The 286,550-nt window shown below is 42.0% G+C and overlaps 5 protein-coding genes and 2 long non-coding RNA genes across 28 annotated transcripts; 3 read left to right on the top strand and 4 right to left on the bottom strand.

The window, feature by feature from the left end:
- Nucleotides 1-9,994: 9,994 nt before the first annotated feature.
- SQLE (squalene epoxidase) lies at nt 9,995-26,888 on the bottom strand. The gene is made up of 11 exons (XM_051778532.1): nt 26,050-26,888; nt 23,655-23,907; nt 23,191-23,371; nt 20,424-20,520; nt 17,244-17,357; nt 15,478-15,649; nt 15,102-15,197; nt 14,473-14,615; nt 13,297-13,393; nt 12,691-12,778; nt 9,995-11,918 (listed from the first exon to the last, which is right to left on the bottom strand). The coding sequence occupies exons 1-11, from the start codon at nt 26,332-26,334 to the stop codon at nt 11,726-11,728; spliced, it is 1,719 nt and encodes a 572-aa protein (XP_051634492.1). The 5' UTR covers nt 26,335-26,888; the 3' UTR covers nt 9,995-11,725.
- Nucleotides 26,889-66,293: 39,405 nt separating this feature from the next.
- LOC127467061 (uncharacterized) lies at nt 66,294-88,758 on the top strand. 3 transcript variants are annotated; one of them, XR_007902951.1, is made up of 6 exons: nt 66,294-66,413; nt 67,388-67,496; nt 71,802-71,915; nt 73,819-74,117; nt 80,555-80,797; nt 88,204-88,758. It is a non-coding gene; the product is annotated as an uncharacterized LOC127467061 (long non-coding RNA). The 3 variants fall into 3 exon arrangements; XR_007902950.1 differs by having other exon boundaries at nt 66,351-66,864; XR_007902952.1 differs by lacking the exon at nt 71,802-71,915 and adding an exon at nt 67,612-67,668 and having other exon boundaries at nt 66,351-66,864.
- Nucleotides 88,759-101,729: 12,971 nt separating this feature from the next.
- MTSS1 (MTSS I-BAR domain containing 1) lies at nt 101,730-227,098 on the top strand. Of its 17 annotated transcripts, none has more exons than XM_051778592.1 (17): nt 101,731-102,176; nt 102,308-102,444; nt 118,687-118,748; nt 121,442-121,515; nt 192,170-192,254; nt 193,652-193,743; nt 195,457-195,531; nt 201,304-201,315; nt 206,556-206,713; nt 207,959-208,066; nt 208,953-209,050; nt 211,046-211,256; nt 218,861-218,980; nt 219,968-220,162; nt 222,257-222,421; nt 222,760-222,922; nt 224,146-227,098. In XM_051778592.1, the coding sequence occupies exons 2-17, from the start codon at nt 102,373-102,375 to the stop codon at nt 224,835-224,837; spliced, it is 2,382 nt and encodes a 793-aa protein (XP_051634552.1). In that variant the 5' UTR covers nt 101,731-102,176; nt 102,308-102,372; the 3' UTR covers nt 224,838-227,098. The 17 variants fall into 17 exon arrangements, with proteins under 17 accessions (XP_051634562.1, XP_051634552.1, XP_051634553.1 ...); XM_051778593.1 differs by having other exon boundaries at nt 102,276-102,444; XM_051778594.1 differs by having other exon boundaries at nt 101,731-102,444; nt 211,049-211,256.
- A 1,917-nt stretch (nt 227,099-229,015) lies between these two features.
- NDUFB9 (NADH:ubiquinone oxidoreductase subunit B9) lies at nt 229,016-232,685 on the bottom strand. Its single transcript, XM_051778590.1, has 4 exons — nt 232,537-232,685; nt 232,208-232,400; nt 230,259-230,372; nt 229,016-229,248 (listed from the first exon to the last, which is right to left on the bottom strand). The coding sequence occupies exons 1-4, from the start codon at nt 232,620-232,622 to the stop codon at nt 229,117-229,119; spliced, it is 525 nt and encodes a 174-aa protein (XP_051634550.1). The 5' UTR covers nt 232,623-232,685; the 3' UTR covers nt 229,016-229,116.
- Nucleotides 232,665-248,362, top strand: TATDN1 (TatD DNase domain containing 1). Of its 4 annotated transcripts, XM_051778585.1 has the most exons (12): nt 232,665-232,740; nt 233,984-234,049; nt 234,660-234,709; nt 237,020-237,083; nt 238,294-238,437; nt 238,535-238,577; nt 242,002-242,087; nt 242,192-242,232; nt 243,625-243,701; nt 244,381-244,451; nt 245,352-245,478; nt 248,104-248,362. In XM_051778585.1, the coding sequence occupies exons 1-12, from the start codon at nt 232,719-232,721 to the stop codon at nt 248,204-248,206; spliced, it is 894 nt and encodes a 297-aa protein (XP_051634545.1). In that variant the 5' UTR covers nt 232,665-232,718; the 3' UTR covers nt 248,207-248,362. The 4 variants fall into 4 exon arrangements, with proteins under 4 accessions (XP_051634545.1, XP_051634547.1, XP_051634548.1 ...); XM_051778587.1 differs by lacking the exons at nt 232,665-232,740; nt 233,984-234,049 and adding an exon at nt 234,072-234,204; XM_051778588.1 differs by lacking the exons at nt 232,665-232,740; nt 233,984-234,049; nt 234,660-234,709; nt 237,020-237,083; nt 238,535-238,577 and having other exon boundaries at nt 238,304-238,437.
- A 530-nt stretch (nt 248,363-248,892) lies between these two features.
- RNF139 (ring finger protein 139) lies at nt 248,893-256,121 on the bottom strand. Its single transcript, XM_051778584.1, has 2 exons — nt 255,712-256,121; nt 248,893-250,947 (listed from the first exon to the last, which is right to left on the bottom strand). Exons 1-2 carry the CDS (start codon nt 255,890-255,892, stop codon nt 249,137-249,139), a joined length of 1,992 nt encoding a protein of 663 aa, XP_051634544.1. The 5' UTR covers nt 255,893-256,121; the 3' UTR covers nt 248,893-249,136.
- Nucleotides 256,122-257,831: 1,710 nt separating this feature from the next.
- Nucleotides 257,832-269,489, bottom strand: LOC127467080 (uncharacterized). The gene is made up of 2 exons (XR_007902968.1): nt 269,131-269,489; nt 257,832-262,349 (listed from the first exon to the last, which is right to left on the bottom strand). It is a non-coding gene; the product is annotated as an uncharacterized LOC127467080 (long non-coding RNA).
- Nucleotides 269,490-286,550: the final 17,061 nt, after the last annotated feature.

Genomic DNA, 286,550 nt, shown 5'->3' with positions numbered 1-286,550 from the left:
TCAGTCACACTATCCATACAGTAACACCACCCAAGCCCATTGTGCTTCCCTAAAGGGAGCCATGCTACAGATCTCCCATTGATCACAGAATCACAGGATCAATTAGGCTGGAAAACCTCTGAGAACAATCAAGTCCAACCTTCAACCAAATACCACCATATCAGCTAGACCATGGCTCTAAGTGCCACATCCAATCTTAAACACTTCCAGGGACAGTGACTCTACCACCTCCCTGGGTGGTCCATTCCAATGTTTAATCATCCTTTCTGTGAAGAAATTTCTCCTAATATCCAACCTGAATCTCCCCTGGAGCATCTTGAGACTTGGTGCAGCTTGAGCAGGGACACCCCTCAAGCTTACTCCTTGAGATGAGACCCCTTACCTGGCATCAGGTATCTAACAGCAAGGCAAGCGACATCTCACCTCAGGCCCAAAGTTATACTGTAGGGTAGCAACATTATCTAGCCATTGTTAGAAGTGTAGTAAGTAACAGGGTTCTATCCCTGTTTATTTGCCATGTGAATTATCATCTAAACCATCATCAAACCAAAAATTCAGTTATTGCCCTGTGGTGGGTTGACCTTGGCTGGGTGCCGGGTGCCCATCAAGCTGCTCTATCACTCCACTCCTCAGCTGGACAAGGGAGAGAAAATAACATAGAGAATGACTTGTTGATGGGGATAAGGCAGGTTACCGAAGCAAAGGCAAAAGTTTGTGTGAACATGAGCAAAGAGAAAAAACAAAATTATTTTTACTTCCCATCAGCAAGCAACATCTGGTTGGGAAGCAGGGCCTCAGCCCGTGCCAGTGTTCCCAGCAGTAGCCAAAACGCTGGTGTGTTATCAAGACCTTTCTAGCTACCGATGCAAAGCACAGCACTGTGAGGGATGAGACAGGGAAAATGAACTCTATCTCAGCCAGACCCAATACATGCCCATTTGGTTTCCAAACAAAATTCACCATTTGTTTATTGTTTCATCATTAAGCCTTTTAGTTAATCCCATAATGATGATTCCTCTTAATGATTCGCTTGTGAAACCAGATAAGCAAATGGAGCTGTACAGCAGGAGAAAGAAAACATCATGATAAGACTGCAGGGGGGAAAAAAAGAGAAGAGAGAGAGTGAAGTGAGTGAGATGGGGAGTCAGTATCACCCAGCTTTAATAACCTGATGTCTTACATGTTTAACCCACGCAAGCAACATGTACTTTAACAGGTAGGAAAGAGAAGGGCAGCAGTGGACGAACACAAACTGGTGTCACACTATTTTTTCTCTATTCCAATTTCATTTTTCTTTCCCTTTAGAAAGCTCCAAACTTTCCTAAAAGAAATGCAACTGTCCTGTCCCCCCCCCCCCGCAGCAGTACAGTTTCCTAAAATTGGTTAAGTTAAAACACACAGAAAACTCTTAAAGCATGAGGACTTTTGTTAATAATGCAATTATTTATGATGAAGCTTCGAATTTTAAGTCCTGTTTAAGAGTTATGCTGGGCCCTTACAATGGGCATTCACTGGCAGTGTATATTTATTACTACTGGGGCTCAGCAAGCAGAAAAATCAATAACGATATTATTAAGGAAAACAAGGGTTCACAGGCAGACCAGAAAAAACTCTGGAAAAATAATTCCAATTAGTTTCTGCAACTGAAGTAGGCTGTAAACATCAGCAGGGATCTTTCCTGTGCTCTAGATTATCACAGTATTCCTCTTAAAAAAATAGTCTTATAATGATTTATGAAGATCTGGCAAAATTAATCTGCTTTGAGATGTATACACAATGCCGGAGTTAACTGGCTTTTCTCCCTGGAAATTATCATATCTCTTGCTTTATCCAGGTAAAAACCATCAGTGCAGGGAATTCCTTTTGCTCCAAGTAGGCACAAAGCAACCAGTATGTAGAGTGCCACAGAAGTCAAAATGGAATTTATGCCATTTTTAATTACAGTGCTTAATTGTAACTCTTGTGGCTTTCAGACAAAACCATAAAAAATAATATTTAGAATAAGGATAGAGCTGTGATTCTAGCAGAAATCAGTTGGTTATACCCATGATAAATGTCTCAAGCCTAACTGGTTAACCAGGCCCAGGAAGGCTCTTAGCTGGCTTGAGGTAAGTTTGACAGGCTCATACCCAGATCTGCCCAGGGGATGCCTGCTTTTATTTAGCCTGCACGTTAACTGGGAATTTGAAAGGCCACCCTTGGGGGAGGAAGAATCTTCGGAAAACTTGCATCTCCACTGTGCTGGCTTTGGCTCAGGCAGAGTTAATTTTAATGCAAAAATCTCCATCAACACTCTTCCAGATATAAAAATCAACATGCCCCAAAGGTCCTCAGTGCTGCAATGTCTGCACAGGATTAGAGATTGTGATGCCTCAAGCGTCTCACTGTCTGAATCACACAGGGCTTTGAAAGCTGATGTTACACACTAGACTAATGCAGATGCAATATAATTTATGCATGCTCATGCCTTTTAAACCTTAGAATGCTGTGTCCTTTTCTCTATTTTTCCTTTAGCAAATAAGCACCTTGATTTACTTGACCAAATATCAAGATAATAAATAACCAAGATAGTCCTTTCTACAGGTATGTCGGTCCTTAAAAGCAGATTATAAGGATATTTTTAAACTGTGCAGCTCCCCAGAGTAGTGTTCCAGGGCATTGAAAGAGTCTTCTTAGCAGCATTGGGCAGTGATGCAGAAGTTTGAGAGAAGAAATGCCTCCCCGTTACAGGCTTTAATTTATCTGATTATAAAGATTGTACATGACAAATACAGTAGCTGACAGGTACTGAGTAGGAACTATCTGGAGTAGAATGATGCTGGGTGATGCTGATGTGATCAGACACATGAAAACAAGAGAGCTCTGATTTAACGGCCCCAATCTGGGCTTGCAAATAACATTATATGCACTATCTGTTTCCAGATGTCATTTGCAGGAGAAACTAGCTCTGGACAAGATGAAAAATGCAAACACCAAATGCGTTACTGAGAGACAGAGCAGCTCCGTGTGTGCTCTACAGCAACCAGCAAGTGCCCTCTGTGTACAAGGGAAACCATGGTAAGTCAATATACAGTTTCCAGCCCCCTGTAATTACCTCTGGTTACTGAGTTACCGTATGGCCAAACCTGAGCCACAGCGTGCCTCTCTACTGCTCACTTTTGGCACAGATAAAGGCAACCAGAGTGGAAAACTCAGGTACTGGATCTGATTCCTGCCTGGCGATGGCAGGAGAGATGCAGACCTTGGAGGAAAGTGCTATATAGGCAGCAAGTATTAGTCAGAAATGCATCAGCCAAAGTACCAGGGAGCACAAGTGACCCCCCCTGGTGTAGCAGAAAGAACCTCACCCCAGCACTGCAGGGCATCCCAAGGCAGCCTGTGGCAAAACATTCTCTTGCTTCCTGTTGGTTCCAAGTTGAAAGAGAAAACTCGCTTAGAAAAAGCGGTGTAAGACTCAAGGTTAATAGAATCACTTCCAGCCTCTGGAGGTGATACTAAGGACTCAAGAGAAGATGGAGGCAGGAACTCTGCAGAAGGTTTCCTGCACTATCTCATCTCAGATCTTGAGTGGTTTATGTCTGCAGCAGGATGTGCAACAAAATGGGATCCTCACTGCCAAATGCATTTCAATCCACATTTCGAATAGCGAAGCAAGAATTAGCCAAGGGCAAAACACATCCACCACATTCCCAAAATAGCAACCAAATTTCTTGCTACCAGTGTCCTCTTCTGCAAGAGTTTCCTCCAGCAGTCACAAGACCAAAGCACTTGATAAAACTACTTGTCCTGGCACTGGGAATGCAGTGGCAACAAATATATCCAGTCTTAAGGAATGTGATAAAGGTTTGTCACCTAAAGCCTTAATAGCAGGGTTGAAATATATGTGAGAGATGTCATCATCATGACTAGACTTTGCAAACGGAGATTTGGGAAGGGCTCTACCCACATTTGTTACAAGTGCGTTGGTGGCTAAAAAGGCCAATACGAGATAGGCACGTCCGGTTGCAAAAGGCACAGCAGAAAGACTCCTTAGGTGGAATATTCTGCAGGGCATAATTCTTTCTGCGTTGTCTTTTCTCCTCGAGAGTGATCCTGCGTGCTTTCTCAAAAGCATCAGCAGCGTTATAGATGGTGTGTCTCCAGACCTCCTGATTGGAGGCCAGAGTAGACCAGTTATGTTGATCAATATGACTGAGGCTGAGATGTTGTTTCAGGGAGTCCTTGTATCTTTTCTTCGGGGCTCCTCTCTTGTGGCAGCCAGTGGCAAGTTCACCATAAAGCAAGATCTTAGGGAGGCGGTGGTCCTTCATCCTGGAGACGTGCCCTGCCCAGTGCAGCTGTGTTCTGAGCAACATGGCCTCAATACTTATGATTGCTGCTTATTCTAGAACAGATGTATTGGTCACATAATCTGACCAGTGGATGTTTAGGATTGTGCGGAGACAGCGTTGATGGAAGCGTTCCAGGAGACACAGGTGGTGGTGGTAGATGACCCATGATTCATATCCGTATAAGAGAGTAGACAGCACAATGGCTCTGTAAACACTGATCTTTGTACTTTTCTTCAAGTGTTTATTTCGCCAAACTCTTTTATAAAGCTTTCCGAAAGCACTATATGCCTTTGCTAACCTGTTGTCTATCTCTCTAATTAGGCTACCTAGGTAATTACATGTGAGAGATGTATTATGTTGAAATATAGCCATACTTCCCATATAGAAAGTATATGAACCAGTTGCTGTGTTCAGCAACTGTGCCCAGGAGCCCCATGTTGACATTTGTGTCCAGGATCTCAGTATTCACAACTTCATAAAACATGTCAGCACCCATTCCATGATATAGGAACCACCTGGCAAGCATGGCTCACACCCAAAAGAGTATTCCAGGGCAGCCTGTTTCACCCAGTGTTGGCAATGTTCCCCACCCCATGCTAATCCCTCTTCCCCCAGATCGTGCTTGAAGGTGCCTGTATCCTCCCCACAGGAGGCAGAAAGCAGTAGCTCTAAAGAAAGGTGTAAATGGAAGTAAGTCCTTGCTTGGGCAGTAGGTAAAACCCCTCCTTGCCCACCTCACCCTCACAGGTGCCTCTGTACAATAGGTATGAGGCTCTGGATGCAGAAGGCCAGTCAATGGATGAGGTGCTGCCAGAGTTGGAAAGGCCTTAACCCCACACATCACAACCACCTCCATGAGGAAGAAGAGAGAGGTTGTGGTTGTAGGCGATTTGCTTCTAAGGGGAACAAAGGATCAAATATGCTGGATGAATGTTCCTCTTAGGGAAGTTTCATGCCTCTCTAGGGCCTAGGTTAAGGACATCTTCAGAAAACTTTCTAGCCTGATACAGCTCTGGAACTATTACCCATTACTGGTCCTCCATGTGGGTGGCGATGGAACTGCAACATCACAGTCCAGGGATGATCCAAGGAGACTTCAGCACCTTGGGATGGTTAGTAAGGGAATATAGAGCACAGGTAACTTTTTCCTCTATCCTTCTGGTTGGAGGCAACAACACTGGAAGAAACAGATGGACCCAGTCTCATACATGGCTCTGTGGCTGGTGTCACTGCCAGAACTTTGGTTTCTTTGACAGTGGGTTGGCCTACATGGCACCAGGCTTGCTGACATTATGATTGGTGTCACCACAGCCCACCTGGCCAAGGGGGGCCTATTGAAGCCTTCTTGCTCCAGCTGCAGGAGGAATCATGCTTGCGGGGGCTCTTGCCCTGCTGGGAGACTTCAACCACCCTGACTTCTGCTGGGAAACTAGCACAGCAAGCTGTAGCCAATCCAGAAGACTCCTGGAAAGCATGGAGGATAACTTCTTGAGCCAGGTAACAGACAGCTCCACCAGAGTGGATGTGATACTGGACCTGATGGTCACCAACAAAGTGAGCTAATCAAGGACATCAAGATTGGAGACTATGGATGAGAGTAAAGTCAGGACCCTTAATTTTAGGAACAATCGGACTCCCTGCAAAACTGCCCTCAGGGACAAGGCAGCAGAACAGAGCTGGTAGATCTTTAAGATTGCTTTCCATAGAGTACAAGGGCTCTTGATCCCTAGGGGTAAGAAATCAAGCAAGGAAGGCAAGAGACTGGCATGGCTCAGTAGGGACCTGCTATTCAAACTAAATGGCAAGAAGCAAATGAACAGGCAGTGGAAACAAGGACAGGTAACCTGGGAAGAGTACAGGGATGAAGTTCAGTTGTGTAGGGATGGGGCGAGGAAGGCCAAGGCACAGCTGGAACTGAACCTGGCAAGTGACTCAAAGAATAACAAGAAGAACTTCTACAGGTATATTAACCAGAAAAGGAAGGTCAAAGAAAGCAGCAAAGCCATTAAACTGGTAACAAGGGATCAGGAGAAGGCTGAGGTAGTCAACAAATTTTTTGCCTCATTCTTCAATGGAAACTTCTCTTCCACACCTCTCAAGCATATGGACAGCAGGATGGGGACTGGGGGAGCAAAGTTCCTCCCACTGTAGGAGGAGATCAAGTTCATGACCACCTGAAGAACCTGAACATACATAAGTGTATGGGATGCAACAAGATGCATCCCAGAGTCCTGAGGAAATTGGCTGATGTAGTTGCCAAGGCACTCTCCAAGATATTTGAAAAGTCATGGCAATCAGCTGAAGTCCCAGGTGACTGGAAAGAGGGAAATATTGCTCCCATCTTTAAAAGGGGTAGAAAGGAGGACCCTGGGAACTGCTGACCTGTCAGCCTCACCTCTGTGCCTGGGAAGAACATGGAACAGATCCTCCTAGAAGCCCTGCTAAGGCACATGGAGAACAGGGAAGTGATTCAGGACAGCCAGCACAGCTTCACCAAGGGCAAGTCCTGCCTGACCAACTTGGTGGCCTTCTATGATGGAGGGACTACATCAGTGGACAAGGGAAGGGCTATGGATGTCATCTGCCTGGACTTCCATAGAGGCCCCTGCCACAGTCTCCCACAACTGCCTTCTCTCCCAGTTGAAGAGATACAAATTTGATGGGTGGACTGTTTGGTAGATAAGGAATTAGTTTGATGGTCACATCCAGGCAGTAGTGGTCAGTGGCTCGATGTCTGGATAGATATCAGTGACAAGTGGTGTCCCTCAGGGATCCATATTGGTACCAGTACTGTTTGATATCCTTATCAATGACATAGAGACTGGGATTGAGAGCACCCTCAGTAAGTTTGCAGATGACACCAAGCTGAGTGGTGCAGTTGACACCCCTGAGGGACAGGATGCCATCCAGAGGGACCTGGACAACTTTGAGGAGTGGGCCCATGAAAACCTCATGAGGTTCAACAAGGCCAAATGCAAAGTCCTGGATGGGGGTTGAGGAAACTCCCAGTATCAATATTGGCTGGGGAACGAATGGATCGAGAGCAGCCCTAACAAGAACTTGGGGGTGCTGATGGATGAGTCTGGACATGACCCAGCAATGTTGACTTACAGCCCAGAAAGCCAAATGTGTCCTGGGCCACATCAAAAATAGTGTGGCCAGAAGGTCAAGGGAAGTGATTGTCCCCCTCTTCTCTGCTCTAGTGAGACCCCACCTGGAATACTGCATCCAGCTCTGGGGGTGTCCCCAGCACAGGAAAGACATCAACCTGTTAAAGTGGGTCCAGAGGAGGGCCTTGAAGTCAGGCTGATAGAGCTGGGGTTGTTCAGCCTGGAGAAGGCTCCAGGGAGACCTTATTGCAGCCTTTCAATACTTGAAGGGGGTCTGTAAGAAAGATGGAGACAAACGCTGTAGCAGGGCCTGCATAAAGAAGGTTTTTTACAATAAGGGTGTTGAAACACTGGAACAGGTTGCCCAGAGAGGTGGTGGATACCACCAGCCCTGGAAACATCGAGGGTCAGGCTGGATGGGGCTCTGAGCAACTTCATCTAGTTGAAAGGGGGGTTGTACTAGATGACCCTTAAACATCCCTTCCAAAACAAATTGTTCTATGATCAGGATTATTTTTCCTATTTATTTTGCTTAAATTAACAGTGGATTTAAGTTACTACTTAAAATACTCTGTCAGCTTTTAGTTTTAATACCTGGAATAATTTTATTTCACCAAACTGTCATTCCTCTGTTCAGTCAGCACAGCACAGGAGCTTGTGCAGCTCTTTGGAGCTTCACAGGGAACAATTTAGGAAATGCTGACACAATTTTTAATGTAGTAATGTCATGCTGAGCAAGCCAGAATTTCAGGATGAATAATTTATCAACTGCCCCTAGTTATTCTGATTTGAATGGATTTTACTTTTGTCCAGAATACACAAGCTGGTTTCAGAGAGCAATACGTGCAAGGACTGCGAGTCAACCGTAAACTACAGCCCTACTGACACAAAACAACCTGTGAGCATCAACAGGATTATAGTAAATACCAACATGTATTTTAGGTTTTAGGGCATATGAGCAGCCTTTGAAGTAGCACAGGTCACCACTTACTCGTGGGAAGCCAATACAGGCAACATGCTCCACACATCTTTCCTATCTAACCAGTCTGCGGTGCAGCAGCTGAATTCTGTGTCCAGTTCTGGGCCCCTCAGTTCAAGAAAGACATTGAGGTGCTGGAGCAAGTTCAGCGAAGGGCAACAGAGCTGGTGAACCGTCTGGAAAGTGAGTCATAGGAGGAGTGGCTGAGGAAGCTCAGGGTGTTCAGCCTGGAGGAGGCGCAGGGGAAACCTTATCACTCTCTATAACTACCTGAAAGGAGGTTGTAGCCAGGTGGGGGTCAACCTCTTCTCTCAGGCAACCAGAGATAGGACAAGAAGAACGGCCTCAAGCTGCACCAGGGGAGGTTTAGGTTGGACACCAGGAAGAACTGAACAGTTAAGCATTGGAATGGGCTGCCCAGGTAGGTGTTCAAAAAACAACTGGACAGAGCACTTAGTGCTGTGGTTAATTGACATGGTGGTGTTCGGTCAAAGGTTGGTCTCTTGGAGGCCTTTTCCAACCTTGATGATTCTATGATTCCATGACACTTGTTTCCTCTTTCCTCCCCACCACAAGCAAGTTTTCATACTCCTGCACAATGTGAACACCTACAATCTCAAACCTACTATCTCACCACTAGGTAGCTACTTCTCTTGCTCCTTCTGCTCTCTCCCTTAGCTGCAGCTGCACCAGTCTTGGAGCAGAGGGATAACCACACGTACAACACACAACTCCTGTGCCCACAACATTTAATTGAGAACATGGGACGCTATTAAATGTTGCAGTGTACAAATCCTTAGAACCAACCTCTTCAGAGTTTGCAGATACATGGACAACTCAAGTTGCATCAAAGACATGTGCGTTGTGCTCCTCTCAGATTCTGAACTATGCCTGTGACACAACTTTCCTGGCACGTTGCTTCACTTTGCTGCATATAGGTGTAGAAAATGAAAATCAAGGTTCTTACAGACCATCTGCCTGTGACCATACTGTGGCTTAGCATGAGCTGCTGCTGGATTCCATTTTTGGCCATTTTACCTACAGACATTGCCCACTCACTGCCAGCTTTATTCTAACTCTCAGTTGACTCAAGAACTGCTTCTTTCATGCCTTCCCCTCCACCCCCGCCAACATCCCTCTGCATCCATAAGAAAATCTCTGCAGTCAGGGACTATGGAACACAGCTGGAAATTCTGCCCTATCACTCTTCTTCACCCAGGCAAAGTGCTGCTGCAGCCACCAACCAGAGCAGGCGCCCGGCCAACACTGTCCAACACTACCTGAAACCAACTCATCAGTAACTTCAATTAGAAGCACACCCTGTGTTGCCTGGTGTCACAATGATCCCAGTTTGTTTGATACTTCAACATAAGGCCTTCATCTTGTCCTGAGGACAAGGCACGTAGCCATTTCATGGGTCTTGTTTTCAGGTTGACCCTTCTCACACACACGTGCGCAAAATTTGTCTCTTCCCCCAGTAATTTCCAATAAGTGATCGTTACCCTGATCATCAAGAGACTTAACCAGGCACCAAATTCAAGAAAAGAAAAGAAAAAAGTCCTTACACATACATGCAAATTTAAGCACACTCATATTTCCTGATCAATTAGGATTGAACAAAACTCATTAACCAGAGATACACAACAGAAATAATCTACATATATTGTAACTTTTTATTTAAGTAAGCTGAGGATGTGTATTTGGCTCAGGACTTTTTATCCTTGACTTTAAAGAGACTGACTGCAAATAATATAAAAAAATAGAAAATGTAAAATTAATCGATATTTTCAAAATTGTCACAAATTTTGAAAACACTTGTATAAATTCTGCAAACTTTGTGTACCCTTAAAGGGGCATCATTTAGTTACCATATATAATGATATTTGAAAATATTAGTACTTTACCCTAAAGTTTAAACATAGACATATTCATGATGGGTATAATTTCAAGAGGGTATCAAAAGTGATCATGGTTAGAAAAATATACATACTTTTGCTTCTGGAAAAGAACAGGTCATATTCATCAAATAAAATATTAAATAAAGTCTCTCCACAGATTTTTTTCACAGTCCAAGATAAAATGTGTTTATACACAGCTTATGCAATCTGCCATTTTCAAGATAGAGTCACAGTTTCACCAGTACAGAAGAACAAAATCTGTTATTGTTTTCCAGACTGTTGGCTGCACCCATGTGTGATTGTTTAGGCAAGCCAAGAGTGGAGCCATCCCCAAGTCAATCACAGAAAAGGCAAAGTAAAATGCAGACACACAAGAACAAAGGAAAGCACACTGATAATGAGAACATTGAGAGGAATAGTGACCAACAGGAATAGATATGAACTCTTTAGTAGCATGCAGCAATTCCTACAGGAAAAATAATCCCACCATACTCCAAGTATTAAAAGGACACTTTTATGGTACTTCTCATTAATTTTTAGAAGTAATATTAAAGATTACTGTCTACTGGAAATAGCCTGGACTGAATTTGTTTCAGTGGATAAAGTTTGTTGCTGTGCTTCAGTTTGTGGCAGTGTTAAACTTCAGTTGCATACACTCCAAGCAAAACAAATCCAAACTCCCAAGGTTTTAAAAGGAAGTGAGATAGGAAGAAATTTCCAAAAAACATGTGCTTTCAGTACCTGAGTGCACTGCAGTAGCCAACACAGCTATGGTTTGATTATTACTTGTTTAAATGAATTCCAGTGTAAAGAATGAATTCAGAAGAGCATAATGGTACTGGCAACAGTGCCTGAAGTTAAAGATATGGTGACACATCAAAATCTGACATCCTTTCAAGTGCCAACAGGCTAGTATCTTACCTGCAACTGAAACAGAACAGAGGCAAATCCTAACAAAATAACCCAGTTCAAGAATGTTACAATACTTTACAGTAATAAAGAAACAGTCTACAGAACTACTGAACAGAAAAAGCATGAAGGATAATAGCAGCATATGGTTTACAGTTCTCACTTCTCAGTTTATTAATATTAGTGGTGCACTCAGCAATGGGTAAAGCAAGGAAAGAAATTCTGTCAAAACTGGCAATTATCTACCACGTGTCAACACTTAATTATGGTCTTTGTAAACAGCTAACTCCTTTTTGAACTTAAATTGCAAAGAAAAGAATATTTACATATAATATATATGTATATAACCACAAAACCAAAATTAAGTTAAATCCTTATCAAGGAAATTGCATTTTGAAGAGAAGAAAACATAATACAATATTAAATAGTACACGTCCAAAGATTTTGAAGGCATTGTGATTTCCTTGTTTTCTTCCTCCAGTCATTTTCCCACGGATTTTAGTAGACTAAATACTTCATTTCAGAGTAAATAAGTGGAAATATTATAGAGCAGCTCCGGTAAAGAACAGCTCCACTACTGAAAACTGCTCGAGGTGTGGTGATCCAGGATTCTGACTTAAAGCAAAAATAAACGGCGTATAAAGCCACAGCAAAGAAGTGGCCAATCAGTACCATTGGTTTAGGAGATAATCTGCATTAAAAAAAAAAAAAAAAAACAAAAATCAAGTAAATAAACAGAATCAGAAAGCACTGACAAATTTCCATTTTACAAATACAGATCTCCACTCAAGATAACACACCCCCTTCTGATTTAGGCAGCTCTGGTCCTGCCATCTCAACTGAAAATTACAAACTTGGTTCTCTTGCAGCTGCTCCACGCTCTGTGGTCCCTTCTACAGCACAGCCAACACAGCCTGCTGCTTTCCCTTTTCCAGTACTCTGTGTCTGCCTTTATCATCCCTTGGAAGAATATTCTCAACAGGCTCTTCAGTTTCAGCTCTCATTCCAAAGGGAGAAACATAAAAGCACACATTCTCACATGTTCAGAGTAGTATGATTTACTGTGCATTCATCAGTTTCTGAGGGGTCATTCAAATACCTTCATAGCTAGAGATTTCCCTGTTCCTTACAACCTTTTATGAGAGGCCTCACCCTTCACTATTCTCAACTTGTCAAGTAGGGAATGTCTCCAGCAGCTGCTCTGTTGGTCTGGACCCCTCCACCTCATTCAAACTCCTGTGCTACCTACACTAACTTCTCTTCAGCTTTTGGTGGCCTTCCTTACACAGAAAGAAAGGAAAAAAAAAAGTCAGCATTTAAAGACAGTTTCTAATAAGGTTCCAACCCTTAGTATAATCTTAACTATACAGGCTGGTGTGGGCCATTCTCCCTGTGCAGATCTCATAGGGGCTCACGGTGCTCAGCCCCCTTCACATTAACTACTGACAGCACAGTGAACTTACACAGAGAGCAATCCAACAGGGCCTGAGACACATTCTCCTCCAAGTCTGAAGTAATGGAAACAGGCTCTCTTTAGCTGATGCAAGGAATCTACAAAATGAATTAAAATGACTCAATAAATATATTCAACACATACAAGAAAATTTTTCTGCCTACACAACATTAAATGTAGGACTTTGGTATCTGTTGTCCTGTTCAATTCAGCTGGATTTTGAGATGGTTTTATTTAAGGAAAGGATATCCTTACAGAATATCTACATATTTTTGCATTAACTGACACAAGAAAAAGTGCTTCCTACTTTTTTCTTTGATTGTGGGGTTTTTCTTAATTTTTGGGGTTTTTTTTTAATACTAACTTCAGACTTGCCTTCACATTCCTAAAACTCAGTTTACATCACAACAGAACTAAACCATTAGGCATAGAACATGAGCTAACTTATTAAAATCCTTTGATTAATATATTTTTTATATATATCAATATACATACATATTTATATATTCATATACACACACAAACACATGGATGCATGGTCAAACACATCCCTTCCCCAGGCATATTTATTTATCAAGTTGTAGTTAGTCAGAGGTTATCATTAAAATATATTTACCATCTCTGGCAGCAAAGAGTTCATAAAGTGCCTGGGCAAGAACATTCACTACAAAAGAATGAGATTTTTTTCTTGACCAGTAAAATGTTCTTTTTGCCTGAAAAATGGAAAAACAAAAACAAAGTCAGTAAAATGGAAGAGCATTCAAAAGATTTCCAAAGAGGTGGCAGAAGTCATGCTCATGGAAATGCAGAGTGGATTTAGTAATGTGCTAGATCAGTTCAAAGTGAAGTCATTAAGGAATTTTGGAAACTTGGAACCAGTTTAGGCTCCTCTTACACCAAATATAGGGGCAAAAAAAAAGGTAGCTCCAGAGCATGCATCCTAGAGTAGGTGGCTGGGGTAGGTTGGAACTTGAAGGGTAACACTCACCTAGTTCTCTCAGTTGACTGATAATAAGTAGGAAATAACTGGAAGTCTGAGGTGACTAGTTAAGTATCTGCATTTGGTCAGGTAAGCCCTGAACTGTCCTGACATTCAGGGTCCCTCTAAGTGCTTCTCAATTTTCAAATACACTTTTTTAATCACCTGTTTGTAGTCTATAATTATACTATCTGTAATTTAGCCAAGACAATATGCCTAACCCAAACAAAAGCAGTAAACAAATAAATAAGAGCTCTTATTATCTACTCATGAGAATTGTGAGTTTAAATCTCACTGAAAAAATAAACCTTGCATGAACACTGATGGTGCTGATCCTGGGAAAGAAGGATGTCTTCTGACTTACTACTGTGATATTAATTCAGTGGGCAAGAGGCTCGTGGAGCACTGAGATGTGTCTTGAAAGACTTGGTACACAAGCTCATTATTCTCTAAGTTCCACTCACACAAGTGTAATGGTCCAAACCCACCACATTTAGGACCAATCTGGATACAGATACACTACTAAGACTGGAATATCAGTTTATATTACCAAAGCATTTTGACTGGACACAGCACACCAGTCTCCTTAAGTAAAATACAGCAGGTCTGTAAGCACAGGTTGGAAACTGCTTTTTGCCACACAGCCACAGCACTCCCAAAGCACAGCTCCCCTGCTGAATCCCTGGTTTTTAATTATTCTACCCAAACCTTTGAAAACTGCCTTGAAAACTTACTTGCCTGAGTTGCAGAAAACTTACAAGTGTGTCACTGAATTGCAGCAAAAGCTGCCTAAAATCCAAAATAAAGAATCACCTTAAGAACATCAGAATCTTCATAAAGGTCTGGAATATCCTGGAGCAAACTTCTCCATATTTTAACATCATTTAAAATAACACTCATTCCTCCACCAGTTAGAGGGTGTCTTATATTATATGCATCTCCTAAAAGAAGAACACCTAGGTAGAAGAGAAAAAACAATGGGATACTGCATGGCCATTACAGAATCTTAGAACTCAAGCCCTCAATTAAAAAAAAAAAATAAAAAAAAATTAAAAAAAATATATAAAAAAAAATAAAAATAAAAAATAAAAAAAATCAAACATACTAAGAATTCATTTCCACCAGAAAATAAGATGAATAACACTAGCAATTAAAAAAGAAAAAAAAGTAAAAAACCAAAAAGTATGTCTTTAAATTAACAGGCTTAAAAGTGTTTTAAGATGATCAAGGTCAAGCTATTTTTTTCCCCACAGGTATACATGTACATGTGTCAAAAAGCACAAACACATACACTCTTAATTTCCCTTTTTTTTTAAATGAAGTTTTCTTATAAGTTTTCTGTATAAGCTTGAGCAACTGAGTAAATTAAACATAGAGATAAAAGAGGCATTGATTTAAAGTCTGGCATCAATACCAACATTCCAGTTAAAACTAGAACACACCTTTCTTGTTTACAGCTGAAGGAGGCAAGAAGCTGGCTGGCATAGTCCTCAAACGGTCATTCTGAACTGCTATTAAGAATGGTTCCTTTAAATGATCTGCAATAACCAAATATTTTAGTTACAGTACTTAGACTAAGTCAAAAATAACTTGTACATAACCTATTTTAACCTCTCCTTAGAGAGCTAATCCTTCTGGATTGCCAACCTCACCAATGTGAGCTGAATAAACTGCAGGATGTGGAAGCGAGGAAGGGTTATGGTTACTGGACCAGTAACCGTGCACATGGAAAAGCCTACACAGTTCAATGGATTCAATGAAATGTGTCTTTTTTGGGGCATATTTAAATGTGACAATTAGAAATCTTTCTAGACTCACCAGGCAGTTGTGGATGAATGTTCTCAATCATGTATTCTTTTAAATTTTTGGGCATTTCCCCTCGAATATCAACAAGGACCCGAGTCTCAGTTGAAGAAATCTTATAGATTAGCACTGGACTTGTCTTAGCTAAAACAAGTTCAGCATAATTAGCTTTAAACTGTGGTGAATCCTTAAAAAAGAAAGAAGAGGGAGAAAGATTGAGACTGATTAATGACAGGATACTAAATGTCAGACATACAAAATAATTTTCTAAAATACTTTAAAATAAAATTCTGTATCATATTAAATTTGTGTTATTTGTCTCTTAAATTAAGTGTTTTCAAAAAGAAAGTTCTGAACTTCAGTGTAGCAACAATTCTTTTGCCAATACATTTTAATATTTACTAGAATATATACTACTTTATACATTTCATTTGAATACCTCATCAACATTTAATGCATGCCATTGAAAACCTGCAATACAATCAATGTAGTAGTTTTTGGTAAGATCATTCTGTTTTCTTTTCATAAAGAAAGTGGTGGGAGGGAAAGAAATGCACTAGTCTGAACACAACTACATGGAGACATCAACGGAGGAAGAGCCATGGGGTCCTACCTAGTGAGGTCTTAAACAAGATTCCAAAACTAGACAAACTTGGGTGGTGCTAACTGAGTCAGGGACCCAAAAAATGCTGAAGTTCCTCCAAGTCACTGTCCCCAGTATAGTGAAAATTCTGTTAATTTTGGTTCATTCTCCCTTAATGATTTTTGCTCCCTTAATTTTTGCAGCAGCCACAGAGTGTAAGACCCAGCCAGGATTTCTACCTGGGTTCTCCAACCACCCAGCTACCAACCCAGACTCCTGGTCCGAAACCAGGACACCACCTTCTCTCTTCAAGTTTATCCATCCTGAAGGCAAATAGGTACCCCTTTACAAGGTACCACACACCTTCAGGCAGGAGCACAGCTTGGGTATTCTAGAGTATAAACTGTAGGTGGTTTCAGTCACAGCTGCCAGCATGATTTCCACCCCCTGAAAGAATACTCTAAGTATTGTGAAAAAAGGAGTGTCACCATCTTAGGTACCAGTATCTTTCACAAACCTGTCAAAGCCCCTGTACCAGGGTAACAATTTTACAAACTGGGTTCCAGGTTTACACTGGTGCCCACTTCTGATCCAGAGCTTAGTGCTAAATAAGACATAGCACTAATAGTGCACATAGCACTGCCTTACATAAGATGCTGAAATGTTTCTTTCTAAAAATAAATTTTTGTGAACTGGTCTAGTGAATTCAGTGCTCAGTTTAAACTAGCTATGTGGAATATCTATACATTTTTTTAAAGCTTCCCCTGTTCAACAATATGTTTAAGATTAGCACTATACTCCACTCTTAAAACCAGAAACCTAAATTTAACCACAATATCTACCTTAAAACACAAAAAACAAAGTCAAAGCTGGCTCATGGATACTTGAAAGTGTTTTAAGAGTTGAAAATATGATCTGTAACTATACCAAACATGAAGTCTGATATAGTAAGTTCAACTATCCTAGAGCTGGGATGGAGGATGCATCAACAATTTCAGAGGAAAACAAAGATCAAAATTTCCAAGCACTCCTCAAAGGGACACAGAGACTGACAGAACAGCTGGATAAATATCTAAAAGCAGAGTTTTAATTGATTCTGTTGGAAAAGGTAATAAACAACAACAAATTCAGTGAAATTCAGACTCACATAAAGAAGCAGTAGCATACTGGCTTATATAGTATTATGCATAAAAGTTACCTTCAAAATGCAACCAACAAAATGGGATGAAACAGTAACTTTACTGGATATCAAGTTTTTCCTAAACTTGGAAAAAAGTCCATCAGCTACAACTGTAAGTGGTGCATGAAGTTCCTGCAGTATGAAGAAAAAATAAAGATGTGGCACTGTCAGTTTTGCTTCAGAACAGTGAAAAGCAACTCAAGCTCTCCTTTGCAATTGTACATTACATGTTCTACAAAACAATAAACATCTAAGAGGATCACAGACTATACTAACAACATACGTATTAAGAAATACAGTATTTTTTGCCTCCCTCTTATTCATACCTACTTCCTCTGAAAGCTCATCTAATGATATACTCCAGCTTTTTTAGACATGCATTCAGATAACACAGTTATGGGAACAGTGTAGGAACTTGGATAAGAAAAAAAGACAAGAAAGAGGAGTAATTTCTCCCTTTGGCCTGTAATGCTCTTCAGAAGGAAAAAAAAAAAGAAAGAAATTTTAAATTAAAGAACCATGCATAAGCAACTGAAGAAAACCAAACCAAAGTTTAACAAACTGATATGCAGTAAGCATATATGATTCTCTTTAAAAGACCAAGCAAGGAACTCTGAGCAGTTCCCAGTATACTCAGGAGCTATAACAAATAGTGTATATAGACAAAATACAAATGTGAGTAGATGTTCCCTTCTACCTGCAGCTTTCTCAATGTCAATATATTCAGTAACTGAACTTCAAATGACAATAGATTTACAATAAGCATTAGTCTTTGGCCTTCAGTAATCTCATATGCTTGGCAGAAGCAGTAAAATACAGTTTTCCTTCTAAGCTTTCAGGATGTAAGTAACAAGACAAAAAAGGCATGCTGTGTTTCATTAGTACTCCTAGGAAAACTTTTACTATTGGATGGAAGCATCTGGTGAGGCACTATGTGAATGAGTTACTCCAGGAGCACTTGCCTCCAGCATCAGAATGGACTCTGTCACTTCACAGAATCATAGAATATCCTGAGCTGAGAGGGACTCACAAGGATCATCAAGTCCAACTCCACTTGGTCACACAAACCGTAACATCTTTTGCTGTGTGAGGGGAAGTTGGACAAAATCAGATGAGAGTAGATCTGAGTAAAATAATAGATGTTTTACAGTGTCTGTGCTTATACAAGTGAGCTCCTGAGTAGAGCTAACGAAACCTCTTCCCTAGGGATTCCCAGATCGGATGATTGCAAGCTAATTACTCCTGCAAGTAGACCAAAGTCACCTGCCTGTATGGGTTCCCTGGTGTCTAATGAGCTGAACATTCATGCTACAATTTTTCCACAGTCAACATACTAAACCTTGAGTCTATTCAGCTGCCTGGTTTTGATAAATTTTGTAAATTGACTTTTAGCACACTGTCTAATGTAAACCTCATTTAAGAGAATAAAAATCTCGTTTTGTAGTGGACAAGAGCGATGGAGAAAACAGAAAAACGCAGACATACAGCACAGATCAGCCTCCTTTCTTTATGAAAGCAGGCTAAGGAATGTAAACAGCCTTGGGTTTTGTTTTATTACTCAACTAAGAGTTTCCTAGCTGTAAGAACTCACAGGTAGGGAAACACAGCTATGAAGAAATGTTTAATCGAAATTTCTTACACTAGATTTCTAAAATCAAAGGAGTTCTAAGCCAGCAAATGAAACAGCTCTTTCTAGCCACTGAACTTCAGCATTCAGAGCAAAACATGAGTTTATCTCCAGTATACAGATAGAAAACTTAAGTCCTTTATAACAACACCTATGCTCTCAGGAACTACACAGGTTAAAACACAGGTCACCCTAGTGCTGGCGAAGTAAGTCACACTTAAAATTACAGTAACAACATCCATAAATGCAAGAAGCTTAAAAACAAAATTCAAAGCAAAATATGCATTATCTTTTTCCACTGCTCAAACAAAATAAAACAAAAAACCCTTATATGTTGATGGATCATAAAGCCAATTGGATTTGAGAAAAAAAAAACCACAAAAACAAAACACCAAAAAACCCCACCCTTCTCCCCCAAAAAACATCCTCCTCTCCAAACTCCCTGTCTTTCTCACACCCATCTGTGATTCAATGGCTTATTCTATTAGAGTGGATTTCCTAATATGATTTTGTTCATTTTATATTACATGTAAGACAGACCAATGAACAGGACTTGGAACTCCCTCCTCCTCCAGCTACCTCAAGAGGGGTCAAGGACGTTGTAACCTCTCTCTTACAGCTTCCTACTTGCAGTACTTTGCCATCAAGTGGGCTGAAATGCCATTTGCCTGAGGTGAGTCTAAAACCAGCTTGCTCTCTCACAGCTTTGGCAAGTACTTTTAAAAGGCTCTCTCACATATGGTTTTATGCTACTATTCCTTAAGTATGAAAGATATTGTTGTAATGCTCAGGGCAGGATCCTCCAGCTACTCAGGAACTTTCCCCATGTACTACGAAGGGCAGCAGGGCATAGGCAGGAGAGTCCCATCTTCCCCACCACAGCACATCTGAACACACTGCCTACATAACTTTAGGCAGCAAAGGAATTTCAAAGTCAACAAAGAAGCTTAAAAATTTGGGTTTTTTCTAGAGAATAGGCAGTATACCCACAACTTCAGCACAGAGGTTCTATCCAGACTGGGCTTTCCTAAACTTTTAAGTTCACACAGTTTCACAACATTTAGTCAGCAATTTAGCATTAGTTGATGCAAAGAACGTTAATCAAATCAGTGATACAATTAAAATAGGCCAGAACTCTCTGTCATCCAAGAAATGACTGGACAGAGCTTTCGCTATGAAGAGGTAACTGATTTTCAGTCCCCCACTAGGTAGTGGATGTATATGTGGAAACGTAGACACACAGTCAAACCACAAATCCTAATACACTGGGTTTTTTTCACCAGGAACTCTCAAAAGATTTTAAACTCTAGACATATGAATATTTAAACAAATAACAAACTGAATTCTCCAGAGACACTGAAAACAGAAGCTGCATAACAAGTTATAAGGAGAATTCCAGGACTGTATTTACTAGAAAGTAATCTCTCTTTATTAAAGCTTTTGCTTTCTTGATAACTACATTATTTCTGCACCAGTGCTCTGAAACACAAGTTTTAAAAAAATTATATATATAAATCAACCCTCAATTTTCTCAATAGTTTAACAAAGATCATAACAGAAAACTGTCTTACCTTAGTGTCTCCAGTTTCTTTGTCCTTGTATTGAACACCCACGACACAGTCATCTTCCTCAAGCAACTGTAACACAGTCCCCTCAATGAATTTTGCGCTGAAATGGAGGGGTTAAAACAGAAGAGGATTAATGATGCCAACATTTCAAGGCTCTAGACATGGAAGAAAAACCAAATTTTCACTAATCTTGTCTCTGCCGACACAATTTGTTTAAAACATGCAAGGAAGTGTTCTTGCCACTTTCTGAAGCTAGATTAAATGTCAAAAGGTGTTGGTCATTAATTTCAGTTCAACATTACCTTTGGTTTGATACCTGAATATTCTAAAAACTGTGTGCTTATCTTAAACACCCTGCCACTAAGCAGAATCCCCAGCTGTGCTTCAGGTGCTTCATGGTCAAGTGGGAGATGCTGAGAGGAGTTTCACATCTAATAGTGGTCAGAAATCTGGCAGCTGACTGAGTCATCCCAGTGAAGTGGTGGGAACTGCTGACAGTTTAATTCTCCAAGGAGAATTAAAGAGCAAGATCAGCAGCACCTAAATACTTAACAGGTACACTAGATAAAAGTGAGGCACCTAATTCTCAGAACAGTCCAAACTAATCTAACCCGTTTAGGATACAGATGTCTAGGTCGGTAACTCAGGAATTCAGGATACATTTGGTATTGGGTTTGGGGGATTTTTTGATAATTATGTTTTTAAAGTTCTGCAGACACTTCTCTTTGAACAAAGCGTCCCTTTCTTCTACCTCCCAACCAGAGCTCTTTCGGGTTCAGAAATTAAATCTCTGCAAACTTACATCCCTTATTGGGTTTGAGCTGTTAGACTTGATCACAGCAGTTCAGACTTAGCAGTTTGAAACGGGACACTGTTCTCTCCCTCACAAATATTCCCTATCCAGGTGAAATTCCATGACTTGGAGAACTGAGCTAAAGGTCCACATGTGAATACAAGAGCTTGCTATTTCAGGCTCTCAGAAGGAACACAAACAGTTCAATTTATGTCTTTTCTACAAGCCATCCAGCATGGAAATTTCAGAACAGATGACTGGCTTGATTTGCCAGGCAACAGGCACTGTGGCTGTAACAAAACATGAATGGTTAAGTGTGAGCACACTGACAGAAACTTCAACAGCAAGGGAGCGCAGCAGCATGACAGTGAAACAGAGCTCTGCAGATCCTATCAGCTCTAAATTTCTTTTACAGCTGTCATTTCAGTTACCTATGTAAGTGCTCACTTCTTTTTCTGGTTCACACCCCATATAAATCAGTTTATAATTATACAGAATTAGTTTACTGTTACAAACTTATGATCCCCTACCTCTTACTTTGAAAAATTAATCTTACTCATCTGAAATGAATTCATATTGCCTAGTACCTATAAAGAGGATATATTAATCAGTAATAATTATCCTCTGTATTTTCACAAGCTTAGAGATGGAAAACAAAACTTCATGGCACTATTAAGAGTTCTTGCTCTTTCCTCCATCTAAACACACAGTTTTCAATGCTGCAATTCAAATGGCAAACAAGCATACACAAAACAGACATTAATGAGTGTGTAGAAAAAGAGGAAAGAATTTAATTCAAGTCACAAACATTAGTTTTTTTTAAGGTTTTGCTTCCAAGACTCTGTACAGCTACTGGAGTTTTCTGCAAGTTGAACAAACAGGTAACCAAATTTCACTGAATTTGTAGCTTCAACAAGAAGGCTTTAGTCTTCAGAGCTAGTGAACATGATTGCTATTAATTTTAACTGTACTACAGAGCTGTTAACTTTTAATGCTGTTTTTAGTAATTCATATGATATAACAGATATGAGAGAGCAATTTTCCAGCTCAGAATAAAGACATGTTAGGTAAAAATATGATAATGTCGTATTTCCCTTGTGAGGGGACATATGGCATTTATCATATTTTTCGGGGAAAAAATTATTTAGGTGGGAAAAAAAACAACATGAAAAAAATACCACACAGAAAACAGCATCTAGAATTGTTTCAATAAAATTTTCCTTCTCACCTCTTCTATAAAGAAAAGAAAACAGTTAAGAGGAAATACTAAACACAAATTTTTCTTTTCATTATGAAAAAAAAGCGTCTTCTGGATTCTGAGAAATACAAATTAGTAACTGGGAAGAGCTACTTTCATTTAGTGCTCCTTTTTAGTTATTTTGCCCCACTTCTTGTTGTCAAAAAAAAAGCAAACGAACATGCAACATGCATGCAAAAACTTGATTTCTGTATCACTGACAACATCAGTGGAAGATATACATGGTCCTGCCCTTTGCAGGAGGGTTGGACTACATGACCTTTACAGATCCCTTTAAACACAAACCACAATCTAAGAAATTATGCCAGATTTGCCACTCACATCTTGGCAAAGAAGTTCTGAGCATTGTTCACCAAGAGGTCACTGCTTCTGGTAAAATGCCAAACCCAAGAATCAGCAGAAGAGAATCAACCCTTCAACCATGAACTGTCCCCCCCCACAGATGCATCAGTACCTTGCCTAATATTTAAAGCCTATATTCCCTTAGTTTAAAGAGTTACTTGTCCCAAAGGGTGGTGTATATATGAGATGTATATGTAACTTATGAACTTGTCTGCAGAAAGCAGAATGAGTAACTATAGCTGCTACTTTCTCTTACTCTTGTTCATTGCAGCCCTCCCTGATGGGACAGAAGAAAATGGTTAAGGAATCTCATGGATGCTGGGAACAGTGCTTTTGAACCTCTGGATCCCGACTGTGCTGTTCACAACGTGACTCACTTGGGCTCTGCCATAGCTGCCCTTCGGAGACCCATGATGAACTGGCCATGATGAAAAGATCTTCCACTGGCCACACGTCCATCTTCAGATGTTGGATAAGGAATCTCAACCTCTGACTTGCTCTCTAGGTCATGAATTATGTAACCATTTACCACTTGTGCATCAATACCTTCTACTGTATCTGCAAAATATAAGTCAATAGATAAGTTAAAAAAAGTCTTTAAGAAAGCCTAATTAGGTATTAAAGGTATTTCTTTACATAGGGTCCAATGTTCTTAAAACACATATTAAAAGACAAGTGTTTTCAAAATGGCAAACTGGAAATACACAAGCGATCTTAATTCAAATGTAAAGCACAGACATAATTTCTTAATTTTTCCACGTAGGTGCACTTTTACTAAAAACTTTATAGGGTGTAGTAACTGTTGTGTTACACATATATATACATTTTGAATTGCACTTACCTTCAAGACCCAAGTCTCGAAGAGCATTAAATCCTCCAGGTTGCAACAATTCTCCAACTATCCTGTCAGGTTCTTTCAGATCCCTCTCTATCACTGTCACCTTTCTTCCATCCCTTGAGAGCACTGTCGCCAAGGAAGAACCAAGGACGCCTGATCCCACAATGATAATTTCTGGATCATATTGAGGTGATAATGTTGTATTTGGAGCTGTCTCTGTGAGATTCACATCTGAGAAGTTCACTTCTTTTTTACCCTTTAGAAAACAAAGCCAGCAAAGTTACACGTGCTGACGTATCTGTACCATAACCTTGTCAGAGGGCTGACTTTGAACTAGTTCTACTCTCAGCCAGAGACTGAATATCAGTAGGTGGAGAGCACCTTCCAGTTTAGTTTTGTCTGAAATTAAATTCATCATACTCTACAATGCAAAAAAAGTACAAGAAGAGAAATAAAAAACCAACACCCCTGCAAACAAAATCAAGACCCTTGTTTAAAACTGCCTTGCTGATCAAAGACAAATCACTAAAATAAGTGTCAGAGAGACTGAAAGTAGCTATAAAAGACAGTAAGACAAGGCAGACCCATATTCTTATTCTATAAAGTAAGACACTGATGCCTTCATGCCAGGGAACCACTCCCACATGGAGGCCTTAGCACTTTGCAAAGAAAAAGCTATCAGATTTACTGGAAAATGTATTTCTCTGGAAAACATATTTCTCTTTAATTTTACTTGTAACTAAACCTACCTAAGTACCATAATAACAGCTTATGGTAATACTCAGCAGGGAAAAGGATCAGCAGAAGCAGCTACCTGGGAAACGTTATTAAGAAGTGGTCCTGAAATGAAAAGTCATCTGACAGTTAAAAGTATAAGGAAAAACATCCTTCACCTACATTTAAAACTGTTAAGAATTGACATACATCGGATTGGACATCAATGAACACATAAACTGGTACCTGAAGATGAAGACCAGCTGTGCTATAGAACCTTCCCAACAGCATCTAATCACATACACTTCAAAGTGAAAAAAAGTTGTAAGGGCAATTCCAGCGCAAAGCTGAAAGTCATTTCTCCAGCTGGTAGAAGAGAGTTCAATTCACTCTTTCAGAAATGCCTTGGTATTGCAGTGCTGACAGTGGTAAAAATACGATTGCATCAGTGAAACAAATGCCCAGAACAACACTGAAGCTAGAATTTCTAGTGGCATAGTGTCATGTTTATGTCTACAATGCAGCAAGGGAGTGCAAAACTAACTATCTGAATTCAGCTAATAGAAGAAACTGGGGTAAAGGCAGGCTTTACCAGAAAAACAAAATAAAAATCCAGAACCTTTGACTTGCAGCCAAAAACAGTTTCATGTTCTTTAGTGCAAGGGGTCAGTGCTCACATGAAAACACCCAGAAGTACACAGGACAGTAGCCAAACAGTGCCAACCACAGATGTACTGGATATACATGTCCTGTCCATGGTCTTGGACGGCAGGACTCCTGCTAAGCTCCAGGCACCAATTGCAGCTCTCCACCATCCCACAGCAAGGCCCACACTGGGCTCAAGAGAATAGACTGTCTGAGCTCAGGTCCTGCACCTATCGTACAAGCAATAGCTCAGCAATAATTTCCATGTAAATCTATCTGCAGTTGTCTAACCAAATGTGATTTATCCATAAATACTAGGAAGCTGATCACAGAGCCACAGAACGACTGAGGTTGAAAAGGGTCTTTGGAAGTCATCTGGTCCAAAGCCCCTGTTCAAGAAGGGTCAGAGTAGACTGGCCTGGGACATGTTTTGGATACCTTCAAGGTTGGAGACTCAGCCACCTCTCTGAGCAATATTGCAGTGCTCAGTCACTGTAAATAATGCTTCTGGATCTTCAGAGCAAACATCTCACGTTTCACTCTGTGCCCATCTCCTCTTGTCCTGTCACTGGGCATCGATGAAAAAAGTCTTGGCTTTTTGCACTTTCCCTTAAGGTATTTACAAACATTGATATACGTTTATACAGACATTGATGAAACCTCCTCAAGCCTTCTCTTTTCCAGGCTGAACAGTAGCTCAGCCTTTCCTCAAAGGAGAGATGCTCCAGTCCTTCATGTTTATAACAGACTGGCAACTGAAGATATTTTTCTGCAAGTATAATAATCTTTTAATACAAATCTTTCTTCAAACACATTTGATTGGACTCCACAGAACCCTTGGTGTATCACTTGTTTCACTGTTTCTTTTGCCATCCAAAACTAACATAAAATATGACAAATCAGACACCCAGCATCTAAAGACAAACCCCCTCCACCCCTTTCTTAGCTCTTTTCCCTCACCAGGGCAGAAGGGGTCAGTGGCCAGAGGGATGAGCAGAGGGACCTTGGACCCCACGTGCCACGTCTGAATCAAACTCACCTTTCTGGATTTGGGTTGTTCAACTTGTTGAGACCCCGGGGTGGGTTTGGCCCAGAAAAATCCAACAAGCGGCAAAGCTGAGAGCACATCAGAGAGCATCCCCAGGTGCGATTTCTGCTTCTGCCGCTGCCGGGGCCCCCTGAAGTGGTACCTGTAGGACAGCAGCAAGCCGAGGGAGAAAAATACCAACATGGAGAGCAGCACCTCCTTGTTAGCGTAAGTCATGAGGTCTCCACACTTTTTATACACGTAGATGAAGGAGGCGATGCCCAGAAAGGTCCACATCGTGAGGGTCACAGCTCCCGGCTGTTCCTCCAAAGCTTCGCCGTCGATAGCCCAAACCGGGGCTTCGTGCAAGGGGCGAAAAAACGTATACACAGAAACGAGACGAATTCCTTTGCAATGGAAGGGAGATCTCAATGGGAAAATTGGGAGCCCCACGAGAGGGACAAGCCCCAGGAGCCTGGAGGTTCCGAAACCCAAAAAAAAAAAAAATAAAACGTCTTTTTAAGAACCCCTGAGCTCCGCGCGGCTCCTCACGGACACACGCGATGCCGGAGGAGCTGGAGCTCGTCTCGCCGCCCCAGGTCGCCGCCGCACCGTACCCAACCCCGCTCAGTGCCGGAGCCCTCACGCCCGGGGTCTAGGGCGGGGCGGGGGAGGGCGGTGCACGCCCAGCGGGGCGCGGCTGATGCTCTACCTGCCCGCGTCAGGGCGGCCCGCAGCCGCCTCACGGGGGGAAGATGCGGCGCTGCCCGGCCCGGTTCCCGCGGCCGGCGGCGCCCACGCCAGGAGCGGGGAGGATCGGGAGTGCAGGGGGCACGGGGGGTGCCCGGCGGGACGGACCCGCGGGAAAGGCGGCCCCCCCGCCATGCTAATGAGCAACGGCCGCCGCCGCCCCGCGGGCACCGCGCGCCCGGGCCGCAGCCGCACCGGCCAATCGGCGGCGCTATGCCGACATGGCGCTATGGCCGCCGGCCAATCGGAGCGCGGCGAAGGCGGGGCTTAGGCCCGCCGGGCGATGTGACGCGCGGAGGGCGGGGCGGCGTTGCCGTGGTGACGAGATGAGGGGCGGGGCCATCGCGGCCCGCTCTGAGGGGCGACGGGGGTTGGGGGCGTCGGCGGTGGCACCGCGGGGTGCCCTGCTCGGGTGGGCACGGAAAGCAAAACCCACCGGGGAAGTAATAGAACCATGGAATGGTTTGGGTTGGAAGGGACCCTAAAGACCGTGTAGTTCCAGATGCCCTGCCGGGGGCAGGGACACCTTCCACTAGACCAGGTTGCTCAAAGCCCCATCCAACCTGGCCTTGAACACTTCCAGGGATGGGTCGTCCATAACCTCTTCAGGCAGCCTGTTCCAGTGTCTCGCCACCCTTACAGTAGAGAATTTCTTCCTAATACCTAAATCTATCCTCCTTCAGTTTAAAGCCATTTCCTCTTGCCCTGTCACTCCATGCCCTTGTGGGAAGTCCCTCTCCAGCTGTCTTGGAGCCCCTTTAGGCACTGGAAGTGCTCTAAGCTGCCCCCTAAGCCTTCTCTTCTCCAGGCTGAACAGCCCCAATTCTCTCAGCCTGTCTTCATAGGAGAGGTGTTTCATCCCTCTGATCAACTTTGTGACACTCCTTTGGACTCATTCCAATGGGTCTGTGTCTTTCTCGTGTTGGACTCCCCACAATACTCCAGGTGAGTACTCACCAGAGCAGAGCAGAGGGGCAGAATCACCTCCCTCAGCCTGCTCCCCATGCTGCTGGTGATGCAGCCCAGGATGCAGCTGAGTTTCCTTTTTTAGCACTGAGCTCCTCAGGGACACACACCTCTGGTCCTCCCATTTCTCTGAGAGGGACCTTTCTTGGGCTGTGTACTGGTGGTGGTGCAACAATGTCTGTCTATCACAGTATAATGATACTTATAAGCAATGAAGCTGTGAAACACCACAGGACTCCACTCCAGGAAGAACTGGTGAAAGAATGAGCAAAACCAATCACAGGCACACTGAGTGAAAGGAGACAAGATCCTTGCAGTGGTAGAATGGAGTAGATTTACAAGAGGGGGAAAATGTCTGGTAGTTTCTCAGTAAAAAGGAGACTGAAACCAGTTTGACAAAATGAATACAAGTGAAAACAGGAGATAGTAAGAGAAGTGGCTTTAGTTTATTCATCAGATTAGTCGGTTCAGGCTAAAAGTAAAGATCCTGTGAGCTAAAGAGATCAAACATAGGTTTTTCCATGTGGTAAAGGCATGGGGCTCATCTAAGAATGGTGGTTATTCCTTCAACAATGACATGAATTCTGGAGCAACAGAAGCATCCAACAAAACAGACAACTACCTGTAAAAACATGTTCACAGCAGGAGCTGCTTTTCTCAAGTTTGAACAAGGGTTCTTACAGCTGTCAGCAATTTTATATTTAAACAACTTGAGACTGAGCCTCTTAAATACATGTGTACCTGATTTCCTATGTTCAGTTTGCTCATGGTCCTTGTACCTGCTAAAGAGGCTTTTTTCTTATGGTCTGAGAACCAAGTCAAACAGTGTATAACCTTTCTGGGCATTTCATGCTATAGACCAAACACAAGAAGAACCGTAGCCTTCACGTTACTGGAACCAACACAAACCTGAAGACTAGGAAATGTCAGTTGACATACATGAATAATACCTGTTGAAAATTAACACCAGAATAATGCAAGTGCATAGTCAGAACTGTACCAAGGACCAGAAGAAACTGAAGCGGCTAATAGAAAGAAGGCTGATGGTTAAGAAAACAGACTAAAGCAGAACTCTGTGAATGAAGATAATGGTATGACGATTTTAAGACTAGAGTAAAATTGCTTCTCCCTCTTTAGTCCCAGCTGCCCAAAACCCTTCTTTACCCCCTGAGGATCCTGCCTGATGCAGCTGTGAAGTTATTTGTGTCAACTTGGCCACAACAGATATGTGTAACCCGCTGCAGAACATGAACTTTCTGATATGTCCAAGTCACCCTGTAGCCACTGTGCCTGAGCCAGAGCAGCGGGCAGCAATCTATGGCTGGTATGGGAAGGAATGAGTGTGAGTGTCTCTTCGGCTGCAGGCTGTAATTAGATCCTATTAGGTGACCAACAAAACTGAACGATTGTTCTTCCACCCCAAGAAATTGCCTACTGTTGATTAAATACTCATGCAAAATTTATTTCAAGATTATGTAACCTGTGAGTCATTTCTCTTGATTCTTCTATTTGGAGTGGTTACTGGGAATTGAAGTGGTTACAGAATTCTGACAGATACATCTGTTCGAGGCTCGGATGCTTTCAGAACATTGCTGTATTTCCAGCCAAGACATTGGAAGTGGGTGGCTCCCCACTACTTCTTCACTTACTCTCACTCTCCTGGCTGTGGTGAAGAGTTTGACATATTTTCATTTGTTTACTGTAAGATCTATCTTTCATTGCTTATGTTATTGTAAATGAGGTATTTCTGTGGATAGGTAGGTAGAGCTACTGATTTTTTGCCATGGCCTTATTTTCCAGCTTTATGATTTATGTGCATTCTTGAACTTGGTTAACAATTTTGTTTCTAGAATGAGAAGCTTCAGGCTTCACTTGTGTTACCCTGTCAATATGACTGCTGTGGAAAATCTTTTTGTGATTTAAATCTCACAGTGGCAAATATGAAAAGGCTGAAGCAGGAATTTCTAAAATTCCATAACAACTTCACAGTCAGGAAATAAAGACTCCTGAAAAGATGCTGGACCTGAGCAGATTTTTCTCTTAAACCTTCTCCAGAAGGAACTTCACTCAGCAAAATGCTATTTTCAGACTTGGACAGCAGTTGGCAGAGCAGTGGTGTGATGTTGGAATAACCAGAAATGGTTTGCTGAACTTCAGGGTATAAAAAATAAATCACTTGATGAAGCCTGCCTGTTGTGCAGAAGCAGGCATCATCTGTGCCATCTGAATGTGCAGACCCATAAAACACAAGTCATGCTCCTGGTTCATGGTCACAACTGCCCCGGGAGCACAGGCATCAGGACCAATATCTGAGGTATCACTGAGAGTGTGTGCATGAGACTGACCCTTGCTGCCCAAGGACGAGCTACACGTGACATGGCACCTGCTCTCCCTGTGCATCCTGGTTGTTAATCAATTATTAATAGTCATCTGCTTGCACTGACAGACTGATGGAGAAAGTCTGGTGTGTAGACTGAAAAATGAAAAAAAAATATCTGTCCCTGTGTTTCACTCATCATTGTGAGAAGAAGCAGAGCGTGGTAAATTTTGCAATAGGGGTGTGGTAGGGGTCCTGAAGACTGAGAAGGATGATTATATGAATCTGCAATTACTCTGAAATAGGGATGCTTTGAGCTTTGAAGCAAGAGGCTACTTGCATCAAAAGCTGTAATGATTGTGTATGTATCAGTGGGTGTGTGAAGAAATAAAAAATTGCTCTCCTTCATGTGGGGATTTTATTGAGAAGTTGGGTGGTTCAATTCATTTTTTTAACAAAGTAGTGCAGTGCAGCTGTATATTTTCAAGACTGATCACAATGAAGAACTCTGCAGATGTTTTCAGAATGTTTTTAATGAATGTCAGAAAAAAACAGCTTAATGTCTAAACAACAGCAAAAACATTATAAAATATATATGTGATGTATGAACTGGAATTCTGCTATGAACTTTAAAATATTATGCAGCACATCATGAAAGTTCATCCTGATGACATACTGTATTTATAAGGTGTACCAAGGGATGCTTAGCAATATTTTCTCTCTATCCCAGAAGGAAGATAAGTGAAATAATTTGTCTCTTATTAATGCATAATTAGGGAATTAAAGCCACTAGGTTTTATGCTCTTTGCAGTTAGGTAGTACAGAATATTTAAGAGGGCATCTCTCTGGGGCAAAGCTGTAATTCCCAGGGAGTCCAGGCAGTAATTTAAAGTTATTTGGGCTTGAGGAACACAGGCAACACGTGGGCTGTGGTGTAGCCAGTGGCCACATACCCTGTGGCAGCCCCGACAACTACACCTGTAAGCACTTGTCCCCTTCTTGGTTCTGTTTTCTGTGTAAGGCTATGATTATGCTGCCCATTTTTCTATCATTTTATCTCAGATTGCACATGGTGATTTTTCATATACTATCAATATGTTTACCTCTTTTTCTTACTATTTAGAGTGAGTTGGTGTTCAGTCAATTATATCCATAATCACAAGTCAGATGACTGGGATGGAAGGATGGAAAGGGAGAGGCTAAATCATTATTTTAAAAATTACAATTCTCACACCAGCTCTGACAGAGCTTTGTGTTTTTCTCTGATTTGGATGACACGTTTCACAGACATTTCCTAGCTGTGCCTTACTGAAAACAGCAAAATGTTTTCACAAGGCGCTACAGTCTTCAGGCTTGTGGGGAGAAGGTGGCGACATAGGAGAGGGTTAATATAGAGCAGACAGGCTACAGATAATGAGAAAGGAAAAAGAGATTGAAGAACCACAAGACAGAGGCAGGGTGGAGAAGCATATCAACATTACAGTGGTATTTGTTAAAAAAGGCTTTCCTTTTGAGCAGTTACACAGCACTGAACAGAAATGCAGCCTCTGTACTGCCTTATCTCCACATGCAATCCAAACAGATTCTCTTTTTGAACCCCAGAGGCTGCTTCTCTCCCTTGTTTCCTCAGTGAATAATTTGTTTCTACATAGGTGGAGCTCAGATTCACCCAGAAGACAATCAAATCTTCAAGTTCAGTATGTAGCAATGCTGAAGTGAGAGGTGAACTAGTTCTATAAACAGAAAAGCTGCTCATATTTGTGAATTCCCATGAGGTAGAATTGCAAATTACACATCAACAGTAATCCATCCATGCACTAGAAATTGAGAACAGGTGAGCTCTGGAGGGCAGATAGAAAGGACCAAGCCAGAAAACCAGAAGGGAAGAGCAGAGAGAGTTTAGCACATAAAAAAAAAATAAAAATCTTACAAGATGAGAATTAATCCACATCGACACTGCTATGAGTGAACTTTTCCTGCTGCTGAGCAAACTTACTTTACTAGAGCACAGGTCTGATGAGGAGTGCCTGAGAAAGGTGGGGGTGTTTATCTTGGAGGAGGCTCAGGGGAGACCTTATTGATCTCTACAACTACCTGAAAGGAGGTTTTAGCCAAGTGGAGGTCAGTCTCTTTTCCTAATTAGCAAGCAATGGGATGAGAGAAAATGGCTCAGTTGCACCAGCAGAGATTTAGATTGGATATTGCAAAAAATCTCTTCACAAAAAAGGGTTGTCAGGCTGGAACAAGCTGCCCAGGGAAGTGGTGGAGTCACCAACTGTGGAAGTATTTTATTTAAAAGGTATGTAGATGTGGTACTTAGAGACATGGTTTAGTGGTGGGCTTGGCAGTGCTGGGTTAATGGTTGGACTCAATGAACTTAAAGATATTTTTCAATCTCAATTATTCTATTCTATGTTTTCCAAGAGAGTTAATTACTACATACTAAATTTCTCATCACTTCGCAACAAAAAATACTGCTTGCCAATAAAAGTGTTTCCATATAAATCACTTGGCATCTATAAATGTCTAAGATAGGTGAAGTTTATGACTTAAAATTATGGATTGGAAATGTCGGTAAAAATAAGGACAGTCCAGTCTGTAATTCTGGAAGGGCACATTACAGCAAGATACTCAACCTACAAAACCTGGAAAGAATCCACACAGCTAGCAAGTTCCATTTAGCAGGCTTTTTGGTACTTTGGTTGGTTGCTTTATAAATTAAAGATTGTCTCTCTAGACTGTAGGAGCATGTGATAAAAACTTCTGAAAAATTATTGGTTTTTCCCTGCCATCCATCTTCCCTGTTTCTTTTCAGTCTTTTCTGCATCTACTCTAATTTTTCATTAGGGGGTGCAATTGCTTCTTAATCTTCAAAAACTGGAAAAAGTACTCATAGGCAAAGTAGTCTTTTGGATTGAAGACCTGAATATTTTCCCTCTAAGTCCAAGCTTAATTTAGTGGTACTTCGCATCTCTTCTTTCGCCTCCTTGAGGATACTGATATTTACAGTGATTCACCTTGACCAGATGAGGGTATCAGAAGCCAATTCGTTCAGACAATATTTATTTTCTAAGCAAAAACTCTTCAGGCAGGATAAAAACAATTGAGGAGCCAAATCCAATATTTTTTTTAAATGAAAATATATAACAAATACAGAGCTACTGGGATACGCGTATGCTCACTGCCCCTCATAAGATGCCCTATAGTTCTTTGCTATTCAGAAGAACATCAATCAGGTGGGGAGGGGCTGACCTCCATTGCCCTCTGGAGCAGGGACATCCTCAGTGTTGCTGAGTTGCTGTCTTCTGATCTCCTGATTTCTTTAATATCTTTTGTATCAGAATTCTCCTCTAACCCTTATGCTGCCAAGTGTTAGAATTTCAATGTTTCACTTCTATTTATTTGTCTTAACCTGGTGAGAATTTAGTTCATGTATTTTTTCACATCTTAATAATTTTTTTTATGAAGGTGACTGAAATTCACTCAGCTGTGCTATATCAAGCTTGGCCTTGGATGAGAGATGGAATCCTTAGATGAAAGGCTGCTCTGCCTTCTTACTTGCTCTTCCTCCACCTGTACCTCAGAGGAAGCTCGCTTAGTCTCTCTAAATGGCCTACTCAGGTACCCATAACTTGACTGCTACAATTGTAAACAGACAGCTGCCCAGACTGCTGTTTATCTCCACCCTTCTTCTCTGCCTCACCTCCTCTAAATGGTGACTGCTGAATATCCTCCTCTAGCTCTACCTCTGCTCTTGCATCTTCCACACACTTTTGTCAATGCCAAGTCTATGTCCCATGTCTCACCTAGCTTAGGGCAGATCCCTGGCTCCCAAATTTGTCCTCCTACAAATAAGACTAGGCTGGTTTTCAAGAATGCCATCTTCTTCCAACTCAGTCAAGGCTGATGAGCAGAATCAGGCTTGCTGATGGTCATTTCTGGCTTGTCTCTTCCTCTAGGGAGAGGTTGTGTCCCTCACAAATGACATGTGGGGCAGGCGATGGACAACCCCCACAGAGCCACTGAGGAAGTCAGGCTTTGTAGAGCTGCTGCCTACTACAGCTAGCCACAAACACAGATTCTGGTGGAAGGCCAAGAGGACTCACACTTGAGTTGGGAAACCTCCCTTCCCTGCCTTTGTCACTGAGGGAAGATCATGGTGGTTAGCAGGTACACGGCAAGGACTGGTGGGATAAGCAGTGTCTCCAAGAGTGCTCTACCAATGGTAGAGTGTGGTCACTCTCTAGGTGTTCTAGAGCCCCACTGTCAAAGTGTAGATGAATATTCCTACATTAAACCCTGGTAGGAAGTGCTTTAACAGCATTTGTGGCCTCCTACAGGACTCTGTACTTGTATGTAATGAGCTGATAGTTACCACTAGTGGGAGAAAAGCCCATGTGCCTTTTGTCCAGACCAGGAGTTTCAGATACAGTTACTGCATTTCCCACTGCAACCTCTTGAAATAGGTCTGAGTTACAACAGCTGTCAGGTGCCTTAATCTCCAGGACAGCAGAGATAAACAGCAATCATCTACCTTTCAAAAGGAGAATGGAGTGCATAATGAATACAAATGTATTGCAGGGGAAACAAACATCAAGAAACATAAACACACCGGATTTACCTTAAATAACACACATCTCCCTGAAGGTACAAACTCAAGTTTGTTTTTCTTAGCTAAAATTGGGGTGATTTTCAAGAATGCTGCTTGCTTTCAGCTTCCATCAGTGCTGGACAAATCAATACATACTGGATTGTCTGGAAATTATCCCCCACAGGACCCTAAAGTTGAGCTGTTGATTCTGCAGGCAAACAGCTATCACAGTGTCCTGATTACAGAAGTACTTCTCTACATAGTACACAGCAGTGAGAAAAAGAATGGAGTTGCATTAAAAATCAATATGTAAAATTGATTTTACAAGACTTGAGCTTTAGACTCTCTTATTTCAAACTCGCAGGTTTGGAAAAAACCCTCACAAAGTATTTAGGGACAAAATGTAGGAAAGGGAGTTAAATATGGATTTAAGTACTGCTGTGGGTTGGTGCAGTCATATGGGAACAGTGCTGGCTTAAGTGAGATCTGTAGTTTTGACTCAGTAACTTTCCTTGTAAAAAAGGGGTATCTGGGTTTCTTACCTTCTCTGTAAAGGCGTGGGAACAAATTCTATTGTTAGGTGCTGCTGTATTTCTTTCTAGTGCCAGATTTGGTTTCCTATTATCTCAAAAGCTGAAATGACTGATAGGATATTTTCAATTGCTTACTTCAATACATTTTATTATCAACTGTTTTATATAGAAATTATTTCAGTTACTTTAAAATCCTAAAAACAACTGAGGTCGGGCTGTCTAAGCAGCCACCACACTGGGGTTGGGTCTCCATCTCCAAAGGGCCCCCAGAAGCACTGCCAGGTAAGTGAAGCCCCACTGGGAAACTCTCTGCAGACCCACTCAGGCAGATCCCTCTGCATTTCCCGAGCAGACTTTGCTTGTGACGGGTACCCCCCTCTTGTGGACTTTTGCTAAATTACATACCAAAACTCCTATATTTTGTTTCAGAATCAGTCTGATTGACAGCTGCGTGGCTGCCGTGTCTGCTACTTTGTGATAGAAATGGGCGAAAGGTAGTTGGGAGGATTTCAGTAGAGAAATTTAACTTATTTTCAGTTTAATCACTATTTTCAGTTTATTTGGACTTCTCAATCTATGCCTTTAGCTTTTTCTCCTTTTTTAGTTTTATTTTAACTGCTTCATGCAGAATATTTTGAAAAACTTATGGGTACTTGAGGCTCATCTCACACTTTATGTATTTTTAAGGTCACAGGTCTTTGAAGCTCTCTTGACACTTCAGTCACTACAAAATGGGGGACCATGGCGTCGAAAGAAGCAACTGTGAAAACCACTAAACATGCATATATACATACCAAGGCTGTAGCAAAAGGTATTAAAGTAGTAATCTTTCGATGTACAAAGGAGGAGAGCGAGTAGGAAAAGTAAAATTATTTCATTGTGATATATGGCATTGCTGACAATGATATCAGAATGGCCTGTGGGAATCTGTGGGAACCTATGTTCTCAAGGGCAAAAATCAACATTAAAAACTGAAAAAGAAAATGAGCAAAAGATCTCCACACTTGGTTTTTAGATTTGAGAAAATGCATTTCACTACAATATTTAAGATATTCATTGTGTTGAATTTGACAAATAAATGACTGAGAAGTGACTGGATTATAGCACAGATAAAGAAAATCTCATGTGCCAATGGGTTCATTAATTGAGCAGCAGTGGCTCAAAAACAATGTCTGTCAACTGATCCAGAGTAATTCAAATGAGGAATAAGCCCAAATGTTTAATGCTCAATGTGATTAATGCCTGGCACCGACTCTCTGCAGAGATGATAGAGCCATGGCTTTATGTCTGTAAATCAGGTGTCACGTTGTACATATTTTAGCCAAGCACAAGCAATGCTTTTGTTGAACACAAGTAATTGGGTTAAATACAGAGGTAACTGGTTGACACAAAATGGTTTGTATTACATGTGACAGTTTAAATTACTGTGTCCCCTCCTGGAACTCAATTCTATGAATTTGTATTCTCTCATGGTTTCAAAACCAGCTGTTTACCAGTGTGAGAGGAAAGCAGAGTTAATGACTGAAGGAATTCTCCCTGCACTCCTGAGATACCCTGTGAACATCTATGAAATGCTAAGGGATGCTAATTAAATGAAATACTAGGAAAAATTCCAAATACAAAACTCAAGTACTTGACTGTAACAGACACCTGTACATGTCAGATTTGCCAATACAAGTAGAGTAGCAGGTGAGTGTTACAACATCCTATTTGAAAATGTTAGCTGAAAACCTTAAGGCAATATGCAGCTTTGCCTCTCAGAGGGAAATATTAGTTTGATACTTCTTGATAGGTGACATAACGAAATGAAGATGAATATCACTCTACCACTGGAATGACTGGGAAAGGGAGGGACTGCTTCCCCCGTGAGCAAGTACCTGAGCTGAGCCTGTAAAGAGAACTCCCCAAAATACAGTAACTGCAAGAAGACGAGAAAAAAAAAAAAAGGTAAATCTGAAGCAAATGCATCAGTGTGGTGGTGCATCTCATCCCCCACCCCTCCCCATAGGCCTACTCTGATCTCAGAAATGCTTGTTAGGTCTTGGCTTTCATGAACAGCACCTGGGCTCAGCTTCTCTTGAGCTTATCAGAAACACTGTCTGTTCCCAGGAACCAGTGCTGTCTAATGAGCTCCTAGGTTTTTTTAAGAAACAGCCTTGGAAACTTAGTTTTCTTGCCTGAATAACAATGCAAGTGGAGTAACATTATCAAACTTTCAAAGAAAGTTACTGACCCAAACTGTGGCCAGGACAGAAAATTACTATAACTCCCTTATGACCCTATAAACTGCTGTACAAAGTGAGACCCTTTGAGCTGTCCTGGACCACAGTGGGCTGTGACCTGCAATCCCCCTCTGATGGGGCCTCTCAGAGCCAGCAAACTCAGGTTTGCTATATTCGGGGACTGTTGAATGATGACTACAATCCTGGGCTGATACCCCCACTCCTCGAGGCTCAGTCTTTCACCTGTTGAGAAGATGCAAAGGCATCTGACATGAGTACTTAATTTGAGGGGAATTTTTCACAGGTACACCTTGTACAGACTCCTTTATGTCCGTGTGCATGACAGTGTGAATATGCTACAGCAAAGGTACTCGGAATGTTGCTTTTCTAGATTCTTAGTAATTTAGTTTTATAAGTAAGTTAGGCCTGTAAGTAAGTTACTGTTGTGATATAGTAAATCCCATATGAATCCTTTGCTAAATTGTTTAACTTGTTATCTATTAAGTGCTGGTAAATGCTGTTAAGTGTTGTTAAGTTTAAATGCTGTTAAGGTTAAGTGCTAAGTGCTGTTAAAGTTAAATGCTGTTAAGGTTAAATGCTGTTAAGGTTAAGTGCTGTTAAGTGCTGTTAAAGTTAAGTGCTGTTGGGCCTTTAGGCATAAACCGTTGGTCAAGTCCAGACTCAGTTTAGCAAAGGGGTCTATTCTGAACCTTGTGACTCAACAGAAGAATCTTCCATATTCCATTTTATCCTTACCCTTCTCTATCCTTTTCTCCCTCTTCTGGCCCTGCCCTCCCCCACCCCCAAACTCCACATAGCTAATTTTGGATTTATTTTTGTTTGGATTGATTATTTTGGATTTTTGTTTGCTGTTTCTCTGTGTGTTTTACCATCTAGTAGGTACTAGAGTGAACCTTGCCAACAAACTTTGTTGTGCTTTCATTTTTATATTAAACCTGTTTTTGCTGATACCTTTGCCAGTGATTCTTTAAGCGACCTTAAAACATTCATGACACAGAGAGACAAAGAAGAGCCTGGAAAAGGGGGCCTCTTCCACTTTATTATCTACAGCAATTTCCTTTTAATAACATCTGTTTTCCATCTGCTCTAAAAACCAGAGAATCATAGAACAGTTTGGTCTGGAAGGGATCTTTGAAGATCATCTAGTCCAACGTCTCATCTTGCACTGGATCAGGTTAATCAAAGCCCCATCCAACCTGACTTTAAACACTTCCAGTGATGGGGCATCCACAACTTCTTTGGACAACTTGTTGTTCCAGTGTGTCACCACTCTTATCATAAAAAAATTCTTCCTTATGTCTAATCTAAATTTATCCTTTTAGTTTAAACCACTTGCCTTTTGTCCTGTCACTAGACTCCTAGTAAAAGGCCTATCTCCTATTTTCTTATAAGCCCCCTTTAAGTATGGAAAGGCTGCAATGAGGTCTCCCCAGAGTCTTCTTCAGACTGAACAAGCTCAACTCTCTCAGCCTTTATAGGAGTGGTGCTTCAGCCCCCTGACCACTTTTGTGACCCTCTTCTTGACCTGTTCCAACGTGTCCATGTTTTTCTTGTACTAAGGAGTCTGGAGTTGAATGCACTGGAGGTGGGATCTCACCACAGTGGAGGGGAAAAAACCACCTCTCTCCTGACTGGCTGGCCACACTTCTTTTGATGAAGCCCAGGATAATGTTGACTTTCTAAGCTGCAAAGGCACATGGCCAATTCACTTCCAGTTTTTCATCTACCAGTATCCCCAAGCCCTTCTCCACAGGGCTTTTCTCAATCCCTTCATCCCCCAGCCTGTATTGATATTGGGGGCTGCCAAACCCAGATGTGGGACCAAAGTCAAGAAGATCTTCTGACTCGGTTGGACTAAATGGTCACTGAAGGTCCCTTCTAACTGAAATATTCTATTTCTGGTTTTGATATTTTTTTAGGCACACCACCTCTAGTCCTATTGGCTGGTGGCTGGGATGCTTCAGGAATGAAAGCAAGTGATGTGTTGCTGGACAGCAGTTTCTGTGCCAAAGCTGTAGTGCTTCTGCTGAAAGTGGTTATCAGTGACATGAGCCTCATTCTTTGCTATTTACCAAGAGCCAAACACATCAGGAGGGACTGAAAGAGGAGCTCGGTGTGCTCTGACAGAAGAGCCAGCAGTAGCAGCACTGGACAATCAGCCTGCCCCTCAGGGAACTGGCCACAGGACAGGCTGCCCAAGCAGCCTATCCTTCAAGCCTACTGTGCTGCTGATTGAGCTTTCCCTCTGGTCTTGGTTCTTTCTTGGTCTTGCCAGGCTTTGATAAGCTGATTTACTCCCATCCTGAACACAGACTGTGTTCTGGCATTTGAGGAATTCTGGTCTATAATTACCTAATGGGCTGTAGCAATGCAAATATTCCTGGGAGATCTGGTCTGAGAAAATAGTACTGGGACTTTACTGGGAGTAACAAAGACAAAACGTGTTCATTAGAATCAAGTCAAGTGAGGTCTGTCCATTAACTTTCCCTGTGTGGGACGCCAGCAGGCATTCTTGTTTTATTTGGATCCAGATCCAAAGAGAAGCTCCCGGAGAAGTCCTGATTTCACATTCAAAACCATGCAAGGATTGTTATGACAAGTAGACCGTGCAAGGAGCATTTGAATTAGTGGGCAGTTCTGCTGTGAAAGAAGTCATTAGCTAAGGTCGAAATGATTTTGGCCATATTCATGCTACTGTGCTGTAAAGAAAAAGAGTTGGCTACATGAATAAGGGTATTTTTTGTCTCCTCTACATCCTGGTCCCAAATATAGTAATCAGCTAAATATTTAAAGATCAATTAATACCTTTAATAGAACTGATCTCACCCACAAACTTCAGTTTCTCTGGCTCACGTTTTCAGTATGTTTTTCCTCACAAATCAGACTGAACAATTTTTCTCAAGTTTGTCTTGTCCAACGACATTTCTTGGCTGAAGTTTCCTCTTCTCTGGCAGCAGCAGAACTGTACTTAATGCTTAAACACAATGTGATGGTAGATTAAAATTGATGGCAGATTCAGCCCACCCCACATATGTGCTCCACCCTGCCATGGGATAAGTAAATGGCAAGTGAAGCAGCTTTTGGACCACCATAGTTTTCAGGCTACTGTGATAAGGCAAGTTGTGTTTGGGGTTAGTTCATTTTTGGATTTTAGATTTAAAACACTCTGGCATTAGCTGTGCCTCAAAGGTTTGGCGGACAGCCAGAGTCAGAACAATTTCAGCCAACCAGATTTAATCTGTCACTGCGTATGTGTCAGGGACCTAAAGGTGAATCTGCAGCTGTAAGAAAATTCTGTTTTAATCTGATTTATTGTCATCTATGAAAACTAGGTATGAGCCCTTTTTTTTCTGAAATAAATGTTTTATTTTGTTAACTTCTTACAGTTTGAAATTTTCCACCTAAAATAAACCATAAAAGTATATATTTGCCTTCAAAAAAAAAAATTCAGTATCTCAAAAGTGTCACACATTCATAAATATCAAGCATTCAGAAATTTTTTTCCTAAAATTTTCTTTTGCATTTCCAGTTAGCTTTGTAGAAGTTCCCACTATGTAAAGTCTTGCATTTGCTCTAGCAGTACCAAACACATTTGAGATTCTGGTTCTTTTTCAGACTTCCTGCTGATTTGCATTTATTTCTTTCCCAAACCTTTTCAGATTCCTTACTTGTCTGCTGTGTCCAGATTTACCTGCTGAAGATCAGTCTGAGCAATTCTCCTTTCAGTCTTGTGTTATGGTGCAGAATCATACACATTGTTCTTCAGTACTTGAGAAAGACCAGAAATGTAATGTGATGTTTTAGTTTACTTCATGACCTACCCCAGAGCAAAATGCTAACTAAAAGTCAACTCTTCAAAGCATTTCAAGGTCTACTGAAGAGTTTTGCATTTGAAATCATATTGACTAATGTTGCCCTTTTCACTGAAGTAGATCATCAAACTGCAAGGCCTTGCAAGGATTTTTTCTCTACTAGAATAAAAATGGCTGATACAAATTAGATATGTTCTTAGCATAATCTTGTTTATTTGCAAAAAATGGGCATAAATCCTGTTTCTATGTATGCAGAAGCAGAAAATTCTGGTGGGATGACGGATCTCAGAAAGACCATCTCTCAGCTTTTTCTCCAGGTCCCACCCCTAAGTCTTTCCTCCACCTTTCTGTTGCTAATGTTCACATCTGCCAGGCCACACCCCAAACTCTTTTTTTTCAACTGATTAAACCTTTCTGAATTTATCTTCCTTAGCTCTGGCTCTGCACTTTCCTGTGCAATTGAAAACAGGTTTGGACTGAGAAGCTATTTGAGCTGATCTTCTCAGTGAGGTAGTTTGGAGCTTCTGATGCTTTAAATTCAAGACAGCATGGCAAAGACAGTATCTGAGCTTAACTTAGGAATTTTATAATCACAAATTAATATTATTCAGAATCTTTCCTTTGTACTCATAGTTGTCTTTTGACAAAACTTATGTTGGAGAGGTAACGTTACCAAAATAACCATTATATATGTTGGTGAACATTCCAGAAAGGTAAAAAAATTCAGTCTATGGCTGTTCTATAAATTCAAAGAAAAGAAAGGAAAGACAATTTTAATCAGACTTTTACATGCTTTTTTGACTGGTAGTCTTCTTAATCTTTCATTTAAAAATTAAAGGAAGTGTTACAGGACTTTATGAGACAATAAAATAGCTGGCAGATCCCAAAAATTTCATCACCAATACATCTGGCCCAAATAATAAAACATGCACAGTCAGTAAGGCTGTGCTGGCATGGGTGGTTCCAAACAGAAAGCAAACAATGGGGAGAAAAATAAGAAGCAAATGTAAGGAGAAATTAGGCATCCACAAAGTCTCACATGAGTTAGTAAATTTCCTGATTTTTAAATTTTTTTATTTCCTGATATAGGGAAAAATCCAAGTTGAATTAAAGAATCTTTATATTTTTTTTCCCCCAGCTGTCAAACTATCCCATCCTCTGCTGCAAAAATAGCAATATTCTCAGTGTGGAAAGAGTAGAAGCCAAAATCCAATTGCTAAAGTTCCTGGAAGTATTGAGTACCTTTTTTTGCATCATAGGAACCATGAGAACCAAGCCTTTTCTTGCTGTGCAGAGCCAACCTGAAAATTGTCTGAAGATGGCAGAGCCCTGCTGAACAAGGTCAGCTCCCACAAGAACTTGACTTGCCTTTGATTCTCACCCGCAACATGAGTCACATAAACAGCAGTGGGCAGAGCTGTAACAAGGTTGAATGCTTCCTGGATAAAACCTCAAGGTGATGACCCTTCCTAGGAGTGGGAATAAAGTAATACTTTCTGGCTTTAATATACATGATGGAGAACAGTACAAGATGGGCCAGGAGATGAGCCTGTGAGCAGGACGGGCTGCACTTCATTACACAGTGGTGTTTGTGCCTGTAGGGCTGCTGCTCATCACAGCCAGGTCTCAGGAAGACACTGGAACAGGTTGGCCACTCTCCCTACACAGATGTCTCCTGTGAGCCACTGCTGCAGAGGTCCTTAAGTGATCCAGATTTTGGGAGAGAGAAGATACGTCATAAACAATGACATTGTTAGATAAGGCCCAGCTGCTACTTACGACATTCACAGCTGTCCTGAATTACAGTCTTTTTTTTTTTTTTTTTTTTGGAAGTCTGAGGTTCATTTCAGCAAAACTTGAGAGACCTTCCCTTATGATCAGAATTAAACCACTCATTTTAGATAAGGTGTCAGCCTCTTATCTTGCTTACTTTTAGCACTGCCTGGTCAAACAAGACAGCTTGATGACTTCAACAAACATTTGTCCCAGGAAGAAACTCCAAAGAACCACACTTATATATGTCTTTTATACCTAATTACATCTACCTGCCTTGCTCATAAATTTCCTGTTCCATGTTTTGAAAACACCACAGTGTCCCCTGCAGGCACTGGGGAAGTTAACTTCGAATTTGGCCCAGCTTTGATGGCAGGTTGGACCAATCTACCTCCAGAGGTCCTTCCAAACTAAATTATCATATGAGTTTAGGTTTCTCACCTGCTGAAAAATCACTCCATTGCATTTCTATCACTTTTACTTCAGCAGTTATTATCTCACCAGCATGATTATCCTCTTGTTCTTAACCTTGCACTTGCTCATTGACACAAATTTTAGTCAACAAGGTGAACTTAGGAAAAATATGTCAGTGTTTTCTTTGCTAATCAGCAAATAAGATCACTATGACTTTCCCAGATAATTGGGTCGCTTATGAATATTAATATGTGTTCAATAATTAATGTCAAGCAGTTTTCTCACACTGAAACTTTCCTGCTAGTATTTTTGCAGAGCTTTTAAAGCACCATGAGAAAAACTCTCCAGCTGAGCAACAGAAGCCACAACACAGTTCCCACTCAATTTAACAGGCTTTGAATTATATTGTGGACAAAAACTATGCAAGAAAAAGATGCAGTACAGAACAAGTCATAGGTAACTTCACAGAAAAATACTACTCTCAAGCTGATGCTGGAAGACCAATGGATTTTTATATCTGCCAGATTTACTACATAAAATTAATATAATTTGCATGTTTAAGTATCCCCTGCTAAAGTCCTTGCTGGGCAGTTCTAAAGAGCTAAAAGGAGCAGGTCTTCCCTTCAGCTTAATGATAAGGACTTCATGAACAAAAAATGGCTAGGGGACAAGAGAAAAGGGGCAGTTCTTTTGCAGTTATTCATGAAAGATTATTATCTATTTACAAGACTTTATCAATGGGGGCTTTACTGTACCTCTTGCTTTCTAACCATTTGCAACTTGGGGTTCTGATTCTGCAGATACTGAGTTATAATTGTCTTCTTGGGAAGAACTCCATTGGAGCAGAATGAAGGTCAGCAGCCCTTTCAAAGGATAGCCAGGAACTGACAGTTTTCCTAAATGCTCAGGGCAGTTATCTGTGTGCCTGGGTAAGGCACCCAGGATATTGGACAGCAAAGTTCAGGTGCCATTACTCTGGAGAAAGTGTAAATCCAGAGCTCTCTCCTCTTTGCTGTCACTCTACCCATCTGCTCCAGTATCTTCTGGTATCCTGTGGAAGTTCTGCTTTGTACGAATACCTGAATATTCCTCAGGACAAAGAAAGCAAATAAATATATTACAATATGGTCATTAGGGAATTCAAGAAGTGGGTGTTGTGTCCAACTCTTACCAGTATTTAAGCATTTTATGGAAAACACAGTTTAGAACTTCTCCCCTAAACAGCTGGGTGATTATAACACCTACCTATCCACTACCAATATCCTGGGATAAAAAATGGAGGAGATTTAGGTCTAGGTGAATGCTTTGCTTCTGAGCTATTATGGAAAAGAAGCAGACTCCTCCAGCCATGGTTGTATAGAATTGCATGTCAGCATATAAATAATATCAAATCCTGCTGAAGAAATAAGGGCAAAAAATCTGTCCCCTGAATCTCTGTGGGGATTCTGTCTAAATTCAAAGTATCTGGGTCCTGTAACAGAGTTGGTATCAAGGCATGATAAACATTGTCAGGTTATGGCAACATCTAAGTAACTGTCACTAATTTTCTCTTTTTAAAAAATGTATTTACTTATTTATTACAACTAATAGCATCTATATTTTGATCAAGCCCACTTAAAATGATGTAGAATCACTTGAATCCTAGTTTTGTAACTTCATTCTGTAATGTTTTAAAAATTTACAGAATTGAATACTGATAAAAAAGCGTAATCAGCAATCCCTCTCAAAAATCAGGAACCTTAACCATGAACCTGTAAGAAATACATGAGCATAACACTTGCACAGCTCTCAAGTGTTGAAGTTTCCTTAAAAAAAAAACATAAACTAAAATAACTGAAGAATCCCTCCAAGTCCAGCTGCCAGGTAACTTAATTTTTTTTTCTTGTTGAACCAAGACATTCAACATGTGAAAAGCTCTAGTCCAATCTGCACTACCTTGCACAACCAGTGTCAAATCTGGGACCTAGAAGTACAAAATTCTCAGTCAGATAATACATCTGCCTCTGATAGCAGGTACCAGCATTGCAGCTCTATAGTCATACTGTCCTGTTACTAAAACACTTTTCTTCTTCCTTTCAATTCTATTAAAAAGTCTGTAAAATCACACATTAGTTTTCCAAGAAACCTAAAGATATATCATGAGCAACTAAAGACATTCCTTGGCTAGAAGAGAAGATTTGGTATGACATACAAACATACACAGGGAAGAAAGAAGAGAATGAAAACAAGGAAATCATCCCATTAGCCAATTAGGGCAGCATTGATAGTTCACTCATTCCTATATTTTTGTTATTCACAAAAGTGAATTCTTAGGAGGTTTTGAGTGTAGCACAGAGAAGCCTGGTGAATAGCTTTGGGAATAATATTGTAAGTACACCTTCTGCCAAATGGTATCAGCAGCAAGAGAGAGCTAAATTTAAATATCAAAGACACTAAAATTGACACACACGCTGGCTGCTGGCCAGAAGGCTAGGGAAAGCTGTGTTGTTTGGTTTGGTTTTTAATGAGTTCCTTTTTTTGGATCTCAGGGAGCTTGGTAGCAAGCTGTCTGTCAGGATGTAGCACTAGGGAGGCAGTGAGATGCAAAACCAATGTGTGGAAGATCAGCAGTAGATAAGTCTTTTAAAGGTAGTTGGCATAGAGGTAATAATTACATCCACATCAGTAGGAGAGGTCACTCAAGGACAGAGAACTGAGGGTGGAGGGGAAGGAGCACCTTTTGAGGGGGCTACACGTTGAGATGGGAGGAAAAGCCTTGGGGAGAGATGCTTGAGGGGAAGTCTAGACTGAGAGAAAAAGATCACAGGAAAGTCATTATGCCCAATGCTACAAGGTGTCAAAGGACAAGTATTTTATAGCTCTGTTAAGCGCAACAGGTACATCAGAGAGGATGAGGATGATGTGCAGCCTTGAACCTTGGTTAGGAAGTGGACTTTCAGTGACAATACCAGGAGGATGTCTGAGAAAGGGAGCCACCAGGAAGGGACTGAAAATGGTCTGAGACTGAGATCACAGCTATTTTTTTCATTTCCTTATCTCCACCACAGTCTGTTCATTCATCCCCGTTGTTTCTTGTAAGAGCTGTAGACAACGAGAGCTCTAGAACCAAGTGTTCCGGCTTTATTCATTTGGATAGCAATAAAGGTCAGAGATGTGAATGGATGCATAATGGGCCAGGAAGATGTTTTTTCCTAGGAAAAAGTAAATCAACAGGGTAACTGAAGTACTAATGCACTGAGCAGGAGAACGGGGGAGAAACGGCACAGTCAGCAACACAAGAAAGGAAATAACAAAAGCTGTTGATTATCATATCAAACTGAGGTTAGTGGGCCAATTAGCATTTGTTACCTTCGCTGGGTTTGTTTATAAAACCCACAAGTACTACAGAAAGTTGCATGTTTATTTAAAAGAAATCAAGAAACACAGATAATATTGTTTATTGCTAAAATCAAAGTAGTCACTTAGTGGCTTATCTTGATAAGGCCTTGCTAAAGTGGGGTGGCATCTGCTCCTCAGACAGCAAGCTGAAGAAACCTCTCAGGAACCACTCCCTTAAGCATGCCTTCTGCTGCCTTATTTTATTTAGTTTGCATATCATTTTCTAAGCACTTCTTAATTGATTAACATATTTTTAAGTACATTAGGATATAGCTAATACTGGCTATGCAAATTCATTAAATCAAAATACAACTCATCTGCAATATGCTGAATTTACATTGTGTTTCTCAGGCCTGCCTTCCCTTGGTTGCACTCCTGCAAAGCTAAACTCAGCATCAGGGAAGGTGAAAATATTTCCAGGTACTACTCATATACCTCCTAACAGGGTACAGCAGATCTTATCTCCCAGCTTCTCCTTCCTTGGGGCCAGCACATCAAGAAACACCAGCAAGTAGCAAACTGTGCAGGCAGGAATGGTCAGACAAGGGCTCATCCCAATGATGCTGCTGAGAGACCTTGAAACTTCTCCTGGCTTAATTCTCAGTACTCTGTGCTGCAAAATGGGCATAATTATACTCATCTGCCATGCAAAACTGAAATGTTTTCATTAGCTAATATGTGCTACGTGTCTGGAAGAAACTCTTGGCTCACATAAAATGAGGGAATGTATATAAAAAGAGCGAGAACACAAAGGCAGTGAAAGGTCTCAAAAGGTCTCTTCAGAAGGAGACGCTGTGCTCAGATTAAATAGGTGAACTTTGTTTAAAAAGACATTGGTGGTATGAAATACTGAAACCCCACCTTCTCCTTGTGCCTTGCAGGAGCTTATGCAGAACCTTCAGGGTGCAGGGACAAGCCAGCAGGTGGCTGCAGATGCCAATGGCTGCCTGGAGTGGGGCAGGTCCCAGGATGCCAGAGGAAACCTGGAGTAGGCTCACTGGAGTTACTAACACCAGGTACCTTTACAAGCAGCCTTATTGCAGAGTCTGGTCCTTAGTTGTCCATGCCCCAAATAGGCTCAGCCAAAATCGATTTCTCCTGTTCCCTTTCTGTGCAGTGTTTTGAAGTCAAACCACTCACACTGGGGAATTTCTACTTTGGAAATGCCTACTACTGAGTAAATCATTGCTTTGCACCAAGTAAAAGGCAGTGGGAAATCATAAATATGTTTATGAAGGCATTTCCCAACTCAACAAGCCAGGATACATCAATTCTGAACTAACCTGAACTCATTCACTTACACCACCCTTTAATTTGGTCAGGCTCTGGATCAGAAATTCGGATCCTGCAGTCCACCAATCACACTCATCTTCTTATGGCAAGTGGGACTTCAAGGAGAAGGGAAGTGGCTTGCCAAACATTCTCTCCAGTCCCACCAGGTGGATATCAAAAGGCAGGAATCTTACAGATTTTCCTTAGAAAGCAATGGGGAAGGATTTTGCATTGGTCTGCCTGCTGGACTTCTATGCACTGGGATTTCACAACACAGTAGTGTTTTTGGGGGGTCTGTCTGTCAGAACATTCCCATGTCAAAGGATGAAGAAATCACCAGGGCCAGTGGAGTCATTAGAGAAGGGAACAGTCTGGAGCCTTTCGTAGCTGCACAAATGAGCACTAAACCAAGAGAATTACACAAGCATTACACAAGGGAGGCTTCACTGGAAGTGTTGCCTCTGGCTCACATTCCTTTTAAGCTGTTATAAAACTTTAAATATAATTAATAAATAACCAGGCCTCTCAAGCAGAGATGAGTCCAAAGCTCTGCCCCCTGCATGAACCGAGTTTGTTATTTCAGCTCTCGATATGAAAGGCAGGGTCTCACCAGGCGCTGGAGCTCAGCTCCCGGCCCAGCGCTGCCAGCAGAACTCAGCCAGACTGGCCCGGCTGCTCTGCTGCTGCAGAGGAAACAAACCCCGGCTGCTCCAATAGCTGGGGGAGGCTAAACCAGAGACCTCATTCCAAGGCAGGATGGAGGTACCTCCTGCGAACTGCTGTTTGGATAAAGAGCGAAGAAGGTTGTCTCCTCCCCGACATCGGGGTGCTTTTCCTGCTCCTCCAGCCCTCCCTTCCCCTTTGCAGTATCAGCAGTGCCCTCAGCCACTCGGTGCTCACAGGCTGGGGCATCAGGGTTGTACTTCATCTCGGTGTCCCTGCAGGAAGGAGGGGCAGGGTGGCAGGAAAGGCCAAGGAGTCACTGGATTGAAGGAAGAAACCTCTGTCTCTTAACTGCCCGACAGGAAGGAGTCCTCACCTCTCCCACCGTGTCCTCCAGGCAACTCTAAGGCAAAACTCTTGGACAATAGTTTTCTCCCCCTTTCTTTTTTTTATCAGCCTTTACAAAGCTACCGACTGGCTCTAAAATTAAAACATTCTCAAATTCTTTAAGTATATAAAGACAAGTTTTTAGACCCATGTCACACTTTGCTATTTTTATCCACTCACAGTCACTTCTAAACTATTAGAAACCTGTTCTCTGAGATACTGGTTGCAATTAATTTATTGGTATCACCTAGATTATGGTGTCCCTTTGTGCCACAGCCACTGCTGTGGAACATTCCCAAATTAGGAGCCACTTTTCTAATGTAACAGGCTGTTTAATGGGGAGTGTGTGGGCCAAACTGCTTCTGGCAAAAGAGGTATAACTAGACACAAATACATGAGAGTCATTATAGACTGTTGATAATTAGAAATACTAATAATTACTCTTCACTGATTCCAGTTGGGAATTTATTGGGGTTTTTTATGTTTCTAAAAATCTGAACGTTTTTATCTGAGGGCATAAATAATGGATTTAAGAACGCAGCTTCTGACAGCTTTGAAAACATTAGCTGTGGTTGCTGGTCTGTAGCTGAGACAACATTGACTCAATTCCTAGAGCTGAGAAAATCTCTGTGGGTGTCAAATACCACACAAAAGGTTAAAGAATGAGTATCATAATTGCATGCTTTATATTGTAGTATTTTTCCTAGTAGGTGCAGACTAACGAATTCAACATATGAAAAAAATAAGCATTGAATACCAAACCCTCAGCAGCCAGAAACTTAGAGGTAGAGATGAAGAAAAGGAATATTACTATAGCTTTATAAAATGTTCAGCTACTATGAAACAATAATTAATATCAGGTCTTGTTTAGACTTTCAAATTAATGTTGCATGACAAATGGCAGCTCAAAATTGACCCAAGGAGTGCATTAAAATTCACTGTAAAACATTTTCCACAGTTCTCACAGAAGATAAAGCCCTCAGAGTACATTAGATGGCTAATTTGTGACCCCTGGTTGATGATCCATGATTTCAAGACTAACTCTTGTAGCAATATATTCTTATAATAAATCAATTTAATATTTTACTGTGTGTAAAATGGTGAAAAGTACCTCATAATCAGCTAAGAACCTATTCACAAACTCTGGCTTTGAATTTGAAAACATGAGTATACTAAATGAATCCATGAAATTTCAGATTTTACCTAAGAATAAGATAGCATAAAAGTCATGAAGATTAGATAAATAAGAGTCAGGAACAACAAGCAGGTTTTATACCAAGGATGATGGTGTACTTAGTTAATGCATTTACATATCATGAGGCAACAGACTTGTTGGTTGCTGCAGATTTTCCTTGTCTACAAGTGCCATTGTTGACTCATATCCTGAGGCATCCAAGAACTGAGAACGAGGTTGGAATAGGAGGAAAGAGAGGACAATGGTTTAGGAGCTTTGCGTACTTCTTACAGACAGATTTTAAAAGTGTCATTTTATTGGTAGCATCCAATACAAAGCACCTTTAAAAAAAATTTTGCTGAGTGGCTATGTCCTGTGGATGAGATGCCATTGCCTTCTCTGCTATTCTCTCTGTTTAATAAGAAACTCTGTGAAGTTTGGATGACCACAGGTTTTGTAACATGGCTGATAATCCCTATTGTGTTGTATCCCAGAAACAAGAAAAAAATTCAAATTGAAATATTGTTCTGCTCTTTCGAAAAAGAAACAAGGAAACTACTAATTCTGCAACCAAGCTTAAAAAAAAAGAAAACCAAAAAACCCCAATGTACTTTTGGGGAGACAGGAAAAGGTTCACCCCTTCTTCATGTCTGCTAACAAGCCCTACCCTGAGAGCACCTAAACTACAAGACAAGTTGTTTGATCTCTGGGAGGTTTCTGCTAGCCGTGTTTCCAAACAAAAGGGGTAGTTGTCATAGGAGGAACAGGATGTTATAGGTGCAGGCAATGTAGGTAGGGGATGCCCTGACTGTAGATCTTGACTGGTGCTTCCAAGCAGGCCCAGAAGCAGAACTCTAGGTTGCTGAAAAAATTAATGAGTGAAAGTTTAGATGCCTACAGACATCATATGTCAGTGTTAAGTGAAATTTTTGAGATTTGCATATTTTGAAGTTTGTACCTAAACACCATCAAAGCCTAACTTCAGGCATTCACGGCCCTTCACAGATCCAGCCCAGTGGGCTCAGAGAGATTTAGAGGAAAGATCATAAACGAAGTAAACTTCAACATCTGTAATAAACAGATATTTTATATGTCAAAGTACTCAAGAAACTCAACCTTTCCAATTCTGGATCAGTTCCCACATTTTATTGTGGTCTGCCTGCAAAGGGCAGGAGACTGACTAGGGACTTTGACACATTTTCATCAGCTGATACAGAGAAAGGAGGAAGAGAGTTTCATGAAGAAACAGAAGGTAAATAAAAACAGTTGCCATGTTCTTCCAGCATTTCTTTAAAATTACTTATATAGATGGAGGCAAAACATACTGTATATTTCTCAAAAACAGCAGAACAAAATCCTGATCATTCTTTTTGAAGGGGTTATATGCTGAAGAGTAGCTTAAAAACATTTACAATATACATTTTCTTTCACATATTATTTGAACGTCATAAATCACCATTCTCCCATTCTCCCATGTGTTCCTGGAAGTCTAAATTGGTGATATGGAAAGTGTTGGGTTTCAGTGGACAAACTCCCAATTTCAGTATTGTAATAAATTGAAAGGACAGTTAAGCTGGTTTTGGCTGGGACGGAGTTAATCTTCCTCATAGTAGCCATGTGGGCCTGCGTTTTGGATTTGTGCTGGAAACAGTGTAGTAACACAGGGATGCTTCCATCACTGCTGGGCAGTGCTTATATGGTGGCAAGGCCTTTTCTGCTCCTCACCCCACCACTGAAGAGGCTGGGGATGCACAACGAGTTTGGAGGAGACAGCACGGGACAGCTGACCCCAGCTGACCCAAGGGATATTCCAAACCATGAGACATCATGCTCAGCATATAAAGCCGGGAGAAGAAGAAGGAAGGGGGGACGTTAAAAGTGACGGCATTTGTCTTCCCAAGTCACTGTTGAGTGTGGTGGAGCCCTGCTGTCCTGGGGATGGCTGAACACCTGCCTGCCCATGGGAAGTGGTGAATGAATTCCTTGTTTTGCTTTGCTTCTGTACAAAGCTTTTGCTTTGCCTATTAAACTGTCCTTAGCCCCCAAGTTTTCTTACTTTCACCCTTTCCATTCTCTCCCCCATCCCACCACAGGGGAGTGAGTGAGCGGCTGTGTGGGGCTGAGTGGCCGACTGGGGTTAAATCATAACAAGATTATTTTTCTCCTGGTATTTTTGCACAAGTTTTTATAATGTCGTATCTTAAAATGACATTGAACAACAGCAGTCTGCAGGAAAATGAGTCTTATCATGCAATTGAGAGACAAGGATTTGTTTCCCATTGCTCCCACTGTCCTCTTGGCTGGTAGAATATGTCCCTCACTTGCTCTGACAGCTTCCCAATATGTTTTCCTGTATTATTGATTTCCCTTTAAGTGTGCTTTACAACCTCAACTTACCAGCTAAAAAAAATTCATAAGAGCAAGATCTTATCATCTGATGACTCATAATATCATTCATGTGTTTTAACTTTGGTGTCTATCCAAGCAGGTGTTTTATCTTTCTTATGAACAGCCTTCATGATTAGAATTAATTCCCTATTTGCATGTCAGTAATAACAAAAAAAAGACCCTTCTTCTACTTAAGAGTTGGATACTGTTCACTAGAGAGTGAATATTCTTAAAGATACTATTACCAAATCAAAGAAGTCTTTTTTTTTTCCTTTTAAATCACCAGACATCAAAACTGAGCTGTACTACAAGTATTCTAGCTGCTCAGACATAGACATGTATTGAATGACAAAATCTTCACCACTACCACTTACAAAGGAATAAAAAAAATAAAATTAAATGGGACAAGGAGCAATTTGTCCACCTTATGTTACGGCTGGTATCAGAAAAGCAGATGATGTAACCTCAGGCATTTTCACTCACACCTCAGCTGTTGATCACTACCAAACACAGAAGACTGGGTTTAGTACACCAAGAAGCTGAGCCAACACTGCAGCACCTAATCTCACCGGCTAATTAGAAACACTTGAAATTGATTCTTTCTGAGGGCCAGCAACAGCTGGTGCATTCAAATGTGCTCGGAGCAGCTCTGGTGTACACAACTGCCACAACTGGGAACTGACAACCCTAGAAAAATGAGGCTTGAGGTGTCAGTCCTTTTTGAGCTGGTGCAGTAATGTGCCATTTTAATGGAGCCTTTGAGTGTTACTGGGAATAGTGAAAAAAGAGTAATAGCAATTCATGCAGAAAACAAGCATAGCTACTCTGATGAGTCTTCACGACTTAGAAGAGCATGTTTTGCTCTGTTGCTACTCAGTACATCTATTTCTCTTCTGCCTTGCACTGTTTAGGTTGGGCAAATTGTCAGGCTGCCCTTAGTATGAAAGTGTCTTTAAGAAAAACAAAAAAAATGCCTTTTTTATTCCCTTCATCCTTCTTCAGTGTTTGTTCTGCCTGTGCTGTGTAACTGCATAATCTTGTCTACTGCTGGTTATTTGGGTAATGTAGATATTTACAGTTGTCACTGCAGGGGTATGAGATTAGATACTGTAAAGACTTAACTTTTCTTATATTATCAAATACTGATTTGTAGCAGCCCTATTGCTTTCCTTTGCTGATTAGCCTTTGATGAGGCCTGGTAGCAGTGCTGCCTTACATAACCTACCTGAGCTCTCGTGCCCTTGCTTTGAGATTTGCCTGTGTTGTTGAGAGCAGAATTAGGCCTGTTATTTATTAGGTCTCTACATAATGTAACTCCTCTTGTCCTAGAACTGAAAGAAAGAGCACAAGAAGGTGTGAGATTTCTAAATCATTAGAATTTGCTCTAAGGCACATAAATTCCTTTTAATTTTGGCTTGAGTTATTACTTCTGTTGTTTGTATCAGCCTGAAACACTGACTACTCCTGTGATAACCTGTCTCTGTAAATGAAAAGGCAAAAAATTCACTGGTGTAACTGTGCTTTTAGTTAAGGTCATGTATATAGTCATCTACTTCAAAATATCTTTACCCACTTTTTTATTTATACCTATCTTAAAATGCAGCTGTTGTAACTATTAAGATATATGTGTGAGTTCATAGTGAAAAACTGTGTGAAGAGTATAATGTGTTCATCCTTAACCCAGATCTCAACTCTAAGGGAAAAAGATTCCTTATATAAGAAACAGAGGAACAAAAAAGATTATTGGGTCTATTCTATTAGAGTTCACTCCATTCAGAAAACATTTCCCTGCGGTCAGAATCTAATTGCTTTCTGAATAACCATTATGTATTCGCCTTTGCCCACTGGGCTATTCCATACGTGACATTCCTTAGAGGGGAAAAAATGACATCCAGCTGTCTGGTTTGAATTTCTTTTTTGCTAGCAGATACCAATATTTCATCCAAGAAGCTGTATTAGAATAAAATGCAGTAACTGTGAAAATGAGCGCTATAATTAATATTTGCCATGTTACCTTAGCTTATTGTCTTTCTGTGTCTTACGGTACAGGTTTTCATTGTATCACTCTGTGCAGTGTGTCCCGTATGATGAGCTTTGCTCAGTGCTAAAGAGGGGAGATTTCTGCTGAGTGATCAGCTTTAACAGTTTCACTGCGCAGCTTCAGACTGTGTTCCAATGGGTTCTGTTTAATACTACACCAAAGTCACAAATGTTAATTTCCTCACAGGCTCCTCTGTGGTTCTCAGAACCATCATTAATATTATTGAATTAATTTTCCTACCTTTCTGGAGGTGAATATAATTTCTTGTTTCGCTAAGGCAGAGCTGAAGTCCAGTCAAGTAAATATCAAAGATATCCAGTTGTTTTGGATTTCCATTTTGGCATCATAAGAAGACTAAGTTTCTTTTGATTACTTTACATGTGCTGTGGATAAGAACATATTACCACAGAGAGAAATCAGAGATGAGCTGAAAAGTGGTAGAGTGTCTGTCCAGTATGGCCCCATTCCAAGTGCTTTTCTTTACATAGTCCCATTCTGTTGCAACCCTTCAGTCTGTTGTCTTAGTCACCTGAATACTATTTTCCTTGACTGTCAAGGTCAAGCCATGCCACTGGTGTTCTGACCTTCCTTATGCTTAGTCTCCTCAAATTCAGCATCACAGGATACATCCAAAGTAAATGCCGGTAAAAATTATGCTTGCTAAGAGTGTGGGAAAGTATCCCAGCACCAAGCCTGCAGTTGTGGCAGCCTTTGAAGATCCTGATGTTTTCATGATTGCTGGTATCATTTGAATGGTAGTTTTTGTACTTGAGGCTTAATGAAATAGCAGCCATGGAGGAGCACAGGCAGGCAGGTGATAGCAGCAGCAATCCCAAACGTAGGCAGTAACATAGCCAGCAGTAAACTGTGCTATGACCTTGGAGCCACACATGGATTTCCAGCAGTTGCTGGGTAACTCCTGTTCCCTGGGGCCAGCACACCCCTGCTGTGGTCATAGACTTCTCCTGTGGGAGCTGAGGTTGGTATCATCAGATCATCCTGGGTACCTAAGACAGGTTTGACTGGCAAGAAAAGGGTGAGGTCCTTGGAACCACTGATTTCTTTTCCGGGCAAAATCTGTTGGAGTTCCCCATCCATCATCTCTCTGTAGCGTCTTCATATTGCTGCTGGAGACAATTTCTCAACAGATACCCAAGTAAGGTAAGGAAGTTTGGGTTCCCTGGAACTGGAAGACAGGCAGTGGTGGAGATAGCTGGAGTTTTCTTGAAGGAGAACTAACCTGTGTGTCAGGCTTGATTGATGTGTTCCAGTGAATCCTGAAGAGATTCACAGATCACCTGTGAGATGAGGGGCTGTTTTAGCATTTCTAGTCCTGAATATCTGACCATTGTAAATACTCTGACAAATGCTGAGATAATTTGCTTTTCATCTCCATGTATCTTCTAAGGCTGTGGTTCCCCACATGCAAGCAGAAATTGTGTCCTGTTGGATGAGGCAAGTGTGTGTGTGCTGTGAGGGGGCTTTTGTTCCACTCGCAAAGGAGAGGTTTATGCTGGGTCTAGCCATCCACAGGAGAACAGGCAGCATACAACGCAGCATACCGGTTACCCTGCCTAATCTACAAAAATGGTTTTGGTAAAAAAGAGCTAGCAAATTGAGGATTGATTGAACCAGTGCTTGCAATAATGTGCACATGATGTTTGAGATGCAGTACAAGGACCTTGAACATAGAGTTTAGCATCTCATCAAATTGTAGTCTGGGTTTTTACTAGAGCATTCCCCCTGAGCTAACCTAAGTAAAGGTAAATAAATAAAAGTCTATATTTTATGATAGAATTTAGTGACCTCCTTTTCTTTCTCTTGAAACCTGATATGTTTCTTTATAATGTACATTTTTTTTCATCTGAAATATAAGCAGCTGTAAAAATAAGGTATGTAAAAATGTCAGCAGGAAATTGACCTTTTTGAAACTTCTAAATAGCCATTCTAACTTTAAATCTATTTTTTCTGAAAATATAGGTCTAAGTTTAAATGCTGGCTCCAGGCAAACTGTTTGAATTGTTCAACTGTCTAAAAATATACTTAAAAGCTGCATATGAGGAGACAAGAAGCTGATGCAGAAGCAAAGGAAGAGACAGAATGTCAGATCCTTTGGGGAGCAGGAGCACAAAGACTTCACAGATGTTCCTTTCAAATAATCCCTCATCTGCCTGCTCTTGGTGCAGATATTCGTGTGCAAGGATCATGCTGAATTCTTCCATGAAAGTTATGTAAAGAGAAGTAAGCTAAAAATAACATTTTATGACCAGGAGACCTAGGGGCAATGAAGAACAGAAAGATACAAAATATCAGAATTAAATAAGGTAATTTGCTTCAGACAATCTTTCTGGTAAGCAACTAGGGACAAAATAAGTAATGCTATCTGACATAGCCCTTAAACACAGAAGACCTTGTGAGCTCCTTAGATTTTTCCTCGCACACATGAGATAGCAAGACTTTTTTTCTTGGATGCTGGGTCTGCCGGATCAGGAACTGAGGAAGATAAAAGCAGAAGTTTGCAGCAGTGACCAAAGGGGCAAGGCTGTTGAAATGGGCTCTTGAATTTTGTCCTCTGAGGCGAGGAAGATTTTGCAAGGCAGATCACCTGATTCCTTGCTCCATGCAATCTCTTTTCATTCAGTCACCGGAGGTTGGAGATAGTTTATGTTTCTTTATAAATGGCTTTGAAAGATTTCTGATCCGCCTTTAATTGGGTTACCATCCTGTCTTTCCCTGCTGTTCTGCGTGAAATGCTGCTTTGTGACATACATTTCCTCTTCCTTTCTGTACAAAAGCAAAAGATGAAGATCAAGTTATTTCTGAATAACAATGTCTAGACTCTATTGCTGGACTTCATCCAAAAATGTTTAAACAGGTCATAGCCTAAGCTGGTGTAAACTGGCACAGCTGCACTGGCTTTGTTCTAGTTATTCTGACTAAGGCAGGTGGGGATGTAGCACATGTTAACTAGGCCCTTCTTGCTCTGATAAAGACTTTTCTAAGATTTACTCAGGCTTATTCATTTTGGGGTATACTGAGTGATGCTTTAATGTGAGAAATTATGAATGGGCTTTAAGTGCATGACCCAGTGTCTAGACTATTGCTGGCACTTAATCTTCTGCCTTCCATGTAGGCATTATTTTTTAATGTTTTACTGCTATTCCTGCCTCTGTGTTGGACTGTGTGCTCGTTTGTATGGCTTAAGGAATGCACAGGAATGCACCTAGGGATGGCTCGGGATTGCAGAGAGATTGCTGTAAGTGCACCGTTTTACTTTTTTGTGCCTCCTCTTTTCTTCCTCCTTCCTCCTTTCACCAACCTCAACAAGCTTTGCTTTGTAGACAACAGCATCAATGAGTCGTTATGAATCACCCAATCTGGGAAGAAATACTTCAATTGCTGTTCATAATCACCTGTTTTGTCATCACTAACTACAGAAGAAACAAAATACTGTCAAGATTGACCTCCATGCTCTTGTAAACAATCTAGTCTTGCTGTTTGCCTGCTGTTGATATAATGAGATAGACATTGGGCTGTAGAGAGCTGGGCCCAACCCCTTTGCCCAGAGTTTTACAATGACTCCTCTCATCTCAATATGTGTTCATTGCCTGCATCATGCAGGTCTCAGCACGCTGCGCTTCATCACAACCTTGCTAACTCCACTTCAATCAGAGGAAGAAACCCTTTCCTTGTTAGCTTTGGAAAGATTTGGGTTCTGTTTCAATGCATTTCATATTAAAACAAAAAAAAAATATGGAAAGGTGAGACAAAATTGTTGCTGACACAGAGCTGGAAAGGAGTGTGTTATCTCAAGATACCTAAAGGCACTTTGTTCAGAAAGACTCAAAATGCAAATTTCTTAATCTTGATTGTGTTCCAGATGGTGGCCCTGGTTAAGCAACTGAGTGTGCTTTAACTCTGCAAACTGCTGAAAATGCAGGAAATAAAGAGAAAAAACAGCACAGGCCAGCATTTGCCTTGTTGCATGGGGTATGAAGTGGGAAAGGCCCACCTGTGGCCTCACTGCTTGGGAACTAGAAGCAGAATGCTGAATGGTGGCAGGAGCAGGCTGGAGAGGCTGCAGGAGTGGCTGAGCTGTCTGAATGACAGGGGAGTGCTGCTGCTGGTCAGCACAGGCGTGAGGCAGAGAAGGAGACAACCAGGTTACCATTGCCTGGGCAGTTTTAGTTATGCAGGTTTCTCACTCTTTTAAATGTCTAATTTAGCAAAACAGCTTCTGAGGGCCAGGGCATCCCCAGAAAACTTGTCTTTATATTAATGGATTTAGGAGTCTTGCCCTTTGACTACCTAACTCTTTTAGTGGAAGGAGGAATATTCTTTGGAGAGTCAGTGATCATTTAGACATATTAAGTTCATACTCCTGTTCACAGGAAAGCCTTGTGCAGGCAAGGAAATGATGGATCCCTCTCTGTGCTTCCTCATAGCCTAATAGATAATGTGGTGGAACTTGAGGGTGGTTTTTAAAAATATCTATAAATGATAATGTCTGGGAAAAGACATCTGAGACATGGTCTGTAGTTTAACTGCTGATACTTTTATAGCATGGTATAAAAAAAGATTTTGAGTCCACTTTTTTCCCCGTCAACCACCACAGCTGCCAGATCACCCTGCTCTTGTCAAAGCACAAAGCTTTAGAAGGTATTTGCTCACAGGTATGTTCCTTACTTGGCTTTTCTCTCTCCACTGTATCTCTAGGAGGCCTCACTCCTTGCTGGTGCCACCACACAGAGCGTACAGGAGACCAGAACCTGCATCTGTCTGTTCATCACCCTGTTTGAACTTCACACTCCTGCTGCAGCTGGGCCTGTCCTGTCTTGCTGTTGCCAGCCTACCCACATTGCCTTTGTCCCAGTCCTCCCCTCCCCTGTCTCTGAGCTGCCTCCTCTTGTCACGCACACACCCACTCAGCTGTGCTGGATGCCTCTATCCCTATTTCATAGTCAGAAGGATAAGACCTGGATTTCTTCAGGGCTTTCCTGCCTCACAAAGGGGACAGGGGAAAAGGATTGCATTGGACTTCCTGGTGACATGGGAGAAGGAGGAAGGAGTGTCTGTACCTTCTCCAGAAGGCAGAAGCCCTTTGCATCCTGGCTGTCAGGGCAGGGCAATGTGTGGGGCTCTGGCTCAGTGTCTGCTGCATGTTCCTTTGAGCCCACCAGCTTGCAGATGAATGGGGGCAGGGAAGGGGTAGGGAAACCCAGAACTTAGAATTCTCTGCTTCCCTTGCAGGCTCTGATTTTTCTTGATGGTACAGCTCACTTCTATGTACAGAATATCCCTTTGTCTTTTGGCATTAAAGGATCAGGGAGCTGATTGGGGGAAAAAAATCTAGCATTTGAGGGTATGTGTGGCACAATTCAAGCTATAGCTCCTGCCAAATTTTTTACAGAGTAACTTCGTTTTTTATAAGTTGTTCATATGTAGATTACATTTTTCTGCACTTTGTTTTTGGTTGTTTGGTTTTTTTTTTCATTTTTTACATTTTGATGAAAGTATTGTCTACCAATTCACTCCTTGATGTCTGTGAAAGATTGATTACAAGCATTTAGCAATCAACATTTGAGCAGCTCTTATTGAGTATATAGAGCTACACTAGATTTAAATTTCACCTAGTTATGACTTGAGACACTTAATTTGACTCTATTCAGTCTGTTCATGGGGCCTCAGAAGTTTAAGCAAACCTTAAAATCAATTGATGGTTGAAAATGAAGGCATTAAGTTGCCTGGGAGCCCAGGTCAGTGCTTCTGTTCATTCCAAGAGGTATTGATAGGAAGTCAAATGCGCTCAAATCTATGTCTAATGAACCTGGGAAACAGTGGGATCTGGGGAAGAAGAGGAAGATTCTCACCTTTAGCCTAGTGGCAACCTGAGATTGTATGAGCCCAGAGCTCCTGCTTCCTTAAAGAGTTTCTTAACTAGGCCCATGTACACAGAGAGAATGGTGTTTTCCAGGTGTCTGCTTTGGCAGGATGCTGGCTTTTGGTTTTGTAGTGCTCTGTAATATATGCAGAAAACTTTCTGTGGACATTGCTGACAAACAAATCCATGCAAGAATGTCTTCAGCAAGTAAGTTACAGCTCTTTCTACTCTTTGTGCAGCTCCTGGCATGGTGGGATGTGGGGCTGTAATCAATACTCTGGGTCAATATGAAACTAGGTATGCACCAATGATGTACCTTCTCATCATCCTGCAGAAATCACTGTTACTGCACTGACACGCTGTGCGTGTCGAAGAAAGAAAGATCTCGGTCTGGGAAATATTTCTCTTGGGTGTTAGATGAAATTGTACAAGAGTTTTATAGTAAAGTGTATAAAGCATAGCAAAAAAACCCTAGTCATCTGAACTGACAGCTATATTCTTGGTATTTTTATATATTTAATATAATATTATTCATGGTAGGTTCAAAATGTAATTCTTTTTGTTTCAGTTTCTTAAGCTTCATTTCTCCCTGAAATGTCTCAGCAAATTAATTGCCTCAACCCTTTTCCCTCACAAAGAGAAAACATGGTTTTAAAGGCACTGTCCTTCACTAGGTAAAAGACAGGGTATGAAGCAGTGGTGCTTAGTGGGATTTTTGAAAGGTGACTCTCTCCACAAGATCTGTCTACCTTTGCAGTGAGCTCAATGCTTTGTAAAACTTGGCCAGTCACCACTGCCCAGTGCCGTGGTATTCTTCCCTAAAGGGTATTTCAATTTGTGGCACAGGGCAGGTTTCTGGCCTCATCAGAAGAGCACTGCAGTAAGAGGGAGCTGCACTATAACATCTGCACTGGATTGTGCTATTTCCAAGCTGCCAGTTCGGAGACACCAGCAGGATGAAAGGCACCGAAACCTCTCCCTGGCACTCGCTGCTTGATTGTGATGATAAGGTTTCAGATTGTGAAGGAAGAGAGACAGTTTCTCAGGGGGAAACTGCAGCACCTAAGGTGCCTCCAACACCTCTGCTCTCTGCAAATTTGGGAGTTCCTACAGTAGGAAGAGGATGACCACATTCCCTCCAAGGTAAGCCATCACAGTGGTGAGCACGTGGGATTGGGAGGTGTAGTTTTGGCTGGTGTCCTTTAGCCAGCCCCTCTAGGAAACCTCCCACTGCAGCAGGCAAAGGCTGGAAACAACTCATTAGCCTCTTGCTTGTGTTTCCACTTCTGCTGGAGTGCAAATTCCTTTTGCCCTGACCCAGAATAAACACACCTGCGTTCTCTTCTTGCATTTTATTTTGCCCCAGTGAATAACAGCAAAACAGAAGAGAGAGCTTTGTGGTTCAGGAAGCTGACAGTTATTAAAAATAAATTTTACAAGAAGGCGAGACAGAGGGAGGGGAATTCTGACAAATCCCTGATATGTATGGAATGTTTCTTTTAAATGGGAATAAAGCAGAGTTCAGAGTTTCTTCAATTACATTTTGGGAGTTTTGTTATTTGAAAATAATTGTTTGTAGTTGCTTTATTTTTCCTGAGCCAGGGCAACATTGACTGATGTAACTGGAACAAACAGGATTGCATAAGCCTGCAGAGGTTTCCTGGTACACTGGCCAGGCTTTGTACTGATTTTTATCGTAACTGTGAAATTCTCACCTGACATCTCTATTGGCACATCGTGTCATTTGCAGTAATGCTAACATAAGGCATTCCCACAGAACGGTCTCCAGCACGTCACTGTGGAGGGATGGGATGCAGAACCACGAGTTTTGGCTGGACACGGACACAGCAACAATAAAAACAACACCCCTGATTTAGCAAAAGAAACCACAAAGGCCAGGTCAGCTTTGGGTCTAATACAAATTGTTCAACTTAGATGACATTTTTTCACATTACTTTTGTATTTAATTCTACAGTCTTGTCATCTGGAAGCAGCGTGGGCAGATGCAAGTGAATAAAAATAACATCTCCATGGGGCTTTTCCTTTTTTTTTTTTTTTTTAATAAATATTGCCTGCCATTTGTACTTATAACTAATTCAAAAACTTATGGTATTATAGTCAATGCCTTTTGGATGACTCTAGGATTTCATATCAGAAGAACTGTTTGAAGGACAAAATGCAATAATCTACTGGAGACAAGGTTGCTACCTGAAATGTTTGTTCGCATATGAGAGAAAACCAGGTTTATAGAAACACAAGATAAACTGAAAACCTGAATGCTGGCAGTAAGAAGAGAAAAGACATCTGTGCTTAAGACGTCCTGTGACTGTGGTGGCAATAATTCATTACAAACAATTGAGAGCTGCAGAAAATCACCTAAGGACTGCTTGTGGTGACCTAAATCCCCTGACATTGGCCCTGGAATGTGCCCCTTGCAGGCAGTATAAAAGTCCTTTGGGACACCAACTTGCAGACAGATTTACAAAAGCCTAGAAAGCCAGTGTGCATCATGCATCTGACACACTCTTCTGCCTGAAATGATATTTAGTGCTGGTCACACAGTGCTGGAGGGGAGAGCCTGCGTGGCTGTGCAGTTCTGCCCCTGTGTAACATCATTTCACCCATGGCTGTTCTGGCCTGAAGGAGGCATCCAACCACCAGGACAGTGCTGTCCAGATGATTTGCAGCGTGTACTGGGTGGCAGATTTTTCTCAAGAATGGTTGGGCTTTTGGACAAGTGGACAAGTAGCTTTGGATTTGGGGTAAACTTTTCTAAAGCACAAAGACCAGACACAAAAAGAAGTTCTTAGTTTTTCCTTGGTCCTACTGATGTGTTTCACAAGGCTATATTAGAACAGCTAACCAAAAAACCAGCACTTTGGAGTCTTTGTTTCATTTCATATTTGTGAAACTCAAGCTCTTGGCACAAATCCTCAGAAGTATTCGGGCACGTTGGATCCTACAGATTCCTGTGATCAGGTAACTTGGCTGCAGCTGCCTTGGAGACTTGAGCTCAAGGGCTTCCTATCACTTCTGAGAAAGCTGATTTGCACTTTTAAGAATTTTGCCCATTATTTATGGAAACAAAGAACCCTTTCAAAAGAGAAGCTTCTAATTCCATAACACAGGGCCAGCTGTGCCATCATTCCCTGGAGTGAGGGCTGCTCTTGCTGTGCTGGGAGCAGCACTGAGCTCCACTCATCAGGACACTGGTGCTGAGGGCTCCTTCCACATCCAACCTACAGCAACCCCAAATTGAGGACACACTTTGGCACTAGAGTAGCCCTATGGAAGGATATACCTGCCTGAGGTAGCAACTGATGTTTTTGTTCCTCATTCCTGCTTATTTAGAAAGCAGGCAAATAGTGATAAACTTTAAAACAATTCCAAGAAGTTTGTAATCACAAACAAGCTGTGGGGACTCTGATTTAAGTCCAATTTTTTGGTTTTTTTTCCACAGAACATATGTCTGTTTACACCAGGAAACTAATAAACACAGTGTCAACAACAGCCATCAGAATAATTCTTCAGGGTTTGAAGGGCAGTTTGTAACCTTGTTTAGTAACTGGCTTCATTCCCTCTCCCTCCTGTGTAAATCTGAGAGACGAAGGGCTCTGAAACAGCAAGTGGGAGCTGTGTCTGCATTTGGAGACTTAGGGATTTTCATTTCATTTTTTTCTATGAGCTTGGTGTAAGCCTGTCTCTGGCCTTCAGTAAAGAACAAATAAGCGATAATAGCTTGTGTGGTGCCAAAACTATAAAAACAACTGACATTAGTGGGAGCTTCCAGTGCTCATAAGATACCTAGAAATGTGAGCCCCAATGCATAAGACCTAATGAATGATATTTTGTATTTTCTCTGATAGTTGAAAATCCTTAAGTTCATATATTACTCTTAAGAGGCTGTAGCTAAGTTAAAATTCTTGAGGAAAGTACATACAATGATAGGACTGGATAATGATTTTGTGGTCTGGACTCCTGCTGTGTAAGGAACATCTCACATAAGATGTCTTATGATGTAGCTGTTTCTTTCTTCTGAGAATCACATTCATATTTTTCCTATTTTATAAGGGCCAAAGTCTCACGATGCATCTATAAAAAATACAGAACTGCTTTGTACAAAGTAGAAATAATGCAGTCTGATTTTCCCATTTATTTGAGTCCTATAACTGGATTTCCCTTGTCTAAGAAGGGTCTAGTAGCTCCTGCATCCCACAGTCCTGTTGTGCATCTGTCCGTTCACTCTGCCCCCCTCATGGAGACATTTTTCCATGAAAAATGTAGTAGGAACTTTGCATGCTTGAGATGGATCTTTCTCTGAAATCAGCTAAGATTTGGAAAAGAGCTTCATGTGAAAGAGCAGCAGGAGTGCCTGTAGCTTTGCCTAGGGAGGGGTGATGAGCCAGCTGGGAGCTTATGGGTCAGGATTAAAGGGCAGACCAAAGTGAGCAACTGTGGTAGATGTCTCCTACAGATCACCTGATTGGGAAGAAGCAGCAGACAACTGGGAGAAGCCTCATGTTTGCAGGTCTGGTTCTTGAACCACCCTGCTAGCTTCTGGGAGAACACAGCAGGGCACAAGCAATCATGGCTGTTTCTAAAGTGCATTGAGGATAATTCTCTTCCAGACACAGGTATGGAGGAGCCAGCCAAAGGAAGTTCTCTGCTCTACCTGATGCTTACCAATGTGGAAGAACTGGTCAGCAGTATGAAAGTCAGGGGTAGCCCCGGTTGCAGTGATCATAAGATGAAAATGGGGCAAGGAAACTGGTGCCAAAGGACATGGAAAAGGTCAAAGTGCTCAGTGCCTTCTTTCCCTTGTTTTTTCAAGCAAGATTTGCCTACAGGAATACCAGATGCCTGAAACTAGTGGGAAGGTCTGGAGCAAGGAAGACTTACTCTTGATGGATAAGGATTAATTTAAGGAACATTTAGGCAGACTAGACACATACAAGTCCATGGAATCTGATAGGATGCACCCTTGAGTACTGAGGGACCTGGTCAATGTCACTGCGAGGCCACTCAGTTATCTTTGAAAGGTCGTGGTAACTTGAGGAGATTCCTCAGGCCTGGTAGAAGGTAAATATTACTCCTGTCTTCATTGTGGGCATGGAGAATCTGAGAAACTACAGGCTGATCAGCCTCACCATGATCCCTAGGAAATGGAGCAAACAATCCCAAGTAATTGCGTAAACTTATAAAAGTGAAATCATGTTTGACCAACGCAACAGCTTTTTACAGTGAGATGCCTGACTCAGCGGATGAAGGGAGAGCAGTGGGTGCTGTTTATTTTGCAAGGCTCTTGACATTGTCTCCTATAATACCTGCGAGACAAAATGTTGAAGTACAGACCAGTTAAGTGGACAGTGAGACGGATTGAAAACTGGCTGAACTGCTGTACTCAGAGGGTGGAGATCAGCAGCTCAAAATCCACCTGGAGGCCAGTTACCACTGAGGTCCCCCAGGGGTTGATACTGGGCCAGTACTGTTTAATCTCTTCATTAGTGACCTGGAGGATGGGGCCAAATGCACCCTCAGCATGTTTGCAGATGATAAAGAACTGGGAGCAGTGACACATGAGCCACAATGTGTCCTTGTGGCAAAGGTGGCCACCAACCTCCCGGTCTGCGTCATGCATCATGCATCATGCGTTGCCAGCAGGTCAGGAGAGGTGATCCTGCCCCTCTGCTCAGCCCTGGTGAGACACATCTGGAGTGCTGTGCCCAGTGCTGGGCTCCCCAGCACATGAGAGACATGGACCTGCTGCACTGAGTCGTGCAAAAGGCCACAAAGGTGATTCAGGGCCGTATAAGCAGAGGCTGAGAGTTGGGCTTATTCAGCCTGGAGAAGAGAAGGCTGAAGAGGACCTTATCAGTGTTTATAAAATCTGACTGGAGGGGAGAGGAGAGTAAGGAAGATGGGCCAGACCCTTCTCGGTGGTGGTGCCCAGTGACACCACCAGAGGCAATGGCCATAAACAGAAATGTAGGAAATTCTGTGTGAACAAAAGAAATAACTTTTTTACAGTTCAGTGGTCAAACACTGGAGCAAGTTGCCCAGAGAGGTTGTAGAATCTCCGTCCTTGGAACTATTAGAAACCTGACTGGATGCAGCCCTGAGGAAACTCCTTTATTTGCCCCTGCTTTGACCGAGGATTGGACCAGATGGTCCCAAAAATGCTCAACCGTTCTGTGATTCTGTGGAGTGGGCACACCTGTGCATTTATACATCTGTGAACACACAGGTAATTTGACTGCATAAACTCTTCAGAAAGTCTGGCTTACAAAGATAACAGAAATTCTGTGAGCTCTGTTTCAGGGGGAGTTAAAAAGTTTGGCGCTCATATGCTGAGCATTGTTCTAATCAGTCTGTGTTTAGGTTTGGATCTTCTGGGCCATACAGGCCACAGACCTTTCAGTATATAATATCTAGAAGTGTATTTAATGTATTTTGGTGCAGGTCCTTCAAAACTAGTCGAAAATGCACGTTAAGTGCAACACCTTCTATGTCAGATAAGCCAGTCAGACCAGGTTTTCCTTGCCTTACAGTGACCCTCACAAGTTGTGATGTTCTGTCTCTGTGGCAGAAAGGGCACCCATTCTGCCTAGGCTGTGTTTATTCAGTATAGGGAAACACACATCAATTTTGGACCACTCAGAACTGTCACAGGAATATTGGGAAGAACCTTCCTGCTTAATATCTATCAGGGTTGCGATTAAAAAAACCTCAAACAAATTCCACATTTTGTTTCTTCCTCTGATGACCAGGCATCAGCATCTTGCTCCCATTGCTTCTTCTCTCCTCTGATGGTGTTTAAGCCCTTTTGAACAGCAGCCCATGGAAGAGGATGGGTGGACAGATTGTCTATTAAAACAGGTAAGTTATTTATTGTGCAATAAACAATTCAGTACAAATCATAAAATCTAGCTAGTCTGTTACTTTGAATCTCTTTAAATCAAATCATCTTATATTTTGGGTTTTTTTCAATCAGCTGCAAAGATGATACAGAACACAGAACAAGATCAAAGGCTATGTATTATTTCACTATGTAAGTCTATAATAGAGATATAAAGGAGAACAATTTCTCTTCAGTCTATCATGTCATTGTATGTCAAGGATAGTAAATGAAGTCTCCTTCCTGATGCTGAGTAAAAGATTTAACAGGAAATCCTTGAGCTGAGGACAAGGTAGAATTGTTCTGGGGAAGTGCTCTTGCTCTCCATCACCTGCCAGGGTCTGCTGTCAATCTCCAGGACAAGCTTGGATCTTGAACACAGTCTTGTTTTGGACCAGTTAGTGCAGCTGAGTCAGACAGGTTTGGATAGTCAGGGGAAATACGGATGTTATAATTGTTCTCTTGAAGAGTCACTACGACTCACTCGGTTCCTACCATCTGTAGTATGCTGGTTAGGGTCTGAGTCAAGGAAACATTTGACCCTGAGCTTTGTTCACTCAAATTCAGAGTGAATTTTAGAGCTCTGTGCACTTATGCATTTTCCTGGAGTATGGTGGTTTTCTGAGGTAATGTCTGTAGCCAACCCAGAGGAGTTAATAGAGAAAGGACCTGTTGACTCTTGGAGTCTTGGATTCAACTTTCTCTTTAGTGATGTTGACAATGCTGGAAAATCCCAGGGATCCTCTAACAGGCATCATGCAGAGTATGTAGCCCTGGAAGGGGACAGGGTGAGTTAAGCCACAGCTGTTGTTTTAACTTGGACTTTCCTGGAGCTGCAGAGACTGAGACCACTTGAACGTTTCAGAGGACCAACAGTGAAGAATCAATGACAGTTCAGACAGTTGTGGAAGAGGTAAAAGTCTTTTTTTCTCTGCTCTATAGCTTACAGTGAGCTAATATTACGGTGGTCTGGATGACCTTATGTGATGGTGGAGACTAAACCAATGAGACTGGAAGAGATGAGACCCCCAGAGCAGTCATTTCTTCATCCCCTTCTGTTTCCCTACACCTGGTACGTGCCAGAGCATAACAGACTTTGCTGGGGAAAGGAAAGATGCCCTGGGCTAGAGGAAAAGACCACCACCATGGCAGGGAGATTCACGCAGGTCGCATTGTCCCACCTCTGGATGTGAGCACAGTGGGGAGAGAGAGAGGCTTGGCTAGGCCAGGCAGTGCAGACCTGCAGTTTTGTTGCTGCATCTAGAGCTGTAGTATTACCAGTAGAGCTTCCCACCAGCTCCCGGTGTCACTTCTGCAGTACCAGGGGTGGCAGTACCAACCACCAGGCTCTCTGCTACCAGGATTCCCCATTTTTCAGAAAGCAGCTCTATAGATGGCCCACAGGAGTCCTGCCCTACCCAGGAACAAGTCTTTCAACCACCCCCCCAACACCACTGGGCCTTTCTATGCTGTATGAAGTGGTGTGATGAGTTCACCATCTCGCCTGTGTGCATTATCGCTGCTCCAACCAAGAGACCCGGTTAGCAGCCAGGACCAGCCGTGGTAACAGTGGATGTACAGTGACCTACTTTTAACACAGCTTATGTAGCCTTTCTTGCTACTTTATGCTTGAATGGCAGAATTTGCAACAAAAGGTCAATTTATGGCAGCCTTTTATTGCAAGGTTCTTTTGCTGTAGTCCAAAGTTATAATGACAAAATGCTCCGCTGAGTACAATGAGGACTGCAAAAATCAGACCCACTTTTTATGTAAGGCTTTAAACTTTATCTGTTTTAAACAGATTTTAGTGCTAAGCTGTTTGTTTGCTTTCCTATGGAAAGAGCTTTATTACTTGCATGGTGAGCAATAGAGGAACATGTCTGAATATTAATAGAAAGGCTCAGAAATGGGGTGTTTCAGTGAAACCATAAAAAATATTTCTGAAGCTCAGCAAATTACCCCCATGCATGGAAGGAAAAGAGTCTAAACCACAGCAGCTCAGAAAAGGGAAAAATGCATGGCAAAAATGAAGTGGGAACCTGTCCCCTGCCAAGGGAAGGCACAAAATAAATCTGATGTGACCCAAACACACAGGGTCATAAACAGGCCGAGATAAATGCAGGAGGAAGGACACTGTGACAATAGTTAGCCCAGAGGGCTGAGACACATGGCTGAGTTCCTACATGTCAACTGTGCTGCAATATCTGACTGATTCACACACTTTGCCTTCGGCAGCTGAGGGGTGAAACACATTATGTTAAGCCTCAGTGAAAGAGGGTTGGATGAATGTGCTCTTCTTGCTATTCTCAAAGAAGTGAGAGTGCATCCATGAACAGCTCAGCTGTCATGGACACCCACTACTGCTCTGGGCACCCATGGGCTCCCATTCTGAAATGACCCTGACCCCTTTCTAACGAGGGTTGGCCTGTTGCAAATAGGAGCTGTGGAGGGTGTTGGTGTATAACCCTTTTGCCTCCAGCTCAGGGTAAGCATATGATGGAGCAGAAGGTCCCCAGTGCTATGTGGAGCCTTCTTAGGCTTTAGTGACTCCATTGCATGTCTGAACCTTTAGCAGGGCCATGCCATCGGCAAATGTTGTGCTTGGGGAGATGCCCTAATGTGGTACAGAGCCTTACTGAGCTGACAGGGTGGCTGGTCATAAATCCTGGGTGAGGGCAGCCTGTATCCTGCTCTCCTAGCAGGATGCCAAGGAGTGTGCCCCCACTACGAGCAGAGCCTTGTTTTCCTCTCTACTCAGCTTTCTTCCAGATAGCAAAAGCAGCCTTGCCAATGTTCCTCTATGGCTTCTACTGCTGCCAGTAATCTGGGTAATCTCTTATCTTGACTTATTTTGCTGTTTATAGCCATGACAGCCGAACCCTAGACAATGTGTAATGTGTGAGTTATGTTAAACATCGTCGAGCCAACACTGATCTGGAGCCAGGGCACTGCGAGCTGTGTGCTAGAGCTCAGAGCACCAGGGGTGGAAATCAGCAGTGGCAAGTGATTTGGGAAATCTCTGTGTCCCGGCTTCAGTTTACTCACTCAGTGAACAGTCTGCTCTTTGGGACTGATGGAAGGTTTTGCCTAAAGGCAGTTGAGTGTTTCTGGTTATGAGACACTCAGCCACAACTTCAAGCAAAAGGCTTGTTAGTCATCTTTCCTTCTATCTCATGTATCATCACAGTAATAAACCTCTCATGGCTGCTGTCCAGGATGCTGGGAAGTTGGGCTCTCTCAGTTTGAGCCTTCTCTATCTGTGTGTTCCCAGTGCTTTGTCTCAGTTTGTCCTGGTTTGGACTCTGGCTGAAGTCAATCTCCTACAGCAGTTGGAAAAGATAAAACCAAATCATATCTTTCTTAGCTGGATTGACTCCTAAGTTTTGGCAGGACCAAGGAACTCTTCAGTCAGAATTGAAACTGCTAATATAATCAGTTACTCCATGCAGAGCATCATCTTTTGCATGCAAACATATAGGTACAGTCCCTTTCCAAATCTTAATACTGGGTGGATCTAAAGATAAAGGCGATTAAAAAAAATTCATCAGTCATGAACTGACATCATTGTTTGCATCAAAGAAGCAGATCCTCACTTCTGTAACATCATGAAATCTTAACACAGGCCATCACTGTAGAACTGGTGATGCTGATGGTCTTTTTTATAATAAATTCTTTTAAAGGCTTGATCTTAAGTTGAGCTGAACATCTCATGAGTTCTTTTCTTGGAAGAGCTCAGTACATTTCTCAATCAGCTGGTTGAAAGAATGATGAACTGTGAAGACAAGTGCCTGGATGTATGAGTTTTCTCAGATACAGTCATAACCACATCCTGAGTTAAGAGCCATTTGCAGTCATCTTATCAAACAGCCCTTGCTGTTATCAGCCTATCAGTGACAGCAAGGCACAAGTGTTGAAGTAGAGAGAGAGATAAAGAAAAAGAAAAATTTTCTGAGCAGCCAGCTGGGAAAACAAGTAATGAGGCCCCCTGCTTGGGTGTCTTTTCCATGTAGGAGGGTCCCCACATTACAATGTCCTACAATAACCAAACAGTTTTTATCAGGAACTGTTTTGGGGGAATTTGTGCTTTATTCCCGGTTGCAATGCTGTTGGGAGAACACTTGGACCAGAGTGGGTGTTGCATGCCTGCTGGTTGTTAATCTGTGTATTTTTGGGTCCAGTCACTGACAGCTACCACCAACAGGAATATAAAGGGTGGGCATGATTCTCACCCCAGTGGCGGTTGCTCTCCTTGGGAACACACCTTAACAACAGTATCAAATTTGCAGGATCAAGGCCATAAGAATAACAGCATGAGAACAACGCGAGAACAACTGACAACAGAGGAAAACAGCTGTCCCAGAAGAGCTGGAAAACACTCTTATGGCAGCTTAGGAGAAAAGGTACAAATGTGCAAGTGAAAGGCAGGCTACAGAATGGCAGCCAGATGGCCCTCAGCACGACAAGGGCTAAGGCACCTACGGCACTGCCACAACGAGGAGACTGGCACCCCAGAATGGGGCCCACAGCATCGAGGTGCTGAGAGGACATTGCTCAGACAGACTGAAATGTGAAAAAGGAGTCAACCCTGGAAATGCCACCTTTCTCTCTGACTTAGGTATTCATTTGAAAGCCCAGATTAGGTGTCAGCTTGTACCTTGGGACATCTAGCAGTGCAGAACACTGATGAACCACAGTTCACCTTATAGTCCTCCATACAGCCAAACCAGGACCTGGCTGGGGTGGGTAATGACTTCAAAGTCATACATCCATGTCTTCTTCCTGCAAAAGCCAGAGAGTAGAGGAGAGTGGAAGGTTGCTGCACACCTTGGTGTCCCCTGGGCACACAGTCAGGACGTGGCAAGGGCAATCATCCAGGCTAGGGATTTGCAGAGAACTCTCACACATAACCATAATCCTGCCCTTGGGGACAGATTACCAGTTAGCATTTCTTTTCTTCCTGACTATGTCTGGAATGGGTAACTCCCTCTTTTTTGTATAAAAATCTGCTAGTTCAAGTACTTGCCCAGAAATGGCAAGACATAAGTTTCATGCCCTCAGCCTGAGAGATTTCAAAGCCACTGCTTCCCTTTCTACATGAGCATCTTCACAGGTTTGCTGGAGGTCAGTGAGAGAAGGAAATGTTCTCTATACTTCCCTAATTGTAGCTGGTCTGTTGTGCAAAAAGGAGTGGATCTGCAAGAGAAGGCAAGCAAAAGAGACCCTGCCTCTGTAGCATGTTTGGGCTCTTCCAGGGTGGGGAATGAGGAGTGCTGGCTGATCCTTGCACCAGGGAGCTTCTCAGATCCCACTTCATGGTAGTAAATATATAAATAACACCAGGAGTGAGGAACAGAAGTTGGGGCTTGCTCTTCCTGGTGGGAATGTCAGAGGCTCCTTACCAGTGAGAGCCCTCTTTGGTCTTTCTTTGTGTAGGGTTCGGCTTCAACAGAAAGGGTAGGGAGGAGTCCACCCTGTCATCACCCTGTAGGTGGGGTGCTCCCAAGGTTGGCAGCTGCAGACTTTCTGTTCTAGTCTTCTCTCTTGAGCTGTAAACTTTTCTAAACAAAGGTCAGGTTTTTGTGATGTGTCTGCACACTGGCTAGAATAACATTGCCAAGCACCTTGCTATTATCTTGCTACTGTCATTAATTACCTAATTAAAGCTGATCATGATATGTTAATGATAAACCTTAGCCTGATTTCTGAGGAGAACAGAAAATTGGCTTAGTTTTCCTAGCTCTGGTCTCATTAAAGCCTCATGTCATTGTCATTATAATATGATTTTCATTACTTAATCCATTATTTACCACAGGGAGAATCTGAAATGAACAGACTATATTTACAATGTGAAAATGCTACTTGGGTACTAGTCTTGGAACCGATGGTTTTGTACAAGGAATTGCTTTACAAATCTGTCTTGTGACTACTTTTAAAAATAATACTATTTAAAATAGGCACTTAAGGGATGAGTAACAAGTCTTGGCTTTGCAAATGCAGACATTAGATCACAGTGACCCTCTGCCTCTTGGGAACAACTTCCCTCTCACTTCCAAGCCATCAGATAATGTGTGCTGCGTAAACTGAACTCAGGTCAGAGAGCTGTTCACATACATTGCTAATTGGTGAACTCCTCATTTAGTGTTTTAAGGGATCTGGCACCATGTTTCAGCTTTACTCTCCAGCAGACTCCTTGATCCAGTGGAGCTTGCTTTTTATAATTTTTCACTTCAAATAACAATGTTTTCTCCCCAGAGGTTTTGAAATCTGTGAATCCGAAGTGGGTTTTTTTTTTGTTTCATTCAGAACATTGTACCTTGACAAGCACTGTGGTTTCCCATCTCTGTCAATGGGTTCAGCAAGTGACTCAGAGTGACACATAAATGAACAGTCAGCGCCGCTCCCTGCAGTGTCTGGCCATTCAGAGAACTCCCTCACCACCCATACATCTTTGTGGTTTGAGAAGTCTGACAAGATTGCCATCAAAAGTGGAAAATTCGGGAAAGCCCAACTCTGTTTTGACATCAGCCACTGGTTTAAAATGCCAAAGCACAGAGAAAGCAAAACCACGAAGATACAGGAACTGCAACGCAACTGTTGTCAAGGTAAATCAAACAGCCCGGGGTTTGTAAGCTCAGTTTTTCCTTACAGTCTATCAATGTATATTCATGAGGAAGCTGGAGGGGAAATGGCACAAGAGCTCCCTTCCTTGTGTGTACTCAGTGGATGGTCCACCAAGAACCTCGACTCTTGCTCTCAGGAGGAGACGAGTCTATCATGCCCAAGAGAGGTGGAAGGTGCAAGAAGAATGTCAAGCTCTTTGTCCAGTGGGTCCTTGAGGGACAGACAAGCAGGCTCCAAGTCTTTCAACAATGTTATTGAACATGCTGCTTCACAGCCAGTGTACTCTCCAGATGCTACTTGGCATCTGTGGTTAAATCCATGGATGTTTGATATGCTCAGTACTGATCAGGAAGAGTTAAACAGTCTCGTTTCTCCAAAGAAAACAAAAAGTCCCTTGTCTTCAAGGCATCACATATTTTCAAGTGCCTCTATACTTGAATATCCACCTGGAAGTCTTTTTGGGTTGGATGCTTAGTGTCCCTGAACTTCACAGCTATAAACGGTGTTATGAAGCACTGTGGCTGTTCAGTGTTTGGGAAGGAGCAGATGCCTGGTGTTGAAATATGCATTTGAGGCATCCTCTGAAATACAGTGGAAAGGCAGTCAGCTGTTGTCCTTAAATAAAGGGAATAGGAGAGAGAAGACTAAATCAAATTGGGGTTTTGCTTTCAAATCCAGCCATTCATGATGCCTTCTTTTTACTCAAAATGCAGCATGCCTGGAGATTTTTCCCACCTACTCTTTCCTTTAGGAAAAGTTTGCTTTGTTTTACCTCCCTTGTAAAAATTAACATCATAATGAGGAAAGCACTTTGCTGTTCTGGTTTGCAGTACACCAGGAGACAAAATGACCCACAAGTCCATGTCCTTGACCGAATTGGCAGTGCCTTGGCACCCATGTATTTATAACCTCTAAAAGGTATCCACACCAAGTGATATGTGGGCTGGGGGACCAGCAGTGCCAGAAAGTCACCTCTGTGTGCTGAATGGTCATCTTTGCAGAGGGAGTCAGTACTGTAAGCTTTTTTGTGTGGGAACATTAATAACTGCACATTGTTTTATCTCGAGCCATTGTCTGTACTTGCATTTGGTATCCTAAAGATACTGCCCCTCTGGAGGAAGAAGAGATGACTTCTCTCCATCCATGGAAATGTCACCAGGAACAGTCCCAGGTTATGTGCTGAGTGCTTGAATGTCCCCATCTGGCCCACAGGTCTGCCAAAGGTTTTATAGAGGCTGTAGCCTAGAGGTATTTGGGACAGGACCCATAGCATGGTGTAGACTGGCAAGTTGTAATTGCACCTGGTTGGCTGAGGATAACATGAAATGAAGCATGGCAGCTAAGAGAAGGAAGAAAGCAAATGCTGATATGAAAATAACCCTTCCCCATTTCATTCTTCACACAAGGTACAACAGCAAGGTAATTTCTGTTAGAAAGCAAACCACCTGCACTAAGGAGGCTGAAAATATAAGTTCAAACACAGGGATAAATGGGGGAAAACAGGATGGCACAGTCATGGTCAGACATAGGCCAGAATACAGAGGTGGCTCTCGAGCTGCTCCCCCAGCAGGTCGCAGTGGTCAGCAAATTTCTCAGGAACAACAGGACAGGAAAACAACAGTTTTCAAGACAGATTTGAATCTCAATCGAGTTTTTGCAGCAGAGATCATGAAGACATCACTTCATGCTTAAATGAACCAGAGAGAACTTACTGAGGTATTTGTATATGATCATGCCAAATGTCCTGGGCAGTACCAGATTAAACCCACTGCCAGCAAGACGAGGAAATCCAGCAGTAGAAAGGTGTTAAAATGCTCCACACTAGCCTCTGTGGAAATAAACTGGTACTGGGTGCAGTAAAAGGCAATCAAATGTTAGTCCACATGGAACTTGGGGGTTTTTTTGTAGGGCCCAATCTGGTACTGCTTTGATATAAAAAAAGTGAGAGAAAGAATAAAAAGAAAAAGAAATGCTGTTTGATTTCCTGATTAAAATTGAGCTCCATTTGTTTTGAATGAGAAGTTTCTCTGTACAACAGTGACTCATAAACTGTAAGTCAAAAAAGAAAAGAAGAATTAATCATCAGGAAAGGGAAATACAGAAACAAAACAAACAAAAAAACCCCCGAAGTGCTTCAGCTCTATGGGGCTGAGAGAATGAGTGTATATCCTGTGATGCACTTGACTGTATGCAAGTGGCTTTCCTTCTGCATTTTTGTCTCAGTAAAATTAGAGGTTGGAGCTTGGGGGATATAGGTTCAGCTTTTGATTCTGCAAAGCTTCCTGTGAGGCATGGGATGAATTCTCAAATCTCTCTGGGTCTCACCTGTAAAACAGTAATAACATTCTTTGTCTATTTAAATTACTGCTTCTTCCTATGAGTTTCTACCAGGCCTAGAGTAACAGGGCTCTAATGCATAATTAGAATCTCTAGCTGCCACTGTGCTATGAATAATAATGTTTATTAATCATAATAAACATGTCAGTGCTGTTAGAGCATGTGCATGGAGCAAGTAGAGCAGTGTCTGACAATCACATCCTGCCACGTAAGGCTTGGGGTGGAAAATGAGACTCATTCTGCAGGTAATGTAAAACCCAGGGATGGCCAAAGTCTTCCTGAAGGCGATGTTGGCAAGAAAGAAAAAAGGTCACATTTGTTCTAAAAAATAATGCAGCAATATAGCTGTGTCCCTCTCTAACCTGTCAAGATAGCTCCTCATATTTCCAGACTGCAGTAGTGAGGATCTGAGTAGTGTGTGTCCAATCCAAAATATATAATAACGGTAATAAACCCTAAATTATATACTGAAATTACCCAAATTTATTCATTAACTCTTCCCTCTAGTTGCTCTCCTCCTCTTCCTCCTTTATCCAAGTCACTGTTTCTGTTAAGAGCTGAAGAAGGGCAGAATTCAGGCCATTTCTATCCAATAATCTCAGTTACCGGTCCCTCCACCTGTGTGCCAGCAAGGGATGGATCAGGTCCTATTTCTGACTCACCGTACTGAGAGGTGAGATGGCAGCCCACCTAGGAAAACCTCATATTTTGCATTCTTAAAAAGCTGATCTTATGGTAAGGCACAACTCAAAGTGGGCCAGAGTTCTCCAAATTGAACCTTGTTTGCCAGAGTGGTGTAAAAAACAGAGATCATCCCAAACCCAGCTGGGCTAGGATCCACCCTTGCCCATATGAAACAATTGCTGCTGCTGACAGCAGGGAGGTCACCTTAGATTTTGGACTATTTATACTAAAACAAGACAGATAAAGCCTTTGAAGCTCCTGGAGTTACTTGAGACTCCAGCTGGTGTAAAGGAGGTCAGAACCTGCTTCTAGGTCCTTCGGTTGAATCTCATTGCTTGATCTATGCTGGAGATACTTGCTGCAGAGTTAGTCATACTTGTGTCCTGAAGAGACCTCACAGCACTTTCTATTAATCAGAAGTACCTACTGGGAGGAATTGTCTGGTGAACTACAGGATTGGATTTGAGAACAAAAAAAAAATAATGAAATTCTGTACATTGAGAAAGAACCTAAACAACACAAACTCTGTAAAAAAATAAATGGTGCGCTGTGTAATGGGGAAACAGTCTTCCTCCTGACAGCCTAATTACAGGTGGCTGATTTATTCTCCTCTGGAGCATGCCTGATCCCTTGCTCTGGTGCAATCCATCCCTGGCCACTCCTGCCAGCCCCACCGTTTGGGAGCCAGACAGGCCACAGCCACCCTGCATCCACCAACATCAACATTTGACTTTCAGTGACAGCATCTCCTTGACTCTGCAGCCCAATCCAGGAACCACTAAATCAAACTGAAGAAAGTGCATCAATGCCCATTTTTTTATTAAATCCAAATATCAAGTGTTATGTGTTTTTAAGTGGTGAAAGGTCCTGGGCACTCAAAACCCATTGAAAAACTGCAGGATCTGAAGACATAGCTCTCTTTTTTCTTTCACAAATTTGAGCTTCAGAGGTGCCCTGGTGTGTGAACTCAGTCAACACCTCACGTGTGAGTGCATTTATAATTTTCTCATTGTGGCACTGCCAATACCTTCGTGCTTTTCAATCGTTTCATATTCATTTCGAAACAAAACAAACATTATTTGCAAAGTGTGTCTGCTCAAAGCAATTCTCTGAACTGTTCACGTTGTGTGCATCACCCATGCTAGGAAAATATTGTATGTCTCCGTGTAAAAACCAATTGTGCACCCCACCTTCAGAAACCTCCCATGCTCAGCCTGTGGTCCAGCTCCTCCATTGCATTAGAGAACAGTGATGATGCATTCACTGCTGTGTTCCCACTGCTGCTGACAGACAGAAACAGCCACAATGAAAAAAACCAGCACATTTACTTAACCCATGTCCTTGCAGTGAACAGTCCCTGGAATTTGCAGCAGGGTTCATGTTGTGCCAGGCTCTCAGTACACCTTGCTGATTTCCCAGCACCAGCACTTCTGCAAGGCTGGAAATACTGTCTGGTGGAGGCAGGAGAACAAGGAAAACAAAGCCTTGCCCCAAGCCACCATTTCAAATCAGTGGTGGAGACTAACAGATGCCAGCAGATTCCCAACCCCTTGTTTCAGCCGCGAGGCAAATCCTATTTTTCCAGTGACTTCAGTAGCTAAGACCAATTGACTGTGGCATCCAATTCATTTTTACAAGCTTTGTGGCACTATGGTCTACCAGGAACCCAGACTGAACAATAATTTTCATTTGAACCATTTTTCAGCTGTAGGTGTTAAAGACATAGGTGGATTGAAGAACCCCACATCTGTCATTTTCCCACCTTTTTCATTGTCTTTGATGTGGGAGCTGTACCACTGTGTCCTCCATGTCAGTACATCATCTAATATATTGCTTAAAGAGCTGCTGAACTGTCTATACTAAAGAGTGAAAATATGTCAGCTTATGTTTTATTTAGACTGAGAGCACAAATCCTTACCCTGCTCTGCCTTTGGGAGAAGCAGCCATGCCCAGGAACAATGCCGTGGTTCCAGCCAAACCACATCTGATCCTGAGATGTCATCCCTGACATACAGGTTTGGAGATGCTATTTCTCAAATGCAAATGTCAAAACGATGGCATTCGTTCAAAAATCAGCCCTCTGCTTTTGTTAAATGTATGAAATACCTGTGAGTGTGTTTAGAAGCAGACCAGGTGCCTCACAGCTGGCTTTAAAACAGAAAATTTGAAGTAGGGAGGAAACAATTTGGAAAAAGCTGAAGAGGGCTGAGAGGTGGAGAAACCCCTGTGCCAGCGGTTGGGTGTCAATATGGTATCACCACAAGACTAGTTCTCTGCCTAAAACAACCTTATTTGAGGATTATCTCTGGAACAACATCATCTGTTCTTGATCCTTTCCAACCTTGCTTAGCTGCCATTTGGCTCCTGCTCCCTACGCACTGAGGACATCCAAGAGCCACACAGATGGAGTGGGAGCATTAACACTGGCACTTCCTTATAGACCATGTTACAGGGTCAGTGAATACCCGACACGTAAGCAGCCTTACAGCAACAGGGCCCTCTTTCTTTCTTCACCACATCATGTACCAAGAAAACACCAGACATCCCTGACATCCTCCTAAATATCAGAGAGAGGGAGGGTCTGTTCCTAAAGCCCTTCCAAATCCCAGTTTTCCACCCAAATGAATAACAAGCATGAAGCAATGGGTTAGCTCCCCTTCTCTTGGAAGCATCACCCACTTGGCCAGCAGAATGGAAGGACCCAATAAGATCTGTTTTGGATAATCTGTATGACAATATCGAGCATTTCTTTTTATTTTTAAGTTTGCTGCTGGAATAAATTGCTTCTGGGATGCTTCTGTAGCTGTTGGCTCTGGCTAAATAGCAGGAGGACTCCCAATAGCAGGAGTCATATGACCATGCTCTTGTGCACTTGTGAATGGAAAATCATGTGTCTTCATAAATCACAGGAATATAAAGACCATATGCAATGTTCAGAAGTCCCACATATCCACTTGAGAGCGGGCCAATGCTAACCAAAAAATCTGAAAGCAGAATTATCTGTACTATGTGTTTTACTTTGCTTTAATACTGAACGTAAGTGGAGAGGAGAAAAAAGACAAATAAAAGAGAATGTCAAGAATAATGAAAAAAGTGTGTATTCCAGGCTCAAAGAAATTATTTTGACACCAGCTTTCACATTTTTTTATTATCACCCCTTTGGGCAAAGTCATTCAAAAGAACAAACAGAAAATCATACCACAGACTATGATACAGAACCTGCCTCTCCCAGCAGACTGGATGTGACAGCAGAAATAAGACCTCAGGATCCAAGCATGGTGGAAAATAAAAAGGTTGTTTTAAAATATTGCTGCTTTAGTAAGTGGGGAGATGTGTGAACTCAATATTACTAAGAAAGTGATTGCCTTACTCTAACCTTACCCTAATTTTTCCCCAGTGTTAATACATGCATATTGAACCACCACATCCTGAATGTGATAAGCACCTGCCAGGATCTGCTCCAGGACTCACCAGAGCTGTCCCTAATGAGACCTGATTTGCTCTTGAGTGTGTCTGTTCCCTGTGGATGCTGGAGAGTCCCCCTACAGATGGTGCAGAGGATGCTCTTGTGTCTGGAGCCACGTGTGCTACGTCTCATCTTCACATGGAGTACCTATCTGCCAGAGTAGAGTTGGCAAAGGTTAGCTGGACTTCCTTCTGTAGCAGCTCTCTGCAGACAACACGGTGCATAGCTGGCCTTCCTTGCTCTTTTCCATTGCTCTTCCTATGCTGCCCTCCCAGCTCTCTCTCTCTACTCCTGCCTGGTGCCTCCTTTTCCCTATCAACCTCTCCTTAACAAGGTCCTACTTTGAGCAGACAAATCTCCATTTTCTTCTACTTCTCTGTGTTTTGTTCACCCTTTCTGTTTTACAGGGATTATATGTTTTCAGCCTTCCTACATATATCATTGTCATGCAAGTTGTTTTACTCACCTTTGAGTTGTAGCATATGAACACACATACAGTTAAGACCTGTGGACCATAGAATTAGCATCCCTCTACCCAATGGAGATCCTTCTTTTCCCCTGGGATTTGCTTTCCGACTGCTTCTGGAGCTATGACCTTGGCCTATACAAACTAAGGTTGCTCCCACGTACGTTTACGGAGGGAAGAATATTTAAGGGACATAATAATAGAATCATAGAATGGTTTGGAAGGGACCTTAAAGATCATCCAGTTCTAAGCCCTCCTGCCATGGGCAGGGACACCTTCCACTAGACCAGGTTGCTCAGGATCCCATCCAACATGGCCTTGAACACTTCTAGGGGTGGGACATCCACAACTCTGGGCAATCTGTTTCAATTCCTAACCACCCTCACAGTAAAGAATTTTTTCCTGACATCCAATCTAAATCTCCCCTCCTGCAGTTTGAAGTAATTTTCCCTTGTCCTATCACTACCTGCTCTTGTAAAAAGTCCCTCTTCAGCTTTCTTATAGGCTCCCTTTAGGTACTGAAAGGTGATCTAAAGTCTCCCCAGAGCCTTCTCTTCTCCAGGATGAACAACCCCAACTCTCCCAGCCTTTCTTCATAGGAGAGGTGCTCCAGCCCCCGATCATCTTTGTGACTCTCCTCTGAACTTGCTCCATGTCTTTCTTGTGTTGGGAGACCCAGAGCTGGACGCAGTACTACAGGTGGGATCTCATGAGGCCATCACCTCATGAGGTCCATCACCTACTAAATTTGAGAAAAATGTGCCCCAGGGGCTGTTGTGCTGGGTTGTGTATTGGAAGACCTATTTCCACATCCTGTTCAGATTTTCCTCATGACCTTTAGTGAGCTATTTAGGACCGGATCTTCCAGGCTCTTCAAACCCTGGAAGCCTGGGGCATAGGATGTGTCTATCTTGCAGAAAGACCAGCTGGATGTGCAGCCTGGGATTCAGCAGGGATTGGTTTACCTTGCTGCAAATCAGTAAGGGAAGTGCTGAGCTATGGTTTATGATTCCTTTAAACCAGAGATTTCTGTTGTATCTCTACAATACTGCTGCCACTTTTTAACTGTAGTGTAGACATGCACATAGTGTCGCTGCAGATCTGCCAAGGGACATGTGCACTGAAAACTGGGAGACAATGAGGGCATCAAAAGAAATTACCACCAAGCAAGCAGGGAAAAAAATTCTTCATGTTTGTAAATAAGATATTGCTAAACCACAAAGCAAGTCAGCATTTGTTTGGCATGAAGAGTACCAGAAAGCAGGCTCAAACACTGGAACATGAACACTGTGAAGTCGTTGGAGTGGTCTTGGCCATGATTATGGCCCAGAGTAAGCAGCACTCTCCTAAGCAAAGGTTCAGGAGTTAACCTGGACCAGGTAGTACTAACAGTAGGAAGTTTGAAAACTTGTTTTGGAAGTGAAGCTAAAAGTAGGGAAATGGCCAGACAATGCCAGCTGGCCCCAGGACCCAAGGGTGGGCAGTGGCACCAGTTCATTAGCACAGGTGTATCCAGGGGAGTCACCAACAGGCCCGACAGACATCAGCGATCTGGGACTTGCCACTGCTGTTCATCAGCAACTTGGCCCCGTTCTGGGCCACAATTTTTTTATGCCCTAGAGCATCTGGCACCTCCACAGAGCCAACAGGTCTCTACTCCAATGAGTCTCTGTTAAGGTGTAAAGGAGATGTAGCTGAGCCAAGGATGGAGGATGAGACACAGAAGGATATCACAAACCTCTGAATTCTCAGTCTAAGTGAAGGCATATTTCAGGTGAAAAAAAAGTGATGGTGCACATGCTGTGGACAAAGGCATATAAACACAGCCCAGTGAACACAACAAGGAAGAATATTAAAGAATAAAGGCATATAAACACAGCCCAGTGAACACAACAAGGAAGAATATTAAAGAATCTCAGTGAAGTCTTTCTGTCAAGTCCCATGTATTTTCAAAGTGACTGTGCCCTGCACAAATAGACTGAAAGAGTATAAGGATAAGAGGGTTTTTAATTCACCTCATTACATGAGCTGTGAGAAGACCAACCAGGTCAAGCTTTGCATATGAGTGGAAGAAAACCTCTGTGGAAACTGACAATGTTTAGACATGAACTTGGTGTCTACAGAGAAAATTCTGGTCTCGCCCTCAAGTCATACCTCATGGTGCCCTAAAGAATTGTGATTCCAGATTTTCTCCCCAACGTTTACCTCATTCCTTGTGCCTCCATTTTATCACTATGTTACCTCCTTCACCCAGAAGGTACCTAGAAACAACAACACACACTTGAATTCTCATTGCCAAAGCCTAATATTTTGACTTGGATTAAAATGCCCTTATAAATGTCCTCATAAATAGAGCTGATTTTTGCCTTATTTTCTAGTGGAAATGTCATTGAGGTGTGTCTCTTAGGCACACCTCTGGGTACAAGGGATCTATGTAAAAATCTGTGTAATAGAGGAGTTCTGAATGTACAGCACTGCTTGAGCATGGCCAGGAATCTTCGGAATGAGGCCTCTGGTCGCACGTTGATGATGGCCCAGGGAAAACTGAATGGACTTTGAAACCTTTGCCAAGGCTCACAGTAAAGAGTCAATAGAAAGGAATATGCTGTGCTTTCAGCAGCTTTGGGCTGTATTAGGTGCAGGTGGATGGCTTTGCTTGGTTAAGTCAACATGATCATCCTTGTAACACTGGCCTGACTCAATGGAACGGAAGAGTTAACCGGCGCACAACAGAGCCGAGCTTTTGTGACCAGCAGCAAAGTGACACTTAGACCTGAAGGGGGACAGGGAAATAGAAAAAAATACACATTTGAGGATAAAAAAGTTATGATAAACTCACATGGCTCCCTACTCAGCTTGAGTCCTGTTTGGGGTTTGAGACTGTTAACTTGAGTCCTGATTTCTCTGTGTGGAGACATAATCCAGAAGAGAAATTCTGAAGCGCATTCCCACGAGGAATGCATGAACTTTTCAACTTAGCACTGGTTTTCAAACACTAACTGCAAGTTTGCAATTTTTCTTCAGAACCAAAGAAAAACAGGAAAACATAATTTGCACAAAAAAGGTATTTGGGTTGTCACTATAAAGCAGGACTAGGATAGAGCTCCTGAGCCCCACACTCACCATGTGAATGATATTCATATTAAATTAGTAGTGAAGGGAAATGAAGAAATAGGGAAAAAAAGAATCTCTCTGCATCAGTGTGTAACTGTGCTATATTTTACAGATGAATGATAATGCTTAATGGCTTAGAATACGGTGAGGAGCTCAGGGTCTCCATTGAATGTCACCATTTAGGACTGCAGTGCTATATTTTTGATATAATTTGAATCTTTGAAGGTCTAATTCACTCCTGCTTCAGCCTCTGAGGTGAGGAGGAGCATGACATAGACAGAGTAAGAGCAAGTCAGTGAATTTAAAAGAAAAGTAATATTAGTAGATAGGAACATGGTGTCAGTCTAAGACCCTCAAGGGCAGCTCCTCTCTCTGCAGCACTCGGGCTAAGGATTCATATATGTAACTGCTTTGAGATTTCAATGGGAGAGGAAAGCAGGTGTCAAACATTGTTATTTACACTAAGTAATTGCCTACAGAAAATCCCAGAATCAGATCTTTGTTCTACATTCACAAATCTATTCCCTTAATGATCTCTTTTCAAGCCTTTTGAGCTATGAATAGGTTTGTAAGTTTAAGAGCTGGAAATAAGCCACCAGCACTGTGACTGAGTATTGTGAGAAGAGTTTATTAATTTTGGGTTGGGGGAAGGGTCTAAGCTAAATCTGAGTGGGGCAGACATGCTGAAACCAGCCTGTGCCTGTTGGGAAGGAGACCATGGGCTGGGATCCACTGAGGGGGAAGGTAAGGAATGAAGGGAATAGGGATGAAAAGCAACACAAAATCAGTGGGACTAATACGACACATGCCAAATGTTAAGGTCTTTGAAAATAAGCAGAGATAACTATGAAAGACCCATACCATAGCTAAAAATAGTTTTGGTTATGTACACAGAGGAAAAACATGTAGACTTATGCTGTAGGAATTTCTTTATGCAAGTGGCAAGGGACTGTGTTTCTCACAGCAGAAAATGTTACACCACCAGTTGCCATCTTTGCAATAATGGGCCAGTATGGCCAAGCAGCAGTGGCATGTGAGAAGCAAGTAGCTGTGATGGAAATCAGGGAAGTGGAACTGCTGAATTAAGGATTTCTTCCTGCCACAAGAAGCTGGAAATGCTCTACTCATCTTGTACAGACTCCAGGTACTGAACTGAGGACATCACCTGCTTGGAGCAATCCAGCATCTGGAACAACCACAGCAGAGTACTAAAGCATCCAGCATCTCACCAGTGGAGGCCAGTCTTTAGGCTTTAGACCATTTTACCCCTATTTGACAAAAACTTTGCAGCTTCTCGAGGCCACAGTTTAGGTGCTACTCATTGGGAATTTAGTAGAGACTAACTGGCCTTTCTCTATTTGTATTTGCAGAAATTGGTTTATTTTCATGTTGTAACTCGCAGAACAAAGAACTGAGCAGCCGTATCACCAAAGACATTTTATAATAAACTGTGCTAGCAAAAATAATTCTAATCATCTGTAACATCTTGGATGCATACATTTTTCTGGCCAAAAACTGCCTGAAAGGGACCTTAAAACCATCCTCCTCCACCACTGCTAACAACAGTAGAAGACTGAGGTCTACAGAATGTCCCAGACTCCACGCCCAGTCTGACTCTTGCTGAAGACACCAAAGTAGGTGTAATGATGTCTGCAGGAACCACTCTGTGCTGGCCTTTGGTTCATCATCCACCTTCTCTGTATTTCACCAGTATTTCTACTGAAATTTGCTCTTAACTATCAGCTGCCTACAGGATTCCCTGTGTATTGCACCAGATTCTGTCTCTCAGTGGGACAACCAAGTGTATTGCTTGTGCTAAGTGATATACAAAGGGCCAGGGAGACAGGTAGAGGTTACAGGAATTAGATGGCAGTGGGATAAAGCAAGCAAAAGAGGTTTTTTTCCAGCTTATTTTTTCTCTTCCTTTTCTGGCAATGTTAATAAGACACTAACCACGCTCTTAAGTTATTTTACTCTCAGTAGGTCACAGTTGCTTTAGCCTTTAAATATAGAGAACAGAGAAGATACCTGCCCTTACAGACTCATGCAGTGAGTCCACAGTAGAGGTGGGAATGTCTCTGAGCATCCTGCTCCTGCATAGCCAGTCCCACTGTGATCTTGTCCCAAAGGACACAGCCAAACCAGCTTGAGGAAGGGTTTGGGGGTAAAAAAGTGCAGAGGGAAACCTCCCATCATCACATCATCTTCATATAAAATATAAAATGTATAAAAGTCTACAGTCCCATTTTCTTCCAGGGGCTTCCCAAGGTGCTGCTCTCCCCTACAGTAGCTGAGGTCTGCAGGGAGGCATCGGCCAGAGCCAGGCAAGATGTGAGATGGGAAAGAGGTGAGGGATCTTTTATTGCTAGCTAGGAAAGGAGTGGAAGGGAAGATCCTCTCTGGGTGCCTGGCTGCTGAGAGGATGGTGCTACGTGGGCATACGTGAGAGACTGGCAGTGGAGGAAGATGTTGCGCGAGGACCGGCTGCCATTTCATCACGCTGAGCAACGTGTTTGCACACATACACTGATCACTCCCTGCTCACTGCCGTGGGAGGCAGGTTTGGCTGAAAACTGCTTCTCACTGCTGAGTCACCCCTTGCTGCTGATACACTCCCTGATTCCAGGCCCCTTCAGGGATGGCGAAATAAAGGTTCCAGAAGTGCTTTTGAAAGGTAGGGTGCAAGTGAAGAAATCAGTTTGAATCCTCCTAGGAATGGAAAAGCAAAAGTGGGGATGAGGAAAGGATAAAGTCACTGGACTTCACAAAATTGGGTTTGATTCTTTGGACCTAACTTTTCAATATACAATGCCTGGTCTCATCTGCTGAGAAGTTGAAGACTATCAACTTGGGATTCTCAGATGTTCAAGTACCTTGGAAAATCAGGCCAATTGCATCAAGATTGCTATGCATTTAAGGAAGCATGAGCTCTGCACATGACATTAGAAGCCTGTTGTCAATAGCCCCAGAGTTACACTTACCAGAAAGAAAATGCTTGTGCTTTTTCAATCATCAGGATGATATTGTACATTTAGCGCTTCACTGCTGTTGGAAAGACCACAGAGAGTGAAACACAGTGTAGATACCACTGGGTAACACATTCCTTAATGACATTTTTAAAGCATTCCACATTGTCAGTACAATACAGAAAGAGGGAGAATGGAGCACAGCCTTCACTGAAAATAGAAGAGGGAAAAAATAATAATCACAAGAACTTTTCACTGATGTGGGCTGTGGCATCATGCTATCTGCTGCTCAGAGCAGACAGTGTTTCCAAAATATACACAGCACAAATCCAGCAGAGTAAAACTTGAATAACTAGTCATGATCCCCTGGATTTAAATAGGTTGCCAACTCCCTATGGAAAGGGGGACCAAAAATAACTAAATCTGGATCATTGGAATATTCCAATTGTCCCTCAAACAAACAACCTCTGCAGTAATATTTGATTTCCAGCAGTTTCCCTCTGAAACTACAAAGATCTGGCCATGGTGCCCAGTGATGCATGAAACTGTTGATCCATTCTCAGGATGATTAAGGGGTATGTATTTGTTGTTACCCCTTGAGAGAAGGATGTGATTTATCACAAAACAATGGTGAATTTCACAGGAGGGTACCAGGCTCTGTATGGCTGTGACAGAAAGTCAACATTGAGCAGGCAGTGTTTTGTACGGTCCTGGAAACATTTTAGGACAGTATTACAGCAAGGTAAAATTCAGGTGCCATTGAAATTGATTTCAAAACTCCTGTTGACTTCACTAGAGCCAAGATTTCCTCCAAAGAATCCCTACGTATATTTTAGATCCCTGGAGCTTCTCTTTAATAGCAACGTTTTCCCCATGGAACTAGAAACAGAGAGGGAAAAAAAGGGAATTGAAGGCATATGGGAGAAAGATGAATCAAAACTTCCCTCCCCCATCTCCTTCGTGGAAAGAAGCTTCTGTGCCCTCAGGCGACCACATCTCCCTGTTCTTCTCTACCTTTCTCTACCTTCCTACAGGTCTCATCCCTTCAGAGCAAAGGAGCCCACAGGCAGCCTGAGCCTGGTAATGCTCCACTGCCAGCACTTCTTACTCAGCAGGATCAGCCAAAAGCCTCAACAGCATCCTGCTTTATCGTTCACCTTTATGCTTAGTCTTAAAAGATTGACAAGACTGAGATGTGATGGCTTCACTGCACCCCTAAGTGAAGAAAAGACAATGACTTCTTTCAAATGAGTCCTGCTGAAGGTCCAGCTTGCAAATGGACTGATGTGGGGCTTTAGCTGAGGCATCTGATTAAGACTGGTCACCAAGTCCTTCAGTGATGGAGTCAGTGCCAAGTCAGCACCAAGTCAGTGCTGAAGAGGGAGAGGGAAAAAACATGACAAGCTGTATCTATTACAGTCGGTTTCAAATGAATGTCTTACCTTTAATCACAAATAGTCAGTGTCTGATCTAGTCTCCAAACAGGAAACTTCCTTCTCTTTTCCAAAATGTTACTGATGACAAACTGTCATTAGAGAGCCTTGCTAGCTATAGAATTGGCAAGGTCTCTTTGATTTGATTCCAATGACAATCTACAGGCAGGCTGTCCACAGCCAAACTATATGAGAAATAAAGGGAATCTTATTTTGGTGAAAGGTATTTGTGTTTCAGTTACATAAGTGGTAGTGTTTTGTGAGGATGTGGTGCCTGGAGTTTCAGAAGATGTTTTGCCAAGAAATCACTCCTTGGAGAAAGCTGCTTGCAGCAGTACAGCTTGCCCTCTCCTCCTTTTTTTTCTAATTTATTTTTTTCCAGGAAATCATCATTCATAGAGCTTGGGTAAGGAGGAAGTGCTGCATTCATAAGACCTGCAAAGAGATCCACTGTGCCCAGCAGGCTCCTGCAAACACACTGCAGCAGGTGAGGAGCAGCACTGTCTGGTCACTGCGACCAGATCCCACCAGCCAGCTGACGGTGATTTCCTTCTTCTGGGAGAGGCTGGAGCAATTGGTTTGTAATCCAACTGAATTTTGGCCAGAACACAACCCAGGAGACTCACTGCTGAACCATTTCACTTTGACAGCTGGCAACAATTTGTGGACCACAGGCACGCCTGCTGAGCTCTGTGCTCAGAGGGGGACGCAGAGCTTGCCAAAGTGAGAGACACCTGCTCCTGCCACCCAGCTCCCACCTGGAGATAAAAGCCTCACTGTCTCTCGAGACAGAAATTTTCCTATCACTTGTGAAGTGCAGGAGCCCCCAGCATGCAAATCATCCCTCTTTCTTCCTTCTTTCCTTCTCTATTTCAACAATTGCAAAAAATAATTTGATAAAAGCCTGCTTTAGTTTCAAGGACTAAGTTAAACTCAGAGAGTATTGCTCCAGATCAAGGCATGGACATCAAATCAATTAAATCAATGCAGTGTCATATCTGCAACATCCTCATTATCAGATTTCACATACAATATGCTGTTATCACAATAGACAGTTCCTCCTCCCAGCACTGTAAGTGGGAGACTTGTCATTAGCATCAATAGAAAGTGCACTGAATCCTGAAGGAATAAAACAGCAACCTGGTAGAACAAGGCTCAGACATTACATAGACTGCAATGGTATAAATAACCACCCATATCTTGAAAAATTAATGCTCCAAAAGCTCTGTTTTATTGGGATATCAGAGAGACAAGCTGACACAGTGTTTCAAAGAGCTTATGCTGCAGCAGCCATGCATGTAATGTGCCCTCTGTGTATGGTCCACGTGGGAGCAGGAGGACCAGCTTTCACACAACAGTGTGGCACAGACACAAACCACCACTCCTCCTTGGCACACTCAGCTTCTTGCCTGTGATGGAAGGATGGGATGGAGAAGGAAAGCAAGCCCAATGAATGACCACAGTGGGAGAGAAATAACAAAATCTGGAAGCATATTTCCTATTTGTTCTTCGGTGCCACTATCTCAGATTGGATTGGCAATCAATGCAAGGGAATATTAGTGTGCTCTGCATAAAATTGCTTCATCTAGCTGCATTAAAGTAAATTCATAAATAGAAATGGTGGAATGGAATATATTTATTGCACTAGCCTTGATAAATACTTTAAATGCATTGCTTGCCATCTTTGCATTTACTTTATTACTTGGAAAGATCAGTACCTTTAAGAGTAAAGTTGCTGAATTCAACTGAAAGTCAAATTCTTGGCAGGTGACAGACAAAACAGCTCACTGGCTTCTCATATTACTTTATTTTTAACCCACTGGTGCCACTGCAGTGCTCTGCAGTGTATTTTGTATACAGAAATAAACCACCTACACTTTTTAGTGAAATACTCTAATTCAACAATTTGAATACAAAAGCTTTTAATAACAGCTTGTCCCTCCAAAAAAAAAATCCCCAAAAACAAAACCATCAAACATAATCTATACTGTCAATTCACATGTGTCTGCTTAAAAAAGCCTCCACACCTACATCTCCAATCACATCATCCTGTCTGCTTTTGCAGCCTGGGGAAGATGGGCTTTGCAATCTGCACTGAGGAGTGAGGAAGGCAAGTCAGTTCCCAGCTCCAGGAAACCTTTGTGGGAAAGATGGAAACAAAAGATCCAACTAGTTTGTCTGGGGCAAGTTCCGGGTCAGTTTGGTTCTGTTCAGCTGAAATATAGTTGTGTGGCATGGAGCAACGTGAAGCCTTTCCCCAGAGCACTGGAGCAGCAAATTTTTAGGGCTTTGTGTCTTCTGTCACCTGAAAATCTTCACAAAAGTTAGCCGGGCGCTGGCTTTTAAGGCTGGTGGTCTTCTGATGAAGTCCCCTGTCGCTAACTACAGAAGTGCTCTGAAGTCTTCAGGGAGAAGGAATATATCTTGTACACACTTGTTCCTCAGGGAGTTCTTCTCAAAACCCTGTCCTGTTGCCACCCAGCTTCCCATCGCTCCCTCCTCCCACTCAGCTTCGTCACTCTGACTTCACCATGCAGTTGAGGATTTGGCCCTGGCAAGACTGTGGATGTAGAAGAAAGATCAGAGGTTAATCAGAGGTTAGTGAGGGAGGAAAAAGCAGTGGCTTGAGGGGAAAATGGGGCTGACATCTCCCCAGACCAGCCATTGTTACAGTCCCTCCATTGGCAAGAGCACTAGTGGGAGCACTTATTTTTATTACCTCAAGAAGAAAAGCATCAGCCAAAGATGGGGGTAGGGCTGTCAGAACTCATCTCCTTTTGGCTTCCCTCTTCTTTAGGAAAAGAATGTCTCCTGAATTCAAGGAATCCCTCGTTTCTCTCAAGATGATGGTCTTTACAGCTTTTTTTTTTAATTTAAGAAATTGTCAGGCTCCAAAGTTGCCTTTTTATATATCTTGCAATAAAGCTGCATTGCTTCCCCTTGCTGCTGCATTATTCACTTTGCCCTGCAAATCCTGCTGAGTGAATTACGATGTTTATTGCTTTGCCTTGCAGTGTTTTCTTCATACTTATCTGAACAATCTGCAAGAAAATCTGTCAGTAAAGGTCTTTTCTTTCATAAGCAGCTGAACAACTACTGGGACTGTTCACTTCATCCCACCAAACACCAAGCAAAAATACATCGTCCATCCCACCAGATAGACACCACCCCAGCTCTGGTGTAGCACACAGGGTTGGCCAGTCCCTCTGAGCCTGCAACAGCATTGTAACAGAGATAGGAAACCAAGGGAAGAGCATTTTAGTCCAAATTATTCACTTCAGGACACACAAAAGTGGTATGGAGGAGCAGAGAACCAAGTCTGGGGCTCCACATGGTTCAGAGCAGAAAGGAGCACAGGGATTTTATTCAGAGCAGTCACTAAGGCACCAGGTTCAACCAAGGAGTCTCCAGCTCTTCTCCTTGTACTGCCAAGGGACACAAGGGAGTACAGCACCGTGCGTCACCCTGTTGTAGGATGCTGTGTCTTCTCAAGACCTTGTGCTATCACAAAAGGCAAACAAGGAAGAAGTAGTTTGCCTTCTGGGATTCTCTGCTGGTGTTGTCCCTGAAGCCCTCTACAGCAAGACTGCAAAGATGAACATTCTCCCCTTTACTGGTGTTCCCAGATGTGCCTTTACATCTGTTAACATTTTAGATAAAAAATTAGATTTACCAATCTAATTTGATTCTAGTGAAATTTTAGAGGCAATTAAGGGTTTGCTTTTTGGCTTTTTTTCATTTCCTCTCTAGTAGAGATCAGCAACTACAAAGACACTTTCATATTATCAGCTATACTTCTCAGATCACAGAATCATTAAGGTTGGAAAAGACATCCAATATCATTGAGTCCAACCCATGATTGAACACCACCTTGTCAAGTAGACCATGGCACTAAGTCCCATGTCCAGTCATTTCCTGAACACCCCCAGGGATGGTGACTCCACCACCTTCCTGGGTAGCCCATTCCAATGCTTAACCATCCTTTCAGTGAAGTTCTTCCTGATGTCCAACTGAACCTCCCCTAGGGCAGCTTGAGGCCATTTCCTCTAGTCCTGTCACTGGTTGCCTGGGAAAGAGGCCGATCCCCACCTGGCTACCTCCTCCTTTCAGGTAGTTGTAGAGAGCAATAAGGTCTCCCCTCAGCCTCCTTTTCTCCAGGCTAAACACCCCCAGCTCCTTAAGCCACTCCTCATAGGATTACTTTCCAGACCCTTCACCAGCTCTGTTGCCCTTCACTGGACTTTCTTGAACTGAGGGGCCCAGAACGGGACACAGGACTCGAGGTGCAGCCTCACGTGCTGGACTGAGCACCCTGTTAACAACACACCACCGGAGTGCAACACAGACATCTCAGGTGGCTGCTGTCAGGGATGCAGGCTTACCCTCGCCCTGGGCTCCCCTCTTTAGCTCATAAATTGTGCTCTCCACTTTCCAGTGACATATTACGGTGCACATGGTGGAGATACAAGGAAAGCAGGGAATGGAGGTGGCACGTTTCTCTTCTCTTGAGGACAGCGTATGTTTGGAATGCGTCAGGATTTCTGAGTTAAAGCAGCATAATGAGATGTCAGGGAAGGCGAACAGAAGGGGAAAATTAAGGCAACAGATTTCCCTGGGAAACCCTGTTTTCCAGAAAAACCATTGGAGGAAAATGCTATTCTGATTAATGTTAATTTGTCCCTTTTTCTTTTTTTCTTTTTTTTTTTTTTTATCTCCAAGGCAGGATATAGAGCAGAGCAGAGACCAGGGAAATGGCAGCCCCGTCACCGAGCCAGCGCTGCAGCAGAGCTGATGGAGTATCTAGGTCAGCGTGCAGCAGCAATTCTTTGCAGATGACTGAGATCTACAAAGCCAAAGGCCAGCCCTGGCAGTAGAGCCAAGGGCTCCTTTTGCAACTGAAGGGCGTAAAATCAGCTCCCCCTTTCAAGCAGCGTTCGCAGGAGGGAAGTCCAAGCCGCAGCTTCCATGAGCTGGAACTAACGCCCTTCGGCTCCGCTCACCCGTCCCTGCTCAGCGGAACACAGGCTGGGAAATCAGCGTTGCCATGGGATTCAGATACAAAAGGCCGAAAGATGTGGATGTCAATCAAGTACCCAGATATACAGGGAGGATATTTTCAGCCCTCAAACTAAAACTGATGTGGAAGCTCTTCTCTAAGAAACAACACTTTGCTTTCTCACGCATGAGAGCAATGTCGAATGTTACCCAAATTTTTTTATATTTTAAATGTCCTCACTTAGCTTTGAAGGTTTTCAAATTTCACACAGGCTTAAGGAAGAGCTCATGCACTCAAACACTTGGCTATTTTTTCCAAATATCCTGCTTGGCCTAATGAGAGGCATTGCCTCTGCTGACAGCCTTAGTGCCTTCAGAAGAGATACAGCTTTGGAAGCCAGCACACTGCCTACTGCGTGTGCACAGATCGTGTATCATGGGATCTTTCTCCTTTCTGCTTCTATGCCTCAACCCACTGGGACAGGGGCATGAAAGGATCAGTGCTTTCCCTATATATCATCCCTGAGCATCAATAAGACTGGCAGCTGTCTCTCAAGATTTGTGCTAAACTGTTCTTTAGAGGTTGATTCACAGAGCTACAGCCTTCAAAGTCAAGACACACTGTTAGATCATTCTGTTGGGTAGCAGAGGCCATCAGGATTTGTGCTGATTTTTGTTATGTTAAAACATATCCTTCAAAAAAAGACAGTCCACTCCTGATTTGATAGCCACAGAAGAGGGAAGATTTCCCTGTACTGACAGAAGTTTAGAAAGTCATTCATGAGGTTTATTCTCCCTTGTTGAAAACACCAGAAGAATTTTCCTGATAATCTTGATTCCTGACAGAAGAATACATCAAATTTTGTGCTTAGGAGCTAAACTGGTAAACTGTGATGCCAAACAGCTAACTAACCTGCCTTGCTTTCAGTAGGAATATTAGAAAAGGACAGTGCCAGATGAAATGTTCATGTTTCTAGAAAAAGGCAGCTGCTTCTGCATATGCTGAGAAAGGAGGGTGGATATTAACACAAGGATTTTGAGGCAGGAACTACCTATTACTGGTATTTTGGATGACAGCTATCACATTATAGGTGTTTATCTAATAATATTCACCCCAATACTGGCACGCTTTGTCTGAACTAGTCAGCCTAAGGCAGATCACTCCTTTGTTTCTGCCACAGCAGAACTTGCTAGAACAGCATTTTTAATTATGAACATTTCTGCTTAAATTCTTCATGTTCTGATGCTGGATAACTTTCTCTTTAAACTGGCATTACAGGGCAAAGGAAAAAAAGATCCAAAGTAGAAAACACTTAATTTAGTGAGTGAATAGTATTGCACTCTTTTTATGTGGGCACATATAAAGGTATAGCATTTTACAAGGCTTGATGATTCCCACCAGTCTCAGATCTGTCCATGCACTTTTCTCTTAGTCCATAGAGGTGACCCCATAAATCAAGTGCAGGGATGGTTGTGCACAGTCTGAGTGATGCAAACAGAGGCATGTTTTGAACAGCATATAATGCACATTTAATTGTATTTATTTAGTGGTTAAAAACAGATGTGACTTTTGCACTTTTTTCATTGTAGACATGTTACATGGAAAAACTGTCTGTCTATCACTGGATCCTGCATAGGCATATACTCACGAGGGGCTAGCAGAAAATAAGAAGGCAGGAAGAACCTCCTGTAATCTCTGTATGTTTTGCATCCTGCTGAAGCATCACATATCTGCTTACTAAGACAAAAATAAAGGCTATTATGTGTCCCAGACAGGTTTATTCAGAGTCTTGTGGAGTAGGGAGTATTGCAGTCCACATGATAAAACTGGTACCAAATGTTATTAATCAAAGGCTTGTAAAGAAGATGAAAGGAAAAGGGAACAAAACTGTCATTACCCACTATTTTGACTGTTGAATCTGGACTATTCATAGTAACACACCAACTGTATCTATCCAATTGCAGTAATGAGTGATAGATGACTACTTAGCAATTAGGTTTTCCTTCCCCACCTCTGAAATTAAGGTCATAACCTTTTCTATTTACTTTTGGGATGTGGTAAATTAGAGCTTTGGCTTCATTACAAAAATTAATTAAAATAGTCACACAATGGCACCATTCATGGCTGTGCTTGTCCCTCCCTGCAGTATGTCCTCATGTCAGCTCTCTTTGGTTTTAGTCCCAAATTCCAGTACGTGCTAGTCTGCCTGTATTATTTGGATCAATAGACTAGATTTTTCTTTTTGTCCATCTTCTTTGATTTATTGGAAGGGCTCCTCTTGTTTCTAATTCTTCTGGGCATTTTTTTTTTGCTATTTTTGTTTGTTTGTTTGTTTTTTAAGAAACTGTACAGTAGCAGGCTCTCACCATGATCTGATGTCCCCAAAATGCTTTCTGGCCACAGAGTTTGCCATTAGAACTGGCAAGCAGAACTTTAATTTGGACTCAGAGCAGAGACCTCAACCTAACAATCTCTCCTTACCGACATCTCAGGTGTCTAGGTCTGGAAAAGAGGATTAGTGTTCAAGTTGTTTTCATCAGAATTTCAAGAACTAAACATAATTAAAGAGATGGGGGGGGGGAGAAGGAGCCTGACTATTCCACACCTACATAGAGTTGGAAGTCTGCCCATTGAAATATGTTTTATTTCTTTTCTAAACCATTTCTTTGTGAATGTAATCCTTGTTTTAAAAGCTGGATTTACGAACTGGCAAAAAATAATGTTTTCTTTTATAGGAGAAAGTGTTGCATTATGTTTCACATGACCATGTCCTGAGATGGTTCAACACACTGAGTTCTGCATGTACCAATAAATACAGATCTCAGAGACTTCAGGAATAGTGATTTAGTAAAAATTATTGCTTGATGGGAAGTACAGATGAACTCAGATTCTTTTTATACAACACCTAAAGGGAAAGATGGCTGACAAAGGCTTGGACTAATATCCGTGCTGGAGATAGAGCCCAACAGGCAACTTTGATATATATGTGTAATTATACTGAAGTCAAAGGTAATGTTGCTATAAAGATGAGAACATGAGATATTTGCAAAAGTGAGACCTACTATAGGCTTTATTTCTTCAGAGCATTTAAGCATGTATGTAACTGCAAGTATAACCTGTTTTTTTTTTCTCTTTCTGCTTGACTACTACTTGGAAATTTTATCCAAGTTAATTTAGGGCATGACTTCAAGTTGCATCAGTTGAGCACCTTTAAAATGTGAAGCTAAGGCCTGGTTTTGTGAAGTGAATGTGTCCACACCAGAACTTGACATAAGGTACTGAAGTCAGACTGAAAGAGGGTTCAGATCAACAGTTCTGTTTATAAACCTGTGTTGGCTGTAGATGAGAAACAAGAAGGTATCTACTGGGGAACGAGCATGGGAATGGTTATACAGGCTGCCCCTTCTTTGTGAAACACAAAGAGGAAGGGTCCTCCTCTGGGACAAAATCATCTTGTAGCCTTAGTTTTCAGCCAAATCAGGACCCTGAGTGACCCATCACATGGCTGCCTGAGCTCCGGTGCTGGTGACAGGGATGCTGCAGGGAGGGAGCTGTGGCTGAGCAGTGAATGTGGAAATACACTGTTGGTGCCACTCCAGACCTGCGTGGGATGAAAGTGCCCACATAACCTTGTCCATGGGAACCCCCTTGGACATTTACTGAGGCTAATCGTGGAAGAGTTTTAAGAGCAGTGTTGCTTGGAGGGAGGTGATACACCTCAGCTCCTTTTGTGATCTACCAGCCTGAGATGGTACATGTGAACAAGAACATGTCACCTGCCCCCTACTTTAAAATGTGGCCTCTCTGCAAACCCCTTGATATGACACACAAACCCCGATTCTCAGATTTCGTGGCTTGTGCACAGAGATACCTAGGGGCAGCTTCCCTATTTGTTGGTGAGGAGGGTAGTGGAAGACTACTTTAGTCCCTGAAAAATAAGCATCTCGTCCTCTATGTGTCCTGAATAAATTACATCCCATGTTGAACTTTGCTGAAAATGCCTTTTTTTTGCCTTCTGAGAAAAGCCGAAAATGAGACTGCATTGATATTTTACTGCAGAGTTGTTGCCTGTAGGTAGGCTTTAGATGGAGCTGTTCTATGGAAATCAATCCTGGTAAAGCAATAACAGCTGTTATTTTGCCAGCAAGCAGCAAGCAGAAACGATTGCAGAGGTACCCCCACTACAGTAATGCTACTTGGTAATTTAAAAACAATTTGGGACATAGAAATAACCCAGATAAAGCTGGAGAACCACAACATTGTTATTTCTCCTGTTCTGAAACTGCAATACTGTAAGCATATGCTTATGAAAAAAGGGGAATTCTCCTTCACCAGGTCCCCACCTCCATGTATGGCCAGTGAACAATATGATACAGATTTTTCACTAGTGATAGGGAAGGGTCACTATCTAATATTTGTAATGCTATTGAGACAACTGTCTCAAATGGATTAATCAATTCCTTTTGTCATCTTTCTGGCTTTGTTGCCTGTTATCGTACCTTTCTCTCCAATTAGGCATTGCAAAGTGAGCTTATCTGCTTTCATAGACAGAGCAGGATTGTACCCTGTGAGCACCTCGAGGACTGGAGCATATCGTGTCAGGGACTCCACCCCTTGGAAGCTCTTGGGCTCTTTTTTCTCAATCTATAAAGAAGAAAACACCATCATCCTTCAAAATATAAATCGTTATTAGAAAGCCCCAAATGGGGACAGATTACTGGTTTCGTTAAAAAAAAAAGTATACATATGCTACTTGAGTTTATTAATATAGTTTATGAAGGCTCAAGGATGAAAGATTCTGTAGCAATATAATGGAGTATTATAATATTAATTTGCATCAATTTCTTAAAGAGATAATTCAATTAAATAGTTCAGCCTTTAGCAACCTATTCTTTTAAAAAATCATATCTCTTTCTGAACTGTCAACCACTTGAAGGAACAGCCCTTGATTCTTTCTTGATTGTATGCTAGATGAGGCAATTTTTCCTTGGGGAATAACATTAGCTAAATTAGGAACACTGTAATTTAAAGGTGATTAAGTACCTTTTGTGATTGTTGTTCTACGACTTCAATCTGATAACACTTAAGTGCATGTGTAATCTAGTCTTCCACGGGGCTACTCGCATTCATAAGTGGGCTTAAATCTTTATAAGATCAGGACCTAAATAAGCACCACAGTTAAACCTTTTACAGCACATTGACAGAGGATATATTTGTTCTGATTGCAATACCATTTCACACTTGGGCTTGGTGCATAAACACTAGGAATGCTTTTAAAAATTGGGATTTTCATTTTACAGAAGGAGAAAGCAAGGCACAGAAATTTGAATGGATATATTCTGGTCATGAGGCAAGTCCGCTGGCAGACTTGGGAACACGCTGTGGACTTCTGACCCTCATGGATTTGTGTCCTGCTTCACTCCGTCTGTACTTTGTGCCTTGGTCACTTTGTCTGGCCTGGATTGTTCTTGCTGCTCCCCCATGCTGAGCACCAAGTCATTGCTCAACCTGCCCACTTATCTCTGGAGAAATTCTTTCTTAAGCATAAACCTACTTGGGGTTTCAGTGGAATAGGCTTTTTGTCAGCAGAGCACCCAACGTGTTGAAGGATGTCAGAACACGGGCTACTATTGTGAAGTTGACAAATTTTAAGGTTGACATCTGTTGGGGGCTACTGAGTAAGATGCACCCATTGTCAAGAAGTGGTGCTGGCATTTGCCCATGAATCAGGATATTTTACAGAATGTCATCACTTGGTAATGAAATGCTCCCTGGTAACGATGGCTCATGAACACAAAAATAGCCTTTGCCCATAATAAAGTTTTGCAAATAATGCTTGCAGGAAGTGATTTGCTAGGAATCAATCAAGCAGATCCCAGAAAAAATGTGACAGATGGTAACCCGACATTACCACAACATCACCAAACTACTTCTTACTCACACTTTAAACAACCATTTGGACTCAGGTCTTCAAAGAAAAATGTTAACTCTCACTCTACAGCTGGTTGAAGCTGAATTGTCATCCCGCAAAAAATTCTATCCTTAGAAGTCACTAAAAGGCAGAACAAAATTAAAAGTCTGAAATGTCCTTCAAAGTAAAAGAAAAAAAATAATTCTGTTATCAATATCCTATTTTGATGCCTTCAGGCTATCTGTCCTTGCTTTATTTTTAGCTGTGTTAGGTTATGAACAAACAAAAATTTTAAAACATAAAAATAACACAATCTTTATTCAAAGTTATAAATGCAATTTATAAATTTGACAAAATAGATTCGAAATAAAAAATACAGGAAAGAACAAATACTTTCCTGTTTGCGCTTTGATTTTTGAATGTAAAAGTGTGTTGAAATCATCACATCTCCATTTTGCATGGCCTAACACCTTCTGACAGAAAAATATTCCACCTGAACAGTTTTGATAAGGTCTCTCTAGGTTGTGACCGGGTGCACTTGAGTTACAGTGATTTAGCAAGTTACTCATCATAATCAGTGACATGGACAGTTTCTCCTTTCAAATTTGCAAGGTAAAACCGATTATTTTACATTATATGCCTAATTTACTTGTTACAATTTATTGAGGCTTGAAATTACTACTTCATTTATTTGGCTGTATACCTGCATGCTCTTTCATCAGTGTATGAAGACTTGTTGCTTACTACAGAGAAGGCAGCTCTATTAACTAAAGCATTAATGCAGTCCTTAAACAACAGCTTTTCTTTATAGGAGGTTTTTCACCCTCCTCTCTCATGTGCATTGTGCACTCCACAACCTTTTACACTGAAATTTCTCATTCCCAGAAAGGAGGTTAGCCAAGTCGCTGTTTGCCCTAAAACAAGGATCATCCCAGAAAGAGTGGCTGAAGAAAGCAAAGTAGGCCACCAACTTTCCCTGCCGAATTGCTGGCTGTGACTCTGTCCCAGGGGAACGCTGTCATGCTGGTTATGTGACAGCACCAGAAGCTCTGTATGAGATGGGCAGGTGTCGCTACTACAAGCCTCTGGGGACGTTTGCTGGACCTGTCTATGGGAGTGAGGGTCATGCAGAGCTCCAAAATGAATCGCCTGGTCAGACCTTTGCAGGGTTTTCCTCTCCAAAGCAGAGGGAAACTGCTGCCCCAGCCTGTGCTGCCACGGCCCTGCTGGAGACAGGGCACCTGTCCAGCCTTTTCCCTCAGTGATAAATTAACACGCAATATTAATTTATGCATGTACCCAGGTACTGTCTGAAATGAAGCAAAATATGCTGGCATTCACACTGACTCTTCTCAGGCAGAGTTTATAAGATAGATTTTAATCTTAATAACTCAAATTTCCAAACTGCCCTCTCAGTCATGGCCGTTCACATACCGCTGTGTGTACGTAAAGACAGACCCCTCACACCCCTTTAACGTCTAAGGCTGATTCTTCCATACGTACACGTTCCTGGTTCTACAAGTGGTTCTTACTAAACCACAAAGCAACACAGCCTGTTTTCCTGGGTGTGCAGCTTCCCGGGGCTGGGCGGCAGCAGGACCTTTGGAGCTCTGCTCCCCAAAACAGCGGGGCACTGCTCCATTTATGCCAACGGGGGTCTCGGGGACCCTCGGTGCTGCTCCTGTTCCGCTGTTACACGTGGAGGGTGAGCCACTGACTGCCTACGTGAAGAAACAGAGGATTTCGACCAAATGTTTCGCAAAATTTGGCACAGTTAATGTGCAAACTGAATTACTTTAAAACCCCACATTTTATACAACCCACTCTCACACCCTTGGGTATCGTCTGGCATGTGTGGGACAGGATGAGGGAACAGCCGCACAGCCGCTGCCGGCTGTACAACCCAGGGTGTTGCTTTGCTGAGGGCTCTCAGCTCGGTATCGGGGGTGTCGAGGCAGATGCTTTTCACCAGCAGAGACGAATTTCGGCCATTTCGGCGAAGAAAACCGCTTCTTCGCCGAGCCGAAGACACGCAGTCAGCGCCTGCCCTGAAGTAGGGACCAGGACCAGGACCAGCACCAGTACCAAAACCCAGACCCGGCGGAGCGGGACTCGAACCCGCGGTCCCCAGTGCACCGGCCGCGCGGGGCCAATGGGTGGCCGCGCCGGTGACGCGGCGGGGCGGGCGGGGCGCTCGGTACGGGGTCGGACGGGGGCGGGCGCTGCCGCCGCGGGAGCGGCACAGGCGGGTGGAGCGGGCTGTTCCCGGGGAGAGCAGGCAGCGGGTCGGGTGCTCTAGCTGCAGTCTGCTCCACTGGGGTTGGCAGAGACTCTCCCCTTCCACAGGCTGCGCCACGAGGACCGGCGTGATCTCGTCCCCTTTTTATACAGAGACCGATTTTTTTTTCCCACTTAATTTTTTGGGGTGCGCTCTCGCCCAGCGCCGCGGGCGCCCGCTGCCCTGAGCGCTGCCGTGCCGGGAGGCGCGGGGGGCCGGGGCCGCGATGCGCAGCGATGGGCCCTGTGGCTGCCCCCGCATGGGCGCGTAGTGCCCGCTCGGCGCTGAGTGCCCGGGTGCCGCGGAGCGGGGCGGGGAGGCGCGTGTAGGAGAGAGGCTGGATTTTATCCTTTTTCCCGTTGTAGACGTGCAGGCAGACAGGGGTACAGGTGTGTTGGGGTGTTTTGGTTTTTTTTTCCCCTCATTGCCTATATTGGCTTGTTTACCCCCCCATTTTTGGTTTTTGTTGTTGTTTTGTTTTGGGTGAGGTGGGAGCCCGGGGTGTCTGATTTTCCTCCAGCTGAGCAGTGCAGTTGCAGCGGTAGCGGTGAAATCCTGCTCCTCCAGTGAGCTCGAGCCAGGAAAATGGAGGCTGTGATAGAGAAGGAATGTAGTGCGCTCGGAGGGCTCTTCCAGACCATCATAAGCGACATGAAGGTAAGAGGCTGAGGGGTCTGGGGGCGGCACAGGGGAGGGGAGGTGTCTTCTCACCTGGCCTGGCGAAACTTCGCCCTGGGCGGTGCAGCCGCATCGGGCTCTGGTGGCGGCGCGACCTTCCCCCGTGGCGCTGGGGGACCCTCCCCGGGGCTGGGACCAGCCCGGCAAAGGGGCCCCTGTAAATGCTTCACACCCCAGCAGGGTTTGGGGCTTGCGAGTTGCTTGCAGGACACCACCTCTCCCTCTCTCTTCCTTCCCTCCTTTCGCTGTCTCTCCTGCTCAAACATGCAAGCTGTTACCTTGCACCAGGGTCAGCGTTTTCCAAGCCTGCCTCTTTTTTTTTTTTTTAACCATCTTTTCCTTCTCCTCCTTTTTTCTCCCCTGGTTTGGGCTGTCAGAGCGGTAGCAGAATGGACGCAGCGAGGCGGCAGCGTGGTGCGGAGGAGCCGGGCACGGAGCATGTCAGCCTGGGGTGGGGCTGGGAAGGGCAGTGGGGATTTCGGTGCCAGGCTGATGGGAGCGATGGAGAAAAATCTCAGCCTGGAGATGCTCAAAAGTTGATGTGTGCCTGGATTAAAATTGCGAGTCGGTCGGTTATGCGATATTATTTTCACGCTGTGTATGCTCAGGGAGGTGGCATTTGCTTCTTTCTGTGCGTGAATCCAAAGGTCTCAAGTCGCCGGGTCTCCTCTCCACCAGCCACCAGAAATCTGAGTGTGCCGATCCTGACTGCCAAAGGGTCCCTTTGAGAGGGGCGCTCCCAATATATCCTTGGCAGCCAAGGGCACTTCTGCAGGGTTTTCTTTGGGTGAGCGGGTGCCTCCCACCCTTCTCTCGTGGAAATAAACAGCGTAAAAGCCTCGCTGTGTTCTGTCAGTCATGCCTTCCCCAAACCCCAGGGCCCGCGGCACCCTGCCCCCGGCAGACGGCCCTACTGCAGAATACTGCAGTGTTCCCCTGGACAAGGGCAGCCTGTCTTCATCCCAGGGCTGACTGGGAAGGATGCAGTTGTCGGGAGATGTTGAGGGACGCGTCAGATAATGGGGGGCCGCCGTAATTTCAAGGCGGCAACCGAGCACGCGGTGCTGCTCCCAGCCAGGGGCTCGGGATTTCTCTGGATGTTCTCATCCATGCAGGGCTCGTGAGCAGGGAGGGCTGCGGGAGAAAGAGCTGCCAGGTGGGGTTGGAGGAGGACAGAATCTGCTCTAGGAGGGAGTCTGGCAGAGGTGAATGGCTTCTAATGTGTATTTTTGTGGGGGGTGGAGAACCTGTTTGCACTAGAAGTTATTTTTTGGCAAGGTTCATATGCACTGTCCTCTCAACACATCTAATGAGGAGACATTTAATTAAAAGCGTGACTTGTCAAGAGCAAGCAGATTACAGAGAGGAGGGAGAGTGTGTATCTGTCAAGACAGTGTTGCAGTCCTGGAGGTGGTGGTCCTCGGGCTCTCAACCCCCTTGGATTTAATAATGACTGCAGTTTAAAATAAACCTCCCAAAAAGCAGGAAACGATCACAAATCCTGGAATCCTTTTAGTGGGCTGTGCAGGGAGCACGCAGGAGATGTTCTGTTCCAGATGCAGTGTGGTTTGGGTTTCATCACAGAGGGACACAGTATGTTTATTCTCTCCTTCTTTCCATGAGTGATGCATTTGGGTTTTCTTACTCTTAAGCCAATGGGCCTTTGTTATGTGGTTTTATTTTTTCTTCTACACATTGCTACTTGCATGGAAATGCTGCTCATCAGAAACATGTTGACATGAGCTTATGGAGATGGGCACAGGTGTGAATATTTTTTTCTTAATGCTCCATAGTAGTGGAACCTGTTTTGTGAACTGGCAATTACTGAGGGGGGAGGTTTGGAAGGAATCGCAGCAGATCTTTAGCAGTATGGTTGTTGTTATGGTTTGGAAAATCTGCTTGTTATTTAGCAGGAGTAGAACAAAGAATTTTTACCTGTAGTTTGGTTTGATGCAGCTGATGCTGTACTGCTGATGAGATGCACTAGGATTCTTTGTGAATTGTGCACAAAGGAACATGACAATTTTTAAGAAAAAATAGCTATTTTTGATAGCTAACCAGAACCTTTCAACTAATCATACCTTTAGTAGTAAAGTGAAAATTAGCATTTTAAATGCTGTTTCATGTAGTCAGGTCTGTGTGGGCAGGCTTCTGGCAGGATCTTGGAGATGTTGCGTAGGGGTCTGCCCACACTTACCCAAGTGCACTATCTGTGCTGATTTCTCATCACAGGCTATGATCAAGGCCCCACATGCCCTGCAGTGCTGAGGGATTTGCTGCAGCATCCGCCTTTTTTTTAGCTAAACAGTTTGCAGGTTCTTTTATCGTGTATTGCTCTGCCTCAAACTTTGTTGTAAAGATGGTAGGGTTAATCAACAGCGTAAATTACTCTGAAGTCTTGCCAGTGGATGCAGATGGGTGCTGCAGCTGAGGTGATGAAGATACAGTACACGTGGACTGATTTTTCTCTTTGTTCACAGTAATACAGAACTAGCTCAGGTGTACCTGTTGTTCATTTTGAGCTCTACCTGATCTTGACAGGGTTACAGAAACGGGAATTATAATTCTGAACAATGTGATTTTTTCCATTTTTTTTTCTGTATACTGCGTTAACTTTGAAACTTAATATGGGGAATATATGTTGGTGTGACTAACATCACATTTTTGATAGCAAGATTATGTCTTGCTGGCTGAGATTTCTTGAACTGTCTTTAATGTTTTCTCCAGAAACCCCAAATTTCTTTCCACCCTCTACCAAAAGTATTTCTGGAGCTAATACTCAACAAAATATGCTCCAAAATAACTCAGTGTAAAGCTAAGTGAATTAGAGAAATCATATTATTGAGTAAATATAGATATGGTTAATAAACATCCCATTAATATAGCACATTATTGTACATCACAGAATCACAGAATATTCTGAGGGGCCCACAGAGATTATCAGGTCCAACCCTTAGCCATGCACAGGATACCTCAAGAATTACACCATGTGCCTGAGAGCATTGTCCAAATTCTTCTTGAACTCTGTCAGGCTTGGTACTGTGACCACTTCCTTGGGGAGCCTGTTCCAGTGTCTGACCACCCTCTGGGTGAAGAACCCCTTCTAATATCCAACCTAAACCTCCCCTGACACAACTTTGGGCCATTCCCTCGAGTCCTGTCACTGGTCACCAGAAGGAAGAGATGGGTGTCTTCCCTTCTGCTTCTCCTTGTGAGGAAGCTGTAGACTGCAGTGAGGTCTCCCCTCAGTCTCCTCTTCTTCAGGCTGAACAGAACACCTGGAACTTCAATCCCCTGACAGGGGAAGTCCGTTTTTTCCATGCAAAACAAGGGTCATGTTTGTTGAGTAGTATGATGGTGTACATGATGACAGGACTGTTTGTGGAAAGTCCACAATGGGAGTTGTACTTGGCTGTTGTGCTCTAGAATTGGATTTCGATGCTTTGAGATTTCAGGATCAGATTAAAGAATCATAAAGGTGGGAAAATGTCTGCCCATCCCATCCTTAAGTTTTGATCCATTGTCACAGCCCTGGTGTTTCCTACAATACATCACTGAGTACATGACACGTATGGTTTGTTATAGTCTTATGCAAGATGTTTTTCAATGCAATCAAAGTTTATAAAAGCAAAAATAAAATGTGCTTGTTCCCTAAGAGGACTAGTTCTGTGTGCTGCTTGCAAACGCTGTGCAGTTTCTCTTTGAATGCAGCATATTTTCTGTAGTTCCTCGTGGGAAGGAAGTATTTGATCTGAATGGTTTGTAATTCATTTTTGCAATTGAGAAATGAGATACTGCAATGTACTGTTATTTTCAATATTTCTTTTAGTGCAAAGCAAATCAGTGCAGATAATTTTTGGGAGGGCCTGTTGTGGATGGATTTTAAAAGACCTTGTCTTCTCATGCAGAGATTTTCTGTCATGCTGTTTTTCCTTTTGAGTTCATTTTACATTCCTTTTAATCACATTGTTCTCTGCTATCCTGAAGAAAAAGACAACATCTCTGAAAACATTGAAATTGGCAGTGTTTGTAGTTTGCTTGATGGTGTTTCTTTGACTTGTAGCATGTTCTTTATTTGTCTTGCCTCTTCTGCCAGCATGTGTTTTGACAGAGCAGGGGCTTGCTGCATGTGTGCAGCACTTGACATCCATGGGGTGGGCATGGGAGGAACATGAGTTTAATGAACACTGTGACTTCATTTATACCAAGCGGGAGGATTTACTAAATTTTTATGGGTCAGATTTGGATTACCAATTAGTCTCATTCATCTCCCCACATGTGAGAGATGTGCAGATATTGTTGTCATGTTAGTGAACAAAAACAAGGTTCCCAAAGGAGGTGTAAGATTGGAAAATTTTAGAAATTCTTGTATTTTATGTGACTTATTTATGGTTGTTTTAGCCTAAAACTCAATAAAGTCAACCTTTTCCTTCTGGCAGTGACCTCTAATACTGTAGCGGAGGTGAACCCTTGACTCCATTGCTGCCTCTTGGATGAGGCAGTGGTACCCCTTTGCTTTCAGCCATGCAAAACTTTTGGTTAAAGCAGAGTAGAGAGACATGAACATATGGGCATGAGAAACATTTATGTTTTTGCAGTCCCTTATCTCCTGTTAGGAAGTGACTGGTGAGAAGCAGCATTTTAATCTTCTTTTTTGTAGAAGTTGGGACCAGGGGGTGGCCACATCAGGGATTAAGAGTTTTGTTTGTTAAGTAGCCCTGATTACTTTTGAGGGATGGCCTTATGCTATTCACACAAATAATATAAACTGAGTGGAAAAAAACATGTGATCGAAAAAATAGAAATGCTGAGACAGTTACTACAGCAAGTACAGCTGCAAGGCCTCAGCATTTGTGTAAATCAGAAGGACAACGCACACGTACCAAAGAACCTGGGCAAATTTATTTTATTGTGACATGTCGTAGTATGACAGCTCTTCCACAGCTGTGCTTTATTTGAAGCTTGAGATCTCTGTGGAGATTAGAAATGTTCAGTTGAATCATTTTAAGGCCTAGTTTCAGTCCAGCTGCTAAGGATGGTAACTATTGTAAGGAAAAACAACTGTGTGATGTATTGGGACTGGCGCTGTTTAACATCTTTGTCGGTGACATGGACAGTGGGATCGAGTGCACCCTCAGCAGGTTTGATGACAACACCCAGCTGTGTGGTACAGTCAACATGCTGGAGGGGAGAAATGCCATACAGAGGGACCTGTACAGTCCTGAGAGATGAGACTATGTGAATTGGGGAGACCTTACTGCACTGTCAGCAGCTAAAGGGTGACAAGAGAGCTGGAGAGGGACTTCTGACAAGGACATGTAGTGACAGGACAAGGGGGAATAGCTTCAAACTGAAAGATGACAGGATTAGATTAGCTGTAAGTAAGAAATTTTTTACTGTGAGTATAGTGAGACACTGAACAGGTTGTCCAGAGAAACTGTGGATGGCCATCCCTGGAAGTGTTCCAAGGCCAGGCTGGATGGAGCCCTGAGCAACTTGGTGTACTGGAAGGTGTCAGTGCCCATGGCAGGGGGTTGGAACCAGATGATCTGTAATGTCCCTTCCAACCCAAACTATTCTGTGATTCTGTGTGCAACAGACAGATACAGGCTTGGAGTGGAAAGGGCATCTCTGTCCTTGCTTTCCCACATGTGCTGTGTTGCACTGGCACATCCCTTATATGACGGTCTTCAGGGCAACTATTTAAAACCTACCAAATAGACCCATCTTCCCCTTTCCCCAGAAGTGTAAAATGAGATCATTTGCAGCTTTTGTTCCCACTTTTTTTTCTTTCCTTGAAGGTTTTGCCACCAAGGCATTCAGACCATAGCTGGCTGTGCTGATTTCTTACCCCCAACTGCCTCCCAACAACCTGCTTGGTCAGACAGTAGGTTTGCATACACTGAAATTCCTTGCCTTTTCTAAGCAGCTGCAGTGTCTTTCTGTAAACATCTCAGAGGGGGAGGGATTGACATGCAGTGAGGGCTGAAAGATGGTGCAGGAAGGAGAACCACTGCGTGCCTGCCTAAACACTGGGGTTCAAGCAGCAGGGCATAGCTGGGAACATACTTATTCACAAGTAGTTTATTTTTTAGGGACATGTGCTTTCTTGATCCAGATACTCTTGTGTGAGTGTTAACAATTTGTACAACTACTGAACATTTGCTGAGTAAGTGTGTACGAGGCTGGTTTATTCTGTGACATACCCATGGCAAAGATTTTTAATGTCTTTTAAGAGTACTCCCTTCTGGACCTGGCAGGACGCCAAGTGCTGCACAATAGGGTTTGCGAGGTTGTAAGTGGGGAAGGACTTGTGCAGTGCTGCATGAAACACAATTGACTGAACAAATGTTGGAGGACTAGAAGTCTGTGTAATTACATGCTTGGTACTGGTTAATACTTAACAGAGGGTCAGATTTGGTAGAGTTTGCTCCTTCCTTCCTCAGTTCTGAGTGTGCATGAGCTGTACCAAAGTCTTTGTTATAAAATACCTAAAAAAGTTGTTTTTTGACTTTTTTTGTTGTTTGTTGTTTTGTTTTTTTTTTAAGTAGAGAAGTTGCAACAGTTGATGCTGTTTACAGATATACAGGAATACTCCATCTTCTGCTTCACAACCTATGTGTTTTCAGCTTCTGAAAACCATTTTTGAGGTTCATGGTCTATCCAGAGACAGTGTGGTCTTGGAGATAAGCAGAAAGCAGTACATTGCAGAAAGCAGAATAGGAACTGTATCTAAAAAGACTTTTTGGTCTACTTTAGAGTGCGCAAAAAAGATGCGTACAGAGAGGTTTGAGTTAGTACCATAAAGAGGCATTAGAGTAGCCTCTTTAGGCTGCATATAGAAATGCAGTTCCCTCTTCAAGTGTATGTTTTCAATTTGAAAATTATGTCTATCTTGATACTGTAAGGTGCTGAGTTTGATGGGATCTGTGCTGACCTTTAAGGACATTGATTGACTTCTTCCTGCTGGGCTGTGAGATACCTTGGATGCTGAGATGTTTGGAAAGATTGGAGACAAAACGTCTGGTAGCTTCGTGGTTAAGACCATATTAGCTTTCATCTTCAAAGTGCTCTCTGTGTGACTTAGCTCCAAAGAACGGCTCCCATTTAACAGAAAAGCAAACTATGGCTGCAGTTTTAGTGACTTCTACTCCCTTCCCCTAGGACAAGAAGGAATTGAGTGCATCCAGAGGATGGAGTTAATGAGGGGATGTTTTTTAAGCTCCCAGTAGTTTCTTTCCTCGCATACACACCACTTCGTTTTTACTGATTAAGGTGTCTTGTTGGTCACCCCCTGCAATGACCCAGTATTTGCTGGCGGAAGAGATGACATCTACAAATGTCTCAAGTGTCTTGAACTCCAATCTTGTAGCTGAAACTACAAGCCATCTCAGATTTTGGTGGAGAAGTCTGACTGGAGTATCTTAACCATAAGCTAGTTGATCGTGAAGAATTTGAGATTTTTTTTTTTGCCACGAAAGTCAAATGTGTGCTTTGTAGTGTCTCTGAAGCCCTTTGTGGAGTGGTGTGGGATTTTTTGTTGATAAAGCTGTATTTGTGATGAGATGCCTCCTAATGAAATCATCCATGAGCAAACCTCATGGTGGTCCTTGCCCATGAGCAAACCAGGTGTCTAATTCGGAGCTTGGAAGGGATTATTTGTCTTCTCCTGAGTGAAATGGAGAGAAAGTAGCCTGCACCAGGCTACTTTACTGTCTGTCAAGAGGCAAAGTTCATTAAGCATTAAAAACTTGGGTACCTGGCTGCTGCCTTTTTCCCAGTGCAATACTTTTGTGGTCATCTCAAATGCTTGTCAGTACTTTGGGTCCTGGAGATTGTTATGAGTGCTTGTGTGATGGAGATTGTGTCAAGTGAATGCTCAGAAATTACGGTTTCTGCTTGCTTGGGAAGAAGTGATGAGACCCCAGTGGTGTTGATGAGATGACCAACACAGGGCCGTTGGCTTGAGGCTGTCCTGTGTAGGTATTAACTTGAATGACTGCCTCCCAATATTTTAATTATCTTAATTTTGATCCAGCTGAAATATTGTGGGTTTAGAAAATAGCTGCTGAGAATGTACAGTGGCCACTTAATGATTGAGTGGATGAAAGGCGGTATTGATGAGTCTCTGAGGAGAAATCTGCTATTCAGGCTTGCAAACTTGTTCAGACCTGCAGGGAAGAATGTGGAACTAAATGCTTCCTCTGGAAGACTGCTTAATGTCCAACTCTTTTAATGTGGCATGGGATAAAACGTCTCTAGAAGCTGTGGCTAGTTGTTTCCCACCGCCCCCCTCTGCCTTGTGAATAACTTCCTATGTTTAGAGAGGGAGAGACTGTATGTTTATGCATGATGTATTTTCTCACAGTATGAGTATAACTTTTGTTTGTTAATTACCCAATCTTGGATTTAAACCATGAAGTGGCTGCTTTGGAACTGAGTTTCTTCATATTACAATCCAAGAAATTGAACTGTGGACGGTACAGATTTGACGTGGTCCCTGTTGACAGAGAAGGAGGCTCATGAGTTGGGTGGTAAGCCAGCATGGGTTTTCAAAGGTCCTTGCTGCATTACAGATTGAAGTCACAACCGTGGGGCAGCTGGTATCCTTCACTGGGGATGTTTAAATATGGGCTAGTGCAGTGCAGGTGTTATTATAATACAAATTAAAGACTCCAGAGCTCTGACAACAGAATGGTACCAGACTTCAGTTCCCTCCTCCTTTAAATGATTAGCGAGGTCTAATAACTACCTGTGTTCTTGTGAAGCAGTGCTGGATTTCAATGCACAGGGAATTGGGCATTCTTTAGAGTTCTTGAGATGGTTTGGAAATGGAGAAATGTATTTATGTGTTGTTGTTTTGTTTTTTTTCCACAGTAGGGTGAATACCCTTTCGTGGACTTTCCTGACTGGATTTTAGTCTCGATTTTCTCAGGATATCATACTATTTATCTGGATTTTTTTTCATGTCCTAATGTACTGTTTAGACTAAAAACTAAGCAGTTTTGAAAATACTAAACAAGTGGTTCTGTGATACATAGAAGAAATAGCCAGTTGACAGATTTTTTTAATAGCCTATGAGATGTCTTCAGTAGTGTTTTTGTTGCATAATTTTCAATGTTGTGATAATATATCACTTTGGAAAGCACAGTTTGGCATGCCTATCTATACTGTACATGCTGAGGGAAATGCATTTCTAATCCTGCAGAACAAGTGGCAGAAATAATGGAAGTAGATGTATGAATACAAGACTTCAGTTTTAATTACCCCTGCTGTTTTTCCCGAAGGGTAGTTACTGGTTAAATGGCACTCTGATCTTTGACATGCTTTTACTTTTCACCTGCATGCACTGTAATCTCTCAAACTCTTGAGTTTGTACCTGTCTGCTCCTCCATTCAGTAATGTGTGCCTTCAGCTCTCGCTGTGAAGTTCATGTCTTGTCTTTTGCTGATACTGAGTTTTCATTCCTAGCCCAGCAAGGGTTTAGCACGAGTTGAGAGTCCCTTTTGCTGATGGAACTAAGCTCAAACTTCCCCTGTGCACTTGCAGTACCTTTAGCGTAGAAAGACAGATGGTACTTAGCAGTCAGATGGTCCATTTCCTTGCCACTTAGGAGTATTCCTGTAAGATCTCTATATGAATGTGTTACTCTACCTGAAAGTCTTCCAGTGAAAGGAAGCTCTAGATCTTTCGGAGTTGCCTGTTATCTGGTCTTATAGTTGAATGGACTGTCCAATCTGAAGCTTCTCTGCTGCAGGTAAAACTGATTATTTCTTGTCCTGCAGCACTGGAAAACAGATGATGGACAACCATCAGGCTAGGGGATGCTCTTGAAATCAGTATTGGAACTTTGCTGATTGAGTTCTGGTAAAAAAAATTTTTTACCGTGAGGGTGATGAGACAGTGAAACAGGTTGCCCAGAGAAGTTGTGGATTCTCCGTCACTGGAAGTGTTCGTGTTCAGTGTGGATGGGGCTTATTTGATGTAGTGAAAGATGTCCCTGTCCATGACAGGGAGATTGGTCTAGATGTTCTGTCTAGATGAGTTAGAAATGTCTTTTCTAACTCAAGCCATTCTGTGATTCTCTGTATTTGAAATGAGGTGAGTGAAACCAAAGAAGTAATGGAATAGGTTTTGTGTGCACCTCTGTGTCTTCATTACAAGAGTGAAGTCTCTCCTGCCAGCAAAATTTCTGTTTCAGTCTGTTGAAAGATTTAAGACCACTCTGGTGAGTGATTGGGAAATGGATGCAGCTTAGAAGCATTCATGAGATAGGCTCTTGGTGTTTTTCAGTCTAAAAAGAGGCAAAGCCAACAAGCAGAATTTTTTGGATGGAGAAGAGCAATCATGAACTTCAGGCAAGATGATGTTTGTTAATTCTGTGCTCACGTGTGTGCTGCAAAAGCTTTTGTGACTTGTTAAAGGTCTAGGCAGTCCATTAATCATGGACTTGGCTAAATGGGTGGATTGCACAGAGTGACATATTAGTGTTTGGTAGCACTTTGTAACTCTTGCAGTTAGGGCTGGCCAAGTGCCCTTTCCCCCAGTTGACTACTGGTTCTTCTAGAAAAGAGGAAGAACTTCCAGTGCGAGATGTTACCTGAGAAGGGAACTTCTGATTGTCAACCGTTGTATCGTCCAGTGTGTTGAGACATCTGTGGCCAGAACCCCCTTTTTTTTTTTTTTCCTTAATCTGTTATTGTTTTTCTGTCCCACTCCCCTCCACTTTTTTCCTGTTTTTGCCTGTTGAAGGAATCCTGGAAAAGTGATAGTCTCTATGTTGAAATCCTATCTGCCTATCCAGGACATTCTTTGTGTGTAACATCTGTGACTTTGTGTGGTGTCTAGCACAATAGCGTCTCTTTGCTACTTGGAGGTAGTGTAGTGAATGCCTCTGAAATGAGACATTCATAATAATCTGTGTGATTCTGTTATCTGGTAAAACTATAAAAAGAAATCTTTTGTTTTCAGCATAATTTTCTTTGGAGGGGTAGGAGGAAGCAGAAGCCAAGTTACAATTTTTGTTCCAAAATTAGATGTATGGCATTTGGATGTGTTACTAGGGTGTGAAGCTCTATAACAGCGCTGTGTGTTTAGGACTCAACTTTTTAGCTTGTCATAGCTGAACGACTACACTGAGGTGGAGAAGTCCTAACTGCGTAGCCCGTGTAGGGTTTTTTTCCCATTTTATTGAAGTCTGCATGTAGTCATTGTTAGTACTTTTCTGGAAGGCATACAGCTCTTGCTTTGATAACCTGTGAGATGAAACCAAGGCACTACTTGCCTGGTTCTTTTTTCTCCTCCCTCTCTAGCTGAAATAGCCAAAAGTAGATTCTGAATTTGCTTTACTATGGAGCAGCTCTCTGTCTCTTTCCCCCTGCCCCAAAAGTTTAGGCGGGTTGTTGCTGTGAACAAGATACCAGACTGTTGCTGCTGCTTTTGTACTTGATGTACCTGCAAGAGCTGATAATAGCTCTGAAAACCCCTTCTGATAAATGAAAGCACTTTTAAAAGAACTCTGTCAAGAGTTTTTTGAAGATGTGATGCATTTCATCTGTGGGAATTGGGGTGCATGGAAATAAATTAATAAAGTAAGTGTCTTTGCTTAATGGAAAGACAAGAATCGTAACTTCTTGGTGGAAGGAGTGACAGAACATTTTAAAACTGTCGAAGGCTACTAATACTCAAGGTGTAATCTTAAATAAATACAACAATCTGGATTCCTATTCTTGCCATTAGATGTAATCAATAACAGTTTCAGTAAATATGATCCTTTGCTGCAAATCTAACTCTTCCTTTATTGAGAAATCCTTGAGTTTGTCATCTGGGTCTCTTCTCACTCCTACTGCAGGATTGCTGGCCTGAAAAGAGGGAAAAACTATGTCCCATAAGCATCTTGTACAGTTGTTTTTGTGTAGGGTGGCTGTGCTGGTTCACAAAAAAAAAAAAAATTCCACCCAAGGTTTTAGTTCTTCTTGCAAAGCTGCATTTTGGTGAACATTGCCTGTTCTTTCCTGGTCTCATGGGCTGACCTGGGCCAGCTGCTCTTTATCTCTTCCTCCTCAACATGATGGGGAGGGAAATAGTATGAAAAAGCTCATGGATTGAGACAAAGACAAGGCAATCACTTACTAGTTACTGTCACAAGCAAACCAGACTCAACTGGGAAAGATTAAATTTATTACCAATTCAAATAGATTTCAGTGATGAGGAAGACTGACAAAAATTAACACATCTGCCCATGTTCATGGGTGTGGATGGGATTTCAGTGGATGGTGATGGTCCTCCCCCTTCCCCTGTGGCAGTCCAGGAGCTGTGGGTTTGGAGGACGCCGTCAGGCCGAGTGCTGTCGGGTCTGAGTGTTGGTGTCTGGCACCTGTGGGTGATTTGCCAGCTCAGCCTGGTGCCTTTCAGGCACTTGCTGTCCCTGAGGGGAAGTTGTTTCATGTCCCTAATTGCGGACTGGCTACCTGAGCGACAGGCACGAGGCACCAGTTTGTTTCTCAGCCCTGAGGCAGAAAGGTGTTCCCTGCCTGTGTTCAACTGAGATTAGCTGGAGGTGGGCCCTGGGATCAGGTGACTAATCGCCTATAAACCCACTAATTAAGCAATGGTGTAGGATAATGGCATGTTAGGGCTTATTGGTGACATACCTCGCTGGGCGGGCTGGTGGGCTGCCGAGCCCCACTGAGCAGCTCCAGGTGCCCTGACGCCATGGAGTGCCATACAGCAATGGGATACACCCATTCCATGAAGGATACATCAACTTTCTTCATTCAGTGGTGAAGAAATAATTGGGCACAGTTCTGGGGGAAATAGTCCTCAGATTAATCCATTAACAATTTTCAAGATTATTGAAACAAACCTTCACTGTAATCCATCTCTGTTTAACCCACGAGAAGCTAAACGGGGATTTGTGACCCAAAATCCTGCTGCAGCTCTTCTCCAAGCGGGGCTGGAGCTGGGGAAGGCCTCCTGCTTTCAAAGGTAATGCCAGGCCTTAGTAACCCTGGCATTTAAAGGGGGCAAAATTGATTTCTTTTATCAGCTGGCTGAAATCCGAAATTGTAGAGGAAGCAGAGAGAACTCCAGGAGAGGCAGCATTTAAAAAGACTGTGGTGTTATTCTTCAGAAGTGGCTTTATGTTGCAAAAGGATTTATTGTATGAAGACGTTGAATTCCATCTGCTGTTTCTTTGTGTTTAAATTGAGAAAGTAACACACATTAAATGAAGGATGAAGTTTTATGGCTCTTTCAGTGTGTGTTTTCCATCACTGTTAACATTTCTCTTGATGCCTCTTTGACAAAAGCAAGAACTAATTGCTGCAAACGCAGAAGTGAGACATGAAATGACAACTGGGTTGCTGTGTTCCAAGGTAGCACGTGAAGAGGTCTTGGAGAAGGAGTCGCTGCCCAGGGCACTTGAAGCTGTGCAGATTTACAGCACTAGTTTGATTCCTGTCATCTCTTTGGTTTGTCCCTACAAGCATCACTAAATGGCTTCTTCCTTCCTAGGTGCTGGAGGTGTGATAAACCTCCACTTATTTGGTCTTGTGAAGTGGTAGATGGTGTGCATTTCTGCTGTAGGTAGGAGTAAAGGGGGTTTTGGTTTCAGCAGGGATGTGATGGTGGAAGTGTTCTTTGGAAAAGCTCAAAGGGATGACAGTTTATGTGCATGACTTCAGTTGTGTGTTCCTGAGGGAGAGATGAGCTTGTGGATGTGGATCCAGCATGGAAAAGTAAAAGGAAGTTCTTCTGGAACCCACATAAAATAAATGCCTCTTAATTTTCAGCAGAGTTTAATAGAGAGAATTTGGAATTGCAAACAGACCAAGATGTGGCAAGCTGAGCAGATAATGCAGAAATTCATTGCTGGTGTAATACTGCTGAAAGGTTTTCTTTAAAAATTGAAAAACAAACAAAAAAAGAACCCCAGCAAAATTCACCACCCCAAGTATTAATTCACTGACATTAAAAAACGCAAAAAGCTCCATTTTTCTACTGTTCAAAATGAGATCAAGTGCCCTTGGCCAGTATAGCAGAGCCAAGGTGAAGGCACTGCATTCATTTCATCCAAACAAATATAGCGAACTATTTGATCTAGTGAGCTGTTATAGTTTATTTGAGCAGGCTTAGCTTGAAGGGAACAGCATTTTTAAAGGCAAGGACTAAATAGTGGAAATGCTTGACGACTTTTCCAATTTTGCTTGCTTTGTGGCCAGGCTGAGCACAAAAAAAAAAAAGGATTTTTTATTGCTGAGCTGTGTTTTGATAGGAGTGTGTCTTAAGCTTCCCAGGGAGGCAGCTACAGGCCAGGCTGGTGTCAATCTTCTGCATGCCATCAGGAGTGTTTAGCTGGATAATACAGAGGCGAGACGGAAACATAATCAGGCTGCTTTGGTATCCTCTGCTTGCCGGCTTGCGTTTTGCTGGAGAATCCAGTAAAGCCTCGGGCCTGCTGTTATTTGTCAGGGCTCTTAGGGCTCCTGGCATACACATGCATAATGCATGCATGGAGTGCAGGCGACATTGAGAGGCCGGGTTCAGAGCAGGGGATTGCAGTAAGACTAATAGGTTTAAGGAAATAGTGTTTTTTTCCCCTCTTTCAAATAATTGGTGGGTTTATTTCATTTTTAAAATGTCTGACAGTTTTTGCTTATCAAGGCACTTTATATTCTAGGTCTTGCCACCCAGATAACTGCTATTTTCCCTTTCCCCATCTGCATCTCCCACTGGCTCCATCGTGTGTAGGTATAGCAAGGTTTTATGAACACCTGTTTGCTTTGTTTTTTTACACCCCCCCCTCCCATGCTCCCGATTTTGTTTTGGTTTTTTTTCATTTTCTTTTAGCAAAAAACCCACAAACCTTGCTGAAAAAATATGTAGAGTACCAGTAGGCCCCCCAGCAAGTGTCTGGAAGGTGCCTTGCTGGGGTGTACTGAGGAGCTGGAATCTCCCAGCTTTTGGGGAAGGGTCTGTCTTTGCCCTACACAAAAAATGGCCTCTCATGGCAGTGTGGGCAATGGATTTTTGTTTACTTATGAAAAGCAGACCAGTTTATGGGGGTGGATTAAGTTTGTTACAAGCAAGTGCACTTGCTTGCAACCTCTTCCAGTCGGAACTGGGGTAAGGTTAGCCTTGAGGACCTGCCTTATCTGGGTTTTATTGTGTTGTTGCTCTGGTAACAGCAAGTCTTACACCTTTATTAAAGGAAGCAGGGATATTTTCTTTTACTCTCTAGACTCCAATCAAAGGGAAATTTTGAGGTTTCTTTTTACCACAGTTTCTGCTGTTAGTAGAAAATTTGTACTTGCTCTGCATGTTAACCCAAGTTAACCATTTTCTGGTCTAAAAAAAAATTATTTTTTTTTTAACTTTGAAAAATAAAGATCAGAACTTGCAAGAACATGTGGTGTCCGTATCCTAAGAAAATAAACAACTCTGGCCTTTTAACACAGTTTTAAAAAATGGGGAAAGTTTTACAGGAAACTTGAGGTCAGGAAAAATTAAACCTTCTTAAACACTTTGCATACACTCAATGCCACGCTGCTTTATCAGCTTCAGTTCAGAAATTGTCTCCAAGGTCATTCAGGACTGTTTTGGAATCAGGTCTTGCAGTGACAAGGCAGCTGTTGGGAAAGTTTGTTGTCTTGTGCTGTCATGTGCCTATTCTGTGTTTGATTGCTGAGTTACTTTGGGGCAGTGTTCTAGGTCGTTTCTTGGTCAAGCCAAACTTTTATTATACAGGCTTTGAAAAATTACTTTATTTTATTTTTTAAAAAGAGGATGGGAACCTGGTAAAAACACAGATAAAAAAACAACTGTGATCCTGCCATTGATTTTGAGAGCTTCTGTGTACATGTTGTTGCAATATCCTAGCACCCCCTTCTAATGGATTTGGTTTTGCTGTATCCATCCAAAGTAAGGCATTTCTTTTTGCTGCTTCTTTTTGCCCAGTGTTTCTATTTGGAAACTCTCTAAAGCCTCATCAGAGGACCTGCAGTTTCATCTGGATTCAGAACCAGTTGACATCTCATCTGCTTGGAACTGGTGTCTAAGGATGTGAGAGAGAACTTTCTGGGAAAACTTATTTTAGTGTTAGTGGATAAGGATTTAACACAGTCTTGGTTATTGCTTTACATCTAGTTTTATTTGATCTGTAGTATCCAAACCAGAATGCTCAAAATAGGTATTCATTGTTGTGTTTTGTTTTTCTTGCAGGGAAGTTACCCAGTGTGGGAAGATTTTATAAATAAAGCTGGGAAACTGCAGTCTCAGCTTCGGTAAGTTTTGTGTTACAGAGTCAAGATCCCCTACAGTTCCTTGCATGTGCAAACATTAAGATTAAATGCAGCTTTTGCCAGGATAATTTGCTAGTAAAATTGTGCATATTTCATAGTCAACACCCATGCATGTAATTTTTCATACATTACTACTGGTGTTTTAATGTATTTATGAAAATTCATAATCTACCAACAACTGTACATAATAAACACAAAATGAGCTAAATTTCATGGATTTTGATGGAAAACTGGGAAGATAGTTTGTTGTTGTTTAGTGAGCACACATTTGGAGTTAACCCTATGTTGCTCTTATTATTAGTGTAGAATACAGAGAGGCTATATTAGAAGAGGGTTTAAAATACTAAAAAATCTTTGGCAGTCTTAACAGCACTTTCTTCTGCCTTAAAATTGAAGGGAATTCCTTTGCTGGATCATGTATTGGTGATGATTAAAACTTAGGTTATTGGGGTATACTTTGAAAACAGCATTCTGGATTACTTAATAAGTACCATTAGTATCACACTCAGAACAATTCTGCTATCTCTAGAATTCATTCACTTGTAAAGTTGATTTTTGCTAATCTGAATACAAGTTCCAGTTCTTCACAGCTCCCCCCAAACCACAATATTCACTTCAGTGTTTTTTTCCCAGCAGCAGGAACAGGTTATTGGCAGTCTGGTTTGTGGTTCTGTGTTGTGTTATGAACTGCTCCTGAAGAAGCTAGAGTTTAGCCTCATTTGCCCTAAATGGCTGGAGTATGTTGTTCTGCCACACTGTGCCTAAAGTGCCACACTTGCACGTGGTTTATCCTTTTCCAGCAATTATGTCACCTTGAGGAGGATGGAAGATGCAGAGGAGGGAGAGAAAGAAGGCAAATGGAGAACTTTCCTAGCCTTTTGGTACTCTTTAGAAACAGGCCTTCTGGGGTGGCATGAGGGATAGTTTTGTGTATTTCCCAGTCCTGTGCTGTTGCATTCAATCAATGCAGTGCTACAGGAACATGCAGATAGGCGGCTTGAAAGCCTGTGTTCGAGGATTTGCTGTTTGTTTCTAGCAAATGTGAGCCTTTTGCCTCTGTTTCATTTCTGTGTGCTTTGATAAAGGACAGCAGATGTCATCTGAGCTGGAGCCAGGTCTTCCTGGATCTTGTTACTGGAGAAATGGAACTTTGTTATTAGCAATATAATTAATAATTAACAACATGGTACATGAATAACAGCTTGGCCCACAAGTTTGGAAGATGAACTCAAACACTGCTAAAGAAAATCCCGGAAAAGGTTATCTGGTTTCAGGGCTCAATATTGCTAGCTAGCTGTCGGGGGTTTTCTTGCCCTCCCTTTAATCTCCTGGGCATGTGGAGAGTCCTTATGCATTTGGTTGGTTCTTTCATGCCTGGAGTGTTTTTTTCTGTGTGTGTTCAAATCTTTTGTGCTGTCAGTAGGCCATTTACTACGCTGCCAGTTATGTCCGCTGTATCTTGAGCATTTTTGGAGTGAGACTCGCATAAAATCTGACCTAATTAAGCAGTCCTGCGGTCTTTCTGGCCAAGGATCAGCTTCCCTGCAGGTCTGCCAGGTTTTTTGAGGCTAGGAAGGAGTTCTTGAAACAAAATGAAGTTGGTAGTCCCCATTCTGGATTTTGCTTGGAAAGGCTGACTGATGCCATCAGGAGAGAAAATCGGAGTTACTGTTAGAAAAGATGCACGGAAACAGAACCACGAGGTAACCGTGGAGAGGGCACAGTTGTGCTTTACCTGTAGAGCCCTGGCCTACTTCCACTTTAATTGGGTTGAGCAGACTATAAACCTTCAGAAATCTGGACTGACCTGAGGTGTTTGGGGCTCTGGGGCCTGGTTATCTAGAACAAATGTGTTTGGAAAATTGTAACTCACGTTTGCTGTTCACTTGAACGTACGCGTGGTCTGTGCGCGCTTTCCAGATGTGGAGGGAGATTGGGCTAGTGGGGTTGACACTGGATTGTGAAGTCTCTGGGATTGCTGGTGTACCTCTCAGGAGCAGTCCTGTTTAGAGGAGCACTGGAACAGAAAGGGGTTTTGTTTGTTTATTTAGGGAGATTGGTGTTTTTGTGGTTGTTTTGGTTTTTTTTTTCCCTTGAAGTGGAGATTCTTTTCCCACTTTTCCATTTGCCCAAGAACTCCAGACTAGTCTGATTTCCAAGAAGTCACTATTTTTTTTCAAGGGATGCTCATGCTCCCTAGATGAAAAACTGAGGAAATTGTTTAGCCAGGGTCCTAGATAAAAGGAAGTTCCTGCACTTTTATTCTTAAAATATACATGTTCCCTTGAAATAGCAGTGGCTGTAATTTGTACACTAATGGGTGCGGTACAATGTGTGTTAGATTTGTTTTTCATGTTTGACTGCTTAATATTAGTTCATCAGAGGAAATCAGCTAGAAGAAGGATGGCTGTGCTCTTTTGAAACAGCACCTGTCCTGTGCAATTCTCAGCATGGAATTAGCATGACTGCCTCCAAGTCCATAGTGCTAACACAAAGCGAGGAAGGGATTAAGAAATGAAGGAGGGAAAAGGCTAAATTCAGATATAAAAGAGGATACTTTTTGTGGCCTCTGCAAGTTCACAGTGTTATTCTTTATAAGCCTAAATGTTTTTGGCAGTAATTAAATAGGCATCAATGAGACACTGCTAATGTTTTGTTATCTGTATGCATTTCAGGACTACAGTAGTAGCAGCTGCTGCCTTTTTGGATGCCTTTCAGAAAGTGGCTGACATGGCTACTAATACACGTGGTAAGCAGATGTGTCAATATTGAGTTTAACAGAATGCTGTGTGGTTTATACCATTTGTCGTAATAAAAAAAAAGTCTTAACTTGTTACATTGACAAGCAGATCTGTGAGACATCTGTTAGATGGACTTGCACTTCGCTAAACGGCACGTGAAAAAGGAAGTTGTCTTTTCTTTAAAGAAAAAAAAATTGCTGGAAACCTGTAATTTAAATGTGTCATCAATCATGTGAACACTTCTTAATTACCATTTGAATTATACGTTGATGAATAATATTTTAGAAAGCAAGATTTACTGAATCTGTATTCACTGATGCTTCTGTACCTTGTGTAAATGTAAAAAGCTTGATACTCAGCTGGTATAAATATACGTGTAGGGTTGCTGGAGACAGAGCAGAGCAGATACCAGCTGATCCTATGGCCTCTGGGGTCTGCCAGTAATGATGACAGTAGCCTGTACTTATGTCTTTGAGGAAAATCTTGGCTTGTCCTTCCCCTTTAGGTCTGACATTACAAGTCAAAATTAATTTTCCTGCGCTGTGGACTTCTCTGGGTAGCAATCTAAGCTTGTTAGTGAGTATGGAGAGCCAAAGTAGTGCAGCTGGCTTTCCTTCCAGACTGCTGAGTTGGAAGAAGACAAAAGGCTGGCTCGCTCTGATGTTGGATGCCCAGTGACCAAGGCATCTCATGCAGATGTCCCTGCAGCAGTAGGGCATTGTCCATGGTCACTGGGTCCCTGAACTATTGCTGAAGAGTAAATCCAAAGTGCATAGAGCACTGCTGAGTGAGCGGCTTTTGGTCACCTCTAACCATAGAGGTTTTGTAACATTTTTTTTAAAGTCCCAGTGTGCCCTTGGACATTCGATTTGGAGAGGGAGAAAGTAATGTTGCTGATGTGAAGAGTGTGCATTTGCATTAGCAGAGTTCAAGCTCAGCCAGACTTGTGTTTCCCTTCACTTCTGGCTAACAGGAGTGGTAGCAGCTGCTGGAGCCAGTATCAAGCCATAGAATGACAAGAGGGAAGAATATTTTTTTTCCTGTCTAAAGCTAATATTTACATTCTGATAAGAAGTTCCTCATTATATGCGTACCTTCTGTAAATTATGGGTAATCTACTCATGTAAAATAATAAACATGACAGAAGGTGGAATAAACTCAGGATGAGACCCAAGGCAGAATTCACTTAGATTTCTAATGTGTCTTTCCTTCAAGCATGTTCTCTTCTATTTCTTCTCTCTTCCTCTGGGGGAAACAAAGTAAACTACCAAAAATCCTTGGGACTTGTCTTCTAGCTGTGCTGGCAGGCTTATAGAACTTGCATTGAGATACCAGAATGACTGAAACTTTCCCATTCTCAAACAGAAATGACTTGTGCGGGTTTTTGAAGGGTATTTTACACTTTCTGCTGTGTTACTTGGACCCTGTCCAACAAGTGTCGTGTCTTGTCTCTTATCTCTTTGAACATATCCTTTACAAAAGGAGCTCTGTGAATCCAGGCATGCCAAATTTGTATAGCTCCTCTGTTCTGTCTTCTGCCTTCTCTGACTGAAAGGATAGAAGGGAATTTTGTTTTTATTTTTAGAAAGTGATGTTCTGGGCAATGAATCAAAACTCCAAGTTAGCTGGTGGTTCTGATCTGCCTCCCAACCCAACTTCCATTTGTGCCCATTCAAGTATATCTCTGAGGTTGCACATTGGTTCTTTAAGAAATACAGCTCCTTCTACGTTGCTGTGGACAGAAGATGAACACCTGGCCTTGTTAAAGGTGGTGGCAAAGCTCTCTATGACTTACTAGGACACAATTCCATAAAAAATGTATTTTGCTGTAAGTATAAAGATTTACATTCCAAACCCAAAATACAACACAGTTGGTTTTTTTTTCTCTGACGTGGGGATTTTAATGGGTTCTCAGGTTTCCCTTTTAGGAGTTACCTACTTTGAACAATTCTTCATTAAATTTTGCCTCTTACTTACCCAGTTTATAAAACCATGTATTTGATTGTCTAATCAAACACCTGGCTATGCTTCACACTGTTTAGAGGGTTAACAGGTAAACCAAAGTTTACAGTTAACAGATTAACCAAAGTCAGCAAAGTTCATGTTCAGTTTTTGGGGATATATGAGACTTGTGTAGCAGTTCCCATGACAAAGGAAGGGAGGTTGGTGTATTTTAAATCTAAGGCTGGTTTATCATTGCATGAGCCAAATGCTTCTTCTGGGAACTAACTGTATATAAAAATGCTGGAGCAGGCACCTGTTTCAGAGGGACAGTGTTAGTTTGTGTAGGATGAAATGGAACTTTGTAGGATGACTGAAGTGTCGTGAAGCAGGGTGCTGCCTTTAATTTGTAATTGCTGATAGCTTTACAGAAAATGGCCTGTTATTTTAAGACCCACTCATCTAGCTGATGAAAGCATTTTATCAGTCAGCAGAAGCACTCTCTGGCTACTCTTTAATCTGTTTGCATCAGCATTAGCTTTGAAAGAAGAAAAAGTATTTACATGGATGTACATGTCCACACGCATACAAGGGGAGACAATTTCCTTTGCAGTCACCGAGCGTTCAAGAATGAGAGCTTATTTCCATCAATGCCATTCCTTGTTCCAGATGATCTGTTTGCCTTGTGTGCCATTACTGCTGTTCCCAGGCATCCTCTTTTCCCTTTTGGTGCATCCTTCCATGTCATTTACTTCCTTCTAATTCTGCAATGGTAACAAAGTTAATCTTAACATTCCCTTTTGGAGCTCAAATAGAAGGCATAATTGGAACTCTGCCTATGATAAAGCCATGGTTGGATGAGTTGGATAACCTGTATTTTGCTGTATTTTCTTCACATTGTAGCTTCTGAAGTAGGAGAAGCCCTGAATGTGAAGTACCTGGTGTTTTGTGGTGACTCAGTACGCAAATTAATTTCCCAAGCAGCTCATTTCAGCTTTTGCTTCCTTCTTCACTGCCACTCCATTTAAATGTGTGTCAACCCAAAGTTTAGTCTCTCCTTTTTCCTCAGTTCAGTTCCCTCAGTTCAATGCTTTTTGATTTTTGCCTGACCAGGAAAAACACTGGAAAAGTAGTTCTGATGTGTGGATCACCAAAATGTTGTATTTCTGTGGGTCTGGTCATCTGAAAAATATCATTTGAATGGAGGAGGTTGTCAAGTTATGTTGCTAATTCTGTAATAATACTGTATAGCAGTGTGTGCTGGTTTTTTGCTGGTACTAGAGATTTTTGAAAGCAGAATTCCTTCCGATATTTTGACTTTTGAACTCTGACAAGGTAGACACATCTATGTAGCAGTTTGTGTTATTCAAGGAACAACTGTTTGGCATATAGCCTGGCAGAACTCTAGTCTGCAATGGAATCTGTATTATTTCTCACTGTGATTATTAAAGAGAGTAGTCATAAAATATTAAATGAAGTAGGTACTTCAGGATACCTTTAAATCCGTAGTATACCTTAAATAATCTAATGATAACCCTTAAATACCTTAAAAGTGAAGTTTCCTTTTGGGGAGATGTGAGCTCATGAGTTTTAGTTCAGGCTTTTCTTATATGGCTTATGTCTTTCAGTATTTGAAATGTTGAATGTTTTTATCTGCATCAATTCTAACTGAAGCATGGAAGAGGTTTAAGTCTAATTTAATTTAATATCTGTTTACCTCATATTTTGTGCATTAAAAAATTTATTCTCTTATGAAAACAAGAACTGTACATTCCAAATATAAACATATATCACATATAAACATACTGTAAGTTGGGTTTGAACAGATGTAAAAGGACGTGTGTAAACTACTTTGCTTTTTGAATACTGTTATTCTGCCTCTACTGCATTTGAATGTCCTTTGTAGGTAAGTGCTAGAATTCAGGAGCTTGAAAAAGTAGGTGTGAAAATTAATTCTCCACCTTGTGTTATGAGGGAGATTAATCTGAAGATATGCACACGTCTTCTGTATCCCCTTAATACACCATCAGCAGCTTCCGTGGAAAAAAGCCTGCCCCAGTCTTGCCTACCTACATCTGCACAGGTGTAAATTAAAATTTATGGAAAGATGATCTAAAAGCTTTGATTTACCCAAGCTTAAAATTGATCTTCAAAGTGAGATTGTTAATGAGGCAGCTGATACCCAGTCCTGTGGTTTTTTGTTTTTCCTTCATATTGAAGGGTTTTGCATATACATAGGTGTGTTTGATATTAGGAGATTAGTTAAATCACTTCAAGATACGTTTCACTTTATCACAAGGCTTTCTCTGGCCAGTTGGATTCCATAGATTGTAGTGCTTGTAATGTTTGAAGTTTCTTCTTGGCAAGTCATCTTGGCAAGCGCTACTAAAGGTATGTTTTCCGTGCCTTTGGTAATTCTGACATCTCTCGTGCTGGTTGGTACTCTTTACATTTTCCATCTCTTTCATTTTGCACATCTGAGAGGACTTTAAGGATTTTAAGGCTACTGACAAGAGTTGCAGGAAATTCCAGTTGAGAGGGAGGGAAGCACTGTGGATGGTCAGCCAGCTGCCAAGGCACACTGAGTAGACCTGGAAGCAAAACTCAGCCGAAGTCTGCATGGCATGTAGCAGTGACAGGGTACCAAAACCAGCATAGTTGTTTTAATGCTACCCTTTTGAGGGGCAGGATATATCAGTTTGGAAGAAGTGCTGTGTTAAAGTACCTGTACTTTTTTCAGGCTTCATTAAAATATATCAGCGTGCAAAAACGTAAGTATGGTTTAACACTTTTACTTACAAAAATAAACTTGATTGAGATCTGTGAGTGTCTGCCTCAGGTGGCTCTTGTACTGCACTGCTCTGACTGCTCTTCATGTTTAATAAAGCTGCTTAAAATAGTACCTTTGCTGCAGATCTGTGTTCCTGGGCAGACTCTGCATCCACATTGCTCTTGGTATTGTGTGAGTACACCTGCAGGTTGTCCTCACTCTGGGTGTTCCATTGTTATTTTGGCCAGGATCTGTATGGTATCTATTGAAGTGGTTCTCCAAGGTGACAAGCTGCGCAAAGTGTCATAGGGCTTAAGATAACATCTGTTATCTTGTTATCTTTCAAGTAAGTGTGCTTAGGCCTTCTGAACCACTGTCTCACTCACTGCAAATATGGCACAGTGTAACCCAAGGGATAAATCCTTGGTGACACGGCAAAATCTTATGGGCAGTACTGGAAGGTGGCTTAGTTTGTTTATTTTAATAAAAAAAAAAAATTAAAAGAAAACAGAAATGGAGACTGGGGAGGGGAAAGACACCACAATCTATAGCAGTAGACCTAAAAGCTGTGCAGCATTTTTGAAATAAATTCCTTTGCTCCTGGCTATGGACTGGGGAGTTGTGATGATGATCTGTGCCTAATTTCAAAGTGAAAACAAAGTTGGGCACAACAGGAAAGGGGTTCTCATTGTCCAATTCCTTTGGTTTTCTGACTCCTCTTTAATTTCAGATGCTCATACTCAAATAACAAAACCTTTGTTTGAGCTTCCTGTCAGTTAAGATAAGACTTGGTAATAAGTGCTTATTCCTCCTATGGAGTCTTTGAAGTATAATAATACAGTCCAGGCTTTTTCTTTTTGGATTTTCATGTATAAAATAATCAGGAAGAAAATTATTTAAATGAACCATTCAGTCTTCCATTATACTTTCATGAAGATGATGCAAAACACAGGGCCAATTCAGAATTGTTGGCAGATAATTTTGAAACTGGATGCATATTACACATCTGTTGATTTTTTGGGACTTGGATATGCTACTTTGGAAGTGCTAAAACTACAAAACACATATAGAAGGGCAGTGCTGCGTTACTTGCTGTTTCCATGTTCCTGTCTTTCTTTAGAGAATTAGCAAATGTCAGTCCATGTCTTTAAGCAAGTGTGTTACCCTGAGAACTCTGCTGCTGATGTGAGCCCATTTGGCTGGAGCAGTCAGAATGGGATGAACATTTTATATGCCCAAACACACAAGAAGTGGTTTGGTGATTAATGACTAGATTTTATATTTAGGGGGTTGGAAGGGGTGCTCCGGAGGTGAAGCATTGTCATTACCCTTTCTTTGGGTGAATGCAGGCATTGCAGCATAAAGAGATATTTTTTTTTCTTGAGGTCAAGATGAAATCTAGCTCAGGCTCGTTGATAACATTTCTGCTGCTTTGTCCCTACCTAAGGAGAAGTATTCAGGGCAATAGACAAAAATAATGGCTATAATAACTTATGTATCCAGCTGCTCCTTGGTATGGTGCACAGACAGACACAGGAGTGGAGTTTGTATTTGCCCTTCAGCCCAGTAATTTTTGAGCTTAAGGTGCTTTGCTAAGAGACTGAAGTGTTGTTAGGAAGGGGATAATGCTCCCAGGTGATTGTGTATGCTAAACCAAAACAGAAAACTTGAATACGAGACAGACTTCTGAGAAGGAGAGAAAGATGAGTGGAGAATAAGTGAATATTCTTCTTTAATGCTTTGTCCAAGGAGTGAAAAGTGTGTCAAGAAGGAGTGGCTGGCCTCTTTTTCCGTGACTGAATGTAAGTCTGCTCACTATTTGAATCAGAAATCTTTGGGAGTGTGGGGAGGGGGTACAGCTCAGAATTAATTTTTTATACATTTAGTCATAGTTCTTTAGGCAGCTTTGTTGCTTTTAGGAGGATAGAATATTAGGTCCTGGTTTCTCTGCAGGCTTGGGATGGATGGATTGATTGTTGTTGCCAGCTACATGATGACTTTATATCTCTGTGGGCATCTTCACTAGGAGCACCTACGCTTCAGTAACTAAATACTGGTTTTGAAGCTGCAAAGAGTTTTCTCAGTCTTGGCAACAGAACCAAACTTCCGATGTCTTAAACATCCAGTTTGGGAAGTAATGGGGATAAATCATAAATGGCTCTGAGGATTTCCTTCAGATAATATATTAGGTTAGAATCAAAGATGTAAAAGCATCCTTTTGATGATGGGATGCGGATTTGAAAGTGGAGGCTGAGGTTTTGGTTGGTGGTTGGTTTTCCCAGTGTAGCACATGTTCCTGTGGTGGGAGATCCCCTTTCAGGCTAATTCAGTCAGCCTTTTGATGTGATAAATTACTAGCTGGCACATAGCAACAATCCTATAGTAACCACAACAAGAGAGTTGTTGCAGCTTTTATTTATTTATTTTTAGTCTGTCACCAGTTGGATAGCAAAGGTAGCTGAAGATCTGTTTCCATTGGGTTTTATTTAGTATCTTTTTGCCTTAAGACAGAGAGGGAAGTTCTGTGTTGTGTGGGAGGAGAATTAATATATCAGTTCAGACTAAGCCAGGTTTCTGGGAAGTAGGGTAGTGCTCCTTGCTTAGTGGACCTTGCCCATAGCAAACAAGTTGCTGAACCTTCTGCAGGCTTATCCTTTGGGCCTCACAGCTGTCTGGAAATGCAGGTTCAAAGCTTGTCCTTTTGTTGGCCCCCTCAGTGATGGCTTCTAAGAAGACATAATAAGTTGGTGAAGGATCAGATTGGTGCTGTCAACTGGCTTCATGCAAACTCACCAGACCTCTAGGGAGGTGTATGTGGACCTGACTAGAGTCTGGCAGTTACCTGAACCTTGCTGCACCCCAAGTCCACAGGTCCTTAAACCACTTGTGAAGTTCCTGCAAATTGCAAGGCAATTTGTGCAAAGGCTGTGGTATAAAATGTGCGGTTTGACTTAGGGTGTCTTCTCCAACTCCCTAAGTCTATTCTTACCGTAGCTGGACAGAAATTAGGTTTGTTTCTAATGACATAAGAGCTATACAAAAAGTGAAATTACAAGCTCCAGCAGACTAATTGAGAGTGGAGTGTCCAGAACAAGGAGCTCTGTCTAATCATTAGCAAAAACATTAACAAAAGTCATTTTTCAGAAGCAGCAGTGACAATAGCATTGTCTAACAGGGTGTTTTGCTCTCCGTAATGCAGGCTTGCCTCCCAGAATACTCTTCCAACGCATTTTTGGAGGTGTCAGGGGCATAGATCATATGTGTTCACCCTGTGTGTGTCCATGCAAACTAGCATTCTGCTGCCAGGTGATTTACTTGGTGATATGATTCATCTCATGTTTGCATACCTGCTGCTTCCTGGGAAGCAGTGCATGTTCATGGTAATAAATGAGAATAATGAGGTCTTGCTTAAAAATAGACCAACTTCCTTCATTTTCTTGTCCTTCTGTTTGCTTGATGATTTGTCGGGTGTTGCCAGCACAAATGTTTGTCCCTGTTGCTGTGCAAGCTGTTCACCCCTTCCCTCCTCCCTTCATTTAGTTTTCTTCAGTGAAGCAGTTCCCTGCTCTTTTCTTCCCATGTGGATGTAGCCAGACTCGCACTGTTCAGGCTTACGGGCTCAGTTAGAGAGGTGAGGAAGAGTCCCCACTGGTTCTTGAATTTCAGTAGAAAATTGTCATCTACTTGGGACAAGAAGTATATTGTGCTGTGTGTCTTCCTCTTCCACTCCCATGCGTGATGGAGTCCAACCTGTAGAACTGCTTCTGAAAAGTTAAAATAATTACCTCACTCTTTTACTTCAGGGCTGAGTCCTCCCTCTTGTCTTTGTGCTTTCTACAGCAGTTTTTTTTCTACAGATTAATCTGTGACCTGCCCTCCGTTCAGGTTGGTTTTTTTGGACAGGGTGGAGAAGGAAAGGAAGATGGGCTGTTTCTAAAAGAGCCCTGGGTTGTGACCTGACAATACTTCCTTAAAATGTTTGGACTCTGTGTTCTTACATACATGCTTAAATCTTTCTGCTGCTTTGCAGTTGGTGCTTTTTTTGTTGTTTTCATTTGGGCTTCTTACGTGTAAAAATGAGTACGCTTTCTAATCCAATGAAGCCATTGAAAAATGCTACCACCTTTCCAGCAGCCACCCCAACTCAGGCTTTGTAGAAACCACTTCAAAACTGAGAGCAGTGGCAATTGTGTGCGTGGGCACGTTCATCTGCAGCGTGGTGGTGTCACGGGGTAGAAGAGGTCTGGTTTTGTACAGTCAGCCCCTGCAATTCTTGTGAAATTCTCCTCTCCTGCAGCATTTATTACTATGTAAAATTGAAATCTGCATGATTTCCTGCTGTGAGAGCCTGTGCCAAGGGACTGGTTTCTATAGTAACTACTATCAAGGAGCTGGCTGGGACTTCACTTCAGAGCTGTATTTGAGCGTATTTTGCAGTTCAATACAACCCCGTAGGAGTATTTGACGGATAGCAAACAAGAAGTCAAGGGGTGTGGCTGCCATTACTACAGTAGTAGTGTCGTGCACCTCAACATGTACACTGAGGGCATAAAAACAGGTGTTTTGCAAAATGGAGTTGGAGGTGAGGTGGGAAGATGTCTTTTTTTTCTCTTTCACCATCCCCCTCCCTCAGTAGAGCTGTGAAATAGAAACACTCGAGGATACACACCCATGAGTGTTTGCTCTGGAGTCACTTCAGCCCCCAAAGTGAAGCATAATCCTGGAAACTGTGTCCATTTTCTCACAAGAGTGACAGCCATTGCTATTGCCACTGTTCTGTTTTAAGCAAAGCTGGTGTTTGTTCTGCTGAGCATGATAAATATCACTGCTAATGCAGTTTCATCTGCAGGACCACCTTCTACCCTTACTTAAGACCAGACACACCTGCTAAATGTTTTTGCAGGGTTAAACGGGGAAGGGGTTGGAGAGCATTGAAGCTTGGCTTGTATAGACTGTAGGCTTTCAGGGTGCCAGGGAATATGGAGAGCCTGGTTTGCACCATTTGCAGGTAGTCCCAAAAGGCATGGTGAGTCAGGTGTATGAAAATGAAACTGAATCTTCCATTTAAGGTCCCTTTCAAAGTAAAACTGCCATCCTGTGATGGAGGTGAGGAAGGAATGCAGAACAGTACTTTCTTGTCAAGAGAAGTCCTCTCAGTACAGAAATTGGACTTAGGCAGGCCAACAGTTTGGTCTATTTTTTCCCCTCCCCAGTAGTTCTCCAGAATTGTATTGAGGCCAGGCTTGATCTCTGAAGCAAACTTGTGGTATTGATGAAGTAGTCTGAAGTATGAAGATGTCTTCGTGTATGACTTAAGGTCAGTTTTCCTGCCTGTGCTAGAAAAAGAGATGTGTTTGAGCATGTGCTCCCCCATTTGTCTCCCAAGTCACCTCCTGCCCCAGAAGCCAGGCATCTCTGAGGAGGGAGTGAAGTTGCATGTCCCATGCACCTGTAGACATGGGCACGTGTATGCACTCACCTGGGGAAGCAAGGAGTGCTGTTTGCTCAGCCAGCTCAAGGAGAGCCTTTACTTGGCCACCCCAAGAGCAACCTCTTACTCATTTGGTATTTTGGATGCTGGAGAGGGCTGAGGAAGGAGACTCTAGAGAGGAAGAAGTGGATGGTAGACAAAGAGGAACTGTGTGTGTTGTGCTGGGAATATTTAGGGACCTCTGGTATATATTCATGAAGAAATGAGACATTTTTTAAAAAAAATCTGTTCGGGTCATCTTTTATAGTCACCATTTACGTATGCAAGACCATGGTAAAAGTATTACAGTGATTTAAAAAACCTCCAATAAATTACTGGATTAAACCATTTGCGTCAAGAGAGGAATGATGCATTTGAATAATCTGAGATAGTTTGGCACTGAGATATTTCCAGATTAACAGTTTGAGAAGCAGGATTGGAGACTATCATTCAAGAATATAATGACTCGTTGCTGAGAAATCATCTTCCTCTTTGTACTTATGCAGAAGTAAAAAATCTCCTTGTCTTGGAACCAGGTACTAAGCAGAGTGCTGAAATGAGGTCTTAGAATAAAAATTTGTTATATTTAAATAATATAGTGATGCAAGTCTGGAACACTGAGTTGCTATAAATAAATTAAATCCAGAGTACATTTAGTAAATGCTTAAAGTGCATATTGTGATGGATTATCCCTGTTTTTAATGCTTGTTCATTTTTTGCTAGTTTGCAAAATCACTGGAGTCCAATAGAGCACATTTCTGTTGGATGCTGTTGTGAATGTGTATCTATTTTAAATCTAGGTTATTTGGCATGGAGAATAGCAGCTCTGGGTGAGTGTTAGTCACTTTGGTTCAAAGGTAAAGAGTTCATATGTAGTTCTTCTGGAGCTACTGCAGAGGCAGGAGCCTTGGTTATGAATATAGTCAAGGGAACGTTTGAGCTATTAAGCTGAAATTTAGCTTGCTGCCGGGGAAATGAGTGCTGTCACTGAGTATGCACCGTGATGCAAAGCCTTCCCCAGACTGTTCAGTTCAAATGCACCATGTGCACTCAGGATGGATAATTGATTTAGATGAACAGATTTTAAGCTTCGTTGTAAACTTGAGGCTGACCTCACTTGGAGTTACGAACTCTTGTGTTTCTCAAGCTGCACTTTCACAAGGGTTTTAGCTGTTCTTTCTGAAGTGGCTGTTTTCAGAGACTCTTTGTTCTTCACAACGTATTTTCTTTGTTGGCAACCGTAATAATTTAACATGGCTTCCAAAACTAGGAGTGGGAGAAAGAGCCTGGTGTATGTTCCAGCTCCGGTGGAACTTCTGGAGTCCATCTGTGGGTATAGTGAAGTGGGTGGTTGAGATGTTACTAGGGAGTGACTTTCTGTACAATGTAATTAAGCTGAAAGTTTAGATAGAAGCATTTAAAAACAAATATATTTGTCATAAAAAAGCTTTCTTGTTAAGGTTTATGTTAGGGTTAATGGGTTCTCTCAAAGGCAAAAAGATAATGTCTTCAGAAGTGCATACAACCACCCATCTGCCCATTGTGAATATTGCCAAGGGATTTTTGAGCCGAAGTGGCAAGAAGTCTGTCCTGTGCCCTGTAAAGGGTTGGTTAATAAAGGTTAAAGCATGGTCAGGTTAAAAAAATCATCTATTCAGTACCCTTTCCAAAGCTCCCCTGTCTCTACTGTTTTGACTGCTGCCTGATCTTTTGAAATTGGTCAGAATTTGAGCCTCTCTAGAGTTCAGTTTTTGAGGTCATGATTGTCGTGGATAAACAAATGTATGTTTTTGCGTTATTGCTTAACTTTTGTTTACTTCGAGTTAGTTCCAGTTTGGTTCTGAGTAATTTTCAGGTGTGAATTTTTTTTTTTTGTCCAAAAGGAGAAGCTGAACTCAAAATTTGTGCCCTCTAGGTCTACTCAGTAGCTGAAGGATGTATGAATAGCTTTCATCTCTCACTTTCTTTAGGAGAAAAGGTCTCTTAAATGAAACACATTCAGTATGTAAAAAGCTTCTTGTGACCAATGGGAGTAAACATTAAACATTAATGATGCAACTTTAAGTTGCATGGAAACAAACTGGGGCAAGTCAGTTCATTTTACCTTTGATTCACTGCTTCCAACTGTTAGGAAAGGTTGAAGGGACACAAAGCAAATAGAAGTCTCTTTCTTTAGCTTTTTCTTGTAATGACTTATCTTGCCTCAAACGATAGTTTTGGTAAGTAGATGAACAGAATTTATAATTTAGAAATTATTTATTTATTTATTTTAAAGCAAGTAGTGTGATAACAGCAATTTACATAATTGCAATAATTTCTAGTTAAAGGGAGATTTAGTTCTGTTTAAAGGGAGAATAAAATAAAGACTTCCAAGAACAGACCTGAACATCCCCTGGGATGGAGGTGTGAAGTGGTACTTTGACCCCAAGACTTGGATGTCAAACATTACCAGGCATATCTATTTTGTACGACCTATTTATAGCAATGAGAATTTCTTCTGGTCTTAACATCTGTGAAGTTTGTGCAAGTTACTTACTTGTAGCTTCGAAGATCCTGCATGAGATGCCATGTAACTCCTGCAAAGTGACTACATTAAAAATGTAGAGTCTGGATTTCCTGGCACCTTATTCCTTCAGTAATGTTATTTAGGATCCTACATATGCTGCTTTGCATGCCCAGAACTACCCCAAAACATTTCTGGGGTTGAACAGATGGATACCTGTTCACAGGATTCTGGGGGCAACTAGAGTTTTACACTCCTCCCTGTTTTCTTCCCTTTTCTCTTTCCTTTTTTTTTTTTTTTTTAAAGAAGTGTTCTGTAACTTGTTTTCTGGTGTTTCATGGCTCTGTCTGGATTTCTTTGTTTGGTTCTGTTTGTTCTGTGGTGCACAGGGCATTTCTTGTTTTTACTGGAAAGAGGCTTACCTGTGGTTTTTTGTTTTCAACTTCTGTGGATTTCCGCTCTTTTTCCATTATTACTGTGGCCCTGCATGTTTCCTGCAGCATTTTCAGCATATTTGCATTAAGATGGAGGACTTGGAAATATGTGTCTTGAACAATACCCTCATTTCGCAAGAGGTCTCATAATAACAAGGGATGAGCAAGATGCAGTGTTCTTGATTGTTTAAATGGGGTTAGGCCTAGCTAAGGTTATGTTGCTCTTTCTTGATGCCTAAAAAGCTCAAGTGCCCTTCTTTTAGCACATACAGACATTTCTGTGGCTGTATAGGAAGGATTAAGGCAGACAAACTTGTTTCTGCCATGTAAGGAAGGTGTCAAACTAGACAATCCTGAAAGCCTTGTTTTTAAAGCTCCACTTCCCTGACCATATTAGTTCAGGGTTTAGTTACACAATAGTAAGATTTCTTAAATGCAGTATATTTGAACAAAGACCTTTCTGTGCAGCAATCTACGCTTTGTTTATTATAATTTACCTTCTCCTTTGTTTTCTGGTAACTTGTTTTAGATTTTAATTCTGTAGGTAGAGCTGCAACTCTTTTTAGAATATTTAAAAAGGGTCTACGGGGAGTTTGCTTTGTGGGAATAGCTGTCAAAGCCATCTCACTAGTTTAAGCTATAATGAAAGCCATTTTAATATTTTTATAAGGCTATTTTTAGACTAATTTATGCTGAAGGAAGAGTAGGAGTAGAGTTGCTTTGGCACGAACACGAGGAACAGCATCCCTAGGTTGGAAGGATATGTTCTCAATGTAATTTATTGGTTAATTAAATCTGTTTGGGAAGGTCTCTGTGGGAGCACTGAACAGTGATAGCCTTGTATGATTTAAATATGTGTGAGCCACCTTAGTGTGGACAACTGGACAGGTAGGTCTTGGAGAAAAAGTAGTTCCTAAGCTCAAAAATAGCCATGTGATTTATCCTTATTAATAGCTGTGTAGTGCATAATTCAGATTAATTTTTTTTTAAAGTATTATGGTGAAACATGATGAGAGGATTATTCACTCCAGTTACCTGTCCAAGAGGCAGAGGTAGCAAGTTCTGTCCAGTTGATGAGAGGACTGTACTTTGATAACTGTGGATGAGTGAATGAATAGTGGGGACCAGTGGCTGCCATTTTAGGATTTACATATGGAAAGCATCAGGCCAGAAAGCCCCTTAGGCTTTTTGTCTCTCTACCCTTTTGTTTCTTAGCCAACTGAATGCCTCCATGTCCCACAGACAGAGAAGTCTCTCAGGCTTAGCTTCTCTTCCCTGGTCATCTGCTTCACCTTGGTTTTGAAATATGTCTGTGCTGCTGACCACAAAAGTAAAACTTGGCTTTGATTTGAGTTTCATCTTGCAGTGGCTGGTCTCCATTTGTGGGAGAAACTGGACCAGAGCTTCAAAGCATCTAAGTGATTCACAGCTAATTTTCCTTTTAAGGACCAGAAGGACCATTAGATCATCTCACCTGATTATCTTTGGAGGGCTGGTCAGGACTTAGTCTGCCCCAAGTCTTGTGCTGGACACAACCATGGCTGGAGCCCTCCAGCAGAGAGAGGCGTGGGAACAGGCAGTGTCTGTGGAGTGGGAGGTGTGCTGGAAAATGCTCTGGGCGCATCTTTTTTGTATAAAAATATATGTAAAAAAACTTTAACCAAACCAATACCCATAAGAAGTCTTGCATGGATTGCCTTCCATGTTCTGAAGGAAATACAAACATTGGGTTTAGTGGTGTCCATCATCTGTGGATTTTAAATAAAATTTACAGACCAAGGGAGAGATCATCTCAGGGCGTGCAGGAAAGCATGCTGTCTTCTATAACATGTGACTGTTCTGCTGCTTGTGGAAACAGCTGTGCCAAACCATGGCCGGGAATGAAACGTCATGACCAGGAGAAAGTAAGGTGTTTTGTAGGCACTGGTGACTCCCATTTTGCTATCATTAACTGCAGGAGTCTAAGTGAAACTACAGTGAAAATCAGCTTTTACCCTTGTAGGGCTCATTACGCTGGTTTAGCACAGGGCTCTTGTGGTTCATGCTGGCATTGGTGACTGTGAAGTTCTTCTCAGAACTGTCAGTTTTGTATGGTTTCTTTTGTTACTTCCTCTCTAAAATTCAGATTTTAAAATACCCACCTCTTCCCACCCCTATGGCAAATGGTTCTGTAACCAAAGTGCCTGGAGGTTACCCCTTCCTGTGGAACAAGCCAAGCTGTGTTGGTGGGAACAGAGCCAAAAGTGGAGGTTTGCTTCTTGATTTCCTAGGGACTTATTTCAGTAATGAAATGGATGGTGGTTGGGTCACTTAACACTTGCGTATTTTGCAGTTTTTGTCAGTGAGAGGAGACAAAAAGCCCAGCTGCAGCAGCGGTCGTGGAAGCTGCAGGTGTGAGCTTGGCTGGAGGATACCAAACTGCCATCTGTGGTGAGGCTTTGTGGTGGTTTTTTCACAGTCCACTTGCCTAGAAATGAGATCAAGAATACAAAATGGCAGGAGTAAGTGAGGATGGCTTTCCTCCTGTTTCTGCTGCCTCGTGGGTTAGCCAGGAGTCTGCAAAAGTGTAAGAGTTGGAATTGCATCAGGCTTAAGGGGTGAATGTAGGCAGTGCCCTGCCAGGGTGTTCAATCTTTTAGGTACTTTCTTCCCATGTTGCTTTAAGCAGGTTTGTCCTCTGCTCTCTGGAAGATGTGGAGAAATAGAAGAAAAGTTGCAAATGTTATTTGCATAAAATGTACAAAGAGAAGAAAAGCAGCAGCATATTGCTTTGCTTATTAATGTAGTTAATACCCAATTCTGTGCCCGTGCTCTGAGGTTTTAAAGCTGAATAAGTAGGACAAGTAACCTTAAGTGTTTAAAAATGAAAAAAAAAAGTTTGATGGTTGCCATAATTAAGTTAGCAATGTCCAGTATGTGTTTTAAACTCCTAGTTCCCGTATGTTGTTAAATTTTTATGTCTGGTATGCAGCATGTCTGCTTGTTTACAAAATGCCTTGGAGCTGCATGGATTACCTCGCACTGTTTGCAGAGTGGTTTATAAAAGTTAGGCATGTGTTGTTCTGACTAGAGAGATGTACTTGGAGCTGTGCTTTGGATTGCACAAATAATAGTTTCCAGGAATGGTCATGAGGATCAGCAGGAGGAGCTTTGAAGAGTGTGTGGAGGCAGCATGGTCTTTGGCTGAAGGGAAGCCCTTTGCTGGTGGCTCGGTTGTTCAGGCTACTCCAAAATGCAGAGCCTGAGCAGCTGTTTTCCCAAACAGCTTCCTGAAATTACAGAGAGCAAGAATCTCAGAATGCTGTCTTTCCTCTCCTTTCCTCATTATTTGCACTACAAGAAGGAGTTGTACACTGAGGGAACTGGTTTTCTTTTAAAGTTGAAGACATTTGCATAGGGCAAGTTACGTTCACTGCTGTCTACTTTTGAGACACTTTGTTTTGGAAGTAGAGGCTTTAAGCAGCTGTAAGACCAGAAATGCAGCACAATGCATTACTGACTCTATTTGTCATTCTCATCTAGAGAGAAAACGTGCTGATTACATTCAGCAATTTCTTTTTTTAGCTGGAGAGAAATGAGATGCTGGCCTTTATTCAACTAGCTTTGTGTGTTTGCAAATGGCAGTTTCAACTATCTGGGCAAAAGTGATGGGCATTTAGCAATATAAAGAATTCAATATCTCACTATATATTCATGGAGGGGATTGACTAGTCTTTTCATAACAACAAAATGTACGTATTTATGGGGCAGTCCTATAGTTTGGGTAATTTTTTTATTGCATTAAATTTAGTTATATCAACTACTACGGGGTGATTTTTCTTTTGGTAGAGGCTGCAAGATTTTCTGTTTAACAAGACTTGAAAGAATTAACAGATCATTTTGCAACAGCTATCCAGCAGCTAGTACCATGGAATTTTGATTTGCAGTCCAGACCACTTCAGTGGGATGTGTCCACTATATCTGGAGTAAACCTTGCAAATTTGCTTCAAGTGTCTCACAGCATGCATTCCCAGCGGATCATAAACCTGCAGGTGGTACCACCTGTCATCTGCTAGGGACTGGAAATGAGCTATTCTAAGGCTTCATTGAAAGGATGTGTAGCTCTTGCAAGTTAGCCAATGGAAATGACTAGTATGGTGACTTCATGGATCTGCTGGGATTAATTACTGTAATAAGCAGGAAGAAATTGTGGATCAAGACAGTATGTAAAATGTGGAGGATCCCAGTATACTCATTACCCAGCTGGACTATTGTTTTTCTCCACATGCAAGGTTTGAGTGGAAGTGTGGTCCTCCTGTATAATCACCTGCTTCTGGCACATGGGACCTCTTTGACAGTAAATCGTGGTCATCCTATTGATTCAAGGAGCTGGTTGGTCGAAGGGAGAATTGCACAGATCTGCAGAGGTTTGTCTCAGGATTGAGGCTCAGTGCTTTACTTTAAATGGGATGCTCTGCAGGAGGAGCTAGTGCTAGATCCATATGTCAGTCATGCTTTGAGCTTTGTCAAGGCCCTGACCTTGCCAGTTGCAAAATGTCTCGAAAACAAGATGAGGTTTAAACTGTGTTTAGAGCTGGATGAAGAGCACAGGAGCTGAGTGACAATGCAATTGCAGGTCAGTAACTGGAGGTTAATAGCTGACAGTATTTTTAATGAACTTTCTGACTGCAAGACCTTTGAAACAGTGCCTGCATGCTCAGCACTGTGTGTGGCTGGGCTTACCTTGGAGGAAGGAGAGATTTTGTGCCTGCAGCAGAATAAGAGCTTGAGAACCCTTAGCTCTTCCAATTCCTGAGACACTTACACCACAGAAATAACTGGAAGTATAAAAATTTAGTCCAGAAGCATCGATTTCGTTTAATCCACAAATCTTAAAGCATCAGCGTTTTGTTTCCATTAGCATAATGCAGAACACAGGTCTTGCAGTTTTCCAGTAGCTCTTGCTGGTATGGACATCTCTAATAGCTCAGACATGTTTCATTCAAATTAAAAATACAGGGCCTGTTTATAAACCTCCAGAGTGGGTTTATGGCACAGACACTTACTGAGGCTACTTGTTCATTGGGAGAGCGGATTGGATATTTAGCTCTTAATTCCTATGAATAGAGTTTTTCTTAGCTAACCTTATTTAAATGGAAGTAAGAGAGTTAGGGAGGAAAAAGAAATGGGAGGGAGTGTTCACACTTGTGGGGGCAGGTTTTTTCAAAAAACTAAATATGTGGTGTAAATCATACACACATATAAAAGGTGGATTTTTGTAGCTGCTGGAATAAACATGGCTGTGACCCTTTGAGATGAATAATAAGTTGCAATCCTAAATTTAGCACTTTGCAATTAAGGAACCTCCTTTGCTGATTTTTGCCAGTGACTGGAATAAGGGCTGTGCATTAAGAATGTATCCCTTAAATTTTTCCAGTTCTGTTTGTGAGTATGTGATGCTGTATGATACTCTCTAGAAGACTCAAGTGAATCAGGATGGTTTCTGTGGCAGCATCCTGGTGTTCAGGGACATCCCAATGCAAATTCTTGAATTCATCACACATTTTGATCTTTGTGCTTGCATGTTTTATGCTTTCTACTTGGTAGCAAATGTAATTTTCATATGAGCAAGGGAGATTGAAAAATCCTAGGAAGGAGAAATTTACTGGTTGCTTTTTAAAATAGTTTCCCATAAACGTTATTGGCAGAAAGTATTGCAAACTTATAGCTACATAAGAAAGAATTTTCTACACCCTCTTTAGCACACTTGGAAGTTGTTTTATGACACAGAAAGTCAATTTGCTGGACCTGCTAATACTTTCAGTCTTATAGAGGACAGAATCGTAGAATCACTTCAGTTGGAAAAGACCTCTAAGATCATTGAGTCCAGCCATAAGGTTTGGTGTTTGTTTAAATTTTTTTCTCTCTGAGATAGGATGTGTTGTTTAAAATTGACAGTTCTTGATTTAGAAATAAAACAAACCTTGAACAAAATGTCTACCTTGCAGCTAACATGCATGTCAAAAGAAAGGCTCTCTGCTATTTCAGGTAGGATTTGTTCCTGCAAATTAAACTAGCTGAGATCAGGGACAAAATAACTGCTTTTCCAGCTATAGATTTTTGTTGTCTTCACAATCTCTTCAGACATGATGGTCAGACAAAATATAATTTAAATATTTATGTAAATAAATATTGTACCTCGGTGATAATGCAGAAAATCCTATCAGTTCCATGTTTGTACTGCTTAACTTCTGGTGAAAGAAAAGTGATTTTTTTTTTTACACTCATTCTGCACATCTTTTTCCAACTCTGTGAATTGATAGAGCACATTTGTGCTACTTGAGAACAAAAAAGTATGAAGTCATAGTCCCTTAAATAGCTTGTAGTATGAAAATGCTGAAGACAGCCTTCTTTTCATCTCCTGTGGGTCTCTTGTAAAGGATTCTGGAATCTTGGCTTTGATTCTTCATGCAGAATCCTCACAATATCCACATCTGGGTTATGAATGTAGCTGAGAACAGATCTGCTTTAGATCTTCATGACTAATAATAACTTCAAGAAACAAATACTTCTAGCAGAAGAATGTTTGTGTGGTCTCTAAAACAGACCAATACAAAAAGGAGAATCCTGTAGTATCGAAATAACCTTGAACTGGTATCAGATGCCAGAGTTGTTCAAGCAATTTTCTCTCAATTGACAAAGAATTTATTTTTTAACTTCTCGATAAATTCTCTCTGTTGCAGTGAAAATTCCTATCTCATCTTTCTTTTGTGATATCTGCATATCCTCACAGATAATCTGCATTGTATTCAACACAGTCTCTATTTTTAAAAGGGCACTTTGCAGAGCTTATTTCCACTGTTTCCTTTCTGTAATAATATATGAGGTCCTTTTCACTAGCATACATTTTTAATCATATTTTCTTGATAGCAGGATGTTACCTGTTTAAATAGCACTGTTCAGTTTTTCTTAATAACTGGTAAATGATGAATCTGTTTTAAACAGCTAATTACTTTTAGTACACCTGCATCTTGTAAAAATAGCAGCAATAGCCAAAATATGACTACTTCAAGCACAGAAAAACCTCGTAATTTAAATATTTGAGTAAACATATCAAACACATTTTGGGTGGGAGGAAGAGAAAATTGATGGTTGGACACTTTTATTTTTAAATGTCATGTGGGTTGTGCTAAGTTGTGAAATAGTAACTAAAAATGAGAGGAGGAAAAGAGATTGGCAATGTTTCCCCATTCTTCTAAGAGGAAGCAGCATCGCGCAGCTGACCTGGGAATGTGTGCCAAGAGATGACATGAGTGTCTTGGATTCAAGCGAATGTTGCTGTGGTCTTTGCAGTGTCTGAGGGGTAGGGTGAGGCTGGGAGGAGGAATTCAGGATTTCCAGTGTTTGAACAGAACAGGAAACAAGAGTCAAGTGAACCTTCTGATGGAAGGTGGAGGAAGTCAAAGTGACAGAAAATTCATTGCAGGTCTCAACACTGACTTGCCTTGAGTGTGAACTTGGTCCTGGGTGCCCGAAAGAAAAAGAAAATTCTAGTTGGGTTGTAATGTTTTACACTGCAAGAGAGGAAACATTGGAATAGGCAATGCCCTGGATGGGCTGTGGTGTTTCACATCACGCAATCCCATCTGCACTGAAAACAGGCGAGTTCAACAGTAAATTCATAGCTTTGAATTTATTGAAGTTCATGTGGCTTTAAAATCCCATGCATCACTGCAGGCTTGGGGAAGAAGAAGGGCTTGAGAGCTGCTCAGCAGAATGAGACCTGTGGATGCTGGTTGACAGCTGTGTGGACATGAGCCAGCAGTGTGCCCAGGGGTGGCTAAGAAGGCCAATGGCATCCTGGCTTATATTAGAAACTGTGTGGCCAGCAGGAGCAGGGCAATGTAGTAAATGCACATCTGTACCTGTGTAATTAAGACAACACAAATTCTTTTACTTTCTCATTCCCTGCATCCACGCAACAGTAAAAGTTTAAAACTATCAACACCTTAAATAGAGAGACAGAAAGATGTCTTTCATGTATCCTCATATGAGAGTAAAAGACTTAAGAGTTAAACAGATACAGGAATGTAGTGGTAACAGGTTTTTAAAAGAATTAAATAGCTGGTTTGCTCTGCCTTACTCATTAAGTACATCCGTGTATTAAACTTCTTATTTGCAGTAAAGTAACCAGTAACAGACATGTTTAGGTTATATTTTTTCCAGAGACAAGTCCCTGCAAATAACTGTATTTGCTATATTTGCACACCCACGTAGGTATAATAGGTGTTTGCCTATTATTGTTTCGGATACTTGTTGAACAACCAAAAAGGGTTTCTGGAGTCTCTGACACATTTGAAAAACAGAGCTTGAATGGGAGGCTGAGGTTCATGTCAGTCATGCAGGGCAGAGTGTATTTGTTATCAAACCATATGACAAAGGATCAGAGTTTAGGGGATTACTTTGGAGGCTTTCCAGGCACGTAAAAGGAATGTTCAGTCTTTCTACTTTGATGTAAACTCAGTTTTCAAGTTCCTGTTGAACTTGGGTTCTTCCCAGCCTCCCCCTCAATATTCTGTTGTATCTGTAATCCTTGATATTTCAGTAAGGGAAAACTTTGGTGTTTGGGGTAGCTGATTTTCAGTTGTTGCTCTTTATACACATTTTATCAGAACTAAAATAATGCTGAGGTAGCACAGTGGCACAGTTAGTATTAAGAAGGGGGGGGATTTGGGTGCAGCTGCACTTTTGCTGTCATTATCCATTTTCACATGTTGCGACCAGAAACATTTTGGCTTCCTCTGCCAAGAAGCAGATTCGTTTATGTTACTCCAATTGTGAAATTAAATTTTCCTTTTTAAATACTGCATCATAAAGTTCTGGTTCACGGTCAGGAAAACTTTCTTCCAAAATATTTTGAGTCTCTTTCCCACAGAAACAGAATGGGAATTGAGTAGGTATTAAATCAAGCAGCATCTGAATACATAATTAGTCACCCAAGCCTCAAATAGAAAGCCACTTGGAAGCTTACATTTTCTTATTCCATTCTCAAGCCAAACAAGTGTCTAATAACAACATTAATTTTGGAATTTGGAACTGTTTTTTTCACTACCATAAAAAGATACACTTGATAACCATTAATACAGTTGTACAGTATAGCTATTCCAGTAGTAGTTTACTAAAAAAAAAAAAAAAAGACAAGAAAAAAAGACTTTTTTTTTACTACCCAATTACTTAATTTGTGAAAGGATAAGAACTGTTTTCGGAAACTGAAAAGGGACGGTTCGAATAGCTCTTCTGTTTTATGGATTAGTTACTGAATATCCCATTAGTTCTGAGGGGTCATTTTATTTTCCTGTGACTATTTCCAAGAGGAAGATGAACTCCTGGAAAGGAAGCTGTGGAGAAACAGTTTTTAACAATGGGACACGCGGAATACATTAATCTAAATGTGAGTGCATAAATGGCATGAAACATTCTGGAAGACACCCCTCGGATAGAGGTAACCTGCACTTGCTGGCAGAAAGCTGCATCCTGTTGATGTCAACCAACTGTAAGGAAGTACTGCTGGCTTCTTAAAATAGGATTAAAATAGGCTGTATAGCTTCCATGCAAGTGTATTGTCCTTGACTTGCTGAAACTTATCACTTCATGAAGAATCCAGGGAAAATGCTTGCCTATCTTCAAGAAGCTCAGTTTCTGTTCCCCCAAATGCCCGGGTGTGCAGTTGCCAAGGGGCTGATGCCAGCTGTCTGCAGCCTGACTTGTCTCCTCCTGGGAGGCTCTTAGCTGGTGAAACGGTTCCCAGTGCCTTTAAATATAGCAACACTGTGAATAATGACACTGGAGAGAGTATGAACTCCACAGTATATAAGCACAAGAGAAAAGCCTTGGTATTTAACCATCTTATGTGCTTCCTACAGACTAGCAGGGTTTGATTTACATGAGTTAATGTATCTCAGTGTTCTTTTTCACATTGCCTGACTTACTTGCTGAAGATGGCTCTCTGCTCTGTAAGGGGTGGTGAGTGCCTGCTCCGTGTGCTTACAGCAGTTAATTTCATTAACTTTCAGAAAGATATTAAAAAGGAGCTGCACTTGATTAAGGACATGACTTTGGGAAAAATACCTCTGGAGTGCCTGATTATAGATAAACAGATTTGCTACCATGGCTTTATTGAAAATCCAGTTTTGTCAAAGTGATTTGCACTAGGCACCTGGAACTTCAGTGGGACAGGGAAAAAGGCTTAGAAAGCTGGATAGTTCTCATGTGATCACATTATCATGAGTGTATTTAAACTGAAAATGGAGAAAGCACCAGAATAAATAGCACTGGTGTTTATTGCAGAACATTGTGCTCTGTTTGTGGTGCTAACACAGCAAGTAGTGTGAAATGGTAGTGACAGGGGAGTGAGTATTTATGTAATTAGGTGATTTCTACAGTACTGTCCTTGTTCTTCTCCAACTACTGCACTTGCTGCATGAGAACCCCACCTTATGCCATAGTACATGTTTTCATTTATGTATGTATGTATGTATATATGTGTGTGTGTGTATTTATTGCATCCAGACATTGCCATTTTCCCATGGATTCTTTTGCAGGAACATTGCAGTACTATTCACCATCTGTTTGGTTTTCTTTAACTAAAATATTGTCCCACATGCCAGAGTTCACGTTAAGGTGGAGTGATACAGGGAAAACGGGCTTTCCTCCTGGTTAATTTAGGGTGGTTCTTTGCATGGTGTTTTGTCCTTAAGATTTTCAGTGCAGCTGAAGTTGGCATGTAAGGGAACATCAGGATGGAGTTGCTTTAGTTGACTGTAAACCTGTGGTGTGATGCCCATTTCCCCCACAAGCCCCTAACTCTGCTTCCCTGCGTCTCCTCTGTGCTCTGTGCTTCTCAGCCCTGTGGGGATGCTACTGGCTTGGTGAAATCAGTATCTGCAGAGGTTACAAATGTTCTGTAAATTCTCTATATAAACATTTTGGTCATGTTTTTGTTCTAGCCTTGATACTGTTGCCAAATACTATTATCATAATTGGCGAAAGGAAACGAGGGGCCCAGGCTTGTACCAGAAATAGCAGCTCTTGTTAATGTACAGTGGTGTGTTGTGTCCATGGGTCTTGCTCCAGTGCTCTGGGAGGCAGCTGGTGTGTTGTTTGCTTTTTAAATGTTTGTATCAGTTTGGGGGAGAGCAGAGTTCACTCCTGGTCTCTGCTCCAGAAAGCTTGGTTATCTGATCAGGGTTTGAATCAGAGGAGGGTACTCATGTGATTGCTCTCAATGGGGAAAAGAGATACGCTGGGAGTTTAAATAATTCATCCCTTTCTTTCAGTCACTTTTTTTCAGGTGTGGTGTGTGTCTTCATTAAATCTTGCATGACTGCAGTGATGAGAGGAATGCATTCCTGGCATTAAATGTAGAATGCAAACTATTTGGGACAGTAAGTAACCATGGCTGGATGTCCAGTGTTGTGGCAGCAGCTCAGTCTGCCCCATCCCAGCCCCTTGGGAAGGGTGAAGATGGGGAAGGGCTGTGTCTCTTTCTTCAACAAACAACAGCAAATAAGCCATCCTTGCAACAACGTTGGAAGGATTTAAGAAGGATTAAAGTTCACAATTTAAAAACCACTTCAGGCTCTGTTCTGCCCCTGTATAACACTCCACACAGTACTATATTTGTGTATGAGTGGGTCAGTCTGTCTCACCCCAGTCTGAGAGGATTCCCCCAAAATGCTTCTTTTCTTGTGCTTGTGGCTGTCAGGAAAGCTTAGATTTTGTTATGAAGCTGCAGTTTGTGGTTGTGCTCTCTCAACTCTTCTCAAGGAGCTTGTTTCCAAAAAGAGCCACTGCCTTGGTGTGCCCCAGTCAGGAGATTTGTTTCTACCAAAACTGGAGTATTGTGGGCCATGGTGGGAGGTGGAGGAAGGTCATGGCCAACCCCTTGAAAAGAGAAGGGTGCCCAGGAAAACTCCGGTGTTCTGTGGGGGGTTGGCAGCTGAGCCTGCAAGGCTCAGTTGTATGCTGTAAACTTGCACTGGGGTTTGGAGCTGCTTCCAGCCGTGCAGTGATAGGCAGGAGAAAGTGTCTCTTATATTTGAAGATGACTGTCACCATGCACTGAAACTCACTTGAATTTGTTGGTCTGAAACAGCACTGACATGTACGTGTCATTAGTGCCTTCATGTGACAAATGGGATGGAGAAATGGCTTTCAGTGCACCCTGAGTACTTCAGTGCACTTTCCAATAGTTTTCACTTCCCTCAGAGGTTTTCCTTGCCTTTCTTTTCAAAACAGGATATTGAGAAATTGAGACACAGCCTTTTTCCTTCTCATTCCCCTTCCCACACCCCAAGGGGTGAAAGCAGTGATGCTGCAGGCAGAGGCAAGTGTGTTGCTTTGTGCCCATGTGCAAGGGTTTAGGGTATGACAGAGTTTAACCCTTTGGAACCCATTGAGCATATGGCCAAACAGCTGTTGCCTATTTATGTCCTACAGCAGCTGCCCTGAGCCCACCCTTCCACAGCACCAGCTGCTGGGGAAGCCAAAGAGAAAAGCCTCCGTGCACCCACACATTCCTGTTCCTCCGACCCTCCTGCCTGTGGGTCACTGGCTGTCTGGGAGGCTTTGTTGCAGGTTATTAAATGAGCACTGAAGTTTGGTGTGCTTGGGAAGTGCACCAGCATTAAACTTGAGGGTAAGATACAGATGCATTATCTATTATAACCAGCTTTTCTGTGAGTGTTGAAAGGGTTTCATTTGCAGGCAACCTTCACATTAGTGGAAAAGTTGGTTTTCATGCTGTGTTTCATATCCATTTGTCAGCTTCCTCCTGTCTTCAGTGCTTTGCTCGCCCTTTAATCCGTCTGGCCTGGGAAGTTATAATTTATTTTCTTTAAGTTCCTTTTAGCCCCCATCCATCCTAAATACTGCGTTTTATTTTAACCAGATGGGCATTAAGTAGCTGATTCCACTTGAGGGCTGTTTCCAGTAGCTCGTGGTATTCCCTAGATCAGTATTGAGATTGTATGGCTTGGTTCCTGTGTCTGCAGGGAATATCTTTCCATGTTAAGAACTGAGCAAATACTTTCCTCTGCTGAGTCTTCTGATAAACTGGTGAGAGGAAGCCTGGTTTCAGTAAATCACGGGAGGATGACCCACCCTGGCAGAGTTTTGATGTGGTGATGCACTGGCACAAGGAACCTATTGAACATTGAATTATGCCGCTGCTGATTGGGATCAGTGAGCCGCCTCGTAATACTCTGGTTTGGTCATGGGACAAAACCCAGCAGTAGAGATCTGTTTCTTCACTGCCTTTTTAAAACAGCCGAAATGAAAGAGTTTGAGCTTACTCGATGTGCAGATCCCTTTGAGCCAGAAAAGCAGGGCTGCAGTGCAACTGAGGAGTAACTTGTGCTCTCAGCAGGGCCCTAGTCCTGTGACTGATGTAAGTTTGGGATATTTTTAGTGTTCTTCCTTGAGTTGTTTGCCTGGTGCTCTCTGCACTTGGTTAGTGCTGTGAAGGTCACATGAAGATATTAGACAGTTACAAAGAGTGCTGAGAGGGCCAGCTGGTTGGGATGGCACTCCACCAGCAACGCTCCTGCTTGTGAGATAGAGGGATTGGGAAGGGCTGAGAAGTACTGGCATGCTGCTTTCAAGATATCAAACCCAGCTTTCTTCACACCTCCAAGCTAGGGAATAGGTATGTGCCAGGAAACAAATCCAGGCATCAGAAAAGCATCGATGTGGTCAGTTTGTCTGAAAGGATTAGGGAATAATGTACAGCCTGCAACCCAATAGTTGGGATCTCTTATCTCACATACTTTCTGTTCAGCAGGGAGTAGCAGTACCCTCGCTACAAAGGGGGAAGATCTGCCATCACTGAATGTATTGACAAAGGGAAAGACTAGGAGGCTTCCCTTTCTCATCAGTAGCTGGACTCCCCTGTAATCAGTTTCCCCCAAGTGTTTGGTTTTCTGCTTCTTATCTTTCATCTTGCATTGTGAGTGTTAAAACTGCTGTTAGTGGGGGTTGAAATTAATCCATCCCAAGGACTGCTGCTGTCTTCACACCATGCTACTGTTTAGGTGACTCTGGGAACAAAATTGTGTGACAACTTCTCATGAAAAGACCCTAAAACTTACTTTCCCTTCAGTCCCGGTCCCTTCAGTATGCAGCTGAAGGCATCTAAGACTGACAAAAAGGAAAAGCCTCTGGGAAAAGTGGCAAAAATGTTAATAAAATAAGTCACCAAAATCACAGTTTATTTTCTTTATTTTTGCATAACTGGAAGGAAAAGATACTCTTGGGAGTAAATAAAAATACAAATAATAAATATGGTTTTTTTCTGTGTATATTAGATAGTGAATGAAATATGCTGGACTAGCTTCGAAGTACATATTTTCTAGAACCATGAGTGAATTGTCTTGATTTACCTTGCAAAACAGAGTCATTCTCCATATGTCCTCCCACCTGGAATTGTCTCATGCAAGGGACATTCAGTAGAAGCAGGCCTTGACTCCCAGCTATTCCCTCTGCCTCTCCTCCTTTTTTATTCTTCTCTCCATTTACCCATGTTCTCTTGAGGGGTGAGAGATGCTTTTCATTTTTTGGAAACTTCTGCCTGTGCTGTTGAGTCTGTGGTTTCCTGAGGAATGGTGGTGCGGGTTCCTGAACAGCTGCTCAGGGCAGACCCGGCCCGACGACACACCAGCCTTAAAACTCTTTCCATTACACTCTCGGCGTTTCCCCCGGAGGCAGGACAGCTATCTGTCTAATGGAATGACACGTTTTTCAGCGCTGTCAGTCCTTAAATATCAAGTACCTAAATTAATAGAGAGCAGGTGAATGTTCCTTCAGAAGAAAGTTTAATGTCATGTTGCTGTTTGATGCATCGCCTCTGGCGCAACCGCCTTGTCATAAAACCTGACATCATTTGTTCGGTTGTCTCTCAGAATTATTTGCTGATTTTCAGGTTTGTTAATTATAAGTGACGTTACACGTAGTGTGATAGGAGCTAGAATTACAACTTTCAGATTGACTGCACAGAAGGAAAGCACATTTCACTAGGAGACAGCACAGCCTTCGTCAGGGTACCCGCCTGTTGATTGACAAATAGCTGAAGGAATGACTTATTAGGATTGCTCTGGCTCCAGCATTCAGTAGAAATAGGTCTTTTTGAGTAGCATGGCACCACCACAGGAGCCTTTCATCAAAGGACTTGAATGGGCTTTCTGCTCTCTAGAGTCATTGCCTTTACCAGTGATACAGGTGTGAAGCCACACAGCAGACTGAGGAGCTGTAGTGTTGTGTGGAGGCTCATTTAGCTAAACTGATGTGCTTGCCCAGCTGTGGAGCATCAACCTAACGTTTGTCTGAACACTATTTCTCCCAGTGAAACTTTTTATTCCAAACCCAAAAAAGGCAACACCTTTCCCCCAGTGTAAGAAACAGTTTGGAATAATGGTGTGAGTCAGCTGTTCATACAGCATGTCCCCGAAATGCTGTCAGATGGGTAGGAAAAAGTGGGTTAGAAAATCAGATGTCAGTAAATTGATCCCTAGACAGAAGCAGGGGCTCTTGGCAGCCTGTGCAGCGAGATAACTGCTGACTGCAGTAGAGGGTGAATGCAGATAAACCTCTCCTGCTGCAGTTTGCTGCACGATGGGTGGCTTAGTAGGGCACAGATGCAACAGTGTGAAATGTGGGCTCCCAGGAGTTCCCAGTGGTTGTCTGTTTGGGAGAGGTACCATGGAGAAGGAAGTCGTAGCGTTTTCTTCCTCTCTCCTCTGCTCATTAAACCACAAACTTCGAAGAGGTCTGAGAAAATCCATAAGGGAAATTTTTGATCATTGAGCTGCCTCTGTTGGAAAAATCTCAGTGTTGAGCAGATAGCTTTCCATATATCAGAGAGCCTTTGCCCTGCTGCTGCTTTTGCCCCTCAAGACTGCAAACATCATGTAAATGCATCAATATAAAATGGAGTCTTTGCATCCCATTGAGCCCAGTGTTCTTCCAGAACTGTGCATGTCCTTGGCCTTCAGCTTTATCTGAACTGCCTGACTGTTCATATGGTGATGCTCTATTGCATGTTATTTTCCAGAAAATAAGTATCAGATGCTTTTCCCTATCTTTAAGTAGGTCAACCGTTAATCTAATTGATTACCTTGGTAGCTAGTCAATTAAATTGATCTACTCATATACGGGGGGCACATTTACCCACTGTATTGGTGTAATTTGCTGCATAGTTTTCTATAGAGGAATTGTGAAAAGCTTTGGTGAGAAAAACCCAAAGTGACCAAAATCTAATAGGGAAGGCATTGTGAAAAGCAGTTGAACGCTGAGGTATCTTTTAAAAACAAGTTCAAAGATGATTTTACCTGAAATTTCAGGCTGTTAGCTCACAGAATGGTGAAAGTTCGAGGGTGTTACAAGGCAGTACTTTCCTGGAAACTAAACCATGAAATGCATCTCTGTTTTGACAAAGGAGTCACTAAAAAATAATATTTGAGAGATTAGTTCCTCTGGGGAGTTCAGCAGCCACTGCACTTTGATACTGGAAGCCTGAAGTAGCTGTAACAGCTTGTTCATGTTGTTGAGGAATGCACAGTGTATTATGGACCATCATTCAAAAGTTGCCATGAATTATCCATGGAAAAGGTACCCTCAGATAAGAGCCCCTTGGTGGTTGGTTAGTATAATTAATATAAACATCTTGCTGCAGCTTTACATTTTGGTTTAGCAATTTCTTAATTTGAGAAGAGTCTTGGGACTGCCTAGGTTTCAATTATCTCCCTGATGCTGGAGGTGGGGTTTTAACTTGATGTTAATTACATTCCTCAAGGGAAATTCAGACAGCATGCAATGATCAGGATTGTGCACAGCTCAAACCAAGCATCTGAACCCAAAGCAAATCTACCTTTAAGGAGTTAAAAATGCTATGCTACTTGCTTGCTATTTTAGAGAGTCTTTTTTTTGAGGTGGCCTTTGTGGGCTGTTGCAAATGCAGAGTGTTACTGGCTTGTATTCAAGTAATACATTCCATGTTTTTTAGGTTTGTTTTGTCAATCTTATGAAATATTTGATTAAAAGAATTCCAGTACAGGAGAACCTGGAAACATGAACTGACCGTGCTGTAAACGCTGGAAAACTAGAAGATAGCTCAATTTTTAAAATTTGTAGTACCTTTTTACCACTGACATGGGCTGTGCTGCAGGCATGGTAGGAAAGTAAGCCTTTGCTGCAAAAATGGTGGAATTAAGCAAGCTGAGCCTTCAGCTCATTGCTCTCTCTTTGGGCAGATGCAGCACTCAGGAGTTGCCATGGAACGAATCCCTTGGGGAACATCTTAGGCATTGCTGTCCAGAAAGAATCATTTTGGCTTTGGAGAAAGACCAGGTAGAAGATGGAAGGGAATCTGAGGACAGAGCAGACAGAGCCCTTTCATCTAATAAGCAGAGGTAGCAGCTTCAGCCAGACCCATGATCACAGATTGAATTGTGAGGGTCATCTTGCACTCCGTAGCATTCCCAATCTCACAGTGTTCATTTGTCCAGCATACCCCAGTGTGCTATTTACTGATGCTGTGAATTGCTGCTGTTTTCTGTTCATGGGAAAGGAGTAATGTAGAGTGATGTAGGGACCTGGAGGATACAAAACATCCTTGGTACTGCTGTGGGGGGAGGCACAGAGGGACGGCTGCACAGAGGCTGCTCTTTCACAGTGGGGAGCTTGTGAGGGTGGAAAAAAGGGAGGCAAGCAGTGCCTGGCAGTTTGGAGTTAATTTAAAGCATGTTTGGGGTCTTTTTGGCTTACCCTTTTTTTTTGTGTGTGTGTGTGTATGTGTCTCACAACAAAGCCTCGTCCCAGTTTTCCTACACAATTTCACAATTAGCAGTGTTTCGGCTCTGGCTTCTCCATGCACTTCTGCACTTTCTGGAGGCAGATGTGCTGAATTCTGTTGCTGTTTTTTGCCAAAGCAGGTAGCATGTCCTTCATGCTGAGTAGGTCTTCAGTATTCAGAACATGGGGAATTGGGATAAGACTTAGCTCTCTTTATATGAACAGCAAAGCATTACACTCTTCTGAGAAAACATAGTGCAATGCTGTGAATGCCTTTGCTCCCACAACCTGCTGGAATACAGGTGGGTATTGATATCTTCTAACAGACAAAGCAAATCAGCTTAGTGTGCTGGCTTTATGGCTGTATTTTAAGAGGAGAAATGGAGTTGGTGTTATCATGACCAGGTTTTCATGCAAAGCTTCCATTTGCAAAGCTCTTTCTCACTTACTTTATCAGCTGCACCAGATCTTACTAAAAGCCAAACAGTAGTCAGCTCTGACTAGTAGCTTAATGGTTTCATACCAGCTTCTTCATAAATAGAAGCAAGCAGGTTATTTAAAGCATGTAGGTCAGATTGGTCTGGTGTTTTCCAGTAAGATTATGTAAAGACATTATTATTACCATTATTATTATTGTTAAAACTTTCAAATACAGGAGTTGCACCTGGTGCAAGACATTTTGTGTGTGTGTGTTCCTCTTTGCTTCCTGAAATTTTATTGCAGAGTATACTCTGAAGAGATTTTTAACCTTTACTTCCAAACTTGATATTAACACCACAGTATTTCTGCTGACTGTTTTGCACTGGTATTCTAAATGTAAATGTTCCACTACAAGTCGTTTAGCCTCAGGTTCCAAATTAAAATGTTTTCCTGTGAGAAATCCCATACTCCTTCTACAAGAGGGCTGTAGTATAAAGCAAAAAGTAAAATGAATGCTAGGTAGCCAGCCAATCTCTGGTTTTTGTTTATCAAAGCTAGTAGCTGCAGAAAATGATTTAAAAGAGTTCTAATTCTGCAAGGGTATTACTGTTTCTGCAAGGGTATTACTTATAATTTAAGGTGCTGGGGGTTTTTTGGTGGTGTAAGGACAGATTACTGTGTAATATACCTCCTGCATTATGGAAAAACTAGACTTTGTTAGAAGTACAGGTAGATGTTTATGAACATTTAGGGCTGTTTGCTTTAAAACTCCAAAAGGATCCTTAAATATTTAGGGCAGCCTGTTTCCTGAGACAGTAAAATCCTTAGGTGCCTTCTGTAGGAAGTGAGGAAAAGGGCAATATTTACATACAGAGAGGAGACAGATGCTCATCTGCTGGAACCTCAGCACTGCGGAAAAGGTACCATTAACAATCTGTTGTAAACTCTGGTGTTCAAAGGGCAACGATAAGAGTCCCACTCAACACTGCAACTCAAGTCTTTAAACAAATCCGTCCCCTTGTTTAGTTGCTGTTAATTGGTTTGGTAATTGTTGTGACAGCTTTCTGTGGGAGCAGAAAGCCACTGTATTCTGGAAACAGCTTATTAAGTTCTTGCCATTGTAACTGGCTGGCTTTAATATTACCAGTTCACGAAGAAAGAGTGAAAAAAATAGATTTTGGTATGTCTCTGTGAGGATGGAGATGGGTAACTGAAGTTTACCAATCCAAGCAAATGACAACAGTTACACTCTGCATAGGCAGGTTCAAAATTCATAGCCCATTTAAAAAATAATTCTTAAGATTCACAGAAATAAAGACCTTTCTCTGTGTGTGTGTGTGACAGAGAGCAATCATGGAAAACTGCAGCACCCTTGGAGGAAGGAAACAGATGGCAGGAAGAGCTTCCAGATACTTGACAGGCTGCAACAGACTTAAATGCAGGCAGTGATAAATGGGCACGAGATTGGGTTTTGCTGTAGCTATTGTTGTTTAGTCTTGTTAAAATGCATGATGTGCTGTATGTTGGTGGTACCAAAGTTTTATGTCCTCTCTGCTTTGGTGGTCCTTCTGTAGCTGCTGTGGCCACTGGGGTGCTATGAATGGGAATGAAGATCCAGGCATTTCTATGAAAAATGAAGTTTCTATGTATGACTAATAGCAGGACTTAATGTTGAGTAACAGCAAGGGAGAAGTGAAAGTGAATTTAATTCCTGCATCTGGGTTATTCTAGGCTTTCTGACAAAAATGGCCATGTGAGGCTGGTAATTAAAAAAAATAAAAAGTTTTTACATGCATATGAATAATTAATTCGTTCACTTTTCCTCAAGTGAAGAGGTGTGGATGCTGGGACTTCCTGTCTTGGGAGCTTTATCAGGTACAGAAATGTGTAGCAGTTGGTATTTTATTCATCATTCAGACTGCTGGGAACAGTGGAGAGCAGCCTGCTCTGCAGCCAGTGCCCATCCTGTAAATATAGTGCCCAATTTCATGTCATTGACTGTAATAGATAATAGACCAATGTATACTGAGGAAATCCTATGGCTTCTGATAGGAGCCTCCAATCTGGACTTCTGTGAAGCTGCTTGAACCTGAGAAACTAAACATAGCATCTCCTCCTTTTTGAGATGGGTAGGGCACAGCTGATTTTCCTGCCCAGGACCAGTCTGCTGTTGTGCAAGAAGGCAACTGTGCTGCAATGTGAGGCTCAAACTGTCAAGCCTCAGCATGAGGGTAAAACTCCACAGGGTTCTTTGGGCATGTGACTTCTCATTACTTAAAGCCTCTAATACTTAACAGAAGTTTCCTCCTAGGAGTTTGCAAAGTGGTTTTTTAGGGCAGTTTAACCTTTTTACCCTGAGTGCTGTTTTCTCTTCCACTAAAACGTCTTGTGGCCTGTCAGACCTTCTGTAGGAGTTTGCCTTTAGCTGTGAGGTAGAGTGCAATATTAGTCAAACTCAGCTTGAGAAGGAGCTGCTTTATTTCCAGGCAAGGCAGAGCTGTGTGAGCTGTGTACGTGACCAAGAACAGCTAAGTAGGCAGGTACTTAACATGAGCAAGTAGCTGAAGGAATGCAGACTGGGACAGATGACTTTGGGGTAATCTGAAGAACAGGGAAAGCAATTAAGTTGAAAAGTATCTGCCTGGGCTCAGGAGCCTGCGTGATCTTATGGTCCTGGTTTTCACTGCTGTCTGGATAGCTCCTGAGTAATGGTGCAGTGCTGCCTGAAGTGAGTGGTTTCACATCCACTACTCAACTGTGTGCAACCAAAGCTTCTCAGCCTGTACCATTTGGGCTGAGGCAAAGCCAGGATATGTGTAGGTGGGACTCTATGCCTCGAGTTCTGAAAAATAATTCTAGAAAATATGCCAGAAGGAACTTAAACCAGTGTGTTGCATACTGACTGTTAGAAGGAAAACATCTGGATGAGGTGCTGCTAGCTCCTGCAGAGTACCCAGACCCTACTCAGCACAGGCAGTGTAGAACTGCCCAGAGGGAATGTCTTTGAGACAACCCTGTCCTGGATCACTTAGGGCTGTAAGTGCTTCACATAGTTAAGTGTGAATATGATGGTCTCCTCTGAGAAGGGACAAACAGCCCTAAGAAATTGCTCCTCTTTTACAAAGTCTCAGTCAAAGGAGAAAGTTAAATGGCTGTGTCCTCACTTGACTTGCTGATATAATGTTAGACTGGACTGTAGGAAGAATCTGATGGAGCAGCTCTGATGATATCAAGGTTCTGCCACAGAGATAAGTTGCTTTTTAGCATCTTATTGAAAAGGTCATGCAGTAAGCTTTGGTTATTTGTGATCTGTATTACTGCTTGCTCCTTTATTTGCAGTGGCCACATTTAATGTGAGTCTGAAGTGATTATGTCTTGTAGCAAAAGAGCTTCAGAAAATTTGATGCTGTATTCAGCATGTTCCTAAAGAAGCCTTTTCTGATAATGGGTTACTTCAGCCTGAGCTCCCTGTTGAGATACATAGACTTTTCATTTTAGTTTGGAACTTTAATGACAGTGCTTAAGATTGAGTTGCTTTTGTTATGGGTATTTTAATTTGAGTGGCTCTTGTTGGGTAACTCAGAGGGCTCTGTGCAGAGAGGGCTCCCTTCTGTCTGTGCAGTGTCTGCATAGGCAAATGGAGATGCTTTTTCAGTGTGTGGCAGCAGTTCACATGGAGCTGAGGACTACAGAATGTCTTTTGTTTGGAGGAAATACTAGCAAGGATACCTAGGTTGCTTTTTTTAATTAATTTCTTGATAGTTGGATTATGTTTTTATTAATGTGTTGAGAGTTGAAATTTTGCTTCAGCATCCAAACAAAGGAGAAAAGTAATCAGCTGTTGTGCAACAGGGTCTAAGTGTATTGCTTGTTACCTTCAGTCCAGTCTTTTGCTGGCCTGAAATACTGAAAAAAGTAGGGGTGTCCTTAAATTTTCCTTCATGGGCAAAAAAGATGGCAAATAACATATTTAGTTACACCAGGATTATTGTTAATCCTGTAGGTCACCTCAGAGGAAGTCTCTATCACTGAAGTTGCACACCCAGGTTTTTGCCTCCAAGGCAGCCCTCTCGTGGTGTCTGTAATCTCCCGGTGTAGTATTGACTAGAAACATGTACCTCCGGGAACTGCCAGTCTGCCCTGTGCGAAACTATGAAAAAACTGCCAGAAAAGATCTGGGAAGCGTTTACGTGGTGAGTCACTGGGCAGAGGGAGTGCAGTGCTCTGCATCATCCTCCCCAGCCCTGCCAGGTGCTTCACTGCCTACCTGAGGGTACAGACACTTAATTTTTCAGAAGTGAAACCGCTCCTTTGTGATCCAGGCATAAAACTGCTGTCACTTATGCCAAAATGAAATTCCTGCCTGGTTTTGTTTTGTCTCCTTCAGTGTTTGTGTTGGCTTGGCATTTTCATATTTTGTATCCAGTGTCAGTATTTGTTTCTGGGAAGAAAGTTCTGCTTAAACTTTAATTTCTGCAATTTGTTTGTTTAAACTTGTTGGCAACTTTGAAATGCTGCAGTCTGCTCCATATGCTAGTATCAGTGTTGCTATTAGTGACTGACTTCCAAAGAAATAAGGAGCAATTAGACAGGGAATGTTTTTCATGAAATAGTTGGGAGCATTTTCAGTTATAATAATATTTGGGAATATTTTTGTGCTATTTGTGGCTAGTTTTTAATAAATGTGGGGTTATTTTGGCTGGTATTGAGTCAAGATTGTACAGTCCTGAATCCAGTGAAAGTTTTTTTCGACCATAGACTTAGAGTGTATATGGTGGAAATAGACCATATGTATAATATATATATATAACCGTGACAATAGTATTGATACGATAGGCAAAAACTGACTGATGGAGAAATACAAGAAAGCTGGGAGGACAGACAGATGTGTGTTTGTAGATGACAGGATGAAGAGTGAATTCATTAGTAAGAAATCATGATGATGGTGTATGTTGAGGCTTACCAGGTGAGCAGTGACACCTGGAGGGGTTGGCCAACCTGAGACCAGAGCTGATGCTTCAGTAACACAGTATAGTCAGTTTGTCGAGGTCCAAATAGTGTGAGCCTGGTGAAAGGGATGAAGAAGTCAAAAACCAGAATGAAAGCAATGATTTTAAGAGTCCTTGGTAATGCTGGATTAGGGGAAGGAAAGCTAAGTCTGAACAAAGCAACAGGATGCATGTATCAAATAAGGAGATATTGGCATTATCAAAACCCAGACTTAGTTATGAGCTTCAATGCTAGGATGGATGGGAAAAGCCATCTTTGCTGCTTTCAGAAGGAATCCACAAACACAGCCTGGACCTAAAGATCTAGAGAGAGAGTTAAGCAGCAGAAAGCAGCCCCCTGTTGCTGGGTCTGTCAGTCAGGTGGCTGTGTCTCCAGCGATCAGGAAATGGGGCTACAGCGGGCTTTGCATCGGCCTGTTTTCAGCAGTGTTTCACTTAAAGTAGTGCCTGAACTTCATTAAGGTATGGAAGTGATTCCAAGATGTTAAAGATGGGGAACAAGACTGAAAGGGAGAGCTAATTTGAGTCATTCGTGTCAAGTTGTTTATTTTATGTTTATGTTTGAGAACACTGAAAACACAGATATTTTTCTTCAAGGGTTGAGGATGCTTTACTCCAACTGATCACAATAAAAGTATTTCAGTGAGAGTTTGGTCCCCCAGGACAACGCTGAGCAGAGTGCAGAGAGCAAAAAGCCTGGGAGATGGGCCCCTATATGACTCCTGTAGAAAGCTGGAGGGGTAAAGATGAGGAGAAAAATGGGAGAAGACTAACCCACAAGAAACAAACGAATGGACAATTAAAAGGAGGAGGATGTCTGCTTGTGCTGAAGATAGCTGGCAGGCTGGGGAAGAAGGGAATGGGTTGCTGAATGTTGTCCAGAGAAGGTAATTATTTCTGGCTTTGAGTTCTGGCTCTGATTCATGTAATATTTAAGGAATTTATCTGTACTTTCATGATGAGCAGCCTGAAAGCAAATGCTGGAAATTTGCCATCTGTGTAAAAACTTCTTTGCTGTGGATGTATACCATGAAAGTGAGTGGGACTGAAACAAAGTCCATTAACAAATTCCTGTATTGATGGGAGTGAGAGGTGAATGCTCTGGACCAGTTGAAACACCCAGGTCAAAAAAATGCTTAACTGTTAAATTCCTTTTCAAAAAAATGAAGTAGCATATGCAGATTTTTCAATAACAAAGTCAGCGTTCAAATTAAAAAAAGGTGGTGGAGGAAGGCAGTACAGAGTGTGTTTCAAAAGTTAGGGTTAAGATGCAAGAAAAAGATTAATAATAATTCCTGTTGGATTGGCCAACTGTTATGATAAATTGTGATAGTGGACTTTGCTGTGAGTATTTAATTTTGCAGTTTTGCCTTCATCTAGGCTCAATCCGTGATCTCAAGAGCAATTACCAGTTCAGCTGATGTATCCATGTGTAGTCCTAAGAAAATATATTAACTTCTGCATTTATTCAAAGAGCATGTGTTTTTTAGAACAGTCCATGTCTTTGTGATCTGATCTGATGTCTTACTCAGTTCAGACTGAGAATTTCACATAAGAATTCCTGTAATGGGATCTTCCTGGGTTTTGTGGCCAAAACTTCTGGGCAGGCTATTCAACTCCCAGATTTGGAAGCCTGAGTGGTGATGAATTTATTGCTTTCCTTGGTACACTGGTTCATCTGGCCCATCTTGCTTCTGCTAAGTAAAGTGAGATAGCAGGAATTTATAAAACCTAGACTCACATGTTCACTCACACTGTCACTTGGGAAGAACACTCTTCTCCCTAGCCATTTGAAAAAATTCAGATGAGAAAGGGAGAGTTGGGGTGTCCTCAGACTGCATTACACAGTGGTGGAGACGTACACAGTCACGTACCATGGCACATTCATTCAGGAGAACACGGAGCGAAACGGGCTTCCTGTGGAACAGGGCTACAGGCAGAGACAGAGGCAGGCACAGCACCTGGGTTAGGCTGTTGCACCTGCAGGTCTGAAAACAGGCTCTACTGTACAGGGAGCTGGGAGGTACCAGCCTTGCAGTGCAGCCATCTGAAATACCCCTCTGGAGGGCTGCAGTGGTGTAGTCGCTGCTCTGATCATGACCCTTAATGTCTAGAGATGATTTTGGCCCAGCTGTTAGAAACCACATTAGACTTTATTTCATCTGATATGTAGGCAGTTATTTAATTTTTACTTTTCTGTGTTATTAACTGTATGCAGGAGGCAGTTTTTAGCCTTGCCTCACTGCTTCAAAATAAAAACCCTCATGCTTTAAATTGCATGGTGTGTAGACGGTGCATAACGGGGTTACGGGATTGTGCTCCTTCCTACGTGGCGACACTTCCAAATCTTCAATATGACCACCAAAAATGATCCCCAGGGACTATTCAGGATGGTTGAATCTGCAGTAAGTTTGCAGTTTGTTGAAAACACCTGGCGGCAGTGTCTCATATTTAAGTGTATATGTGTTTGTAATGGGTTTCTGTGGCTGGCTCTTTAGGATACGGTTTTCTTCTGCTAACCTGAAATACAGCTTCTGAAACATAAACTCCCAGAACAGAATTTATTTTCTGGGGAGTATGATTGTCACTTAGCTTGATTTTTGTATATTAAACTGATTTTGTTTCAGTTTTTAAGTGTAGAGGGTTGTATAGATATATATATGTATATATATAACCTTGTCTAGGGAAAAGTCCATAGCTATATGTATGCATGGAGTTTCTTAGAACAGCAGGGATAAAGCTGTGGTGGTACTTGCAGGGCAGATTCTGATTGTGCTGAAAACCCGTCTAAATCATTAATTTGAAGATGCCATGTATGAAATTTGAAGTTATTGCAGGCTATTCAGAAGAGCATAGCTGCCCCCACCTTCCCCCGCTGTCTGAGGTTACCATTCCAGGTTACAGTGGAAGAAATTTCGGTGGGAGAGCAGAGAGCACTCTGCTGTTCCTGCATGGCATATGAAGAGATAGGGCTTTCCTTTGCAGAGTGGGTTGTCTGAGTCCCATCTCATGTTTTTTAAATTCTGTGTTTAAAATCATCTTCATGGGAAGAAATCTCTGTTGTTGCATAATAGCTTCAGGCTGGATTTTGAACATTGATTTTCCACTTACACACCTGATTTAAATATGTTGCATCAGATTAAGAAACAGCATGTTATTGGCAGGACAGCTTCTTTACACATGAAATGGTTGTAGAGGGTGGCAGATACTATAGTTGGGAACTGTGTAATAGGAATGAAGTTTTGCCACACTGGTGGAGCTCTGTGGCATCTGGGGAGGTCTGGATCCACACTGTGTGGCATGGTTCTGATTCCAGAAGGGAAGGTTAACTTGCTCCTAGTCTTTGCCCTGATTTCAAGTGCTGCTGCAACAAAACTGGGGGTCCCACATAGAACTGGGGGGATGGTTTTTGTATGTACTTAACTTCACTGCACAGTCGGCTACCTGAAAGGAAAAGATAATTAAAAAAGAAATGAATAGGGTGGATAAAGATTGGAGAACTCTGTGGCACTAGAATTGACAATTTTCAGATTGTTTAGGTCTCGACAGAAAATGTTCTGTTCTGTCTTTGTTTTATATTGAATCCCGTGTGCTTGGTTAGCTTCTTTTCAAATTAAAAAAAAAAATCTCCATACATGTATTGAAAGCTTTATCTGTTTATCTCCTCATTAAAAAGACTGTCTATGAAATGTGCTGACAGGGCTTTTACTCTCTTGCTTTCTATTCTCATCACATTTTCCACTGAAAGCCTCCCCTCTGCTGTTTCTGTTCGATAGTGAATGGGGCTTTCTGGTGGTAGAGGCCCAGGATGCTGTTCCTGGCTCCTCACAGGCTGCGTCCATTGCCCTGGATGGGAAACCTCAAACATGCAATTTGGGCTTCAAGGAGGCCGTGCTGGTGCATGGATTTAATCCACTAAAAGGCAGTGTTCACAGCCTGGAGGTCCCAGTATCAAGCATGGTGGGAAGCTCATCACAGGTTGTCTTCCAGTTGGATATTAAAACCAGAGGCCACATTTTGAGAACTGCGTGTGGAGCTACCGAAGCTGGTGGGGGAGAGCCTCAGTGGAAGCTGAGCTTCTCAGAAATGGTGTCAGGGCTTCTGGGGGCACTTTAAGAAATTGCTGGACAATTTCCTTGGTGGGGAGGGGGGCGTGAGGGGGAAAGTAGATACAGCAAGCATTGTACAGTTTGATTCACTTAGAGATTGCCAGTGGCTGAGTCTCCTTGCGGCCAGAGCGAGTTTTGGTTACAGAAGAAATTGTGAAGAATAGCTTTTGGTATAAGCTGTAGTTTTAGTAATATAATAGAAATTATGCCAATAACAAGTGATAAAAAGGGTGACTGTTTTACTCCAGACATGATAATGTGAGATATGGACTTGAGACAATGGAGTGGGGGTCTCCAGCCTTTGCTGGTGTCCACCGTTGACATGGATCATCCATCACTGTTTGCTCTGCTTTGGCTTTTAATGTCTGTTGCACCTGAGCAGTTTTGGAGAGCTTAGTGGTTTGTGAACTGCCATGCTGTGTAATCAAAAAAAAAGATGCAAATTTGTATACCTGTCTCTATAATCTGAGTGTCTTTGTTTCCATTTGCAGGTAAAGTTACTAGTTTAAACCAAATAAAATACTTCGTGGTTCACTCCCACATAGTGATGTCCCTTGTTCTCTATTGTGACAAAGTAACTTAAACAAAAAGGAAAACAATAAAAACCCTTTAATTGTAATAAAGAGAAATGCAAAATTGGCTCAGAAGATGCATCACAGTGCTCATGTGCCAGGTCCTGCAAAAGACACAGTAGCCTGTGGGGTGAAAGCCTGGTCATGGATGAGCAGAATAAACACTTTGTTCTGGTTTTTGTGCTGCTTTCACCTGCTTTCACCCTATCCAAAAAAAATCTCATGCAGCAACATGAACTTTGTGACGTCGGATATGTAGAGCAGACAGCTGCAGGCTCAATTAATTCCCCCCTCTGATTTTTTTCATAGTATTTTTTTTTCCCAGGAGGCTGTAGTGACTTCTAAACCCTCATGGGTGAGTGGTGTTTATGGCTTGTTGACTTTGATCGAAGTGAAGCGCAGAGTCCTGTACAAAATGAGAGCAGGTTTGCATGTGAAAATCTTCACTGGATGTCTTTTCGGGTGGGTGGCCTGAGCTGCCCAGGGTACTTCCCCACAGCTTCACTGGTGTCCATCTTACCCAAAGCCAATGAAATTTTGGATGCTGGGTGTAGGAGACTGAACCTATTTTGAGTCAAAGTGAGCCCTGGGAGGCAAAAGCAAGGAGCTGGCTACAGAGGCAGAGGGGAAAGCAAAGGATGTCAGCTGGATGTGCAGGTGCTTATGCAGCCCCTTTGAGCCACATGCACTGTGAACACACCGAGGAACACTTACTGGCTTCTCCCTTCCCTTCTGCCTCTGTGTGCAACCTCCCTGTGCCTGCTCTCTGGCAAGCAGGAGCAGCTCCTCAGTGCTCTCTGCCAGCACTCACCTGTAATTTAAACACACTGTCTGTGGCAGCCCATTGGTGGTGTCCGGCACGTGGACAGTGTGGGACCCGCGGATGGGAGTGAGGTGAGGATGAGTAGCAGAGCCATGTGCAGAGCAGGGGGGCACTTGCTGGGGAGCCCTCACCAGCTTCCTAATAAACGTAAGGGAAGGGACAAAATGTAGGACAGTGTCTGACATCTTTGCTGGGGGAAGGTGTGGGAAGCCACCAGTTTCTGCCCATCTCTCTGCCTTACAAAGTGCCCTTCTTGAGCGCACTTCATCGACATCCAAGCCAGTGGATCTGTATATTGTTGTTGCAGTCAAGAGGATTGTGTTACTCTGGTTTGTTTGATGTTTGGTTTTTTTTTACGATAAAAAGTGTTTAAAGAACAGACTGTGCTGGGCCGACTGAGTGATTGCTTCATTTTTTAGTTAATAGGTTAGATTTTGTCAAAAGCACTGTCTCCCCTTCCCGAGCAGTAAAGCAGTATGATGCCAGATACACGCCTGCTTTATGGTGCCTCTTTTTTAAGCTTCTGGCATCTGACATAGGTGACTGTGGAATATTCTAATGAAGCTGAAGTTATTAAAAAAAAAAGAATTCTATTACATTTCAGGGATGTTTGGGCTTCATGCTTCAATAGTGCTAATTAGATATGTGACCCATTTTCATTCTGCTTTAGCTCCTGGGGATGGTGGAGCCTCATTATAAATAGAAGGATAGAGAATGCCCATGTTCCTTATTCTAAATAGCTTCTTCAAAAGGCTTTGGGGTATTTTCTGTGTGGACACTGGTTATGTTTTCTTTTTCTTTAGGTGAGGAAGTGGGATGAGGGGAGACTTCTCTCGTGAGAAATAAATAATTGAATATTTTTTCTTTCATTTGGAAAACCTAGTTGGTAAATCAAGGTCCTCTTGAATTTTAAGTTTGCCTTGTTTTTATTGACAAGGGAATAAACTTGAATGCTTTTTAAGAATAAAAATGCTTTTAATGTTGCAGTAACTTCCCATTAACTGGTATTTTTAGCGAAGAGATTCTGTGCAGCTCCTATGTTCATGCACTGGCTGGCTGGATGCTGACAAAAGGTAGCAGTTGTGAGAGGTACTTGTTGAGAAACAACCTGCCAAAGTGCGTGTTGTGACGCAAAACTGAGGCTGGAAGGAGCAGACAGCCCATTCCAAAATCTGCTCCTGGAAAGCTCTCGTGTCCTATGCTCTTTTTATGTCTTATGCAGAACTCGGTCTCTTCCAGAAGACTTGTAGTAAACAGACACCTTCTCTTAATGATAGAAAATGCCTGGGTGAGACCTGGGGATAAGTGTATTAAAAATAATATAAATGAAGATAAAAAAGCGTTGCCAGGCAACTGTCAAAGGAGCTGCAGCTGCTGCATCTCTGGGCTTTGCTGAAATGACCTCTTACATTTTGAGCATCTTACCTGCTCGTGGATGAAATGTTTATTCTGAACTTTGCCTCACAGGCAGCAGTTGAGCTTGTGAGTACTGCTGTATTTAGCGTTACAGTGCTGATGTCCTTGTGCTATCATTAAAAAAAAACCCCAAATAATTCAAGGAATTAGGGTAAAGCTGAGCTGGAGTCAGCTCTCAGCAGTACAGAGATCACTTATGACTGAATAAGTAAATTTTCATGATTTAGCAGTGTTGGTGGAGTTAATCTGAAATAGGCAGAGTGGAACTCTCCTGTCACTTAATTTTAGTGACTACACTAAGTGAAAAGGTAAGGTGGGTTTTACCTCTGAATTTACTGGTCTGAACACTTGTCCATAAACCCGTACCTCAGAGGCTTGCTGTAAAAATTGAGTCTACTAACAAAGCAGGCTGTGGCAGAGGAATTTGAGGTGAGTATAAGTTCAGGATGGTTTTCGGAGCATTTTGCTGGGATGCTGTGAGAGGTCCTTCAGTACAGAGGAACAGGGAGGCTGTGCTCTTTGCAGCTCCTTCCTTTGCAGCATGGTTTGATGTGTTTGTGCAGCAGATGATGAAGGTAACCTTTTCTATTTGCAGAGGAGGGGGGAAATAACCTTTTCAAAAGCTGTGTTTACGAGGATAAACATAACTTTACGTTGTAAACATGAGCAACATGACTAGATTTTGGGCAGCTGCTTTATTGCTTGTATCACATTGCCATTTGGAGTATGTTAGATGCTGTTGTGTGTCTCCACCATGAGAAGTGCCCAGCGTACAACAGGATGAGAAGAACTCCATGTAGGAGTGATTTAATCTTACAGTTATTTAAGCCCACGTTTAACTTAATTCACTGTAAATATTCAGGGCTACACAGAGTGAGTAAAGGTTAACACATTTATTAGCCTTTGAAGATCAGAGGCAAGCTTTATTTAATTTGAAATCTGTGTGATGCCTTGCTGCTAAGTACTTCTCAGAAGATGCTGGTGGCACATTGCATGGCTGTTTACTTTGGTCATGGGTTATTTTGCAGTTTTTTATCACGAATCCATTTCCACGTTTTTCCTGATCTTCACCACTTGTTTTTCTTAATTCTGCTGTTTTCATTTTTCTCCTCTGTATCTTATTCTCAGAAATTTGAGCTATTTTGGCACACGGGAGAGTTGGAAACTAAAAAAAAGATGTTATCGAAAATAACCTTTGAAGATTTTTTACTCTGCATAGAAACATTGAATAGGAGTTAGCTACTGCCAGGGCAGAGCCTTCAGTCTTGGTGAGCTAAGAGCTGACCCTGTCCTGTTAATTAGTGTTGTACTGCACGAATGTGCTGTGCTCCGCAGCTGTTGATAAACAAGCTTTTCCTAGGGAAGAAGAGAGATCATGCAGTGATTTGACTGAATGTTTTGAAAGCATATACCCAAACTCAGCTCACTCCCCAGGAAAGCATCCGAGATAGTGGTGCTGCGGTGGAGGGTGTCTTGCCTGCTGGCTTGGGGAGGAATGCAGCTCCCTGTTGGGCCCTGTGTGTCATGCTGGTTTTTTGCATTCCACTGGAGATAATGCCTGGGACTTTCTCTTGAGAAGAAAACCAGGAAACACCTGTTACTGCTGGCAGCTGGTGCCTCAGCAGCAAATGGGCAGAGGGACGGATGGATGGAGCAGGGCTCCTGCATTCCTGCCTACAGAATGCATAGGCTTGTAAAGTCCTACTTGGGAATAAATAAATGTTGTCTTCAAGAAAAAATGAGTGATGTTTTGGGGTGTGACTAAAAGGATTAGACATGCTGTGGATCTGTTATCTAGGAATTTTCAAGGAAGCTGATGGGCACATCCTGGAGGTGGGTTTTTTCCCTTTAAATTAACTCACCAACTAAATACGTTGGAAATGGTGAATATATAATTGACTGAAGCTTTCTTCTTTGGTGAGGCTGAAGTATAAGCAGATAAGGAAAGGGTTCTTAGGAAATTGTAGATAGGTGTGCAGCATTTTGCTCTAAAAGATCACAAAGTCCAGATATGTTCTTAGGCATAAAGAGAAGTTAAAAAGTTACCAAAAAAAAAATAAAAAAAGAGTTAATTTATATGTTTAGTCTTTCAGAATAGTATTTCAGGCTCGATGAAACAGTTTTCAGATCTCCTATATTGGACCAGACAGAGTAAACATCCCTAAATAGCACATTCTCCTGCAAGCATTGCATTTGACAGCCAGGCAGGCATGCAGGGAAGGGATGCAGAATTTAAAACATCTGAACCAGATTTTGTTGTTTCACAGATTGAAAAAAAGCTGAGAGACCACCTGAGGAAGCTAGTGGTGCATATTAACAAGTGTTTGTTTTTGAAGACTTGGTGTTGTTACAGAAGAACCATTTAAACAGGTTGATCTGTAGAAGATGCTTTGTTTCTCTGGCTGGCTGGATGGGTGCGTTCCCCGCATGGGGATCATGGTGTGCCAGTAATTGCAGTTAAATGAACATGGCTGGCTCTCAGGCAAATGAAACCTAATTTGTCACAGCTGTCAGAATAATCATGTCATGTTTGTTGCCTTCAGGAGCAGTTTTAGGCTGCAAATCCTGTTAAGGTCACAGCTTTTTCTTGTTAAATATTGCACAGCATGTTTGCTGACCCTAGTATTTATCTTGGTGCGTTTTTTTAAAGGCAAACACACCAGTTCTTTCTCTTACATAAGCTGGGTTTGAACTTCTGTGAACCTTAGTCATGTGGGCTAGAGCTTGTTAATTTGGTGGACTTCAAGGACTTGAGCATAGCAGTAATTTGAGGGTTTTTATAGAACAGTAGAGAGATTTGCTCACAGATTCATACGGTCAGGATTTTGGAAATCATGCTTCAAATTAGCTTTTAAAGAGCAGCCCTCCCAGGCTGTATTGAACACATGGTTACACTGTACATCAGCAGCAGCAGACAAAGCAGCACAGCAGCTTTGAGTTTTGCAGATGTACCAGCAGGAAATACAGTAGAATAAATGTAAGACTGTGTTCATAATGCCTCAGAAAAATACAGCACAGTGTAGACTTCTTGAAATCCCCCTTAGTCACAATTTCAGTATTTTTTTGCTTTTGTTTCTAGATTAACAGATTGAGTCTAAATTGGATAGAGCAAGTCCTGTTCTGTAAAACAAACAAATGCTAATTTTTGGATGTCCAGCCCGAGGGAGCATGGAGCTTTCCTGCTCTGTTCTTCTAGAAAAATGGAAACAAGGTTTAAAGTGATTATTTGGATCCCTAAAATACCTGTGAAACTGATTTCTCCTTCCTCTTTGCTGGTGGCTGTAGTACAACTTGAGAGGAGGGAGGTGAAGGGTCTTTGTAGATTGTTAACAGTGCAAGGCTGGAAAATGTCAGAGCTGTTTATGGAAACTACCTGGACTGGGAAGAGATGAGTTTTCAACAGAGAGGTCGTGCAGACATGTTGCTTGTGATGCAGCACTGGCTGCCCCTTCTCTTGGTCACTGCTGAGCCTTGGGGACGTGGCCACACATCTCCTCAGGCTGCCGCTGCAGGTCTCGGGGAGCAGCTCTCCGATGTTTGCATCTGCCCTCAGCTGGCCCCTGCCTTGGGTGCCTGTCCCACAGGGATGTCTGCAGGGCCGTCCTTTCCCTCCTCCACCCTGTGCCTGCAGAGCAGTGCCCAGGCCTGGCTCTTCCCATCTCCTCAGCTATTCTGGGGCTTGGGAAGGACAGTAGAGCTGGCTGGGGGAGGAGCAGTGCTGCTGCAAGGCAGAGTGTAGGGAAGCGACTGCTGACCCTGAAAGCTCTTTCTGCTCTTCAAGTGGGTCTGCCTTGTCCAGCCTTTCTGCCTGACCTCCCCTCCTTTCCTGCCTCGCCTGGGCAGGAGGGCTGCAGCACACAGGACTTGCCCTCATTGCTGGGGCTCTCAAACTGGCTCTGGTGCTTCCTTTGCCTTGTTGTATGTATAATATATTTGGAAAGATAGGGATGGGGTACACTGAAAGGAGAATAAATGAGAGAAGATGGGGCTGAGCTGGTAAAAATCATCACATAGAGCTGCCTTGTTATTGAAGTTTTGGGCACATGTAGCTGCCAGAACATCAGCAGAAGGTGAACAGCCTCACCTTCAAAGCTTTATTTCCATATATCTTATCTCCAGTTCCTTTTGCACAGTATGGATTGGCATTCAAGTATCTGTGCCCTCCATGACAAGAAACTGCAGTCCCTGATGTTCAATGCTTTTTTGAAAAAAGTTTCGATCTTCTGTAATAGTTACATGACAGTTTAATAGTCGATAAGAGAAAAACAAAAAGTTATGCATCTGGTTTTGTAGATTGTGAGGACATGACATTGCAGATAAACATTACAAGCTTTAGCTTAATGATTTATTGAAGCTCATTTCTTCATTTTTTTGTGGCTTTCAGTCTCTTACTATGTAGCTGTCAGGTTTCCCCTGAGAACAGAAGACTAGCTCAGAGATATAAATCTCTGTTAATGATTTTAAATAGCTAGCTATCTGTATATAATATGAAACTTTTTCTTTCTTTTGCCCTAGGCACTCAATCATGGGATTAGGAGAGGATAATCAATAATCCTGAATGTACTGCAGAGCCACTCTCAGTGGTTCTGGGCTCAGAGCTGTTGCAAAACCCCCTCGCTGCCTTCCAGCCCCTCACAATCAGGCCTCTCCCTGTTCAGCTTTGGGAGATTTCGAGCAGAAATGGTCCCTCCAAGACCTACAGCCTGCACTGCATGCCAGAGGAGATCACTGTTTTCCCAGACTGCTCACGTGAGCTGGTTGTCTTAAGTCTCTGTATAACAGGAGAAATAAAGGCAGAGCTGTGTCCTGGCTGACTGGGAGCACTGTGGGGGTCTGTTCAGTTTTGTTTGTCCTCAGCAAACGAAGGTTGAGTGAGGTTTGTATGAATAGAAGGACCTCTTGTGAAATAAGATACTGTAGGCAGATGTATGAAGGAACACGCAGTGAATGTGAACAGATCCCTGAGCATTGGTCAGGATGTTCCTCACCTCCTGTAGTTTATGTCTGAACCAGACCTGAAGGGACCCATTTCATCATGGAAAGAATATGTAGACCTTGGAACTAACATTTACATCTCTTTGTTTCCCCAGTAATCCCAGGCAAGTTCCCACAACTGGGATGCAGGACCAGCAAATACAAGGTGTGTTTGGATGGGCAGGACAATTCCAACTTCACTGTCGTTTCTTTTGCTTTAGGCACGTTAGTGATTTATCAGGAAATTAGTGCTTTAGGAGATGAATTATGGCTGCAAGGCCCTTCAGCTGTGCTTTGTAGTTTAACTGGGAGCACAATAGTTGTGACTGAATATTGCTTCACCTTGTTTACCATTCTTTTCACACCGGGGATGTGCTCCCAGCAGAGAAGCCAGCACCAGAGTTAGTGTTAAATGGAAGTGTCTGCTTTTGAACTTAAAGTGTGGATATTACTTTAGATAGATGAAGTGGTGGTGTTGCTTCAAACAAGAGCAGTACAGAGGCTTGTACGCAGCAAACAAGCTTGTCCTACTGCCTGTATTTAGTCTTGAAAGCCAGGCTGTACAAAAGGACGTGGGGTGATGGTTATGGGACTTCCTTAGAAGGTCATTGTCCCTAGCACTGAATATACCTTGTACCAGAGGCCTCATATGTGCTCTGTGATGTAAGATATGCAAATCTTCTATAGCCCCAAGAGGAGAGATGGCGAGCCTGCCATGCACAGCATCTGGTTGTGGTGGCAGATGTATAGTCATTTTGGGTGGAAAACAGGAGTTAAAAAGCAGACCTACTGTCAGTGGCTTCATACTCTGAAGGCACTTTTCCTTCCCCTCTTGCTTCCTCCTGTTGCTCCTTGTAGTTTCCTGGTAAGGTTTGGAGACTTGGCAAGAAGCCAAGTCCCAGCCTGGTATATGACTTGTATGCTGTGTGCTCACCAACTTGGAGACACTGTGGGACTTCTCCATCTTTTCCACCCAAATAGCCAGTTTTCAGATTAACACAAGTAAATTGAAAAGGGCTAGAAGTAAACCACTGCAGGTGGAACCATTCATGGGACGTCACTGTGCAAGGTGAACTTCTATCATTGACTATGCTGGTAGCAAATAGGACATCATAATGATTCATGGTGCTGTTACAGTGGGAGACCTAATAAATCTTCTTATGTGTGCCTTGTACTTAGTTCATGTACTTATTCTGGCCACTGAGATTTATTCTTAGCCCTGGTGGTTTTTTTTTCAGGAATTGCTGTGCCTTCATTAAATGGGAGCAGAGCACAGACTGTCTGCTGGGTCAGACTTGCAGTAGCTTGTCTCGACCAGGCATAGGCAGGGGTGGAAATGCCTTGGAAAATGAGAGAGAGGGCAGAGGAAGGTTGGAAGTTGGAAAGAGCTGGTTCTGGTCTGCTTTTTACTTGTGGTGTTATTTCTCTTCTTCAGCCACTTTCTACTTCTTGAGCTAATGTACATTTGCCATTTTCAGAAAGTCAGTAAATACTCATGGCAAGAAGACCCATCCACCTCTTAGTTGATCTGTCTGTGACTCTGTCTTTTTTAACGCTTGTGAATCTGTTTGTGTTGTTTTATGTATTAAGGTCTAAGGAATATGACTATTTGAACTATATACATAAGGTAAATTAATCTTTTTGCTAGTTTCTATGTTCTTGAGTGTGCAGTGATTGTGTGTACTCTGGGATTTGTGTTCACCACTTTAATTCCTGGAGCAGGAACATATTAGCAGTAACTGGAGGAGTATGTGTCGGTACTGACACTATTGATACTGCTTTTTGTCAGTGGCTGGAATGCCAGTAACAGGTTCTTATTGACTTGAAAAAAAAGAAGATGCTTAGTTTCTGGGAACAGATATAAGCAGAAATAAACCAGTCCTCCCTACAGAAACTTGTTTGACATGTTCTCTACTCTCTTTGTACATGAGAGGCAACGTACGAGTTTTGGAACAGGAGAACCCAGAAGAAGCTGTACTGCCTGGTGATTCCTGGCCTTCCTCTGACCCGAGTCTTGGTTTTGAGCTCATATTTACATCTTTTGAACTTTTTCTAATGATCTCTCTATTTTGTTTCAATGCTGATGCAGTCCATCCAAGATGGAAACGGTGATGCTGAGCTCTGTGGAAATGGTGGCTGGAGTTACGCATGTTGGCTTTTTCTGGAAGTGACTTTAGAGGGTAGCAGGGTTAAATCCAGCTGGTACAACAGGAGCTCTTCCATCTGCTCTGCTCTGGGGTGCAGTTGCACAGTAGCAAGCCTGATCAAGCTGGTGGTGTGTTATTTAAGTTAAAGCACTTGCTGACTCATTAGCAGAAATACAGTGGTGGGGAAATCCTCTGCCTGCCAACTGACCGTGTAGTGTTACAGTCACTGTGGCAACACGGCAGGGCTGCCTGTCAGGGATACCCACGACCTGCCTTTTTTTTTAAACATAAAAAAAATATTCAAAGTAAATTAAAAAAAAGAATGTAAAACCCTGAAATGGTAAGGAAGAAGAGTTACAAAGCTGATCAAGGCTGCTCAAGCTGATCAGTGGGGAGTAGTTGGGCTTTTGGAGTGCAGGTCCCTGTGTTTCATTTTTCCTTGCCTTTCTTCCATGAGCTGCCCAGAAGTTCAGACAAGCCCCCCAGACCTTGACCTTATGTTGACACAGACTAAATTATTCTTCTCCATTGCTTCTCCACCATCTCCTTTGCTAATTACTGCTCTGCAAATCTACCCTCTGGTCTGATTTCTAAATTCATCCAGGAGGCTGAGCAGCTCGGAGGATCTGCTGTAAACACAACTCATCCAGCAGGCAGTAAAGCTGCTCTCAAGCCCTCCAAGGAGAATTAAGCCTGTCTTGTTGGGCAGCTGGTTTATCAGTCTGTCTTGCAGATTAAAACATGTTTCTCTGTCTTTTGTATCAAATCGGGAAGAGGAAGAAATGTTCTTGTTCCCAGGTCCCTGGCTGCATGTTAATAGAGAGCTAATTGACCAAATGTCAGTCACTTGTGCTCCTCAGAGGGAAGGACCACCTCGCCTGAGCGGAGCATACACGAGCACAACGCGTGTCTCTTCTCAGGCTGACAATGTTTTTCACATCTTACCCACCAGAGACAGGAGCTGCTCAAGTTACAGTGTGGGGAGCTCAGAGTGCCAGGCCAGGGACGTATCTGCTCCCACATTCCTGGGATGTGGGATGCGGTGTGGGGGTTTCATTGATTTTAAAAAGGAAAGGTTTATGGCCTCTTCTAGCCCAGCTGTTAAACATATGCTTTATTCAGACTTTTCCTCCCTTAAACCTCCAGTTGTGATGCCTCTCGTGTACCTCATTTCGGCAGAAAGCTTTTTAAGTCACCAGCTCAAGTTTTGAAAGCATTTTTGTCATCTCAGAATTAGCCAGTGTCTGTTGAGGAGATGAGGTCTTGTAGGTAGAAGAGCTTCACAGCTCTGCACAGGTCACAGGTGTTTGAGCGTTTTAGTTGCTTGTGGTGACTCAGTGGGTTTTTCTTGTAAAAACATTGAGGGGTTGAAGCACTGAAAATGATTTTAGAAGAGCTGGAAACAGAAAAATCGTGGTGCCTACATACTGCACCTTTACAGTTACTGTGCAAACCAAAGTATAAGATTATAATGGCAGAAAAGCGTCTCAGTTCAAGGCCTTCTTAGAAAGAAATATGAGATCTTGGATTTAAGTGTAAGCCAAACAGATTGCATCTTTCTTGCTTTCTAGTCACAAGGTTGATAGATGACTTCACTCTTTACCTGCTTTTATTTTTTGCCAGCTTATCTTCTTGCTGTGTAAGATGAATTTCTTTTGTCTTGATTCACTTTCTATTACAGGGACACAGTTTTAGTTTTTTACCCCCGTAAAACTAAACACCTCCCGTTCATACAGGTATACAGATGTCTCAGGCATAGATCTTCCTGCCATAGCTGGTTTTGGAGCCCTTTTGCAATAGTGTGTTGCAAAACTCTCATTAGGGCTTCCCTGTGTGACAGTAATATTAGGCCCATTAAGCAGTAACTCTGCTTTGACACCTCTGTGAATAACAGTGCAATGCCAAATGGAAATGCAGTTTTATTGAGATGAAAGTGTTTATGTTGATGAAGCTATGTGCATACATGCTGGAGCTTTAGGTACAGATATTTTCCTTGCAAACCCCTGAGTGATGTGTTGATAAGAGTCTTGGTGAGACTAATCCTAGATTTAAAAAACCCATATCATATTCAATGTGGCCTTATAAATACAACCAGGGTAAGTATGAGATAAAAGTAACCCTTTCCATAATGCAGAACACTTGGTTTAGGAAGTGGAAGAATATTTAATAACAGTCTTTGATCAAACTACGTGCTGTAGAACAAAAATGTTTCATTGCTCTCTTTGAAAGGTTGTAATTTGTTTTTTCTTAATTGTTACTATTGTACAACCCAGATAAACAGACCACAGCAGTGGAGTTTGAACCCAGGATCTCTGGATCAAAATCCATGAACAGATGTTTTGTGAGGTTTAGTACTTACCTGTTAGCTTGAAGCCAGTAACAGATTCCTAAGCCTTATGAAATGGTCAGTAATGGGTGACCAAAGGTAATTTTTAAACTAAAAATTAGAAAAGTAAATTTTTAAGCTTAACCTGTGTACCCCATGATGCAGGCTTAGAACAGGACATACTGTGTGTAGTTCAGTTCCTGTAGTACATTTGACCATGGGCTGATGGAAGATTTACCCTTCCTGCTAATTTATATTTGTTTGGTAACCCTTTGGACTGTGAGCAGGAATCAAGGGCTGGTCCTGTGAGCACGAGTGCAACTGGAGTACATTGTGCCTATGCCTGGGCTTGAAGAACTCAAGTGCTGAGGGAAAGTGAAACAATTTTAGAGGTCCAGAGATCAGCAGGGTACATGCATGCTTTGGGAATTTGCTGTTGTCATTGCTGACTCAGCTATGGGAGGAGGGAATTATGTTTTTTCTTTTCAGAATTGCTTATCAAGCTGTTGGGGAAAAAGAAATTACTCTGGAGGAGCAGAAAAGGCCTTGGCTGTCAAGAAGGCAGTTTGAATTTGCAGACTGTTTACTGTATAACTTCTGAAATCCAGGTGTGGTTGAAAGACAATGAAGATATGTGTTATATATGTCACAATAAACTTTTACTCAGCTGCTCCAGCAATTTCCTGATGCCATAACACCAGCTGAGGAATGGATCAGGCAGAAGGTAAAGGTGAGCAGGTGTTCACACACCACACACAACATTGAAACCATTTCTGGAGATGTGAGAGAGCTCCTTAAGAGAATATTTGCAGCAGCTGCAAGGGAAGATGAAGAATGGTGTGTCCAATGGATAGCAAGTGAAATACGTGCATCCTGAGATCAGTGAGTAGGAGAGCTCAAGGTCTCAGTTGTAGCTCACTGAAAGTTTCAGCTCATATCCAAGCACAAGCTCCAGACTTTCTCCCAGAGCTCTTGTTCACAGAGCCTCCTCCAGAAACAGCCCCATTTCTTGGAGCAGCTGGGATTTTCTGCGAGACACCTCCTTCAAGCCAGCACTGACCTGGACTGACCCTGCTTAGCTTGAAAGGCAAAACAGAATTGTAGCTAGGGGACTATGTCTCTAGTAAGCAGATCCTGAACAAAACTGAAGGCTGTTAAAGTGTCTGATTGAGTTACTGCTCTACAGTAGTGTAGTGACTCATAGTGAAGCCAATCACCTGCTGCTTTATCTTGACTGCAAAGAATAGATTGCAAGTTAAACATTTAAAGGTCATAGTCATAGAAATTGTGATAGCGTTGCCTTCCCACCCCATGCAACCCCCCTGTGCATTATATCTGAAGTTACTGGGAGAAATCGAGCAGGTAGTCCTTGGAGATCTGTGTACTGAAGATGAGACTCAGCATGCTTATCTTTCGGGCTCACACTGCAGACCTCTCTGTGTTCATTGATGAGAGAGGCCATGCCGAAAAACATTACATCGGCTTCGCAGAAATTTCCCCAAAACACCACCAGTATGGCATTGGTGTTCTGTGGAGAATCAAATTATCCTGAATTTTTAATCATAGGTATTTGGGGGGTTCATTCTTGTTCATCAAAGGGAATTCCAGGAGTAAAAGTGGAGCTCAGGTCCCTATTCCCACAACCAGGCAGGTTTCGTATTTTCTAACTAATAGTGCTTTATTGTTCACTGGACAAAGAGCATTTTATAGGAGGCAGAGTTTTCCTCATTCTGCCTAAGGAGGCTGTAGACCTTTCTAGTCTTACTGCATTGGTTGAGAAAGAACAGGCGGTTTCTTTCTGGAGTCAGCCTGTCCATGTGGGGGTGAGCAAGGGAATTGTGTCAGTTGGACAGAACTACCATTGCTGTCCCTGCGGTTGTCCCTGCAGCAATAGTCAGGAAGGTTTTGTAGAGAGAGGACTTGGCTCTTTGCCTGGTGGATCTTCCCAGACTCTCTTATGTAAAAGAACCTTTCAGGTTGATGAAGATGATACACTTTTCTATCAAAATGCTGGACTAGCTCTTCTCGATGATTCACACTCCTTAGATTGCATCCAATTGACTGCTGTGAGTCACCAGGACAGGTGGTATCTGTCTTGGCGGCTCTCCTGAAGGAGCATTTGGATGGTGACGGAGGAAAACTGGCAGATAAAATAATAGAAAACCATACTAAAGCATCTAAACTCTAGGCCACTTAAAAACTCAGTGATATGCACTGAATATCAGCAGCCATATCAGCAGTGCGTTATCACTCCAATTTAAATATAGATTTTAAAGGAAGTTTGTAATATTTTCTGCATATGGATGTTTTATGCAGGAAGTGTATCCTGCTATAAATGAATTAGTCAGTTTGAGAGGTTGGGTTAAAGAGTGTGTGTGACTTTAGCCGGGAAGTTTTTCCTTTCGGAAGTGTTGTCTGTACTAAATTGATGGACCAGTGGCACGTTTGGAGCTTGACCGTTTCTTTACTTTTGGAATGGGATGAGAGTATAGTACCGGAACAACATGTTTCGTATTGGCTGACAACTTCTTGAAGAGGGATGTAGACAGGCTGGATTGATGGACTGAGGCCAGTGGTGTGAGGTTCAACAAGGCCAAGAGCCGGGTTGCGCCTTTGGGTCACAACAACCCCATGCAATGCTACAGGCTGGGGGAACGGTGGCTGGAAAGTGGCCCAGTGGAAAAGGACCTGGGGGTACTGGTCAATAACAAGTGAGCATGAGCCAGCCCATGTTCCCAGGTGGCCAAGAAGGCCAGTGGCATCCTGGCTTGTATCAAAACTAGTGTGGCCTGTGGGAGCAGAGTAGTGATTGTCCCTCTGTACTTGGCACTGGTGAGGCTGCACTTCAAATCCTGTGTTCAGTTCACTACCAGAAGGACATTGAGGTGTTGGAGCAAGTCTAGAGAAGGGCAGTGGAGCTGGGGAACGGTCTGGAGAGTAAGTCACATGAGGAGTGGCTGAGGGAGCGGAGAGTGTTTGACCTGGAGAAAAGGAGGCTGAGGGGTGACCTTATCACTCTCTACAACCACATGAAAGGAGGTTGTAGCCAGGTGGGAATCAGTGTCTTCTCCTCTTCTCCCAGGCAACTAGACAGAACCAGAGGAAATGGCCTCAAGCTCCACCAGGGGAGGTTCAGGTTGGACATCAGGAAGAGTTTCTTCACGGAAAGGGTGGTTAAGCATCGGAACAGGCTGTCTAGGGAAGTTTTGGAGTCACCATTCCTGGAGATGTTCAAGAAATGATTGGATGTGGCACTTAGGGCTGTTGATTGTTTAGTTGACAGGATAGGTGATAGGTCAGAGGTTGGACTTGATGATCTTGGAGGTCTTTTCCAACCTAGGATTCTATGATTCTGTGACACCTTGGTGGCCAGCAACCATGTGAAGCAATCTTGTGAACTGAGAGAGGATGGACCGTGTTCTGACATCTGGTGAGGTCTTGGGAGATGCACCTGTGTTGTTTTCTCTCTGTATGCCCATCTTTCTGGTGGGTGTTGTTATCTCTAGTGGTTCTTATTTTTAGGAGGGATCCTTGATGCACCAGTGACCTTTTCCAGGGCTCCAGAACTGCGGTTGGGAGATATTGATGCTAGTCACATAGAAACAGAAGGGCCCAAAATTTCTAAAGGAGTAGGGTGGATAACAACATCCTGCTGCAGATCCAAAGATCCACATTTGTGCCTGGGTTTTGCAGTGTGCCGAAGGCTGTCCCTGACAACCTTGCTCTATGTGCACCACATCATTTTGGCCAGAGAACCAGAGGAAGCTGGGCTGAGATCCTGAGCCCATCAAACACTTGTGTGCTGCTGGCTGCAGAAGGAAGTATGCCTCACATGCGAGGGCTCATGGCTTGTGTAGATTTTGGATTGACGTTTGACCCTGCTAACAGATGGCAGAATAAATTGATGGGAGATATATTTTTAAATGAGCAAATTGTACTTCTGATCTCTGCCTGCTTGTCAGAACATTTTTCTTGACATGTGGCTTGGCAGAGAGGTGGCTGAGGCAGGTGCTCATCCTGCCCCAAGTGTTTGAGGTACCCCTAGTTTGACTTCTCCGTGTTAGAGATAGGTCAGTCTTTCTCACTGGCAAAGTCCCATTGAAAGTTGTTTGGAAATTGCAAACTGTTTTCTCATGGGCCAAATTGTTGGAAACGTGTCCAGTGCAACTCTGTTAACAGCACCTTAAAGCAAAAGTGCATTTTTAGTAGTCAGCAGGGTACTAACCAACAGGTATATTTGGGTGAGGAGCACCCTGTCCATGGTACTCCCTGGAGGTGACTCCACACAGGTCAGGCTGAAGGAGGGTGGTACCCAGTTGGAAAAGAGCTTCTGCTAAAAAGTCTCTTCACCTTTTCTTGCAAGCTGATTTCTTTCGATGCCACTTTTTCTTCCTTTTGCAAAAGGGAGTCAAGCTTCAAAGGAAGCCATATTGTGTTATGTTCTGTATGCACTTTAGGTTAAACCTAAAGTGGAGTCTTCTCATGTTTGGTCACTGCTAGAAAAAATGTCTGTGAGGATACTCCCTCCTCCTTCCCATTGTGTCTGCTGACTTGACTTGCAGGAGTTGCCTCTAATGAGAGGAGCAATCATTGGGTGGGTAATTGCTTACGCTGATTTATAACTGTTTTGTTTTCAGTCACATTCTTAAGTGCTTTAAAATGGTGTTAGGTTTAATTTTGTTTTTATGGCAGATGATTTGCCATTTCTCTCTTTGGAGCTCAACATATTTTTTAGTTGTTTCAGGCCTACATCTGCCCCTAGCTCACCTACAGTTTAGCAAACCTAATATAAAGCTTTGTTAGTAGATAAACTAGAGCTCCTTCAGTGGGATTCTGTTCTTGTTAATGTTTACAATTTCAGCAGTCTCCCACAGTGAGAGCTTCCCACCTCTGCTGCCATAGGTTTTTGCCACATCTTCTGTATAGTAAAATAATCCACGTCCCACATGTATTGCTGGTTTATCCTGGGTTGCCAACTGAGGTACCTTTTTCTTGTTTTATTATATTCTGACCTGCAAGCTATGCCTTTCACACCCTTTTGAACCTTTTGGGAATGGCAGATTAATGAGACTAACTACTTTCTTTGAACCGATTTTTTTTCTTAACCAGAAAAACACTGCTTACTTCAAGACCCAATTATACAGCCCTTACTCCCGTACCAAAAACCAGTTCTTTGGGGGCTGTCTTTTTAATTGAATCATTTGTTTTACCTACTTTAAACAAACTGTTACAAAAATCTAGGCTAGAGCCCGTCGCAGGCGGTTGTATCTGGAATGGATTGCAGCTGGACAGATTAAACCTGGCAATTATTTCTGTCGAAGGCGTGCCCTTGAGTTCTCTCAGGATGAGTGGCAGTGGAGGAGGAATCCAGAGATGCTCATCGCCCGGGCGAGTGCTGCATTGCAGCTGCTGTCGGTGACGTCACGAGCAGATACTCCGGCAGCCGAAGGGCTCATCGGGAGCCTGAGGAGAGCGTGGCTTCAGTGCCGTGTAACAGCAGATGTCATGGGCTCTGTTTTCTGTACTTCTTAGTGCATTTCTTGTGCTTCCCTTCTGCGCAGGGGAGCCTCTATCAGCAGCTCTCTGCTCTCCTTAATGCAGTGTGAAAAGCTGCGAGTGCTGATCTGTTTTCAGGGTTTGGGCTGGAGGGCTTTTTAGCCTTGTTTTTTTAATATATATTTAGAGACTTACACGTCATATTGCAATTACAGCTTTTACACCATTTGAACCTGTTTTAATTAGCAGTTGGCATTGCCCTATTTACAGATAGATAGAAAAAGCACAAGTTAGCCAGTTTGCAGTGCAGGGTGTATTTCCTTCTGTTGGCAAGTAGTTTGTATCCATTTTTCCTTAGCTAAACTGGCTTGGCAACCTGCAGATGTTGCAGGCATTGGGTACTGATGCTTGAAATAGAAATGGACTTTGAAGAGGATGTGGGATGGGGAGAAATAAATCAGAAACTGCTGTTGCACTGGAAGTCTATTAAGACTGATGATACGTCACGCTTACCAGAGCATAAATGCAGAAGTTGACCACATGAAAAACGAGCATATTAAAAATATATATACTTTAAATCTTGCTTGTGTCATATTATTAAGGCTCGTTTTCACTTTGGCGTGTTGTGGTAACAAAACTAGTTACCAATACAAGTGTTTGGCTGTTCAGTGTGGTTAAGTTGGTTGGTGGGTATTTGTACAAGCGGGAAAAACAGATTGGTTCTTTCTGGAACAAGTTGTGTCTAGTCTATAAATGATGTGAAAAGTGTGTATGTTTTTCTTTTCAACTGCAACATAAAATTTGTAAAAGTTTTGGCCTGTGTTGACCCTACAATGCCCAGGAGACTGTCAAGAAATGAGAACAGCATTGTGTTATTAAACACCCACGTGTTAGCTGCTCCTCAAGGGCTGTCTGCAGATGCATTTTACTCTGGGGAAAACAATTTGAGGCACCTTTGCCCTCTTTGAGAAGCTCTTCTTAAAATCATAAATTACTTCTCAGTGCAGATGTTAAACACAGGCACATCAGTGGTGTTGAGCAGCTCTTGTGGGGGTCCCTCGTTGCTGGGAACACAGTGGGAAGGTGCTTTGCTCTATACAGCATTTGGTTGCACGATTTTGGCACAGTTGTGTTGCAGCCTGGGCTTTGCACTGCCTGTGGATTTGTGGTAGGGTACACACCATTGTCACAAAAACCACAGTTCATGGATCAGTGCCTTAAAGCATTGCTACCCGTCGTGGGAAGGTGGGCAATTCAGTAACTCCCTTTGCTGCCCACCTTTTCAGAGCAGCTGCATCCTTATTCTGCAGTCTGTATTTTTCATTGTCTTGCAAGAATTCAGCCTTTCAGTCTAAGACAGAGCTAACCATACTGGTGAGCAGCAGGTGGATTTGAGTCAAACTTACGCTTGGGGATCTAGAACTAGAGCCCAAGAATTAAAGCTTCCAAAGGTTCTCACTTCAGTTAGCAAAATAAAATCATGTCATCTCTGTTGGCTTTTTCTGTTACAAACTTCATTTGAGACCACATGGCAAGAGTTGAGTGATCTAAGACTTTCTTCCTCAGCATGTCCAGCACAGAAATAGAAGTGTGGGTTTCCTCAGGCTCTTTGTGACTGTGTGCATGTGTGTGTTTAGGTTCTGAGCAACCTGTCCTCAAATTGACCATCTTTGGGAGAAGAGCTGGTTGAATTGATTCTGCTTCACATGGCTGAGCAGAATGGAAGGAAGGGGAAACCTTTCACGTAACAATATCACTGTGAAGTGTTGGAATGTGGGTTACATGGTGCTAAATCAAGGTGGTCTCTGGGGGCGAGTAGATAATACAATTCTAAATAGAAGGTGACCCTTTCCAAGCACTTTCTGTAAACTTGTAATTTGTATGCTAGTCCTGTGCATTACAGTGGTTAAAGCCTAAGTCAGAAATCCTCATCCAACTTCGACACTTTCTTTTGTCTTTAATGGATAAATTAATAGCAATAGGTCACAACCAGCTGTGTATTGTAGGTGCAGGTTGATGAGGTCTGTTAGAAGAATAAGGGAGCATCGGAGCGTGTGAGGAGCTGTAAGGCTTAGATGGATTTCCTGCATTACCAGAGGTGTCAAATGACCAGATGAATGTTTCTTTGTTAAAATCAACTTAGCTGTAAAGTACTGTGAATTAATTTTTGAGAAACATGAAGAAATGCAGCAAGTTAGTGACTGGGGTGACTCCTTTTTGTAGGAGGTCCTTAATTGTTTTTTTGTAATTTTCACAATACCACAGACTTTCCCAGATTGGGTTGTGAAAATGCTGTTTTGTGTACCTATGGTGGATGTTTGAATTCCTTTGACATCAAAACTTTCACTTGCATAAAACAAATAAACACTTTCCACATATATTTACTGTGTTATGTTGACAAAGCAGTGTCAGAGGTGCTTGGAAAACAGTGGGTTTGAACTGCTGGGACAGTGGACTCTGGATTTTAGGTAAGAAAACAATTTTATAGTGACACTAAGCAGCAGCTTAGGAAGAGGAGCCCAGGAATCTCCACGCCTAGGGACACTCAAGGCTGGACTGTACAGACCCCCAGAAACCTCATCGAAGTTGACCTCACTTTTATTGGGGAAGCAGACCACAAAGCCTCACGAGGTCCCTTCCAGTCCTGTCTCCCTGGTTTTTGCTGAGTGAGATATTGAAAGGAAGAACTAATAACCAAATGTGTTACACCAGTATTTGGAGGGGAGCAGTCCATGTGCATCGACTACTGTGGAAGGAGGGGTATCCCCTAAGAAGGGTATTAACATAGGTTTTCATGGCACTGCTACAAAAGCCTTAGCAGTGCTCTGTATATGGCTTGCAGCCTTGTTTAAAGCTGCCCAGCCCCAGTTGGTTTGGGGATTCAGGACTGTAGATTCAGGTGATGAGCAGGACTTGACTAGAACAGCAGTAGTGCTCTGAAGGTTTATCCTGGGTGGAGTGTAAGGTGTGAATCCCTTCCTAGTCCTCTTCTGGGGGATGTTCAATGGGAGGAGGTACTACAGGTGTTCTGTGCTGCCGTGAGAGAATGCCTAAAACAGTGGAGAAGGATAGCTTCTTCTCCCCTTTCAGGGTTTAAATTTCAAGATTTGCAAAGCCCTGTTCTTAATTAATCTTTGTTTTCCTTCTGCCTTTTGAATTCTAATCTTTCTCATTGATTCAAATCCTGGTTTTCAGAAGCTTCTTGCAGTTCTTACTAAGGGTGATCAAGTGCTATTTCAAAACTTGGCCTTCTTGCTCAGGTCTTACAACCCTGGTGTGCAATTATGTGTGTGCAGGTCACAACAGGCAAGTTCAGCCAAACTGTGTGCATCTGCTGTTTCAGTGGTCGAGATGCATTTGCTACAGTTCAGCAGGGCTTGTTTGGAAGAAGAAATGCAGTTACTCTGTCCTGGCAGAAAGAGATAAGCACGTCCTTGGTGCTTGCATGCCAGTCAGCGCTGCCGAGTGGTGCTGTACGCCGTACTTGTTATACCGTACACCGAGGCAGCTTCGTTTGATCTTCTGTACAAGATGGGCTTTTTTCTTTTTGTGAATCAAAGAATTGAAGCTTTTCTCCTGCTGTACTCTTTGTGGTTTAAGCAGGCACACTTTAAATGCAGGCTGACAGCGTAGATTGTTCAGAGGGATTTATGGGATAAACAGGAGTTTGCCGGTGGAACATGTGAATCTGTGCATTCAAGGCAGCCAAAGATCTGGTGAGCACAGCCCGGTGCTTGTAAGCTGTCTCACCTGATCTGCATGCAAGCCTTGTGTGAACTTCACTTGCTGCTTGAAAGTAAAGGAGAAAATGTCCGTACCTTTTCTAAATTCAGAAGTATGAACTCAGAGTTTGCTGTGTTTTTCAGAGCGTGTGCTTATTGAGCTTGTGGCCAAAAGCACAAAGGTCTGTGGTTCCTCTGCTTGGAGATGAAACTGTCCTCATTTCACTTTCCGTAACAGGTGGAATATGTCTTTTGCCGAGTTCACTGTTGTATATCAAATTCCTTTGTACTGCAGGCTCAAGCAGCCAGCTGGTGTCAAACCCATGTGACGTTCTCCTTTGCTTTTGTGAAAATTCATTATATTTCTGCAAGGTTGAGGAAGCTGACATTGAAAATTAGTCAAGTGTGGCCAAAAAAACCCCCAAACCTATCACTGGGGTTAAAGCTGGTTAACTGTTTGAGAGCCGACCCCGTAAACAGCACAACTGTCTGTATATATAGCACCAGGCAATTTGAGCTTTGAGGCAATCCGAGTAACTGCAAACAGCAGTGCCATGGATTCATGCTACCCTCTCATTATCTGCCACTTGATTAAAGAGGTGCACAGGTTCTCCATGCGCTGACAAGTCTCCTGGGGTAGAGAGTAGAAGTCTGCAAAGTCAATGTGTTTTTAATCTCTTCTACCAAGAAGGCTTCTACCAAGCCATGTTGAAATGAGTTTGGACTTGCACTGAATCAGTCAGTAGGGATGAAGTTAAGCCATGGCTATTCCAATAAATATTTGAGACAGTTTTTAAATTTGGATCACACAGAACAGCTGCATTGAGAAAGTACCTGAATGAAGATATATGTATTGCCTTTTGAAGCATCACCTCCAGTACACCCCCCCATATGTATGTGCCTGTTGTAGTTAGAGATCATTAACTCTGAGCAAAGGCACGGGTTTGCTTCAGTGAGAGGGAACCACATCCCTGAATACTTGGGGCAGGGGCAGAGCTTCCCCTTGTGCCCAGGGACTGAGATGCTGTGCTCAGTTATTAGGTGTGCATTGAGTCTTTTGATGGGTCAGTGATAATGTGTCTCTGTATAACTAACTGAAAAACAACAGACTTTCTCTAAAATTTCTTGATCTGATAATTTCTTGTGGTAGTTTGAATGATATTTACCTCCCTTTGTCCCTCCATGATCTTTCCCTCCATTCACTAAAGGAAGCATACTCTGGTGGAAGAAGTGACAGCATATAAAAATAGCACTGCCTTATTCTGCAAATCTGCTTGCTGTGGGGTTTCAGTTAGATCTGCTGACTTCGATTTAAAAATAAACTTTTCTTCTGCTTTTTGCACCTGCTTGTCCTGGTGGTGCTTGATTTTACTTTGGAGGCAGCAGCCATTTGGTAGTAGCTGGAATCCTTGCTGGATTGGGATCAGCAGCACAGGTGGTCAGGAGACCTGAGTTAAGGGGCTTTTGGCTTCTGGGGCTAGAGATGTTTAGAAGGCCAATAGCTAAACACAGAGGAGAGAGAGCTTCTAGGCTTTTTACAGCCTCTGTGGAAGTTGTCAGTTCAAAATAAGCAGTGCATGTGCTGCCGAGTGTGCAGTGGAATTGCACTTGGCGTTCCAAGCCATTTGCTGTAAGTGTATTATCCCTTTCCCTCATTGAATACTGCTGGCCTCTAATCAGATTACATCACAGCTCATCACTGGGCCCAGACGAAATAAAGACTGGTACTTCAGAAGAACATAAGTATCGTGAGTTATTGCCTTTTTCACATATTGGGCTGACATTAAATGTTCATTTAGAGCCAAATTCATGAAGGTATAGAGATCAATGAGTCTGGCTATCTAAATAGGCCTGAACCAGATCTCCATCTTTCCACCATCTGGAGCACGCAGTGCAGTGTGGTCCTCAGTGCAGTGAGTATCCCTGGCTGATGGAGCTGGCCCTTGGATACTCATTTGCTGGCAGCTCAGCTCTGGAATGCTGCATAGGTGAGGGATTACTCTGAGATAGTGCACAGGCTTGGCCTCACGTTCTTTAGCAGCCTCAGGAATTCCCTTTTCATCACAGAGTCCTTTTTATTAGCGTGCTCCTTTTTGTATTGGAGAGCGAACTTGGTGACTCATGTCACCTGCCTTCCTTGAGCCATTAGTGGGTGTAGCATTCGGAGCAATGCAGTTGGATCTGCTCACATTAAGACTGTTAGGTTTATGGAGCTGTTTATAGAATGATTCCGGAAATACATTTTTCTATAAATTTGAAAAGAAATGAGGAAAAAGTATGGACAGTGTTAGTGGGCACAGCTTCAGTGTGAGTACAGGTGTTTAGCAGGCCCTGTACGTTTTCAGTACTGAAATTATTTGTATTCCAAAGAATAAAATATAAATAATGGCCCTTGGAAAATACAAGTGTGGCATTTGGTCTTCTAAGCAAATCTGTTTCTAATGATGCGTTGTTTTGTGGCGTTAAAACCTTGATGCAGAACTCTGGGCTCCTAAAAATGAGCAACGAGCACCTGTGAGGAGGGATGCATATTAATTCTTGAAAGAAATCACCAGAAGAAAAATGCTGCTGTCTGTGCTGGCAGCACTGTTTGTGAAAGGGAGAGGAGGAGGGACCAATCCAGCTTGCACTCCTGACACAAACACCTCAGACTTGAGGATTTTGTTACTGGCAAATATTTCTGCTTGGACTTTTACTGCTCCCTAACAGGATATCACAGTGTTTCTCCTACAATTTCGTGAATCAATGACAGACTTCTTAGTTTCTCAAAAATTGAACCTATGTGTCCTATGATAACTTAAACCATCCCAAAGCGTTTTTGACCACCTGTGTGTGTGACATCCTCTTTCAAAGCAGAGGGCCACAGGAGAGCTTTTCATTCATGTGCCGAAGGCTGGCTAAACCTAAACTGTCCAGAGATCAGAGCAGAGTTGGTTCATGACTGTATTTATATGTTGGATGATGGACCGTGTAGTGACCTCTGTGTGCATGAGTGAAATTCTGACCCTGCTTCTTTATTGGCACTGCTCATGTTGACTCCTCTGGGGTGAGGATTTTGCCCAGTGTTCTGCTTGGAGAACAGCTAGTGTAAGCAAAAATGCTGCTTAGCAGAGGAATAAGCTAGATCAGAAGAAGTCACAAGAGCTTTCTGGCATGTTCTTTAGCAAAGAACATGGTCACAGTCTGTTTTAAGGACTTCCGAAAGCTGGCGGTTGCCAGGGCAGGCTGCAGGCTAGGGGTGGTTCAGGTTTCCTGTTCCTTTGGTTCTTTTGCTGCTTTAACTAACTGCCACTGCCAGTCTTCTCCTTAAGATCCCCTCCTTTAAGATCAGTGAAAGTGCAGTTTGAGAAAACGTTAGTCCCATCCATGAACAAATGCTAGTTTCTTCAGCAAACAAGAAAATAAGCCCTGTAATGCATTTTCCTCTCAATGGGACCGTGTGGGGCTCTGGCAAATGTGACAACTTCATAGCAGGCCTCTGTAAATATGTTTTCCGAGTAATTTGCCCAAAAGGCACTTGACTGAACATTGCAAACAATCTGTTCCTTTGCAGTGGCAACCACAGCAGTGTGGTATATGACAATGGCCTGCCAGAGTTTCTTTGTTAAATCTGGTTAGTCTAAAATTCATAGGTGAGCTTGACCTTGAATCTGCATTTGTTGATCCAGTCTCCTCTGAAGGATGTCTAAATTAAATTTAAAAAAAAGTTCAGTAAATAGGGTTTTTTTTCTGCAGCAGCTTTCAGAAGTTTTGATATAAAGTGTTGCTCATAAAGGCTCATAGGAGCTCTAGGACTAAGGGTGTCCTGTTTTCTTTTTCTGACTGGTAGATGTGGAACAAGATCCTCTTATTTTCTGCAGTTCTTGATGTGTTTTTCCAACTTACAAGCCTTACCTGGAGGCCATTGGCACCCTGAAACATAAAGTGCTCCCGTAGCTCCACTTCCAGGTTTCTATCCCAGTAGTGATTGCTTAGTTGTGTCCCAGTAGTGACTTGCCCCTGTGCTAGTCACTTTTAGGCAAAAACCCTCATTTTTCCTCTGTCTTCTGTAACACCCTGGAACTGATCCCATCATTCTTGAGTTTCATGGAGACATTCGCATAAAACGTTTTGTAAGATCAAGGTCCATGTCACATGTAATTAGTGATGGAAACTGCTTGCTCTTCTACCAGCATGAATTTGGATAAGGGTTGAGTAATGGCCATTAACTTAAAATGTCCTACTGTTAGTCATCCTACCATAGCCTTCATGTTCAGAGTTGTATTTAATAATCCAACCTCCGTTCCACTCCTGCTTTAATCTTTACTCAAAAATGGAAGCCTCTTCTGATAACTTTGAAATTGCAAACGTATTACACCCATTTTTCATCATTTTCTCCCTTTTTGGAAAGAGGGAAGTAGCTGAAACATTTGGACTATGCCCTTGAAGACAAAGATGAACTCGTTAACAAGCTGGAGTCTTAAAGGCACTTCCTGAAAGGCAGCATCTTCTGAGCCTGCTGCAGTTGCTCAGCAGTGAAGGGAGAGGAGGAAGAGGTTGATTGTAGCGAGTTGTTATATAGAGGCCATGCAGTTGTACAGCTGCACATTTCATCAAATAGTCATTTCCTTGATATATGATCATCATTAAACACAAACATAATGACTCCAATAAAACAATTGAGTCTCTTTCCTACAATCTGTCCCTGTTGTCTCTCTGCAATGTTGAATGACAAACAAGCATCAAAAGAAAATCATTTATGCCTTTATAGTGGACTCATTGTAGTGTAGTGATCCACAGACTTTCATTTAATTATCTTACATGAAAAAAGTTTGTGATCTTTTACAGGCTTAGGCAGGAAAGGAAGAAGCAGGTGAGAGCAAAAGCACGTTTTGCCTTGCAGAGTCACCTTTTACTTATGAGAAATCAGGCTGATGTTATCACCCACTTTCTAATCAAATTTGACAGGAGCGTTTTGTTAAGCCACTTTCTCTGAGTGGGAATTCTGATGAATACAGCTCTCATCTCCGGTTTCGAAGTATTACTTTACACTGTTCCCAGGCATTGTTTGCCTTAATGGATGAATTATTACGGTATGTCAGAGAAGCAGATAATTCACAGCCTCATTTCATAAACTGAGAGTCCCAGGCACAGCAATTTGACTTGCATAGCTGCAGAGCAGTGAATGGAGCCCAGGTCACCCCTCCAACATACTCGTGGGTTGATGAAAAGTTTACTAGTGTGGCCTCAGTATTTCTTTTTGGGAAGTTGGAGAATACCGGAGAATGCCATAACTTCCTTCCAGAGACCTGTTTGTAAGTGAAATGGAGATGGGCAGTGCGTTCAGCATAATCCTGGTGGACTTCTCTGTCAGATGCTCTTTTTGCCACTGTGTCTGGGGGTTGATGGCACTGAAAAAGAAGTTATCTACACTGCTCTTCTGCCTGCCCAGCTCATGGCTCTATCCTTGAGTCAGTACGCAATTGGTTGCTTTTGGAGCAGGTATTTGAAAATATAAGCAATAAATTAAGTTGGAGGCTGAAGCAAGTTTTGTATGACCGTGGCATTGCCCAGTGTAATAAACTCCTTCCTAGATTGTGACTACTTGGGTGTGTAGCCAATACCAGGACTTGCACACACATTAATGCTGCTTGTGAGGTCCGTCTCTGTGTGCAGAGTACACGCTTTGGCCACCTGCTGCTGCTGTGAGTAATTTATGTAAAGCATATGTTACTCTTGTTCACTGCAGCTGAGACTGGGTGAAAGAAACAAATCCAAGCTACCATCCCTTGTTATGTTTGGATATTTTCAAACCACTGCAGTGGTACAGATTCCCTCCTGCCAGTTTGTGTAGCCAGCTGATCCCAGATTTGGAAACAGGAACATCAGTGCAGTTTTGCTCGTGGGAACTAGCCTTTGCTGAAATCTCCTTCTGAAAGTTGAGATAAATCCTTTGCACTGCAGGTGTTCCTGGAGGAACAGCTGACTACATCGGTGATGGCCACAGTGCTCCAGCTCAGTAAATCAAAGGATGTCGAGAGGCCTGTATTTAACTTTTTCTTGCTTTCTCAGGAAGCATTTGTATTCTTGACAGTTAATATAGTTGGGATCAGGAGGGTAAAGCTCTGTTTAACTCCAGTGCTGTTGGAGTACTTAATACATTTAGGAGAAGCAGCAGGATTCAGGTGTGGGACAAGATGGGCCCGTACTGTCCTTCCTTTAGTCCGGTGACCTTTATCAGCCCTGACCCACTCCCCACAGCCCTCCCTGAGCCCATGATGACCAAGCTGAGGTGCTGGCTTAGCCCTCCCAAACTTTCCAGCAGCACCCCTCATTCTCTTTCCTGAGCAGAATCCTAAACCCGTCTTCTGAAACACCCTGTTTCCAGAAGTGACATTAAAAATTTCTCCAAACCATTTTTTCTCCTTTACTTTCACTTTGTTAGAATAATCTTTATTCACAGAATGAAATTAACACCTCAGCTTTCCATGTTCATGTAAACACTTCATGCTTAACAGGAAGTTTTAAAAGGTGGGAAGAACCAGTAGCCCCCTCATTCCCAACAAGTTTAGTTTGGTTTTTTTCTATGTAATAACCTTTTTATTCCAGGCTTTATTTATTTTTGTTGTGGGTTGGGTTTTTTTGGTTTGGGTTGGTTTTTTGTTTGTTTGTTTGTTTGTGGGTTTTTTTGGCTTTTTTTTTGTTTTTTTTTTTTATTTATTTATTTTTGAGGGGATTTTTTGTTTGTTTTTGTTTGGTTTGTTTTGGGTTGTTTGGTTTGGTTTGGTTTTTCTTTGTTTTTTAAACCAGCTCAACTACTAGTGTATAGGCCAAACTTTGTATTGCTGTTTGGCTGACCTTGCCTGCCCATTTGTACTGTATATTGAGGGGATATATTTATACTTTGGTTGTTGGTGTTTCAGGTAAAATTCTGTAATCTTGCAATTTAATATTAACAGTAACTGGCCCTCATTTCCTAGTCTCCAAAACACATGGTGCCTTATTTCCTTATCATTGTTCTGATATGACCCTTCCTTTTTCATATAACAGACTTAGGAAAGCGGTCTCACTTAACCATTGACAGTATTTAATATTCCAGTATGTCAGTGAGTTTTCAACCTGAAAAACCTACCTTCTGCTTAAACTCGATTCAGAATTACTCTGCTGATGGCCATGGAAGTTTTTGCTTAATTTCTCTTTCTCTGTCATTGGAGTTGTGCCATATTGAGCTCTGAAATAAAATTACTTTTATTTGCCACTGGCTCCAGAGAAAAATGCCCATGTTTTGGGATAAAGATGTTTCGTTGTGGATGTTGTCCTCTTTCTCCAGTTGTTTTCTCTCTGTTATGCCTCTCCCCATCTTCTGTATTGCTTTTCAAGTTACCAGAGTCTGTCACAGCGTGTGCAAGTGCAGCATCACCGGAAGAGATGGGTTTGGATCCATCTCTTCCACAGGCTGGAAACCGTATGCTATTCCCAACCACTCGTATGCAGAGAGGCTACAGCTCTTCAGTGTTACTAAATAATATTATTTCAATAGCTCCTTATAAAAACATGAGTAATTGGGCAAGTCACAAAGGACTTTCTATTTATCTTTTTGAACAATGGAAAATACCAAATAGCCACAGTTTGTTCCAGTTATTTAGTGTCTTTGTTCCACAGCCATTTTGTGGGCACAAGATTTAATTTCACAAGAATGCAGGAAGATGGTGACTTTTTTCATGTTTAAAAAACTCAAATGATCAAAAATTTTCAAGTTTTTGGGAAGATTTTTTTTTTTTTTTTACTTGGGCAATGCCATTTTTAAAGCCTAAGGAAGATCTTAGTTTGTGATACAAGTCCAAAGTTATTCTGATAATCAAATAGGTCTTTTAAATAGTTGCTTATATATTCAGTGTTGCAAAGAGCACTGCAGTTTGGAAACATTTTGTACGAAGGTTGATGTTTGTTACCCTGAAAATAGTAGATTTGACTTGCAAATGGGAACCAAACATTTACCAAACCTAGCAACTAACCAAAACAAAGTTATATCGAAATTTGATGGGCTGGTCAGAGTTGGTAATGCTGATTGAAGTGGGGAATGAAGGAGTGTGTGTTTTCGGAAGGCACGAGTTGGGAGGAGGAGGAGGAGGAGGAAACTTGGAAAGCCGCTGGTTGTCCCACCTGTGGGATGCGCGAGGGGCTGCAGCGAACGGCGCCACCTCCTGGCAATGCTGGGACCTGCGGCATGTGGGATCGGGCACGTATCCCAGAGGAGCAGAATCCCTTTGAGGCACTGGATCTAAACAATCCAGAGATGGGAAAACTGGATCGAATCCCCTAGGTTTATTTCCAAAATGTGTACATAAAGTCTCTATAGATGCTCAGCTCTCTATAGATCCCCTTGTGCCAGCTTTGCTTCTTGGCTCTTGACATCTTCAGGCACTTTTAACTCTTCTGCCATGGAGTTGGACCTCATGGCACAGAAAAGTGCTGGGAAGAACTGCGTTTTATTCCTGTTTAATTGTTCAGTTCTGGTCTCTTGGTAAACAGGAATTAATCTCTTCCCGAGGTGGCAGATACCCCCGAGGTCTGCCCTGTTAATAGCCTGGTTGATTCTACAGTTACTAGTAATTTGTTTTACAATTGCTCTGGAAGGCTTGGCATCTGCCTCCTGGTTCTTATGCCTCTACACCACAGGTGGGAATGTCATCGGAGTCTCACCTACCTTTTGTTTTTTGTTTTTCAGGTGGTACCAGAGAGATTGGGTCTGCTCTCACCAGGATGTGTATGAGGCACAGAAGTATAGAGTCGAAACTCCGGCAGTTCTCAAGGTGAGTGGCTCCCTACCTGGCCTGGCATTGGAGGTTCATCTTTCTGATGCTGAAGGTGTCCACCAGCATTGGCTTCTCAGCTGATCTCTGCCCATGTCACTGAGAACAGCAATTTTTCTCTGCCCCACAGCACATTAGGTGCTGTGAACATGCAGGATTTCACTGCATATTCTGGGGGCTGGGCTAGTTGCCTCAAATCACCTCTATATGCTGCAAATTCCCACTGTCAGTTCCTGATACTCAGTGCTGAGCAGGCGGCTGCTGATGTGACCAACTGACCTGTCTTTGTTTCAGGACTTCAAGCTTTGTTACTAAGTTTTAAAGCAGCAGCAGCATGTTGTGCTGCTTCCTCAGCTTACTGGAGAGCCCAAACAGCTTGTGGCCAAGAAAAAAAGTTTCAGCAAATGAGTGTGCAAAAAGGCAAATTCTCTCATTCCCTTTTTGCTGTTGAAGTTAGACTGTAGAGGTAATGAGAGAGGATTAGCTCATATGTAAGCTGGGCTGTACAAAAACAATTTGTACAAGTTGTAGTTTGCATGTGTGCTTTTTAACCAGACTTGCAAGTTATACTTGACCTGAGGTGAAAAAAAATGATGCTTCACCATTTGCTGGTGACCTGGTTTGTTTTTTCCCTTTTTCCACCATCTTTGGAAGTATTCAAGGCCAGGTTGGATGGGGCCCTGAGCAACCTGGTCTAGTGGAAGGTGTCCTTGCCCATGGCAGGGGAATTGGAACTAGATGACCTTTAAGGTCCCTTCCAACCCAAACCATTCTATGATTTTTCTGATTATTTTAAAATAAAGATTTTTAAGAAATTGACTGTGAAGAGACAACTTTAGTCTCCAGTTACCCGAGAGTTAGCTATTTAAATGATTTGATCCCAGTCTCATTAATTAGTGCAGGATTGCTGGTGCTGTATCATGGGCTCCACTGGTGTGAGGTGAGGCCCATCATTGGCCAGGATGTTGTTCTGTTGTACAACTGCTCTGTCTTGTGTATATAAATGTGTTATTTAAGTTTATAATCTTCATGGCTTCATGAACCTTTCTGGTCTCCAGAGTACCCATTTAAACTGTGTGACAGCTGAGTAGGATCTAACTGTTTACATTGACCTGTTTTGGGTCACTCCTCTGCTTTATTCTCTGTTCCTCACTGTCCTGAACTTCTGCGCAGTAATTCTGGTTATCTTGTGATGTGGATTTTTACTTTTTTTTGATCCAGTTCTTTCTTTTGCTTTCTCCAGTGTAAACATTTTTATGTTCTGATATTTACATTGTGACACTGGTAGCTGTCACAGCAAAAAGTAAAAATACTCCAATATTGACCTTGGCTCTCTCTGTAAGAATAGGGGCATCTGCAGGATTTGATTGCTCTTTGTGTTTTTCCAACAAAATTAGTGCTTTAATTGACTGTCTGATAAACCCACTTCAAGAACAGATGGAAGAGTGGAAGAAAGTGGCCAATCAGCTGGATAAAGACCATGCAAAAGGTAGTTACAGAGGAAGAATTCTTTAATAGGAGTAAGATTGTAATATCAGTTTTTCTTCCTCTTTTCATGTTTGTACTGGGGAACTGAATGATATGCTTAAATATGTATAGCAACTTCTCGCTTCTAAAACACTCCTCTCCTAAAGTGCCTAACAAAATTTTAACCCTTGCTATGCATTTGGAAGGTTTAGTTTGCAGGACCCCAAGGGATAGATTGTTTCCTTGACTGATAAGCCATGACTAGTCTGTTAGTCTGCTCTCTCTGTGTGTTCTGCGATAGTGCTGAGGACTGGAGATGCCACATCTATCCTGTCAAAGCCCTGGGGTATTGTTAAAAGCAAATTGTAAGATCATGTTATGCCTCAGATGCAGCATTCTCCAGAGATTGCACAGCCCTGTAAAACACTGAGCATCGTTATTTTATACCTGATGCCACACAGAAATGTGCACCTGGGGAGCAGGAGATCTGTGTCGTGGACATGGAATGCCCAGAGCTGCAGTGCTGATGATGGCTCCAGAGGCTTTCCTGGGGGAATGAACAGGAGGCAGCAGTCTTGCAAAGCAAGTGCATAGGTAGATGTCTTTGGCTTTGCAAAACTTTAATTAGAGATGGTGGCCCTCTAGCGCAGGTGCTGAAAGCAGGTTCCAGTTCACCACTTGAAAATTGAAGACTTTTGCTATGTCTGAAAGAAGCAAGAGCACCATAACTTATTTTGTAGAGGGTGAGAACTGATGGGGAAGGAGTGGGCTTGGCCTCCAAAAGAGGATTTGCTTCTTGCTCCACTGTTACTGAGATCACATAGAAGCAGTTGAATCAGCAGCCCTTGAAAAAATCTCTACCTTGTGCTGCAGAGAGTGTAAGCAAGGTAGGGAGGGTTCCTGCAGGTAGGGGTGACCCTGGCCAAAGTGGCAGTGAGATTTAGGGTTTAGTGGGCAGACTTGGGTGTTGGGGGTGCAGTTGGCCTCGGTACAGTTCTTGTGCCTGCCACCAGCCTGCTTCTGTTTTTCCATCTATTAGAAGAGTAGTAACATTGACTCCTTTGTTAAGGTGTATGTGTATATGTATATACATGCATACATGCCTTTTTTTTTATTTATTTATTTTTAAATATCAGCTTTCATATCTGGTACCTTTAGTGTCCCTGCACTAGAGGTTGAATATTTTGTTCTGGGATTTTAATTCTCCCAGCATTTGCAGCTCATCTAAAAATGAGGACAACTGCAGTGTGTTCCACTTCATCAGAAAGAGCTAGCAATGTGACCCTTCCTTGGGCAAAGTTTTAGCACTCTCTCCCTCCGCCTGACTCTCATGCTGGAGAGGGATCACAGGATATTCTCTGCCTTGCCATTTCTGGATGCTTGTTTTTGAACACAGATGTTTCGAGAAACCTGTCATCTCTGTTTTCCATTCCTGAGAGTGGATGAGTCTGAAGTGAAAAGCACTCTAATTTTGTACTGTGTTCTCAGTTGTTATTTCTGTAAAGGCTTTGTTTATTTGGAAAAGATTTTGGTATGTGAATGTGCTCACACCCTAAAATGTTATATTAAGCCAAATGTATAGGCACTATAAAATGTGAGTTCTAAGCTGCTTTGATTAATAGTAGCTGTCCTCTAAAAGTTGGTAGTCTAATGTCTTCAACCATAGCCTTTTCTGTGAAAAACATTCATTTTGACACTGAGTATGTTGATAATAGAGACTGTGTGTGTTTTTTAGAATACAAAAAAGCCCGTCAAGAGATAAAAAAGAAATCATCTGACACACTGAAGCTACAGAAGAAAGCAAAGAAAGGTAACTTGCTCCATACTATACTGTTAAAAAAACTTCTGGGCTGTGCTCATTGACAAAGACTGAACAGCAGTAGGACTTTCTGTTATAATAATTCGGTCCCCTCTAGTGTATTCCTGATATGTACTTGAACACCAGGATAGAATTACTATGTGTCATTTAAATCATACTCTGAAGCTGCCATCTAATGTTCTTATGCAAAAGCCTTGAAACTGTTTGTACAAAGTCAATCGTGTTTTAAAATAGAACTCTTACTGCTAACTTATTCTTCTTAGGAACATTGACGCTATGACATGACTTTTACAGATACCTGTAAAATTTTCTAGAATCTTTTGGAATAATATAAAAAAAGCCATTATGTAAATGTTCTCTAACTATTAACATTTCTCAATGTTCTTCCTTTCTACCACCTTTCTTCTTTTTTCTTTTTATTTTGACAGTCTGTGGTGTCCTAAACCTTATGTTATTCCTCAAAATGTGAGAAGGTGGCATGGGTTGTTATCAAGGGGAGGGCACTTGGCAGCCATAGAAAACTAAACATGAGTGAGAAAAGAAAGGGAGTTCTCCCCAAAGGCAGTATGTCTTTTTTAGTACCTGAATCTTGTGCTCCTGTTGCTCTCCCACCTCCATCTTGTCCCAGGACTTTCATTGTCATTTTAATGGAAACAAGCATCACTGGTAGCTACAGCACTGCCATCACTAAGGCTTCTCCTTGGCCAAGCGCAAACCCCACCAGGCTTTGGAGCAATGAGAGGGAGCTTGTACAGAAGCAGAATTCCTGGTTCCCTTTTCCGCAGTGGGTCGGAAGCAGCAGGGTTGGAAGTGTGCTTTGAGCAGCTCTCAGCCTGCAGGTTGCAACTTGTCCTTCCCCTCCTGCCTAAAATCAGTGAACCCACGGATGAGCAAAATAAATACTAGGGTGGGGAGTTTCTTGAAATTTTGAAATTGTATAAGTGTTACCCAGAACAGGTGAGCTGTCTCTCACTGTCCTTCCTAATAGATGAGTCAGTTAATTACAGTGGTAGAAAGCCACATGACTAGAAAACTGCTCTTGAATTTTAGCTGATGTCAGATGAGAGATGAGGAAAGGAGAGGTGGAAGCCAGCAAGAGGGAGCTTAGCTCATTAGGCTTTGTGTGTCTGTCTGTCAGAAGTTTAGTGTTTAAAATCAGAATGGTGATCGTTAGAGGAACATGACTTTTTGAGATAAGATTTTGATTTTTGGATGATGTGTAAACATGTTTCTCATTTTCTGTGATGAATTGTCAGACTTCAGACCAACGTCTGTAGAGAGTGTGTAATATTTCCTCAGTTTTTCTTCCTGTCTCCCCCTCCTTTTCTAGTCTCATATCTTCTTGTCCACGTGTGTTACAAACAACCCGTCAATGCATGGTAGGTGAGCACTGAGAAAAATACTGAAGCATAGAATGGTTTGGGTGGTTGTCTGGGATCTGTGAAGAAGGAGCCATTTTTTGACCCTGTTTCTATGGAATGACAGCTGTCTGGCTCCAGCTCCCCTTTATCCTGCTTCTGAGTATTGAATAAATCCATCTGCAATATTGAAGAAGGAGACATAATTTTCTGTAAAGTGTGAAGCGGAGAGAGAAGAACTTAAAAGCTGCTGGAAAAAAACCCAACCCACTGTTCTCATACTGCAGATGCCACCTGCATCTGTCAGCGGTGGTTAAAGGAAGCAGACATAGACCTTGGATTTTTGGGTTCATATCTTCCTCCCCAAATGTGAGCCAAGTCTTGTGACGAGGGTTAGCAAACTGGTGTCTTGTCCTCCTTCAGGATTAAGCATCTTTGAGTGGGGAGTGGAACAGGCCTCGTTTTGCCATCATTATTGCAGCAGCCATGGTGTGATTGAAGTTTTCTTTGTTTCTTTCATAGTTTTCTTAAAATGTCATTCCCTTGCTTCTGCTATTTTGACATACTTTTGGAGCTGTACTGAAGGTGCTGTATTTCTGTGCTGTCCCCCATGGAATTGCTCTCCCACACCTGGTGTTTAGGTCCAGAGCACAAACCCAATAGGAGTCAGGTGGGATTAAAGCTGGTCACAGAGGGACGTGTATGGGGAAGGTGGAAGAGCTGAAGATTCACAGGTAGCCAATACAGGGAAAAGTAAGAGCTGCAATATTTTTGAGGAGCTGAGCGTTGTTCTCATGGCCCCTGAGTAGGAGAGATGCAGGGAGGCCTTGAGGCTCGTGTGGATGAGAGTATGAATGCCCAAAGCTGTTGGCCCTGTGGGTTCCCAGCACAAGTGGGCAGGAGGTCCACTTCTTGCAAGTTATCTACAGTGCTTAAATACAGAAGAAAAAAAAAACATAGCAGATTTTTTCCCCCTCTTTGTTGTTTTGATCCCTACCTTGAGGAAATAAAGTGTTGGTCTGAATGCAATGTCAGATGTTGTCATGAAAATGTTTTTTGTATGTATCCATCTTGCCAGATCAGTTCAATGTCCTATGTGATGAAGTATGTTGCTTTTGCTATTATTGAGGGATAAAAATAATCAAGAAGGGGTTTATTTATTCATGACACGAGTGCAGAAGTGATTCTGCTTTAGGTCATAAATGAGGTTTGAAATGTGGACAGGGAACTATGGGTGAAACTCTCCTGACAGGCATGTGGCTGAGTGCATGAATGTCTTATTGTGTCTTCAACTCTCGTTTCCCTGTTGCTCAGATTTACTTCTTTTGTTCTGTTCTTCCTCAAGCAGGACCTGTCCCTTTGATTTTTCTGTAAAATTACTGACTCACCTATGGGAACTCTAAAACAACCAATTCCTTCCCTTCCTAGCACTTGTAAGAATATCTTTGAATTAACCTTACGATCATCTGTGGGCAAGTGAGATGTTTGCTGAATTCTGGATTTGCTTCAATACTGTGCATGCTACTAAAAAAGGTCCTTCAAGCTTTTTCTGCTGTGACTGGATGAGAAAGTGGTTTTCTTTTGCTTTGGGCAGCTTCAGATGTAGGAACTCAAATATAACCCTCTACTTTCCTCATTCGCATCACGGCAGGGGTGTTCTCTCCCCCTTCCGCATTGAGCTGCGGAGGCTCTCTCTCGTAGGTGATGGCTGCAGCATGCACAGCAGCTCCTTGTCTGCATCCCAAGGACATTTAGGAGAGAGAGCCCTGGGCTGTTTGGCTTGTCGTGGCAGGAGCACTGCAGGTTGGACACCCCACCGAGGGGCCGAATACATGGGGGGTCTGCCTGTGCCCTGGCTTGCGCGTGGTCTGGTTCCATGCGGCCAAGTTGAAAGTTCAGGCTGGGCACTTAAGATCATTTATTAGACATTATGTTCTCTGAGTAAGCATGTTAATTGCAGTAAAGGTGTTTCCAAAGCTTGAAGCAATGGAGAAAACACCAAGCTTTCCAAACAAAACAAAAGGATGTTCGGGGTCCTTGTGAGGAGTTTGCTAGAGTATATCTAGTAAAGCGACATGTCTGTGTGTAAATTAAGGTCTTGCATTTCAAAAGACCTCATAGAGATAATTTACATTCTATTTGTTGTCTTTGACTATTAAAAAAAAAAAGGTCGATATGAAGCTAAATCTGTATATAGTCTAAATAGGATTCTGGTGTACCAGCCAGATCCATGCAGTCCCTGAGGATGTCATGGTGATCTTCAAGGTACCTCTTTTTCCTTAGGGCCTTTGTTCCCACAGGGGACAGGCCCATAGGGCTTCTTGCCTCAACATCTCAGTGTTGAAACTTGGCTCTTGTCTGAACAGATAAAACTGTGTAGTGCATGGAACTGCATACATCTTCTAAATTGCTCTTTGTTTTCAGACAAACATTGGCCATCAGAAGTCAGCCCAGCTAACCTGAGTCAGCAGAATAATTATGCATACATTTAAAATAAATTCCATGTTTAGGTTTCTGCTGAGTCAGGGCCTCATAAGTGGATCCATAGCTACTAGAAGCTGTTGATGCTATATTGAATTCAGAAGAGAGATAGCAGCTGTGGCTCTGCATGTAACCATTTGGGAAGGTTAACAAAATGCATGATTCTTAGTTTAACTAAAAAAGGATCAAGTGACTAAATTAAAATATATCTGAATGTATATGTAAAATCTGGAGTGCATGTTGGCTTTATCTTCTGTATTTCAGCTTGGCTATTAATGATTAACTGGACAGGTTTCCCTTCTGCCTATAACATGACTGGTAGGTTTCATTTTCAGGTTCTTCATGTGACACTGTGTGTGAGCTTTGAGGAAAATGTTTCAATCCAAGCGGATACGAGAGAAGTTATATGTAACACTTGCAATAATATAACACATGTTAATATATAAACTGAGTTTTATCTCTATGCCATTTGTAGAAGTTTCTGCAGAATTGCCTTAACATTCAGTACAACATTTCTTCTTGTGTCCCATCAACATTGGGTATCCAAATTGACAGCCTCTCCTTTTGAGTATGCAGCAGTCTTGGAAAGTGTTTTGTGATTCTAATGAAATTAAGAGTGTAGAAAATGATTATTGATTTACTGTAATACTGCTAAAAGGGCTTTTTCTTCCTTCTCCTCATTAGCAAAGATGATCTGTTTGTGTTTTAGGGCCTTCACAGCTGTTTTGGGGTTACACTCTGGTCTTTGTAATATTGCTATACTCCTCTCAAGGATGGTTGTGCAAACCCTGTGACTCTTAACTGAAAAACATAAAGCTCTTCAACACAATTATAACTGAAGGATGTCTCAGTTCTTAAAGCAAATGCTGACCTTCTCAGTCAAGTACTTTGCACTCTTTTTGTACTTGGCACTTACCCCATCTGGAGTGACAGACTGGGAAGGGGGAACCCCTGGCCAGACCCTTCCTCTGCAGGAGATAACCTCATTCCTCTAAATTGATCAAGTGTGGCATGATGAGGGAAGTGAGAGCCAAGACTCACACTGATGCAGCTCAGAAGGAGGGAAGCTAATGTGCAAATTATCCTTATCTATTGCAGGGAAAATGTCCTGTGTGAATGAGGCCGTGGTGCCTGCAGGGCTTTTTGGTGTTTTGTTGTTGGGGTTTTTTTCCCTGCAAGCTTATAATGTAAGCTCTGCTTCACAAAAACACAGTGAAGACAAATTGCTAACTCAGTGACTGAAGACATTTCTTTGATTTACTTTCATTCCTTGAGTTTTGAATGCCTCTTGATAGTTCCCCTCTTTTTGACAGCAAGCCAGGTTTATTGCAAAACTTCATATAATAAAAAGTTTTTTAATTAAAATACACATATCATAGTTAATCTTTTTGATGTTCATCCACATTGCATCAGCAATTAGCTTTTAATTTAATTAACAATCTGTTAATGTAATTGCAGTAGAGAACATCAAAAAGCACTGTGGTTACTCACACAGCACCTGCCCAGAGTTCTGCAAGTTTGAATTCCCTCTTCCCTGTGAGGGTGATGAGCTTTTTGCCACTTTATCAGCCTGACCAGAGTCTGACGTTTATCTGTGTTGTGCACTTTCTCTGAAGCACAGGTTAATGTGTTCTCACCGAGGAGTCTAAACTGGTTTAAATCTCTTAAAGTAAAACTCTATATGGTAAATAACCAGAAGTTTAACTTACAACAGCTCAGCAGGAAGCAAAGCTAATGCACTTGTCTTTATCAGCAATGGAAGAAGTCAAAATAGCCTAGTCCAAACTGCTCACTCTTTTTTCTTGGCGCTGATGATAATGTCTAAATTCTAGGAATGCTGTAATACCAGTTTGACTTTTTTTATTTTCCTTTCTGTGTCAATTTTGTGTCCTGCAATTTCTCACCATGCGCACCTGCCTGACAGCTGAGGCTCTGGGTAAGTCTGTGCCATGCTGTGACCCTGGTGGCTGGTTCATTGTAGCCCTTGCTGTGGCCTCTTTATGGTGTCTGGTCTCCACTAACTGCCTAGACTTTAATTTCTAATGAAACTAAAATTTGCCTAATCTTAATGAACAAAGCACCTTTTGATTTATTTTCTTTTGGCATCTAATTGGAACACTGGTAAAAGAAGAAAATCAGTATTGTGGATAAACCTCTGGTTTATTTTAGAAAGGGGTTAACATGGACAGATAAATCATGTCACAGTTGGGAGAGAAGTTAAATGGAATAGACATGTCATCAAGGTGATGTTTAAATAATTGAGTATCTTATTGTTAATATGACTTTTAAAGTCTAGAGCTTAAAGTCCTTAGTGTTGGTCTTTGTAATCTGTGATCCAAATTCCCCTTTTTTTCTGAAAATCGCATGCATCTTTCTTACCTGATGGATAAGAAATCACTATATTTACTTCGTGCTGGGGAATGGGTTGGAATTCAGCATCACGATTGTCTCCTCTCCTGTTGCCTGATCACACCTCGAGTATGTTTGAGTTGGGATTCTGTTTCAGTTGTATTGCAAATTTAAAGTAGCTGCCTTGAGATCTTGTGAATGAAGTGCCGTGATTCTGAACTTGAGAGAAGTAATCATACCTGCACTTGCAAGTGTAGTGATGTAGCTGTTCCCTTTGAAGAAGACTGGATTGATTAGATTGGCCTCTGGATTGCTTGGATTGATTAGATGGCTTCTCAACCAAGTTCCCTCATCTGGGCTCCTGGAGCTGCTGCTTGTCCCCTTTTTTGGAATTACACATTGTGGTTTTCCTGGTTTGTAATTCAATCTTGAAGCTTCATTTAGTAATTTGGATTTTTTATGTTAAAGGAAGCCTTTGCACTTTTGAACATTAGCGCTGATTCAGATCTCCAGTAGCCAACAGAAAGATTCGGATTTGGTTTCTGAAGGAGTCTGAAATTAATCCCAGCTATATGATTTTCCACCTTGCTATAAACGGTGGCAGAATTCTTCCATTCTCAACCCAGATCCGTATTAGTTGATTTGTTGTCTTTACTGTCCAAACTTAGAGGGGTTGTTCGTCCTGGCAGGTGGAGCAGGTGTACTCTTGTAAAGAAGGTGGTTTGGGAATTAATTACTTGGAGCCTGCTTTGATTTGTACAAGTAGAGGTGTACTCAGCATTATCTTACACAGTGTAAATTCTGCCACTCTGTAAAGTGTCCAATATTGGATATTCAAGTTCTGTGCAGACACTTAAAAAAGTGCAAGGGAGCAGTCTTTGAGTGAGAACATGGAAAATAATAGTTTCACCAATATTTGCTGCATTACTTTGTCAATAACAGCATTAACTTTAGCAGTTTGACTTGCACTGAGAGCATTTAAAGATCATTGTTCTGCTTTGGTGTTGCTGAGAGCTTTGCTAGTTTAAGTTATCTTATAAAATAGACATGAAATTGGGTTGAAAATGAGATTTGCCTTTTTCTTTCTCCCTAATACTTTCCCCTTACTGAAGTTCTTTTTAAATGGTGGTTATTTCAGAAATTGCATGAGGCTTTCAGCCAGGATTCACACAAAGCACTGTAAAATGGAACTTTTAATGCATGTTGGTCCTTTAAAGCTCTTGTATGTCATGGTAATGATGTGGAGCACCTGCTCTGAAGGTAACATATTAAAACTGTCCTTGAAGTAGCAGCAGATTTATGTTACTTTTAATGAGAAGCAGTTCAGCTCCCTGCACTGGATTAGCTGTTACTTGCCTGTGGTCCAGCCGCAAGTCCCCAGGCTATTGGAGAATTCAGTCCACAACTTCTGGTCTTGCATTTCTGCTCCTCTCTGCATTGCCAGAGCTCCATTTTGAGAACGGCTGGATTTGAATTCCTCCTCAGTTTTCAGGTTGTTGACTTGTTCTTCTGAGTGCAGCTGGACATGCTCTGCAGAACCATCCCTGCACCCTGTTCATGTCTGGCTGGTTGCAGACCAGAGACCTGTGACTACATTTGATGTTTTTGGCCATTACTGTTGCAGATTGATGTGGTAGGTCACTCAAACGTGCCTGCAGCTGGGGCAGGAATGTCCTTCCAGGTGCACTCTTGCAGCTGCTCCATGATGAGTTCTGGAACTGTCTGATGTCGTTACTGTGGTTGTGTTGGTTTGGAAATGTTTCCAAATGCATAACCTGAAGGCCAGAGAATGTGGGCTGGAAAAAATAATTGCTTGCTGATGTTCCTTACGAAAATGTGCCTCATGTCCATAGTAAAAATATTGCAATCAATTGTCGGAGATGCCATGGACAAGTGCCCTTCCTCTCATAATTCAAAGGGGAAAAGAACTTCATTGCTCTCCTGTGGTCAGTAGTCCCTTCTGAGATAAGTAGCAGATTCAAGCCAGTGGAGACCCAAAGGTGGGGGAGGAGCAGAGGTGATGAGCAGTCCTCATACCTTCTGTGTCCTATGGGTATAGGAGTGCTGTCAAGGGGATTGGCTCTGCTCTGCTTAGCTAAGGAAACTGGTTTAACTGGGCAGAGATCTCATCACTCAAATTTATGAGCTCTCTGAGTGCCATGGGAGGCAGCTGGCAATTCAGAGAATGTGAAGAGCTATGCTTGCTTTCAAAAGACTTGTTAGATTGATGTCTGCTTTGTGGAGCTTTCAAAGGATGTTGATAAAGCTTTCCTGCTCCTAAAAGATGAGTTGCAAGGAGTCATCGGGAGAGAGCTGTGTTCATGCCATGTAAACATCTGACTTCAGAGCCTCATCTAAATGATTCTCCTAAGCTTGTTTCCTGCTCTGAATTATACCCCAGGCAGCTTCTGTGTTTTCACTGACTACCCAAGTGCCTCAGAGCATTAAAGCGGGTCTGCGGAAGTAGCAGTGAGGAGGTGGTGCATCTTGGTAATGTACTGACTCACTGAAAGAAATAAAGGAAATTTTGTAGAGGTACAGAGGATGTTGGAGAGGGGTGCAGTTTTACATGTGCCCTTGCTGAGGGGTTAAAATACCATCTTGAATGTTATCCTGATAACTTTATTGAATTTAGTGAGTTACACAGGTGCAAATTGAGTTTATTTTTGCCCCAGGTTTTGGGTGCTCTTGTTCCTCTGGTTGAAGACATGGTGCTCTGTGAGGTCCACATAAATTACGAAAATTCACTGTAATTGAACCCACTTTATCAATGGAGTCCAGTTGCTTTCTAAGTGTGTGTGTTCTCAGTGCACAAGTGAATGCATTTAACAGGGATTTTTACTGTGTTACGTGCATGATCATATGATGGAACAGCTTAACATTTACAGCAATTCTCCAGAGCTGAACTAATGAGTGTGTGATTTAGTTTACAACTAATATATTTTGCATTTGGTACATCCATGATAGTGAGTCAGAATCTAGGTTTGAACAGGAGATTGTTTCCCCTGTTGTAATTTCCAGGCAACACTGAAAAGGGGTCTGAGCAATGATGCAAGTCTCTTTTCCATAAGGAATTTGAAATAACAACTCCAGAGAAGTATAAAATGTTTAACTGCTGCATCTGATGGCGAAGGAGAGTATGGGGAGGGACTTGAAAAATACAGAATGGTCTTCAAGCAGGAAGGCCCAGTATGTCTCCTGAGAGTGACCGACAAGAAGGCACGGGACCTTCAGGATGTTACCCAAAGCTCTCTTATAACTTGTTTCTGGGAGATGCTAATTTTGAGAGAGAAAGCAGGTGACTGCACCTTCAGAGTCTATTATTCTTAAAGTTATTTACTTCCAAAAGAGTTTCATGACCATACTACAGCAGCCAGCCTGATCTGCAGGATCAGGCAGTGGGTATTCTGTTGGCAGTCTAGTACCCAGCTGGCCTTGGCAGTGGCCATGTCCATGTTGCACTGCATGTGATTCTTCCAGGATCCATCGCACAGATCTGCATGTGGGGTCTGTGCAGTTTTATCTGGACTATGTCTAACTCTGCACAGAGGAGATTTGGATATATCCAGCCTGTAATGCCGCTAAACCAGCGTGATTCCCTTTGCTTCCATTGCTGCGCTCTTTTCCTGCAGCTCTGGCTGTGCATCAGTGCAGGGGAGCTGATGGCTTTGCCTTGAAAAGGAGTATTAAGGAAATACATATGATAATAAGGCAAAGGTTTTCTTTTGTAACCTTGACATTAAGTCATCTGCATTGTGTACTGCACAAGTCAAGAGACTTTCTTCTTCCTCTTGCTCGTAGCTTTAAATTCTCCATGCAGAAGGGTTATTGTCCATAAAAATTGATTTTGGGTAACTGCTTGTAACTCACTCACCATTTTTTCAGTGTTATCTCCCTGGTATTTAGCAACAGTGGTATGGATATGTACCTGGATCCTGGGAGATTTGCAACAAATTTATACAACTAAAGTTCTTCAAAATATTTAGGAGTGTAAGCTGCTTGAAAATATCTTGCAACTGAAATGTTATTGGTTCAGTAATAGTATGTCTAGGCAGCAGCTCTTCATTCCTAGAGGAATATTTTTTGACATGATGCAGAGTAAGCAGTTGGTGCAGAATAAGATATTTACCTGTCACAGAAAGTTTTGTTATTATGAGTTGACTGTAATAACCACAGTGAAGCTTTTTGTTTGCAAAACGTTGGAATTTTATTATTTCCACTGCCAGATATTGGACATTAATACATACTTTAATAACCTATGTTGATAGGTTTGGTTTTGTTTGAACCCTGGAATGAAGAAAACTTGCAGCAGTTGCTTGTGCAGAGTGCTTGAGTCAAGTGGTCCAATGATCAGTAACATGTCATAATAGTATCTTATATAGGAGATTGATTCATTCATTTAGTGGCTCCACAAGGTTATCATTAGGACCTTGTTAAGCACAAAAATAGGAAGAGGTGTTTACCTGGGATTAGTGATTACTACTCTCCCTGTTAGTAAGATGTTGGTTTTCAGCAAGGATGATATGAACAGTTACTACAGTAATGCTTTGAGAAAGTCTTTCTTTCAAATGCTGTCTTTGGCTTGTTGAAACCTTTTAAATTGAGCTGTATTTCTATTCTGTGCAAAAGGGGAAAAAATAAATGCTTTGAAATGCTTGACTTAATTGGGGGGAAAAAAAACCCTTACTAACTTGAATTAAGATAAAATGCTGGTTGAGACATTAATTGCAAAAGCACAATCTGGCAACAGTGCTGGCTGAAAATAAGGTCGTTTATGGAGATCCACAGTTTTGACAAAATGTACTCTTGATTGTTTCCTGCATACAGGACGGGGTGACATTCAGCCCCAGTTGGATAGTGCTTTACAAGATGTCAATGATAAGTACCTGCTGCTTGAAGAAACTGAGAAGCAAGCTGTCAGAAAGGCTCTGATCGAGGAGCGCGGCCGATTCTGTGCTTTCATCTCCATGCTGCGCCCTGTGATAGTAAGAGCTCTTCGTTTTGAGTCAGTACAATTCACAGATTAGATAAGTGGCCAGAAACCTCTCAAAAGAGTATCTTGTTATGTCTTGGGAATTAATTTCTGGAGCCAAAATTAAGCTTCATCTCTGTCAAGCAAGTGGTGAGAATTGGGGCCTTTCTTGTAGGCGCTTGTAGTAATTCAGTGATAGAAGACACTGAATGCTTTCAAGATGACTGATGGGTAAACAGTGGGCACAAAGACTAAAGTCAGTTTGTGTTCCCTATGAATTTCAACCTAAGACATTGCAAATGCAGTTTTTTCCACTGCTTTTCTTCTTAACATCACATTTTAATTTAAATCTTCCTCACTCCTACTCCAGTGCTAGGACTGATAAATGTTTCAGGACCTCCCCTGTTTATATAATGACATTATCTGACAGATTGCAGGCTGCTTCCGTGCAGTTTTTTGATAGCTCTTTTCCTGCTGCATGACAGGTTTTCAGTTCATTGAAAAGGTTTCAGTATATTTTCATCATCTCAGGTTGTCTGAAGCCCGACAAGGAATCATTTGTGGCTTTGTGCAAGCATGATGCATTTCTGAAGGGTCACCGGTGTACTGGGAATATGTTCCCAGTGCTTGTTTACAAAGAGCACCACTCTCAACAGAAAACTGTAGTTAGAGAAATAGGAAGGTGATGGCTGAGCAGGAGGAGGTGAATTCCAGACTCTGGAGGACCTGGAGGAAATGCTAGGATAGTTTACAGTGCATGAATCATCTGAGTTAGTTGTTGATGTAATTTGAGCCAGAAGGAATCATAGATATATTAGTGCTCTGTACCTGTATAGTGCCTTTATCTCTAAGTTTCAAAAACTAGCAAAGAATGCGAGTTTAACCCCTGTGTACATTCAGGGTTAAAATCTTTAGGGCACATTAGTGCCTATACATAGAAGAGTTAAAATTTGTCTAATGCAGCAAAACTGACACTCTTTTTCTGAACACATCACAAAAAGAAGGCTGAGACTTATTTATCTTGCTGATGAGAGAAAGATTTGTGGGCCTCAGAACTTACAGCAATCTTAAAGTAGTTACAGAACTCTAATATTTTCGAGCTTCTTTCATAAGAAGTTACTGCTTAATGGGCAAAGAAAAGGTGGCTCCACTGGGCATCCCCACAGTCATCAGCAAAAAGAAAAAGGTGGTGTGTTGAATTATGGGTCTGATTTTTAAAACCAAGGCTGTGATTAGCCATGCTCTTTTGTCTTTTCAGGAAGAAGAAATATCAATGCTAGGAGAAATAACCCATTTACAAACCATATCAGATGACCTGAAAAGTCTTACCATGGATCCACACAAATTGCCATCCTCAAGTGAACAGGTCAGCTCTTGTTGCCTGGAAAACATTTTCGTTTGTAGCTTGCACCAGTTTTCCTTTTGTGTTTTGAGGGATATTGAGTACTGGTGTTTAGTGGCTTAATGTTATGTTTTGTAGATGCTTCTCTGCAGCAAGGTCATGTTTAACATAAGCAATTTAAAAAAAATTATCTTGAAGTACCGGCTTAGTGCCCCTGAAGTACTTGGTACACTTGGAAGTATATGAAGATGCCAGATTTCTGCTGAGAGTGTATGAGGAATGAATGTCATCTCCTCACCCTACATTTGAACATCCCTCTCTTTACGTAGTTGCAAGATTGCTGGGATTGGATAGCTGGGTGGAGTCTAACATTTGAGCATTTTTCCATGTGGTCCTTAAAATGCATAGAAAAATGTGTGTCATTAAATAAATCCAAATGGGATGTTTTTCTCCAGCCTTGCTATGTTAATTTTCTTGTCATATCATTGACCTAGAAGTGTAAAGCTCTGCTGTGGTTGAGTGTTGGATCTTCAGCTAATTTTTTAAAATGCAACAGTTCTTCAACTCTAAGGCCATAATAGTTTTTTTAAAAGTAAAAAAAAAAACCCAAACAAAACAGCTTCCAGAATGCATGAAATAAATCTCCAGTTTACTTTTTAAGATTTTTCCATTCAAATGTGACTTTCCTTCTGTAATAGCAGCCCTAGTGTTGAAGTATGTTAGTTCCTGGAAAGCCAAGGATGAAGCTGACTCTCCTGTGTTATATACACAGCGTAATTCTGGAAGGGGACTGAGACTGAGTCAATTGGCACTGCAAGTTTGTAGTGGTGACGAATGACAAGAAGATGTTTTCTGTTAATAGGGGTAAAATTTTTCCACATCCTTGATGCTATTGATTATCTTTCATCAGGTAATTTTAGATTTGAAAGGTTCTGATTACAGCTGGTCTTACCAGACTCCTCCATCCTCTCCCAGTACTACCATGTCCAGAAAATCTAGTGTTTGCAGGTAAGTCGATTGGTAATATTTGTTTTTCACCTCTTTGGGGGCAACAGGAGGCAAGTTCAAACTGTGATATGGATTTGTATACATTCTTAAATCTTAAATAATAAGTATTACTGAAATCAGTCCCTTGTGGTCATTACTCGTTTAAGTGTGTGTGCTGGGAATATTAAAAAGGATGGGCATGACTGAACAACTTTTGAACTCAAGACAACTTGAAGATGTTTTTGGTTCAGTTCTCTTGAATCCATTTTGGATCAAAGAGCGGACTGTACTGATCTAAGCTCTGAGATTGTTCATTCATAATTTCCTTTTCTGTTTTTCATGTGATGACTTTTTAGATTATTCTAAGTAGCTGTTACTGATCAGTAAGTTAAACTCTTTGAAAAGGGAAAACATCCTTGGCTATAGCCCTATGAGTCTGGTAGATGGAAATGCTTTTTTGATACAAGTTTTTTTGACTGTTTAATACTGTCTAATGCTGTCCTGAAATATGTTGAAACACTGGATTCTGTCTATGCTTTCTCTGTAAAAACTGTTTTTTCTCATAAAACAGTTTATTAGCATGTTGCCCCCATACCCGGTGTCCACATTTACTCTTTCCTTTTACTGAAAAGGAAGATATCCTGTTGTGTATTCTGCTCAACACCTCTCTAGCTGCTCTCAAATGATTACCTTTCAGTTTGCTTTATGAATAATGTATGACAGGTTCTCTGTGTATGAGCAAAGTTACCTACAGCATGTCAGAGCAAGTGAACACCACTTCTATGTACCTACTTGTCTCTGCATGCAGATATATATAAAAAAAGTCAGTACTTTTATATATATATATGTGAAAACATGCATATTTAGAGCAATGAGCACAGGCTTAAAGATGCAATATCCTGAAGCTATAGAAGAAAATGGCAAAAAAAAACCCCAACAAAATTTCATCATCTGTTCCTAATGAACCTCATCTTCTTGAGCAGTAAAACCTCTGTGGCATAGACTAGTATGTGTGGGTAAAATTCAGCAGATCTTCTCTTTCTCTGCTCCAAGCTGATTTGTACATCCTCTGTGTACGTGGCATTTGTGAACAGGAGGTGCAGGCCTCACCCACATATCCTACAGAGCCATTCCTTCGGCCAGGCTCCTGCCAGTGGGGGTAGAAAGCTGCCTACAGGTACATCCTGCTAGTCCTGCTCAGCCACCCCAGCAGGAAATTTCACAGGCTCCCACATTGCAGCTGACATGTCCTTACTGTCATTCATGGATACTGAGGAGTAAAAATCAATCTCTTTGTTTGAAGCATCACACTGGGTTTTTTAACACAGATATTAATTTCGGGTTTTAATTCTCTAACCATCTTACTAACTAAAGCTCCATACCCAGTGGCTTGGCTTCACTCAATATGCCATCACATGTTTTTCTCTGGTAGGAAGCCTTCATGTGAGCAAAGCTTGTCCCAGGTACTCTGGAGCGTGGGGGGTTTGGTGATGGTCTCACACATTGTCCTGCTGACTGTCTGCAGTGACATGCCTAGAGACAGACTCTTATATGAACTGCAGTGCCTTTGGTCACCCTTCTAGAAATCCCAGTGTATATTTGCGCCATGGTGCAGAGGCAGCAAAGTCTAAGTCAGGAATAGGAGAAGGCTGTCAGCAGAGACTTTTTGAGCAAGTGCTGTGCAAATGCTAGGGAGGGCATGTAGCAATCCCTCCATCCCTAACCCAGCTTTGAACTCTGAGTGGTTACAGATTTGGTCATGTGAGTGAAATTCAAGGTAAAATGCCATTTTCTCTCTCATCACCAGGGATACTGCAGTTGCTTATAGTTCTTTACTGATATATATGTGCATATATATATATATTTAATTTGTCAATATTTTTCTTTTCCGGTTTATGCTGCCTGTTGCTAGAGACATGTGGAATGTTAATTGTACTGCATATGGGTCTCTCCCCACCCCACCCTTGTGTCTTTTCCTCTCCCCTTTCCTTTCTCTGTTCCTTTTGTCTCTCACAGCAGTCTGAACAGCGTTAACAGTAGTGATTCCCGGTCCAGTGGCTCGCACTCGCACTCACCTAGTTCACACTATCGCTATCGCAGCTCCAATCTGCCTCAGCAGGCACCCATGAGGCTGTCCAGTGTGTCCTCCCATGATTCTGGATTCATGTCCCAGGATGCTTTCCAGTCCAAATCGCCATCCCCCATGCCACCAGAAGCACCTAACCAGGTACGTGCAAGCATGAGAACAAAAACCTGAGTGCGAGCTGGACTCTTTAAATTGGCTCACCTTTCACAGAAAGAATCTGCTGTGGTTTTGGGGTACCTTGGAGTCAGTTTAAACAGTGAGGGTGAGGTTTGTCTCACTACACTTCATCCAGCTAAAAGTTGGGCCTCTAGCTTGAGTGATTTATGCTGCTTTTGCAGTTAGCACTGAAGAAAAGGATGAGTCACTCTTGGGGGATTTAGTTTTCCTGATGGCCCTGGAGGGAGCCTAGATGCCTATTTTTCAGATACATACAGAAGAGAAAGAACAACAAGTCTCACCTTACAGGAGGGGATAATACTCACTTTACCCACTGAGGGTAGCAGTTAATATCCTGCAAAGGTGGCAAGTTGTTAATATGTGGTGGCTGTTTACTGTTTAATGGGCAAATATTGATGCAAGAACAGCCTTTTGACAGCCATAGGACGGTGGCTTTGACATCAGAGAGACTTCTTTTATTCCTCCCCTGCGAAGGGTCTGGGATACTAAAAATGCTGTCAGCATTATCACACAGAACTGCCTTTGCCATTTTTTATTACATCCATTTCTGTGGATAGGCTTGCTCTTTTGGGTTCTCAGTTGAGCACCTTGCAGAAATAAGGTTTCTGCATGAAAACGAGAACTCATAAGAAATGAGTGTTTGTGTAGTCATATATGGTAACATCCTAAACACAGTAAAACTAAGAGGATTTCACTATCAATATAGGCAAAACTTTTCCAGAGCATTTTTGGGTCTACAGAAGGAAGTTGCTGCTCTATTTCTTCATGGCATCATTCCTATAAAAACTAGCTGGCCATCTGCAGGCAGAGCTTTGCAATGCTCCAAGGCCTCTACCTTCCAGCACCTGAATTTTCTGCTGTTTTGTTTGGGTTTTTTAAACAAACCACACAGCAGCTGCAGTATTTTTTAAACAAGGCTGAATTACCATCTCATGTTATAAATCCCATCATAAATCTTAGTCACAAACCAAAGTGGACCTAATATCCTGTTGTTCAGTATTACTCATTTTAATACATCCTGAGGTCACTGGAGAAGATTGTCTTTTACTTTAAGAAATGTAGTTGCACTCCTTTTCATATGCTGGGGAGTAGATAGTTCTGTAGGCATAGTTGGGGAGTTTTAATCCTCACAGTCAACAAGCAGCAAGTGTTAGTGATTTCCAAGTGTCACCTGCCCATATAGACTACTCTTAGACCACCTTTGATAGCACACAGCCCCTTACTTTTGCAAGACATTTAGTGAGTGGAACCCCTAATGAAATTTTAAGGTATCATCCAAAATAAAACTGGTTCATTTAGGCTTGGAACACATTCTCAAGGGAAGCTCAACTGTTTTTAAATATATTTACCTCTTTCATTTTAATGATGATGATCATTTTCAAATGATACCTCTTCTGCACTGTCCGCAGTCTGGACACATGAGCTTTTTTTTGTAGGTGACATCCTGAAGAACCTTGTGCACACTAATAAAATGAATGTTTTGTTTAGATTGGCTATGGCTAACCTAAGTGAAATGCAAAAAAAGTAAATGAGCAATAATAAAGTAAACTGGAATAGTAACAAGGTAAGGAAATTAACTTTTAAGATACATACATCAGTTAAACATGCCAGCATCATCTTTGGTTTTCATAGTATCCACTGCACCGGTATAAAAGGGCGGTAATCCACATGATGATGCCGTGTTTGCAGATGAGGATGTAACTTTGCAATTGCTCTTAGCATGGAAAAAAACTCAACATCTCTCTTTGCAAGTTCCCCTGTTAAGCAGAGGAGAGAACTTAGGCTGGTATCAGGTGGCAGAACATCCTGAAAGTTGATGGGAGTCACACTGATTTACACCATCTAAGTTCATGTGCTTTCACTTCATTTTAGAAACTGTCCATAAAGTTGCAAACTGACCCAAGCATCACTTGAGCTATTCATGAGCTCTAGAAGGCTGCAGCAGTGTGACAAGTGTAGTGTGTTGGTATAACAAATAGGTATGTGCTCTGTATGTCTCTGGCTCTGTATACCTTTACGCAGAGGAAAAGGTAACAGATCATTGCCTGGCCGCTTCATCTTTGCTTAAGTGTCTTGCTTTGTATGTTCAGCACTAAGTAAATCATGTGTGTTGTGCTGACAGATGATTGTGACTGTGAGCTTACCGAGGAGCTGTTCAGTTTACAGCGTTATCCTGTGTTGTGTGTCTCTAACCAACTGACAGATCTCCGTGTGGTTGTGCTTGGAGGCTCCATGGCGGGTGGGGAGGAGCAGCAGCAGCTGCTGCTGTTCCTGGAACACTGATGTCATTGTTTCTAGTAGTGACACTGAGAAGGCAGAAAAGCAAGCTCTGGAACCAACAAAGGAAATTAAAAGCTGTATATCTTGCCCAGGTGGACGCTTGCTGGTGTTTGCTAGCTACATGCTGTGGGATCTGCTGGATCAACAAAGCCCTTTTTCTTTCTATAATAAGAAAAAAGAAGTAGAAGGGACTACCTAAAATTCCCATATTATTGGACTGGGAATATATGAGCTATGACAAGCTTTTATGTGCTTTGCCTACATTTTATACAAGCAAGTGTCACTGAAAATTAAACTGAATTTCCTCAAAAACACAAATGGGGGTGGGAGGTTGGTGGGAATCTCAAACAAGGAGTAACTAGAGATTTAAACAAGATACAGACTATACCAGAGGAGAGATGACTGACAAAATGAAGACTACTTTCCAACCTGTAGTTACCGAGTAGTAAGTGTTTGCAGTTATCACATTCTACATAGAAGATAGGAAAAAGAGCAATTATCAAACCAGACACTGCCTTTTCACTGGTTTAGGAGGATCTCTTTTCTGCAGCATTGCTCTTAATATCCCTGGCAGCAGAAGCGTTAGCCTGTAGCATGTAGCTATACATGTGGGAAGGTCACTGTAAAATACTTTAATTGTAATTACACAAGTATGTTTGGGTGTAGCTCAGCACATCCTGTGATGGAAAAGCATCACAGGTCTCTTTTCTGGAGTGGAACAGTTTCTCTAAATGCCAGATGTAAGATCAGCCATGGCCAGTGTTGCCCATGGCACATACTGACCCCAAACAAAGTCTTTCTGACAGACCTGCTGCTGGGAACATCAGACCAAGAGTGGCTCTTGGGTGAACACTGGACATGGCTGGTGCTGCTAAACCCACACATTGTCCTGTGTAGTAGACAAACTGAGGTCTTGGGAGTATCTGTGGTGAAATAATATGGTAGTAGTATAGTAATGTTTGATTCAGGGGGATGATTTTTAAAGGATCCCCTGGATTTGGAGTAACATGCATAGGGGAAGCACTTATGCAGTTGAATTTCATAGCTTGCTTAGACTTTGTGGGGATGAAAGCAAAGGGACAGAAAGAACCAGATAAGAAGATAAAAATGTTGATGTGCTGTCAAAGAGCAGAGAGATAAGGCTTTAGTGTGAGAATACGCTGGAAATGGCTTTCCGTAAACACTGAAGTAGAGGAAAACTGAATGGAACTTGCTTTTGCGTGTACAGGTTATCAAGCTGGAAAGATTCTGCTTTTGAGGAGATTCCATCGCTTGAAGTAGCTTGAAGTTAGAATAGGGGAAGTACATTGTTACAACTATTCAGTTTTCCATTTAAATTAAGAAATGCTCCCAAATAATACTTAAAAAAAAAACAAAACAGAAAAAAAAACCCTGGAAAACAAACAAAAAAACCTCCAAACAAACAAAAAACAACTGCAAACTGAAACTCATCTGTTGAGTTTTCACCAGGAATTTGTTTCTCCTAAACTTCCTTTTCTAAGTTATGTTTCCCAGCAGTTTATCCCTGACTAGAAAGAAGAGTCAGTAGAGACAGGTTTCTGGAAGTGAGAGGTGATGACCTTGAGTCACTATCTGGAGCCTTTTGAAAAGTAGCTGAGACCATTTTCCACTGACTGTAGAGGACACTGTCATTAGGATTTGATCTTCTGGGAAACCCTTGTCCAGGAAGCTCTGTCTCATAATTGGGAAAGGGAAGGGGTTAAGAAAGGTGTGAAAGGATGCAAGTAATACAAGATAACCATAGTCCTTTTATAGGTTAGTAGGACAGCAGATGGGAAATATAATTGCACAGTCCAGCAGCCCAAAATACAGCTCTTTTTTTTTTATGCTTGCTGGAACTCGTACATACCCCACCAAGCAGCAGGACACTATCCAAGAACAAGCCATGGCACAACGTCTGAGAGACCAGACACCAAGCTACACTGCATGTTGCTGTGCAGAGCACAGTTTTAGCTTTCTGCTGATACTCCTAACTTTTAGCTTTTTCTCAGAAGAGCAGACCATTATTGCAGCTGTGGGGAAAAGAAAAAAATCTCCCGGGGTTAAAATAGCTAAAATTAAAAAACTGATTTTAAAACTGATTCACGTGAAACAATCATTTAAAAAAAATAATTACTAAAACAAATTCAAAAAATCTGATAGTCAAATTTCTCACACCATGGGGTGTGGAGTAGAAATTGCTCTGCCCAGTGTTTGCCAGTGCGTGTGCTCACAGGAGTGCATGTGCCAGAGGGTGTGCATCTAAAACAAGCACTTGTTTGGGGACTTTTTGCCCAAGCAGTAACTGTATAGTTTCTGTTTTCAGTCCCTCATGTACTTTCTGCTAAGAAATGAAGGGTGGTATGTGCTTCCCACACCTTCATCTAACCATTCAAGAATGGGTCTGCAGTCTGATCCAGAGAGCCTTTGACCTGCTACCAGTCATGTTTTCCTTACATTTTTCCTTCAGGAATTCAATATTCTTCTGCCTCCCTCTCCATTGTTTTCTCACTGTTGTAATACTTTTTAGCAAGACCAGAGGCTCACCTTCTCTGTGCCATGCAAGTTACTGAAGGTGAGGAGACACTTTCTGTACCACCACGTCTTGCATTTCCTTCGTCTACCAGGGCGTTTTTCCCATGGCATCTTGGTTCAGCCTTTGTCTAGCTTTTCCTGCTGAAAATGGACACACTGAGTTAGTGGGAGAGTCCTTTTTGTCTTCTTTTTTTTCCACCTTGAAGTAGTCACTTTATTGCAAAAATAAGTTCATCAGTTCTATTCTTTTTTCCCCCCATACACCAAGTAAATTGAACAATTCTTTGCATCTTGAGAATTTCCATTTTTGACCTTTTTCTGTCTGTTTGCTGCATGCATCTTTGTTGCTAATAAACCTCATTTATGGGCCATTTTTACCATTACTTGACATAATCTTGTGAAATTTCTGTCTTGTAAACACAAATAGTCTTATCAGGTGTAAATTCCAAATTCTTACTTGTCCCCATTGAGGCATCTGCAGAAAACAATGTGGCATGAGGGATACCATGCTTGTAACTCAGACTCTTCACTGTCTGTTCTGCCATGTGCAGAGTATGCAGACCCAGGAGGGTCATTCAGGCTATTAAAAAAGGATTTTCTGTAATTACATTTTTCTCTCTTCGTTTTTTTTTCCTGGCCAAACCAGAACATCAGTGTGAGTATTCTTATGGGATTTCTTTTCTGAGGTACCTGGAACGTCAGGCAGAAGTCTGGAGTTTTAGTGTAAAAGCTAATTTTCTATAATGTATTTTTCTCTAAGGATAGAAGCAATAGGCTCATCTCCATTTAGTGCACCGTGGTTATGTCTGATGGTGGAGTCAACTACAGCTCATGTATGTTGGTATTCTTATTTTAGAGGCTTTTCTCCTGTAAAAGGAGTTGCATTAAATCAAGAATGTGACCAGTTCCACAAAACATGAAGCCGCCGCATCAACAGGTGCCCCACTGCACACTGTTCACTGCTCTCCTTAACAGTCATTTGTTCCAATTTCTTCTGATCTTACCTTCACCTCAGCTCTTGCTGCACCTTGCATACAAGCCTTGTTAGCTGAGCATACTTGTACCCTTGCACATTTGACAGGTCACCCGCAGATCTGATCCCATGTCAGCATAGGATGGGATGTGTTATTTTTATAAAATGGTCCATCACACTACATGCTTTTTAAAAAATTTTAGAGTGTTTGCAAAATTTCACTAAACTCACAGTTTGCTAGTAAGTTCAAGATGCTGATGCTGTGTTGACTTCTCAGCAGCCCTACTAGCCTTCACCAAAATCCTTCTGGTGACAGTGTTCCATCTCAGAGACCTACATCTCCTTTTACCCAGGCAATTGGCTGTACATTTCTCATATGTAGCTTCTGGTTAGCAGTGAGACACCTTTTGTTCTCTACAGTGCCTCTTATCCATTTGTCTTTTTATTGCAAACTCACCCCAGATCTCACCTGACGTTAACTGATGAAATTTTATTTCAAATGAGATTTCCCTTCCTCTTCAACATCTTAAAATCTGTGGGTTTGCTACGCAAACCTGATACAAGGGCACATTCTCTCTGCTGTCGTAGAACGGCAGGGTATCCTTAGATAGACTTGTTTCCCAGATCCTGGGCTACTAAAGGGTGAATTAGTCTTGGTAGTCTTGAATTTCCTGACAGTGAATAGAGCTCTCCACTGCCCTGGCAACTCTTCCAGTATTCTTGACCATTTCCAAGCACTCGGTTGGACCTGGACGCACACCTTTATGGAGCAGGATGCCACTTTCAAGGGGGAGCTTTAGAAGAGCACTGTAGCAGGCAAAGTGGTCCGCATGGTTATTCCCCTTGGCCTGCCTGTGGTTGAATTAGAGTCTGTTGTAGAGGTCTTAAGCAGCAAATGTACATAAGGGCATGCACTGAAAATTGGAGGAGAAGTTCCTACCTAGGAGCAAAATGTTTGTTATGTTCAATGGGCACTTTTATGTCCTGCATTTTCCTTCGCTCTCCATCCAAGCCCCTGGTATTTTCTGGCTCTGCTGTTAAGAGAAAGCAGGTGGCAAGTACATGCCACCATTTCTGCACACAGCAGAGCACATATACCTTCACACTGGCTGCTGGGCAGAAGGGTTTGAGTGAGAGTGTATGCATTTGGTGTATGCATCCTACCTACATGCATACAAGTTATGCACTTTGGAAAACTCCAGTTTGGTAAGTATTACTTCTTTCTCTATTCCATAATATTTGAACTCAGATGAGCTTTTCACAAGCACTTTTGCAGATCAGAATATCCAAGAACTTGTGAATGTAAGTGATGTTTGCTACTCCATGTTTTAAATCTAAACTTTGTGTCTTTGAAGTACTGATGATCTGCTTTCCTGTATAAATCACTTGTCTCAGTATATTGCATGTTTGGACCACAGGTGCCCTCAGCTCCCTCAGCTTCTTGCTGTGAGACAGCTAACAGAATTGAGATGCTGAAATTGCAATGAGGAGTTGAGATCACTGCCTCAGTTTCCTCATTCCTAAGCAGTGTGGCAAGTTCTCGCATTAAGCAAGTGGCTTATTTTGTTTCTCATAGATGTCCTGAACATTAGGAATGGTTTTGAGCAGTTTCTAATTAATTTTTAAAACCCTAACCCTTTGCTTCTCTCATCCCTCCCTCTCTCCTGTGTGTCTCTGTGTATGTGCTTTTTGTCTTTTTCTTTCTGTTTGTGGTTTTTTTTTCCTTTTTTGGTGGCTTGTGTATCCTTTCCCTGCACTGTGGTGCTGTTTTACGCTGCAGAATTCGTCCAGCTCTGCCTCTTCAGAAGCCTCTGAAACCTGCCAGTCAGTGAGCGAGTGCAGTTCCCCCACCTCAGTCAGCTCAGGCTCCACCATGGGGGCTTGGGCCTCCACAGATAAGGTGAAAAACTTCATCTCCAAGACATACAAACCTACTAGCTCGTTATCCAAACCCTGCAACATTAGACAAAAAACGATGCATGGGATGCAGCCAGGATTCCTTTTTGCGAAGATGAGAATAGGAACTGTTGCACTCTCCTTTAGGAATTAATCTGTTTGAATAGACCACACTTGCCTTTAAACTAGTTTGTAGGAGAAGCTACAAATTGGGCATTTTACAGAGGTAATTTTCCAAGAAAAGCTCACTGTCCACCTTTGCTACTCGAAGAGATTGTGGAATGCCGCCCAAAGCCAGCTGGTTGCCTGACAAAGAGCTTCTTGCCCAGGTTGTGCTGTTTGTGGCTTCTCCCCTTTCTCCCATTAGGTAGCACACATTACACTAATTGGGATTGGGTTTTGACCAAAAAGGAAGACAAAACACACATTGTTGGAATAAATTAAGTGGGATACACTCTGAATTGGGGGAGGAAGTGAGAGCGGTCTCCATTCTCATCTGGTAAATCCTTGCTGTTGGTTTTTGTTCTTTTTTCTTCCATATCATCACACAGAACATGCCATATTTGAAGGCTGTATGCTTTTCCTCTCTGTCCAGCTACACAGACTAAATGCCACCAATGCAAATGCCTCCAGGATTGGAAAAGTTTTGTACTATGTCTGCAGTCTGCAGGGTTCCTAAATTGCAAAGGCTTTTTCACAGTATGCTGCTTCCATGGACAGAAGGCAAAGCTGCTCAGCTGGGAGACAGTGACCACTAGATTGATGCCTGAAATTTGTTATACCAGATAACAATTTTCAAGCAATCTCGCTTCTGAACCAAGCATTGTGTCAATTTTCTGTTTTTTGTTTGCAGCAGAGTTAAGAGTTTTCTTTCTTTTGTTTTAAGATACAGAAGTTTTCTCCCTACAACATCAGTCACAGTGTATTTTCGTATTCATTCTGTTTATATTAATTTCTCTGTTTTTGTTTTTTTTATTTGTTTCGTTTCCAGTTGTCTAATGGGTTTTATCACTGTAGTTTATCAAGTGACCCATCCGTAGCTTCAGTTGGTGCAGGTCCTTTCCCTCATTTCCCGCCTGTCTCCCGCGCGTGGACTCGGGCTCCCTCAGCCCTCCTTCCAGACTACGTTCATTATTACACCATTGGGCCAGGCATGTTTCCATCATCTAAGATCCCTAGCTGGAAGGTTTGTGTTCCTTTTGTTGTGGCAGTCCTCACCTCCTCATACCAACAGCATGCACACGGCAGTTGTTGCTACCTTTCGGTCCGTGTAATTACTGGTTGATTTGCTCTCTTTAATATCACTCTGAATGGGCACTGCATGGGGAAAATCGGAGAGCTAAATTCCAGCAGGGGGTATTTCTCAATGACCTTGTCTGTTCTGGCACTGACTAAAGCATATTAAAGCTGACAATGTGTAGGTAGGAAGGAATAGTTTAACTCTGGAACGTTGGTGGAAGCACTCTGGGCTCTATTCAGCGAGAAAAGCTTGTTCAGCTCTGTCAGAGCGCTCACTTGAGCACGGAAAGGCAGGCTTGGCATCCAGTTGGCTTAGTTTAGCGAGGCCACATTGAAGACACCAGTGTTCTCCCTGTGGTGGTTGGGCTGGGCCCCCACCTTGCCCATGGGCAGGCACACTCCAAGATCCAGCTGGAGTGGTTTAAGAAGGTGCTGAGCACCAGGGAAACCCAAGTGATGACTGAAGCTGTCCCGGCTTTACTGCCACAAACTGGAAGTGATCACCCAGCTCCTTTTGCTCTCTTAGTGGAGACCACTGAAAAAGAGTGCGGTAGCTTCTTTCAATTGCTCCAGCTGGATCTGCAGGGATCTTCTTTGGCACTAAAACGTCTCTGCTCTGCCAGAGTCTTGACTTTCATCCTTGCCAGGTCATTCCCCTGGGAGACTCTGCCCCAGAGCAAGGAGAGAAGATCTCTTCTCTGTTGCCCTGAATCCTCACAAGGCTGATGTGCAGTTGACAGTAGCTATGCAGGATTTAAGTGCCTGTGGATGGTTGTGTAATACTGCATATGCACCACGGGACCTGCTTATACATTTAAATTGAGATATCTTGTTACAGATCCCCCTGCTCGCTCTCTCCAGCAGCTGGAGACTGTTGAGATACAGGGTAGGCACAGTGGTCCTGGGGGTTCAGGGTCATTAGCTGTGTCTGTGCTAGAAGCACTCTGCCAGTATATTTGACAGCAAAATACTTAGAGCAGAGACACAGATGTTAAGGTAAAGCAGAGTTTCATATGTGTTAATAAAACCAAAATACCTGTCTGTGCAAGGGTGTCTGTCACTTCAGCTACCGTGCACTTCTCATATGTTGGACTGAGACACATGTCAGTAAAAATCCATAATGTGGTCTTGGCCCATCGTTAATTGTGAATTGGGAGGCTGTGGGAGGCTGCCCAGCAGGCAGCTGGGGAGGTGTGGGGCCCATTCTCATGCAGAATTTGTTTCTTTTATTTTTAAAGCAGCCCCTGTCTCAGTAAAGGAAAATTTAGGATTGGGATTGCCCTTGCAGCAGCTGGTGTTTGGGGAGCTACTGCTTAGCAGTGGTTCTGCCTCCCAGCACAGGACACGGATCAGTCCTGCTCTTTGTGTGCAATGTGTGGGTTCTGGACACCCTCAGGACTTTGCTTAATAGAGCCCTGAGTGAATACTGTCTTCGCTGAGGAATTTCTGTTTCAAATTTAGTACCAGTAGTTCAGAGTAAAGTTAGTCTTTCCTCGGTACAGATCATCATTACAAACTCAATTTCAGCTAGTAAGTAAACTGAGAGATTACTCAGAGTAACTTCCTCCTCTAATGTGTATCAAAAATCTGTTCAAGCCTAATTTTTCAGACCTAAAGACATGCATAACAGCATGTAATACTAGAATTTGTGTACATCTAGAGCAGTTACATTGGTGATTGAACATGCATGTGTATTTTCTACTATGTGCAAGTGATTTTTGTACTTGAAATTCTGAAAATGTAGGCTTTATCACAACAGAATTTCATTTAGATAAGACTGTAGTATCAAAATGTTAAATATCTTCATATAAGAACATTTAGGTAGAATAGGAAATTTAGATTCCCTTTAATAAAGGAAATAGATTTTATAAATGAAGATTTTTAATATCCTTAAAATTAATTTATTCCTCACCTGATTCAGAAAGGCATATGCAGTTTGGTACATAATCTGGTGCATTAAAATTGTCCTTTTGCGTAGTTTCACATGTAATTAAAGCACGATTACTGATGGAAGCTGTCACTAACAAGTGCATTTCCTTAGGACTGGGCCAAGCCGGGCCCGTACGATCAGCCGATGGTGAACACGTTGCAACGTCGCAAAGAGAAGCGCGAACCAGATCTCAATGGAGGAGCTCAGAGCGGGGCCCCTGTGACCCCTGAGGAGGCCCAGAGACCTCGGAGCATGACGGTCTCAGCTGCCACAAGGGTGAAGCTCTAATTTCAAATACAATGCTTGGTGCAAGGGAAGCGGATGTGCTGGCTCCTGCCAGTACTTCTGATGTGCTTTATGCTGGCACATGTTCACCCGGGAAGGGGTACTGGCGTGGTGGTGTGGTCAGTGGGAATCCTGTGGGCGTGAGGGAATACGCTGTTGGGTGTTAGCATTTGTAGGGCAACGTCCTCCAAAGAGGCATCTGTTTCCTAGCCCAAGTCAGTGGTTGGGCACAATCTATTGTGATGGTGACAAGCTCTTCTGGGGAGGAGGGGCACCTAAGCATGGGTGAAGGTGACAGGTGTAATGAGTCTCTTTCTGTGTGTAAGCAGCAGGGTGAGGAGATGGAGGCCTGCGAGGAGCTGGCGCTGGCTCTGTCAAGGGGACTGCAGCTGGACACCCAGAGGAGCAGTCGGGATTCCTTGCAGTGCTCCAGTGGCTACAGCACCCAAACAACAACTCCATGCTGTTCAGAGGACACGATCCCATCTCAAGGTACCCATCCAAGAGATGTTCCTTTTTAGAGCATTCCCACCTGGCCATCATACACTCACCCCATGGTGCTAAGGAGCTCTATTCCAGCAGCTGTTACTGGCTTTGTCATCAGCTGGGGAGAAAGGCTGAACATTCTGCTGTGAAGTTTTTTCCAGCTTGAAATGCAGCCTGGATTTATTAACTACAAAAAATCTGGATTGCTTCATAGTGTACTGAACGATTGTATTTTCTTGTGCATTACTCAAATGAGTTTCAGGTTAAGGATGCCACCATTTTGAAGAAGGTCCTGAAATTAAATTTCATAGGTTGAGTGGAATGACACTGGTACTGCATCATACACTTCTTGTGGTAGTAGTGTCCTTTGTGAGCTGTTGTCTCAGCAAATACACACTCAGGAGCTTTGCTTTCGTGTTCCATCTGCATTCTGAATCTGCTCTTGGTTTCTCTTTGTGACCTTTTATTTCCTGCCTAAACAGAAGTTTTGTAATTGGAAAAAGAATCCATTGGAGACCATAATTTGGGTGTAGCTGGGAGGCTGCAGTAAGGTGCTGGGTTTTGTACCCTCTTTCAGAACCAACAACAACCTCAGAGGGAAGGAGTTTGGTGTTTGCAGTTCAAACCTTCCTCGTTTGCTCAGCTGCAATGGTTGTGCTGTGCAGTCACAGGAGGCAGCAGGGCTTACGGAGGGCCAAGCTTGGCTCAGCACTTATGTGAAGAGGAAGGAACTTGATGCAATTATTAAAGCTGAGGCTGAGTTTTCAGAGCTGACAGCTGGGATTTACTTTGTAAAATAAGCAAATTTGCTGCTGAAATCACTGGTACACAGTCCCGTGAGCCCCACTTGCCTAATCAAAAGTACATTTTGTAAGTGGTGTATATGGCTTGTAGGATGCTGGTTTTGATATGTTCATGTTGGCAACAAATACTGAGTCTTAGTTACTTAATTAGTTTGGAGAAGGGACTGAGTGTGTACAGTTCTTGTTCTCTTTCACAAGAGCCATGGGCACCCTGCAGCTGTAGGGTCATTTTGCTGTGGTGCTTTCAGTCACACAGTCTGTGGATCTTGGGCACAGGAACCTCAGGCTTTCTTCCTCCTAAAGGTGAAACCACTCTTAATGCTTATTGATCTCCAGGCTTTTTGGTTATATATACACACTTTAGACTTACTGACGTGACTCAGCTCTCTGCTCCAGTGTGTTCCTAACTCTGTCTTTTGGCATCAGTTTCAGATTATGATTATTTCTCTGTGAGTGGTGACCAGGAGGCAGAACAACAAGAGTTTGACAAATCTTCCACCATCCCAAGAAACAGTGACATTAGCCAGTCCTATCGCAGAATGTTTCAAACCAAGCGTCCTGCTTCCACCGCAGGTCTGCCAACCACGCTGGGACCGGTCATCGTCACCCCCGGCGTCGCCACCATCCGACGGACCCCTTCCACCAAGCCTTCCGTCCGGCGCGGCACCATCGGGGGAGGGCCCATTCCCATCAAGACACCAGTGATTCCTGTCAAAACACCAACTGTCCCCGACATCCCGGGCGGACTGCCTGGCGCCCTCGCTGGGACTGAAGAGTGTCCCGAGCAAGGTCCGGAGTCTCCGGCAGCAGGAGATGGTGGACAAGGTGTGACCAGCGTGCCCTCGTGGAGCGGACAGGCGTCTGTCAACCCTCCATCATCCAGCCAGAAACTGAGCGTGGCCGAGGAGCAGAGGCAGGTGGTTCCTGAGAGCGAGGGGGAGGAAAGCGAGCGGGATGGGGTCGGCACCCTGGCGCCTGTGGGCCAGGCAGAGCTGGATCCCGGGGAGCTGAGTCCTGGGGACGCCCCGCAGGGTGGGGATATGCTGAACGCCATCCGGCGCGGTGTCAAACTGAAGAAGACAACCACGAATGATCGCTCAGCACCTCGTATTTCCTAGGAGTGAGGAAGCTGCCAGAGTACCAGACGCCGAGAAGGAACTGTGAGAAACCAATTTGTCTCTACCCATTCCAATCTGTAATCAGTGATTTTTTTTAAGATACTCGGTAACAGACAGTCTGAAAGTACTCTAAAAGAGAAAACAAATGAAAGAGCATAGTAAGGCATAATCTTCACTGGTGTTTTAATTTGTAAATATCAATGATTTTGTTTTCTTGCATTTTTTTGATCTAAGTTACACTTTTAATTTTTTCTGAAGGTGCCAAATCCCATTTACCTTTTTTATAACTCTCTTTGTAAAGTTTTAAATCATAGGAGAAAAAAAAATGTTGAGTAGTTAACTTCAGCAAAGGGATTTAATGAAAATTTGGCTTTTTTGCAAGCTTTTGTAGAGCTCCTTGTAATAGTGAGGTTAAAAAAACAAAACAATGGGACTTCCTACAGTTTAAGTCAAGCTGTAAGGAACGAATCCTCATTTAAGTATTAAAAAAAAAAAAGTTTGACAAGGAAGAATAAAAATTGACAATGAAAGCAATATATAATGCAAGGAAGAAACCTGCAGTTGGTAGAGTTATTGGGGGGGTAGTGGGGGGAGGGAGATGCCATCAAAATAGCAGATGCTGTTGCACAAAAGTAGCCTAGTAGGATGGATTACTAGTAGCTTCATGGTAAATGCATCAGAATAAGCCATATTGGATTGCAGTGTTTTGTTTCTGTAGGGTGTTCTAAGACTGGGTTTTTCCACATTTCTTTTTTGACTGCACAGCAACAACTCTCAGTCACATGCATGCAGCCTTTAACTGTGTAGGCTTGGTTCTTCCACCTTCACGTTTCATTCTGCTCATCCTTCTGCTGAATACAAACCAGGACAACAGGCTTAAGGCAGTTACAAATGTGAAAACATTTTTAAAATGCAAGCAGGGAGTTCTTAGATATTATCAAAATGCCTTTTTCTGACTGTGCCCAGCAGGCTGGGCACTTTGGAAAGCCCAACTATTTTGAGAAAACACTTAAAATTGACAGGTGTAACCAGCTTGTGATCTAATAAACAGCGAATGTTTCTTTCCAATACAGGGGCTTGTTTTTCTTAACTTCTTTTAAATGGCAGTTGATTGGCTTTTCTTAAATACCGAAAAGAAAGGGGTGAGGGGTGGGGGGTGGGGAGAGATACTGTTTTTTTGATAATACTGGGAGTCTGACCACTATATTCTCTTTTTTTGTACTTTAAGTCATGTTTTTTGGAATGCTATTGATAGAATCATTAAGAGTTGGATTTTTTCCTTAAAGTAAAAGCAAGTTATTGCTGCAATACCCGTCTCCTAAAGCCAACAGAAATATGCAGACCCCTTGGCATGACACGTGTTCCCATCAGACAATCCAGAAGGATGCTGTCTGCCCACCCACAGCAGACCCACGTGTGGATGGACACCAGGCTTGAGGATCCGGGATTGTTTAAAAATGCACCAAATAATACAAATAAGGGGCTGGTTTTCACCACATGCTCTGCAGATTTCTGTTGGCTCTAGATTTGCCTCCATGACCTCTTATGCTTTACTACATAAATGCATTGGATGTGAAACTTCTAGTAACTGTGTAGTCACTGTGTTCTATATGACATTTTACACTGCTGTGCTTGCTAACCTTTTTTTTTTGTTATGGCTTAAAAGCAAAAAGCAAAAAAAAAAAGCATGATTCTTAGAAAATATTAAACCTTCCTTTCTTTGAAAAACAAGCTCCTTATAACAGAATATAATAAACAGTAGTGCCTGTGGTGTAGCCCACCAATCTTGATACAGTAGCTGATGCATTGTGCAAATGAGGCTTTGAGATGGTTTTTGCATAAACAAAAACTGCTAGGAGATAATCTCAATAGTTAAAAGTGTTATTTAAACCTTTAAAATAAATGGATGTAACTGTACCCAAGTACAGCTTTTCACTTGTTTAGTTCTTAAACGTTAGTATAATCAGTAAAATTTAATATAAAATGTTGCCAAATTCAATGTAGAAAGAATGTGACAAAACACTTTGGATAGTTCTATTGTTTGTGTTTTTGCATATTGTAAAAGCAGTGTCACAGCTAAAAAATAAAATGTTTCTAATGGTAAATTATTGTGGTTTAGTTGCTAGTTTGTACTGAGAGTTGACCTCTCCCTGTGCAGTTTTTTGTTCTAAACTGGTATAAATAATTGCTGTAAGTGTGTCTCCCTTCTACATTGTAATGATTGCTTAAGCCTACATTATAAATAAAGAACTGCTGAAAAACTTCTGTCTTAAAGGCTTTCTGCTTCCAGACCATTGGATATTGATGGTGCCCTTCCTCAGACTTCTCAGGATGGCGCAGGTTCCATCTGCGTGTAATAGAAGCAACAGAGAATTAAAAAATAAGTAAATAAAATTGCATGTAGCTGTGTTTTACTGCACTGGCAGGGTAGTAGCAGAACAGAAATGCAGTGCTAACAGTGAAAATTCCAGTGAAATAGAAACTGATGACGTTTCTCTGCACCTCACTGTTCTTACCTGGCCAGGAAGCACAGATAACTCAGCATGTTTGTGCATCCACTTCAGTGATGGACCTCAGTTCCTTATGCCAGAGGAGGAAAATTGCTGCTGTCAGCACTGCCTGTGCTACAGCCAGAATTCATCAAACACACCACCAGCACCATCTCCCACAGGCCCCCAAGTGACTGAAGACAATTTTTAATTCACCTTTCCCAGCAACAAAGGCAGTGGGGAGGACGCTGCTCCTTCTTCCAGCTGCCACACAGTGGCCCGGTTTATTTCCTTGCCACTGTGATGGGTTCATTTTTGTCTAAAGGTTTCCATTTGTCACTGTGTTGGGTTTGCATGGCCAGGTTTTGGTAGCAGGGGTCTGCAGGGCTGGCTTCTCTGAGGAGCTGCCAGAAGCTTCCCCCATGTCCAACAGAGCCCGTGCCGGCCGGATCCAGGACAGACCCACTGCTGGCCAAGGCCGAGCCCATCAGTGACAGTGGTAGTGTCTCTGGATAACAGATTTAAGAAGGAGAAAATGTTGCTGTGTCACTGCAACAGCAGTTGGAGGGTATGTGAGAGAAACAGCCCTGCAGACACTCAGGTCAGTGAGGAAGGAGACCAGGTGGCACAGTGCAGATTCCCCTGCAGCCCGTGGTGCAACCCATGGTGAGGCAGCTGTGCCCCTGCAGCCCATGGAGGTTCCTGGTGGAGCAGAGATCCACCTGCAGCCCATGCAGGAGCCCATGGTGGAGCAGGTGGATGCTCAAAGGAGGCTGTGTCAGATTAGGCAACTCAGATCTCCTCTCTTCTAGCCCTAAAAATGGGAAAACAGCTGAAGAGCCAGGTTTTCCTATGAGCTTTCACTCTGTGGCTGTATCCCATCTGTTCCCTCTCAAGGTGGTAAGTGAAAGTGTTACCAAAACTTCCTGTTTCTTGTATGGATGCTTTGGGAACGTGGCCAGAAGCAAACAGCTTTTTGTCCCTAGTTCACTGTCATGCAGGCCCGTGAATGAGCACACAAGAGCCATATTCCTCAGCAGCCCACATGTGTTAACTGGGATTCGGTTTATAGGGGAATCAGCTTGCTTCTGGTGCTCCACAGCACTGTTATCCATGCAGGAAAGCACAACACTGTAAGGAAGATTTATGTCTTGTGAGACTTGATATGCAAGTGAAAAATGCAGCAAAGTGCTTAAAGAGGTGGGGAGGGCAAGATGTCTTTATCCCAAATCCAGGTCAGAAATACCCTCGTTCTGGGAGCACCCAAAGCACATTGCTGCTGTCACCATCCTGAAACTCCAGCTTTAACACCTTGCCTGTATTTACAATCACATTCCAAGTTATGGAGCTGATATGAACTATTATTAGTTTTCATTCACTCCCCCCAGGCCCTTCTCCCTCCCACCTTATCCACAGTGGGAGACAGTCTGTTAATCTAGTTATTCTCAGTTTAGTTGCTTATAATTTGATCAAGTTCCCCACTAAATCTGCCTCTCCCACCCCTTTAAGCTTGCGTTCCTCCTCTGGGAACATGAGTTTAGCGTGGCCAGTTTTTTTCAGTCTTAGCTGAGTTTTCTAACTCTGAAAGCTGCCAGAGAACTTGCTCTGGTGTCAGTGCCCTGCTAGGATTTCTCCACAGGCTGGCAGTGAAGTGTGAGTGTGCTAGGGAAGAGCAGTGTACAGGAAAAACACTTTCTCTGTTACTTTTATTTGGCTTTATTCTGTGTTACTTAGAGAAGCACATGGTCACTGACATGTGACCTGCTTACAGCAGACAGACCAACGTGCCTTTACATGGGTATTTCCCGGGGCCGGGTGACGTACTGCCACCACAGCGGGGGCAGGTGCCCTTCCTTCCGAGCTGGAGGCAAAGCTTCAGTTTTGGGACCATCCGCTGGGGTTTCTTCCTCCAGCTGCTTAATCTGTAAGAAAGAGAGAGAATTGCTGTACCACATTAACACACATTCCCATAACTTGGCTCTCAGTGCCCAGGCAGTGAGCAAAACCGGCTCCCCATTTCTGCAGGGAAGAACCAGAGGTAAAGCCTCTGGCTGACAGAGAGGGTTCAGGTTTCCTGACATTCACTTCCACTCAGTAATCACTGCAGGCTCATATTACCTAATTAAGAAGGAATTTCTAGGAGAAAAAAGTGATTTACAACAGAAATTTTACTTAGAAGGTCACTATTTCCATGTAACTCATGTCTACCATTGCTACACTAAACAGGCTGAATTATCCTGCTGCTTTTGAAGCTGCCAGATAATTACAAGTCCAGAACAACTTCCCCAGCAGTCCATAGGAAACCTGTGTTCCTGCACGCCACCAACAGCCCCTCACATGTTTTCAGCACGTTTCTTGAAGCAGCACAAGTGCTGGCTGCCCCTGTTTTAATTCTAGAGTGCCACACTCCATAAAATCCAACTGTTTCTCTACAACTGAATCAAAGGACTGTTCTAAGAACATCAACTTTTCCCAACTGGCCAGAAATTAGTCTCGATTCCCAATCGACGATCGCTGTGGCACATCACATTCCAATGTGCAAACAAAGTGTCAGAGCTCCACAGCAGCAGAAGAGGAATTCTCTGGTCATTAATCTCCTCACATCCCACTTTGGAGTTTGGTTGGTTGGTTTTGGGGTTTTTGTTTTTGTTTGTTTTGTTTTCGTTTTCCACAAAACTGCTATAATAGCCCTCACTAACTGAAACACAGCTGCAGGTTCAGCTTTAACTTTGAATTTCCCTCACGGCCATTCAGAAGCTCTGAGATCTCTCTTGTAGCTATTTTAGGTCAAGTCAGTGTTTCACACTGATGGGTTCCAGTACAGCAGAGCCTAACTGAGACTGCAGTAGGCATTCAATAATTTTTCCAAGAACACATACACAAAATACTTGTGTGCTAAAGAGACTTTACTTTGCATAGAGCAAGCACTGACCTCTTTTTCCCAGCTCTCCCGCTGCAGCTTCTTCCATTGCTCTCGTTTGGCAAAGTAATCAGGATACATTGCCTTCTCAGAAGGATGCCAGAAATCCAAGCACCATTCAGGAATCTGTTAAAGAAAAATATAATTTTATATATATGAAATCACATCTAGTACACACATACAGAAAAAGGAAATGCAATCACTGAAGCCAGTATTACTTCCTGGGTTTTTGTCCATTGTGAAGTACTACATAAAAACACCACTTAAGAGCTACCTGACTACTACAAGTCCCAAGACACATGGCAGAGGTCAGGACTCACAGGAAGACATCACAGCATCCCAAAACAAATCCCAGGTCATCTCAGTTTACTCTGAAGTTCTCAAAATAATTTCTTTCTGGTGGAAGAGAAGATCACATTTCTTCCCTTACTTCTCCTAAAGGCAGAAGAGATCCTTCTCTCCAACTACTGATTTATTTTACTTGACAAAGACAGAACATTACAGTTCGACAACTTCTAGGAAACGAGCAGTTTTATTAGGCCTTTAAAATCTTGATAATGGTCTGACCACGAAGGTATTCACACAATGAAAACAATAAAGCAAAATTCAAAATTCTGCAGCAGGATATCACTAAATGTTTACATTTTAAAGACAAGAACATTGATTAAGAGAAAACAACCCCAAAATACCACCAAAGACCAAGTTCTTAAAAAAAATAAATTTAGAAGTTGCTCCAATACCATCATTTATTCAGTGATATTTAGACTTTCAGTTTCCTGCTGTAATTCTCATCACTGAGTAAACCTTTGAGTGAACAGAAATAGCAGAGCTGCTATTGTAAAAAAATATCCACATACACCAAACTACAATTAAAACCAACCATCAAAGAGCCCAAGATCTAAAAATTACATTTTGTAGCAGCACCCACGATGGGCAGTCACTGATATATCAGATATAACCATCCTTGTGATGCTATTTTGTTAACAGACAACTTTAGCACAGCAAACAGGGCAAAGAAAAGAGAGCATAATCCAGTTTTTATTTATGTATGAAGACTAATCTTGACCATTTATTGCTCAACAGGCCTTTTTCTGACCAGATTCTCTCTCACTATTACCTCTACTACTGCTAAGGCCCTTGACGTTGGCATAAGCTTAAGTCCTTCTCTTCCCTTTTCACTCAGACATTCTTTTTACTGCCTCTCATAAATCTACATCCTATTTTTCCCTTCATGTGGCTTCTTATGCATAAAGATTTGAACAGACCCAGTCTTGCACCAGCACTTTTTTCCAATTCAGGTTAGTATTAACTTCTTGTAAAGCATTAAAAAGCTGATGCCAAGAAAGCAAAAGCTCCATGTTTTTCTATGAAACCTGTGTCTTTGCTTCTAAACAGAACAATCGAGATGGTCAAAGCCTGTAGAAGTGCTTTAAAACTAAATATAAGGTTTCTATTTTCAGGCACAGCTCCTGTCACACAGTTGAGCACAAACACTGCAGCATATCAGGGGAAATTATTAACTTGTACCGTTACTGAAAACGCTGGAAGAATGATGGGACCGAGTGAAGGGAAGTCCCCCCCACAGCCAAGGTGACACCCGAGCAGACCAGAGAGAAACCAAGGCAGTTCTCAGATGGCAGCACAGCCTCCTCCGCGTTGTTCCCTCCCACAGCTCAGCTCCAGCCTTTCCCTGTGCCCGTCTGACCCACCGCGGGGCAGATTCCACCGGGCAAAACGGCAGATTATCATACCAAAAAAACCCCTCAACCCAACCCAAACCAGCACGCAACCAGCTGTGTTCGGACAGATCAGCAAACTCCACCTTCAGGGATCAGAAAAGCAGGACAGCCCCTCCCACACAAGCAGCTGAGCCAAGCTGCGGCCCTAGGGCTGCTCACGTTATATTCGCTAAAAGAAGAGCAAAGCAAGTGCAACAATTCACACATCCCAGGCCACCTTACCTTGTAGCACTCGTATCTCTCGTAGGAAGTGCCCCCGGGGGAGTCGGGGAAGATGTAGGGCTGGGGGTGCTGGTTGGCCCAGAACTCCTCCTCGCCCGCCCTCAGCAGCTGGGTGGCTTTCACCATGTCCTTCACATCCTTGTTCTTATCGAAGCGCTCCCTCAGGAGGCAGGCGAAGTAGCGGTACTTGTCCCTGCGGACAGAGGTCACGCACAGTGAGGACGAAAACACCCCCCCACACCCGGGCCCAGCCCGGCGCGGAGCTGAGCGGCCCCGCTCGGCGGGCGGGCGGACGGACGGACCTCCCTCCCCGCGCCCCTCGCCCTCACCGGTAGATGCACCAGGACTCGAGGTGCCGCAGGGATTTCTTGTACAGCCGCAGCACCTTCTGCTGGTGCGTCAGGTACGCGGCCATGGCGGCCCCTCAGCACCGCCTTCCCCTCCGCGCGGGGGCTGCCGGGAGGGCGGTGCGGGCCCGCCCGCGCTGCTGCCGGAGCCGCCCGGAGCCGCCATGAGCCGCGCCAAGTTCATCGGTGAGGGGGCGGCGGGACGGGCGGGGGGTTCCTGTCCTCGTGTCCGCGGCCCAGGAGCCCCCCGCTCCTCGCCTGGTGCCAGGCTGAGGCGGCCGCCGCCGCCCCGCTCCGTGAGGGGCCGCGCGTAGCGGGAGGGTGCTCAGGATGCGCAGTGCCAGGGCTCGCCCCAGCCCCTCATCCAGGGCTTGTCCCGGTCCTTCATCCAGGGCTTCTCCCAGCCCCTCATCCAGGGTTCGTCTCCTCCCGTCCCAGCCCTTCATCCAGGGCTTGTCACCTCCTGCGGTCCCTCTAGGCGTCCCGGGCCGGGATGCGGCGGCCTTGGAGCCCCCCGGAAGCGTTTGGGAAGGTTTGTGCTGTGTTTGGGAACTGGGGCTGCTCTTCCTCTGTTCCCCCCGAATTTGAGGGGGTTCGGCCGCCCCTCGTCGCCTGTCCCGCTTTGGCGCATTAGTCTTGGTTGTTTCGGATTGTATGGAACTGGCTTGGATGAAAATGTTAACATTCTTAGGAAATTCGACAGGAAACATGTACATAACTTGGTTGGTTCATACTGAAATTCTATATGTGGCTGAACAGCCTAATATTTCCTTGGAAAATTTCCCTTCTCGCTAGAATCCCGGCTGGGAATGTGGGCTCTGGCAGCTGCAGGGTGGCTGTTCCCGGAGCCGGTGCTTTAGTCCTTGGCTGCGAGGCTGCAACACAGAGAAAGCCGTGGGAGCTGAGCAAGGAGGGCTGGGCTGGGCTGGGGCAGCTCCAGCAGTACCTGCATTGCTGGTGTCCTGTCGGTATCCTGTCAGTGCTGCCCGGAGGGACGGCCCTGGGATGGCAGCAGGAGGGAGAATAGGCAGCTGTTAGGAGGCATTCTGCAGCTCCTGCTCTCGCCCATGTGAAGGTTGTATGGGAGATGCTGCATTTTCCCTTCCTTCTTACTGCTTGTTTGCATAAATTTGTATTTTCAGATTTATTTGCAATGAGCAGTATACGTGTGTTTGCTTTGGTGATTATGTGCCTAATACACCCATAGAAGTCTGAAGTTGCACAGAGGCCAAAATATAATTTTTCTGTCACTTCTCGTAAGGAGTAAGTTCTCAAATTATGCAAGTAAACTTCAGCTTTATGCGGCCTGTCAATGTGCTGGTCAGGGGCCATCGAGATAGTTTCTGTGTTGTCTTCTCTAGTTGACTAATGCTCAGAGTAAAATGTAGAGCCACTAAAACTTCTAATTTCTATCTTTGTTTTTCCGTAGATATTGGTATTAACCTCACAGATCCTATGTTCAGAGGAATCTATAGAGGAACACAAAAACATCAAGGTCAGTGTTTTCTTTGTATCTGCTGAAAGACAGGAATCTTCTTGCTAAAATAGAAACCTCTTATGTGTCAGAACGTGAGATTAGAGTTTCTTTTTGCTCCTCAAGAACTGGATGCTTATTTACTAAAGCTTGAAGAAGAAAGTGTGACAAAACAGGTTAGGTGTCCTAAGCAAAATACGTTCTCTTAATTGCTGTTAAGCTGTCATGCAGGTAACTCTGCTTCTGGAGCAAAATGGACAATTGCTGATCTATTTATGTTAGGATTGCGTGGAAAAACTGATGTGGGAATTATGAACAATAGCCTATCAAAGTATTGCATTGCTGAATCGTAGTTACTAATCATAATGTGGGGGTTTTCTGCTCTCATGGCCTTTAGATGTAGATGTAAAAACTGAGAGTCTCCTAAAGTATGTGGAAAAATTTCCGTTGACTTCTTGGATTTAAATTGGATCTCCAGTTACTGTGTTTTGTTAATAGTCTTCTAAAGATTAATCTAATATGTTTTAAAGATTTAATGATAGGAATTCTGACTGCATGAAAGTTGAAAAGTAGTTAAATTATGTTGTAAAACCTTAAGTTCAACTTACATAATTTTTATGAATTTTTGCAGATGACCTTCTGGATGTGATAGAGAGAGCAGTCAAAGTTGGCATTAAAAAGGTAATTTCTTATAATAAAATTGCATTAATATTTTAAACTGTTTTCTAATATTTGGTTTTTTGGTGCTCTCCTACTAAAACAAATGTTTCTGGGATTTGCAATGGAAAATGCAATAACTTCCTTCAGTAGCACAAAACAAAAGTGTTCTGTGCAGAGCGTTGTCTTTGCACAGATCATTAGATGACTATTTAATGATGGTGATGTGTATGTAGAATTTATTTTGTACAGTTTCAACAGAAAGGTGTTCACTTCTGAGCTACTGCAATCAGTTTTCCATGTTAGTTGTATTATGGGCAACCATTCCTTTCTTCTGGTGTCTTATGTGACTCTTAGAGAGTAAGTTGCATGAGGAGTGGCTGAGGGAGCTGGGGATGTTTAGCCTGGAGAAAAGGAGGCCTGGGGGGAACCTTATCACAACTACCTGAAAGGAGGTTGTAAACAGCCTCTTCTCTCAGGCAGCCGGTGACAGGACAAGGTGAAATGGCTTCAGGCTGTGCCAGGGGAAGTTCAGTTTGGACATCAGGAAGAATTTTTTCATGGAAAGGTTTGTTAAACATTGTAATGGGGAAGTAGTGGAGTCACCATGCCTGAAGGTATTCAAGAAAAGACTGGATGTGGCACTTAGTGCTTTGGTTTAGTTGACACGGTGGTGATGGGATAAAGGTTGGACTCGATGATCTTGGAGGTCTTTTCCACCCTTAATTATTCTGTGATTCTTAATCAACAGTTACTGCTGCAGATCAAAACTCACAAACTCTTCTGATTGAGATCCTTCAGATATTTCTGTTTGTAAATGAAATTGGTAACTGCAGAAGAGCTGGCAGTGCCCATAAACTCTTACAGTTGAGACACGTGAACATCTGCTGGTAAATACTGGCTTACATGTATTAAAGCAGCACCATTATGTGAGAGAGTTTGTAACTCTTAACTTGAAATTGGTGTTTTCAGTTACTCTTTTGGTTACAATACTCCAGCCTGCCCCTCCCTCTCTCTCTAAACTAATTGTTGACAAAAATATGAATTAACATAGAATACAATGCATACTGTCACAAACTGTACTATTGCACTAATAAGGCTGCTGGATTAGAAATAAAGAAATAAACACTCCTCTAAAAGAGGAACAAGCCTCTTGGGAGTTTGTTGAAAAACTCTCATCTGAAAAGAGCGGGAAATGAACTGGGAGACAAAAAAAGAAAACTCCAGTGATGGAGAAGTTACCCCACTGCAGCAAATACAGAATCCAGGGTCACTTTTGTATGTACCGTGTAAGTGCTATTTAATCTTCATACCACTCTCTGAAAATAAATGGCAGTTTTCCTATTTTGTGATCAAAAATAGATTAGCTGCATAACTTTTTCAAGATGCACAGTGGATTCAGAAGTGGCATTCAGGAGTTCCCTGTCCTTAGCTGTTTTCAGGCCTCCTACTGCTCTGTACAGTGTCAGAAGCCTGTTCCATCACAGATTGTTCCTACTTGCCTAGAAGCTTGATGTGTTTATTGGAAAATACTTTTATTTTTTCATATAGCTGCTGATTTATGGTAAATTTTTTGTGAAGTTTTGCCCTGTGTTGTATCTAACTGATTCATTTTCAGCTTAACGTTTCTCTGGTGATACTGTTGGGATGTGTCTGTCAGTCATGGAGCATCCTGCAGGAATGTCTGACCTGGTGCTCACTGAGTCTGGTGCACAGCATGTGTAGGGATAAGAGTTGTCCAAAAGCAACGTACTCATAATTTATTAGGACCTAGGGTGAGATATTCTGTAAGTGGTGGTTCAAAAAAGCACTGTGAGCAACAATTCTGGTGTGATAACTTTGAGCTTAAGGTAAAAATAAAAGATCAGAGCCAGAAATTCTTAAAATTGTAATCCCAACTCTGATACAGACTTGTTTTTTGGTTTAATTACTTACTTACTCATGTCTTGTTCTGGGTGTTTGGGAATCTTTGTTTTCCCCACCTGTAAGACAGAATGTTCCTGAGTATCATTTCTTGAATCAAGTATAGTTTTTTGAGTCTAATGAAGGTAGTATTGCTGCAGATATAAGTATTTTGTTTGTGTAATGGTTTAAAATCTCAGCATAGAAGATACTTGATTTAGAAAAAAAAAATCAGATTTTTATACCAAGTGTATTTACTAGCTCCTGAGGGCCATTGAGGTTTGTAGCTGATTTACAAAATCTTGTTATATATATTAGTAATTGTCTTCTGATGTTCTCTGTCCAGATTCTTCATGTATCTGAGTGTTTTCTTAAACATTCTGTTTGATGTTCAAAGAACATACACACTGACAGTACTTTTCTTCTTTCAAGTTTTTGATTACAGGTGGAAGTCTAGAAGATAGTAAGGATGCATTGGAGCTGGCACAGACAAATGGTATTTTCACATTAAACTTGTGTTGTCAGTCAAAAATATAACCTTCTCTTCTCTCAGAATTAAGAGTTCAAAAGGATCTGTCCCAGAGGTGTTTACAGAATCTCAGATTAAAAGGAGAAATTAAATTTCAGATGGGATGAATGCATTGTATATGAGTTTCTGTGTGTTGCTCTGTAGATCCCTGATATTGGAAGGAATAATTCTTTTCTGCAATTTCTATTTCTAGATAAAAATAGAAATTATAAGAATTCCTGAAATAAAAAAATTGATATGTCTCTATTCTAGAAATAAGCTAGAATGCTTATATGGTGTGAAATACTTGGGTTTTGTTGTCTTTTTGTTTTTTTTTTACTTCCCAATCTGTCATGATCAGCTTGATCAAGAGAGGTATCTTTCTTTTCATGGTTCTCCTTTCTTGCTGTGGAAGGGAATATGTCTCTTCTTTTTCTTGAGGCAAATTTCATTCCACTTATGACTTAAATATGTGTTTGAACTAATGCACATGTTAAAGTACTGTTTACTAACAGAAACATAAAATAATTTTGGTTTGAATGAACCTCAGATGGTAATCTGGTCCAACCCAGTCTCCCTCCCCACTTCCATCAAAGCAGGACTGGCTTTAATATTAGGGCAAGTTGCTCAGGGCCTTACCTGGTTTTAACTTTCCCTCATGCTTTTCTATTATCCATAAAGGCACTTAGCAGAAATGTTAGTTTTGGCAAGGTAGTCTAGATTAGATACTTGGGAAATCAGGCAGATGTGACTTGGGAAATTCTGTAGCAGTTTATGTAGGGGCACATGAGGGAAATTGTACACTCTCTGCAGATCTTAGAGCTTGGATAACCAGATGCACGTTGAATGAGATGTGTTTCTAAATGATCTCAAGAGGTCTCTTCCAGCCTCAACAATTGTATGATTTATTGAGGGCTGCTCCACCACAGCAGTCCAGCTTTAAATTGCAGTTCTGAAGTACACTAAGCAATGTATACTAAAAAGACACACACATCCCCCCACTGGAGACACTGTCTGACATTTTTAAAGCAGAAAATATCTGTCTCATAAAATTATTATCAAGATAAAGATGTTCAAAGGGAGTTTTCTGTTAAAACTGTGAGCAATAAAGCACCCCTCCAGATGCAGATATTGTCTATACTTTAGATAAATTTTCTTTTTTTTTTTCTTAAAACCTCTTAATATTCTCTTGCCTTAGACATGTTTTACAGTACAGTTGGCTGTCATCCTACCCGCTGTGGAGAATTTGAGCAGAGTAGCCCCGAACAGTATTTATCTGAATTAAAAAATCTGATTGAAAAGAATAAGACAAAGGTAGTAGCAGTTGGAGAATGTGGCTTAGGTAAGTATTCTCTTAGTACTTCAATATTTGTTTTTCTAGACATGTTCTAAAAAAATCCTAAAATACTAAATGGGTATTTTGTTCTTTCTGTTCATAGATTTCGATAGGTTAGAATTTTGCCCAAAGGACATCCAACTCAAGTAAGAAACTTTTGATGACTATGAATCGACTTGTAGCAATTTACAGGAGTGTTTTCTATCTTGTGTTCTACCATATAACATTGTGTCAGGTACAGACCCTACAATTTGCAGGATTGGGCCCAGGGGTTTTTTGGCAGAAATGGAATTTTAAAGAATTATGCCTACATTCAATTAGTGCTATGCCCTAGATTTTGCTACCTGCCTGGTCTTGACTTAGCATGTCTTTTTCTGTAAAATTGAGCAGAAATTGTGAATTTCTGGGTGTGGCAGATGTCCATTCTCCAAGAGACTTGTGGGAAAAATAACAAATGTAGCATGTGAAAGAATCAGGTTGTTGAATGAAAGGCATGGGGAAGGGAACAGAACTGTCAAAAAAGATAAGTCAGCAGTGGGGAAAAATGAGCTTTTGGTAAGGGAGGTGTTAGCTGGGAGCAGGTAAGTGAGAGATGATCATAAAGGTAATCTCAGGAGGTGGAGAGATCTGTGCATTGAAGTAACACATGTGGTGTAGATACTTAATGGAAAGAAAAAGGCCCTAAAATCAGTCTGCATTCTTGTATCTGGAACTTCTGTCTACACAGGGAACTCCTTGAAAGATACAGGTGATAAATTCAGCTAATCACCTGTAATTACTATTGTTGTAATTATTGTAATTATTATTGTAAATTCAAATAATCAATAAGTTATTAATGAATTGCACTTGCACGTTACTGTTCTGAGTAAATGAGTCACTGGGGGGCAGTGGCTGGTTGTGTTTTCTTCTGATTGCTACATGTTAGCAGGAGGTGGAGTTAATTTCTTCACAATGCTACAGTGAAATACTCAGCGAAGGGAACAGGACTTCTTTTCCTGGTAGAATTCAGCATACATGAAGTTCAGCAAAGCACACCTTGGAGCATTACCTATTTCTTTTCTCTGACGAACACTGATGGAGTATCAGATTTTAAGATGCTTACTGACTTGATGTTATTGGGAGAAAAAAATAAAAGTATCAAAAGACTGCAGCTGAAGACCAGTAGTGACTTCTAACTGGGTACACTGAAACTGAGCTTTGAGGAAAGAGGTGACAGGCTTGATAAGTGAACTAAACAAAGGGGGGTGAAATGCGAAATGCACGGAGGCAGTTCACTGCATTTCAGCTGCTCCGGAGCTCAGGTGTAGCTGTCACAAGGATAGCTGGCAAGCAGCTGCAGAGATCCCCCACAGAAAAGCAGTATGGTAGTTTCCCAGGCAGTAATATCAGAGCATGCCCTCTGTTTTGATACTTAATCATTATTTTTCTAATTAGTTATGCTGCATTTTCTTTTGGATTATTTTCACCTGTAAAAAATGAACATTATTTTCAATCCTTTTTCTTGGATTTAAAAGCTAGTAAAGGTGATAATCTAATAAAGATGAAAATCCTTTGTTGTAGCATTCCTAAGAATTTTTATTCTCAGAATTTTTCTCTATTCTCAAAACTTTTCCAGAAGCAACATAGAATCAGCATATGTTCAGTGACAGTCTATTTGCCCAAGAGAAAAGGTTGTTCCTTAAGCACTGGAACTGGTCAGGTTTAGTTTCCTACTGAATTATTTTGTTATCATTCTGTTCACTTTATCTGGTTTCTTCACGTTTTTCTAGAGTTTGTGTTTTTTAAATTTTTATTTTATTATTATTTTTTCTCTTCAATAACTTCACCTCCCCTTTCTCTTTGGTAGGCCAAGGAGCAACATGTGTTGGGCTTCAATGTTGCTAGGAATGGAAGAAGCTTGAGTTGTCTTTTCATTTGTAGGGACACTAAACTTTGTACTTTCAAGGCCACTACCCTTCTCAAAATTAGATTGAAATTGGCCAGTTAGGTTACTTAGGGTGCTCATTTGCAGCTCAGTTTCTAAAACCTCATTCCCATATGAAACAAGTACTCTGGTAAAAAAAAAAAAAACACACCAGAAATCAGGCAATTGTAGCTCTTTAACCACAAGAGCAATCATGAGTTGCAATTAATTTAAGCATGGTGTCTAGACAAAGACTGAAAGTAGGTGTAATTCTCATTTTCATGCCAGTTTTCAGCTGATTTCTGTTTCACCTGTTTTATCTCAAAGATTTGCATTGATTAACAAGGAAGGTAACTTTGATCTGAGAAATATCAACCTGTAATATACAAAAAATAGTGAAAATGGCATGAAATGAAATGACCAGTTGCCCATTTTTTTTGTTTGTTTGGGGTTTCTTTAGGAAAATGGTAAATCAAACTAATGGTTTGCTGCCACTTTCTCCTGATTGATATGTGACTCATACACAGCAGTATGTGGTCACTGAAGTTTGCCTTTGAAATGTGGCTGATAACTGAAAATGGGAGTTCCCCAGTGCCCTGAACTGTTTTTAGCAGCAACACCTGAAGAAATCCAGTATGTGCATGGAGCCCCAGCCTGCTGGGACGGGCAGTGCTATTCTCCTGCCTCATCCAAATAACATCCTCTTTCCAATTACATGTGGATACTGAGTCACCTGGGCACTGTTGGCCTTGTGCCAGGCCTAAGTTCCTCTACTGTGTTTCCTGAGCACTGGTGATTTGCGTGCCTGGTGGCAGCAGAGATGTTCAGTGGTAATGCTCACAGAGCAGAACTAGCTGCAAATCACAAGCACAGGTTAGTTCAGTGCTAATTAGTTTCCTTTGGAAACTGCATTGGGGAACTTGGCTACCTGGTTACCTTCCCCCTGCCCATGTTTTAGTGTGTCTTGGTAGGATGGGGCCTTGCTGTTCCCACTCCTTCAAAGGCAACTCTAAGAGTAGAAGGTAAGAGAGGGATAAAAAGGAGTGAAAAGGAAAAGATGCAGGCACACAAAGGAGAGGATGGAAAACAGGTGAAGATAATAGGTAGAATGGGGCAGAAGTGTGATGTCTAATATTGGTATTTGTTCCACCCCAAGAGAGAAAAGACTGCCCTCCCTGGATTGTCACTTCCAGGTCAGCAGCTCTGGTGCAGCTTTGGCCATTTGAGGCTTTAGAAATAGTGATCCCTCACTGCTTTTTTAAGTCCTTCTTGAAATAGTGGTCTCTGTGTCATCCACACTCTCCCATTCCTGACATTTCAAAACTTCGTGGAAAGAACAGTCAGTTTCTCTTTCACTAAAAATAAATAAATAAACCCGAACTCCAGCTCCCACATTACACAAGAGCACATGCTCAGCATATACACACATTGTGGCTCCTGCAGTACTGATGCTCTTGGCCACTAACCTGTCTTCCAGCACACACCACTGCTACAGCAATATACCACGGGAAAGAGTTTCTTTTAAATCCTTGGCAGGTAGGAGCTTTTGAATGGCAAATCCGTTAATTCTGTGTTTAGTTCTGGAGGACAGAAGCTGGAAAAAACTTTTACTGACTTAATTTGCTCTTACACAGAGTTTCTGTTTAAAGGTGATTTTTGTTTTACAGGTATTTTGAGAAACAGTTTGACTTGTCAGAACAGATGCAACTGCCCATGTTTCTCCACTGTAGAAACTCACATTCTGAATTTTTAGGTGGGTTTTGTTTGAGAATTTCATATTCAGAGCAGATTCTGAATATGAAAATGTTTCATCTTTGTCTGTTATAAAGCTGTCTTACATTTTTATTTATTTCGTAGAGATAATGAGAAGAAACCGAGATAGATTTGTAGGAGGGGTGGTAAGTATGGACTTAGTGTAGCATTCATTTTTACAAGTATGTGTGTGAATATTGTTGCCTAGTATGCAATTTCTTGTTTGTCATGGAATCTGTGTGGGCTTCTTGTTACATGAATTAAGTTATTAGTAATCAGTAAGTTTTCCAGTCCGTTCTAGTATTTTTATTTCCATTGCTTATTCGACAGAATTTTTTGCAAGGTAAGAAGATAGGCTGAGAAAAGCTCTGCAGCTGACGTGAGCAGTTTTTCTGGGCCTGTCAGAAGGACAGTTTAAGCACCTGATAATTGACATTGGCCTTTTCCCAATTCGTCAGTGTCTGTAACTGCAATGCATTCAGACCACAGATAATTTAGATGCATGTTCCCAGTGGAGGCCATAACCTCAAACATTTGCTTCTGACGTTAGATATCACTTTTAAGTTAGATCCAGATGTAACTTTTGATTACTTTATGTCTTTAGATCATGTTTTTTAATTCAAAACAAGAATTTTAATTCAATAACAGGAAAAGCTTTGGGTGAAATGGTTAAGGAAGTCCAGCAATGCTCTTTCAGGTTTCCATTATGGCTGGGTTTTCCAGAAGTAATAAATGCTTGAATTATTCTATCCTAATATCAGACCACACCTCCTACAAGAATATCTCAGTCCCCAGGTTTGCCCTTTTTTACCACAAAACCCTTGCCCACGCTCAGTACTTTGCATGTTCCACTCTTACATAATGCTGTAAAGTCTCTCCTTCCTTCCTTCCTTTCTTTTTTCTGCACAGCCTGTAACCAGGGGAGAAATGAGCAGGAATCCTCTGCAGCTGCCTGTCCCCCTCAGAGCATGGGGAAGCAGAGCAAACAGGCTCTTTACTGAGGCTGAGAAGCTGCAGTTCCCAGATGCATTAAACTGTGACCCTCCACTTGCCTCTCCAGGCCCTGGAATGACCAAACAGACTGTCTCTCTAGTTCCAGTGGACTAAATCTGTGGAGAACAAACTGCTGCTCTTATGGTATCCCCTGACAGTGCCCTGTAGGGAATAGTGAGGAAAAAGTGTGAAAATTAATCATGCACAGGATTATTTCCTGAGTATGATCTCCTAGCTATCAGCTACAGGAAGTTCCTGGGCCAAAAGAATATCTCTGGATAGGCCTTTTCTGCCCATATTTATCACTAATAAAGCATGTAACCACTTTCAGTACAGTATTCAGGTGACTTCAGCCTGAACTTTGCCCAAATTCAGAATCAACTGAGCCATGTCCCGTCTTTATGTTTGTGCTGATGTGTAGTGCATACTGTTAAAGGTATTTGATGCACATAAAAACTAATACATACTTTTAAATTATTGGAGTTTTAATAAAAGCACTTTTATATTTGTATGTATCTGTGCATCTATATTTATATATGTTCTAGGTGCATTCTTTTGATGGCACAAAGGAACAAGCAGCAGCTCTAATAGATTTGGATCTTTATATTGGAATAAATGGCTGGTAAGTTCTTTATAAGAAATACAACTGTTCAAAAATGGCAGCTGTAGTGAACTCATTGCTTTCTTTTAAACAATGAGGTCAAGCTTTCAAAGCTCACTAGACTCTTAATCATCTGACAGATTTAGAATTACTCTCATTAGCCTGTTAGCCATAAAAAGTTCTTACCTTGCAGCTCAGTGAGCTAATCTAGTGTTAGGTCCAGTCCACTGTCCCTCAAGTCAATCCTTGTTTGTAAATAAATACGGTTGTTGAACGTGGGAGGAGTCCTGAGGAGTCTTTAAAAAATAGCCTGATTTTAAGCTGCCATGTCAAACTCAGGAGAAATGCAAATGTAACCTGAGCACTGCATCTCCTGGTTATGCAGCCAGAATTCTCAGCAGTCACCTGGCCCAGCGCCAGCCAGCACCACTTTGTGAGGCGCAGGGGCTGTCACCAGACCAGGAAGGGCACCCAGGCAGGGATTCAGCAGCTTACTGGGGTGAGATGGCTTCTCTCAGTAACTCAAAAATTGCTATTTTCTGCAAGTTTCAATTTACAGGCAGCATTGTTAAGAAACGAAGCAAACCTTACTCATTAACAAAATTATTTCTGAAGCTGCCTTTGCTCCAAAACATTTCAACAGGCAAAGTAATTACTTTTATACACGTTTTATATTTTCTTTAACCTCTTTATTTTCTAGTTCACTGAAAACAGAAGCCAACTTGGAAACACTGAAATCGATTCCTAGTGAGCGATTAATGATAGAGACTGGTAAGATTTTGTATCTTGTTCAGTTTGTGACTTCATCACTATTGGGCAATGAAATACGCTGGTATAGCAATGATAAAGGAGAACTGAGACCTTAGGAGTTCAGAGTAGGAAAAGGACTGGCTGTTTCTCCACTTGGGAAAGCAGTTTACAGGCCCCAGAAATACTCCTTTTCAGCCTTCTGCTGGAAGGAATAAGCTGCTGTGTCAGTTCCTGACATTGCAGAGGAAGATGAAAAGGACAAATTGACAAACCCAGATTTTTAAATGTACCAGAATCCTGCTTGAATATCTTTTAAAATGTAGCTTGCTGGAGATGTGCCAAGCACAGGGAAATGGCTATGAGCTTGCCACTGGCAGCAGTAACAGCATTTGGAAACAACTGTTCTTTAAATGAAATAGGTGGAAGAATGGTTGAATTCCCCTGAGCTGTCATTTTAATGGACTGACTAGGGATGCCATGTTTTCTTTTTTCATGTTTATTTCAGTTATCAGTAACTGGCTGTTACAGAATTTATTTTAATTTCTGAATCTGAGAAAGGAAAACCACAAACTGCCTAAATCCTTAAGTTGATTTGCACATGAAGTACAGACCTGTTACACAGGAAGTTTCTGTGGAATGCAGGCAGTGTATCTGGCTATCTCTATCATGTCAAGGGAAATTAGTGTTATGTACTGTGTACTATTGCTGATTTTTTTCAAATGTAAAATCCTGAAGGTAATGGTATAAAAATGCAAGGACTGTAAAGATGTTAAATTGTCCAAATCTCTTAAATTTCATTTTGAATTGAAAGTCACTGCTAGCAGAAGATTGCAAGAAATTTTGTCTGTAGAAGTAGTTGATTAAACTATCTCATGCTATTCTCAAACAATTGCATACTCCTTTTTTTTCATATGAAACTAGATGCGCCTTGGTGTGGAGTGAAAAATACTCACGCTGGATCAAAATACATTAAAACTACATTTCCAACAAAAAAGAAATGGGAAAAAGGGCACTGCTTGAAGGACAGAAATGAACCCTGCCACATAATGTAAGTGTACTACTGTACTATTATTTAAAATACCTAAAATCTCACATGAAAAAAAAATAAAAAAGAATCAGTTCATTAGTAATGTAGTAAATAGAAATTCATTCCAAATGTACTGAAACTTGTGCAAGGTTTCGCTTTATAGGCTGTGGAAAAAATTACAAAGTCCTAATTTTCTCACTTCAGCAATTTTGGATGTAAAAAGCTCTCTGAAATTGAAACCAGTACTGTTTTTATCCTTTCACTTGATACAGTGGAGAAGAGGTTAAACCCTGTAAAATAACCTGACTTGAATATTCATTTCATTCAGTTGTTCAGGTAATTTTTAAAACTGATCCAGCCCTGAGGATCAGGGAACAGTCCCCCAGAGGGGACAGTGCTGAGGCACCAGCAGTGCCTGTGCCACTGCTCCTGTCACAGGGCCCGTGGCACCAACTGCCACAACATACATTTGGTCAGGGCTGTTTCCTCCTTCTGCTGCTGTGCCACAGTTTAGATATGACTGACAGCAGCCAACATACAGAGTAGTGAAAGAAAACTCCAGGGGCTTATGGACAAAGTTGAAAAGTACAGAAACACCTCCTTTCTGGTTCCCCACAGAGGTGTGAAAAGCAGGAAAATGTATTGTTTTAGTGAAAATGTTTAGTTATCTGCTTTAAATAGCACTGATAGATGAAATGCGTGAGTTTTCAGAATTCCCTATTTCAGACTAACTTTTGAAATACTGCACAGGGTAGTACTAAGGATCAGCAAGGTCTCTAAAGTTTGAGAACTGAAGGGAATTCTGCTTTTGGAGAGATGTGAAGAAACTTAGAAAACCACTGATGATGCTAAAAGCATAGTTTAAGCTTACATAGTGGCAGCTCCTAGTGTTCAGATACATTTTGTCCAATTAGGTCAATTGTAATACTCTTTGAAATTGGTTTAATCCACCTTTTACACATTTGAAGAGCACGTTAGCATGGAATGGCTATTTTAAGACTTTCTAGGGTCAGTCTATGATTTTGGAGTGGGGAAAGAGATTAACTGAAAACAGTTTTCTGATCACAAGCAGAGGGCCTCTACTGTTACTATTTCAGCAAGCCTGTGTGTTAACACCCCCACATCTTTGTCTGCTGCCTTAGTTGTAGCTTACAGGATTATTTCAGAAACCCTAGAATTGGAAATGCACAGAATCTGTCCTAGATTGGTACAAAAATGCTTTTGCTTTCCTTTATAAAACAAATTCTTGTTTGTTTGAACCTTACTTCAAAATTACCATCTCTTTAACATTTATTATAAGCTGTACTAATTGTAAATTAGTAACTTGAGAATCTGTTAAACCTTAAGAAAAATGAAGAATGATAACAGAATTGATATCTTGTGACTTCTGAAGTAGCAAAATCTGGTGTGAGAGAGTTACTCAGGCCACAAAGTGTATTTAATGTTTAGGGCAGGAGGAATTTTCCACTTGTCTTTTACTGGTGCTGGACACCTTTCAATTTTGATGGCGATATTTCTGCTTCATATATATATTTATATATTTAGAACTGCACTACTCCCCTTGGAAGCTATTTTTTAAAAAATTTTAGCCACAAGAACCTTTTTTCTCCTTCAGCAGTTTCACATACACAGTGTTACAGTAACACATGGCATTCTACTGCATCCAAGTGAGAAGAGATATGTAAACCCTACCAGGAGTATTCCAGGGTGAACTTCTTTGGTATTTGTTACTTATTTCTGTGTAGGCCTGATCTCACCCCATCTCATTTGTAACAGCCCCTTAAATCAAGAAGCCATTTTCCTAATTCTGGATCTGCATTCCAGCAATTATTAAGAGCAACTTTTTCTCCTCTCTCTTCCTTACTAAACAGAAGTTTAGCTATTGTGTCAGTTTAGAGGCAAGATCCAAAAACCACCAAACCCTACCAAGCTTCAAATTCTTGCTCTTCACTGTGAAGTTCCATTCTACTGCTAGAAAAATTAAAGTATGACATATCTTAGGAAATGTAGAGAATATTCCTTTTTTTAAGAAAGATTGATACACAATCAAGAAAATATGTGCAGAGAAGAGCTTGTGGCTTGGTTAACAGTATCCATCCCATTTGTTTTGCCTCCTTTTCCTGGCTTGTATGAAGACCATGTTCATTTAGTGTTTATGGCAAATATCTGACCACATTAATCACAATTAAGCTAGAGAACAGGGAAGTAGGAGCAGGTTACTTTGGCAGCTGTGTTGAGATAAGGCTGTATCTGGAATTTAAGCTTTGCCATAGACCAGTCTATTCATAGTGCAGCTTTAGCCTTGAAAGGCTAATGAGTTTTAGTCTGAAAAATGAAGACCATTGATAAAGACACCCACAAAATGACACTTTCTTCGAAACAGAAAGCTGTTTAATTACCTCCAAACAAGAGTCAAAAGAGCAAAGATGAATCTGTACCAGTGAGCAACCAGTGTTCAGTGTAAAGGAAATGGCAGTTAGTGACTTAAAAGTGAAGCTATTTGCATATCTGAGCACCCTGCCCTACTGCTCTCAGCATAGGTTTTTATTCCAGGTTAATCTTGGTGACTTGTACACACACATGCAGCAGTCTGAAGTACATTCAGTACTGGGTTTCAGTCTTCTAATATCAATCTTTCTTTTTTAGACAAATACTGGAAATTATGGCGGCAGTAAGAGAAGATGACCCGCTTGAGTTGGCCAACACTCTATATAACAACACTATTAAAGTCTTCTTTCCAAATATATAAGGTTGTTTTTCTTACATTTATTCAGCATAACTTCAGTAAATATATTGCAAAAACTTAAAAATCATCATACCTGCAAATCCTAATCAATGGAAGCCAATATGTAGTGGGTTTTGGGTTTTTTTTTGGTACAAGATTAAAGCTGCTTTTGAAAAGGTGGTCTGCATCTGTGCAGTTTCTCAGCCCTGTTCCCCTTTCATCAAGATTCAGGATCAAGTTCAAGGCCAGCCCAAGCCTGCAATTCCTGTTAACATCTGGATGCATCACAGGATGAGCACCAGGCTGCTACGTTGGTGCGTTGAGCACTTCAAGCTACTGCTGCAGTTCAGAGGGGTCGAACACATCCATGCCATGTGCTTTGCTGCTTCCCCAGAAAGCTCAGCAGTGTTGCCTTTTGTTCCATATACGCAAATGCTGTAACATTAATTCTAACAACCTATATTTTTAATTATTTTATTTTTTTAAAAACACAGCTCACTAGTTTTTTGCGATAAAGCTCTGCTAATACTGAATTTATAAGTAAAGCTGCTTTGGCTCAGGGTTTTCATTTCCTATTTGACCCGCTGAACAGTCTGTTTTCACCAGTATTTTTCATTTGCATCCAGAAGACATTGATCAGGGATTACTGGTATACAGTCTTTGGCACAGCATTATCACTACATCAATTAAAGAGTGTTTTCCCAACCATCTTAAAAATGTGAAAACATTTTATTCCATGTACAATAATGTACATAACTTTAAGGTGGTCATGAAAGAGACCAGCAAAAATCAGAGGTATATTTACAGTAGCACACACCACAGTAAACAACCACCATTCACAGACTCAACATTGAGATACTGCTGTTGTGCTTAAGTACAATAACTACAAAGTGATACTTTTATTCTGTTGAAGTCAATCTTAAACAAATACCTCACGGCTTAGTAAAGGACATCTTAATCACCAAGAGAGTTAGAGTCAACATTAAGAGTCTCATTCAAGTGCTGTGCCACACAGTCGCCATCTTCCTCATCACTGTCAGAACTGTCATTATCTTCATTTAATTCATTTTCAGCATCAGCAGCTTCTTCTGCAACCCGTACAGGATTTTCATTTGGTGCTACAAACCCGTTGTTGTTAGAGATATTGGCATTTTCTTTGTCCTCAATATACACTTTCTGATGGCACATCGGGCACGTGTCCTGAATGTACAGCCACTTCCGAAGACAAAGTGCATGAAAGTAATGGTTGCACGGGGTAATGCGTGCGGAGGTGGTGAACTCGTGGTAGCAGATTGCACAGACATCATCTATTTCATGTAACCGGCTTCCCTTCACCTCTGGAAGTGAGTTTATTTTCTTAACAGCAGTTCGGCGATTTATAAAAGTCTTCCAGCCGTTCTTGGCTTGCAAGTAGATGTTGAAATACGCGTGTAGACACATCATGCAAGCGCGAATCTTGCTTCCTGATTCAAAAACCATTGTGTAAGCTCCATTCCCAAACATGATTACTCCAAATATAAACTCAATAATATTGCCAGTTGAGCGAACATAATAAACATAATCATCAAGTTTTTCCCATAGCACATTATAGTAGCCATCAATCATAAACAGTATATAAACAGTGATAGAAACTATTACTTTTAGGCAAAGCTCTACACAGAACGCTGTGACTGCAAAAAGCCAAGTATTTAGTGCATAGTGGTGCCAGAGGATGTAACTGAGCAGAACTGGAAGGATGAAAAGGCAAGCGGAGACAAACAGTACAGGAAAGTGTCTGCGAAACGATGACACATGGGAGGCACTGAGAGACATCAGCACGGGGTCTGTCATTCCATGGATAAAATGCAGGACTGCAGTCAGCAAAAGGCACATGTTTCGACTCAGGCGAACTAATCGTTCTTCTGGTTTCAGTCCACTTAAACCAGTCTGCAGAGCCAAAATGAAAAACAAGACGGGTGCTACAAACCCAAGCCTTTTGTCATCCTCATCCGTCGATCCAATGAAGGCCAGGATACCAAGTCCCAAGTAATGAGCTATTGAGGAAATGACGGCACTCATGCCCAACACAGTTAAAGTAGAGTCACACCCACTTATGATCAAGCTGCAAATCAGTTCCCAACAGTTATCCCACGATATCAAGAAGAATTTTTCTTCTGTGTTATTTTCAGCCATCTTTACAACATATGTTAATACCACAGCTTGTGCTGTAAGTCTTGTTAGCCAGAAGACACGCAGTACAGCTGGGAACCGAATCCTTTTCCATGTATCTTCCATCAATAGCTGTAATCCATAAATGCGATACATGTGCCTCACCAGCAGATAAACATATCGTACCGAGTAATAGAACCATTTAATTTTGGTAACTAAAATGGCTGTGGTATTTAGTGTCAGAACTAGGCCTGAAATAAAAACTAGTACTTGCCGGACATTTAAAGGTAATTCAACAATCAAGCCAATTACAGGAATCAGTATATCCAGGATGATGAGTTGAGAGTATATGGACTGCATGTTTAGCAATGTAACATATCCAATCCCAAAGGTCAGCTGAAGGATGGAAAGTGCCATCCATAGTGAAGGTCCTTTATGTGGGAAGATCTGAATTCCGAACGCGGCGGTGTAGTAGGCACTGTAGGAGTTTATGTGCAAAGAAGCATAGTAATTCACCAACACTGAGGTCGCAGCCAGCAGAAACGCCGAGGCAATCATATAGAACTTGAAAAGTGCTCGCTGTTGTAAGACCAGAACAACACTGGATACAAAGACACCTAAAACCAGATTGAAATAATTTAGTTCTCAGCAGAAATTCAATAGTAGATTTTAACCTATTAGCTTTGGAGCTACATTTATTTTATGTATCACCCCCCCATTAGTCACTTGTAACTTTGCATTACCAATGGTGCCCTTTTCAGAGCACTGCATTTAATCTGTGCACTATAGCTGTGATGCAAAGCCACTGCAAGCTCTAAGCCACAATTACTATGAAGTTCACCTGCCGTTTCAGACTAGAGTAGTGACACCTCCCAGCCTTTCAGCCTCAGTCTTGAAATCTAAGGGTAGACAAGTTCTAAAAACAGAAAAAACCCAACCAGATATGGCACCGCCTTTATATGCCGAGTTCATAATAAATGAGTAAAATTAAGTAAGTCCCCTAATTCACTTGAGCAAGGCACTCAACTACAGCTGTCCAAGCTGGAGTACTGAAGATAAGTAACCAAAACAGTTTAGCTAAACCCTTTAATGAGAAAATAGTGAAAAGTTGCTGTAGTTTGCAGGGAGAAGGCCACCTTCTTCCATTTCCCTTTGGTTTGCTTTCATTTCTGGCAAGGCATCCTGAAACAAAAGTTGCATGGAGAAGACTTTCTGCAGTGTAGAGCTTTTGTACACAGAATTCAGAACTACACCAACTGCCTCTTTGCCAATGCAAACTTGTCTGTCTTGTTAGAAGTCAGATTTAGACCTTGAAATTCCCGTTTGCTAACCCCTCCCTCATACTGACCATGAACACATCTTGACCATGACTCCACCTTCCTATGAGAAATCCTATCAGAGCAACTACAGTACCTTGGGATTACATGTCCCTGCAGTAACTTCTGTAGAGTGGCTTATGAATTTCATCCCTGTGTACTACATAGGTAAGGATTCTGCCTTAAGAGGAGTTAAACAGCACTTATCACTAGAGTCACTCCCTTAAACATTTTCTTCTTCAGGAAACACTCTGCCTTTCTTTTGGACTTCTTGGTCAGCTTCCGCTCTATGCAACTGCCTTCTCATCCAAACCAGTTTGGTGAGACTGCAATGTCTACGATTTATATTTGATTGTAAATTGCTTTCAATCTCTATACTAAAACTAATGAAATCACAAATAATCCTCTTTCTGCTGCAGGACAGCATCAGTCTTTGCTGACGACTGTATTTTAGATTGTTCTAAATCCACCCTAATCAAGTGTTTAAAAAATACTTTAAGCCATAGGATCTTGATCATGGAAATAAAAACTTTTCTAAGAAGCAGCATTTGATTCCACTAGTATAAAGAAAAACAGTAACAACAACAAAACAAACAACAAAAAAAAACCCACAGCCCAGAGGCCTGAGAAGAAAGGAGGGGTCAACATGAATCAACAGCAAAAGGCAGACTACAAATAAAGTCATTAATACAGCTTAACAGTATTTCTTGCCAGCAGCACTGGCTGATATAAACATATTCTCCTTAACTAATCATTAACCTGGTAACCTTGTGAAGTGGACTGAGGAAAAGCCTCTATCATTTTGCAGAAAATGTATCGTAGCTCAGTTCTTCCAGGGAAAGCTGAGTATTAGTTACATGCAGAACTTTTTACAAAATAAGCTTGACAGTTTCATTGCCGTATCATACTTAACCACCACAGACACCTTTGGGAAAGCCAACACTGCTAAGTTTGTAGCCTTTGTCTTTCCTCAGAAGTCACAGAGAAAGTTCACATGCCTGTACAAGGTCATTATTTATGTAATTCTGATCATCCGAGCCAACGGAGATGCATTTTGCACTGAGCAGGCTGCTCTGAAACACGCCTTAACAAAACCTATTTTTGTGCGTTGCAGTGGCAGTAACAGGCCTGTATTTAGATACTACAGGTCATCTTAAAACACTGACATTTCACATGCAAGTCCCTAAAAACAGTACTACAGTGAGTCAATAGAGAAGCTCGACTTACTGGTTCCTCTGAAGAGGGACTAAAAAAAGGTAAAGCATTTCTCTGTTAACACTTGTGGGGAAAAGTCAAGACCCCCGAAAGGAGCCTCAAAAGACCACAAGAGGTAACTCAAATCTCAGAAGGGGAGGTGGGCACTCCTCTCCCCCATCTCCATTTATGTCACTTAGCCCATCTTGACACCAGACTTCCCCCTGCCCTGTGAAGTGTTCACCAAGCAGTAAATCTTTTCCCATTTTCCCTCTGCTAGGAAATGCTGCAGTTCCTCCTTTGATAAGGTTGTCTCATGTTTCTGTATATATTGCTGCTCCTCTCTGTCACGCCATCCCCAGCTATCCCAGGATGGCCTCTAAACACAGCACTGAATCAAACCACACCTTATTTACTTTTAAAATAATGTCTTGTGTTGCAATGAATCTCTCCCTCTCATTTTTTCCCTTTAACTCTTGCAATTTGGCAGTATCTTTATGGTAGCCCCACTACCCACGATTCGACTTTTGGTCACTTGCAGGGTGCAATTACCTTTACACTTCAGCATTTCAATCGTGGAAATGCCAGATTATTCTTCCCTAGCTCCAGTCATTCTATTTGCTCCACATCTTTCTACAGACTACAGTATTTATAGTACCCTCCCAAAACTCAAGTGTCCTCACTGAGGAGGGACTGCTGTCTGAGGTAACAGTCACTCCTGGGGGTGGTGGTTCTGCTGGAATCAAGATACTTAAACCCATGCAAAGACAGGAGAGAGAAAAACTGTGCTGGGGACAAAGCAAGGTTAATCAAAAAGACGCTCCAGTTGTAGAACTCAGCTCTGTGCTGTGTGTAACTCTATGTACTTGTGTAGAAAATAAGTGATGGAAGAATCAGACCAAGGAATCCTGCCGTAAAACGCAGCACCCACGCAGATCTCTATTAGCATTCCTGAAGAACTGTACTCCCAGAATATTTCAGAACTGTATAACATCACCCACAAAAGCCATCAATTTCTACAGAGCTCCAATCTTAGTATCTGCAGGACAAATTGTGCATTTATCCTCTGCTAAACAGTATTGTGGTACAGGAAAAATTTGGATCAGTCTTTCAACACCTGCAAATGGTAACTAAAAGGACAACTTCCCCACTGTTTAAATACAGAATGATCCAAAATAACTATTTCAGCTTCTTAACAGCAGCAAAACCCCAACCCTGCAACCCTTAAATTCAGATGAGGAAAAAACAGATACAAAAGCACTCCATTGTCTGAACCACATGGCAGGTCTTAACATCATCTTCAAGTAGTTACATTTTAATTTTTCTTCAATTTTGGAAAGCCAAGAACCACAGACCACTTGTCTAAATGTACAAGATAAGTTTCTTGGCATAAAGCACTTCCGAAGCTTTTTTGCAGAAGGCAAAAATTACCCACTGCTCCCCCAGCCCCCTCCCGAAAAGTGATCATATAAATGCAATCCTCAAAAGTGCCTTAATCTGTTAATCCCAGTATCACACACTTCAGAGAGATCATCGAATAACACATCCACCACTTTCATTTACAGGGGTGGGATTAATTTCAGTGCACTTCCTACAGCCTTTGGATCACACCATGAAGGACTCCTAAAATTAAGTTAGTGAGGCACTGCAATGCCATTTTTTAAAAAAGGAATTATCAGTGGGAAGATCTCTTAGCAATTCCATAAATGTGGAACAAAGGGTCAAGGAAATGGGAAGCAGGAGGAAGAACCTCTTCTCCCCATCCCAGAGCTGTCCCTCAGGCAAAGGAGGCAAGTCAGGGCCTCTTCATGTGAGCAGCGACTTCCCCCGGCACCCTTTACCAAAGCAGAAGCTTTGGTATAATAAACATAAAAACCCAAAATGAAACACTTGCTTTGTTTTGTTCCCTCCTCCCTTTGCTCTCCTCTCACCTGCTGTCTTGCTATAGGTTATCCTTTACTTTTTCCCCTTCACTTCTCACCGAGCACCTTTCCTTTAAGCCTCGCTTTGCTTCCTGCCCCAACAGCCGTACCACCTATTTCCTTCCTGTTTTTCTTCCACTATAAACGTCAAATAAAACATAAAATCAACCTGTCTTAGGCCTGCAAAAACAAACCAAATCAAACCTGCTGTGTTTTGTGTCATCCTTTCCTCCCTGCCTCAGGACCGCCAGCTCCAAAATGTGACACGCAGCGCAGTGTCACCCGCACAGCAGTTCACAGAATGGGGCTCCCACCAAGCCAAGGCTACGTAAGAACCCCAGATAACTAGCAATACTGAAAACAAGCATCACCTAGTTATTATACCCGTGATTTTCATCCTTCATCCCGGGGAAAAAAAAAAAAGCTTAAAAATAACCATTGGCAAGTTTCAAGAGCCTTCTCTTTCCTTTGGGAACCAAATTCCCGGCATTTCTGAACTGCTGTTGCTAAAACAGTGATTTAACACCATATTTCAGGAAGGCATCACGCTATCCAAAGTGTTTTAAAAAAAACCAAAACCACAAGAAAACCCTATACCCACTAAGTCACATGTTTTCCGCCGTGGAAGCCCTCGGAGGAAGGGGGAGGGGGGTGTCACAGCCCCGAGCCCCCGCCGTGTCCCTGCACCGTCCCGGGGGCAGGAGGAGGTGGAGGGAGCCGACGGACGGGGTGGGGAAGCGGGCACGGAGCGGGCGAGGTGATGATCCAGCCCGGGTGGCCGAGCAGGGACTCGGGGGCGGCAGGAAGGGGTCAGGGAAGGGGAGAGACAGGCCGGGAGAGCCGGGAGCAGGCGGGGGCTGAGGGCCGGGGAGCCGTGGCCGTGCCGGGGCTGCGCGGGGCCGAGGGGTCGGTCCGTGCCCCGGGAGGGGAGGAAGGGCAGGTGTCTCACCCAGCAGCCGCAGCAGCGCGCCCAGCAGCGCGGCGTTCACGGAGCCGCCCGGCAGCGGGGCCGAGTTGAAGATGGCGTCGATGAGGAACAGGCTCGGCACCCGCAGCGCGACCTCCAGCCCGGCCCGCAGCCGCGGGCCCAGCCGCAGCCGGGGCAGCCGCGGAGGGCCCGGCGCCGCCATGCCCTGCGCGGGGGAGGGCAGGCGGAGCCGCCTCTCCCGCCGCTGGAGGAGCGGAGGGGGCGGGAGGGAGGGAGGGGAGGAGGGAGGGCGGCCGGGAGCCGCTACCGCCCCGCGCCCGCCGCCCGGCCCGCCCGGGCCCCCCCCGCCGCCACCGCCGCCGCCTCCATCTTCGTGCGCGCGCCCGCCCGGGGGGCGGGGTCCGGTCGGGGGCGGCGCATGCGCGGGGCGCGCTCACTGGGCCGCAGATCCCCGGATCCATCTGGTTGGAGAAGAGACCTGGGGTTATCCCGGAGTCCAGCCTGTGACCCGACGACTACACGTCAACTCGACCATGGCACTAAAGGTCGCGTCCAGTCTTTCCTTAAACACCTCCAGCCAGGTGACTCCACCACCTCCCTGGGCAGCCCCTTCCAATGTCTAATCACCCTTCCTGGAAGAAATTCCTCCTGATGTCCAACCTGAACCTCCCCTGGCACAACTTGAGGCCATTTCCTCTCGTCCTGTCCCTTACTCCCTGGGATAGGAGTCCAACCCCCACCTGGCTACAACCTCCTTTCAGACAGTTGTAGGGAGCAACAAGGTCTCCCTTGAGCCTCCCCCAGGCTGAACAGCCCCAGCTCCCTCAGCCACTCCTCATAGGATTTGCTCTCCAGACCCTTCACTGGCTCCATTGTCCTTCTCCGGACCTGCTCCAGCACCTTAATATCCTTCTAAGCTGAAGGGCCCAGGACTGGACACAGTGCTCGAGGTGTGGCCGCGCCAGCACTGAGTACAGGGCAAGAATCACTTCCCTGGTCCTGCTGGCCACACTGTTCCTGATCCAGGCCAGGATGCCACTGGCGTCCTTGGCCGCCTGGGCACACTGCTGGCTCAAATGGTGGGATGGCAGTGGGCCCGGCCCCGGGAGCCCCTCAGCCCCGAATGTCCCTAAAGTGCCCCTAAAGCTTTGTCACAGGGATCCTCTGCCAGCCATAAAAAGGCACGTTTGTGCTGCAGCCCCCTCGGGAGAGCCCAGCCCCGGTCCCTCAGTGTTTCCCCATGGCTGCAGCCTTGATCTGCACTGTCTGGGGATGGTGGCGCATGCTGAAGGACTAATGAGCTTTAATCAGAATTCCCAATTCTCTCAAGCGGGATACACAAGCCCTGTCTTTGCCGATATTACTGGAAACAGTGGGAAGTATTCCTGTAATTCTACCTCTGAGATCCATTAGAATATGTCCCTTTACAGGTGCCTTTTTTATTCTCTGCTAAAAAATTTTGTTGACCTTGAAGACTTTCTTTGGCCTTCAGAGCCTTTTTATGTGGCTGTAAAAATTACCTTCCAGGTATTGTTCCACCCATTAGGTGGTCCTTTAGTTCAAGAACTATTAAAAAGAAAAAAAAAGGAAAGAAATAAAGAAAAAAGAGAAGGGGAAACAAAGTTCCTTTTTGAGCCTGGGAGAAGTAGTGACTTAAAAACATTTCTGCTCTTCTTTACCAGTGATATCAAGTGGATTTGCCTGCTAAAACACAGCCTGTGGTTTTCAGCTGCCTTTATGCATAACCATAGATCAGAGTCATAGGAAAAAAAGGCATTTTCCTTTTAAATCCTCTTTCCTTCCTTGTGTATTATCACAGAAGCCACAGATACAGGGAGTAATAGAAACTTCAAGCTGCCTTGATTTTTCATCAGGAACTGTAGTGATAGGACAAGGAATAGTGGGTACAGATTAAAAGAGGGGGAAATTAGGTTAGATATTAGGAAGGAATTTTTCACTGTGAGGCTGATGAGATGCTGGAACAGATTGCCCAGTGTGGATGCTCCAGCCCTGGAAGTGTTCAAAGACAGGTTGGATGGGGCTTGGAGCAACCCGGTGACTGAGAGGTGTCCCTGTCCATGGCAGGAGGGTTGGGATCAGATGATCTTTACAGTCCATTCCAACCCTTGAACTTTCTACTATTCTATGATTTTTACTAAAAAAAAAATTACTACATTGAATTCAATGTGTAACAATATCTGCCTGTGTGAAACAGGGGCATTTCCCACCTCACCGCTTGTGGGAATTAAAAGCAGGTTCCAGGCCACAACTGAGATGGGCTTGTGAGCCTGTTGGCATCCGCCACGCTGAGATTTCCCACCAGTGTCTGCCTCCTGCTTCACCTGCTCGGGCTCAGCCTTTTTGTGAGCCTCACTTGTCCGTGGCTTAAGCCCTTGGAAGCCTTTCTATTGTATCCAAAGGATTTTGGATCAGACCACAGCAGTATTGCACAGGAACTTTCCTAAGCAATGCCCCAGCTAACAAAGCCAGAAATGTTGCCAGATTGCTAAAGGATTGTATTACAAAATCCATGGACATGGACATGTTTTAATCACATGCTGAAAGGCGTAACTCTGACCTAGTAAGTCTCCTCATGCCAAATAATAGGGGTCAGGGTTTAAAATTTGGAAAGGGTTTATTTTACTTACATTTGAAGATGGCTGAATCAGAGTGATTCAGGCTTGCCTGAATAATTTTACTCCTCAACGAAGTATAAAGCTGCTGAATAGAAATAACAGTATTTGATTTGAAATTAAAAACAATGTATATCAAGCAGCTCTGGGTACTTGATAATTCCCAGTAATCCAAATGAAAATATTTATTTGCATGAGGTGTAATTTCAAGAAATCAAACAATTTAAAACACCATTTAAGGAAACAGAATTCCCTGCCCTCCTGAGGCCCTTTCAACTTCATTTAATATTCTCATCTGTAAAGAGCATCTTAAATCTATTTTTGCAGTACAGGCTTCTGGATCAGAGGCAATGCTGTAGTACATATTTCTGTTGCTTTAAGGGCATGTGGATTAAATGGAATCCATTAAATGGATTTTCAGGTTTAAATACAAGTATTTACGGACATATTTTACAGATGTTATTTGGGCATGTGAGTGCAGTCACGGATATCTGCAAATTATTTTGTGCTTGAACACTTCCAGGTTGCAAACATTCCAGAAATCCTAGTGTTAGTAAGGCATATCAGATCAAATTAGTACATTTCTTACACATGTTCTTCAGAAAACTTGTTGCAGTGTTTAGGACTCCTACTTTTGATTTCAGTTCAATTAAAAAAAGTAAATATAAACTGGATTATCAGCCACATGGGATGCAGGAAGATGACACCTACTGGATACTTTTCATTTTGCAATTTGCACTACACACTTTCAAATGTGGAATAATAAACCAAATTCAGCTTTTTTACACTAGCAAACCTCTACTGAATTCACTTCAGTTATAGACACAAATGCAGGGAAATTTGGCATATTACTTATAGAGTTTAATGCAGTCTCCAGTTCTTTGTATATTGGGGGGTTAAATACTATTTCCAGTATATGGATATTAATGCTCCTATAAAAAAAAAAGTTCTCATGGCTGAGGACTTCTGCAATTTCTCGTTCATAACTAACACACAAATTAAGCAGAAAGCTCCTTCACTTGTCTGTATAGATTAACTGTTAAGGGCAAATAGTCCTGACTCCAGATGAAGGTTGTTCCACGTGTCACTGTGCCCGATGTACCTGCCCTGACTTGGTGTCAAGTGTCAAGCCCACGCCCATGACAAGGCAGCACAAAGAACAAGCCCTGGGGAGCTGTTGCATAATAAATAAGAACTTAACACTCAAAAAAATGCTTTCGGAATAATTCGAATCACCTCCTGTATCAGGCTGAGTCAGACAGGCCGAGTCTATGTCAATAACAAGCCACTGGAATTCTCTGAGATTCTGTATAGTATGTGGCAAAAGGTTGAGATTTTACTCTGTGTCACCTAAAAATGATTTTTGGGGTATTTTTGAGGGCTCAGAGAGGTCAAAATTCATATAATTTTTTTTTCAAAAGCTGTTAGTATTTTTCCATTTGAGATTTTTAGAGCAAGAGGAACGGCATAAATACAAATTATCAGTTGTGTAAGTCGCATGCCCTGAATTAACTGGACATAATGGAATCTTTGTTATCTTCCGGAATGGTAGAACTGTTTATTTTCTATACCAGTCTGCCGAGGCCAGGTTTAGGCTCTGTGCCCATATTTTATGGCCAAATCTAAAACCACTTTTTGGCAAAACAACTTTAGAGTTCTTAAAACTCCATTTGCTTAAGTGCTCTCATGATCCCATCAACCCAAAGGCTTTATTGGATTAACGCCAGCACTCACATTAGATATTGCAAGATCACATGGTCTTGTAAAAATCACACTTTTATAAATAAAAAGAATAAAAATGCAGGGAGGGTTTTAAAAGTATTGTCTTTTTTTTTTTCTAACTACCAGATCCTGAAAAACTAAATATTCACGATACCTTTGCCTTGACATACCACATGTAAATTTAGCCTGATTCAGTAACAATAACTTCTGTAAGAATGAAAACTGTTGGCTGCTAAGAAAAACAGTGCAAATGTGCAAGTCAAAATGCATTTTAGTTTGCAATGAATGTAGCAATCCATAGCTATTTCCAAATTTCATTTCTCTTTCCCAGATACCTTTTGCAGTTGATTCTCTGATACCATTTTTCATTCCCTGTATAAGAATAAAGCTCTGTACAGTATATCTTACATTTTGTTGTAACAGCTTTTTCATGACAGTCACTAAGGACGAGTGTGTTTTGGACTGAAACATAAAACAAAGACTCATGAAAGGAACCTCATGTGGATTTTCTTCTCCTAGGATGATATTCCAGCATAGAAGAAACCAATCTGCATTTTTTAAAAGCCAAATTTATCAATGTTTTATTAGTGTAGGCTGTGGTGGATTCAGCACCCAGCTGTGCCTGGGTGAAGCTGCTCGTTGCCTGCTGCAGAGAACAGTCTGTGCCATCAGCCCTGCCTGCAGCAGCATCCTGGCATTGTCAGCCTGTGCTCTGCGAGGACAGAGAAGTGCCAGCTCATGCAGAAAGATGCACAGACTCTCCGACGTTGAACAAGTTTGTCATAGACAGACTTTTGTGTGCAGCCCTTCCAAAGTGGTACTGGCAAAATATTTAAAGACCGAGGTATTGCTGCTTAATGTTCAATAGAAACAATTTGCACTCATGCGACTATTTTTAATATTATAATTAAAGACAGCAGTAATCTTTACACAAGAATAGTTTATATCTGTCTCTTCCTTCTGAAGAAAAAGAAAGCAAATCAAGGTAACATTTGAAAAGGTAAGGTGAAACCTGTAAATATTGTTATGGACATAGGGACCTTTTGAATATATTAAGAATTTCCATATAAAAATTAGTGTGGTTAAGATTAGTTATTGTATTAAGATTGGGTTTTATTCCTTCTTTACAGCTAAATGCCATGGGTTTGGATAGCATTTCTTAAAAAGTGTTAAGAAAGCAGAAAGCAATTTACTTAAAGTAAATATTTAGCAAAATAAATTGTTTTACACTTGTTCGTGTGAAAGATTGATTTTGATTTCTCATCTGCGTGAAGTGTCAATGTCTGTAACATATGAGCACTGCATCCAGCTCTGGGGTCCCCAGCACAGAAAGGACATAGACCTGTTGGAGCGAGTCCAGAGGAGGCCACCAAGGTGATTAGAGGGATGGAGCACCTCTGCTATGAGGAAAAGATGAGAGAATTGGGATTCTTCATCCTAGAGAAGAGAAGGCTTTGGGGTGACCTAATTGCAGCCTTCCATTACCTGAACAGAGCCTACAAGAAAGAAGGAGAGAAACTTTTTACAAGGGCCTGTAGTGACAGGGCTAGGAGGAATGGATTCAAACTAAAAGAGAGTAGGTTTAGACTACGTATTAGGAAGAAATTCCCTACCATGAGGATGGCGAGGCACTGGAATATGTTGCCTAGAGAAGCTGTGGATGCCCCATCCCTGAAGTGTTCAAGGCCAAGTTGGATGGGGCTTTACAATTTTCTTCAAAATTGTAGAAATAGCCTTTGGCTTTTGCCTTCTGGGAAAAAAAGGGAGATAAGAGAACAAATTGTACTAACAGTATTAGTTAATTAACAGTATAAATTGTATTCTCATTGGCATATTTGTCCCATTTCCTAACTCTGACCAGCACACTTAGCAAGGAGACAAGAGACAGACAAGGAACATGTCTAAGGACTGCAGCCCCCTCCTTGACATGTCTGCTGCTCTAGAAGGGATGTACACCTGCCACAGCCTCTTTTCTCTGTGGGGAGGCAGACATGGACAGCTCCATGGGGTTGCCAGCCAGGCCCTGCCCAGCTCCTGCCCAAGCTTAGGGCAGCATTCCCGTCTGGCTTTCTCGGCTTCAGACCCCCTCTGTGTCGGGGCCTTTGGGAAATGCACGACTTCAGATTGCTCCTCCCTGATCCTTCACCTCCACTGTTGTTGTTCTTTTGTTTTCCAGGCACTACATGGAGAAATGTCTGTCTTCCATAAGTCACCACACACACACATTGTGGCTCCTCCTGCAGAGGTTCACCTTCTTTTCCAGAGTTGCTGACTGTGTACTCCAGCCCTGATTTGAAGATATAACTAAGCAAGCAAAAAGAAAGAATGAATAAAGATCCTTTATTACCTTATTGCCATGTATCCCTTTGTCTCCTGCCATGGTTTTTTAGTGTTTGAGTGCATCTTGCTTGAGACAGGCAGTATTATATACTTGCCTGTTGGGTATCATCCCCTTTCTTAGCAGTTTTCCCAGTCCCCCTAATCCTGTTATTAATCCATAGTAGAAAAGATAGCAACCTTTACTATAAGTTACATACTCAGTAAAAACAATTCTAGAATGTTAAAGTAGTAAAATACATTAAAAGTATCTCTGAGCAGATGCTAGAAATTTGTCCTAGGAATTGATATGCTTTATTTCTCTGCATTTGAATATTAGTTTCTGCTCTGAAGCTGTTCTTGGCTATTACTTCTTATAATAGAATTTCAAGATCTATTTTTTCAAAGAAAAATGTGTCTGCTAAAACAGGTGGGAAGTTGGAACACCCTGACAGCTGGTGCAGCTCATTTTTTCAATTACCAGACAGCAGCTCAGAAATGGTGTGCCTGATTGAGAGGGAGAAATGCAAATGATTGTGATATTTTGTGTGGAGCACATGGAATAGCACATGCTACCATCAGAGCAGTTTCTCTGACCTCAGCAATGCTTTGTGTTAGCTGTAAAGGTAAGAAATAAAATGCAGATCCAGTGTTAATTTTTAACCTCATAAATGAAAATTTTTCCCTTTGAAATGACAAATTAAATAGCAGCTGTACATATAGAGCCTTGCCCTATATGTCGTTTTTTATAGCTAGTGAAAATAATTATGATTACACTCAACTTTTTTTCCCCTTACGAGGTGATGGGTGGCTGCATACAGGAAATTTGTACCACTGAAAGGAAAGATCTGGCTATTCTAATTCAATATATGCACAGCAAAGGCTTTGCAGGACTCTTTCTCTCAGATATTTAGTAACATTTGGAATGCAATTGTAGAACCCCTGAATTACAAAGTGAAATAACAAAAGGCAAGGCAAATTCCTTCAACTTGGGGCTCAACATTCATTTTTACCATTTGTGCTACTTGTTTTGTGAAAGAGGAAAGTGGAGAGAATCAGAATTTTACTGGAAACTAGATATACCACTAGCAGAAAATGTGGTCTTCTGAAAAACCCTGCCTCGAAGAGGAAATCCCATCTGTGGAAACACCAGTCTTCCTGTCACTACCAAGCCTGCCAGAGCTTGCCTCTGCTTCTCAGTAGAACTATGTTCACTATTTCCAGTCTTGAGCTTTGCACTCTAATTCCCAGTCTCCCTGAACTCCAGTGTCAGTACAAAGCCTTGGCAGAAAAAATTGCAGTGGAAAAGCTCTATTTTCTGAAGTCACATACAGGACAATCCTGCCCCTGGTTCCCCTGTCCTCTGCATATACAGTCCCAAATGGGAAAGAATAATTTTCTGGTTTTATCTGATACAACACACTTCTCAGGATGATTTCAGTCTTCAGAAGAGCTGATCTGGGAGATATATGTTCACAGACAACATGTGGGGGATAAAAGGAGAGAGAATGCAGAATTACACTGGAAACTAGACATGCCATGGCAGAAAATGTGATCTTCCTGGAAGATCCTCCCTGGTTGAAGAGGATATCAAGGTGACATCAAAAACTACCACTGGCTTTGATTACAGCTGTATCAAATATTTGTGCTCGAACCTGATCTGCACAAACTCTGCTCAGCCCCACCTTCCACTGTAATGTTGGTGTTTAATAAATATTCATGAAAACTGTAATTCCAGTTTTGACCAACACTAGTTTCCTATAAAAGCCACTGAAACTTGTGATTTAAATGTAAAAGCATCATAATAATATTAACTCCTTTAGACTTTGAATAAATAAAACTCTCAGTATATTTACAGGTATGAAGATCGAAGAAAAAACTCATGCACATCCCTATGAATCAGAGACAAGTTTTGCACAGCTTGAAAGATAAATTCTTCTGTGATAGGGGAACTTCATATCCCAAAGCAAAATTTAATTTCAACCTGTTTGTTTGGTTGATTGTGTTAACAACTGGAAAAGCCCCTGCAGTAGACACTTGAGAGTGTATTTCCAGCCAGCCTTGTGATGTTTGGTGTCCTGGCCAGAAGATGGCAAGCATGTTTTGTGGGAGAAGGGAAGTGTGCCAGGCAGACAGGTGTTCTGGTGTTGTAAGAATCAAATAATTCACAGTCAAGACTAGAAACATTAACATTATTTACATGATCCCTGTACTGGTTGAACTGTAAGACAACAAAAGAGGAAAAACCTGCAGTAACTTACAGCTGCATCTGCAGAGGGGGAGGGAGGAAGTGCTCAGGGAGGCAAAACCCTCTGACCCCACTGGCATCACTTATGTGGGATGTGATCCCGAGGGACACAACAAAGTGCCATCCTTGCACCTGTGCTGCCCCCACATTTGGTGTCTCGCTGTGTAAGAGCAGTTCTGAAACAGACACAATAACCCCATCAACAGTACCCAGCATCTCCTCCCAGCTCTTGGCTTTCTGACCCACCATCCTCTCTCACAGCAGGCAGGAGATGTCTTTTCTTGCCTTGTGAAATGACAGCGAATTACAATCTGCTGTTAATTATTTGCTTTGCTCTGCTACTATTTCCTTCTTGCCTTCCATACCTTTGGCACAGGGAGGGGCATGGACTGGAATGCAGTGAATTTAGATACTGCTTTACAGCCTGACACTTCTCCCTTTCAGCTACCAAAGACTGGCAATTCCCGAATCCTTTCCAGAATGGCAAGCAGTCCTTTTACTTTTTTAGAAGTAAAATAATTCTGCCTGGTGTTTCAGCCACAGGTAACTGGATAAAGCTCTTAGTTTCTCAACTCATTTTTTGAGTTGGCTGGAAGTGCAGATTCAAGAAAGCAAAGTACCTGCTTCCAGCAGGGGCTGAACATTCAGTTTCTACAAAGTTCCTGATCACTGACCTGCCATTCCCCAGTGTGGAAATACTCTGCATTCATAGAGAAGACTAAGCTGAAGGAATACACATATTCCTTAGGGGAAAATGTCATGATGCTCATAATATTTCTGAACTTATAGGAGATCATGTCACAGTTCTGGACCAGGGCTGCAAGAAGTGTGACTTTAGACCAAGGAGCCTTACTGTAGTTGTTTAGTAAAGTACTCTGCTGTAGCAGGGAGCTGAATTGCTGGCAGTGATTTTCATTTGTAGGCTTTAACTGATCTTTCAGACGTCCTGGGCACAGGTCACTGGTTCCCCTAAGGGTCGGGGCGGAGGTCTTGAACTTAATTACATTTTGTAATGGCAACTGTAATAGGGAGCAAAGGACAGGGTTGTGAAGAGATCAGGCAATATTAGACGTTTGTCAAAGATTTTGTGGTCAGACCTGTATCGCTCTGATCTGGCTGCGCTGTCACAGATGATTAATTTGATTACTTGTAGATGTACATTTTCAACAGGAGATTCAAAGGCACAAAACATTTTCCGCTGCTGTGAACTGTTTTGGGGGTGGATTTGGGGGCCTCAGACAACATTTCACTTGCATCGTGCACACACTAAGCCACTGTGGTGGCTGTGAGCAGTGGCACACAATGAGCAGTTTGAGTATTCCTGATGCTTGAATTGGAATCATTGGACCAGGTCATGAGGGCTACATTCAGTTACAGACCAGACAGAGAACAGATCCCCTGTAAAAGGTTCTGTTTTCCATCATTGCACAGGGTGGGCTCAAACATTAATGCTGCCCAAACACTCCAATCACTTTGGACGCAGTTGGACTCAATGATCTTGGAGGTCTTTTCCAACCTTAATGACTCTATGGTTCTATGACCTTGCTTGCAGTGGAGCTAAGGAATGGGAAAGAATTTTTTGGAAAGAAGGCTGATGCAAACAAAATAGAACATACCACAAAAAGGGGAAAGGGTTTTTTTCGCATGCGTTCCCGTTATGGCTAACACTTTTATTAACCTGATTTCCATATGCATATTCTGAGCAGCCAGGTATGTCACAAATGAGGAATGAAACAGAAATTTTAGATATATCACTAGTCAAAAGTGTGTGAGGAAATGATACAGGAAAGATAAATTTCTTCTGCTTATTTGAAAATACAGCAGCTTTACAAGAAGTTTCAAATATTCCTGTCAAGGAAGAAGGCATTACCCCCTCATCTCCATTACTTCATTTAAGGAAAGATTTATTTCTTTTAGTTATAAGCACTGCAGCCTTCAAACCAAAACATATTCATATACATGTTGATTTTTTTGAGGAAAAAGTGCCCAGCAGGGATCACATTTTCTGCATTACCTTTGACAGCAGGAAAAAAGCAGTTGACATAATATGCAGAAAAGGATTATTTAATTAGGTATTACAGAAAGCTTTCCATCTCCAAAGGTGGCTCAGCACAGTGCTGAGCTTCCTAGTGATCTGTGGAAATTCCACCATTGATGGGTTTTATAATAGCATGGTAGAGAAATAGCTATGAATACTGATTTTAATACCTTGCATCAGTGTGTTGGTTTACTGAACATTCATAATTAATATCTATATAGTAAATGATGAAGTGTTTCTAACTTATGTATTGTGCCATCATGATGTGCTCTGTTCTGTTCTGTTCTGTTCTATTCTAATCTATTCTATTTAACAGCACAGCATTGTTGCATGGTGCATTGAATTGGAAAAGGCATCCTGCTGGAAAAAAATGTGGAAGGAAAAAAATATTTTCCTTCTCCTGGTTGGGCATTTCCTCTGTCCAGCTCAGTGTTTACACACAAGCCATGTGCCAGGACTGCTTTTGAAGAAATATTCCTGGAATTGCACCCTCGGTTTTCCCCAGTCTGGCATGACAATTCCTACAAAAGGATTTATTTATGCTGTGTTCTCCTTTCTGAGAGCCAAATTTTTGGCCCCTACACAGAGCCTTGTTAAGCTGTGAGAAACCTTTTCAAAGTTGTGATGGATGATTCCAGGAGCAGCTTTGGCTCCTGAACACCCCCTCCTACTATTTCAAGGTGTTTTGGCCAGGGTGTCCCAGTGCTGATGTATGAGTCACGCTGTCTCTGCTCAACCACCTCTGAAATCCTTCCAGGAAGAGATAATGTGGAGGGCTTACACTGGCTTTAGCAAGATTTGGGCCAGCCTATCTGGGTAAACTTTCTTGATCTGTTTGAACCAATGGAATTCTTTGCTGCTGGTGAAATGAGTGGTTCCTTGTTTTATCCTTGGCCTCCTTTCATCCCAGCATGGAGCTCATGTAGCCACTGTGTGGCTACACAGTGAACCAGACTATGGACCGAGCATCCTTCTCCCCCACACTGGCTCCAAGATTACTTTCCTGATTTGCATTACCCCTTGAACACACGATTGCAACTGCTGGCCTGAGGAAGCAGATGGGAATCACACACCAGAAACAGGGGTAAGGACAGATCCACCTCACTGAGCAGTGGTGGACATCCTTTGAAAACTCGTCTACACTGTTTTTCATAATCAATGTCCCAAAAACTTGCAGTTCACATATGGTAAAGACGGTAACTGTAGGATCTAACAGCTTTAGTAGCTTTTCCATTATCTCTTGGGAGTCAGGATTGGACTTTTTAACAAAAGCAAAATATTGAAATAAACCCAGCCCCAACCCTGGAAACCCTCATTAATCCCTTTTGGTGAGGCTCTTCACATGAAAAAAACATGGTCTGACTGGCTCATACTCTTAACCACACGTGTCTGTGGTGATGGTGGGAGGGAGGAGAAAGCCATGAAAAAAGCTTAGTAGAGCAGATTTTGGAGTAATGCATCTGACTATCGAGGGCTGAGTGGCCCATCCTATTGTTATTCTCTCTCTTGGAGCACTTTGTTTGCATTTATTTTTCCCTTTAAGCCTGTCTAAGAAGAGCAGCTGTCATGACAGGAATGTTTTTCTTCTTGTGTTAGAAAGACAACAGCTGTAAGAATTAGGAATGTGCCACTGGAAAATGATTCATAGGTATGTGTGTTTATGAACTTTGCATATTCCAAAGACAAATTAATCTCTAGAAAATACAAAGTAATTGTAGCCATTGCCCAAAGTCTGTTATACAGGGACCACCTATAGTGTTGGTATCATTCCATCTTTGTTCAGCATTCTAAGAGCCATTTTGAACCACCTATTCCTGTTCCCACCTAGTTATGTTGCCAGATTTAATCAATATTCCATTTCTGTCAAGATTTTTGTCTCAGCAACTGGCACAATACACTGTTTTTACCTTTTCATCTTTTAGATTTTGTGTATTGGAATAACATCCATAATTTATGGAATGGAATAACATTTAGCCATAAGGACAAATTATCAGCTGTTGCCAGACTGTTGAGCTCAGTGGAATTAAGGAAACCAGCTGAGTCCATGAAATGAGGAAAGTTTCTACAGAGCTGGCATTATTTTTCTTTAATGACACAAAAATCAAGCAGAGGTGTCTAAATCTAAATGTTTTTCTTCAGCTCTTGGGAGAAAATGGTAAGAACTACAGCCTTGTTTTTTCTACTGTAACATCAGGCATTGCATTAATAACAGTAATTTGTATAAATTCTAGCAATACTGTGGCAGGCACTGCATGGTCTGCAATCAGTGCACATTCAGTTCATTTCAGATGGAAGCTTCCTGGGGGTGATCTCACCTCAGTCAATGAAAATCGACTGAACTGAGGGATAGGATTTAGAGCTCTTTTGTTTGAAATCAAGCCTGACAGGACCTTATGTTTCTAATATAGACATCATAGAGACAGATGACAAGCATTACTTAAGCGAGACATAAATATGTGGTTCAGAGATGATGATTTTCTTACCTGTGGTAGTTCTGAGCCTTCAGTGCTCATGCTGTCCAATGGAAACTCCACAGCTTTCAACAGATTCCTTCGTTTTCTGAAAAATCTCCTACTACAAGTCCTCCTTCTCCTGTTGTATTCTGCAGTCTGTCATCCACCACTGACACCCATCCTGGTCATCATTCCAGTCACTATCAAATCTTAACAGCTCTTTTAAAGGAAGGAATTAAAAATATACATGCATTATACCATATAAAACAATCAGATTTGAAAGCATTTTCCTCTGTAGCTCTCATATTTCCGTGTGCTCTTTCTCCATTACACTTAATATAACTACACTTTTAAAATATATGGTGTGCAGTACATGCAAACTTCAATGAAATACAAGATACACATTGTGAGCTCTCTGACAGTTACAACAGCCAGTGGAGCAGAGAATTACAGGTCATCTAAACCTGGCTGGGATAAAAGTGTTAACCAGTAGCACATAGAGAACATTCCTGGGTTGGCCTAGGGGGATTAAACAACATGAGCTGATTATGCTAATTTTCTTCATCTCCTAATGTCTTTGGATTGCTTCACTGAAGTTGAAAGAAAAATTCCCAGTGATTTATGTGGAAAGATATTTTACCCTTCATTTCCCAGAAAGATGTCTGCTTTATATGGTAAATACATTAAGTATCTGCACAGGATAAGTATGAATTTGTTCTCTGCTCAACCAAACACTTTGTGTGCAAGAACTTAGAATACAACAGTAAATGCTGTGTTCCACAAAGCTGAGTTTGCCTCTAATCAGCCACTGCAAAGTTCAATATACTGTTACTTTCTAGCAGCACATACCAGGCAGCTTTTCACTATGATGTAAGAGAACCAAAGTGAGTCATTTATTCTCTTTGACTGCACAATTTCTCATTCAGCCTGTTTTCAAACTCATCTACTTTTCACATTATTTAAGCAATTAACCATATGAAACCTTTTGTTCTCATTTTTCTGTTCCCAAAAAGTAATATTCCACCAGACAAGTCTATTAAATTCCCGTTCTGGGACACATTATCACCTCTGCAAGCATGTACACAGAGGTGGTTGGAGCAAGGACCAATTTGCTGTTCCTAAATGTCCCCCACTTCCATGTGTGCTTAGACATCATTAGAGATGATAAATAAGGTAATAAAATAAGCTGAACTGTAACCAGGAAGAGAAAGAAAACCTCCTTCCTTAGCTATTAGCAGCTTTTTACCATCCTCTTCAATCTTCACTTATGTAAAGCTGGAAGATTAGCTTAAGCAAGCAGTTGCAGCAAGAGATGGGAGCCAGCAGATTTTTAGGATTAATTTAGCCCATAATGGGCTAATGAAAGCAAATGCTTAGCCTCTCCTAATCATTTTAAGAATGCTCCCATAGCTGAGTGCAATGTATGACATCTTAGTCCCTTGAAGTAATGAGAATTTTGCAACTGAATTCACCGGAGAAGGATTTTGTATTAATGTCTCCCTCCATTGCTACCACTTGTTTTGCCTGCTGGAGCCAGCTCTGACAAGGTCATTCTCCTGGGGGAGGATGAGAGGGTTGCAGCTTCAGCTCTGACTCTTGATGGTGCAGTGTGGTTCCATGTCACTTGATGAACACCTTCCTCCTCTGCTCCAGACCAGTGTAATGGCTGCACACAGATCTGTGTCAGGGGAGGTTTAGGTTGGATATTAGGAAAAGGTTCTTCACCCAGAGGGTGACTGAGCACTGGAACAGGCTCCCCATGGAAATGGTCATAGCATCAAACCTGACAAGAGTTCAAGAAGCGTTTGGACAATTGTCTCGGGCCCATAGTGTGATTCTTGGGGCTGTCCTGTGCAGGGTTAGGAGTTGGACTCATTGATCCTTGTGGGTCACTTCCAACTCAGGACAACCTGTGGTTCTAATGCCTCTCGCCCATCGTCTTCGTTAACTTGTCAGGTGTTGCAAAAACTGAGTTGGCTGAGGCTTGTTGACATGAGAGAAAACCAAACCCTGCTGAGGCTTTACTTGCTTTTAAAATAGAACCAAGGCCGTGGAACAAGCCCAGTGGCTCCCAGGTGGTAGCAGAGCTCTGTGGCACAGTGCTCTGCAGCTGCACCAGCTGTTTGGGCTTTGAAGGCTGGTGATAGAAGCAGATCTGAGTTGTGTCATTAGCTGTGTCCACACTGGTCTGTTGGGTGGCTTCTGAAGAGTGGAGTCACCAGTCTGCACTGGTCAGCTTCAGATATGTCCCACACAAGCTTCTGCATCTTCTTAGTCCTTGCCCAGGCTCTTCATCTCAGCTACTGCAGGCTGGGACTAAGGTCTGAAAGACCTCTGGCTGGAATTCTCCTTGATCCTGTATTTCCACTGCCCATCCAGCATCACAACAGAAGTAATTGTATGCAACAGCCTCAGCCTTCTGAGATGACTGAAAAAAAGAGGTTGATCATTCTTTGTTGTAACATGTGGTTGATCTTAACTGTGAATAAAATTTTTACAGAGGCAGCTTTATCTGTGCCACAGATACTATCCTGTGTAATGTACCATTTTCCAGTTCCTCTGTTACTTTCCAAGAAATAACTACTTAAACCACTTCAAGTAGTAAGAATAAATTTGCATAAAATCCTACTTTTTTTTTTAAATTATATGAGTTACTAATACGATATCACTGACTTTAAAACAAGCTTCATGATAGATAATAGAAGAAATTTAGAGTAAATTAATTTAGTATGGGATATTTCTGTCAGACAAGCAGGAAAACATTCCACCAGTTTAGAATCTCTAAAACTGAATGTCCAGAGCAAAAGCTGAGAAAACTGCTTTCTTCTTTCTCCACAAGGGTGTCCTAAAAACTAACAGGAACTATGATAAAACTGAACAGTCTCATTTTCACATATAATCAAAATTTGTCTTCTGGGTTTGAATTCAGCTGAGGTATTAATGAATATCTTCATAACATCAAAAACTAAGCCTGAAAAACTGCATTTTAGTGGGATCTTCCTGATTCTGATGAGAGAACACAAAAAAAAATTTGGCAAAGACAGTCCAACATTAGAATATATTCAGGGCAAGGAAATTTAGAGGGCAGCAAGTTTGAATCCCTCAGTACAAAAGCTTCTGAGTTTCATAATAATTAATCAAATCTTCATAAAGGTATACCATTCCTTTCAGCCCACAATACACAGCAAAATTAAGAATGTTCGAAGACAGTTAATGGCAAAGGTACCAGGAACCTTCACAGGAAAAATATTGACAGTAGGTTTCACTCCCCCTCACCATCTTTCTTCCTCCAGAACTGACAAAAATAACATGAAATGTTAAGCACAACATCAATATAATTCAAGGGTGATTTGCTGTTCCTAAAATATTTGTAGCCACATAAACCACCAGTTTACATATTATTGCCCGCACACGTGTCTGGCTGACCATGCAGGCAAGCCAAAAGATATTTCTAAATCCAGCTGTTTCTCTTGATGCTGCAGGCCAGAAGTGCGAGTGGAGTGGGTCATCAGAGAAGACCTCTGGTGTGCTGGTGGGGTTGCTTCTTTAGATGCAATACTGAGGCTTGAAGTGTGGGAATGAAAAGACACAAAGTAATTGGCAAAGTCAGTGAATGCAGGAAGAAGGGGGAAAGGAAGCTAATGGAGCTTCCTGCAAGGTTGTGAAGTTGGGAATGAGAAATGTTATATTAATGAAGATGATGGTGAAAAGGAAGTGCTCTAAAAAAGGAAGAAACAAATGACACCCAGTTTAGAAAGTGTGGGTGGCAGGAAGAACAGTGATACCATTAGTCACAGATAAAAGAAGTGAGGGGACAAGACTTAAGAAAGATGCTGAGTTCAAACACTGTGTCTATGCAGTTGCCTAAAGACAGTCAGTGATAGAATCTTCTTGTGTGTCAAGGAGAGATAATTATCTTCATTCATGAACTTCAGAGGTTTCAGGAAAACTTTCCCTATCATTTACAGATGCAAGATGGAGTTATATAGCAGGAACAGATGAATTTGGGATAATTTTACAGACAGTTTTGAGCTTGCACTCCTTTAGCTCCTTTAGCAATATCAGCAAGCACAAGCATTTGCTCCTTGTAAAATAATGTAGATTTCTCCCACATCTGTTGAGGATATGATCTTCCAAACTTTATTCTCTACAAATCACCATCTCCTGACTACATAAAAATAACCCAGTGGAAAATCTCTATTAAAGTTAAGAGCACATGTTCATCGTCCCAAAATCTCCATTATTATCACAAGCATAACATATGTCAGGTAAAGTAAATGGGGAAGAGGGGAATTTCCAAATTTTCATCAAAAGACCTGTCTTTGTGTGTCACTGTAAGGCACATTGCACCCTTTTTATTTGTGTTTTATTTGCGTTGTATTATTGTGTTTATATGTGAATACATATTTTCTTTGGACAGGGTTGACAGCTTTTAAGATTGTGATTTTCCTGTACTGAAGACCACTTACAGAAGTTGCTCTTCCTTTGCCTGTATCTGTCTTGTATGGGATTTATTGTTTATACTCCCCAATGGAAACCATAAGGACCCTAAAAATGAATTAAATTATTAAATCATATTCTTCTCTGTCACCCTTTACCCAAAGCTCTGCTTTCCCTTGCTAGGCTCTACGTGCTAGAGCTGTTCTTCATCAGCTTCACAAGGAGCTGTGCTGCCCCAGGTTTGAGGAAAGACCCACTGAGTTTAGTTGTGTGTCTGCCTGGAGATGAGCTTTAGATCTAAATTAAATAACCAGCTGAGAAGGGTGATTTCAGCAAAGAGGTAGAGATCACCTTGCTAATGAGACCTCATTTAGCATGAGAAGAGAATGTCTGTGTGACCAGAACAAATCTGACCCTCTCTAAGGATGGTAGAAAAGACTGTGAGTTGATCAAAACAAGACACTGTACGTTTGTGCTTAACATCTCTGTTGCTAAAGAGAGGTGGTGGCCTCTGGAGAACTCTGTATAGAATGATGGCAAAGCTGAGATTACATCACGTAGATGTAATTGCTACTATTAGTTTTCTAAAACCCACTGCACACTGGGGAGATGCTTCCTCAATTTTAAACTCAGTAGGGGATATTGTGTAGACAAAGCTTTAGTGCCTTATAAGCCATTTTTAGAAGGTTTTCAAGCCAATTCAGGCTGCTTGGCACATGACCTGCAGTGGGACTTCAATGGCTGTAAAAGCAGGATTAGCTTGTCCCAGGCTGGGCTACATGCCCATGTGTCAGATCACAGAAGGTAAGCCTGCATCACAGATCATGATGCAAATCTACAGCTGAGCGCTTTGGCTTCTGGGAGGGCTGCCCCTACACAGCAGCTGCAGCTGGTAAAGAGCTCCCAGATGCAGCTGGCAAACAGACCACAGCACCCAGCTGGGGTCAGGGGCAGGAGTGAGCAGATGCAGCTACACAGGAAGCTCCTGACCTGGAAGTGCCACAGCATAGGATGGTGAAAAGGGAATCAAGTGAGTAAGTCTCACATGCAGTGCATGAGACTGGGCAGGTCTTAAATCAGTGATTCATTGTTAGGTGTTTTCACTGCTTGTAAAATAAAGTGAAAGCACCTCCTTCTAGAAAGAATTAATTCACTGGGTTTTATCTGCCCCTTTAGAAATACAAATTGCTATATGAATGTGTTACTAGGATAGCAGGAGAAAAATTTACTGGTGACTTTTTGATTGCTGTGTATTCTACCATTTCATAGTAGTTTGGTATCAAGGTTATTGATAGGATGATCAGTGCCAGACTTTTGTGGCACAAAGCTCTTCGGGTTAGGGCCTTATTCCCTTATTCCCTCACAGCTGCTGCAGCAATCAGACCTCTGCAGAGATTTTGAACCAGCAACACAAATACAAAAAAACAGTGCTTGTAATTTAATCCACACAGATGATTAAGTACTACATACTCATGAATATGTTTATGTTGTCCCATACTTCAGCCTACAGAATTTTACCCATTTGGCATTAATTCTATACTTCTGTGTAACTGGATCTGTACAGAATATCTTTCTATATACTGAGCCAAGTTCTTTGATTGCTAAGTCTGCTATTGAGCAATTCCCTTCCTGATAATTTCCTGAGAATATGAAAGACAAAGAGAAGTTTCATTCAGATCTTCCAAAACAAGACAGAACACACCCAGAGTTAAAGTGCATGCACAAGTAGAATTCAAAACGAGTTCTGTAACATATTTTAGGCATATTTCATAATCTATATGAGAAATGCAAATTTCTGGATAATCATGGCTGGTTATGCTTCAGTTGCATAGGCCTCTTGAAAAAGCCCATGGAGATTTCATTAGATCTGTCCTAGATCTGTATTTTAGAGCAAATGGACACAGAAATCCATTAAGATGGAAAGTTTAATTATCTACACAGTTCAGAAATCTGGCATAGTTTGTTCAAAACACTTGTAGAAAGCTTAATTTATTCAACTATAAACAACAAATAGAGTTGTAAAGTCAAAATTGGCACATGGCACCAGGTTACTCTGTAAGTACCTCTGAGCATTACATTTACATTAAATGTAAATTAGAGAACACATACACCTAAATTTCCAGTGTCTCAGCTGCTATCTGATATTCAGATGTGCTGAGAATCCCCCTAATGTCATTTAAGTTGATGAGGACTGTAACACTAAGCAAACCTAAAAGCAAGCAGTTTCAAGGTCATATAGTAAAACTCCAGTCTGGGCAATCATGAATAGTTTTAATGATTCTCATGATGACAGTAGAGAGGAGCTTTTGAGTTTATACAACAGTCTTTTTTTTTTTTTGGTCATTTTATGTAAGGTTCTCATCATTGTAATTGTGAGAAAAACCTTGAAAACACTGACAGAATGTACTTTATGAGCCCCAAACTCCCCAAGAATAATAAAAAGGGAACATAACCCAAGAGGTGTTTTGTAAAGAGGAAGCAGTACAAATTTGTAAGGAAATCTCTGACTTAGGTGCAGTCTGTAGGCTCATTTTAAAGTGTCCAATGTCTTCCTTATAGTGCATGTAAGCAAGAGCTATAGCTACATGGGAAACGAGACAGAACTGGCATAAAAAACTATAGAACTATTTTGATGCTAATTCTCTGAAGCTATTCCCAGTTTACAGATGTGTTAACAAATTGCTTTTCTTGTACTCTATCCCCAAAATCCAATATCTATATTTATAGATGTCTCTGGCCAAGCACTCTTTGGTAATGAAACTACCCAGCCAGGGAAGCAACAACTACAACTTTCTGTGCTGTGGAAAACTAAAGGCAATCACCATTGGGAATCCAAAATTCTTCACACCCATTTTGTGGTATCTGATATACACTGTCTATTTAATAAAAAATGGTCTTGTTTATTACTAGACCTCAGATTGCATATTGTAAAAAAGTCATCTCATATCCTGGTTTTATGGGTTATGTACCATGTTAAACAGCCAAGTTTCAAATATCCAGTTCATTTGTTTCTGTGCCTTGGGAAGTATTTATTTAAAAGAGAGTAGAGTAAGCTTATAGAATTGCAAAGAGGAAGAGGTAATAGACACAATGAACACAAGTGAACACACAGTGCACTTTTTGTCACAGATATGGGGGAGTTGGTTCTTTCTCCTCATATAATAACAAAATTAACTTGCATATGGGAGAGACAGAAGTCTGGAAAAAACTGTGTTGCAGTGGCTGGTATTACCACTGCTTCGTCACTGATCATTTCTTTGGCTTGTAGCAATGCCAAGAGCAAAACTTCTGCTCGTGATTCCACTTGTATTTCTAACTGGCATTGCAGTCTCCGGTTTGGAGGCTGCTTCTCTGGAGAACACCATATCCCTAATAAGTCTACAGATGAACATTTGCCTCCAGTCCTTAACATCGTGTCTCCATTACCACCTGCATTTGTCAAGCACAATGTGCTGTGAAACCCTCCACAAGGAGTAATTTTGTAAACCACTTAAAAATTACATTTGTGACTGGCAATACAACAGAAAATAACAATGCCTGGTATCAACAAATAGCTCCTCTGGTGCATCATGACTAGCAACTTCTAGAAAAGTAGTTGTTTCTCTCTTGGTTGCAGTTCATGTGCAAAGGTCTATTAGTTTTGGGGCTTTTTTTCTGCCCAAAATACATAGTTTTGAGAAAAATATCAGTTGTTCTTCAGATAATAATTTGTACTGGTGAGACCAGTTTATATGCTGGATTAATTTGAGAGTGAAGAGTATAAAAGAATGGGATAAATATGGATGAAGTTAGTCTGGACTGTGGGATTTACCTTCTGACACGTCTGGTAGAAGATGCAGGATCCCTTGTTCTGCACCAATCACTAGACCAGCTGAGATTCCACGCATTGAGCTCATGTCCTGTTGTCCTTTGGATTTATTTCCTGCTGCAGAGCAAGCACTCTGCTGACCAGAGTAGGTTTAAAATCTACCCAGGGATTGCAGTGATAAAAGCAGAGTAAGTAGAAGTAAAGCAGCATCTGAGGATAAGGTAGTGCATCTGGGCTTTAAAGGTAGTTTTGAGTAAGCCTCATCTGCTAAGCTTTATGCATCTGGAAGTTAAGCATTTAAGTCATAGTCATTCCCAGTTCACTTTGCAGTCTGTGCTGACAACAAGGCACAGGTAGAGGGTGGTTAAAGTCATCATTGGACAGTCCTCTAAGCTAAGCCAAGGTGTCTGTATCCCTCCCTGTCTATACTGGAAGGCCAGATGCCTACACACAGACACCTACACTGTAAATGACATCATGGATATCTGAAAAATTAGATGTCTAAATCTGAGCCGGTTGCACTGCTCTCTTTATAGTCCATGGAAAACTGAAGTTCAGGCAGTAAAGCCCAGGAGGGAAACTGCAGATCAGCAGGAGACTGGTACAAAATATACACGGGTGGCACAGGGTCAAAACTGTAAAAGTTTATGTTGCTGCTCCAGACCACGTAGGCTCCAGGGAGCAGGAGGCGAATTTCCAAGAAGCAGCAAGAGGCCAATGCCTGGCAGAGATCACTGAGGTCTGGGCAATACTGAAGTAGAGTGATAAAATAAAATCAATAGCTTCTTGGATTACACAGTTGTAAAGAAACCAGGCAGGACAGACTCTGTCCTTGCTACGGGCAAGCAGTCTTAGATGTTGAGGAGCATTGTTAGGGGCAAAGTTTTTTTAACTTAATATCTTTATCTCTTGTAGTTGTGCAAGCATATAAAAAGACAGTGGAATAAACAAACAAATAAAAATAGAAATATAAACTTGCAATTCATTTTGCTGCTAAAGCAAGGCTATAAACTGAATAGTTATGGAGCATTACATTGCGTGATAGAAGTGTCATAACTCCACTGAGCCTCTTTACCTCCAGGCACCTAAAAGTTTGGCTCAAACCCTCTGTTTGTTTTCAAATACAAATATCAATGTAACACACAAATCCCTATAAAGGCAATTTATTCCATCCCCATCTGTTATTTCTTTTCACAGAAGAATCTTTTTGAAAAGAATTCCTGTATGGCACTTAAGTACCTGAGGAAAACAGGTCAAAAATCAATAAACATATTTTCAGTGATTTGAACACCTTGTAAGTCCCCCCTGGCCCCCCATTTTGTACATTTATTCAGCCCCTATTTGTAAAGAAGTTAATTCTAAGGGTCTTTGCTGTAGTCTGAGAGCAAAAGAGAAAAACAAGAGTAGGATAAGGGCCTGTGGTGTTTGTAATTAATAGACTCAAGGTTAATCTGTTGTTTTATTTAAAAAGAACAGAGCAATGAACAATTCAGCCACCCTCAACAATGGCACTGCTCTGTCTGAGAGAACACAGGTCAGTGTATTCAGACTACATTCTTCCATGGGTGACCAAGATGCTGAAAAATTCAAATGAAATATAAACTGTTTAAAAGCAAGGTAACTCCTTGGATTTTACAAGTGAGATATAGACAAGTATACACAAGTGGAGTGGCAGCACTTCTTTATTAACAGGACTATTTGCTTGTGTATCCACTCTAACATCTTCCAAAGAAATGGCTTAGCATGCGAGAGAGACCAGAAACACTGGTTCTGGCATTGTTCATGCAGCCTGTTGTCCCTCTAGTTCACAAATCTCACCTCTGACAGTGATTGGTATCTGACCTTTGCATGAACATAAGAAACCCACATCAGGTAAGTATGGAATAACCTCCTCTCCATAGAAAGAGGCTCATGACTAGAGTTTGGCTTCACTCCTGACTCATAATGTTCATTCTCCTTTCCAACCTTTTCACATTTAATTTTCATAACCATTCTGCTAAGTGTCATACCTTGTTCTGACTCTTCTTTCTCTCAGAGCATTTTCTTAAGGGCCTGCACAGGACAGATTTCATACCCTGCATCTTGTTTTATAGTAGCACTCCCAGCAACAGGGGAAACAGGGGTGAGAACATCAAGAGAACACAGAGAATGAAGCCAAGATACACTGCCCAGAATCTTATACTTTGCTACAGTGAATACTGACAGTTTTCTGCCCTTGCCTGTGAGATTAGGAGGAGATTTCCATCTGTCAGCTGCTTGTTCAGGTCTCCTGGACGAGGCTGGTGCATCCAAAGTTTGGAAAGAAAACCATGTTCCTTCTTTTGTTTATTTTAAAAATATACTAAAAATTGTTACAATTATCACCTAAAATACTAAAACATAACAGATACTAACTTTTGCAGAACACATGCTAATATTATAAAATATGTGCAATAGTCATTCCTTGCTTGTAACAGCTGAATATCAGCTTCACTGGGTCCTTTGGAATTTAGTGCCAAGGCAAGGCTTCATACCTCATTCCAGGTGATACTGCTCTGTTTACCCAGCGGGTACAGCAAATACTCTCGGGGGTAGCAGTGAACCTTCAGTGACAGTGAAGCAGCACATCAGGCTCTGTCTCTGTATCCAGACAGCTACACCTCACCATTAAGACTGTTTCTAGTTTGATACAAAATGATGTTCAGGAAGGAGCTCAGGCTGTGGTTTGGACTGAGCCATTGCAAAGCAGTGGCTTTTGGTCATTACAGGCTTATTTTGCATTTGCAGCCAGTTTTCTGGCGGTGAAGGAGTTTCTCTTTACAAACAAACCCTTTGCCTCCTCTCATATCCAATTTGGTAGTAGGTTGAATACAATATTAGAAACAGTCAGCTGGAGTTACTCATCATTATTTACCTGCACAGGAGTCAGTCATGCAGGCATAACACACATTCTTTTCTGTGAGTGTCCAGTTATTATAAAAACTATAAAAGTTTTCTACCTTGTAATTCTTATTCTTATGAAGTTATTTTCTTTTTGCTAAAGAAAAGAGGAATCAAGACTTTCAAAATTTTTATCTTCATTCATCCATATAGAAATTAAGCAGTTAATTAAAAACAAAATCACAATGATATAAAAACATGTTAAAAACCACCATTTGGTGTGACAGTGGATCTAGCATCTGACAGTCACTTGCACACTTGCAAGATGATTATATCTCTGTAGTTATTATGAACGGCCTGTAGCTTTTTCTTTCCATTGCTGAATGAAATACTAGTGTAAACCATCACCAGGATCTTAAACACCACCCGTTTCTGCTCCTTTTTTTCATCTTTCTGTGATTGTACATATCTCTGTTTTAAATAGATTTATATATGCTCTATAAACAATTAAATAAATATTGTAAGCAATAGAACTTTTGAAGATCTCACTGGAACAGTGCAAGCATTCTGAAATTTAAATAAATAGTAATTAAAAATTCATTGCCACTATCAGAATGAATTACTCCTGCAGTTAAATCTGCACAGCAGCTATTCAACAGGAAAGTTCTAAATGTGGATTCTAATCTATTCCGAGCATTGGTAATTTTTTTTTTAATTTGAGGGGACATACACATTTGACCTCGTTCACAAAACAGTTTGTTTATTTGTTTAGATGACTCTCAAGCTTCCAGACAACGAGGATACAAATAATTTCACAGTAAGATGTTGGATTTTTTTGGCAGCTCACACCTGTTTGTTTCCTTCTTGAAAACTATCTACGTGTTAGAATCAGTTAACTGAATGGTATCCTAATTTGTATTCACAGAACTCATCATGTGATTTTTAAAATGGAATTTTCAAAGACGATTTGAGGCTATGAAATTTTACAAGTATCGAGAGGACCCATCACATTATCATGGTGTATAATCATATTTGCTTTTGTATAACAAGGCAGCTTCAAAGAGCAACTGGTCTCAGTGCCCTGAGCTGAAGGACCATGACTGTGAGAATGATCAACTCCCAGTCAACCCTGAAATTGTGCAGGATCTTCTGCTCCAGCTGGATTCCTACAAATCTATGGGGCCTGATGGGATTCATCCCAGAATCCTAAAAGAACTGGTTGATGCCATTGCAAAACCTGTCTTGATGATTTTGGAGCGACCTTGGGAATCCAGAGAAGTCCCAGCTGACTGGAAGGTGGTGAACGTTGTCCTGATTTTCAAGAAGGGCAAGAAGGAGGACCCTGGAAACTACAGGCCTGTCAGTCTCACATCAGTGCCTGATAAAGTTATGGAAAAGATTATTCTGGGAGGTATTGAAAAACACCTGAAAGGCAATGCTGTCATTGGTCACAGCCAGCATGGCTTCATGAGGGGAAAGTCTTGCTTATCCAACCTGATTTCCTTTTATGACAAGGTAACCTGCCTAGGTGATCAAGGGAAGCCAGCTGATGTAATCGTTTTGGATTTCAGTACAGGTTTCCATACTGCCTCTCACAGGATCCTTCTGGACAAAATGTCCAGCTGGATAAAGACATCATGCCGTGGGTGAGCAACTGGCTCACAGGTCAAGCACAGAGGGTAACAGAGGGTAACAGTGACTGAGGTAACATCAGAATGGCAACCTGTCACTAGTGGGGTTCCACAGGGCTCCATCTTGGGCCCTGTGCTCTTCAGCATCTTCATAATGACTTGGACACAGGACTGGAAGGGATACGATGGACTCCAGGATCCTTGTGGGTCCCTTCCAACTCAGCATATTCTGTGATTCTGTAATTATCAAGAAATTAGTAAACGGAGATCAAAAATCTTGTACTGGGGACTTCAGCACAAGCTATTTAACCTGTTATAGTTACTTCTGGAATAAGAGGGGACCAGCAAGGAGCAACAATGGACTGGGGAAAGCCTCCATAAAGCAGCCATGGGCCCATCTAAAGTAATAGATTGGATACAGCCATGAGTATGTTAACATACATGAGTATGTTAACAGGGTAGACTCCTAGAGAAGAGAGAAAGAGAAAAGCAACTGATGAAGAGGAAAACAAAGAAGACAAAGAAAACTGTGATGACAAACTGCCTGAAAACCTCTGGTGAGAAGTAACAAAGCTCTTGTTCATGACCTCTTTCACTGAATGTGTAAACAGGCTGAACAACAGCTTGGGCTGCCCTTTTGATGGTATTTAACTCTTATCTCCTATGACTAATTAGCTTTGCTCAATAGAGGTAAACAGGATCAAGGGGCAGCAGGGATAATGGTGATGGCAATGTGCTAAAAAGCATAAGGGAACCCCTGATCAGCAAGATGGGGTCGCCAAAGGTCATCTCATCCATTTTACACCACAAAGTACTGCATGTCTCCAAGGTCCTAACCCAGCTCGTTCTAATGCTTTGAGGCCTTTATCTTTCTTCCATGCTCCAAAGGAAAGGCAAAGGTACAATATCCTTGGCATGATATGCTACCCCAGTGCTTAGATGAAGGATGTTCAAGTACCCCCTGATGTCAGCCTCAGCTTTACACTGATGTGGGAGACCCTCTGTACAGTGGAAATTCCCAAAGGTAATTTCAGACCACCTAGTTCTTTTTTTTTGAGAGAGAGATAATAGAAAACTGCTAAGTTGGCCCAATAAATGTAAGCTGTATGTAAGTGCTTTTCTCTGACATGCCCTACTCTCTTTGGAATATTTATCTTCTTTCATACATTCCCCCTGATACATTTTAATGCAGTTCACTAGAACAGTTCAGGCCTCTCACTTTATCCAATTTATTAACACAATATTTTTTTTTAACTCAAAGGGTATACTGATCTTTACTCTTTTCCAAGTACAACACAAGTATTGGAGAACAAAGGGCAAATTTTTCCATCATGTTTAGTGTGAAGAATTTCAGGACTCATTTGAAGAAATCTTGTGCATCCATATATTATAAATGTGGGAGGAATTACAGTAAACACCTACTTTTGGCTCTTCTAGGTCTAAAGAAGAGCTAAGAGCTTGTCTAACCTAAGACTGCACTTAATTATTCTATGAAACAGATAACACCTTTTAAAAAAATAACCTTTAGAAAGTTGTTCCACTTTCTAATTACTTTCACTGCTAAAATTTTGTATAGCACTCAGATTCTGCCTACTTTCCTTATCAAAATTGTCATACATTGATATACATTGATGGCTGTATAATTTTGTTGTGTGTTGAAAATGCTCTTTTATAAATAAAGTTACTTAGAGACTATGTTTATGTTAAAATCACAAACTTCCAGTTAATAAAGAGAATAAATTGATCTTTGGAGTCTCTTACTAACAAGCATTTTTCCAAACCTTTAATAACTCTCACAGCCTTTTTTTGAGCTCCATGCAATTTATGTCAGACTGAGCTCACTGTAGCTGGATACAATATTGTAAAAGCATTTACCCTGAAAGACAGAAAACCTGCGACTTCATATCTTGTATGTGATAACCCCATATTTATAATGCCAAAAAACATATGATCCTTTTCAGGCACAGTGCTCCAGAGGGAGTTTACTTCAGCGATTGTCTGCCACGATCCCCATCTTTGTTTAAACCACACAATGTGCCTGTCTGCTTCCTGAATGTTAAAAACATGGAATGATTTACACGAGCAAGATGAGTAGCAGAAAAGGCCTTGACGCTGTGTAAGCACTGCTCAGCAATAACTAAAACATCCCTGTGTTATCAACACAGTTTTCAGCACAAATCCCAAACACAGCCCCATGCCAGCTACTGTGAAGAACTTTAACTCTGTCCCCACCAAAACCAGTAGAGTCCTAGTCCAAAAATTGTCTTGAAATAATTTATAAGTGTTGTTGCCGGTGTATTTTGGTGCTGAAAAAAAATCCCCGGAGCAGTTAATTAGGGGGGAGATAAGAAAGGGTTTATTTGCCAAGGCTAAAATGTTACAGGACGCCCGCCCCGGCCGTGCCTGAGAGGTTACATTTTATAATATCATCCTTCCAATCCCAAATGTGCCCACCCTGTGGCCTTTCCTCTGGACCACCCCGGGTCCACCCCCTTAAAATGAGTCTGGGGTCTTTTACTTCATCATCTTCACCATCTTCAGAGCACAAAGGGTACATAGTTACCTAATTTTTGACCGTATTCTGTGGTTTAGGCCCTGATATGCTGTTCTGTCAACTGTCTAGGCCTTGCCTTGACAAAAGACTAAACACTCTGCTGTATTCAGAAGCAGGATTGATATGGGGAGCATAGAATGGAGTAAGAGGGTTAGGAATGTATAAACAAGGGTACTGGAGAAAGGGAACAAGGGACAAGGGGGGGGGGAAGGTTGCTGCTTTTAAAACTTATTTATAAAACTTACAAGTCTTACAAATATTAGAAAAATAAAAAACCATTAGGGGCTTAAGGCATCAGTGTTTATCAATATAATAATGCATATGATGTTACAAAGCTATACAAGGAGGGAAATGGTGATGGTCAGAAAGATCCTCTGTTTGTACTCGGTCTCCTAGAACTTCCCAAGATGGGAGAGCAGCTTTTTACACAGGCACATCGTGACAAGACAAGGGGGAGTGGTTTTAAACTAAAAGAGGAGAGATGAGATGTTAGGAAGAAGTTCTTTGCTCAGAGGGTGGTCAGGCATGAGAAAAGGTTGCCCAGAGAAGTTGTGGATGCCCCATCCCTGCAAGTGTTTGAGGTCAGGTTGGATGGGGCCTTAGTGAATGGTATCTCTGCCCATGGCAGTGGGCTTGGAATGAGATGATCTTTAAGGTTCCTTCAACCTAAACCATTCTATCATTCTATGATTATGATTCTAAGATTACTGTAAGCTCTTATTTTATTCCTAAATTACAAGATAATAGAGCATTTTTGCTCTATTTCAATAAATAATGATAATTTAACCTCCTCATTTTGTCTTATATTCATATTTTAGACTGTAGATAGAATTTTGAATTTTAGCAGGTGGTGAATATATTCCAGGGCTCCTTTTTAGAGCAAGCATTGTGTTTCATTCTCTGTGGATTCCTCCACCTGCCAGCACACAAACAATTGTAGGGTCAGCCCCTGGTTGGGCTAGCAGGATCAGAAGGGCCACTTCTTTTTCAGAAACATGAGGCAAAAGAGAAGTAGCTTGTCCCTGCCCCTCTGGGGCTATTAATCTTCAAGTCTGCTACAAATTTTGACCAGCACAGGTTAAAATAAAGTACTTAATATAAAAATATAGTACTTAACTGGTAAAACATAAACTGTGCAAAGTTGCAATTCATGGTATCAAACAATTATCAACCTTTAAATCTTGCTCCCGCCTTAGCTATCAATACTTACCTTTACACCTGGCAGAGAAATCACACTATTCCCTTAATAAAAAGTTCATAATAAATAATATTCTATTGCTCCACCACATAAGAATATAGGTATTAAATGTACACTCAATATTTATATGGGATGATGGCTGCAAAGTATTTCCTGCCAATCTCCACAAAAAGATTTGTCTTGCAGCTCTGCAGTTCCTAAAAGGCCTTGTAGAAATTCTCTTCTAGATGATTGATATTTTTCTGCTTATTTCTACATAAACTTTCTTCCAGCTTTTAGGGCTGAACATTGACAAATTTTCTGTGTAACATCTTTACCAATTTCCTCCTAGCCCTGTCAGTTGGTGTTTAAACCAGCTTTATTAGGTTAGTCACTCATAAAACAAATCACATTAGGAGAAAATCAATCTATCAGCAAAAAACTTGAGAAAACAAAGGGAAGCTTCTGCATTTTTCAGAAGATTATGAGAAATATGTATTTCAGCAGGTTCTCCCTGCTGGAGTGTCAGGGACTAATGAAAGTTACTCTACACCACCTGCTGAACAGAGCTAAATAGACAGTCTGATTAATTAAAGTGTTGGTTTAGCCAATGGCTTCAATTTCACTTTTTCACAAAATAGAAGTCCCAACAAAGAATTATGGAGAAAACTATTAGGTTATTTAGTTCATTTCCTGTCCTTGCAGAATAGTCCCTCCAATTACATTTTTATTCCAGTTTGTTCAATGCAGTTTAAAGGCTTGGAAAAGCATAAGCCATAGGTGTTGCCCACAGAAGGGTTTACAGTCTGGTACACCCTGATCTCTACCTTGATACACAAGTAATTACTTTTATTTTCATAATAGTATTATATCATGTCTACTTAAATAATGTCCCTGCACCTCTCTATACAGTTGATTTTCCTATACATCAAATGCCAAAAGGCTACATAAGAAAATCCCTGTTCATTGCCCTTTAGTGTC

Source organism: Manacus candei, unplaced genomic scaffold (genome assembly GCF_025592945.1).
Source record: "Manacus candei isolate 608988 ecotype Guabito, Panama unplaced genomic scaffold, ASM2559294v1 h1tg000013l, whole genome shotgun sequence".
NCBI classification, from domain to species: Eukaryota; Metazoa; Chordata; class Aves; order Passeriformes; family Pipridae; genus Manacus; species Manacus candei.
This window is presented reverse-complemented; position numbering and strand designations above follow the sequence as displayed.

What these genes read in the sequence shown, in the direction of transcription:
- NDUFB9 (XM_051778590.1), bottom strand. Translation starts at nt 232,622, where the DNA reads ATGGCCGCGTACCTGACGCACCAGCAGAAGGTGCTGCGGCTGTACAAG. An exon ending in AGAGATACGAGTGCTACAAG is followed by an intron (nt 230,373 to 232,207) that starts GTAAGGTGGCCT and finishes TTTCTTTAACAG; the next exon opens with ATTCCTGAATGGTGCTTGGA. An exon ending in GGGAGAGCTGGGAAAAAGAG is followed by an intron (nt 229,249 to 230,258) that starts GTCAGTGCTTGC and finishes TCTTTCTTACAG; the next exon opens with ATTAAGCAGCTGGAGGAAGA.
- MTSS1 (XM_051778592.1), top strand. Translation starts at nt 102,373, where the DNA reads ATGGAGGCTGTGATAGAGAAGGAATGTAGTGCGCTCGGAGGGCTCTTC. An exon ending in CCATGCTGCGCCCTGTGATA is followed by an intron (nt 206,714 to 207,958) that starts GTAAGAGCTCTT and finishes TTGTCTTTTCAG; the next exon opens with GAAGAAGAAATATCAATGCT. An exon ending in CACCAGAAGCACCTAACCAG is followed by an intron (nt 211,257 to 218,860) that starts GTACGTGCAAGC and finishes TTTACGCTGCAG; the next exon opens with AATTCGTCCAGCTCTGCCTC.
- SQLE (XM_051778532.1), bottom strand. Translation starts at nt 26,334, where the DNA reads ATGTGGACCTTTCTGGGCATCGCCTCCTTCATCTACGTGTATAAAAAG. An exon ending in GCAGCTATGGCAGAGCCCAA is followed by an intron (nt 20,521 to 23,190) that starts GTGAGTCACGTT and finishes CCTCCATTTCAG; the next exon opens with CGCAAAATTCATTGAGGGGA. An exon ending in CATTCATCCACAACTGCCTG is followed by an intron (nt 15,198 to 15,477) that starts GTGAGTCTAGAA and finishes TGGTTATTGCAG; the next exon opens with ATCATTTAAAGGAACCATTC.
- TATDN1 (XM_051778585.1), top strand. Translation starts at nt 232,719, where the DNA reads ATGAGCCGCGCCAAGTTCATCG. An exon ending in CTCACATTCTGAATTTTTAG is followed by an intron (nt 242,088 to 242,191) that starts GTGGGTTTTGTT and finishes TTTATTTCGTAG; the next exon opens with AGATAATGAGAAGAAACCGA. An exon ending in GCGATTAATGATAGAGACTG is followed by an intron (nt 244,452 to 245,351) that starts GTAAGATTTTGT and finishes ATATGAAACTAG; the next exon opens with ATGCGCCTTGGTGTGGAGTG.
- RNF139 (XM_051778584.1), bottom strand. Translation starts at nt 255,892, where the DNA reads ATGGCGGCGCCGGGCCCTCCGCGGCTGCCCCGGCTGCGGCTGGGCCCG. An exon ending in CGCGCTGCTGCGGCTGCTGG is followed by an intron (nt 250,948 to 255,711) that starts GTGAGACACCTG and finishes ATCTGGTTTTAG; the next exon opens with GTGTCTTTGTATCCAGTGTT.